Here is a 247286-nt window from a genome sequence, read left to right as displayed (position 1 = left end):
GAAGCTGTGCTGATGAGCTGAAGATTTATTTCCAGAGCCGTGAAGGACTGTGCATAGAATTAATTTTAGAAACATTCCTAGTTAAACTGGAATGCAGGAGGGAAACAGAGGGCAGAACAAACCCACGAAGCCATCAACAAAAGGAGAATATTTGCTGTTCCTCAGCCCTAGCTGCTGGAATAACAGCATTTTCTAAGCAACTGGATGTAGCAGTTGGAGTGCAGGGAAAATGAGCTACTCCCACAGCATAAGTGCTACCTTGAAGGAAGGAAGACATCCCATGCAACCAATGACTAATGCCATTTGCCTAGCCCTTTTTCTGTTATAAGCCAATCATCTGGAAAGATCTTTATTGCCAACTCCATCAATGTTGGGGTGGGGGTGAGTGGATTTTAATGCGCTATTAAAACTTTAGTTGACTAATTGCATCAGTTCATTAATTTAAACCTTGCAGCCTCAGGAATAATATGGTGTTTTGGATTTTTTTTCCCAAGTGGTTCAGAGAATACTTTTGGAAGTTAAAGTTTCTGAAGTTGCTTAAACAGTGTGTTTTAGGAGAGCTTGAATTAGAGATAAGAGAGCTCTTCCCAGCTCATCTTGGCTTGGCTTGGCAATGAGCTGAGCTATTGCCCCCAAAAGCAAGAAAATAGCCCAGTTCATTTCTGAGCCAACCCCCAAATGGTGAGTCCCCTATGTGCTGCCTAACCTCCCCCACCCCCAGCCACCCCCTTCACTTCATACACTCACTGGACCAGGGAAGCAATGGTGGCACTCCAGCTGCAAGAAGAGAAGAGGGATGGAATAGGATACGTCCTCTTTCCCATCTCTGGCAATCTGGTAGCATGACAGGATGAAAAGGTCCTGCCTCCCTTGGGAACTGTAGTTTACCTGAGAGTTACTGCCACTGGGAGCTGAATGGACAGCTGATTTGGAGGTTTTCAAAATCTGAACTAAAGAAGTATTTGGAGGCTTGCGATGATTCTTGAAGGTGAGCATTACGAGCCACGAGCCCAGCGTGCTTCTCCGGCATAACTGCCAGAACAGCTTCATGGTGCCACCAATCTGCCTGCCTTCGAATTTTTCTTCAGAACTAACATTTTCCATGAACCCTTTGACACAACCCCCTAGTCCCTGTGCTCTACTGTAGCCTAGGCCAGAGCTAAGCCTAAACATGTGGGACTGAAGCCGTATTCAGGTGTTTGGTCCTTATGTGATTCCAATCATGGCCCCCATTGCACTCAGCTCTGCTGCCATCCACATTTTGTAGGGGAAGGCCTGAAGCAGGGAGCCTGCCCTTCGTTTGTAGGTTTCTGTCATCGTCTCTGGCCTTGATTCCTCCTCTGGCTCAGAGGAGGACTACTGAGGTGGAAGAGGTATAATCCAGTCTTCTCTCCCTTCCAGGCCAAAGGATGTTGGGCTCTTCAGACTCAGAGGGCATCTCCCAATACAGTTCCTGGCACCCCCATTCTGGAGAAGCCAGCAGCTGCAGAATAAGGGAATGGTCCTTTAAGACAGGGACAGCTCCTCAGCGGGGGTGGAATTAACAGCAGGCTCAGAGCAGCCAGCCTTCATAAAGCCTCAAAAGGCCTCTGCCTGTTGCTGAGATAATAGCTCTTTCTCAGCAAGCTCCAGCCAGCCATAGATCTGTCCAGGGTCCTGAAAAACCCTGCCTGGCTATCCTGTTTCATCAGACTTGACTCTGTCTCACCCTTCTAGTGAGTGCAACTGCTTCAGCTTGGCTCCCCTGGGAACCTTGAGCTGAGCTAGACAGGACACACACAATTCTAATCTCATGAGTAAGAGTGCCTGAACAGGTCCTGAAACAATTGCATTCTGCCCTGTGTATCTCCACCTCCCTTCCTCTGTGTCAGATTGTAAGCTCCTTCTGTTTATTGTGTGTTGCACGCTCCCAGCTTCTTCAAGTAGCAAGCAGTTCCAGGGACAACACTAAATTCTGCATTTCAGAGGCATAAAGTACATGTGGGGTCATATGGCTGACCTTAAGAAGTCCAGGGCATTGCCAGGCTGGCCCAGTGTTCCATGCTACAGGTCTGAGTTGCAGCCCACTCTTCACTTGGGGTGCCAAGAAGGGGACAGGATTTGGCCCATCCCCTCTTGCTCAGAGGTGCCCCATAGGAAATTGCTCTATCACACAATTTGCTCCCTATAGGTGGTCGGCAGCCATGTGGTGGCTTGGGTGGTGGTGGTGGTGAAGCCATGGAGAAGCTCGGCACTGATCAGGGGGGAGGGGGGCTGTGCCTGTGTTCTTCCTTGCCATCTGGAAGGTGTCTGTCTGTCCTCTGCCCCACCTCTGCTAAGGCATTTGGAGAACAGGAAAAAGGACGAAAGGATGGAAGGGAATGGGACCTGAGGAAGCAAGCCAACCTTCTGTAAACCACCCAGAGAGCTTTGGTTATGGGGCAGTACAGAAATGCAATAATAAATAATAAATACCAGGTTTTGTTTCCTCTAGATGAGAAAGCACTGGAGACGATCTTGAAAACTTGCTTTATTTACAGTTCAATAAGCAGAGCATAACTGGAAGTGAAGTCCGTGTAAGGTGTCAGCAGATCTGTTATCCTCTGCACCAGAAAACCAGAAAGACAGCTCATGCACCCCTAAGGTGCTTTATTGTCAGCCAACCCTCACCGTTCCCTCTGCCTCTGAATCCAAAGCTGCCAACTGCTGCTTCTTGCACATGGTCTGCCAAGCACACACTCAGACCTGAGCGCTGCAGGCCAATTGTCCATTCAGGAGGCATCTACAGTCATTAAAGAAACATTAAGGCTCCCTGAAACAGTTCAGGCCAAACCACAGTGATGGACCCATTCGTAGCAATCAGGAAGCAAACCGACAGCAGGGCAATGGCAGAAGTCTCTTGCTCAAGCTGGAGGCATGCGTGCTGGATTGGTTTGGCTGAACGCACAGCATTCTGAAGGACAGGTACACTTGTTTCCTTTCCCACACAGTGCGTTTGCAGTGCTGTTTCCAGGAAGAAATCTGCAATGGTTTCAAATGGGTTCCAGTTTCTGCACATTCCGCAGCAGACTGGCTTTTTCCAGTTGCGTGGATTCTGTAAAACTTGCGGGTGGGATTTGTGCTAATGTGCCCTTGTGCAAGGACACACTTGTGCTAATGTGCAGTAGCACAAGTGCATATTAATGCTTATGTTCACTTGCACGAGTGTGTACTTATGCAAGTGTGCATTAGCACAGATGTGCACTTTCAAACAGGAAAGACATTCTCAGACATCCCTAAAAAAATCTAATTCCGCCAATGAGCAGACGAGAGAATGAAAGATGCCTGATGATTGATAAAATACAGATGAACAGATTTAATAAAGTCCATACATGTCTAGTTCCAGGTTTAGCAGCTAGCGATGGTGTGGGCATCCGACTGGGTCCAGGAGTATGCCAGACTCCCCCCGCCCATCCCCTGAATCCAGCTTGGCGAGTGTCAGGATTCTCTTAGCCCCCACTTTACTTCAACACCCAAACATACACAGATGAGAGGCTTCAGTCTGTAGCTTTTAATCCATTACTTCACAGGGTCATACTGATGCAAATTCTCAGAGACTCTCGTCTACAAAGGAATGCCTTCAGGGGATCCAGATGGAATTTATGAGAGTTGCCTGCCGTTTGAAGAGGGAGGAGGTCTGGCTAGCCTAACTTAAGCGGGGAGGTCCCTCTCTTCTCCTGAGGCCTCTAAGCGCAGCTTTTCATGCAAGGCCAATTGGGTAGACCGGCTAAGTTCCGCCCCGGCCTTCTCTCTCTTTCCTCTATGCCTGCATCTGGCATCTATTAGGTCATCCTCCGCAAACCCTGCCTCCTCTTGTTCGCTGCCTCTCACGGGTGTGTGTGTGTGTGTGTGTGTGTGTGTGAGGAGGGACCCTCAAGCTCAGCCATCTGTACGTTTGTAACCTGAGAAGCAGGCCTACTAATATCTGGACTAGCCTGGGAAAACACCTCCCCGATGTCTGGCGGGTCTCCCACTCCCTGCGCTCAGAAACACCCCTGACAGTGAGTTGCTACCCCTGCTTGGTGAGCCATGTGAGCATCTGGGACTTACTGGACTCATCCGCTCATGCCTGGCAGCCAGCTTTCTTCCTTTGAAGCTGCCATCTTCCATGCATGACAGGGCTCTATATTTCTGTACATTTACTGTTGCACACAACAGCAGCCGTAAAGGGCCATTCCCACCACATTAGAGGCCTCTAATGTGGTGGAAATGGCCCTTTACAGCCACCATTGTGTGCAACAGTAAATATATGAAAATACAGAGCTTCATCTTGCATAAAAGATGGCAGCTCACATGGAGGAGTGGGCAGCTGCGGTGCACCCCAGACAGCTCTCCGAGCCCTCCAGGGACTCTCTCAGCCTGGCCCGCACGAGAGAGCGGCGGCTGCTGAAGCACCACCTAGCATGGACTCCAGTGAGTCCGTCCATCCCTATTTGCAGCTCCCTTGGGCAAGATGCTGTCCCCTCTCCTAGAGTGGACCCATCTCCTCCTTGCCATTACTACCGCCCTGCTTCTCTCTCAGGGCCAGCACCAGACGTCTGGTGTTGTAGTGGATCCAGGTCCTGCAGGGACCCAGCACCAGCACATTCTGGTTAGCAGGGATGCTAACATCATCTGCCACTGCCTGTTCCCTCTGAGTTTAGTAGGAAACGTCACAGTAGCTGGGGGGAAATGCTGGGGGGAAATGGATGAAGGCTCCCATTATGACAGTCCACATAGGTGCCCCCCCCCCAAGGTGAGTCCAAAATCGCACGCAGCTTTGTTGATCCATATCAACAAACTAGTTCTAGCAGTTCTCATCTCCACTAGGAGCAGGTCTTTCGTAAAGCGAATGGGTCTTAACTGCCCATTCAAGGCCAAGCCACCCCCAAAATATTTTGCATTATAACAAGGAGCAATATATTGTTGCGGGGAAAATGCATTTCCTTCCAGCAACTCTGAGGGTTGCAGCTAAGCTCGGAGGGAACATGGAAGTCGGGGGGGGGGGGAGAGATGACATCAGCATCATCTGCCAATAGAACAGTTTTGTTGCTGCATCCCTGCGAGCCCTGACTTCACTGTGCCACTGTTGAGCCCAACCTGCTCTCTCACACATACAGAGGGCAAGTGGTATGGAGGTCACTGTTCCTTCTCCTTCCTCCTTGCTCACCTGCAGAGGGCAGGGGAATAGGTACAACAGCAAGCAGGAGTAGCAACAGGGCCTGAATACTCCAAAGATTATCAGGGGACCTCTACTGAATCAAGGGCCTCAGCGGGTGCCTGACCATGCCAACCCCTGGTGCCAGCTCTGTGCATTTGCCTTCACCTTAAGTCAAGAGCGTTCAAAGAAGCTACAATGATTTAAAAATACAAGAACAGAAGAAGAGCTGTGCTGGATCAGACCCAGGGTCCATCTAGTCCAGCATTCTGTTCACACAATGGCCAGCCAGCTGCCCACGGGAAACCCACATGCAGGACACGAGTGCAACAGCACCCTCCTGCCCATTTGACCTTTCACAGGCCAGAGCAAGAGCTGGGACAGCATCAATAAGCAACAGGCTGCAGGGTGTTTAAAAACTGATCTGTCTTTACATTTTAAATGGGTACAAATGAGCAGCCATATATTAGTGCTGTAAATGATTAATACTGTTGTCACGCACGATCAGGACAACTGCTACATCTCTTTCTCTTTCTCTTTCTCTTTCTCTCTCTCTCTCTTTCTCTCTCCCCCACCCCCACTTTACTATTACAGCACTATTTTAAACCCTGGGATTACATCTGGTGGAATTATTATAGAGCAATATTTTAAAACTAATTTGTTCGTGGAGAGGTGGCAGCTGAGATGAGAACACAGGAGAATATGCTGCCTGGTAATCAGATATATGCAAGCTCTGGGCTGCCTAAGATTGCACAGAGAGAGTACCAAGCCGAGGGAAAGTTAAGGTTCAAGGTTATACTGGACTCAAGGGCAAAGACAAAAAACAAAGCATCAGCATAGCCCCCACGCCCCGCTTGCCTTGCCAAGAGGGATATAAGGACAGAGAGGAAAGAAGGAAGGAGTCCTTCAAGGACTTCTAGGGACAGGTTGCAGAAAATCAGGACTGTCTCTGGTAAATAGGGACAGGCAGAACGTAAGCACCCCTCTGATTCCCCAGGCAAGGAACTTACACCTGAAGGATGAGGTTTTTAATTAAGCAGCAATATTATTGCCCTTCTACTTTATGAGGCTGTAATGCAATTGTGGAGTGGATAAACTTACATGGCTGAAGGCGGAGTACTTTATCACAATGAGGGAATTGGATTATTGCTGAAGAAGAGAGTGGCAAACGATATTATTGCTATTAGGACACCAGACTGCTTGTGTCCTCTCTCTCTCTCTTTCTCCCCCCCCCCCGTCTCACTTACACACTTGGTGCCAGTTGTCAGGCAATGGTCAGGCAAATTGATCCTTTATCCGTCAAGGAGCAATTCAGAGCGGACACCTGGGCTTCATTTGATCCTGGCCTTATTCAAGCTCAGATCCAGGAATTGTTGGCCAGAGCTGAGCCTCAGAACATATCGAATAATAGAGGGGGCAACCCCATCTTCTCGGGAATAACATCTTGAGGCGACCCTGGCCCATCTGTCAGTCAGAGAAGGAGCAAGCAAGTTGCAAGAAGTTTGCTTCCCTATCACCTGCCAGAAAGACCACTCAGCTCCCAGGTCTCCAGCCCTGGGACTGCAGAAGCAAGGGAGAAGGGATGCTCTGGCCCCATCCATTTGCCAAATAGCCACTGATGGCTGCTCAAACAAAAGCACCAGCCAGGGAAGATCAACCTGGCCCGAAGTGCAGCTAAATGCCCGCTTATCGTTCACCACCTTATTCTGGCCTTGAAAAAACTGGTCTGTTCGGAGAAATGTGCATAGAAATGCTTCCGAATTTCACACAAACTTTAATGAAAAAAAAAATTCTCCAAGTTCAGGATGAACTGAATTGATGCCTGGAGAAATTCTCAGCATTTGAGACGATCTGAACTTAAAATTGGCAAAATGGGAAACTGGGAGACACTGAAATGCACAGAGTCATCCATTGCTAGGAGAAGCAATTGGGCATGATCCACAAGTGAAAAGCAATGAGTGGGTAAAGAATTAAGCGCCTCCTTCTGCTTAAAATCACCCCTCTCCCAGAGTTGGTTTTCCTTTATAAGTGCAGGTGCACAGGTGTGTGTGCACTAGGGATGCTGGAGAAATTAGAGATGGATTAAAATGAGCTCGGATTTCTAAGAATCCGACCTGCAGAATCCGCTGCAGAGCGACCCCCTCAGGCCCTGCGGAGTCCGTGGACTTTCGGATGATTTTTTTACTTTCCTGAAATTTACGCATATAAATCCATAGAAAAATACATAGGTTTCTGCTGAGGAAACGTAGAATGGAATAGGGGACAATACACTAAATGTTACGTACCGGGGTAAATTATGTAAATACTTGTGTAAATACGTACGTAATTATTTCTGTATTTTTCTGTTGAGTTGAGGTGACGAAAAAAATTCGCATCTGTCTGTGGGCGGATGATGGAACGAAAGGCGCCTGACAATCTGCAAAACACAGACAGAGCAGATTTTACACAGTCCATAGATCCCTAGGTGCGTGCACATGCACAGGCCTATAGCTGTCAGGTTGTTTGCAGGGTCTTGACCAACCGTTACTCTCCCCTTTCCTCCATTGTTTTCATTATGGGTGCTTCCAGAAGGAGAACTCCTAGTGCTACCAATCAGAAAGCAGTACATGTCCAGGCCCGATTCAAAGTGCTGGTATTAACATTTAAAGCCCTAAATGGCTTAGGGCCAGGTTATCTGAAGGATCATCTCCTCCCATATGTACCTGCCCAGACCCTAAGATCTTCTTCAGTGGTTCCTCTTCAGGAGCCCCTGCCAAAGGAAGTGAGGCGGGTGTAGGGGTGGCGGAGAATTCCGCCACGGACTCCAATGAGGCCGGATTCTTTGGAATCCAGCCCCCCAGAGTCTGTGGAGGAATGGACCATTCCCCACCACCACCCCGCGAACTTCATCCCGGACGGACCCTACCTGGCGCCGGCCGGATCCGGGTCCGCCCGCTGAGTCCTTGCGTCTGCTGCTGGTGTGCGGATGCAAATGGCATGCGGCGTAGCAGATGCCATTTGCATCCCTGGTCTTTTCGTGATAGGCTACGTAAATCTTTACGTAGCCTATCACGGCAAAGAGCAGGGATGCAAATAGCGTCTGCTACACCATTTGCGTCCCTGCTCTTTTTGTGATAGGCTACGTAAAGATTTACATAGCCTATCATGAAAAGACCAGGGACACAAATGGCGTCCACTACGCCATTTGCATCCCTGCTCTTTGCCTTGATAGGCTACGTAAAGATTTACGTAGCCTATCATGAAAGGACCAGGGATGCAAATGGTGTCCGCTACGCTGGATGCTATTTGTGTCTGCACACCAGCAGGGCAGCGGATGGAAGTCTGGCTGTGGATGGGCCCGGCCGGCAGCTCCGTGGACTCGCTGCAGAGTGGAGCCGGCTGGGGAGGATTCTGGGGGGAGGAACGGATCGCCTCCCCCCCGCAGACCCCCCAGGCAGATCGGTGAGTGGGGTTCGTACACCCCTAGGCAGATGGCCACCAGGAAGAGGGCCTTTTCTGCTGTGGCACCCCAGCTGTGGAATGAGCTCCCTAGAGACTGCCTGGCATGTACATTGTACTCCTTCTGGCACCAGGTGAAGACCTTTTTATTCTCCCAGTATTTTAGCATTTTAGCATTCTAGTCTTTTAGCTTTGCTATTTTGAATTTGTTACTGGATTTTAAATTTCTGCACTGCCACTAGGTTTTATGCTGGTTGTACCTTTAAACTGTAGTTTTAAGCATTTTTGTTTTATATTGTTTTTATGCTGCACTTGTGGTTTTAATTTTTGTGAACCACCCAGAGACCTTCTGCCATGGGGTGGCATAGAAATGTATCATCATCATCATTTCTATACCATCCCATGGCCAAAGCTCTCTGGGTGGTTTACAAAGACAAACATATAACTAATAAACAAACAAACAAAGCACTGTGCAGCAATTCTACCTTTGTTTCCCTAACCAATTTTCTGCAGTAAGGAAAAAAAAAAGATGGAAGAAGCAGTGGGAAAATAAAGGAGGATTACCAGTGGAAGATGTCATCCTGTGCACACACACACCCAGCTTCTGTGAATGAGGCAGAATAAAAGCTCAGCTGGAAGCACACTAAGATAGGGGCGGACAGAAGGAAGGTCTCCAGATGTTTTGGACTCCCGGAAGCCTCTGTCGGCATGGCGAATGGTCAGGCATGATGGGAGTGAAAGTCAAAAACTTCTGGAGATCCTCTGTCTGCCCACCCCTGCCCTAAGAGAGATGAGCCACATCTGGCTGGTGGCTGGGTGTTTAAAAAATAAATGACTAAACATAGATGAACTGAGATCTTAGAAAGCACAATTCTAATTGAATTGATGTGCAAGAGCCTCCTCTATTACCATGATAAATCTGAAATAAAACTTCCCACCAAGCTGTATTCCTAGAACAGGGATGGGAGTCCTCAGGCTTGTGGGATCTATTGTGTTTTGTTTTTATGAGAACCCGGCAGTCCTCAACCAGAGACAACTGCAAAATAGTGGCTGATGGGGTCAACCACAGATGCAGGATAAGGATTACCTACTGCACCCCCACCCCTCCACCAATGAACCTGCATATACAGGTACAAATCTCCATCTGCATTACTTCAAATCAGAACACAAAGTTCCCCAAACTGGACAACAGAACTGCACAAAGACCCAAACAAAGGCTATCAGGTAAGGAGAGACAGTGTGGTGTAGTGGTTAGAGTGTTGGACTGGGACTGGAGAAACCTGGATACAAGTCCCCACTTGGCCATTAAACTCACTGGGCAGCTTTGGGCCAGTCGCTAATTTTCAGCTGAACCTACCTTGCAAGGTTGTTGTAAGGATAAGATGAAGAGGAGGGCTTGGAGAAAAGGTGGGGCATAGATGTAAGCAATACAATAAATAAACACTGAGGCTGATAAAGAAGGGATTAGTGCAATAACAGTCATAGCGGATAAGCTTAAAAAAATAAAACCTTTCCATTTTACTTCCAACTTTTAAAGTATTGGGAGTAAGAAACCCTTGGAGATCCACTGCAAATCACTCAGAGATCTATCAGTAGATCCTGACCTACCTTCCGCCTGCCTCTCTTTTAGAACACCTCCCTTCCCTTTTTTAAATGTTTTGAACATATGGATTGGGAGAGAGTCCTGTGTGGTCTGGAAGCTTGCATACCATGCTCTGAGCTTTGATTGTCCCCTTGAAGGTTTTATTTAACTGCCCGTGTGAATTTTGTTCTAAAAGGAGGAGAGAAAGATGGAGACACACACAGAGAAATGTGAGTGAATTCGCTGCTTCACTCTTCCCCAGAAGAGGCTGCAATTTGTTGTAGCACCATGGAGTAATGTAGAGTGAAAATCAAAATGATTAAATGTGGATTGCAGGTGTTCCATGCATTAAAGAATATTCATTGCCCCCAATGTTTTTGTAGCCCTGGCTACAATAGCAAAAATTGAATCCATCTATTTGCTTGATGCTGGCAGTTTTCTGAAATGTTTTGGGGAAAATGGGGTGGGGACCACAGTCTGGGGAACTAAAACAGAAAATAAAATAAATGTTTCATCAGCTGTCAGCTTTTCAAAGGCACAAGACGAGTAACCTAATTCAATCAAATGCGGGCTTTGTTATTTTATCAATATGATTTTTTTAAAAGGCTTGAAGTGAAGGAAAGGAACATCTGTTTAAAAAGAAGTCACTTGGTTCGTTTTTATGTCTCATCCTGATCACAGTATGTAGTTCTGCATAGCAGTCACATTTGGGTGGTATTTTGTCACACACAGAGAAATAAGAGAAGTGGAATCCAACATGACAATAGAACTGTGCATAAGGATGGACAAATCTGTCAATTTCGGTTTCTCTTGGTTTCTGATATTTCTAATTCTAAACTTGTTTTTTTATTTTTAATTATTTTTTCAAATATAAAGACAAACAAAACAAACAGTGCATTCAGTTTAAGTCTAGTTATTGACAGAGGGTAGTACATATAACATTTTCCCCACCTTTACATTACAGACAAAAAAGAAAAGAAAAGGTAAAGTCCATTGGCTGCTTGGAGGGTTTCTTCTTGGTTCTTCATAATAATAAATAATATTTAGAGAGCAGTTGTAGAGTCTGCACGATCACAGAGAGGGAAATAAACCACAGGGGTTTATTTCCCCTGCCATGGGTGCTGGCTGGATTTTTGTGATTACCCAAGTTGGCATGGCTTGCCATGTCATCCAAACCCAGGTGGTGTGGCTTGTTTGGGGTGAGGGGCAGAAAACCTCAAATAACCCAAGGCTTGTTTCCCCCTCAAACAAGCCATGCCACCCAGGTCCAGATGACATGGCAAGCTATGGCACTGAGGGTAATGAGGGAAATCTGTCCGGCATGCAACCAACATGCACATTGGGGTTAACAAGTCACCATGGCTTCTTAACCATGTCACAGTCATGTAAAGTGGGTCAGTTGGGCGGTTCACATAACACACCAACCCACACTCTGTGGTTAAGTGTGGGTTGTTGTTGAACCATGAGTTGTTTGTTGAACCACAGGTTAGTGTGTTGTCGGAACCCAGGCCATTTTCCACAGGGTGGCTTGTTAACCACCCTGAACAACCCAACAACAAACCATGGGTTCTCAAGGTGGCTTGTTGGAGAAAAATAAGCTACCCTGCAGAAAATGTCCTGGGTTCAGACAACACGCTAACCCACGGTTCAACAAATAATCCACAGTTCAGTGGCAACCCACACTCAACTGCTGAGTGTGGGTTAGCATGTTGTGTGAATCTAGTCATTGTCTCAGGGGATCATAGGATATTGGTGATTTCCCCCTCCAAGGCTGTAGCCAGAGCTATTACCTTGGGGGGCAGGGGGAAATCTCCAGTCAGATTAGTGAATTGCGCCCCTCACACATATTTTGCATCTAATGTCCCTTTGGTTCCAAGTTTCTAGTCCTTAAGAATGCAAATATGGCTTTAAAGGTTGCAATCCTATACCCACTTACCGATGAGTAAGCCCCACTGAGCTCAATGGGGCTTATCATCCAGTAGGTATCCATAGGATGACACTGGAAATACACTGCCAATACTCAGTGAAATCTAACAGAAGAGCCCTGTTGGATCAGACCAAAGGTCCACCTAGGCAAGCATCCTGTTTCCCACAGCGTCCAACCAGATGCCTCTGGGAAGCCTATAATGATGGCACGAAGCATTCAGTGACATACGAATTCCTCTGAACATGGTGGGTTTCATTTAGTCATCATGGCTAATACCCATTGACAGATTTCTTCTCTTCCATGAAGTTATCTAATCCCCCTTTAAAGCCAACTAATCCAGTGGCTGTCATCCCTGGCAGCAAATGCCATAAGTTAATTATGCACTGTTTGAACAATCTTTCATCTGTCCGCAATCAGCTGCCCAAATTTCCTGCAGTAGATTCCCGACAGACAAAACAAAGTCCACATGTTCTGAGTGGGAGGGAGAAAAAGCATTCCTTCTATTTTCGACATTTAGACTGTGAGTGCTGTTGCAAAATGGTACCACTTGCACGCAAAGGGAGGTATCAGCAGGCTTGGGGGAACCTCAAGGTTGGTAGAAGTGGAAACAATCGGGGGGGGCCCTACGTGAGGGAACCCCCAAAAACTGACCAGTGAGGACTGCCTTTGTTCATTGGCCATGGAAGGTTGGCTGACTGTTCAGGGGGTGAAAACTGGAGGGGGGGGCAGTGTCAACTCCAGGTCTTTGGGGGGCCTTTGGGCAAGACACCCTAAATGGGCCCCCTCCCTTAGTGGGTCTACCTTTTCACCGCCATTGTCACCAGCTGCTGCTTCTCCTCCTTTTCATCGTCATGACCCATAGCTTTGGCCTGGCCAGCTTTCAAGCACCAGAGATGTGTATTTGTGTGAGTGTGCTCATGCATGCAGGCCCACTGCCTACAGCTGGCTGACGTTGCATTCCAGCCTACTAGCAGGTCAGTTTGTCAGAGCCAAACATGGATTATCTGAGGAATTAACTGGGCTGGATGAATGATGTGAGCCCGTCACCTGCCTCTGTGTGTGCTTGTGTGCGCAACTCACTTCGAGCATGAGCTGTCAGAAGCACATTGTTATTTGCCCCCAAATTAAAGCAAGAGAAATCCAAAGAGCAGACAGTAATTGATGGATAGTGTGGCGATCAACTGAAATTTCCATGCAAAGTGAGAGTTCTGCTTTGGCTGCTGTTGGGAGACCTCCCTGCTATAGAGTGCTGAAAAACAGAAATGTCTTACCTTACCTTAGGACTCTTCTGATTTAATAATCCCACGCACATATTCTTGGGACAAGGGGAAATGAGTTTTCCTCCTGAAACCAGGAGGTGACGATTGGCACCCACATCGCAGCCTCCAGCCCCACCCTGCCATATACAAAGCCTTGCCGAGGATGAGACCAGATTAGGGGCAAATGCTCTGGAGAATGCTCAGTCAAGAACGACCATCTATGCCCTAGGGGTCTCTCTGCAGCATGCAAGGGTGATCCTTGGACTACCACATTGAGAATCTCATGGCCATCTCCCCCAGATTATGTTAGCTGGCTAAAAAGAGTGTTTCCTGTCTTAATAGCAGCAGAGAGGAAGGAAACTGCAGTAGCCCAGGGCCAGTGGTGTAGTGGAGCTGGGACTCACAGGGACACAGCCCTGGCACTTTTTTATAAGCAGGGCCACTGATATCATCTGCCACCCCTCTCAGAGTTCCCTGTTCCCTCTGAGTGTAGCTGCAGTCCTGACCATACCTGGGGGAAAATCAATTTTCCCAGCAGAAGTATATTGCTTCCTGTTGTGATGCAAAGTATTTGGGGGCAGCTTGGTCTTGAATGGGCAACTAAGACCCCTGAGCTCTGTGGAAGACTTGCTCCTGGTGGAGATGAAAATGCATAGAACTGGTTTGTTGATATGGATCAATGCAGCTGCCTGCAATTTTGGACTCTTTTGGGGGGGTGGCTATGGGGACTGTCATGAAGAGTGCCTGAACTTCCAAATAGACCGCTACATCACTGCCCATGTGACACAAACTCACCCCAAAACCCTTTGCAGGATCATCAGATTGAGAAAACTTTGGCAAGACGATAGAAGGTAGGACAATGGAACCAATTCCCTAGGGAGGTGGTGGGCTCTCCCACACTGGAGGCATTCAAGACGAGGCTGGACAGCCCTTTGTCAGGGATGCTCTGACCTGGATTCCTGCATTGAGCAGGGGGTCGGACTCGATGGCCTTGTAGGCGCCTTCCAACCCCGCTATTCTATGATTCTATGATTCTACATTGACTGCATGGCAGATATAGCAGCTGTGTCAAACATCACAACAGAAGACGAATGCTGTTCTTAGGGCCAGCATCAGCGGTTGGCAGCACTGGCCACCTGCCAAGGCCTACACCTCCCTGTGTAGGGTGGTGTAGGGTGCCCGGTGATGAACCTCAGAGTCCACTGGCCCTGCTCCTCTTCCTTGTAGCCATTACCTGCTGACCTGAGCTCTCCAAACATGAGAGCAGTGAGAAGAGCAAGAAGGAGCATCAACCTCTGCTGCCTTATCCTTTCCTGGGCAGTGGTGTGGATTGGACTCAGATGGAGAGGGCAAGCACAGGGGCAGTGATGACAATGGAAAGGAGGGGGGCACTGAGGGCACCTGGCCTGAGGGACCTCCCAAAAGCTGGAAGCAATTCTGTTCTTTTCTCACTGCAGGTTACACAAGATGCATAGGGTGGGGTGGGGGCTACGTTCCTCTTGCACCTAGAAGGTGAACATTTCAGATGGGTAAACCAAGGCTGATGTCCTTGGCATGCTGTTGCTTTCTGGCAGCTTTGTTTCCCAACCAGTCGGGAAAGTTGGCTTTTGAAAAGAACTTCAGAATATGAGAAGAGACCTGCTGGATCAGACCAAAGGCTTCTCTAGTCCAGCATTCTGTTACCTCAGTGGCCAGCCTGGTGCCCCAATGGGAAGCCCACAAGCAGGAGATAAATGCAGTATCACCCTCCTGCTCATGTTTCCCAACAATTGGCATAATGAGGTATATTGCCTCCGATACGGGGCGTAATATATCGCCATCAGGACTTATAGCCAAGGGAAGCCATTTTGAATGATGGCAGCTAATGGTAAAGGCAGCCAAAGTGTAGGGAAGGGGAAAGGAATTCCTTCACATTGTTAGGCGAACTTAACAAAATTTGCTCTACCTGAAGCCATGCAGAAACTGGAACACAATTAAATATCCATATCTGCTCTTTTCCAAAGTTTGTGATCAAAGTTTGCACATTGAAAATATAGTAAAGTCTTGCGTATAATAAAGAGTAGCATGCACAAGAATGGTTTTATCTGAGGGAAAATGTATACAAATGGATGCATTTTGAGAAATATGCATAAAAACACTTACCAAAGAAAGAGAGAGATAGGGAGAAGAAAAAAGAAATAGTTTCCTCGCTGGTGCAGAAACAGGATAGAATGAACATAACTATGGGAAAAATGAGAAAATGAGAGAACTCAAACTTGATGTATTTGTCCAGCCCTACCAAAGTGATCTCAGTTTCTTGCTGATATTGCACTGGAAGAATCAAACAGACCATCTCTCAATTTTCCATTTTTTATGTGTTTTGCTTGCCCAGCAGATGTACAGCCTTTCTCTTATTTAATTTACTCATGTCAAAAAAACCCCACACGACCTATCTAAATATTTTTTTTTAGCCACCTTTCTTTGAAACGTATCCAAGGAGATGTTACGTAAAGCATAATGGGTTGGATACCGATCAAGTTAGCTGCACTTAGTTCTCTTTTGAAATCAGTGGCAATTAAATTCCACCATGACCAATGTGTTGATTTCAGCAAGACCCAAGTTTGATGATCTTAGCCTGGATCCAGTCTAATAAAATCAAACAATTATCACCATAAGACTATGAGGGCTAGTCACTGCTGAGAGCCAGTGTGATGGAGTGATTAAACAGGATCAGTCGTAGACCAGAGAGGTTTGGGCTACGCACCCCCTCCCCATTCAGTGATGATTTTAGACATTGGACTTAATGGTCTGTCAGTCCTGTCCCCCCTGCCCCTTTAGATGGTCATATACAAGGCTGGCTCCAGGCTGTCTAGGCTTTCGGCAGTACCGGCTCCAGGTTTTTGAGGACTCTTGGGCAAGACCCCTTCATTGGGCCCCCTCCCTTGGTGAGTCTCCATTTTCACGGCCATCGTCACCAGCTGTTCTTGCTCCTCTTCCTCTTTCTCATCACTGCTATCACTTGCTTGCTTGACAGGCAGAGAGAGCCAGTGAGCATCCAGGCCGTGGGATCTGCTCCTCCTCCTTCTCGCCACCATTGTCTGGGCTAGAGTGGGGTGCAGATAAACAAGCAGGTTGCAATGGTGAAGAGGACGAGCAAGTCCAGGGGGCTCCTGTCAGTGGGCGCCTGCAGGGGTGTGGGCCCTTGGCTGGTGCCCACCCATGCCTACCCTTTGTGCTGCCCTTGGCCTTTGTGCGATAAGGCATCATTGGCACCACCCCTTTCAGTACCACCCACACTATTTTTCTTAAGCCTTGGGGCTGCTTCCTTCACCCCAGGGGACATTCGCCCTGCTAAGCAGAATCTGGGACCTCTGCCACAAAGTTCTGCCATGCGGCCAACTACTGCTTCCATTTTCCATTTCTCCCCCATAAGTGCCATTCACTCCTCTATTACCTTGGCAAATACAGGACTGGGAACATGAGTTTTGGGAGAGGGATGCACTTGAGTGTGGATAGTATATATAACTCATACTTTTTCACCGTGCACACGCTCCACTAAAAATATTTTACTTTACAGCCTGGGGAGCATGCATCAAGCACAAGCAACAGGGCAGCGTATAGGTAATGAGCTGGAGAAGGGAGGCATTTTCCAGTGCAATTAATTCTCAAGTGCTCTGCAGCAGGGCGAGGATCTAATATTTGCTTTTTTGCTCTGTACAATGAGCTGAAGTGGATACAAACAATTACCCTGGAAAGATCCATCGACGGAAAGTCCTATGGATTAGGGCGGCCAGCTAATTAATGATCTGCAGTTGCTTAATCATCTGCCTTTAATGCTGATTAATTAACTTTAAATACATTTGCATATGACTGAAATGCAGTTGCTATTCTGAGACAGAGAAGGAAGTGTTAGATAGCAGAATATCACCATCATCATCATACAGGCTGCTGCACTGTGAGAAGGAAATGTCATGTTTGGATACACACTTCAACTAAAAGTAACCTCATACCAACAGCACAATCCAAAAGATGTCAGCTGAGAAGTAAGTTCCACTAACTTCAATGGGTTTACTCCCAGATGAATTGGGTTGCAGCCTTGTATGCCTTGTACAAGGTACAAGGCCTTGTACGATGGCCTTGTAGGCCCCTTCCAACCCTACTGTTCTATGATTCTAATTCTCATATCAAGGACATTAGCCATTTCACAAACACACACACACAACATACACACAATTTTGTATTGCAAAAGACTCTTCGCTGCCTTCTGCATAATCTGTTCAAAACCCTCTTTGCGTGTTCTGCAGCCCCCGACACTGCCTCCACATCATCCTACTATAGTAAACAAAGGACATGTGAAAACAGCCAATTGGAGAAGGGTTCATCATGACACATGACATCATGATGCTTGGGTTTGGAAAACAGTGGCGAACTATGCAGGCCACATCCTTACGATATCCTTTGGCCGTATGCATTTGCAGAAATGTGGAGACAGCTTCAAATACTTGAAAAAAGGAAGAATTATCTTCCGGATTCGTAATGTTGCATTTGTAGCAAGGTCAGGGAATTACATTTTTGGAGGGGGTGCATTGGGCCATCACTAATGATAAGTTAGCAATCGTTCAGAATAAATTCCAGCAGTTGCAATATATGAATTAGATGGCTGTGTACTGCATGATGCGTATGCGTTGACACTAGAGGTGATTCACTCGAACCGTGAAGAATGACAATGCTAGCAACTCACAGTGAAAAGAAAAGAAACATTTAACCAAGACATCTGTCACTGATAAGTAGGGGACATTTTGAGCCTATGCTCCTATCTGACAGCTTTTAGTTCAAGAAGAAGGCATTAAAGGAGGAACCAAGGTCAGAGGAAGTCCACAAAAAACAATAACATGTGGTCACCATCAGGCACCCCTCCTAGGGAGGACATTTTGGGGTGCCACAACTGGGAAGGCCTTCTCTGTTGTAGCTTACCCATCTAACTTCATTCAGCAGTACCTGAAGGAGCGCCTCTGTAAATGATTTAAGAGTCCAGGCAAGTACATATGGGAGGAGGAGTTCCTTTAGATCAGGGCTGGGTCACTTGTGGCCCTCCAGATGTTTTGGCTTACAACTCCCATCAGCCCTAGCCTGAATAGCCAGTGATGAGGCATCATGGGAGCTGTAGGCCAAAACATTTGGAGGGCCACGACTGGCCCACCTCTGTTACTCTGCCCCAAGCCATTTTGCCTTTATCTTCTGACCTTGCAAACCACCCTTTGCAATTGGTTTGAAGGCTAGGGTGGAAAACAGCATAATGAATTCAAAATAATAGTGATAATGATAATGATAATACTCTGTCTACCTGGGGAAAGCGATGAGACCATGTACAATGAACAAGCCTTTCCTGTGCTGTAGTCCTGAGGCCATCCATCTCATTGGGATGGGAGAAGTGGTTCAAGAAAGAGGATCTGCATTCCACATTCTATCTCCTGAATCTGGGGAACACTGCAGGCTGTGCTGCTGTAAAGGTTGTGCACCCACCCTTTTTGTTGCCTCTGATGAATGGCCTCCACTCTAGCCTACCCCGCTTCCCATCCTACAAAGACAGGCCTGGTATTTACACCATGGCCTTTCGACCAGACACAGCTACTGAACACCTTCACAAAAGGACCAACCCGCTCCCCCAATGGACAGCTGCCCCGCCCCGTCATGTCCTCTCTCTGCAGCTGATCCAACCTTTACAAATATGCTCCAGGTGGTTTCTCCCAATGCAGGTTTCTGCTGACCTTTAAAGAATGTACGCTAATCCCACAGGCCCTTTTCGATTGCTTTAGCAAACCGTTTCACTACCGCCCTTCAGAATACATTTAGCATTCCCTGCTTTAGACCCAGTCTATGCGTAGGACTTCCTTGGAGTGTCGACTTGCCCACGGTTGCTCTTTGCATAAAAACACGCACACACACACGTGCATGTTATATGTAAGCTGCTTAGGGGCTTTATTAGATTAAGCAGTATAGAAGGATGAAAAACGACAGACAAATTGCATTTGTACAATTAACATCATGCCTAGTTTGGCCCTTGAGACACCATTTTCATTAAGAAGACTCAGCCCTTCAGGATGTAAATGAGTGATACAAATGCCTCTGGGTTGTATCCAATCAGTTATATCCAACGTTAGTCTTACATAAGTCTCATTCATTTCAATGGGTCTATTCTAAGGACGACTAACATTGGCTTCATCCCTCTGAGCCTATGCTGGGTGCTTTTCTCTTATCACAGAATACCAAGAGCTGGCTAGCTAGCCATCCACCACTCCTTCAGTATGTATGTATGTATGTATTTATGCATTCATTCCATTTCATTTCTTTACCACCCAACAGCTGAAGCTCTCTGGGCAGTTCATAAAAATTAAAAGTTATTCAATTTTCAACTTTAAAAACCCAGCCTTTCTACTTCAAGGGCTTCAAGGAAGCTTGTGATCCAACATGTAACAATGAACGGTACAATCCATATGAATTTCAGCTGCCAGTCTAAGAAACACACAAGGCAGGAGCACCATTCAGGTGTTGCTCTGAATGCACATAGCAGGGGAAGCAAGATTCGACTGTCACAAATAGATCACCCTCCCCTTTTGCAATCAACAGCACAGAGAATCAAAGCATTAGGCTATTTTGACTTTATTTTGCTAAAGACCAGCCTTTCTACAAATGCAGATTCAAGGAAGCTCTCAAACTGCCCCAGGCTCTGAATGACTAATCTACAATCTCCAAGTAAAGAAGATGAACTGGAGCGTAGAGAAGTTGCTGACAGTTTGCCCATGAACCTCACAACCAAACTTGCCTTGCAGTGAAGCCCTTAGCTTAGGGTGGGTCCCTCCTACAATGGCTTCCAAGAATGGCTATCCTGGCAAAGTGTCTGAAAGGAAAGGAAGGTTCCTCCTGTGCAAGCACTGGGTCGTTACTGACCCCTAGAGGGATGCTGCTTACGCTGGCATTTTCATGGCAGACTATAGCGGGGTGGTCCCTAACTTTTTCTACTTTGCTTTGCGACGCTCCCTAGCATCTCTCAAGTCACGCCCCTCCTCCTCCTCCTTCTCAACTTGAGTTCTTACAGTGGAGGAAGGAGGCAGCAACTTGGCCTGGGCCATCTGTTTGTCGAGGCCTTGGGACTCTGGGGAAAGTTCCTCCGCTGGGTTCTGATTCAGCTGTTCCAACTCTGATTCAGAATCGGAGCTGTCAGACATCTCAAGGGGTTTGGACTCATCCCTGTCATTCAGTTGGCATCAATACAAGGAAAAGGGGAATCTTCTCCACTGGCACAGGAAGCAAGATGCTTTGGGCTGGCCCTGCATGGGAATACCAGTGGCCTATCTCACAGGTAGGGATGGCAGGCAGTCGGAGGAGGGGGTGGAGTCTGACAGACTTCCCCCCATCTGGCCTCCCAGACCCCACTTGCTAGGTTGCTGGGGGCTCGTTTCCCCACTTGGCAACCAGTGTGAAGCACAGCGGGGCCGGCTGTCCCCTTACCGAGCCACAATTGTGCACACAATCACAGCTTGGTTACTTCCGCATATGTAAAGTTGAGTCTATGGCTGCCCTAAAAGGGTGATGACTCAAGATTACAGCATAAAGGGCCATTTATGCCTGTAATCTTGAGTCATTGCCCCTTTAAGGCAGCCATAGACTCAACTTTACATATGCGGAAATAATGTGAACTGCAATTTCTGTGCACAATCGTGGCTCAGGAAGGGGATGGATGGTTGCACAGCGCTTTTCAGGAAATCGCCAAGCTGTCCTGCAGCTCCCGCTGTGCAGCTCATGCAGGAGGGCAGCGAGGACAGCTCATTGACCACCCAAAGGGAGCAGACAGAGGTGCGTCCATCCATCCCTACTCACATGGTTGTTGCAAAGCAATGCCAATGAAAACGTTGAAGAACGTGCTGTATAAATCGTTGTCGTCGTCATCCTCATCCATAGATAGCAGGGTTTAAATTTCAATCTCTGTGTGTGTCTTTCCTTCCATCATCTACTCATTGATGGAATCAGATTGTTTTTTACCAGAATGTTGTTCTTCTTACACTAATGCACATTAAATAATGCAGATTAGCATATTTGTGCAAGTGCACAAGTGCACATTCGCTATGATGTGCACATGTGCTAATGTGCATTCGTGTTAACGTGCATTAGTGCAAATCTCCCCCTAAAGTGAAAAACCAGTCCACAAGTCCATGGAATTGGTGCGACTTGGAAAAAAGCTGGTCTGCTGTGGAATCCACAGGTCAGATTTATAGAAATCCGAACTCATTTGAATCCGTTGCATATTTCTCCAACATCCCTATACGTGTGTGCCATTTTTACAGTTCATCCCCATTTCCCATCTTCTCCCAAGATGACACGCCTGTCTAACTGCACATCTCATCTGGCTAGCTTCCCCTTAATGCTAATGGAGCTTAGATGTAGGCATTGAAGTAAGTCTAAGCCCTGCAGACTCAAACGCATTATCCCTCATAACTATGGCCATTCCTCATATTTGTTCATTCTTACAGTTAATGATGCTCAAACACAAGGCAAGATTCCAGAGGACAAGATAGGGCAAATAATACCCCAATTCATTGGGCATCAATCTTTCATCCTCTTGTGATTCCCCAGCCCCTCAACAATTCTGTATTTTCTCCAAGGATCCTATTTGTATATTCAAAACACAGAATGATGGGTGGGCCCACCTAAATAATCTCTACTCTGCAGATTATCTGGAGAAAAGTGATAACTGGATGGGGGAGAACGTAATTTGGTTTGCATTTCAGTGGGAATTTACCTAATTTCGGACTTAGGAACATATTACAATATTTATATACTGCTCCACATCAAAGATTTCAGAGCAGTGAACAACAAGATAAGAGAATAAAAGCCCATAATTAAAACAATTGAAACATTCTAAAAGAACAAATTCCAAACTTAAGAAACCATAGCTGGTCACTCAGGGAAGGTCTCTCGAAATAGCAATGTTTTCAGGAGGTACCAAAAACAACACAATGTCGGTGCCTGCCTGACCTCCAAAGGCAGGGAATTCCACAGGAAGGGGGCCACCACGCTGAAGGCTCTTTTCCTGGTGGACTCCAGCCAGGCCATAGGTCTATGTGGAACTACGAGGAACTTGCCCTCCGGTGACCCCAGTGACCGGGCAGGTTGGTAAGGGAGAAGGCGCTCTCTCAGGTACCTTGGTCCCAAGTTGCTTAGGGCTTTGTACACTAGTACTAATACCTTAAACCTGGCCCAGTAGCGAAAGCGAATAGGCAGCCACTGCAGTTCCCTCAGCAAAGAAGTTGCATGCTGAAAAGGGGCAGCTCCCGACAACAGCCAAGCTGCTGCGTTCTGCACTAGCTCCAGCTTCTGGACCAGCCTTAAGGGCAGCCCCACATTGCAATAATCCAGTCTTGAGGTTACTAATGCCTGTAACACTGTGGCCAAGCTATCCCTATGTAGGAGAGGTGTAGCTGGCAAACCAGCCAAAGCTGGTAAAAGGCACTCTGAGCCGCAGCGGCCACTTGGGCTTCCAGCGACAGTGATGGATCCAGGAGTACCCCCAGACTATGAACCTGATCTTCAGAGGGAGTGCAACCCCATCCAGAACAGGCAACGAGCCTCTCTCCTGAACTCGGGAACCACTCACCCACAGGGCTTCTGTCTTGCCAGGATTCAGGTTCAGTTTATTGGCCCTCATCCAGCCCATTACTGAGTTCAGGGCTTCAGGCACTGGTCCAGGACTTGCACAGCCTCTCCTGATTCAGATGTGACAGGGAGATAGAGCTGTGTGTCATCAGCATACTGATGGCACTTGGCTCCGAATCTCCTAATGACCGCTCCCAGAGGTTTCATATGGATGTTAAACAACACTGGGGACAAAATGGTACCCTGAGGCTCCCCATAGCTCAATTGCCAAGGGGCTGAGGAATGTTACTCTCTGGACCCAATGTTACTCTCTGAAATCTGCCCGGTAGGTAGGATAGGAATCACTGTAACACAGTGCCTCCGATACCCATCCCATGGAGATGATCCAGGAGGATCCATGGTCGATGGTATCAAAAGCCGATGAGAGATCGAGCAGAATTAATAGGGTTGTACTCCCCCTATCCCTCTCTCAAGACATAGGAGCTGCCTTATAGGAAGCTGCCTTATAGGAACATAGGAAGCTGCCTTATACTGAGTCAGATCATTGGTTCATCTAGCCCAGTATTGTCCACACTGACTGGCAGCAACTCTCCAGGATTCTTTCCTAGCACTACCTGGAGATGCTGGGGATTGAACCAGGGACCTTCTAAGAACATACGAACATAAGAAGAGCCATGCTGGATCAGACCAAGGGTCCATCTAGTCCAGCATTCTGTTCACACAGTGGCCAACCAGCTGTCAACCAGGAACCCACAAGCAGGGCATGAGCGCAACAGCACCCTCCCACCCATGTTCCCCAGCAACTGGTGTACACAGGATCACTGCCTCTGGTACTGGAAGTAGCACATAGCCATCAAGACTAGTAGTCATTGATAACCTTTTCCTCCATGCATTTGTCCAAGCCCCTTTTAGAGCCATCCAAATTGGTGGCCATCACTACATCTTGTGGTAGCAAGTTCCATAGTTTAACTATGTGCTGTTAACTTTTGGACTACTGTGGCTTCCAGTGGTGGGAGGTGCTGAAGGCAAAGGGGCGGCGCCAAATGCCAATACCATACAGGGTCAAGAAGTGCAAATTTGGTAAATTTGCATTTCAGTGCAGACTAAAAAAAATGCTCACCCCTCCCTGGCTGACAGCCCTGAGATATAGTTTGCTGTTTTGAGGCACAGAAAATGAACCCCCAAACCAGTCTCCAGGTCAAAGCTGGGGGCCCCATGAGCCTATCCACATAGGAAAGCAGTGCAGAACCTCAGACCTGGGGGCCAAATCTGGCCCTCTGGAGGTTCACCCTGGCCCTACCTTCTTTCCCAACCACTAATTGTTTGGTGGTTTCCCAGACTTTGCACAGTTTTCTCCCTATTCTAAAAGACTGAAATGCCTCTCTTAAGGCTTAGTTTCTGGAAGGAAGAGCTTTAAGCTAAAAGATGTTGGCATTTTTGCCTTCGGCCCCGCCCACCCCTGGAATGTGGCCCCTGAGAGTGTCTCTGAAATGGAATTTGGTTCTTGGGCTAAAAGAAGTTCAGTACCCCTGATATAGGATTTTGTGTGAAATAGATAACAACCCCTTTGTCTGACTCCAGCTTCTGATTTATCTCTAAGTTTGGGAGATGAGTCATAGGCTGAAGAACCATAACCCCTTGAGTGTTGGATATTAGGAAGAATTCCGCATGCTTCCAGGCACTAGGGGATGAGAGAGAATGTGTTGCATCAACAGCTGCTTGTCCTGTTCATCCCCCTTGCTGTCTGATCCATTCTTTTTCCTGATCCCTCCCCTTCCCCTTTCTTCTTCTCTCCCTTGCCTCTGCAACACGTGTCTCTCTCCCTGAAGGAAGCAAGTAACCATATTTCATGCCTTTGTTTACTTAAACTCCCACCCCCAGCTTTAGGGGGTGCTTGAGGTTAAACAGTGTTAGATAGTCTTCTCTGACGATGTGTATAAAAGCACTAGCAAAGTAAATTGATTCTTCTAAACTGGTTCTAGCCTGGGTTTATTGCCTCTGATACTAAATGCTGTGTTGCCACGCTTTGTCTATATAAAGCAACTCTACTGTAAGTCACACCAGATTTTCCAACACTGAGAAGCAGAGGCACTGTTGTCTATTTACTTAGCTCTTATGTGCAGACATGGATGGAATTCCCATGAGATACCCTGTGACCTGAGAATAACCATGCCACCCTCTACATATTCGCTCCTAAGCCCTACAGTACTCCACTGTACTTCTTCGCAAGGATTTTAGCCTGAGAGTGTAAAAGTGCGAGGTGAGGAAGGAGAGATTGGTTGTAAATTCTTTGGCAGATCGTTACCTGCCTGGGCCTTTAGCAGATAAGCACAGTGGTGTCCTGTTGCTGTCACTGTCTTATTTGCCTCAGTTCAGGCCTGCGACTTTTTAGGATCTTATCACAGCTGTTTTTTTTTCTTTTTTCTTTTCCTGCCTTGTGAGTCTCAAGGACCACTGAGGTCAGAAGGTGAGATATAAAATTTGATAGGTTTGGATAGCTCCTTTAGAGTTTTGGCTGGTTCTGACAGAAACCCAGAGTGCATTCATAGTAGGCTGACCATATTTCCTTGAGACAAAAATGGGATATTGGGATGACAAAACTGGGACGGGGTTATGTAATATTCCGTATTCATGAAAAAGTAAGATGATAACAAAAGTTTTATTACATGAACATATTGAGCTAACAATTATTAGTAAAAAAAATCTGTATGGCATACCACACTGAACACTCTAATGCAGGACTGCAGTGGCCATACACCAACAAGAAAAAAAAAAAAGGAATGAACACCCCGACTGCTATCACAAGCCGGTATATGCTAATGTCCCACCGGAGAGTTCCGCTGTAATAAAAAAATAGCTAACAGCTCGTTGAACCAAAATATGAGTCTGAAGAGTCCGAATCAAACTGAATATAGGGCAGAAAGAATCTCTATGGGTGGAATGATGGTAGAAATAACAGCAAGACTCACCCTCCTGGCTCCCACACGCTGAATGGGGCTTAGCGACCGCCTCTTGAATTCCCCCCCACTGCGGACAAGCAAAGGGGCGGCGTCTGATCGTCGCTAGTTCAAGAAGCCTGGCCCTGACCCGATAAGGTAAATGGAACTTCCTCTTTCGTCACCCTAGTAATTTTACTGCACGCATTGATTAGCATAGAGCCTTATGATAAAGGCGTTCAGTTTTTTTACAAAAAATTAAGAACGGGACAAAATTGACGTTTATATTAAAGCGATGGGACGGTCAGGAAATATGAAAAAAATGGTACTGTCCCATTTAAAACGCTATGTATGGACAGCCTAATTCATAGCCCCATTGAAAACAGAGCCACCAGCCTCCGCTGGTCCTTTGCCTCAGGCAGCAAAATGTCTTGGGCCAGGCCTGTGAACGTGGGACCTTTTGCATGCAAAGTGTGCACTCTACCATGAAGCAATGGGCCTTCCTCAAAAAGGAATGTGCACCCATCAACAGGGAAAGGGCACCTGCTTTGCATGCAGGAGATGCAAATCCATGCATCCTTCCATCCTCAGCATCTCCAGACAGGGCTGGGGAAATTTTGTGTCTGAAACGCTGGTGAGCTCCTGCCAATCCGTGTAGACAATACTGGGCTAGATGGACCAATGATCTTATGCAGTACAAAGCAGCTTCCTACGTTCCTAATGGGCCTCAAATCCATAGCCTTGGGGTTAATTGGAAGGTTCCCTTACCCACTGAGCCACCAACAATCACTTCTGGCCTTTATGGTGTAAAATAACCAGAGCTGTTATGCCCACCCCCCCCTCTGAATTTATAGTCCTTGTACAGCAAGACAGTGCAGGTCACTGCTGAAGCATTTCACACATGGCGTTGAGAGGACCATGAATTGAAAAGTGAGTTTTGCTGGCCTTTGCTACAGCATCTCTGCTCCATGTTTTGTTCTGTCTTCCCTCTTGCAAAAATATCCTTGAGTAAACATGCAAAAACCTGACACCGGAGTTAGCTAAAAATACCAGCCCACAAATCCTCTCCATTTCTTGCACTAGTCGAGCTGCCTGGGAATGTAGGTCAGGATGAATCACCCTGAAGTTCCCACAGCCTCACCCAATGTCACCCTCTGTGGCTCTGCTTGAAAGCCGCTTTCTAATAAAATATCGTCCCACCACTTTCTCTTTATCTTAGTCAATGGCAGCATCAGAACTTGAGAACTCACCCCCATCTGGGTTCTCTGGATGCCCGCCCAGCCCCTGCACTAATCACCGGTCCCCGGATTGCGCTTGAGTCCCTCCCATGCTTGGAGAGCAGCCCGCGCTCACCCCAGCAGCCTTGTCAAGCTCTACAGTTGCCATTTTTTTGAAAAATAAAATGGCGATAGCAAAAATGTTCACGTTTTTGTATGTGCGAAAATGTGCATTTTTGTGAAGGTGCATATTCTCATGTGCGAAATGCACTTTTTTTTTGAGGGTGCAAAAATGCACATTTTTAAAAAAATCTGCATTTTTGTGCAAAAGCAAATATGCACATTTGCAAAAATGTGCATTTTCATGTGTGCACAAATATGCGCATTTTTGCGATCGCCATTTTATTTCTCAAAAAATGGCGACCGCAAAGCTCAACAAGGCCACCAGGTATTTATTAGGGATGGACGAAAGTCACTTACCTGATCCCGAAGCTTGCTTCGCGGTGGGGGGGAGGCGCTCCATTTCTCCCCCCAAAATTCTGGCTGGGGGGGGAGGCGCCCTGTCCCTCCCCGCCGAAATTCTGGCCGGGGGGGAGGCGCCCCATCCCTCCCTGCCGAAATTCTGGCCGGGGGGGAGTGCCCCGTCTCCCCGGCCGCGAATCTCGTCTCCTGCCAGGACGCAAATGGCAGCAGCCGTAGCTGCCGCCGTTTGCGTCCCTGCAGTCAGCCGTGATAGGCTACGTACATCCTTACATAGCCTATTACGGCTTACTTTGGGGGGGGGGAAAGCGCGTATGCAAATGGCGACGCCCATGGGCGCCGCCATTTACGTTCCTTATTTGGGCATGGGTAGTCCACATAAATATTTACATAGACGGTGGCGAAAATAAGGGCAATGCTATTTGCGTACGTGCTTCCCCCCCCAAATTCAGCCATGATAGGCTATGTAAGGATTTACGTAGCCTATCACAGTGTTTTTTTAAAATCTAGCCGTGATAGGCTACGTAAATCTTTACGTAGCCTATCACGTTTGTTGTTGTTGTTGTTGTTTTTACACTTGGAAATGGCAGCGTCAGCAGCTGGTCGGAAGACCGGCCGCTGCCGCCGCCGCACCGCCGCCGCACTGCTGCCGCGAGGGACATTCGCCAAAGGTAAGTCCCATCCCGGGGGCGGGAGGGCGGACCGTTTCTCCACCAATTTTGGGGGGCTGAATGCATTGGCATTCGGCCTCCCGGAGGTTCGTGGAGAAATTCTCTGACATCCCTAGTTATACAGGCCATTCACCGAGTGTGGGCAGAGGGCGAGTAGGGGCAGGGGCTAGGTGAGCGGGACTAGGGCGTATGGGCAGGGGCAGTTCCACCAGATTCCTGGACTGAATTGGACATCCGCACCATCCCTAATCGGAACTACCCCCAGGGAGTGGATCCTTCAACCACAGGAGCCTGTTGGGAATATTGCAACTTCATCTGCAAGTTACTGGAAGGGGGCAGTGTTGTAGGCAGCTAGTTCATGGAAATTTTGACCACAGCTAGCCCTAGGATCTCTATAGCCTATGATGTGGTTTCCTGTGATTTCTTCCTTTTGCTCCTCCCCTTCCGCCCCCACCCCTCTCTGATTTCCACTATTGCTGGGAGCCCATTTGTTCTCTCTCTTGCTCCTGCCTGTGTAACGGAACACAAAATCAACTGAACAATCTTCTTTTGGAAACTCTACGCTGTACCTGCATTGTATATGCAAGAATATTTATGGGTAAACTATTCATCATTCTTTCACTGAAGAAGAGTGTCGTCTCCTTTGGTTATACTAAGATAGCCTGTGTGCATGTGGGACTGGTAAATTCTGTTTTGCCTTTTGTTTTTACCCTGCTAATTTCCTTTCTAACAGGAGGCATCATTGCTAAATAATCCCATCAGAGCCAACAGGATTTGAGACGCTCCCTGCCTAGGGCTGATAGGTGTCAGAGAAGGAGTATCCCAAGTTGCAAGTGGAGATATAAACTTCTCTTAGGGCACAATCCTATGCTTGTTTAGACATTAAGGGGGCAATCCTATGGCCGCTAGTGAGCAGCTAGATGGCCATAAGATAGGTTGATTCCTGGGAACCACCCTGGACTCCACACTCTGAGGGGTCCTCACACCTCCACCCCCTCCCACGCTGCCTCCTAGGCAGCGTGGATCAGCCCTGCGCTCCGTGCTTGTAAGAGGAGCACGGAAGCAAAAATGGGGCATTCCTGGGGGCGGGCCAGGGTGGGAAGGGTGGATGTGCCTTTCTGATGCTTCCTATGCATCGTCCGGTGTCTGTCCCCCCGGCTCCGACTTCCCATGGTTAGACAGCCGAAATCAGCTGTCTAGCCGCAAATGCAGGGCAACTGAAGCTGGGAGGGGACCATCCCTTTGCACTGCTCCTGCCCTGCATTGGATAGGCGGGTTGCCTCCAAGTTCTGAGGCAGCTGCCTATCCCAATAGGATTGCACCCTAAAAAGTCCTACAACTCCCAGCATCCTTCCAGCAACCCATGCTGGCTGGGGCATGCTAGGAATTGTGGGACTTCATTCTGTTTAATCATGCCTAGGATTGTGCCATTCATCCCTCAGTGATTGTATGAGATTAAACTAGGCCAAGGAGCAAAGAATCAGTGATTTCTCCGCCCCCAAATTGACAGCTGTCCTCTTCCAACTAGTACAATCAAAGTCTAATGCATGAGGAGGAATTGGGAGTGTTGGCATTGGGGGTGTGGCTGGCAGGCATAATCCACTCCCTGGTCATGTGTTCACTGAATGTATAGGGGAAATTGTTTTCTTACACCTATAGTTGTAACCTAGTAGATATCAAAGGAACTTGAGAGAGAGAGGTGGAGAATGTTTAAGGAATCAATTTGTGTTAGGGAATGGTTCTGAGGAGGTCACCTCCTGGTGTGTGGTTAGTTGGTTGAGTTACTCGCCAACATACTCACCAACATTTAAAACAGGTGTGAGGAACTTCTGGCCTTTGGGCAGTATGTGGCCCTCAGCCTAATTTCATGTGCAAGTGATCAGTTCATACCTCTGGCAAGAGCGATCTGTCCCTCCCCTGACAGCCTGCTGGGTGGGTAGAAAGATGGAAAGAGGTGGCAGAAAGAGAGGGAGAAGGGGTGGCAGAAAGAGAGAGAGAAGGGGGTGGCAGAAAAAGAGAGAGAAGGGGGTGGCAGAAAGAGAGGGAGAAGAGGGTGGAAGGAAGAGCGGGAGAAAAATGAGGTTGCAGGACCAGTTTTTGCTCTGGTCCTGCATACAGTTTGCTTCAGCTCTACTCACTGCCCAGGTGGCCACACCCCCTTTCCCCAACCACTAATGATTTGGTGGTTTCCTGGCTTTTGTGCAGTTTCTTCTCCATTCTAAAAGGTCAAAATTCCTCTTCTAAGGCTTAGTTACTGGCAATGACAGCTTTAAACTACAATATGCTGGTAATTTTGGCCTTGCCCCCTTTTTTCTTTGGCCCTGCTCACCACTCGGATGCTGTCCCGAAGAGCTTCTCCAAAATGGAATTCAGCCCTTGGGCTGAAAGAGGCTCAACAGCCCTGCTCTAGAACTTTAGAAGGCCTCAGCCACTTCACAGATATCATATTATTGGAATGCGTACAACATCCCAGTAAGGTAGGACAGTGTTGATCTACCCATATTGCAGAAGGGACGGAGAGAACATTCATGGGAGAGGCGAGATCTGAACTTTGGATGTCCTGGTTTGTAGTGCACTTCAGTCTCTTAACCCCTATGCTATGCCCACAAAATAGGGCTAGAGAGTAGGCAGTGTTTCCAGGGCTATGTGCTCCTCCTCTTGAATCACTGTGTCTCATCTCCAGTTTCATCTTTCTCCTTGACTTGTACCTCCTCTCCCCAGTCTCCACTAAAGCTCCATTTGTGCTGTTACCAGGGATGAACAAATCAGTCTGTCTCCAGTCCATGTCACTTTTCCATGTATTCAGTCTTAAATCCGTTCAATCCAGTTTCCAGATCAGTTTGTGAATTACAACAACACACACAAGTGCGAAAATTCACTTTGATTTTCATATGCAATTTCCCCTTAACATATGGCTTTTGTATGCACCTTAACTAATTTTTTATGCAATGAAATCATACACATTGTATGCAATTTATATGCAATCTTCCCTAATATATGTATTTTAAAATGCATAAAATTCCCTAACATATGCATTTTTAAAATGCATCTTCCTTTAATATACACCTTTGTATGCAAATTTCTGGAATATATGCATTTTTGAGCTGAGAACTGCATTGCCAAATTCAGAGAAGTGTGTAGTCTGAAGGATAGCTATGTTCCAATCCACACATTCATCTGGGAAGCATGAAATAGGTTGGCTTGCTGAAAAATGCAGACCAAATTAAATTCTTTCCCCCATTCCTAGCTCTTACCAGTTGTAGTGATGACGCTGGATTTTCCCTCTCCCTCAAGACTCCTACTCTCAAGACATTTTCCCCTTTGCCCCGTGGGTCGTCCATTACTGGAGTAATTTTACTTTCTCCTACAGCATTCAAAAGCCTCACAAACTCCTTTTCCTTCATTTCACCCTGAGAATCACCATCCCAAGGCATGCAGAACAGAACAGTCTCCCCCCTCTCTCTCTCTCCCCCTCTGCCCCCCCCCCAGACGGATAAAATGCCTCCAGAATCCCAGGGTTTTATTTGCCCCATTTTACCTTTGCTCTTGAAATGTAAAAACAGAAGGACAACAGAACCCTTACACCACTTTTCTGCTTTGCATTGGCAATACAGTAAGACGAGATGTCTGTGTATTTTTTCTTCTGTGCTTTGGCCTTTTTAGCTATTGATCCACACAAAGCTTGAGATTTTTTAATCATCAGAAATGCCTGGGGGAGGAGAAATGCAACAGGAATATGAACAGACTTAGAATGGAGACCATGCACTTGCAGAAGGAGGGGTGAGTGTGTGTGTGTGTGTGTGTGTGTGTGTGGAGAGAGAGAACTTTTGGTGGAATGGAGGAGATGATGGATCTGACTGACAGAAGAGGGTGCAAGAGGGAAAGAGCATAGATGCTAGTGACAAGGGATGGAGAGAAATGCATTTCTTTGGCTAGTGTGCAAATTGGGGAGGGGGGAAGAGCATTGTCAGCCATTAAGCGTGATATGCTTAGGTTTTAGATCCGGGGTTCTTAAACCTTCTACCCTCAGGTCCCCCTTGAGAGAGCTGAAAATGACTGAGGTCCACCAGTCGCAAAATAGTAGTGCAGGGGCAGAGCCAGTCACAAACGGCAGCAGATGGAGGTGGAGTTTGTGTCAGGAGCACCCTAGCTGCCTCTTGCAGTCCCCACCAATAGCCAACTCAGGACAAAGACAACGAGGAATTCTTTCCAAGTCTTTATTCCTTTATTACTTTATGACTCTTTCAGAATACTAGTCGCTAGCGCCAAAGCAAGGAACAGCACTGGGGAAAGATAGCTGAGTAGCCTAAGATCCAGGTAAGGCATTTGGTCCCCGTTTGAAGGAGAATCACGGGAAGACCCTGAACTTATGGCCTAGGGAGAGATCCTCCCTCTTTCCCTTGGGTCCTCGGGATGCGACTGTTGCTTGCATGCCAAACGGGTGCTACGCCTCCTTTTGGCGCCCTCCATCTGTCGTCGCTCCCTGTGTCTGTGCCAAGCGTCCAGCAAGCCCCCCTCCAGCACTCTCTCACTGCCAGGGTCACTATCTATCCCAGGAATGCTGGCAGAAGGAATCTCTGCCAGCTGCTGTGCCTGTGAGGGATGAGCTGGCTCCTCTCCCATGGATTGCTGTTCCTCCTCAGTCAGAATCAGAACTGCTCTGGGCTCTGTTGGCTCAGTTTCCACCCTGACAGTTTGGTATTATAAGCTAGTAATTAGTGATGCCATTTTATATTGATATCTAATCCCTCTTTGGAACTAGTTAAATGATCCTTTGCCACAGTGATTTCCTTGTAGCAGGGAGTTCCATAGTTCAGGTTTCTTCAAATTTTAAATACAGACATTGGCTCTGGAGGTATCGTGACTCCCCTTCCCATTTCAGGAAGAAATGGCTGTTTCAGGGGCTCTGACTGGAAAACGTTTTATTTAATATAGTTTTCTCCTCCCTCCAGAAAATGCAGTTTAAAAATCAGTGCATTATGCCAGGGCAGATGTTGATGGTAGGCGTAGTTGGGCACTTGCTGAGGGCCCATGCCCCAAGAGGAGCCCCACTGACAGCAGCCTCCTGGAGTTGCTTCTCCTCTTCATCATTGCAACTGCTTGTTTACCTGCTTCTCATTCTGGTCCAGCCAATGTTGGTGGGGAGGAAGAGAAGCAGTAGATGCCACTGCCTGCTTGCTCACTGGGTCTCCACCTGGCAAGTAAGCACTCAGGTGGTAGCAGTGATGAGAAAGAGAATGAGGAGCAGTTGCAGCTGGTGACAATGGCAGTGAGAAGGAGACTCACTGAGGAAGGAGGACCACTGCGGGGTGTCTGGCCCAAGGGCTTTCAAAAACCTAGAGCTGGCATCACACTGTGCTACTGCACACCATTTTACAATTAGGGAACTAACTCAATATTAGCATACTGTCCTCAGCTTATATTTGTCTTCCCCTGTTCCTGCCCTCTGAAAGACAAAGATTTATAGTCACTTCCTCCAGTGGTTAATCTGTGCAAAGATAAGAGCTAGGATTAACATCTACTTAGAATCACAGATCTGGAAGGGTGAGAAAGATAATCCTGTCCAGGCTCCTGCAGTGAAGTAGGTGACCATTCCTGAGTCCAGGTGCAATCCAGGGAATAGCTGGAAGTCAGCTGGATTGAAGACACAGTCTGCACCGGGGATGGGGAACCTGCAGGCTGGGGACCACATCTGGCCCACAGAGTATTCCCATCTGGCCTGCTGGAGTTCTTTCCCAGGCCCTTCCCCTCCCAGCAGTAGAGAAAGGCAGCAATCACTGATGGGAGGCGAGAGCTGGTGTCACCCATTCTGTGCCTCTCTGTGCATGAAGAGACTCCATTTTCTGTGCAGAGAGAGAGAGAAAGAGAAGCATGGAGCCCCTCTGCCTGGAGGAAGTGGCAGCCTGTGCAGGGAGGTGCAGAGAGCTTGCTCCATACCTCCCTGCATGGAGAAAGGTATCCCGATGATGTCAGGGGGCAGGACTTTGGGGAAACAGGCCCACCCTCTGATATCTTCCAGCCTCCAGGGGGTGGCCAGAAACCAAAACCAGCCCCTGGGCTAGAACAGTTGCTCTATTCAATGCTATACATATGGGGCTGTTCACACAACATGCTAACCCACACTCAGTGGTTGAATGTGGGTTGTTTTGAACTGTTGTTTGTTTGTTGAATCGTGGGTTAGCATGTTGTCTGAATGTAGCCAGGTTAGCTTGTTAAGCATGCAATGTGGCTTATTTTCTCAAGCAAGCCACCTTGAGAACCCATGGTTTGTTGCTCAGTTGTTCAGGGTGGTTCACAGGGCACACTGCATGGTTAATAAGCTACCCTGGCTGTGTTCAGACAACATGATAACCCACCCTGCAGAAAATGTGCTGCATTCAAACACGCTAACCCACGATTCAACAAACAACCCACACTCAATCACTGAGTGTGGGTTAGCATGTTGTGTGAACAGCTCCTATATCCATGACCTGGTTGGCATGATCACCGCAGCCCACCATGGCTTATTTAAACCATGGTGGGCTGCAGAGGCCGTAGGCACCAGGTTGCCAATCAAAGCTTCCCTCCGTGGCTTCTTGTGTTATCCAAACCGCACAAGGGTGGCTTGTTGGGGTGGTTAACAAACCACCCCACAACTGTAAAACAGGCCATGGATTCTAGGTGGCTTGTTAGCCACACAGCAAGCCACCCTCGCTGGGTTTGGATGACACAAGAAGCCATGCCCAGTGAGGGTAATTATGTAAATCGGGTCATCATGCAACCTGCACACATAGGATGGTTAACAAGCCATGGTGCCTTATGAAATACCCTTGTGCCATGTGCATCGTTCATCCCACTAAACTGATAAAGGTCAGAAACAATGCTAACTCAGTACAACATCAATTATTTGTATTTCAGTTCAACTGAGAACTTCTTATCATCCAAGAGATTGAAGAGAAAATATCCGTCATATAATTATTTTTCTGATTCATTAAAACACACACACATACACAACTCCATTTCAAACCTGGTGGATTGATGCCTGCAGCAAAATGTCGGGTGTTCCTTTTCTCGCTGCTAAGTTTCCAATTGTGCAAATTAATATTTAAATTGATTTAAGGCTCCTTCCTCCCTTAATCTATTTTTTGTTTGCTTTCTAATTTCTCTGCTTTCATTTCAGTTTGCATTCTGTGTACATTTTTTTTAAAAAAATATTTTTCTATGATTGTTGTTCATAATAAGAGCATCACATTCTGGCAGTCTTTTGCCTGCTCAAATTGATTAATTTTAAGTTTCTTGCGGGGAGTGGGGTATGAGTCCTAGGTTGTTCTTTTTAATGATAAACCAAATAAATTAAGCCTCAAAGGAAAACCTCTGTATAGTTCAGGGCAGGGGAACCTGGTCATTGAGGTCATCAGAGGGCATGCTTCTGGTGGTTCCAGGTGGACTTACGGCCCGATTGGAGTCCACCTGGAGAGGAGCCTTCAGTGTGGTGGCCCACTTTCTATGGAACTCCCTGCCTCTGGAGGTCAGGCAGGTGCCAACATTGTCTTGAATGACTTGCCTTGCCTTTCAGATGTTCTGTTACTTTTCCTGAGAATTCTACCATAAATGTCAAATCGATATGATCAACCAATCTTCATTATGGTCATATGATGCATTCAGATGCCTTTTTGGGGAAGGCCCATTGCTTCATGGTAGAGTGCACACTTTGCATGCAAAAGGTCCCACGTTCACAGGCCTGGCCCATCTTTCTGTTCCCAAAGTGGCCAACCAGTTGCCCATGGGAAACCCACAAGCAAGACATGTCCAATAGCACCCTCTTGTTCATGTTCCCCAGCACCTGATATAGAGAGGCATACTGCCTCTGACACTGGAAGTAATATATAGCCATCATGACTAGTGGTTGTCCATGACATCTTCTTGTGTCTCCAAAAGATGGCTCAAACGCCACTTCCTAATAGTTTAGACAATGTTTATATCCAACATAGCTCTTAAAACATACCACAATAAGAAATAACTTAATAATTTGACTACACCCAATCAGAAGATAGAGGCAGGACAATTACACAAACATAATCACATTCAGTTAGGTTTAGGGGTGACCACTGAGGTTATCTCTACAGCCAATGGTGGGTGCTCTGGTAGGATCACTGTGACTCCTACACTGATGATGAAAGGGTTTTACATTTTACTGATATTAATTGGGGTCATGAGGATACTGCAGCTGGTAACTCATAAAAGAAGGGTACATACCTCTTACATTATTCTGCATATGTGTTCTTCTAGATATTTCTTCTTCTGCATATATGTTCTTCTAGATATTTCTTCTGCATATGTGTTCTTCTAGATATTTCTTCTTCTGCATATTTGTTCTTCTAGATACATTTACTATATACATTTACCCAGGAGTAAGTCCTATTCTGCAAATATGCAGAAGAAGAAATATCTAGAAGAACACATATGCAGAATAATGTTCTTCTAGAACAAATCACATGTTTGGTCTGCAGTTCTCTTTTGGGTCAAAATGTCCCTTGAAGAGAAGTTCCGTAGCAAAGAATAGACTTACAGTACAATTCTATGTTTGTCTACTCAGATGTAAGCAACTACTGAGCTGAATAGGACTTACTCCTGGGTAAATGTCTATAGGATTGCAGCTTTAGAGAAAGAAAGTGGAAGATGAAGGAAACAGGAAATAGCCCCCCCCCAGTGAATTGGTGGTGCCACCAGAGGCAGACCACAGGGCCCCATGGTCTGACAGAGCCCCCAGACAATGCCCTGACAGGAAGTGGCAGAGGAAGTGGGTCCTCCTCCTGTCACTGTGCCGCCAAAGGAAAATGCAGCAGTGGGGGCAGCCAGCCGGTTCAGGCTGTAGCCTGGCCCCCGTGGTGTGCCATTTTAAATTAAAGTTTTTAAAATTAACGTTATTAACATTTTATTAATATTTTCCATGCTTTCAATGTTTAATATTGCATTATTTTGATACTTTTATTGATTCATGGTTATTTTATTGTTTGTTTTTATAATGGTAAACATAAGGCCATTTGCTAGTTGGGCGGTATAAAAATCTTATTAACAATAACAAGACATTTCCTAATTTTGAGTAACAGTGATCTGACCCAATTAGATGCTGCCTTTGGGGGTGGCGTAGCCAATGAGGGCACTGGACCAGCAAGAAGACCGTCCATTTGCCATTCTGGTGCCCTCATTGGCTCTGCACCCCCCCCCCCAAGGCAGCATCTGATTGGTTCAGATCGCTGCTACTCAAATTAGTAAATAAAAAAATAGCAAATTCATCTCTTTGAAAAATGGCACGCCACAGGAGTGCAGCCTAGACTAATTTGAACCATGTCCCCTTGAATCTGGTGGTGCCTCTGACCCTTCCCACATACAACTGAAGTGAAATGATCAAAAGTTCGCTGGTTTGCCGAGGCTTGGATTGCTTAAATTGAAGAGACAGAACATCCTGTATGATGAACACACACACACCACCATGCAGCCAAGGCAGGCCCCCAGTTATTTATTCCATGCATCCAAGTAATTCAGCCATAGTACCCAGAGCGGCTCATAAACAAGACAACTGCAATTACCACCACACATCTTTTTGGACAAGATGTCCAAAGCCCCAACTGCCTGTCAACATTAAAGATACCACTTCATCCAACTGTAGCATCATTAGCTTGCCTGTCCCAATCTAATTCTTGTCTTAATTGTATTTCCCCCAATTCTTTATATTTGGGATTTGCAGATAAGCAAGGTGCTTTTGACCAAAAAGATACAGGGCTCCTTCACATGGAGCTTTCATCCTGCTATTGAGATTGCCCACTCATGGAAGTTTGCAGGTCCATTTTATGACAATGTTAACCTCCAGGGCATATCCAGAGGTATTTCCTGGTTATTCCATTTCAAAAAGATCTGGAACGAATGAACTATCTTTTAAAAGCTGGAATGTTACGCGATTATAACAGCTACTACATGGCACTGTTTCACTGAGTTCTATCGAACCTTGAAAATTAAAAGCTTCCCCTCTCAGCAATCATGTGGTCGCTGTCTGGGAGCCCATGGTAAATGCAGAAAGGATCCGCAGTGGGAGGACTGTGTGGGTTTTCTTTAGTGTAAAGGCAGCCATAGTCACTGTTTCAGTCTAGGTCAGGAATGGCGAAGTAGTGGCTGCCAAAACTGTGATATTTGCTCTCTTCCTCAACGTTGAGCACCGTGGTGCTGAACAACTTTCAACCCAAGGGCCACATTTGATTTCAGAGAAGTTCTCGGGGGCCGCATTTCAGTGGTGGGTGGGGCCAAACACAAAAGGGGCAGGGCCAAAATGTCACAGATACCAGCATCTTTTAGCTTAAAGCTCTTACTACCGGTAAGTAAGCCTTAGGAGAGGAATTGCAGGCTTTTAGAAGGGGAACTGTGCCAAAGCTGAGAAACCACCAAATGAAGGTGGATTGGTGGAATGGGACCTCAGCAGGGCCAAATATGGCTGAGTTTCTGCACCCCTGGTTTGTCAAAACTATAGTAAGATGTAGTAATGGGGGGTAAATTCTAGTGCTGGGCTGAAGGGACATAGCGGTGTTCTACTAGACCTCCTGTGAAAAAATGGCCCCCGACTGACAGCTGCCATTTTTGTGTGTGGTGGCTGCCATTTTATTTTTGCTAGGATGCTCAGGGATAATGTCATGTCTAGGACATTCTGGGGAAAAATAGCAGCTGTGGAGAGATGACTGGCAAGAGGAGCTCCACTGCTGTCACCTGTGGACGTAGGTAACCAGCAACCCTTAAATAAAGAAAAAAACCCGAGCCACATCCAACAGGAAGCCCTGCCATGGATCTTTCAAATTGGCTTAGCTCCCTCTGGAAAGCCACCAAAATCCCACCCTCCCATTTTCACTGCCTGCAAATGGCATTGGCAATTTAGGGGACATTTTGTCTCTGCCGTACTTACAAACTGAAATTCGGCCCAGGGGAGACCAGAAGGAAAAGGGAGTAAATAGAAGATGATGGTCCCTACTTCATTTATTCATAGTAGGCTTAATAGGGTGAACTTTCAACAAAATGTTGTACTGTGAAGTGCTCCTGTTTAGGTTTCCATTCAGCCAGCCATGCCCTTTCCCACAGTACTCCATTCCAGTCACCCTCTCTCTTAGTTTTCTATATTTTATTTTTATCCCTCCAACATTCCATGCCAGCATTCCATGCCTACTGAGCTTAGTCCTCATTGGGCTGTATTTGGAGAGTTTCCCCTCCCTTAGCCCCCTCCCCATTTTTTCTTTTTTTGTACTGCTGCAATCCTTGGGTTTCCCCCAAGCTTGCTGATACCTCCCTCTTGTGTTTGGATGGTGCCATCTTACATAATGATCCACACTCAGAATTAGCTCAATAGGATTACATTAGGGTAAGGAAAGTAAGGGGTTGTATAAAAAGCTTTGAAGAAAAGTGGGTTGGGAAGAGATCTGAAGGAAATAAGAGAGGTGATACCACACAGCTCTTCTGGAGGAGGGGGAGGGGAAAGTTTGAAGCATAAGGGACAGGAAGAAAGAAAAGGTGGAGTTGTTGGATGGAGTAGGAGACCTTTGAATTGCTGCAGGTGGCTGCAGGTGTGGAGGGAGGTAACCCCATTGTCCTTCCTCTCTGACACCCTTTTCTCTCTCTCTTTCTGATACCCTTTTCTCTCAATTCCTCTCTCTCTCTCCTTCTCTCTATCTGCCACCCCTTCTCTCCTTTTCTGACAGTCTCTCCCTCTCTCTCGGACACATTTTCTCACTCTTTCTCACATCACCTCTCTTTCTGACACCCCCTTTCTCTCCTCACACACTCCTCTCTCTCACACCCTCTCTGAAATCCAGTCCCAGAGAGATGCAGGTTCAAATTCCCAGTCACAAAGCTCAATGGCTGATCTTGGACCATCCTCTCAGCCTAACCTTTGAGTGCTCAGGTTATGAGGGGAAGAGTTAAGGGAGTCATTCCTTATATATTGTGACAGTTCCCTTAGTTGCTGTGATTAGAATGCTACGGGGGTGGTGGTTTGGCTAATTTTGGGGGTGAGGAACCAGTGAGGGGCTTGTAGAATTAATTAATCTACCTTTCCTTCCATAATTCAAGCAGTGTGACCTACCTCACAGGGCTGTTGTGAGAATAACATGCAGTGTGTGGGGTGGGGGAAGAGAACCTTGCATACTGCCTTGAAGTTCATGGAAGAAGGGTGGGTTTAAACAAATAAATACAAAAGCCAGATAAAAATCACACCTGTTGCCCCAGCCTTTAAGCAGATATTTAAGTTGGCAATATTAAGGAACACTTTGCTTCTTGAAGCCCCAGTGGCTCTTTCTCTGGCTGTTTTTTGCCCCTGGCTGAAGACATCTTTTACTTGGGCAGGCTTTTGTCTGTAAAGTATGTGCTGTTTTCTGTAAAGGTTATGTTTTATCTGCTTATGTTGCCATATTTTTATTGAATTCAATTGTATTTTAATGTATTTTTATTGTATTTTATGACACTGTAATTTGAAAGTGTTGTAAGCTGCCCTGAGCAGTGCTGGGGCACTAGAAGGGCAGAGCAGAAATCTGTACATATATAAAATAAGAAAAATAAAACATATTGTTTGAGTGGTTTAGTTTAGTTTATTTTTTTGTATGACCAGAAGAAGTCAAAAAACTGTGCTCTCTCTCTCTCTCAAATGAAAGCCGAGTCCATAAGCTTTGCAACATGCAACAGAGAGAATCATAGAAGAGTAGGGTTGGAAGGGGCCTATAAAACCATCGAGTCCAACCCCCTGCTCAATGCAGGAATCCAAGTCAGAGCATCCCTGACAGGTGGCTGTCCAGCCACGTCTCGAATGACTCCATTGTGGGAGAGCCCACCACCTCCCTAAGTAATTGGTTCCATTGTCGTATTGCTCTAACAGTCAGGACGTTTTTCCTGATGTTCAGCCGGAATCTGGCTTCCTGTCACTTGGGCCCATGATTCCGTGTCCTGCTCTCTGGGATGATCGAGAAGAGATCCTGGCCTTTCTCTCTGGGACAACCTTGCAAGTACTTGAAGAGCGCTATCCTATCTCCCCTCAGTCTCCTTTTCTCAAGGCTAAACATGCCCAGTTCCTTCAGCCTCTCTTCATAGGGCTTTGTTTCCAGTTAGGGGTGTACGAACTCCACTCACCTGTCCAGTCCAGGGCAGCCGCTGGGGGAGGGAGGCAATCCGTCCCTCCCCCGAGAATCCTTCCCAGCCAGCTCCGCTCTGCGGCGAGTCCGCGGAGCTGCCTGCTGGGCCCATCCGCAGCCAGACATCCAGCCACTGCCACGCAAATGGCATCCGGCGTAGTGGACGCCATTTGCGTCCCTGCCCTTGGGCGTGATAGGCTACGTAAATATTTATGTAGCCAATCACGAAAAGAGCAGGGACGCAAATGGTGTCTGCTACACAATTTGCATCCCTGCTCTTTGCTGTGATAGGCTATGTAAATATTTACGTAGTCTATCACAGCCAAGGGCAGGGCGCAAATGGCGTCCGTTACGCCGGACGCATTTGCATCCACAGCCCGGCAGTGGATGGCTGAGGATGGCAGCGGATGGACCCGGACTGGCCTGCACCAGGTAGGGTCAGCCCCTACTGGACTTTGTGGGGTGGTGGGGAAGCAGTCCATTCCACCACGGACTCCAGGGGGCCAGATTCTTAGGTTCTCACTGGAGTCCATGGTGGATTTCTCCGCCAACCCTATTTCCAGTCCCCTGATCATCTTTGCTGCCCTCCTCTGAACCATCTCCAGTGGCACAAGCAAGATTCAATTATTCGCAGTGGGATCATCACACAGCCATGTAGATTTCAAGCCTAACTTCACAGAAAGCATGTTCCTTGCATCACTCGGAGATCAGTAAGGTGACGAGAAGGCTGCGCAACAGTGGTGTGGCTGGGACTCTGTTGCACTGCTGAACAAATGGTAATCAAGTCAGAAAAGGGCAACACGGGGACGTAGCAGGTCTCAGTTTCCCCCCAGCCCGCCAGGAGAACTGGAGGGAGTCCTTCGGCTGATGGTCTTGTCGGGTTCTCCACTCAGTACGGAATGAGGCTGGAGGTCGAGGTTGAGTTAAACACCTCTTTATTCATGCATGAAGGTTGGTCACCAGCAGATGGGAGCAACAACCTTCTTCTAGCAAGCACATATTTTTATACCTGAGATACGAGACAGCCCAAGGGCCAATCACAGTACAGCCTAATGGCCAATCACAATACAGCTTCTGTCATACATTACCCAAGATTAGAATCATAGAATCATAGCATAGTAGGGTTGGAAGGGGCCTACAAGGCCACTGAGTCCAACCCCCTGCTCAATGCAGGAATCCAAGTCAGAGCATCCCTGACAGGTAGCTGTCCAGCCTCGTCTTGAAGGCCTCCAGCATGGGGGAGCCCACTACCTCCCTAGGGAACTGGTTCCATGGTTGTATTGCTCTAACAGTCAGGAAGTTTTTCCTGATGTGCAGCCAGAATCTGGCTTCCTGTCACTTGGGCCCATTATTTTGTGTCCTGCACTCTGGGATGACTGAGAAGAGATGATGGCCTTCCTCTCTGTGACAATCTTAGTTTCAAGTACTTGAAGAGTGCTATCCTATCTCCCCTCAGTCTTCTCTTCTCCAGGCTAAACATGCCCAGTTCTTTCAGTCTCTCTTCATAGGGCTTTGTTTCCCATCCCCTGATCATCTTTGTTGCCCTCCTCTGAACCCTCTCCAGTTTGTCTGCATCCTTCTTAAAGTGCGGTGCCCAGAACTGGACACAGTACTCCAAATGAGGCCTAACCAGTGCTGAGTAGAGGGGAACTAGTACTTCCCGGGATTTGGAAGCTATGCTTCTATTAATGCAGCCCAAAATAGCATTGGCCTTTTTTGCAGCCACATCACATTGTTGGCTCATATTCAGCTTGTGATCGACAACAATTCCAAGATCCTTCTCGCTTGTAGTGTTGTTGAGCCACGTATCCCCCATCTTGTAACTGTGCATTTGGTTTCTTTTTCCTAGGTGCAGAGCTTGGTATTTATCCCTATTAAATGTCATTCTGTTGTTTTCTGCCCAGGGCTCCAGTCTATCAAGATCACTTTGAATTTTGTTTCTGTCTTCCAAAGTATTAGCTATCCCGCCCATAAGGAATAATAAGGATTAATAAGGATTGTTCCTTATCATATGATGATTCATAAATTAGTACAGATTTAGCAAAGCTCATAGAAACAGCTTCTTAGGAAACAGCAGGAAACATCTGGCACATTACTCAAACTTTCTGAGCCCCCTTACCAAGTTCCTCTTTCCATTCTGGGCACCCTTACCAGGCTCCTCTTTCCATGGAAGCCTTGGGCCCTGGAAGCCTTGACCCTTGATTCAGGACAAGGTTAACCAAGCCAATTGATCATTTTAGGATAATCAAATCCTCCCAATAAATGATTATACCCCTTAAATCCTCTCAAGCTTCAGGGGGGTCTTTGTGTATTCCATCCTTCAGCCCCTGAATGATTTTGCCAGTACTGTGAGTTTTATAGGAATGTTTTATAGTCCATTCCAAAGGTCTCTTCAGTGGATCTGTTTAAGGCCAGCCTGCAGCAACCCCTGCAGTAGAAGACAGAGTGTTGGTGCCTCTAAGGGACAACAGCTGTTGCATCCAGCTATTACAATGCTCATCTCCTGCTGGCCATGTCCCTCGCCACGCAGATAGACAGCGGTAGTGGTTAGAGTGTTGATCTAGAACTGAAGCGATCTAGGTTCAAACCCTACTAAGCCATGAAGCTGGCCATGGTCAGTTGCTATTTCGTAGCCTAATCTACCTCTCAGGAGAATTGTGAGGGTAAACTGGGGGTTAGGAGAGCCATGTTTAAGAACTGGTGCCCAAGTTTGTGTTTTTCCTCTTCCCTCCCCATTCCTTTTTCCTTCTGTGCTGTGACTTTTAGATTGTAAACCTCAGGGCAGGGACTGCTTTTTTAAAATATTGAACTGTAAACTATAAACTACCCAGGAAGCCTTTTAAGCTGAAGAGCAAAATAAAAAAATGAGCGCTGTGCTGAAGATTTCTCCCACATGGTTTTTGACCATTCTCATTCCATTTGATAGAAAAGAGATTGCTTTCGAAAAGTAATTCCAAGGAGGAGAAATTTCGGAGAAATTCTCATGGGTTGGGTGTGGGGTTCTTGTGCTTACCTTACGTGTGAGGTGGCTGAGGAGTGTGCAAGTGTCCTGTTTGTCATTGTACAGTCATCTCTGTGGCAACCTGTAGCCTCCTTGGCTTCCCACACTTCAGTTAAAGTCCTCATGAGGAAGACATGGGGCTTTTTCAGTTCAGAAAGTGCAGGTGGCCTGGGAGGCTGCAGAACAATGGAAGGATGTGTAATAGAGAGAGAAAACGCACATGGCACCTTCGGCCACCTCACAGTGATTTGCTAAGCTCAAAAACCAAAAGAAATGCAAAATTCTGCCTCAGGAAGGTAGAAGCCTCAACATAGTTGATGGTATTGCCACCTACAGAAGCAGTGCAGTAAACCAAAAACCCTGAGGAAAAAAGCAAAAAAGCTGTGCTACAGCCTCTGCCAGTGATGAGCCCTCTCTGTGAGAAACTGTGGGAGAATTTCTCCTCCCCTGGGAGAAATTCGGTGTAATCCCCCCCCCTTTCTCTGCCCACAAATAGTCTGGAGAATTTTGAGAGGCCATTTGGGCACAACTCTAATAAAAATGCTCTGAATGAATGAAGGCTGGGTTAGCCAAAGGCCACATGGAAAAGGCGGGTTTTGAGATGGGCTTCTTAGCAACGTGGACATGTGTGATGTGACTTGGGCACATGATGCTCTACAACAGCTCTCCCCAACCTGGTGCTCTTCAGATGCTTTGGACTTCAACTTGCATCAGCCCCAGTGAGCATGTCCAATGCTCACAAATGCAGGGAGTTGTCATTTAAAACATCTGGAGGGCACAGGTTGGGAAAGGATGCTTTGCCCACAGCTGAGTCAACCTCTCCCTTCTATAACTGGTCTCTTCTTCTGGCTCACCTTGGGGCAGGGAAGGAACAGAGAACAAACAGTTGTTGGAAAGGAAGTCTCCAAGGCTTGATTTATGTCTGACTCCTGCCTAGCAGGCAGGGATGAACGAGTGCGCAAGGATAATAGTTCCTCTGGCATCCTTCCCCCCACGTTTCTATTAAGAAGAAATTTACAACTGTGTGAGTCTTGTTTCATGCTCTCCAATAAATCCTGGCAAAAGAGGCAGCAAGAACAGTATGAACCCTTCTGCTCAGTGCCAGGGAAGCTGGGTAAATAATCCAAGGAAGGGACAACAGCTCTTCTCACATGCCTGGATAAAAGCTTCCACATGCACACCGTGAGCTGTTAAAGATAGGGAGCCAGTCAGGAAAAAAAAGAGGGGGCAACCTCATTTAGCATCACAAACATGGCTGAATACACAGGGATCCCAGCTCAGAGTTTTAAGAGCTGAGCGCTCAAAGCACTCTGCAAGGTGGATGGATCTTCTAGCTTCATTTTCTCCCACAATATTTCCCCCCCCCCTTTAAATCTCAAGGTCATGCCATCCCGTTGATGAAGAAATTTGAACATTTTGTTCTTAAAACAAACAACTCAGACAAGTTGGGTTGTCATCCATTGCTAGCCTGCAATGCCCCCACCCTTCCAAAGTGTGGGAGCACCAGACATGGGTAACCCAAGATGTTAGTGTTACAAAGCGGCAAGCTTCACTAACTGGTCCTGTATATCAGCTGTGCATCAGGGACCAGGTGCCAGGTGGTGCAGTCAGGGCTGCACCTTAGGGCTAATGTCCGGGGGCCCAAATGACCACCCAGAGAGTGGCAGGTGATGAGGACATTCAGATGATTAAAAAGAGCTTAAAACACACAAGTGTACATGTTCAGAGTATTCCTTTTATCAGGGTTGGCAAACATTCACACATGTAAGGAATGTAGAAGCAGTTGTAAAGCATGGGATGGCAGCTAGTTGGTGGATGGGGTGGGGAAGAAGAGAAATATTATTTAAGTGCTTCACAACTGAAGGCCATCTAAAGAGGGACTCCATAAGACCATTAAATCCAGGCTCTAATCTTACCTAGCTGGACCACTGCAGGCACTTCATTTATCCCAGCCCAGCTGAATTGGTGCATGGGATGTATGGATTTTGTTAAATCTGTTCCATGTGCATTTCACAGATTGTCAGGCATCTTTCATTCTGTCATCTGCTCATTGACAGAACTGGATTCTTTTTTTTAGGGATGTACAGGAATTTTGTCCCGCTTGTGCAAGTGTGCATTAGCACGGATGTGCATTTGCACTAATGCACATTAGTGCAAGTCCCCCCCAAGTTTTTTAAAAAGGTCCACAAGTCCACACAATCCATGTGACTGGGAAGAAAACTGGTCTGCTGCAGTTTTCTGCAGGTTGGATTCATAGAAATTGGAAACTATTTGGATCTATTGCAGATTTCATTGACATCCCTAATTGGTGTTATTACAAATGTATGACCAGGGTATGCACACATAGCTGCAGCTATTATGTGTACATCCAATTATAAAAACTCCCTGTTTTTAATTAATTAATTAATTACATTCATATCTCACCTTTTTTCCTCTTGCAAGGAACACAGGGTGACTTACTTCATGCCCCCCCCATTCCTGTTTCAGTGGTGCTCTGCTCTAAATTGGCCACTGTTGACACTACTTTTCCATAGAAGTAGGGCTGGGGGAGAAATTCTCATTTTTATGAGAATTTACCTAATTTCACACTTTCCAAACAATATGCAAACTGAAACTCAGTTATCCTTCTTAATTCACACTTTTCCGAATTTTGCAATAGAGTTCCCCAATCAAAACAAATGTACAAACGTGTGGTTGTTAAGGTAAAGTGCAGACACATGTGTATATTAGTGAAAATAGCATCAAAACTGGACTATATTCAGAAAATGGCCTGCAAATGTGTATTTTAGGCAAAATTGCAAACAAAAATGCAGGTGTTACAAGAAATGTGCTTGAAAATGCATACAAATTTCACGCAAAGTTTAAAAGGACTACCAGAGTTTGAGATAAATCGAGTTTAAGATCAGAAAGTTCAGGAGGATGCATCAAAATTAAGATTGGAAAAAAAAAAGAGAAATGGAGAGAAACCGAAATAGATAGATTCATCCAAACCTATGTAGCAGAAGCAACCACTGGGATTTCCATATCTGCATTTGCATGTAACGTATAGTTTGGTCCTAAGAATGTTGGCAATGTGACTTGGCCACATTTGAATGGCAGCAACTGACTGTGAATATATGCAACGTACACAAGGGTGCAGTCTTAAGTTGAAGGATGGGAGAGAAAACCCAGCATTCCTTTGCTTTTTAGTTCATGTGAAATCATTGTCATGTTCTCCTAATTTTCTGCCATGGAGCGTTCTGTCCACACATTGTCCTGGAATTGTAGTGTGCTTTCATGTCCTACTTGCTGAAAGAAAAACAGATGCAAATAGAAAGTAAATTATGTTTGCTTTGGGTATCATTTTAGTGGGGAACATTTGGACATCATGGGTCCCCTTGACTCATAATGCACTCTAGCCAAGACTGGCTATGCCTCAGGGTGAATTTAGCAGTGCGCTGGGAAGTAACTGGGTTTGGGGTGGCTGAGAAATGATGCCATTGTGATTGTGGGACTTGTCTCCAAGAAATAGCACTGTAGCAGGAGCTGTGGAGATCTCAATGTGTAGCCTTTTTCATTGGAATACATCTTCTGGGATGCTGATATTGTAGAGCTGGAAAAGGTGCAGAAAAGGCCAATTAAAATGATCAAGGGGCTGGAGCATCCCCCCTATATGAGACGGTTACAACAGCTGGAATTGTTTAGCTTGGAAAAAAGGAGGGTAATATGATAGAGGTTTACAAAATGATAGAGGTTTACAAAAACCTGATATGATATGATAGAGGTCTACAACATTATGCACGGTGTGGAGGATGTGGACATTTTTCTTCCTCTCTCAAAATAGTAGAACCCAGGGTCATCCTATGGAGCTGATTGGTGGGAGATTCGGGACAGATAAAAGAAAGCACTTCTTCACACAGCGCATAGTTAAACTATGTAATTCGCTACCACAGTGTGTAGTGATGGCCACCAATTTGGGTGGCTTTAAAAGGGGGTTGGACAAATGCATGGAGGAGAAGGCTATCAATGGCTATTAGGCCTGATGGCTATGTGCTACCTTGAGTACAGAGGCAGTGAGCCTACATACATGGATATGCTGGGGAACATGGGTGGGAGGGTGCTGTAGTGCTCATGCCCTGCTTGTGGGTTCCTGGTTGACAGCTGGTTGGCCACTGTGGGAACAGAATGCTGGACTAGATGGACCCTTGGTCTGATCCAGCAGGGCTCTCCTTATGTTCTTATGTTGCGGGGTGCTTGTCTCTAGGAAAAAGGGTTTTGTATTGGAACTGGACCCCCTTATTTCAAAGCATCACACCTCACAGAATATGATTGCTGCTGTTCCTTTTTTGAAGATTACAGAGGAGAGGCACTACTATTCTAGACCATCCCTATTACATTGTTCAGTTTCGGTGGCACAGTGCCATGCCTTCAGTTAGGTTACTATTTTTCAACTGTCCGCATTGGTTGCTACGTCAAATGGTAAGAGATGCAAGGGTCTTGTAGGCTATCTCGTGCTATTACAGGAAATCCCAGAGTTACAGCATGTGTCAGCTCCAGGTTTTTGAGGGTCCTTGGGCAGGCTATCCTCAACAGGCAGCACCTTTCTAAATACCATTGTCATGAGCCGCTATTGCTCCTTGCCCTCTTTTTCACCGTTGCTACTGTTTGCTTGGCTTGACAGGCAGAGAGCCAGTGAGCAAGCAGGCCATGGCATCTACCGCTCCTCCTCACTCCCATCGCTGTCTGGGCCAGAGCAAGAGGACGGTGAACAAGCAGGTTGCAATGGCAGAGCAAGTCCAGGGGGTCAGTGAGCCCCTGCTGGAGAGTGGGCTCTTGGCAGGTGCCTGACCATGCCTACCCCTGATGCTGGCCCGGGCTAGAACATCCACAACAGATGGCTGTCCAGACCCTTTTTTGAAGACCTCCAGGTATGGAGATCCCATCACCCCTCTAGGCAACCGGTTCTGCTCAGAAGTTTCTCTTAGTTTTCAACCAAAATCTACCATCCTCTTACTTCAGCTCATTAGATCTTGCCCTGCCTTCTGGGGCAGCCTTTGCCCTCTTACATGAGACAGCCCTTCAGGGATTTGAAGAGAGCTATTTAGAGATGGACAAAACTGACGATTTCAGTTCATCTCAGTTCCTCATTTTTCCAGTGTTACGTATGGTTTGCTGCATGAAACTCCGCATGTGTTTTGTGTGCATTCCTCCTAATAGGTCTATCGGTCTGTCTGTCATCTGTCTACCTACCTGTCTATATTGCTAGGCCCTTCTCCATGTATCCCTCCCCTCAAGGTGGATAATGAGCTGGGAAATGGCCCTCTCGATGGTGGGATTTATGGGATGCTCCCTGCCAAATAGCAAAGGTCTATCATCATTTAGGCATGGGGCTAAAAATATTCTAATTCAGCAAGGCTTTTAATGATTGAGTTATGATTTTCTGTTTTATTTAGTTCTGCTGTCCTTTGTTGTTCAGTCGTTCAGTCGTGTCCGACTCTTCGTGACCCCATGGACCACAGCACGCCAGGCCTTCCTGTCCTGCGCTCTCTCCCGGAGCGTGCTCAAGTTCATATTCATTGCATCGGTGATGCTATCTAGCCATCTCATCCTCTGCCGTCCCCTTCTCCTTTTGCCTTCAGTCTTTCCCAGCATCAGGGTCTTTTCCAGAGAGTTTTCTCTTCATATTAGGTGGCCAAAATATGCTTATTTTCATTTCTGGCTTTTAGCTGCTTTATTGATTCAGTGGTGATTGTTTCAGACATTCTATTAGTTTTGTTTGCCACTCCTGCTTTTGTACAAAAAAAAAAATGCACTCATCATTTGGGGTGGGGGAGTTAACATTGCTATCTACTTTTGGAGCTGTTACATTGAAAAGCAGCCTATAAGCACTTAAATCACTCCACTGGCTGGGCTGGGACCAACTTCCACTTGGTTCCTCCTTTCCTCCAACTGGCTCCACCCGCAGCCATTCCAACTGCCTGCCCTTGAGGGAGAGGTGAGGCAACAAAGCCCCCTTCATTTGGCTCAGTTGGGACTCCTCTCCATTTGGTTCCTCCTCTCCCCAAACTGTCTCCATCAGCAGCCATTCCAACTGCCTACCCTTGAGGGAGGGGTGAGGCAACGAGGCCCCTTCCATTTGGCTCAGTTGAGACTCCTCTCCATTTGGTTCTTCCTCTCCCCAAACTGTCTCCATCAGCATCCATTCCACCTGGCTGCAGCTGAGGGAGAAGTGAGACAGTGAGACTGTTGAGAGAGGCTCAGCTGGTGCCTGTTGTCATTTGACTTCCACCCTCCCTGAATTGGCTTCTGCAATGGCCATTGTACCTGAATTTGGTTCTTTTCCTCTGCCCTCCCCATCCCTTTTCCTTTCAGTCTCATGTCTATCAGGTCATTTGCCAGTATTTTCCACTGCAAACCACCCTGAGGGCACTGGCACTAGAGATGGGCAAACCCTCTAATGTCCCGTCCATGGGGTGTGTGTGTGTGTGTCTGCCATGAGAAAATCTCAGCCGCTTAGGGCCCCACAAATTTCCCCAGAGCCCTGGTGCATCCACCAGAGTTCACAGGGTGGCTCTCCAGCTGTCTTAAAGGAGTGATAGCCTAATGGCAGCCACTAGTAGGCTATTGCGGGAAAATTGCAGCCATAAATTGCTTCCTTTATGGCATTTGCGGCATCAGTTTACATAGAAGGAAGTGCTTTACAGCTGCAGATGTCAAACTAACTCAATTTATAGCCACATTTTTCCCACAATAGGCTAATGGCTGCTGCCATTAGCCTATCACAACTTTTAGAAAGCTGGAGAGCGGCTTGCGAGCTATGGCGGATGCGACAGATATGGGGGTGCCAGCTGGCTGCAGAATATGGAGGTTGGATTCTTGGGAATTCAGCCTCATTTGGGTCAGCAGCGGATTTCTCCAGCATCTCCAATTGGCAGAAGGGGCAATATATAAATGCCAGGGCTGGCGTCATGTTCTGGCACACTTGGGAAGCTGCCGGGGTACCAGCATCCTGGCAGGGCCTACGGTGCGCCCTGCATTAAACCTTTTCTGGTGCTCTGATCAACACCAGGCAGTTGGGTCTTGCTGCCATTGTCATTTCCCATAATTCCCCAAAGTGCATCTACATAACATTAGGGGCACTGTGGGAACTTAAAGTGGTGGCTAGAGCTAGACGTTTGGCAGCACCTGGACCACTGCTGTACCCTAGACCCCACCAATGGAGGAAGGGCTCCACCAGAGGGTACTTTGCCTAGGGCAGCCAACTCAAGTGTGGAGCTGGTCCAGATAAACTGTAGGCACAAACTAAGTAACGACATAGGCCTATTGTTTGCGGAAGGGTGTGGTGGTGAATGTCCTGCATTGGTTGCAGCAGACTGTGAGTGAAGGAGCCAACCAAGAAGCAAAGTAATGAAGCAGGCAAAGGTTCTAGCACAGAGGTTTCAGTCTAATTAGGGATGTATGAAAGTCACTTACCGTTTTGCGGATCTGCTTCGCAGTGGGGGGGGGAGGTGCTCCATCCCTCCCCCCAGAATCCTCGACGGGGGGAAGGCGCTCCATCCCTCCCCCCAGAGTCCTGCCCTGCCGGCTCCACTCCATGGGAATTCCACGGAGCCGCTGGCTGGCTCCGCCAGCAGCCGGACATCCGGCCACTGGGTAGCAGGGATGCAAATGGCAGCTGCCGTAGCTGCCGCTGTTTGTGTCCCTGTATTCAACCGTGATAGGCTACATAAATATTTACTTAGCCTATCACATCTGGGTTAAAAAAAAAGCATACGCAAATGGCGGCGGCTACGGCGGCCACCATTTGCGTTCCTTATTTTTCGCCATCTTAGTCTATGTAAATATTTATGTAGACTATTACGGTGAAAATAAAGGGGAACGCAAATAGAGTAGTGGGTGCTATTTGCATTCCTTTTTGATTTGCCGTTTTAGCCTATGTAAATATTTACAAAGGCTAAAACAGCGAATTAAAAAGGAATGCAAATAGCGCCCACTACGCTATTTGCGTTCCCCTTTATTGTCGCTGTAATAGTCTACGTAAATATTTAAATAGACTAAGATGGCGAAAAAAAAGGAACGCAAATAGCGGCCGCCGTAGCCGCCGTTTGCATACATGTTTTTTTTTTTTTTACCCAGACGTGATAGGCTACGTAAGTCTTTATGTAGCCTATCACATCTATGTAAAAAACAAACAAACAAACAAAAGATCAGAATGTAAATGGCAGCGGCAGCCGGTTGGAAGACCAGCCGCCGCCGCCACCATCCGGAACATCTGCCCCAGGTAAGTCTCATCCCAGGGGGGATCTGCGGGGTGGCGGTGGGGGTGGCAGGCCATTCCGCCCCGGATTTTGGGGGGGCGAATGCCAGTGCATTCGGCCTCACTGAAATCCGTGGCAGAATTCTCCGCCATCCCTAAGTCTGATGCAGTCAAGCTAAGGCAGGAGGGCAAGCAATGGTCAAAACACAGTTAAGCAGTCAGATAAGCTTCGCAGTCCAGAAGCAGAGACAAGAAGGAGTCCAAGGGTCAGTAGCATAGAGGACTAGTCACAAGGTAAAGACTGGGAAACAAGGTACAAGGCCCTGGAACTGACAGAATGATGCGATTCCAGCATTGGCAGTGGCTAGGCAGCCAGTGAAGGCTTTTAACACCAGAGCCTGCTGAGCCCCACCCAGGGTCCAGCTGCAGCACATTAGAGCTTTCTGGTCAGAGCCCTATGCACAAGAAGTCACTTTCTCCTGAGGAGTCCTTCTTTGCAATCAAACGCTTCTTCTCACGGGAGCCCTACTGGCCTGTCGCTTGAGGTAACGAAGCTCCTGAGGGCCAGGGGGTTGCTCAGCCTTTGCCTCAGAGGTGGAGTCCCCTCCCCCTATGGGGATGGACCTGCAGCCCTCTCCCCTAAGGGCCGTGACTGATTTGGGGCACCCTCAGTTTCTGGGAGCTCCAGCTCTTTCTCTGTGGAGGATTCCTCCAACTGGGGCATGACAGTGAACAGGCAACCCTAGCCTATGGTCCTCCAGCCTCCCCCGCCCTCTCTTTCTCTCTCAGTTTTGTACCATATTTTATCATCACTTTTTTGCAGCTTGTTCAGCTGAGGCAGATACATTCTTCTGATGTACTTTTTGATAAGGTATCCGGAAGGGAAAGGAGAAGCAAAAACTTATCCTCCAGCATATGCACAGGAGTCATGAATTTCTTGTCCTTGTCACTTCTGTCATTCTAGACTCTGCTGGGGGAATTAAGCAACAAGCATACATACTTAAAGAGAGAAAAGAACCGGCTAAAATGAGACCAGCCTTCATCCCAAGCACTGGGTGTGAGAAAGCATGACAGAGATAGATTGCAAATTCTGGGACCTCGTGACTGTGACTGTGTTTGTTTTTTAGTTTATTCCATGAATTTATGTCCCCCGCCACACACACCACATTAAACCTTTTTCTGGTGTTCTGATCAACACCAGGCAGTTGTGTCGTGCTGCCACTGTCATTTCCCATAATTCCCCAAAGCACCTCTACATAACATTAAGGGCGTTGTGGGAACTTGAAGTGGTGGCAATGCCTGGACCACTGTCCCCTAGACCAATGGAGGAAGGGCTCCACCAGAGGGTACTTTGCCTAGGGCCAACTTAAGTGTGGAGCTGCTCCAGATAAACTATAGGAACAAACTAAGTAAAGACATAGGCTTCTGGCCCCAGGTTTCTTAAAACTTTTTTTTAAAAAAGGGGTGGAATTTGGGCAAGGTGCTCTCAGTGGACCTCCCCCTAGGGTCACCCACCTCCTCAACTTTGTCATCACTGCCCAATCACTTGCCCTCCCATTGTGGGCCTCATCCACACCACTGCTTAGGAAAGAGGACACGCGATGTAGGAGATTCTCTTCCTTCTCTTTTCTTTTGTCACTGCTCATGCACTTGCAGGTGGCAGGTCAACAGGCAGGAAGAGAGAGGAGGAGAAGCAGGGCCAAGGGTCTCCAGGGATCTTTGGTGGACCCCCTGTTGGGATGTGGGCCTTGGCAGGGCCCCCACAATGCCAATCCTGGTTCCAGTGGTGCCATCACTGTGCAGGATGAGCAGGAGGGCCCCCAAGTTTAACAGAGCTGGCTTACCACACTTAATTAATGTTGCTATCTATAGGAAGAGAGGCACGAAACCATGAAGTCCAGAGTATACGATTACCCCAACTACACCACTGTCTGTTGCTGACCCTAATTCATAGAATCATAGAACACTGTAGGGTTGAAAGGGGCCTACAAGACCATCGAGACCACCCCGCTGCTTAATGCAGGAATCCAAGTCAGAGCATCCCTGACAGGTGGCTGTTCAGCCTCCTCTTGAACGCCTCCAGTGTCGGGGAGCCCACCACCTCCCTAGGGAATTGGTTCCACTGTCGTATTGCTCTAAATTTAGGGATGTCAGAGAATTTCTCCATGAATCTCCGGGAGGCCGAATGTCGCTTCCCCCCGGCCAGAATTTTAGCGGGGAGGGATTGGGCGCCTCCCCCCTGGCCAGAATTTCAGGGGGAGGGACGGAGCGCCTCCCCCCCACCGCGAAGCAAGCTTCGGGATCAGGTAAGTGACTTTCTTCCATCCCTAGCTCTAATAGTCAGGAAGTTTTTCCTGTTGTTCAGCCAGAATCTGGCTTTCTGTAACTTGAGCCCATTCTTCCATGTCCTGCACTATGGGATGATGGAGAAGACATCCTGGTCTTCCTCTCTGGGACAACCTTTCAAGTAGGGCTGTGCAGAGACCCCCCAGTCTGACTCAGAAGCCACTTCGCAGCTTCAGAGGTGGGCCCAATTCAGCTCGGGCTGATGGGGATGGCTGACTTGACTCGGCCCCAACCCCGAAGCGGGATTTGGCCATCCAAATCCCACTTTGCCCCCATGCAAACCCCCAGCTCCTTACCCAGGCCATTGCCTTCTCCACCCATGCTGCCGCCGCCACTGTCACCACCACCATCCCCTGAGCCCTGGAGGCATGCTGGCTCTCGTTGCAAGGAGTTCCCATTTTAAAAATGGTGACTCCCACCAAAATGAGCTGACATGCATCCAAGGCTCAGGAGCTGGCAGGGTGGGTGGTGATGGCGGTGGCAGCGGCAACCCCTGTAAGTCACCTCAGGTAAGGAGCTGGAGGTGTCGGCCTGACTGGCCCTGGGTGCTGAAGTTCCGAAGCACACTGAGCACTTTGGAGAGTCCCAACCCACTTCAGGATGCTTCGTGTCCCCTCCGCTTTGCCTCAGAAGGGGCCTGAAATGGCCCAAAGTGGCTTGCTTCGACTTGGGGTTTGGGCCTAGGGCTGAAGCAGTGCACAATCCTACTTTGAAGTACTTGAAGAGCACTGTTCTAACTCCCCTCGGTCTTCTCTCTTCGAGGCTGAGCATGCCCAGTCTCTCCTCACAGGCCTTTGTTTCCAGTCCCCTGATCATCTTCGTTGCCCTCCTCTGAACCCTCTCCAGTTTGTCTGCATCCTTCTGAAAGTGTGGTGCCCATTCTAAGTGGCTTAAAGTAAACTAAAATGATCCAGTTAATCAGTTGGCATAAAAATTAATAAGCTAAAAATAATGCAATTACATCTGAAGAGCGATCCCCAAAATATATTGAACTGTGCACCCAAATGAGGTTTTGCAGTACCTTCTGTCAGCCAATGGAAATTAGCTGAGGTGAATCTGAAGAAGGTGGTTCCACATGGTGAGGGATGCAAAGGAAAAGAGATCAAGCTAGAGATGTCACTGAAGCCCATAATCATCTGCCTCAGGATATTAATTTTCTCAGCATGTCATGCTCATGCTATGAATTGAGCATCATCATACACACCCCATCCCCAAATTCTTGTCTTGCTTGGATTTTAAATGGAGATTCTGAACATGCATGGTTAATGTTCATGGGGAGATGACTGGAAGGAGAAGCTTCCTTACCTGGGCTGCCTTCACCCTTCAGCTGTGTGTCTGCCCTGCCCCTTTGTAGACAATATGTCAGGCCAGAGGTCACCAGAGGTGTGAACCTTGATGCTAGCCAAAAGGGAAGAGCAAAAGGTCTCTGGTCCTGTGGCTCTCAGCTGGAGGACCAAGTCTGGTGGCAGAAGATGAAGGGTCTATTGGAATAGGTTTATATTGCTGTGATGAGTAGCTGGACTCAGTTTATTGATTAATGTTCCTCAGACCAGGCACCCAAAGCCAGCTTCTTTGTAGATAGGTAAAACCAAACTACAGCTCTGTGTGTGTGTCTGTGCATGCATGAGGAAGAGAGAGAGATGATAGAGCGTCCCATTCTCCGCTGCCCACAGTTGACACTGGGGTCTGGTGAGTAAGTAGCTGAAGGTACAACAGAGTAGGAATGGGCAAATTCACTATTGCTCACCCTGCGCACTTCTTGTCGGACCCCTGCCAGCCCTCCACAGCAAGCCCCCAGGTAGGCCACATGCACCCTGCAAATGACCACCTGCTCCTTTGCAGAGCCAGCATTTTGCATGAAGAAGGCAGCTTGGCCTTTTCCCGTAAATAACCATTTATGCAAATGGCAGCTGTAAAGCAGCCATTTACACACCATTACAGGTGTAAGCAGTCCATTTACACCTGTAACATTGCATAAATGGACACTTTATGGACACTGTCTGCATAAATGGTTATTTACAAAAAAGGCCAAGCCTTACAAAATGGCAGCTTGGCAAGGGAGCAGGCAGCCACACACTTGCCCAACTCAGCACACCCCAAGTCACACAGACAAGGGGATCTGCAGACTGGCATCCAGGGGTGGGGTGGGGAAGCCTGTGAGAAATTGCCAAGCTTCAAGCCCCAACCAGACTCCAGCACCATCCCTACAACAGGGGGGAAGCTGAGCCAGAGTCCACCAACAGTCCTGGTCAGGTCCAAAGTAGCAAAGAGACAAGTCAGGCAGAACAGACAAAAGGGGTTATACAGAGAGAGTAGTCAAGTCCAGGCCAAGATCACTTATAGAGCAGGGTCCACACATAGTTAGCTGAACCCAGGGTCAAACACAGAAATTGCTTCTAGCAGCTTCTGTAAGCATCTACTGGGCTTTTTATCCTGGAGCTGCCAGAGCCCCACCCAAGCCCCAGCTGCAGTTGTTCACTTTGACTGCAGAGAGCCCTCCTCATGAAGAGGGCCCTCTACTCATGAGGAGCCCCTTTCTTCCCAAGTAGACCTCTGCTGCAGCCTGACACTTCATGCAGGGTCTCTGAGTTGGGCCTGCCTTTTTGGGTGCCATCATTCCCTGGGACTTGGGGGGCACCCAGTCTTATCCTCTTGTTGCACAAAATGCTAGTTTCGCCCCCTGGAGGCTAGTCCAATTTGCCCCAAAGAGGAGAGTCAACTGCAGGCTGGGTTCAACTCGATTTTATTGTTTGCAAACAGTTCGACAAAGGAGCTCACGCTCAAAGCAGAGTCGACCCTGGGCAACCTCCGCGCTACAGTTTTATCACTTAGCTTGCATTCCTCAGCCAGCGTGTTACTTTTGATTGGTTGCCAGCGGTTTGCTTAGCAACCTTATCTTAGGGTTACTGTCTGCTCATTCCAGGCATGTGCAGCTCTTACAGTACTATGTGCTGCTTAAGCCACATACAATGGCTTTTAGGTTACATTTTTACTACAATTCCCCCCTCAAAAGGCTTTTCTCAAATTTATACTCTCTTTGGTCCCGCGGTGGACTATGCACTTAAAGGCGCAAACTATTATTGCTGTGGCATTGATGGTTTTCTCTAAACAGCAAGTGAGGCCTAGGACGCCTTTGTTCTAGCTACTAGAATGTTGACAACAAAAACACTTTTTTTTTGAACTTTTGGAACTCAGTTTTGTTCCGTTCATCAGGAACCCTTGAAACGAGAGCACCCTCTTTCTGTAGAGCTACTTGAGTCCTTTCAGGGGTTCATTATTCCAACGGTGACCTTCAGGTGGGTCAGCTTCCGGTGTGACCCTCTCTGGTGTAGGTGATGCCTTTATTCAGTGTGATGAATCTACTTCTTTTTTTTGGCAACTTTCATAGCAATGGGAGTGGTAAGTAGGATCTGAAACAGACCCTTCTGCTTCTTGGTAGGTGGTTCATCTTTCTAGGACTGGATTAGCACCCAATCGCTGGGATTGAGATTATGCACTGGAGCATCTAAAGGCCAGGATTGGTGCGGTGTCGCAAACCTGTGAAAACAAAACAGACTGCAAAGCAGTAACATAACCTTGAATCTTAAAACTTTTACTTTTAAATTTACATTTAAGCTATCAGCCATAGGTAATATCCGAGGTGGGCACTTATGGAACATTTAAAAGGTGTCAATTTAATACTTCTCTTGGGGGCGCACCATACTCGAGTCAAGGTGATTGGCAAGGCCTGTGGCCTTTCAACTTAATTTTTAAACAAATTTTAATGAGCATTGTCTTTAAGGTGCGGTTCATCTTCTCAACTTGACTTGTAGATTGAGGTTTCCAAGGGGGGTGTAGCTTCTAGTTAGTTTGTTATGCCTGGGCCACTACTTGCGTCACTTGTCCAACAAAATGGGGCCCCTGATTTGATTCACCCTCTTTAGGTAACAAGAGCTTAGGGATTACTTTTTAACAGGATCTTGGCTACTGTCTGAGCGGTGCAGTCAATTGCTTTTATCATTACTAGCAGGTACCGATAGCCATGAGTCTGGGGCAACTCTGAAAAGTCAATTTGAAATCTCTGAAAAGGATAGTAAGCGCATGGGCGACTTCTCATTTGAGCTGGGGCCTCAAACATCTTTGAATCATTTTTGAGGCACAAAGGGCAGTCAGCCACTGTTCTCAGGTCTTGGTCTAACCTGAAGGAGGTGCTATCTGCCTCGGGCGCACTCAAAATCGGGGTGTTAAAGGGGGATGATCCCTTTATTAGCTAACCATAATTTTTGAACTTCTCAATGAGCAGCTTCAAGCCTGCACAGGTGGCTTTTTTCAGAGGATACTGCCTCACGCACACAGGGCTCTCCCTTTTTAAAGAAGATTTTAATTTGTGTTATGCATTTGGTCGGGCAGGGGTTCTGTCTGCCCACACACATGGATTAACATTCTCTAAAATCTCAGTCCCTTTGGCCTCTGACACAATCTTGATTGCTTGAAGGGCCATTCGATAATTTGAGCCCTGCATTGCTGGCAGCTGTACTACAATCTGATTATCACTGAAGAAGATTTTAGCTTGCAGTTTTGTTAACAAGTCCCGCCCCAAGAGGGCAACCAGGTATGCAGATGAAACTACAAAGGCATGTTCCAGTATGTTATTTCCAGTCTTCGTGAGGAGGGGCTTACACATGGGCAATTTAGTTTGTTTTTTTTCCCTTTAATTTCTTTTATAGTTACATGCTTTCCACTTTCTCTTGCCGGGGGGCTTTACAGGGATCATAGAAAATGTGGCTCCAGTATCTACTAGGGCTTTACAGTCCTCGCCACCAACCCTTACTTTTACCTTGGGATTCTCCCGAGCGTTTGTTCGTAGGGTGGTGGCCCTTCAGCTAGACTCCCCCCCACTGGAGGACTCTGCCAGCATTTGGCAGCCTTCAGGGTGAGTCTCTTTTCTCTTTTCTTTCATCTCTGGACAATCTTTCTTCCAATGTCTCTTCTCTCGGCAATACGCACATTTATTGAGCCCCGGTTGGCCCTTTTCTCCCCCCCCCCCCGGTCACTTCTGTGCTCTCAAGCTGCTGTTTATATCTCCGCCCATGGTGGCTGCCAGCATTGCCTTTTTCTTTTTCCAGGAATGGCACTTTTTTATGTGCTCTCATGTGCACCATAGCTCTAAAAACTTCATGATCTGGGGTCTGATAAGGCTAAAGCAGGCGGTGATATTAAGGCTTGCTTCAATTTAAGAAAAGCCTTTTTTATTTTAATTGTCCACTTCTAGTGGGTAATATTTTTGTTAAAGCTTTATACGGGGGCTTCACCCCTTTTTATGGCTACTATAGCCTCCCTCTTGTAACAGGCACACTTATCTTTTGGCTTGCCTGTTCTGCAAATCATGTTTCAAATTCTCTGTGCCATGCACCAGTTTTAACTCTTTGTTTTCTCTGCAAGTTAGGCTGTTTGCCATTGCTTCGACAGAGACTCGCTTGCTTAGATCTTCTTACTAATTTCAACGACACACATTTGGGATAAGCTTTCTTTCCTTTTTTAAGCCTTTTTGTCTGCTACTTTCTTCTGCCTTCTTTTATACCTTTTTCATATCATTAAAATCTAACACCATGACTGGAAAACATTTGTTTTGTATAGTAGGGCATGGTGGAACAGATCTAACCATTATACTGCTCCTCTGACTGCATGGTCAGGGCCCATCAAAATCAAGGGAAGGGCGTTCTCATATGTGGAAAGAGTTCCAAGCCACCATTTTTGCATCGGCAACTCCACACTGCATGAGTTTTGGCAGAGTGTCAGGTTTGCCTCTGAGCAAATGGAACGTCAGAACAGTTCAGATTTTGAGAAAGAGCTGGAACACATGGGGCAGGAACTTTCTTAGGCTTCAGAAACACAGCTGGGCTTAGAAGTATCACGGGAGAGTGGGGGACTCTTTCTCTCTCACCTCTTAAGTTAAGAGAATTTGCTGCCCCCCTTTTTAAAGGGAAACTAACTTTCGTAGTTTCTCTTTGAACTTTTTGAAGGCTGTTTCCTTTGTAGTCTATGAATCTCTAGCAATTTGTATCTGTATGCTTCATTAGGGTAAATGAAATCAAAGCTTTGGAAATCATAGAATAGTAGGGTTGGAAGGGGCTTACAAGGCCATCGAGTCCAACCCCCTGCTCACTGCAGGAATCCAAATCAGAGCATCCCCGACAGATGGCTGTCCAGCCTCGTCTCCAGTGTGGGAGAGCCCACCACCTCTCTAGGTAATGGGTTCCATTGTCAAATTGCTCTAACAGTTAGGACGTTTCTCTTGATGTTCAGCTGGAATCCAGCTTCCTGTCACTTGAGCCTATTATTCCGTGTCCTGCACTCTGGGATGCTCGAGAAGAGATCCTGGCCTTCCTCTCTGGGACAACCTTTTAAGTACTTGAAGAGTGCTATCAGATCTCCTCTCAGTCTTCTCTTCTCAAGGCTAAATATACCCAGTTCTTTCAGTCAAATGCAGCTTTTTATCTGAGTGTTGAAATCTCAAATCAAACTGTACACTGAGCTGATCACAAACAAACACACAATCTACAACAACGGGAGTTTAAGGCTATGACAAGCCTCACGGTACTTTTTATGGCAAGTCTTTAACTGTCTAAAGTTCCAGTCCATGTGCAGAGTGCCTCTAACAAAGAAGGCTTTGGGCCATAAAGAAGGGATGTTTTTAACAAAAGCTCTGTGTCTCTTCATCAGTTCGAATGGGGAAGGTGTAACCTTACACCTCTTCTAGATTTCTCCACAGATAAGAACAGAGCAGTGCTGCTCAGCTTTCCAGCTGTGATGCTTTTCTTGTTTTTTTTTGTAAATCTTACTCTTTTGTCAGGTCCTCACAGACACCTTCTAGCCTCTCTGCTTGCTAAGGCTAAACCAGCCACGGTGAAGGGGGGTTAGGCAAGTCCCCCTTGGCTCTGCTCTGAGTAGGCTGACAGAGATAAGCTTACACAGACCCTGATATTTTAAGAACTTGCTCTGTCTTTGTTTCTTGATCTTGCCACAGTCTTTAAGTCGTCAAACAAATCTCTTTCTTCAGAAGTTGCAACTTTTTAACTGCTTTTGCTTCTTCTAACAAACTTGGATACGGTGGCAGACAAACTGTCTCTGGAGGGCCCCCTCCCTCCCCCAATAACCTCTCCTCCCAACCTAACAGACCGAATCAGACCGGGGGGAGCTCAGGGCACCTTGGGCAGGGTCTCCCAGTCTTCAAGCTCCTTCCGTGGGGCTTGAATCAGGGAGAAGAGGGGCTTTGGGCTTCACCTCGGAGCATACCATCATGACTTTACAATATTGAACTTTATATTCAACCTTTTCTCGCCTTCAGTGGATTTTGGTTGGCACTCATCCAAATGCTGATAACCTCACCTTCCCTGAGGCAAATTTATCTCTTACTGCTTGATTCAGACACCACCCGGGGTCTCTTGCCCCTGTGGTCCTTTGCCAGTAACACATTTACACATTTACACTTCTGTAACTAAGGGGGATTCTTTCCGCACCAATTCAACCAACCATCAATATAGGCGAATTGATCCCATTGCCCATTATTCACCACATTTTTATATACAGCATTTACAAGATTTACACCAAAGGATCCTATGTCTGGCCAACTAATTCCAAATGCTGGCCATTCCAATTGACAGAGTGTAACCAGCTTGCCTTTCGACATCTTAGTACATGGAGTCTGACAAACCTCAGACACTTGACTTTGCTAAAGTTCTTTAGCATGCATCCCAAGGGAGTGGCAGAGCTTTCTAAACGGGAGCTACCCGCCCCCATTGTGCCTACCTCTGTTTGAAACCATACACGGAGCCTGACAAACCTCCGACGCTGACACGGAGCCTGACAAACCTCAGACGTTTACACAGAGTCTGACAAACCTCAGACGCTCCGAAGGCAACTCAAACAGAAAGACAGAAGGGAAATCAAGTACTTACTCTGCCCAACACCCTAGTGCCGTCTCTTCAGACCCATTCAGCCTGGTTGACTCAATCAATGGAGTCCACGCCTTTAACCTCCTGGGTGTCCTGACCCCTGTTCTCTGGTGCCGTGGCAGACCTCAAAGGCGGTCCGGCGCGCCCCACAGGCACCTTTGCCGGTTCTGTCGTTTGACCCCAGGGTGGTCCAAGGGACTCCTGGCTGCTCGCCAGTTTGTTGCACAAAATGCTAGTTTCGCCCCCTGGAGGCTGGTCCAATTTGCCCCAAAGAGGAGAGTCAACTGCAGGCTGGGTCCAACTCGATTTTATTGTTTGCAAACAGTTCGACAAAGGAGCTCACGCTCAAAGCAGAGTCGACCCTGGGCAACCTCCGCGCTACAGTTTTATCACTCAGCTTGCATTCCTCAGCCAGCGTGCTACTTTTGATTGGTTGCCAGCGGTTTGCTTAGCAACCTTATCTTAGGGTTACTGTCTGCTCATTCCAGGCATGCGCAGCTCTTACAGTACTACGTGCTGCTTAAGACACATACAATGGCTTTTAGGTTACATTTTTACTACACTCTGAGGCAGACTCCCCCTCTTCCCAAGGGGCCAGGACCTCAGCAGGCTCCTCTATGGGCTCTGACCCCCATCACAGAACAGGTCCTGGCAGGGTCTGGACTTTGTCTTACACTGGGGCCTCTAACTCTTCCTCCTTGGGGGCGTCTGATGGGGACATGCCATCGGGCATGTGCACAGTGCCATAACGCACATGCACCAATATTATGTGCTCTTGGAAAACTAACCATTCTCTGGAAGAGGTCTCATATATATTGAGCCAATTCCGAAGAGGCCAGGGGAATGTGCTCATCACTGCTCCAATCCGATCACCCAATAGCTGCATATCGCAGATCAAAGGGACTGTTGTCGTGCCCTTTGACTCAAATAGGGAAAGGCGTTCTCTAGGCCATGTAGAGCTTTCTTGGCAATAGCCACAAGCTTCAGTGGGACTTGGAAGCTAATAGCCAACCCTTGTGGTTGCTTCAAAAGGGCTGAAAATGAGATCATCTTCCCAGTCCCGTCAAGAAGTGGGTAGATGCAGCTGCAGCTTCTGAATTTGCATTGGGCAGCCCTGCAGCGAGTGCACACAATGCAAATCAAAGCTATTGAAGAGTGGTAATCAAAGCCATTTGGAGAGAGATGATTTATATGCTGGATGGAGCCATACAGGAGAAGGAAGAGCAGAGCTCAAGGTGTAAAGGGGTTAGACATAGAAATCACCTTCCCATACGCTAGGGATTAAAAATAATAATAAAAAAATGGCATGCTTATGGATGGGCCAGGACCTGCTTGTACAACTCTTGAGATAATAGTGGCAGGTGTCATTTTGTCCCAATGTCATTTATGAAAATGCTCTTGTATTATTAACATTTTAAAAAGGAAAGATTTGGTTCCCATCCAGTTGTAGGTGCAAGCAACTAAGCATATGTGACAAGGGGTGGCACAGCATGTAAATGCATAACCTTGTCAAAGGTCGGATCCAGAGAGTTCATTAGAGCTCAGCTTAGGGATGTATGAGGATTTCATTTCAGTTTGCAAATGATTAGAACTTGCCCTGTTCACAATCCCTGAACGCAAACAGGAGCACATCTTTCAGAAAAAAGCTTGCCCATTCCTGAACTAATGCTTGCACATTCCTGAACTTGCTTGCCCATTCCTGAACTTGCTTGTTCATTCCTGAACTTGCTTGCCCATTCCTGAACTTGCACATTCCGGAACTTGCTTGCACATTCCGGAACTTGCTTGCACATTCCGGAACTTTCACATTCCTGAACTTGCTTGCACATTCCGGAACTTGCACATTCCTGAACTTGCACATTCCTGAACTTGCTTGTCCGTTCCTGAACTTGCTTGTCCATTCCTGAAATTGCTTGCACATTCCTGACCTTGCTTGCACATTCCTGAACTTGTACATTCCTGAACTTGATTGTTCATTCCTGAACTTGTTTGTCCATTCCTGAAGTTGCACATTCCTGAACTTGCTTGCACATTCCTGAACTTGCACATTCCTGAACTTGCACATTCCTGAACTTGCTTGCACATTCCTGAACTTCTCCATTCCTGAGCTTGCGTGCACATTTCTGATCTTGCCCATTCCTGAAATTGCTTGCCCATTCCTGACACTTGCCCATTCCTGAAATTGCTTGCCCATTCCTGACACTTGCCCATTTCTTAACTTGTGATAAAAATGTGTTGTTGCTTTTTAAAAAAATGCTCACTTAAAAATGCACAGTTTCCAAAGAATATGAATTTTCGTGCTTTGAAGGTGTCTTTTCTATGGGTCCCCGAAACTGTGGAGTAAGCACTGGCCAGTCCAGTCAGCATACGAACATGGAATGGGTGGGGAACCATCTTGTCTCACCAGGCAACAAAGCCATTCCTGTTGAGATGAGCATCTTGAGCCATTCCTGTTGAGCTGGGCAGCAAAGTCTTCCTGGCGTCAATGAACTTCTGTGTAACTTTTGGGCTTAACTCCTTGGCTCTCGGCTGCTGGCACAGCCTGACAGACTCACCCCTCACTCAGCCCTGGGTGGCTCTGATGTCAGGGACATCACACTCTGAGGTCAGGAATGGGGGGAGGAACTTACAGGGGCATGGGAGAGCCCTTATTTTGGATGATGGCTCTATTGAAATGTCCAATACTATTTTGTTGTTTTGAAAAACCTTCTGTGCACTAGTTTGTTGATATGTATATTAACAGCCAGAAGGAAAGAAGCCTAACAAGACACAACGGATAAAGAAGTAAGTCGTAACAGACAGCAGCCACGTGATACCCCTCTGACATTAAGGCCACAATCCTAAATACACATAGCTGTGAATGAGCTTGATTAGGATCAGAGATTTGACCTTATTTGAGAACACATGCATAGGATTTGGTTCTAAGGAAGTCAATAATATTAGTTTTGTTGAAATCTCCTTGAGAGTCCTCCAGGTGCGTAAATCAATCTGGATGGGAAGGCGATGGATCCGCTGATCCAGGTACTGACCTGGATGATGTTAATCTTACTCATTGCTTCCTGCCTGGAGCTGCTGTTTGCTCCAGGAGGGTATAAATAGCAGCTTCCCTTCCAGGTTAAAACAAAACAAAACACCTTGTTGGTGGGGAAAGTCTTGCCTGGAAAAAGGTACGTACGAACATAGGAACATATGAAGAGCCCTGCTGGATCAGACCAAGGGTCCATCTAGTCCAGCATTCTGTTCACACAGTGGCCAACCAGCTGTCGACCAGGAACCCACAAGCAGGACACAAGTGCAACACACGCTCCTGCCCATGTTCCCCAGGAACTGGTGTACATGGGCATACTGCCTCTAATACTGGAGGTAGCATATAGCCATCAGGACTAGTAGCTCTTGATAGCCTTCTCCTCCAGGAACTTGTCTAACCCCCTTTTAAAGCCATCCAAATTGGTGGCTGGTACTACATCTTGTGGTAGCGAATTCCATAGTTCAACTATGCGCTGTGTGAAGAAGTCCTTCCCTTTATCTGTCCTGAATCTCCCACTAATCATCTTCATTACATGACCCCACATTCTACTATTATGAGAAAGAGAGAAAAATGTCTCAGGGTAGGGGCTCAAGTCCCCTCTTCCTGCACTGTGGAACAGATCTGGACTGGACCCCTCCTACTCCCCACCCATGGGTGCTATTTTCAAATGTGATCATGCATGTAATGTCTCAATCAGTGGTGTACTTGAGCCAGGGCACACAGGTTTAAAGTGTCAGGACTTCTTCATTTGTAGGGATGAAAGGATGTATGGGTATTGTGAAATCTGTCTGTCTTGCAGATTTTCAGGCATCTTTTGTTCCATCGTCTCCTCACTGACGGAATCAGGTTTTTGTTTTGTTTTTTAGGGATGTACAGGAATTTCATTCCTGTTTGCAAATGTGCTCTTGTGCTAATGCACACCTGTGCTAACGTGCATTAGTAAAAGTGTGCACTTGTGCATGTGTGCATTTGTGCAAACTCCCTCCAAACGTTTTTTAAAAAATGGTCCACAAGTCAGTAGAATCCACGCGAGTCAGAAAAAGCTGGTCTGCTGCCAAATCCGCTGGTTAAATTCATGGAAATCTGGAGCTGAACTCAACTGAATCCACTGCAGATTTCTCTGACATGCCCAAGGGACAACAGCATGCCAGCCCCTCACATTTTTCTGTTCCCTTTGAGCTTAGCTGCGATCCTCACAGTAGCTGCAGGGGGGTGGGGGATGGATCTTCCTAGCAACAATATACTGCTGTGAGCTATCGCTGTTGTAATGCAGAGACGGTCAGGGTGGCTTGGTCTCAGGTGGGCAATTAAGGCTTTACAGAAGACCTGCTCCTGGTGCAGATAAAAACTGCTAGCACTGGTTTGTTGACTTAAAGGTAAACTGTTCCTTGATGGTGCTTGGAAAAGAAATTCCAGGAAAATATTGAGCTGCTGCTGCTGTGCGTCTGAGTGTGTGTGCGCACATGTATGCGTGTGTGCACGTGCATGAGTGCATATGTATATATACACACAGACACACACACATAATACATATACACACATATGTACATACATACATATACACACATATGTACATACATACACACACATTATACACATACACACATATGTACATACATATACACACATACATATACACACAAAATACATATACACACAGACACACACATAATACATATACACACATATGTACATACATACATATACACACATACGTACATACATACATACATACACACATACATATACATACATAATACATATACACATATGTACATACATACATACACACAGACACACACATGATACATATACACACATGTACATACATACATACATACACACACATATACACACATAATACATATACACACACACATACATACGTACATACATACATACACACACACATAAAACACACACACACACATCTATCATCTATCATCATCTATCTCACACACATGCACATATGGATCAACACAGCTACCTGTATTTTTGGACTCGCTTTGGGAGCATGGCTATGGGGACTCTCATATGAATGCCTGCACTTCCAAATTTACAGCTACGCCACTGGTTTTTCATTATTTGGCTCTTATTCAGACCTGCCTCTAGCATGAATCAGGGCACATGGTTCTCTTGTGGGGTAGAGACTGGAAGTAAAGCAGATCATAGGAAATCTCTGTATTAGCGATGCTGGATCTTAGGCAGAGCAGTAGGTAAAGAGGAGATAAGAGCCTAACTGGGTGGTATTTCCACAGGTTAATTTTGGTTCTTTGCTAATGCAGTGCCAGGGCTGCCTGCAGGGGTTTCTTTCCCCATGGTATCAGTTTGACTCATTAACTGACACAGACATGAAGCTTTGCCCATTTCAACCCTTTCTCAATACTAAGCATACGAAGCCTGCCAAAAATCTGCAGATGCCTCTGTTGTTGTCCTGGCTGATAGGAGCATCTGTCTAAGAGGAGATAAAATGTTTGATTTAATTTTATCATTGGTCATAATTTCCTCTGGAGCTGCAGCCAGACATTTCCTTCTTTTCTTTCTGCACAGGCGAATGTTTTATTTCCCCTTTCAGGATGGAATCCATTCTCGCCCCAGTGCTGTAGCAGTAGCCCTCATTCACTGTCACGCAGAACAGTTAGGGGAGACGACTCTTCTTTCCGATTTGGACCAGTAAGGTAAAATGCTTGACCAAAGAGCTTCGGGGGCAGAGGTCATGACAGCCAGGAAGATGTGAGCACTAGCCTTCCTCGTTTTAGCCATTTGCAAACACAGCGTCCAACCTCAGTGACGGGGCCCTGAAACGGAAACGGGTCCTTGGATTTCAGCACAGAACATGCCCGTTCCAAAAATGTTACTGCAGAAACAATGAACCCCTCTAGAAGGGACCTTATACATCTGGACGGTATTAGCCTCATACACATTCAACAATCCCATGATAAAATGCTCTGTTACGCAACGTTTATGTTGTTTTGCAACCATTGCCAGATCACTTTAAATTGAACGGGAACAAATTTCACTCAAAATCTTATGTGGCTTGGATGGAAAGGGACACTTCTTCCTCATTAGTGCTGCTTTCCATAAGTCTGGCCTGTAGCACCCCTCCCCTTTGTCCCTTCTGCTCCAGGCAGACACAAAGCGGCTTCCAGGGTGTTTTCTTGTTTTCACTGACACTTTTGATCTGTCAAATGCTGCTGTCAAAGGCCCCTTTGCTAAGGGCTGGGGAGGGAAGAATCACCACCAATTTGTGTGTTTGTCAAGTCAGCCTGCCTAGAGATGGCTATTTGACATGCTGTTTGTTGCGAGTCTGGGTAAAAAACAAGCAAACAGCAACTACAGCTGCAACCTCTCCCTGTCAGCTTTGCTTGTCAACATGGCTTTGCTTCACTTGATTCCTTCCAGACCTCTCAAAGTGCAGAGAGAAGCGGTAGCCACATTGCTTCCAAAGGATTGCTTCCAAAGGAATGCTTCCAAAGCATTGCTTCCACATTGCTTGGGTCTGCTTTCTTTATTCTGAGATGCATTTCTTCATTGTCAGTGCATAATGCTACTGATAATTAAGAAAAACATTGGTGAGAGCAAGCTATTAAATCCACGGATCCTCATGAAGGCTCAGCTCCAACAGAAGTTGGAGTAAGGTGAAGTAAGCTTTGCAAGCGGTCAGCTCCAATAGAAGTTGGATGGAGTAAGGTGAAGTAAGCTTTGCAAGAGGTTAGCTGCAGGTCAAGTAGAAGTGACACGCCAAACAGCACGCATGTAAATGGAAGATGCATGCAAATGGCATTTTTTGCTTAAAAAAAAGACAACTAAATTATTAATGAACTTAAGCACTCATGCCCATGTGAAACTCTACAGCATCTGTTTAGAAATATGATCTAAAGAAGTGAAAACAGAAAAATACCTGAACTGGTGTTGTTAACATTGATTTCATAATGAATATGGGTTAGGCTAGGGAGCTTGGGGAGAATGGGGGACTACTCTGGGTGAAGACATGTAAAATGAAAGGCAAAGGCCTAAATCTACCTTCTTTCAATCTTCAGATAACGTTGAGGGAGCAGTCAAAGCCCACATTTTATTTTCTGAGAAGTTGTCCCATCAACAACCACCCCAAACTAACCACAATCTGAAATTGTATGGTGAGTTTGGTGTGTTTCACTGTATTAGAAAAGTTGCAATTGATGAAATCCTGGGTACGTCAGGATTTTTAAAGAAACCATGCAAGGTTGTTCGGTGGGAAAATCATAAACACAAAACCAAAAAGGGTTCTTTAATAGGGTATATACGTGTGTATGTGTGTGTGTGTGTGTGTATATATATATATACACACACACACATAATGATTGTCGTGCTAAATTAGGGATGCTGGAGAAATTCAAGACAAACTAAAATGAGCTCAGATTTCTAAGAATCTGTCCTGCAGAATCTGCTGTGGAGTGAACCCCCCAGGCCTTGCAGAGTCTGTGGACTTTTGGATTTTTTTTTTACCTTCTCCAGATTTACACATATTTCTTGATAGGAAAATAGGCAAGTTTCTGCTGAGAAAAAGTTGAATGGAAGGGGGGGCACTATGCTAAATGTTATGTACGAAGGTAAATTATGAAAAATTGTTACGAAACCTCTTATGTAATTATTTGCGTATTTTCCTGCATGATGAAGAAGAATTGCATCTGTCTGTGAGCGGATGATGGAACAAAAGGTGCCTGACAATCCGTGAAACACAGACGGAGCGGATTTTACACGGTCCGTATGTTCCTATGCTAAATTGTTGTGAACCACCCAGAGAGTTTCAGCTGATGGGCAGTATAGAAATGTAATACATAAATAACTATTTATAAATCTTCAGTTTAGCTTTCTGCATCAATATACCCCAGCTTGACTTGTAAGGCAGATGGTGATGGGGCAGTCAATGAGCTGTTCAGTTGTTAAGTCCGTAATTGCCAATTGTTATTTATTGTTTACAAGCTGAATCTGCAACAAAATGTTAGGGCATGGAGTGCTCCCTTTCAGGATTCTTATCAGCCATGCCCTTTCTCAGATAATTGTCATTCCTCCTGCCCATCAGTTTTCCATTCCCCCAGACAGACAGACAACATTCCGTACCCACTGAGTACACCCAATGAGCTGTTTTGTGGCTCTCCCACTGGGGGGGGGGCACTTTGGCAAACTTTGGGATCTCCAGCAAGCCTGTGGATATCTAGGGATGGGAGCACCAGGGATGCTTGAGCTCACAGGGAGTCTCCAAACTCCACTTCAAAGCTCAGTTCACCACACTCTCATTTTCATTTGTGGCCTGTTTTTCTTTTTGTTAGAATGGGAAAAGTGAATGCTTTCAACATTTGAACAGGTGGTATATACAGCCACTTGCGAATGGACACTTAAATGGATATTTGGTCTGCTTATGTTGTAGTTTACTTATAATTCTTACAAAGCTGTATTTTCATACACACCCACACCCACACCCACCCACCCACACACACACACACACACTTCATATCCATGCATTGAAAGTGATATGTTCACATTTATGTAGCTACAATTTTTTTCTTTTCCTCTTTTTTGTTTTGTTGAAATTTCACAATAAAACATTAATTTTAAAAAAATCAGAATAGGAAAAGTGTTTTTGATACACACCTTTCTCCCAATGACTAAAGCATGAAAATATATATATATATTTAAAAATGTGCATTTTAAATCACACATTAAAAATACATGTCTTTGAACAAGATTGCAAATTCAAGAATGTGTGATTGCCTTCTCTCTCTCTCTCTCTCTCTCTCTCTCTCTCTCTCTCTCTCCCCCTCCATCCCCCGTGCTCCCATTCATATTTACATTCAGGGATGCAAATGGGACAAGTTTGATGATTTGCAAACTGAAACAAAATTCTGCACTGATACCTTCCTCTTGTGTATGGATGAGCTGTTTTGGCTACATAAAGATTGGCACTCAGAGAATGAGTTTGCTGTTATAATGAACATCGCAAAGCGACTTGCATTGAGCAGATGTCAATGGGGATTTTATAGGTCTGCCTCGGGATACCCCATTACACACCCTGCATGGTTGAAGATAGATTGCGAACGCCATTTTGGCACCCATCATAATGAGACATTAAGGAAGGCAGCTCTACCAATTAATCATCCATTTAAGCAGGCTGTCCTGTGACACAGGCTTGCAGGAGCAGCCAGGTGGTCTGCCAGAGAGGCTGGAGTGACTTACAAGAGAGTCATAACATTCAGGGAGGCTGAAGTGACTCAAGAAAGAGACCAAACACACATTTCTGAAAGTCATTCGTTTGGGGAATCTGAAAGGTCATTTGCCCTCGAATGGAAATGCTCTGTGAAATGCTTATGGCAGGGGATCCAAACTTTCTGGACCCATGGGTACATCCGGGAAGTTGGGAAACTGCTGTGGGCACCATAACAAAATGGCTCCCATGGTGGATGTGGCTAGTCACATATGGGGGCCTGGCTAGTCAAGAGGTGTGTGGGATGGGGTGGGGTGGAGAGAAATAGTCAGGCTAGAGGCTGGAAGGGAGAGGGGATGGAAAGAGTTGTTTCCTGGCCAACCCAATCTTCTTCCATCCACCTAGACCTTTCCCCTTCTCTCTCTCTCTCTCTCTCTCTCTCTCTTCCCCCCCACTCCCAGACTCTACCTGACTATTTCTCTCCTCCAAACCCTTTCTTCATTATTTTTCTCCCTTCCCTATTGACAGCCTTCTTCTTCTTCTCCCTTCCTAGCCCCAGCCTTGCTCTTTCTCTCCCACTCATCCCTTTATCTTGCTGTTTTTCCCTACTCCCAGCCTCCAGCTTCACTATTTTTCTCCTCCAACCCCTATCTTCATTATTTCTTTCCCTTCCGTGTCCTTAGCCTTCTTCTTTCTTTCCCTTCCTAGCCCCTAGCCTTGCTCTTTCTCTCCCACTCATTCCTTTATCTTGCTGTTTTTCTCCACTCCCAGCATCTAGCCTCGCTATTTCTCTCCTCCACCTCTTTACTTCACTATCTCTCCCTCCTCCTAACCTATAGCCTCACTCTTTCTCTCCCCTATACCTCTTTCCTTGATTTATCTTCCTGCCCGCAGAACAGCTGATCAGTGGCAGGTTCTGGAACAGGAAGGATAACCTGTGTCAGGGTGGAAACTGAGCCGATAGAACCCCAAAGCAGTTCTGATTCTGAGGAGGAACAGCAATCCATGGGAGAGGAGCGCATTCATGTCTCACAGGCACAGCAGCTGGCAGAGATTCCTCCTGCCAGCATTCCTGAGATAGATAGTGACCCTGGCAGCAAGAGAGTGCTGGAGGGGGGCTTGCTGGATGCTCAACAGCGATGCTGGGAGCAACGACAGTTAGAGGGCGCGGAAAGGAGGCGTAGCGCTCGTTTGGCATTCAAGCAACGGTCGCATCCCGAGGACCCAAAAGAAAGAGGGAGGATCTCTTCCTAGCCCATAAATTCAGGGTCTTCCTGTGATTCTCCTTCAAACGGGGACCAACTGCCTAACCTGGAGCATAGGCTACTCTGCTATCTTTTCCCCAGTGCTGTTCCTTGCTTAGTTGCTGGTGATTAGCATCTGATCTGAAAGAGTAATTAAGTTGTAAAAGGATTAAAGCCTTGAAAAGAATCCTTTTTTCTGTGTCTTGAATTAGCTATTGGAGTAGACTGAAAGAGGCAACTAGGGCAATGTTGACAACCTGGAACCCCAATGTTTGTCCATTTTTTAATTGGTTTTGAAAGGGGGCAGGGAGTGAAGATCTGTGTGGGTGCCATTGGAAGTGTCTGCGGGTGCCACACATTGGGACCCCCTGGCTTATGGCCTAGAGATGGGAGAATCTGTCAGTTTTGCTTTCTCTAGTGTTTGAATTTTTAAAATCTCAAATCTTTTCTCTACCAAATAGGAAGAGATTTGCAAATTTTGGTAAATTCTTTTAAAAAATGAACTGAAACAAAATCCTCACCATCTGCTCCAGCTGAATTCAAGAGATATCGTTATTCCCAGCATGGAGAGGGCCATGATGTACCTGCTTTCATATAGCTGTTAAAGATGAGGAGCCTGTCAGAAAAAAAGAGGTGGCAACCCTAATTCAGCACTACCTTGTTTGAATACATGGGGATTCAAACCCAGATTTATTAAGAGGAAAGCACTCAAAGCCCTGGGCCTGGATGGGCACATCTGTTAATTTCAGGTTTTCCAACATTCAGTGTCAAGTTCTTTTTATTCTGAATATGGAGAATGTTGTGAATGCTTTCTGAATTTTGGGACTGCAGTTCTCAGCTCAAACTGCATACACAAATGTGCATATTATGACAAGCTATGCAGAAAAAAATGTGCACATTAGAGAAAGTTGCGTAGTGCTAGGGATGTCAGAGAATTCCGCCACAGATCTCGGTGAGGCTGAATGCCAGTGCATTCGCCCCCCCCCCCCAAATCCATGGTGGAACGAAGCCCCCCCACCCCTCACCCCACGAAATGGGCCTGGAACAGAACACCTACCTGCTGCCGTCCGTGCTGACTTGCGAATGGCATCTGTGTCTGCAGCTGCCATTCGTTTCTTCCATATAGCCATGATAGGCTACGTAAATACTTACGTAGCCTATCACGGCTAACGAAGGAATGCCATTTGCGTCCCTGCGGAAGCCGTGATAGGCTACGTAAGTATTTATGTAGCCTATCATGGCTTAACTAAGGGACTGCAAATGGCGGCGGCTATGGCGGCCGCCATTTGCGTTCCCCCCCCCTTTTTTTTTGCCCTTTTAGCCTATGTAAATATTTACGTAGGCTATTACGGCAAAAAAAAAGGGAACACAAATGGCGGCTGCCGTAGCCGCCAGCATTTGCATTCGCTGTTTTGTTTTTTGTTTTTTTGCCTTGATAGGCTATGTAAATATTTACATAGCCTATCACGGCAAAATGCAGGGACGCAAATGGTGGCGGCTACGGCAGCCACCATTTGCATCCCTGCAGGCTGCCCAGTGGCCGGATGTCCAGCTGCGGGCGGCCCCGGCTGGCAGCTCCACAGAATTTCCACGGAGTGGAGCCGGCCAGAGAGAATTTCAGGGGGAGGGATGGAGTGCCTTCCCCCCACCGCGAATGTCACCCTTCAAAAAGGTAAGTGACTTTCGTACATCCCTACGTAGTGCTGTGCCAAAAATTTCTCCCACATTTTTTTCAACAATTCTTATTCAATTTGATAGAAGAGAAATTGCTTTTGAAAAGAAATTCAGTGCTGAAGAAATTTTGGAGAACTTCTCATGGGTTGGGTTTGGGTTTCTGGGGCTTGCCTTACTTAGGAAATGGCCAGGGAATGAACACAAGTGTCCTGTCTTTCACTGTACAATCATCTCTCTGGCAGCTTGTAGCCTCCTCAGCTCCCTACACTTCAACTGAAGCCGCATGGATTGCATCATGAGCTAATTCCTCCCTAGGGCTTTTGCAGATCAGGATGTGCGGGCCGCCTGGGAGGCTGGCTGTGGTAAGCTCAAAAACACACCACAAGAAATTCAACATAAATTACAGTCTGTCCTGAGAATGAGGCAGAACAGTGGAAGCCCCTTTCATGGGAGAAGAAAACTTTCTGGAAATAGAAAGACAAAATTTTGGCCAAGCACTAACTCCACCTTACTCCTGGACCTTGACACAACACTGCCTCCTCCCTCACACCTGCATTGTGGTGGATACAAATTGGGGGCCAGCCTGCCAACACAGGTGATGCTGTTGCAGCACGAAAACTCCCAAACCCTTACCCCAAACAAAAGAAGCTGTGCTACAAGCCCTGCCAATGGGGAACCCTACCTGGGAGAAACTGTTGAGAATTTCTCCTCCCACTGGAGAAATTTGGTGAAATTGTCTCCCAAATGTGGTGGAAAATTTTGAGAGGCCATCTGTGCACAGCTCTAAAGTTGCATACACAATGCATATGTTAAGGGAAATTGCATACAAAAACTTATGTGAATATTGGTGATATATCTATATCTATATCTATATCTATATCTATATCTATATCTCTGTCTGTCTATCTATCTATCTATCTATCTATCTATCTATCTATCTATCACCATCAACAACATCACAGATTGATGTGGAAATTGGATGGAATGGAGTTCTGACTGAATACAAGAGAAACTGACATGGAATGGATATAAATGGATTCATCCGTTGTTAACAGCCATTCTTCTTCTCTACAAATTTTCCTAATCATTTCCTCTATTTTCAAATCAAGTCTTTGTATGCTTGTGCAAGTGTAGCCAAAGCAGCACCATGCAGGCACAAGAGGGAGATATAATCAGACTTGGGGTAACCCTGTGATTTGGAGGGTACATAAATGTCTAGAAAAAAACCCCTAAGTGGGAGACTCTGAAGTCAACCCAATGAGGACCCAATGTCCACAGAATGCTGGCTGATTGAGGGAGAACCCTCCCCCCCCCCCCGACAAGCAGTCGGTAAAAGCAGTGGGTAAAAGGAGGATGAAGGAAGAGACACATAGATATAAAAAAGTTTAGAGAGAACTGTCTCATTGTCTGGATAAAACATTTCTTGGTTCACACTGAGAGGCTATTTTAAAAATATCTCCAGGGATGAAGATGAGAGTTGCTCATAGACATCAATACAGAAATCCAAGCTTGTAATGTACTCACCCTCATCAAAATACCTCCAAAATGAGGGATGAAAAACCAAATGTAGACCTCCCCCAAATAGCCCAAAGAAGACTGAGAATTCTCAGGGGAAAGGAAAATGGTGGGAGTCATTGGACAGAAGAGAAGCACCTCACACTGCAGTATTTTGTTGCAGGGCCCCATTTGTCCTCTTCTAAAGCCATCCAAGAATATGGGCAGAATCCAATGTTCTCACAGCACTAGTGAGCTACTGCAACAAAGCTACTGCAAAGCTACTGCAAACATCATTAGAGTTTGCTAGGAAAAAGTGGCAATTTGCAACCAACGTTCAGTGGCAAACTGCAATGCAAATCACCATTTTTTACCTTTTCCTAGCAAGCACTAATGGCTGTGTGCTCTCGTGCTGATTTATGTTAGTGCAACATCATTAACACTAGTGCTGAGATGGCATTGGATACTACATATTGATCTTCATCACCAACTCATGGCAGTGAATTCCAAAAATTAATGATGTGTTGTCCAAAGAAGTACTTTCTTTTGTCCTGAATCTACCACCAGTCCATTCCACTGGGTGGCCCTATGTTATGAGACAGGAAGATTGGGCCCTACAGAGCTTTTCTACATGAGGCATGTTTTGTGGAATCATCGTTTCCTACTCATGGTTGTTTACAAGTTCTTGAGACGATGACATGACCCTCACTTCAGTTTTTAAACAGCACTTTTGGCAAGTTTTTTTTTTTTTTTTTTTAGAGCAAGGGGAATGCGGTGTTATTTGTAAAAGCAAAAGAGAACACTTTTTCCACTGGTGTAATTGTGCTATGCTGTTATACCACAGTGCCACCTGGAGGTTATGTAGCAGAAAATCAGGAAAGAAAATACTCTTCATATAGTGCTTGGATCTCAGTTCTGTGATGAAACTGAAGGTAGATACAGCAGATTAACAGCCTCATGTAGAAAAGCTCACAGTTTCCATACAATGTAGAACTTTAGATAACTCTATTCTGCTCCCCTTATTAATGGGAGTTCATCCCATTTCATTATGTAAGTATTTACATTTCTCCTTGTCGTTGGAGTCAGTGGGGCGGTCAAGGTGCTGGACCAGTGCCTGGAGGCTGTAATGGGCTGGATGAGGGCCAATCAACTGAAGCTGAATCCTGACAAAACAGAAGCTCTGTGGATTGGTGGTTCCTGAGTCTGGGAATCTGGTAAGTGACTTGTCCTGGATGGGGCTGCACTCCCCCTGAAGGAGCAGGTGTGTAGCTTGGGAGTACTCCTAGATCCATCCCTGTCACTGGAGCTCCAGGTAGACTCTGTAGCCTGGAATACTTGGGGCCAACTTTGTCTGATCCGCCAGCTACGGTCTTTCCTGGGCAGGGATAACTTAGTCACAGTACTCCATGAGCTGGTAACTTCCCAATTAGACTACTGTAATGCACTTTATGTGGGGCTGCCCTTGAAGACGACTCAGAAGTTGCAGCTAGCGCAAAATGCAGCAGCTAGACTGGTATTCCCCGTAGTAACCTATGGCTGTGAGAGCTGGACCATAAGGAAGGCTGAGCGAAGGAAGATAGATGCTTTTGAACTGTGGTGCTGGAGGAAAATTCTGCGAGTGCCTTGGACTGCAAGAAGATCAAACCAGTCCATACTCCAGGAAAGAAAGCCAGACTGCTCACTTGAGGGAAGGATATTAAAGGCAAAACTGAAGTACTTTGGCCACATCATGAGAAGACAGGATACCCTGGAGAAGATGCTGATGCCAGGGAAAGAGGAAGGCAAAAGGAAGAGGGGCCGACCAAGGGCAAGGTGGATGGATGATATTCTGAAGGTGGCGGGCTCGACCTTGGGGGAGCTGGGGGTGGCGACGGCTGACAGGAAGCTCTGGCGTGGGCTGGTCCATGAAGTCACGAAGAGTCGGAAGTGACTGACCAAATAAACAACAACAACAAGACTGTTGGCTGGAACCGCTCATAAAAATCACATAACACCAGCCTTAAAGGCTGCGAAGACAGCCCCGGTCCGAATTCAGGGTGCTTGTGATGACATTTAAAGCTGTAAGTGGCTTGGGACCTCGATATTTGAGGGAGCACCTCTCCCTGTATATGCCTGCCAGTGCGAGCCACACACTATGGTGAGATGTGGGAGAGGGCTTTCTCTGCTGTGGCACCTCGGTTGTGGCATGCCCTCCCCTTGGAGGCTCAATTGGCACAGACACTGGTTTCATTTCGGTGCCAAGTTAAAACATGGCTTTTTACCAAAGCCTCTGAGGGCTAAATACATTCCTTAAAGTAGCACACTGTTTTAACCATGTTATTGTTTTAGATTTTAAATTGGTATTAGCTTGCTTAATAGTTTAATATGTTTTCAGGTGTTTAAATTATTTATTGTTTTATACTGTCTAAATTGATTTTATCTGTATGCTGCCCTGAGATCCTAATAATATAGGGCGGGAGTTAAATGTTTTAAATAAATAAGTAAGTAAGTAAACTAGTCTAGGAGGTCACAGACCTGGGGGACTTCAGTTCAAGTCTCCCCCTGCCTCCCCCCCCCTTACTGTATCACCTACCATATAGCTATCTTTCAGCCTCTGTTTCCCATCTGCAAAACTGACATAAAATCAATTTTCCTTTACAAGTTTTGTGAGAATGAAAAAAAAAAGAAAGGTGGGTAGAGCACTATATAAAATGAAAAAAAGTGTTCCCTTAATTATTAGCTGCAGTCCTCTGCCCCCATGTTTTCCTTGAGGGTTTCTACCTGGCTAATTTTAAATCAGCCTCCTGTGACTATTCTCCTTCACCACCACCTGGAAAGGTTTTATTTTGGGTCATCTACAAATAAATATACCAGATGTCCCTTATTTATGTATCTATTTACTTTAAAGAGAGAGAGAAAAATACTTTGTTTTAAAGGGCTGTCCCTTCTTTTAGATCATTGCATCTCTCCATATGGCAAAGGTCTCCCTGGCTCATTTGTTGATTGTGACATCTGGAAGAGAGAGAGAGAGAGACAGAGACAGAGACAGAGACAGACAGAGAGAGAAACCCTGCCCTTTCTCTCTGCCCCAAATGGCCATAGTATATTGACCTGGAGGATGTCACCCAGTACAAAGTGAGCCTGAACCATCTCCAGAGTGATCACAAACAGGAATACGTCACGTGGCAAACCTCATTTGTACACCTTGGGCTCCTCTGTCTTTTCCCTTCCCCTCTTGTGGCTTTCCAGAAGCATCTGGCAGGGAACAGGATGTTGGGAGTCAATGGATATTTGATCTATCAGCGAGGGCCCTTTTTGTTTTTGAGATGGCCCTCCCCCATCTATGCCCATGGTGGCGAAAGACTGGTCCTGAACAAGGAAAGGTCTACTCTGGCTGTATCTCAGGGGTGGACAACTTCAGGAGGTCCTGGGCCCATTTTTGACCATGGACAACCCACCCCCTGGGCTGCACCCCTACCCCCAAATGAAATAAATAAAAGCATAAAAAACAAACACAAAATGGCATCCATAGCTGCTACGGAGAGCCAACCCGGCCAGAATTAGCTTGTTTGCATACTAATTTTGACCCTTTGGGTTCTCCATAGCAACTCCGGATGCCACTTTGAGGGCTGTGCACTGCTTCAGCCTGAGGCCCAAACCCCGAGTCGAAGCAGGCTGCTTCGGGTCACTTTGAGCCCCTTCTGAGGCGAAGCGGAGGGGGCACAAAGTGACCCGGAGTGGATCGGGGGCTCTCCGGAGCTCTCTGTGTGCTTCGGAGCTTCAGCAGCCTCAGACCAGCCTCCAGGTCCTCATCTGAGCCGCCCGCCTCCTCTGCCCGCCTCCTCCTCCTCCGTCATCGCTGCCTCCACCACTACATCTGTTGCCGCTGCCTCCACTGCTGTCATCGCCACCGCTGCCTCCACTGCCATGACCTTCTCCTCTGCCACTGCCTCTTCCTCCTCTGCCACCGCCACCAGCTCCTGAGGCCTGTAAGTTCCTGGAAGTCACCCTTTTAAACATGGCGACTCCCTGCAAGAAGAGCCAGTGCACGTCCGGGCCTCAGGAGCTGGCAGTGGCGATGACGGAGGAGGCAGAGAAAGAGGAGGAGAAGGAGGCAGTGGCAGCAAGGAGAAGGCAGCAGCGGAGGCGGTGGCGGTGGCAAGGTGAGGAGCTGGGGTTTTGCATGGGGGCATCGGGGGGACCTGAAGTGGGGTTCGGCCATCCGAACTCAGGGACTGAGTCGGGTCGGGTCATGAAGCGGCTTCCGAGTTGGATCGGAGGCTCCTTGCACAGCCCTACCATTTTGTTTGAATTTTGTAATAAATAAATAATTGAATAAATAAATGGGGTGGTGGTGGGTCCACTGGCGGGGGGGAAGGTTGCGGGGGCGACATGTGGCCAGGGGACTGCATGTCACCCACTCATGCTGTGTCTCCTCCACTCTTCCCCAGAGCAAACAGACTAGGGGGAGACTCATAGAATCATAGGTTTACAGACTTGGATGGGATCTCAAAGGTCATCTAGTCCATCCCCCTGCTCAGTGCAGGACCTAGAATGCATGGTGGCTGTCCATGCTGGCTGGGAATGATGGGGGTTGCAGTCCAACACATCTGGAAGGCATCAGGATAGGAAGGATGGACTAGGATGACTGGGGAGGCCCAGGTTTCAATCTCCATTCAGTGGTGAAACTCACTGGGTGACCTTGGGCCACTTACTATCTCTCGCCTAACCTACCTCACAAGGTTGTTGTGAAGATAAAGTGGGAAAGGGAGCAGGAAAAGAGAGAACCATATATGCCACCTTGTAGCTCCATGGAGAGAAGGTAGGATTAACATCTAATAAGTATAAAAATACCAAAAATAATCATGAACATTTAAGCTCCTGGGAGTGGCGCCAATGAGAAGCATTCCAAGCACCGCTAATCATGTTCCTGGCTTTCCAAGAGGCTAGTGGGTTGATATAGCCAAGCTGTCTTGTCAACCTGTCAGGCTATGGGAGAGGCCTATGCAGTGTATTGGGGGGGGGATTGGGGTGCTTCCAAGCCAATAAAGTAGCACACCTTAATCTGGCCTCATCAATCGGCCAGAGAGCTAAAGGCCACAGGGAAGCTGCACCCCCTGCCTTCCAAAAAGAACATTTATTTATTTATTGCATTTATATCCATTCTTTTTTCCTTCAAGGAACTCAAGGCAATGTACATAATCTTCCTCCTCCTCTCCATTTTATCCTCACAACAACCACCCTGGGAGGTGGGTTGGGCTGAGAGCATGTGACTGGCCCAAAGTCACCCAGTGAGCTTCCATAGCTGAGTGGGGACTAGAACCCGGATCTCCCAGCTCCCAGTACAGCACTCTAGCCACTACACCACACTGGCTTTCATGACAAAGGGGAGACCAACCTAGCCACATATGTCCTCCAGAGAAGGAACAGCTGCAGATGCTTGTTTCACCCTTCCTGCCGGAAAGAACACCTATCAGAAGCTGGACTTTGAAACGAAGAGCTGGTGCTTGAATTTTATTTTTTTCCTGCTCCCTCTCAGTCCTCTTTCCTTTTGTGTCATGTCTTTTAGATTGTAAGCCTGAAGGCAAGGTCCGCCTTGTTTTACAGAATTATTGTAAGCTGCTCCAGGAGCCATTTTTTGGGTTGAGGAGCAGCATAAAAATACAGTAACTAAATAAACAAATGAATAAATACATAAATAAAATTAGCCTGACTGCCCCAGATCACTCCCCACAGTACCAAACCAATTCCTGCATATCAAGGTCTACCAACATAAATTACATTGTGGTTGTGGTTGTTGTTGTTGTTGTTGATGATGATCTTCTTCTTCTCCTCCTCCTCCTCCTCCTCCTCCTCCTTAATCTTTGTAAGCCTCCCTGCAAGCTTTTTTTTGGACAAAGAGCAGGGTAAAAATACTGTAAATAAATTAATACATAAATCTCCACAGATGTTGGAGGATTCACAAGATAGGTCAAAGCAACAAGGAGAAAGAAGTTAACTCTCATTAGATTCACATCGTAACAACTGTGTAAAAAAAAACAATGAGTCTATGAGGGCGCAATCCTATGCATGTTTAGGCAAAAAAAAAAATCCTACAACTCCCAGCATTTCCCAGCCAGCCAAGCTGGCTGAGGAACGCTGGGAGTTGTGGGATGTTTTTTCTGTCTAAACATGCATAGGTTTGTGCCCTAAATTGATCCAGTCTCACTTCCCATTATCACCTTTTTCTGGCTTCTGAGGTAAATCCCATTTCCCAAGATCCTTTGAGAAACGATGCTTTGCTTTGTCAGCCACTCCATTTGCAGATGCCTGGGGGATTGTGTGAAGGATATTCATCGGCCTCCTTAAAAGCACACACCCACACTCCCTGCTTTTTGCTCAGAGAGGGTATATGTTTCATCATATTTGTGTATACACATAGCATTTATTGAGCTGGTGTGAGTGTGGGGGGGAGGGGACCATTCAATAAATAAAGCAGTTTAAATTCCCTGAGTGTTGACATGATGGTTAGGTAGTTCATGATGATATCCTGTCACCATTTTTATCATATTGTAATTATTTATTGACTTAAATATATATAGAGATTTATATATATATATTTGCAACTTTCCCCATTTACCCCACACCCCAGCCCCTGCCCTGCTAGTCCTCAGTTCTTGCTTTTGATTTTCTGTTTGCCCGAGATATAGGGCAGCACCGTCTGCGTGCTTTTGTCCGACACTGTCTGTGTGCTGCTGTTCCGCGTCAGTTTCCGTTGCCGAGTGCTGCTGAGGTGAGGCGACCGCCGTGGCGTTGCCTTGGAGATGGGAGCCACTTTGTGGGCCGCCTCACCAGGCTCCTCAGGCGGTTCCTCGGGAGGTGGGCCCCCTTCGGCGTCCTCGGCGTCCTCGTCGTCGCAGCACAAAGCGTGATAGAGGACTTTGTCACTGAACCGCACCCGCTCCCTGGTGCCAGGCGTCCTCTGGTGCTGGGTTTTGTGACTCGGGGCAGAGCTGAAGGCCTCCTCGCTAGAAGAGTCTGGTGTTTCCACCCGGGGTCCGTTGGGGATCAGGACCCCGCCGTTCATCAGCCGGTAGTCGGGCTGACGTCCCTGCTGCTGCTGCTCAGACCCATCGCCAGAATCAGATGGGGTGGAGGCCTCTAGGAAAGAGCAGAACTCCCAGCTATCGGAGAGGATGTCCGAGGTCATGAAATCGAGGTGCCCAAGGTCAAACATGCCACCTCCTTTGTCGCTGCTGGATGTGCTGCTCACTGTTGCCGTCGTCCAATCATCCGGCTCCAGTTCGAACTCAAAGTCTGAAGTCAGTTTGTCAATTTGGCTTACCACCTGGGGAGAAAGGTGAAAGAGCAGTTACAAAAAGAGATCGGCAGCAGCTTTGGCCATCTACCAACCAACATCTTCACAAGGGATGGGAGAACCAGAAAGGCTTGAGCTCGTCAAAGTTGTCTGAGTTCCACCTTGTTCGATCCACCTCATTCCTGATTGCAAGTTCCTCCCCCCCCTATTGTTCAAATGGGAAAAGTGCACAATTAGGTCTGCATTTTTTAAAGCACACACACAGATGCATACTTTCCCCCATGGACTAAAGCATGGCGAGCCCCCCCCCCCCCCGCACATTTTCAAGTGTGTGTTCTTTTAAGGTACATATTTTGCGAACACAATTAAAAGCTCAGGAATATGCAAGCTTTGCCCACAAAACGCATTTGTGTTTAGATCAGGGGGTACAAACATGGCAGGTTCTGGTGTTAAACAAATGGAAACAAAATGCTCATACCTCCCTAACCTTCATCTTTTTCAGGCCATTTCATCACTGCCTCCATGATCAGCAACCTGAGAGAGAGTTTCTAGAGCAGCCTTCTCCAGCCTGCTTCCCTCTAGGTGGGTTGTTCTATAACTTCCATCCTTCCCAGCTAGTATGGCCATTGATGGCTGGGGAGGGTGGAGGTTAGGAACAGGAAGCTCCTTTATGCTGAGTAAGGGCCCTTGTCCATCTGGCCCTATGCTGAGTCAGAACATAGGTCCATCTGGCTTATGCCGAGTCAGACCGTGTATCCATCTAGCCTTAGGCTGAGTCAGATCCTTGTCCATCTAGCCTTATGCTGAGTTAGATCCTTGTCCATCTAGGCTTATGCTGAGTCAGACCATGGGTCCATCTGGCTTATGCCAAGTCAGACCATGTATCCATCTAGCCTTATGCTGAGTCAGACCATGGGTCCATCTAACCCAGGAATTGTCAACCCAGATGGGCAAAGGCTCTCCAGGGTTTCAGACAGGATTCTTCCCAGCCCTACCTGGAGACACCAGAGATTGAACCTGGGGCCTTTTGCATGCAAAACAGGTGCTCTACCACTGAGCCTCAGCCCTTTCTCTCCCCCACTCCCAATTCCCTGGAGCAGCTTTTCAGGTTAAAAACAAACAACTTGTGTTTTTCTTTAAAGACCAGGTATGGTGTAATTTAAAGAAATGTGTAATCATAGAAACAGCCCTTTAAGCGAACCTGAACAGGCAGACAACTCACCGGAGACATGGGAGAGAGCCTAATCTGGGGTGGGGGGTGGGGACAGGCATGCGCTGCAGTGATAGGTGCGCATGTTTATGGAAGAGTGGAGGTTGTGGGTGGGGAAGTCATAGTAGCAAATCTTACGCTAGCTACAGCTTCAAGGCACAACTGCATGCACCCTGAGAAGGACAAGGAAGCATATCACATATCAGTGCTGTGTGGGAACCCCACCTGCCCTTTGCAGCCCCTTCATTTCCCTGTGAAAGAGGCAGTCATTTTTCTTCCTCTTTCACAGGGATGTTGAGAATTTTGGAGAAATTTCTCAGGGCGCAGGGCTTCAGTGCTTCAGTGGTTACCTTACTGTAAGGAGGTGGCTGAGGAGTTCATGCCAACTCTTTATTTTACCATTTTTATCCTGTTCTGTCCTTGCAGCCTCCCTGGCTGCTTGAACTTTCTGAAAATCCCCCAAGAGGACTTAAGCAGGATTTCGTCCCTTGGTGCTTTCCAGTGTTGCTGCCTGCTGAGTGCCTGAAAGCTGAGTGAGAAATTTTTGGTTTTGTTTTGTTTGATGTTAAAAGGCCTTAGAAGGAGGAGGAGGAGGGGGAGAGGAAGGAGGAGGAGGAGGAGAAGGAGGGAGGAAGAGAAGGAGGAAGAGGAGAGGAAGGAGGAGAAGAAGGAGGAGGAGAGGACAGAGGAGGAGGAGGAGGAGGAGGAAGACAAGGAGGAGGAGGAGGAGAGGAAGGAGGAGGAGGAGGAGAAGGAGGAGGAGGAGAGGAAGGAGGAGGAGGAGGAGGAGAGGACGGAGGAGGAGAGAAAGGAGGAGGAGGAGGAGAAGGAGGGAGGAAGAGAAGGAGGAGGAGGAGAGGAAGGAGGAGGAGAGGACGGAGGAGGAGAGAAAGGAGGAGAGAAAGGAGGAGGAGGAGGAGAAGGAGGAGGAGGAAGAGGAGGAGGAGGAGAGGAAGGAGGAGGAGGAGGAGAAGGAGGAGGAGGAAGACAAGGAGGAGGAGAGGAAGGAGGAGGAGGAGGAGAAGGAGGAGGAGGAGAGGAAGGAGGAGGAGAGAAAGGAGGAGGAGGAGGAGAGAAAGGAGGAGGAGGAGGAGAAGGAGGGAGGAGGAGAGAAAGGAGGAGGAGGAGGAGAAGGAGGAGGAGGAAGAGAAGGAGGAGGAGAGGAAGGAGGAGGAGGAGGAGAAGGAGGAGGAGGAAGACAAGGAGGAGGAGGAGGAGGAGAAGGAGGAGGAGGAGAGGAAGGAGGAGAAGAAGGAGGAGGAGAGGACGGAGGAGGAGAGAAAGGAGGAGGAGAAGGAGGGAGGAAGGGAAGGAGGAGGAGGAGAGGAAGGAGGAGAAGAAGGAGGAGGAGAGGACGGAGGAGGAGAGAAAGGAGGAGGAGGAGGAGAAGGAGGAGGAGGAAGAGAAGGAGGAGGAGGAGAGGAAGGAGGAGAAGAAGGAGGAGGAGAGGACAGAGGAGAAGAAGGAGGAGGAGAGGATGGAGGAGGAGAGAAAGGAGGAGAAGAAGGAGGAGGAGAAGGAGGAGGAGGAAGAGAAGGAGGAGGAGGAGAGGAAGGAGGAGGAGAGGAAGGAGGAGGAGGAGAAGGAGGAGAAGGAGTAGTAGTAGGAGAAGGAGGAGGAGGAGGAGGAGAGGAAGGAGGAGGAGAAGGAGGAGGAGGAAGAGAAGGAGGAGGAGGAGAGGAAGGAGGAGAAGAAGGAGGAGGAGGAAGAGGAGGAAGAGAAGGAGGAGGAGGAAGACAAGGAGGAGGAGGAGGGGAAGGAGGAGGAGGAGGAAGGAGGAGAAGGAGGAGGAGAGGATGGAGGAGGAGGAGGAGAGGAAGGAGGAGGAGAAGGAGGAGGAGAAGGTGGTGGAGGCAGAGGAGGAGAGGAAGGAGGAGGAGGAAGAGGAGGAAGAGAAGGAGAGGAAGGAGGAGGAGGAGGCCACCACCACCTCATTCAGCTTTCAGGTACTCAGTAGGCAACAGTATTGCAAATTAACCTCCTGCGCCTAGTGATCTAGTGTGTAGTGATCATTAGGGATGTGCAAATCAGCAAAACTCAAGCTCACCAAAGTTCTCTGAATTCTACCTCGAAGCTCATTCCAACTAAAGTCCATATCAGATTGCGAGCTTTCTTTCTTTTTTTTTTTTCACATGAAAATCCATACATATTTTCATGTGTATTTTTCCAAATGTATGCATGAATTGTGCAGATCTTTGAAATGTATGCATTCTTATCCCACTGATTAAAGCATATTTCTGCATTTTTTTCAAAATCACACATTTTTAATGTGCATTATTCAAACGTACGCATGCTGTCAAACTATTTTTTGGGGGTCCACAAATCACACAGCAAGCTTGGGAATGTACAGACTTCAACCGTAGGTTGTGTCTGAGTCCATGTTTGGTATGGAAGGTACAAACTGCATAAACAGATAAAAAAAACAAACTGAAACAAATTTCTCATACATCCCTAGTGATTGCCCCTAGTGATAACTCCCTCTGTCTTCTCAAAGACGAGGGTGAGTTGGGGGTTGGGTCAGGACAGAACTGACCGCTAAGGTTGGGATGTTTCACTCATTTCATTTCATTTTTTTTTTTTTTTTAGCTTTCCTGTTGAATGCTTGGAGAGATAAATCCCTCAAGGTTTCCTCTTTTTTTTGGAACCTTTTCCAGGAAAGCTTGAGCAAATTAAATGCTTTTTGGGGTGAGCCAAAGTAGGTTCACTTATGACATCACTAACTATAATAAGGTTGTATTTATTGCATTCATATCCCACCTTTTTTCCTCCTGCAAGGAACCCAAGGTGGCTTACATTATCCTCCTCCTCTCCATTTTATCCTCACAACAAGAACCCTGTAAGTGCTGAGAGTGTTGGAATTAGGGATGGCCGTGAATTTCTCCATGAATCTTGGGGAGGCCGAGTGCCAATGCATTCGGCCCCCCGAAATTGTTGGTGAAATTCTCCGCCACCCCCCTGCCACCCCCCCGGGATGGGACTTACCTCATGCGAATGTCCCTCTTGGCGGCGGGTCCTGGCGGTGTTTCGGTGGCGTTTCGTCAGGGGTAGGGGCGGCGGCCGGTCTTCCGACCGGCTGCTGCTGCCGCCATTACAAAATAAAGTAAAAAAAACCAAAACACCCATGATAGGCTACGTAATGATTAACGTAGCCAATCATGGCTAGATTTCCAAAGTCAGCCGTGATAGGCTACGTTAATTGTTACGTAGCCTATCACGGGTGACTTTGGCAAAAAAAAAAAGCGCGTATGCAAATGGCGGCACCCATGGCCGCCGCCATTTGCATTCCTTATTTGGTCCCAGGTAGTCTACGTAAAGATTTACGTAGACTACGGTGAAAATAAGGGCAACGCAAATAGCGTTGCCCTTATTTTCGCTGTAGTCTACGTAAATCTTTACGTAGACTACCCGGGACCAAATAAGGAACGCAAATGGCGGCGCCCATGGGCGCTGCCATTTGCGTACGCGCTTTTTTTTTCTTTCAAAGTCACCCGTGATAGGCTACGTAACGATTAATGTAGCCTATCAAGGCTGACTTTGGCAATCTAGCCGTGATAGGCTGTTAATCATTACATAGCCTGTTACGGGTGTTTTCCCCCCCCCCATTCACTTTTTATTTCACGGCCGGGGAGACGGGGCGCTTCTCCCTGGCCTGAATTTCGGCTGGGCGAGGCGGGGCACCTCCCCCCCCAGCCTGAACTTCGGGGGGAGAACCAAAGCGCCTCCCCCCCACCGCGAAGCAAGCTGCGGGACCAGGTAAGTGACTTTCGTACATCACTAGTTGGAATGGGAGCCAGATCTGAGTTGTGATGTAGGCTGGGTTGAGAGTCTGTGATGGGCCCAAAGTCACCCAGGGAGCTTCCACGGCCAACTGGGGACTAGAACCTGGATCTCCTGGCTCCCAGTCCAGCACTCTCACCACTGCACCACACTGGCCCAAATTACACATGATCAAGAATGCATGGCTGATACAACCCCACCTCTTCTCCTTGTTTCTTTGCAGTGATGTTTAGCTAAAGGAAACATGTGGCATGACTTAGGGGGCAACCCTATCAGATCTGCCCTGGGTACTCATAAGCCTCTGAACTCAGAGGCTTACAAGTATCCGGTGCAGAGCAGGAGTTGGCTTGTTCCTCTTGCTCTGCATTTTAGCTAGACAGTTGTTTTTGCCTGTCTAGCAGAGGCTTCGGGGAGGGAAGGAGGTGGGGATGTCTGGCGATACCTTATAGCCCCACATTCCCAGACTCCTCCCCTCCCCGTCCCTGGGAACGCCTCCTTTCCCCCATCTCCACACTCTTTTTTGTGAGCTCAGAGGGGTAGCTGGCATGGTTCTGTCCACATTGGCTATGGGGGGGCAGGGGAGGGACAGGGGGTGCAGCCTCCTGGCTCTGGGCTCAGGTCCCTGTCTCTGAGCTCGGAGCCAGGAAACCAAACAATCCTGTGTCCCCCAGACGCTGTCTAAGGGACATGGGGTTGCTCCCTTAGCCACACTCAGTCCCTCTGCATCTTGTTCTATGTCACTGACTGCTGCTTAGGGTGGTGGGGAGGGACATCATCACACTGACTGCACTGATGTCCTGTCTTCTTTAGACATTATCCAGGAGATGTGGGGCCACCTGCCATGTCTCCACTTGTGAAAGTTCCCTTGAAGTTAGAAGTTCGGGTCAGTACTTGTTCCTGTAAGGCACAACTCTCCCAGGGCATCATCTGAAGGCACATGAAGCAGCCACCTGGCTGAAGCTAAGCAGGTCTGGGTCTGGTCAGTGCTTGGAGGGGAGACCCCCTGGGAAGCCCATGTAGCCACCTTGAGTTCCATGATAGAAGGAAGGTGGGATATAAATGAGGAGAGGATGTACTGCAAAACACATGCCTACAGAACAAATAGCTCCCCGTCATTCCAACAAACAACCCAGATCTGCCACTGAGACTATAGTCTCCCTCTCTCATCTCTTGGTTGTATTTCTTGTGGTAGAATTAGAGTGTTGGACCTGGGCTGGGGAGACCTGGGTTCAAATTCCCCACTAAGCCAAGAAGCCCTCCATGTGACCTTGAGCTAGTCACTATTTCTTCAGCCAAGCCTATCTCGCAGAGTTGTGAGGATAATAAGTGAGGGGGGGATGATGTACACCACCTTGAGCTCTTTAGACCTCACAATAAAAATGTAATATTAATACATTTATTAATAAAATGAATGCATAATAAAATGTAATACAATTATTATTATTATTATTATTACTATTATCTACAACGTTTGTATACTGCTCCACATCCAAAGCAGATTCTGGAGTGGTGAACACAAAAGGTAAAATAATAAAAAGAATAAAATATTAAAACACTATATTAAAATTATTTGTTTAAAAACTTGATGCAAATAAAAACTGTAGCTGGTCAGCTAAGGAATGCTTCCTGGAAAAGCACTGTTTTCAGGAGGTGCTGGAAGCAACACAATGTTGGTGCCTGCCTGACCTCCAGGGACAGGAAGTTCCGAAGAAAGGGGGCCACCACACTGAAGGCTCTTCTCTGGGTGGACTCCAGTCGGACCATAGGTCCATGTAGAACCACAAGGAGCATGCCCTCTGATGACCTCAATGCCTGGGCAGGTTGGTAAGGAAGGAGGTGCTTTCTCAGGTATCCTGGTCCCAAGTTGTTTAGGGCATTGTACACTAGCACTAGAACCTTAAACCTGGCAGGTATTGAATAGGCAGCCAGTGCAGTTCCCTCAGCAAAGACGTTGCATACTGGAAAGGCGCAGCTCCCGACAACAGCTGAACTGCTGCGTTCTGCACTAGCTCCAGCTTCCGTAGCAGCCTTAAGGGCAGCCCCACATAGAGCTCATTGCAGTAATTCAATCGTGGGGTTACTAGTCCCTGTACCACTGTGGTCAAGATATTATTATTACTTATCACATAATGAGAATAGAACTAGGCATTAATTCTAAACAGGTGAGGAACCTGTGACCTAATATAATGTGCCCAAATTTCAGAAGGCCTCTTCAAATGATTTCAGATGTCTGGCAAGAAGGATGTCCTTTCCCTGTCAGCCTACCTGGTGGTGGGAAATAAGAGAGAGAGAGAGAGAGAGAGAGAGAGAAAGGGGGGGGGCTGTCAAGAAGAAAGAGAAAGAAAAGGGGTGGCAGAAAGAGAGAGAGAGAGAAAGGGGGGCTGTCAAGAAGAAAGAGACAGGAAAGGGGTGCAGAGAGAGACAGAGAGACAAAGAGAGAGAGAGGCAGTTGTCAGGAAGGGACAGACAGAAAAGGGGGTGGCAGAGAGAGAGAGGGAGGGAGGGAGGGAGGGAGGGAGGGAGGGAGAAAAAAATGGGAGCCTGGCTCCACCCCACCCACTTTTGTTTCTCACCCTGCCAACATTGGTTTCAGCCCCATCCACAACTGCCACATGGCCCCTGACAGATTACCCCCAATGATGTGGCCCTTGACAGAAAAAAAGTGCCCCATCCCTGGTTTAAAGAAACAAGTCACTGCCCAAAAGCTTACATTCTAATCAAGGCCACAATGAAAATGCTACATTGGCCCAAACTTTGAGAACATCATCTGTCAGACTAAGTACGAACAGAGCCTGGGAGCATGAACAAAGCAATGACCCCTTCACCGCCCTCACCTCCCCCTTCCATCTCAATCCCCTAACCTGCCCTAAGCGTTACACTTGTAAAGAGTCAAAGAAAACAGCGACAGATAATGGCAACCCAAGTCTATCAAGCATCAGGGCGGCTTTCTAGTTGCATCCCTCCAAATGCCCAGTAGATGGAGATGTGATATGACAAGTCAAGCGGCGCCAAATTGCTTCTTGGAGAGGAATAAGGCGTTTAACAATTGCTTCAAGTATACCCCGAGCAAATTCATTTTGACTGTGAATAATTCCTTTTGAACATCTCGCATCCTTTAAAAAGGGAGACCAGCGGGCATGCACACAGTCTGAGCATCCTGTTCAGTGCTCTTCTTAATGCGGCGAGAGACTGAAGGGCAGCACCCCAACAGGGATCAAAAGAAACGGCAAAGGCGCAGGGGCAGGGCCGACGCAATGAAGAAAATGAAATCGTCGACATAACTTACGCCAGCTGTAGCTAACCTAGTGCCCTTTAGATGTGTTGGACTACAACTCCCACCATCCCTTGCCAGTATGGCCATTGGGGATGTTGGGAATTGTTTTCAAATGCATCTGGAAGGGATCAGTTTGGGGAAAGCTGTTTTAGGATGCAACCCTATGAACGTTTAGACAAAAAAAAAATGTCCTACAACTCTTAGCATTCCCCAGCCAGCCAGCATGGCTGGCTGGGGAATGCTGGAAGTTGTAGGACTTTCTTTTCTGTCTAAATGTGCATAGTGTTGCATCATCACGCACTTCATTATTCTTAACAACAGCTCAAAGACAGGGATGAGCGAATCTGTCAGTTTTGCTTTCTCTTACACTCAGATTCTAAATCTCAAGTTCTTTCTCTCCCAAATATGAAGAACTTGAGAATGTTGGTAAATTCTTATAAAAAAATGAACTGAAACAAAATGCTCCCCCATCTTGACCACCACAATTCAATAGGTCCAGCTATTTCCAGCCTGGAGAGGACCCTACAATAACTGCTGCCACATAGTCGATGAGGAGCTGGCCAGGAAAAAGAGGTGGCGACCCCAGTGAAGCACCAACAAGATTGAATACACAGGGATTCTAACACAGACTTTTAAGAATTAAGTATTCAAAGCCCTGGGTCATAGATGCACAAATCTGTCTGTTTCTCCCATGTTCAGGTTTCTTTTGCGTCTCATTTTGTTCCGAACATGGAGAACTTTGTGAGTTTGGGTGAATTCTGATCAAAACTGAACTGAAACAAAATCCTCGCCCATCCCTGCTCCAATGTTCTGATGTGTTTTGAGGCAAAGCCCCTTCATCAGGAGCAACTAAAGCAAAACTAAATGAAATATGCACCAGCACATTACTAGCTTTCAACAGAGGGTGACTAGCTCCCAATAGTTTATTCCTTCCTTCCTTCTGACAAGAAATGTTTGCATTGCTACAAGATGAATGTGAGATGAGCACAGGAGATATAATTTTTGAGCTCTTGCTCTTGAATGGAGTGCATGGTTATGCAATTAATTGAACAGGCAATCAGAAGGACTTGAAGTCAAGCAATGCTAGCCAGAGCACTTTATGGGCCTTACATGAAGAGTCTGAGTGCACAGCTCTAACAAGGTGGAGGCTGAAAACTTCTACACAGAGAGCTGGTCTACTTGTCATTGCTAGGGATGGTGGAGAAATCTGCTGCAGACTCAAATTAGCCCAGATTCCCAAGAACCCGACCTGTGAGGTGTGCAGCGGACTGGCTCCCTGTATCTCCATGCCAGCCAGAGCCAGACTCTACGTGGGATGGCTTCCAGGTTTTAAAAAAGACAAGATCCATGAATGGCAGCTGCCATTCGTGGACCTTGGGAAAATCATGGCCATAAATTGTGTATTTTATGTCAGTTGCGGCTGTAAAGCACTTACATCCATGTAAATTGTAGCCGTAAAAGCATTATTAAAATATTAAAGTATTTATTTAGGGTGCAATCTTATCGGGATGGCCAAACTTGGAGGCTGATGGCTATCCCACCAGAGTGGGAGGCGAGGTGGAGGCGAACTTTGCCTCCGTGCTCCTCCTGCTTTGTATTTTGGCTGGACAAGCTTTTTTGTCCATCTAGCTGGGACTCTGCGGAGTGGGAAGGAAGGTGGCTGGGGAGGCCTGGGCATACTACATAAGCCGGCCTCCCCAGTCCCCTCCCCTACCTGCCCACTGACACACACCCTTTCTTCCTCTCCAAGGTCACCTTTGCAACCTTGGAGAGGCAGCCAGTGCAGTTCTCTCCATGCCAGCTGTGAGGGGGAGGGGGAGAAGACCGGGGAGGGGGAGCTCGGAGTCCTGGCTCCAAGGTCAGAACTCTGTCTCTGATCTCAGATCCAGGAATCCAAACTCTCCTATGGCCCCCCAGACTCTGTCTAGGGCCCACAGGATCGCTCTCTTTTTTATTTAACTGGATTTATGGATTGCATGCATTAAAAGGAATTCCTAAGTGATGTGCAAAACAATACAGTATAAGATGATAATGCAATACTGCATATTATTGCTCTGTACTGAAGACAAGATTACCTTTGTGGGAATCGTTCTTGGAACAACCACATTTTCAGTAGCTGCCAAAAACCCAGAATGGCTGGTGCCAGTCTCAATTTGTACTGACAGAGAGCTCCAGAGAGTGGTGCTATGATACTAAAGGCCCTGTTTTGAGCCTTCATGGACCAGACCTCTGAAATCCTAGGGTGTCTCCTGTTGAGCACGGTGGCCAAACAGGCAGGTAGGTGGATCAGGTGATCTCTTAAGTATTCTGGTCCTGAGTTGTTTATGGTTTCCCTACAAATAGAGGCTTTTCCCATGACAGCTTTTCAAATAGAGTATTGTCCTTGGTCAAGTGCAACACCACCCTCCTGCCATCGCTGTTCATGTGTCCCTCCCTGCCCTCTGGGCCAGAGGTGAGCAAACAAATAGGCGGCAACAGCGATGTGGAGAAACAGCTCAATGACGAGTGAGTGTGCTCTGCTCAGTGGAGTGGCCATGGAATGCTAACAAACTGTTCGAGGAGGGGCCAGAAAACCAGGTGTGTGTGTGTGTGTGTGTGTGTGTGTGTAGAGGATGGAATAGAAGTGGCTGGAATCCTGAATGACAGCACTCCATACTGCAACATTTTGTTGCAATTCTCATTTTATCACAGTCTCCATGCTGACCCTGCATCTAATGAGGGCCAGTTGCTGTATATCAGCGTAGATACAGTGTTTCTCTCCTTGCGTTAGCCAGTCGAGACGCTCAAGGAGAAAGCGAATGAGAAACTGCAGGGCAATTAGCCACTGCCCCACCCCATCCCCAGCAATCACTTCCAGGTTGTGTCTCTTGGAGATTTAGGGACATCTTTGGCATGAGGCTGCACCTTCTGAACACCCTGGCACGGTAGTAAGCATCCAAGGGTGATTGCTTGTCCTCCACGAATGTGACTAATACTCTTTGAAAAGTCAATTATCCTACTGGCCTTCATAACATGCTACTGATCACTGCAGGCGTGTGTGTGTGTGTGTGTGTGTGTGTGTGTACACAGTATGAAAATGCGGTGACTGTAACTTAGAGGTGTCGTCTTGTTAACTCAGCTGCCCATACATTTCACTGGGTTCTTTCGAGTTCTATTTTTATGGGAGAAAGGAAATACCACATCCCTGAAAACTGTACCAGCAGTATCACTAACAATCTTCTTACACATCCATCAGTGTCTTTCTTTTACTTGTAACCTTTTAAAGAAAAAAAACAAAACAGAACTCTCTTTGCTCTTTTTTATTTCTAACTAATGAATGGACCTGGCTTTGCATGGGTTGGAATAGCCCTTGGTTTGATCCAGTGAAGCCTTCAAGCAACCTTATACAGTTGTCAGAGCTGGGCCCATTCTGCCCACCCCATACGACTGATGCCATGCCCTCTGGCGCCCTAGGCATGGCCCCAGCCATGGTGTATCCCTATAGTTCCCTGAGGGAGGGGTCTGTCCATTCCATTCCCCAGAGGAGGGGGGTGCCCCACAGCGAGAGGGTAGGTGTATAACTCTGTTCCTCAGCCTAACTCTGCCTCCCAGGAAGAACATCATCGCAGGTGGGAGACTAACCTGGTCCAATACATCAGCCAGAGAGGGAGGAGCTGCAGGGAGCTCACTCCTCCCCTCACTGCTAGAAGGAACATGCAGCTCCAACTGACTGTCCCCTGGGAGTGCAGACTCTGGCCTCATCCATCAGCTGGAGGACCGAGGGCCAGTGGGGGGCTGCACCTCCTGCCTCCCAGGATGAACATCATCGCAGGGGGGAGACCAACCTGGTCCTATACAGCGGTCATTGGTGTATTTGCTTTCCTTCCCCTCCTCCCTCCCAATACCTTTTCCTTTTGTGTCATGTCTTTTAGATTGGAAGCCCATGGGCAGGGACTGTCTTAATATTCATCTTTTTAAGCCACTGTGGGAGCCTTTTTCAGCTGAAGAGTGGGGTAAAAAATGCTATAAATAAATAAATTAATGAATACTAATCTTCTGTGGTTTCAAACTATAAGGACTGCAAAGCTTTGTACTGATTAGGGAAGTCTGTCCCTAGTTGCTGAAGATGTTGCTGCAGGCTTCAACCACGCAGATGCATTTAAATTAATTAAAATTAATTAATGGTTAAAAAAAAGAATCCTGAGGCATACACCCCTAAGGTCCCCTTAGTATGTATACCAATTTTCAGGTGTCTGGGTTTCACAGTCTTCATGCTGTGGGGCTGACAGACAGACACATATCCTCTCGTATTATTATAGATTTTCTCCTGTAGGCAACCCACTGCAGTTTCCTGATCACTTTCATTTTGCTCATCTTCATACCATTCCTCTTTCACTATATTCTTTGTTGAGAAGTGCTCGAGCTGAGGGTAGGGAACCGGTGGCTTTCCAGATATCAAAGGACTACAACTCCCAGCATCCCTGACTACTGACCATGCTGAGTGAGGTGGAACCCAATAACATTTGGAAGCACACAGGTTCCCCACCCCTGATGTAAGGCAATAGGCACACGTGGTTATGGTTGAATTACTACTGTGAGTATTAAATTGCAGGATTTTGTTTCCATTCCAGGGTTTGTTCAGACTGTATCCATCAATATTTGTGATGACAGCAAAATGGAACTTCCTCCACATTCAGAAGGAGTGGATCACTGACTATCAGATATTTCAGGGGCAAGCAGAAGAAGGGTGTCACCGTCATTCCCTCCTTGGAAGCTTCCTCATTGGTTCTGGCTGTCCCCTGTTGGAAACAGGAAGCTAGAATAGGTGGACCCTTTATTCAGACTGGCAGGACTCTTATATTCTGATGTCCAGACACTAGGGATTGATGTTCCCAAATAAATCCATGCCCTCTCCTCCTATATTTAAGCCCTCAACACACCTCTGCTTAAAAGGTTGATAACAATACATTTCATGCACTTGGCAGAGTCAGACACACAAGAGATGAGTGATGGGTAGGGATGGCGGAGAATTCCACCACGGACTCCAATGAGGCCGGATTCTAAAGAATTTAGGTTAATCTACCAGCTTTACGGCTGCAAATGGAGTCCGCTATGCCATTTGCGTCCCTGTTTTTTGGCGTGATAGGCTGCACAAATATTTGCGTAGCCTATCGCATGAACAGCGATTCAAATGGCATAGTGGACACCATTAACGGCCGTAAAGCTGGTAGATTAACCTAAATGCAGCCGTAAATGGCTGCATTTAAGCTAACCCACCAGCTTTACAGCCACAAATGGTGCCCACTATGCCATTTGCATCCAGAGACTGACTTACAGTGATACAGCACAGCAATGGCTGCTGGCCGTATTGACATTTGCCAGCGATGTGGAGCTGGTGGCTGGCTCTACAGGACTGACGCGGAGTGGAGCTGGCCTGGACGGATTCTGGGGGGAGGGATGGATCGCCTCCCCCCACGGGTGGATTCCCCCACAGAATGACAGGTAGGGAATCCATCCATCCCTAGTGATGGGTGGTGAAGTGGGATATACAAGAGAGCAGCTACCAGTCATCCATGATGACTTCTGATTAGGAGCTCTTCCAGCATGGGTTATTACTTCGGCACACATCCCCTAGAGCAGGTCAACCCTTTCAGAGCACTCTGCCACCTCTTACTGATTCAGCCGCCCTCTTGCCGAGATGTAAGGGCTCTAATAAGGCCTAAGTGTGCTTGACTTCTATTCTGGCAGTACTTACTGGGAAGCTGGATCTTTCTCTCAACCTTGCAACTACGGGCTGAGGAACTGTCCATGGTGCTGATACATAAAACTCACGGCTTCTCATTATGGATCAGACCAAAGGTCTTTATAGTCCAGCATTCTGTTCCCCATCCTGTCCAATAAGATGCTTCTAAGGAGCCCACAACCAGGACATGAAGACCACAGTGCTCCTCTGTTGTTTCCTCCTCAGAATCTGACATTTGGAGGTATACAGCCTCTATATCTGGAGGATCTATATAGCTATCATGACAAATGGTCATCCTTCATGCACTCACTTCATCCTCTTTAAAGACATCTAAGCTAATGGTCATCGTGTGGCAGTAAATCCCACTATCATCTATCTATCTATCTATCTATCTATCTATCTATCTATCTATCTATCTTTCTATCTATAGAATATTTTTAGATCACCCCTCCAATCGAGGCAATGTGCGATAAAAAAATACAAAGATTGAAATACATTAAAAAATACAACCCCCCAAACAATTGAGTATGTCATATGCAAAGAAATGCTTCCTTTTGTCTCTCTGGAATCTACTGCTTTCTTTCTTTCTTTCTTTCTTTCTTTCTTTCTTTCTTAAACTGAGTTCACGTTATTCTTTCATTAAATCATCCCACATAAATTTATCAATTAATTTGTGTATTACATCCATTCATAAATCATTATATTTTTTACAAAGAGGGCCTATAAACATAATCAAACTCATACTAGTCAAATAGCCACAATAGTAATTAAGATATTAATTAATAGTAATTAAAATATTAAATCCTGAACGGTCTCATTCCAATATAATTTCTTAAAAAAAACCTTCATTGTTTCTATAAAAGGGCTATTTACTAACTATCCTTTTCTGCTCTAATAAGAAGCAATATCACAAACCCTCATACAACAATAATCAATTGTTGGAACGTTAATTCTCTTTCACCTGTAGCTTATTGCCATATGGGAAGCCGTCAGTAAATGAATAGTCATTTCCACATCATTGCTTGAGACTGTATCCTTAAGACATTCAAATAAAAAATGCCAGTGGGTCTAAAGAGAGCTCAGCATGTACAGTGTTCATAATTTCATCCTTTACCATCATCAGATGTGGGTCAGTTTTCATTGTGTGGCACCAAATTCTAGTGTTATTAGGAAGAAGGAGAAAAAATCTATGGGTAACATCCAATGTTAGTCCTACTTAGAGTAGACCCACTGAAATGAATTGGTCATGAATAATTTAAGTCCAATTCATTGCAGTGGGTCCACTCTAAGTAGGATTCATGGTGAATTTAAGCCCTGGTCTCCACAGTTTCTCCACACAACACATACATTTGTCAGCCTCTACCATGCCCCCCCAAATCCAATGCACGTCCCTAACACAGTGAGAGAGGGGGGGCAGGGGGAGAGAAATGTAAGCAGTGTGCTCAGTGCTGCTAACTCAGGCTAAAGCTTTCTGCATCTGTTGTTGTGGACTGCAGTCCACAAAAGCTTTTGGCATAATAAATATGCAGACTTTTAAGGTGCCTCAAGATGTTGCCATTTTTGAAGTAATAAAACAGCAGGTGGCAGATAAAATTAACAAGTCTGAGACAAGTCATCCCACCTTAAGGTCTATGGGAGAAAAGTGGGACATCAGTGAAACAGACATACCATGTAGCCACATCAATACCTGTACATGTTACGATATTGAAGCGCTTTACAACAACCTCGCATTTCTATAGCACTTTTCAGTACCCAACCCCCTCTACATACTTAGAATCATAGGGTTGGAGGGTGGGCCTTGTTTATTTATTATTATTATTATTTTTTAGGCCATCTTTAATGGTAAAACCAACTCAAGCTGGTGTCTCAAGGGTAAAACCTTCTCAAGGCACCTTGTAAGCTAACAAGCCAAGCCCTAGATTTTAATGTGGGAAATCCAGAGCAAGAACATAGCAGACAGGTGTCTCTGTCTTCAGCCTCTGCTTGAAGACCTCCAGTTGGGGAGAGCCCACCAGCCCTCTAGGTAATAGCTTCCATTGTTTCTCCCAATTTTCAGTGGCAATCTCCCATCCTGTAACTTAACCACTAGATTTAATCCTGCCTTCTGGGGCAGCAGAGAACAAGTCATTGGCCTCTTCTACTTGACATCTTCCCCAGGCTAAAACTGCCTAGTTCCTTCAACCTTTCCTGTTAGGATGCATTTTACACATCCTTGCCCATCTCTGTTGTCTTCCTCTGAACCCATTCCGATGTGCTCTGAAATATTCTCGATACATTCTCGTGTGATCCTTGCAACAACCCTGTAAGGTTGATCAGTATTATTACCCCCTATTAGTTGAGCTGGGTTGGATGAATCACAGGTTGGAATTAAGATTGCTGGGAGAATTATCAACAACCTCCGATATGCAGACGATACCACCCTAATGGCAGAAAGTGAAGAGGATCTAAAGAGCCTCTTGTTGAGGGTGAAAGAGGAGAGTGCAAAAGCTGGTTTGAAACTCAACATTAAAAAAACGAAGATCATGGCATCTGGCCCCATCACTTCCTGGCATATAGAAGGGGAAGAAATGGAAGCAGTGACAGATTTTACTTTCTTGGGCTCCAAGATCACCTCAGATGGTGACTGTAGCCATGAAATTAAAAGACGCTTGCTCCTTGGGAGGAAAGCTATGGCAAACCTAGACAGCATAGTAAGAAGCAGAGACATCACCTTGCCGACAAAGGTCCGTCTAATCAAAGCTATGGTTTTCCCAGTAGTAATGTATGGATGTGAGAGCTGGACTATAAGGAAGGCTGAGCACCAAAGAATTGATGCTTTCGAACTGTGGTGCTGGAGAAGACTCTGATGAGTTCCCTGGACTGCAAGGAGGTCAAATCAGTCAATCCTAAAGGAGATCAACCCTGAGTGCTCATTGGAAGGACAGATACTGAAGCTGAAGCTCAAATATTTTGGCCACCTAATGTGAAGAGAAAACTCTCTGGAAAAGACCCTGATGCTGGGAAAGACTGAAGGCAAAAGGAGAAGGGGACGGCAGAGGATGAGATGGCTAGATAGTATCGCCGATGCAATGAATATGAACTTCAGAACGCTCCGGGAGAGAGCGGAGGACAGGAAGGCCTGGCGTGCTATGGTCCATGGGGTCACGAAGAGTCGGACACGACTGAACGACTGAACAACAAAAATTAGTTGAGCTGCTTTTCTCAGCGCTTTTGCATAATCTCTTGTTTTCTTTTGGGTTTTTAGAATGTTGTATTTAATAGAATATTGATAATTCTATGCATGTAATTTCTTGTCCTTCCCCCCGTTTCCCCCTTCCTTTTACAATTCATTTTGTTTTGTTAACATCACAATAAAATGATTGGGTGGGGGAGTTTGGGAAAAACATCTCAAAATTCAGGATGAACTGAACTTCAGATTGGGAAAATGAGAAATGGAGAGAACTGGAAATGGGCAGACTCTCTTGCTCCTGAAAGTCTGCATTGCTGGCTGGCCATGGTCCTGACTGGCATGATACAGCCTTAGCTCCTTAATAGGAACCTGGATAGCATGTGCTGGACTCTCATTGCAGCGTAACATCTGCTAGGCTTTACCTGGCACCTTGTGGGCTCACAGCTCTGCCAGAACAGGATAAAACTGATCTTTCTGATCTGTCTCTAGGAGACTGTTCTTGTTCCTTCTAATCACTTTGCATATTAAAGAACAGGAAATTAAAACCCTGCCAGCCTTTTACACATTGTGATTTGTCTTGCGGCTCTCTACAGGCAGGTCAAACCAGGCTCTCCTGTATGGAATACAGTATAAATCAGGATTTTTTAAAAAACACCTTTGCTTCTTCCAGAGATGTAGCAACCTAAATAGGCAGCACTTGTTGCAGGCAAGGCGAGAGGAAAAACAGCAATAGAGAGTCAGAGGATGTGTCCTACCTCACATCTGTACCTGGGTCCTTTGCAAAAATAACACAATGGTCCTGATAGGATTGTCAGGTGCCTTTCATTCCACAGTCCATCCATCAACGGCATCAGATGTTTTTAGTTCCCAGATTTGCACAAATGCACATTTGCACAAATTTGCATTTGCGGAAATGTGCACGTTCCCCCCCAGATGCACAAAATCCCCGCCTCCCCATGGTGTAGTCTATCTTTAAGATCAACTGTTCCCAGCACAGCTGCATTGTTTTTAACTAACCAAGTATTTTCAGTTAGGCTGTTCCTAGCATAGAGGTCATGCTGGTGCTGGGCTTGTACTTAAAGAATAAACCTTTGGCTGCTATATGGGAGCTCTCACTTATGTGTGAGCCTATTCCATGGGATCCTTGAAGGACAAATCATCACACCCCTTGTGTGATGACTTGTATGCATTTTGAGATCAGAGATCAGCAATATTTGGAGAAGTATGCATTTCTAAGGATATCTGAGCTTTGGTTCGCATATTGGTTTGGAAATTATGCAAAATTACATACGTTCACATTAAAATGCAAGCCAAATGAATTTCTCCCCCTTCCCTAGGCACAGCTGTATTGGAAACTCCATGTTTGGAGGCCATGTGCCATGGAATACAAATTGTTCACGAGCAACAGCAGGAGAGGGTTAGGGATGTTGGAGAAATCCACAATGGATTAAAATGAGATCAGATTTCTGTGCAACTGATCTACAGATTCCACAGCAGAGTGGCTTTTTCTGAGTTGGGCAGATTCTGTGGACATGCAGACCTTTACTTTTTTTTACTTTCCAAAACTGTATGCAAATTTAATTGTACAAAAATCCATTTTTTAAAAAAAGAGCAACTGAAAATGCACCCCCCCATAGGTTAAAGTGTGAAAATACACTGTGAAAAAATACACTGTATTTTTCAGTGTGAAAATACACTGTGAAAATATACTTTTAACAGGATTTAACAGACCGCATAGATTCCTGGCTATCACTGTCCTGCCCTGCTTCTTGTGGGCTTCCTGGAGGCATCTGTTTGGCTACTGTAGGAAACAGGATGCTGGACGAGATGGACCTTTGATCCCATCTAGCTGACCCCTACTTATGTTCTAGGCTGGCCTTAGGTGCTCTGAAGACTTTGAAAACTCAAAAAGACATCACACCTCTGCTCATCTTTAAAATAACACACAGAGGGCGGCCAGTGACAGAAAAATGATGCTCCCTCTGGAATAACAGCTGCTGGAAGCAGACACTTCATCTCACTTCAAGGTAAGGCAATGCCAATTCCGTTTGCAGGCTGTCTCAGGCCATTCGGAGGTGATTGTCTGAGCGTGCCTCTAAAGAACTTCTAATTCCACCCCCACCTCTGCCTAGCCAAGAGAACAACTGCACTCTGTATTATTAGTATTGTTGTTTTTAGCTCTTTTCAACCTCAGATTCACCTCGTGCATTCATTAAATTATAATCCACACATGCACCAGTAAAGTATTCAATTTGGAGGGTGATGGAAGCGCAGATGGCCCAGGAAAAAAACTGATCCTATCAATTGGCTCAGAGCATTGCAGCTGGAATGCTGGTGAGACATTAGAGGTGTACAAAATTATGTATGGTGTGGAACAAGTGGATAGGGGGACATTTTTCCCCCTCTCTTATTATACTAGGATCCAAAGGGGTCATCCCATGAAGCTGAATGGTGGGAGATTCAGGGCAGATAAAAAGGAGAACTTTACACAGCACGTAGTTAAACTATGGAATTGGCTACCACGAGATGTAGTGATGGCCACCAATTTTGATGGCTTTAAAAGGGCATTAAACAAATCCATGGACGATGAGGATCTCACTGGCTATTAGTCCTGATGGCTATGTGCCACCTCTGGTATCAGAGGCAGTAAGCCTATGTACCCCAGTTGTATTGGCCCCAGGAGTGTAGCCAAGTCATTTGTAGTGTTAGAGGGGCCAAGAGATCCATAATGCTTTGTTTAGGCTCATTGTAAGCCGCTGAGCATGTGAAATGAGACAAAAGCCGATAACAGCTCGCTTCACATTCCATACTGCTGAGTAAAGTATCTTGTGCCTGGGAAGCGAAGTATGTTTGTGTAAGCTGCAGGTAGCTATGCTGGGAATGGATGGTAGGGGCTCTTGCTGCTGTTACGCTGCTTCGTTGCCAACATGTAGAGTGTAAGACCCATTGTGCCCAATGGCCCGTGGTTCAGAGAAGCTGTCTGATCCAACCATTGGGTATGCCTGTGTGCTGTAAGTTACCCAATAAAGTACTCCTTGTAAGTAAACTTATGGATCTGATGTATCACTATCTTGGCACCTCTAACCTAGGAGTTCAATGCCCACGGCTGGGGCGATACACCAGTTGCTGGGGAACATGGGAGGGAGGGTGCTGTTGCACTCATGTCCTGCTTGTGAGTTTTCCGTGGGCAACTGGTTGGCCACGGTGTGAACGGAATGCTGGACTCGATGGACCTTGTGTTTGATCCAGCAGGGCACTTCTGACATTCCTGTGTAAAACTACCAAAGGGTTAGTAGTCAACACTTTGTCTAGAAAGTATCTCTCTGTCCATCCTAAACTTCCACTCTTGTTTCCAAGATCAGAATGGCAAAGAACAGTGAGAAAGGGCATTTACCCCCTACCCCCTAAAAACAAGTCCAGTCATGGGACTTTAAATCCTCCCTGCTGCTCTCTGGCAGCTGATAAGATATTTATCTTCTTTTTCTCCCATCCCCAAGCTCTCACTGACCAGCCAGAATGCATTAAGTGCTCATCGTATTTTACTTTCCAATTTAATGAGCTTTGCAGCCTCAGCTATCCATCCTGCAACCCACACCTAATTCAAACCGCCCACAGTGCTGTTCACATCATAGATTCAAAATCCAAAATATTACATTTTTTGGCTACACTTGGCTTTTATTGAAGCTGAAACACAATCATGTTTAGCCAAATAGCCACAAAACTGAGTTTTGGGTTTTCTAGAGAGTTGTAGCCAGTTTTTTTCCCCAATTAAGCTTCTTTAAAGAAGAACGAGGTGCCCGGGCTTAAAAAGTGTGAGTGTGGAGAGGTATGTTAATCCCCCCCCCACACACAAGTGTTTAAAGGAACTCCTGTTTGAGTGATACGTGTGTGTGGAGTAGGGATGTCCAAGAATTCCACCACAGACCCCAATGAGGCTGGATTCCAAGAATCCTGCGGAATGGAGCACTCACCTCTGGCTCCCCTTGGAATCTGTCCAGGTCGGCTCCCTCCCTGCAGTGATCCTGCGGAGCTGGCTGCCAGATCCACAATGCTGGCGATACGGCTGGCTGGTGGATTAGCCTAAATGCAGCCATAAATATTTGCATAGCCTATCGCGTGAAGAAAAAGCAGGGACACAAATGGCGTATTGGGCCCCATTTGCGGCCGTAAAGCTGGTGGATTAGCCTAAATGCAGCCATAAATGGCTGCATTTAAGCTAATCCACCAGCTTTACGGCCGCAAATGGGGCCCAATACGCCATTTGCGTCCAGATACTTAACATAGCGATATGGCATGGCAATGGAGCCGGCCGTATTGCCAGCATTGCGGAGCTGGCAGCCAGCTCCGCTCTGCGACGATCCTGCAGACGGACTCTGGGTGGAAGGACGGATTGCCTAGGGATGTCAAAGAATTCCGCCACGGATCTCGGGGAGGCTGAATGCCAGCGCATTCGGCCCCCCAAAATCGGTGGTGGAACGGTCTGCCCCCCGCCCCCCCGGATGAGACTTACCTGGGGTGGATCTTCCTGGCAGTGGCAGCTCTGGTGGTGACTCCGGCGGCGGCCGGTCTTCCAACCGGCTGCCGCCACCGCCATTTCCAGTTAAAAACAACAACAACAACAACAAAACAAAAAAAATGTGATGGGCTACGTAAAGATTTACGTAGCCTATTGTCAGGGTGGACACTGAGCCCATAGATTCCCAGAGTAGTTCTGCTGCTGAGGAAGAGCAGTCGCTCCTTCGGGAGAGGAGCGCGCTCCTTTTTCCCAGGACCAACAGCTGACGGAGATTCCTCCCACCCACATTCCTAGTTTTGAAAGCAGTCCAGGGAGTGTCTCAGCACAGATAGCAGACTGGGTGGATGCGCGGCGCAGTCGCAGAGAGCAGCGCCAAAGGGTTCACGCTCAAAGAACGGTTGCGCCCAGAGGATCCAAGGGAAAAGGGGAGGGATTCTCCCTAGTCCTTATATTCAGGGGTCTGCCAGTAATTGCTTTTCAAACGGGGACCAACTGTTCCAACTTAGGGCATAGGGATGCTGCTGCTCAGATCTAGTTGCTACCTGTAGAGTTGCTAAGTTGTAAAAGAAGAATAAAGCTTTGAAAAGAATCCCTTTGTCTGCGTCTGGACTTGGCTACTGGATTAGACTGAGAGAGCCCTCCAAGGAGCCCTTGACAGCTATCACGGCTAAGTTTAAACAAAAAACCGTGATAGGCTACACAAATGTTTACATAGCCTATCACAGCTGACTTAAAAAAACACACAACAACAATGCATGTACGCAAATGGCGGTGGCCACGGCTGCCGCCATTTGCGTTCCTTATTTTGGCACGTCTTAGTCTATGTAAACATTTACGTAGACTAAGATGGCGAAAATAAGGGGAACGCAAATAGCATAGTGTCCGCTACGCTATTTGCGTTGCCCTTATTTTCACCGTCTTAGTCTACATAAATCTTGACGTAGACTAAGACGTGCCAAAATAAGGAAGGCAAATGGGGGCAGCCGTGGCCGCCGCCATTTGCATACGCATGTTGTTGTGTTTTTTTTTAAGTCAGCCATGATAGGCTACGTAAACATTTACGTAGCCTATCATGACTGACTGCAGGGATGCAAACGGCGGCGGCTACGGCCACCGCCATTTGTGTCCCTGCTAGCCAGCGGCCGGATGTCCGGCTGCTGGCGGAGCCGGCTGGCGGCTCCGCAGAATCCCTGCGGAGCACAGCCGGCCGGCCAGGATTCTGGGGGGGGGGGGAGGAACGGAGCACCTCCTCCCCCATCCAGGATTCCGGGGGGAGGGACGGAGCACCTCCCCCCCCACCATCAACATAATCCGCGAAAGGTAAGTGCCTTTCGTACATCCCTAGGATTGCCTCTCCCCCCGCACGGATGCCCTCCCAGACCCGGAGGTAAAGCGTCCGCCCACCCCTAGTGTGTGTGTAGGGGGGATTGCTGCAAAAGGGATGAAAATCTTTACCTGTTCAGGAACAATAGTCCTGTCTTGGCTGCCTCCTGAATGACCAGGATCACCCATGTATTCAGTCATAGAATCATAGAATAGTAGGTTTGGAAGGGGCCTACTAAGCCAATGCAGGAATCCAAGTCAGAGCATCCCTGACAGATGGCTGTCCAGCCTCATCTTGAATGCCTCCAGTGTGGGAGAGCCCACCACCTCCCCAGGTAATTGGTTCCATTGTCATATTGCTCTTACAGTCAGGACGTTTTTCCTGATGTTCAGCCAGAATCTGCCTTCCTGTCACTTGAGCCCATTATTCTGTGTCCTGCACACGGGAAGATCGAGAAGAGATCCTGGCCTTCCTCTCTGGGACAACCTTTCAAGTACTTGCAGAGCACTATCCTATCTCCCCTCAGTTTTCTCTTCTCAAAGCTAAACATGCCCAGTTCTTTCAGTTTCTCTTCATAAGGCTTTGTTTCCAGTCCCCTGATCATCTTCGTTGCCCTCCTCTGAACTCTCTTCAGTTTGTCTGCATCCTTCTTAAAGTGTGGTGCCCAGAACTGGACACGGTACTCCAGACGAGGCCTGACCAGTGCTGAGTGGAGGGGAACTAGGACTTCCCGGGATTTGGAAGCTATGCTTCTATTGTTGTTGTTCAGTCATTAAGTCATGTCTGACTCTTCGTGACTCCATGGTAGGGATAGACGAAAGTCACTTACCTGATCCCAAAGCTTGCTTCGCGGTGGGGGGGAGGCGCTCCGTCCCCCCCTGCCGAAATTCTGGCCGAGGTGAGGCGCCCCGTCCCTCCCCACCGAAATTCTGGCCAGGGGGGAGGCACCCCATCCCTCCCCGTCGAAATTCTGGCCTGGGGGAGAGCCCCATCTCTCTGGCCGCGAAACCTCTTCTCCTGCCGGGATGCAAATGGCGGCGGCCGTAGCCGCCGCCATTTGCATCCCTGGCCTGTAGTCAGCTGTGATAGGCTATGTAAATGTTTATGTGGCCTATCACAGCTGACTTTGAAAAAAAAAAAAGCGCGTACGCAAATGGCGGCGCTCATGGGCGCCGCCATTTGTCTTCCTTATTTTGGCACGGGTAGTCTACGTAAATATTTACGTAGACTATGGCGAAAATAAGGGCAATGCTATTTGCGTTGCCCTTATTTTTGCCGTAGTCTACGTAAATATTTACGTAGACTACCCGTGCCAAAATAAGGAACGCAAATGGCGGCGCCCTTGGGTGCCGCCATTTGCGTATGTGCTTTTTTTTTTTTTTTCAAAGTCAGCCGTGATAGGCTACGTAAACATTTACGTAGCCTATCATGGTGTTTTTTGAAAATCTAGCCATGATAGGCTATGTAAATCTTTACATAGCCTATCACGTTTGTTGTTGGTTTTTTTTTACTTGGAAATGGTGGCGGTGGCAGCCGGTCGGAAGACTGGCTGCTGCACCCGCCACACCGTTGCCGCCCCACCGCCGGGAGCCGCTGCCGCCAGGGACATTCGCTCAAGGTAAGTCCCATCCTGGGGGGGTTGGCGGGGGGGTGGCGGACCGTTTCTCCACCAATTTTGGGGGGCCAAATGCGTTGGCATTCGGCCTCCTGGAGATTTGTGGAGAAATTATCTGACATCCCTACTCCATGGACCATAGCACGCCAGGCCTTCCTGTTCTCTGCTCTCTCCCGGAGCGTGCTCAAGTTCATATTCATTGCATCGGTGATGCTATCTAGCCATCTCATCCTCTGCCGTCCCCTTCTCCTTTTTCCTTCGATCTTTCCCAGCATCAGGGTCTATTCCAGTGAGTTTTCTCTTCACATTAGGTGGCCAAAATATTTGAGCTTCAGCATAGCGTAGCCCAAAATAGCATTTGCCTTTTTTGCAGCCACATCATATTGTTGGTTCAAAGTCAGCTTGTGATTGCCAACAATTCCAAGATCCTTCTCGCTTGTAGTGTTGTTGAACCACGTATCCCCTATCTTGTAACCGTGCATTTGGTTTCTTTTTCCTAGGTGCAGAACTTGGCATTTATCCCTATTAAATTTCATTCTGTTGTTTTCTGCCCAGTGCTCCAGTCTATCAAGATCACTTTGAATTGAAGGACTGTTTGAATGACCCCACCTTACATGTCCACCGAATGCATGATGGAGGCAGTGGGATCATTCTGCTGGCCACTCCCCCGAATTCTGATGTGCTTACTTGGTCACCCCTCCCCCACCCTGCAAATGGTTGTGTGGTTCCCATTACTGTGAAGGGCCCACATGTAGGCATGCATGTACTTATATGCATGTAGGACCCCTTTTCACAAACACTGGAGATGCGGGCTCCAGGGGGTGTGGCCAGTGGGCACATCAATGCTGGGTGCATGGCTAGTAGGCATGACCCCCCCCCAATGACATCAGAGCCACCAGCCTCCACTGATTTTATGATGACTGCTGTGACACATGCGGTGTCACAAATCCCTTGTACCCCTCTATGCTTAAGCACTCACACACACACACAAGAAGAGAGGCTTCAGTCTCACACCTTTAATTCATTATTCACAGGTTCATTACAGATGCAAATCCTCGAAGACTCTCTGGCTACAAAAGAATGCCTCCAGGGGATTCAAATGGGATCACCAAAAGTTGCCTGCAGTTTGAAAGGGAGGCTATCTGGCTAGGCTAACTTAGGGAGGGAGGTCCTGCCCCTCGTGGGATGCTTCCCTGCGTAGCCTCTCACGCATCGCTAACCAGGTCAACCATCTGTGCTCCACCCCTGTCATTTCCCTCTTAGCTCTGTGCCACCATCTCGTGTCTCTTAGGTCACAGTCCGCAACCCCCTCCTCCTCCTGCTCACTGCTTCTCACAGAGAGGGGAAAGGAGGAAGCTTCATGCCCAGCCATCTGGGAGTTGGTAACTGGAGAAGCATGCCTACCCTATCTGAACTGGCTTGTGAAAATGCCTCCCCCAGTTCTGGCAGCTCCTCTTCTGAATCTGAGCTGCTAACTATCTCCCTGCACTCAGAATCAATCCTGACGTGCATGGTGCATCCAGTGAATGCTTTGGGGGATTGTGTGTGAACAGCCTATTGTGTTGTTAGTCCTCAATTACATCAGCATACAGCTAAATCTGGCTGGCTATGTAGCATCATGGCATCGTCCTGTCATGACTGAGATCCCTGTTTGACTGGGGTCGCTCTTTGAAAGAGAAAGAAGGCCCAACGTGAAGCAGAAACAGTCAGAACCATTGCAGCACGGACAGTCAACGGGTGTGAAAAAGGCGAATATTCTCACTCAGTGGTAGAAGTAGTGTTGTCAGGAAATATTTTTGGGCCTCCTGAAAGGAAATTGATCCAAAATGGTCCAGTTTTACTGTTCTAAGTACTGGGCACAGCAGCACTTTGGTTGCAAAAGCTACTGAGAAGCCTACAGAGTACCACTGTTGGCAGCTCACCAGTCAGGCCTCTGAGCAGAAACACATTTAGCCACCCTTGCTGTATTGAATAATGGATGGCTACTTATGTCCTTACACATCTTGTTTGGTTAATACATATTCATGCTTTCTCTGCACAGTGCTACCTGCATCGGGAGACATGGCTGTTGAACATGAGCACAGCTGCGGAAGGTACAGGTGGCCATAGAGCTCAGCAAAACAGGAGCTGACCAACAGGGACAAAGACCAATGGGAAGCAGCCCTCCCATTTAGGCAGAAGGTGCCTTGGTGAAATAAACCTGATAGCCTGTCGGATCAAGATGGTAGAACCAAGGCATGGAGATCAAGACGAGGCTGGACAGCCATTTGTCAGGGATGCTCTGACTTGGATTCCTGCACTGAGCAGGGGGTTGGACTCGATGGCCTTGTAGGCCCCTTCCAATCTTACTATTCTATGATTCTATGATTCTATGCCATCATTATGCTGATAGTGAAAGGGTGCCTCCTTTTTCATCAGTGGTGAAAGGAGACTGGGGATCAATGCCCCGACCCCCATGACTGTTACATGTGGTTGAGCATTCGACTTCCTGCATTAATTTATGCCACAATTGCCTGACTTCCACCAATTCAAAAGTGGTGTGTGTGTGTGTGTGTGTGTGTCTTTGTTCTCTTGGTTAAAGATAGACTAAAAAAAAGGGGGGGGAGATAATTGTCCTACAATAGATGATCAACAGCTCAAAATACACCTTGGCAGCTGTAGTGTGCGAAACGGCAGGCTGTGCACAGTGTGGATTGACACCAGAGACGATGCAACTGCTCCTCGCTCGGAGATGTTAACACGTAGAGACCCTGGGGAAGGAGCTGACTCCTGAAGAATGACCACACTAACAAGACACGCACATTTTGTTTTCTTTTGTTTAAGGAGGTATCCTCCAATGGCGCCCCAATGGGAGGAAGAGATAAAATAGAGTACAATAGGGACTAGTGCCAGAAAAGGGGGACACCTAGGACATAATCCCCTGTAACAGCAAATTCAGGTGGTTGAGCGCCACCAGGATTGAAGTCCAAATGTGGCCCCTGAGAAAGAGAAGGGAGGGATCAGCATGCCAAGATGTGCAGAAGTACAAGAGATATGTTAGGAACACAAAGAGGGCAGCCAAAAAATAGCCCAATGAGGACCAGTGGTGTTGTGGTAGGTGCTCAACATGACATAGGAAACTGCTGCATAGTGAGTCAGACCCTGGGTCCATCTAGTCTGACACTGACTGGCAGCAAAGGCTCTCGAGGGCTTCAGGCAGGAATTTTTCCAGCCCTACCTGGAGATGCCAGGGATTGAACCAAGGATCTTCTTCATGCAAAGCAGATGCTCTATTATTATTATTATTATTGTTGTTGTTGTTGTTGTTGTTGTTGTTGTTGTTACTATTGTTATTATTATTATTTTCTTGGCCACCTTTCAGGACAGAAGCCGCTGAGCCACAACAGCTCTGGCAGTCCTCAGGGCCATGTGCCCAAGGAGAGTCCAAAAATGAAGGCAGATGTCTCCATCCGTATCAACAATCCAGTTTTAGCAGTTTTCATCACTACCAGGAGCAGGTCTTTTGTAAAACTAATGGGTTTTCATTGCCCATTCAAGACCAAGCCACTCCGGAATGCTTTGCATTACAACAGGGAACAACCTATTGTCGCTGGGAAAATTCATTCCCACACAGCTGCTGTGAGAATTGCAGCTAAGCTCAGAGGGAACAGGCACAGGGAAGTCTGAGAGGGGTGGGAGATCTGGAAGCTGCAGCTGCAAGGCTGTTGATCTCGTCTGATCTCGGAAGCTAAGCAGGGTCAGCCCTGGTTATTACTTGGGTGGGAGACTGCCTGGGAATCAGGCTTCCTGCATTGAGCAGGGGTTGGGCTCGATGGTCTTGTAGGCCCCTTCCAGCCCTATGATTCGATGACTCTATGACATCAGCATCCATGCTAATAAAAAGGTGCAGGGACTGCGTCCCTGTGAACCCCGGCTCCACTACACCACTGATGAGGACTGAGCATACTCGGTGACCTCCAGAGGCTGTGGAATGCTGCGTGTAGTTGAAAAAGGGGGGGGGGAATGCAGTGGAGGCTGGTGGCTCTGATGTCAGTGGGGCGGGGGATCTGCTCCGGGCTTCAGCCAGAGCTCTCAAGGAGCTGTCCAAGGTGCTGAACCCAGGGTGTCCATGCCTACTTGCTCACAGGCTCTCTGCCTGTCTAGCAAGCAAATGTTGAGAAAGAGGAGGAGGAGCAACAGCATTTCTTGGCAGTGGCACTGGGAAGGTAGAGGGGCCCCATTGAGGGTGTCTTGCCCAAGAGCATTAGGAACTTAGGAAGCTGCCTTCTACTGAGTCAGACCCAGTGGAGGCTGGTGGCTCTGATTTTGGAGGCGTTATGAATCTATTCTGGGTTTCTGTCAGAACCAGACAGAACTTTAAAGGAGCTATCCAAGGTGCACAGCACCTTTAGAGTTCTGGCTGGCTTCGACTGAAACTCAGAGTGGATTCACCACCCCACAGACATCACAGGCCCCAGCCTCCACTGGAGGGGGGAAGGAAAACTGTTGGGGGGGGGCAGGGGGAGAGGCTGTATTGGCCGGCTCGGTATGGTTGACTAGCTGACACCCTGAGCCAGGCAATGCATGTTAGCATGCTACTAACATACAAATGTGCCAAACATCTCTTCCACATTTTTTCGGACATTCTCATTCAATTTGCTAGAAAAGAAATTGCATTCAAAAATAAATTCAAGGGAAAAGAAAATCTTGGAGCCCTGCCTACCGCCGGAATGCAGCCCCTGAAAGTGTCTCCAAAGTGGAATTTAGCTTTCAGGCTGAAAGAGTTTCCCCAACCCTGCATAAATTTATGGATAGTACCAGACAACTCCCTTTGGCTCAGCTCCAAGTTAACATACAATTATTATTATTATTATTATTATTATTATTATTATTATTATTATCCCTAATAATAGAAGAGTGACAAATCTCTGAGTAATGTACTGAGCAGGTTAGTATGTCATACTGGCTTGCATATGGGGGCAGTAGGCAGGGAAATTGCATTTGCCCATATAAAGGAACAATTGAATGGGGTGGGAAGGACTGAGAGAAAGTTGTTAATGGCTCAGAGTCAGAACTGCCTTTTGATCCTTGCTGGGTGCTTGGAGAGAGAGAGAGAGAGAGAGAGAGAGAGAGAGAGAGAGCTATTAATGGTGCTGAAATCTCCTTCACGTTAAAGGAAGAGTTCCAGTATAAACATTTGAAATAGGCTGCAGGAAAGAAGCTTTAGCCTGGATGGAAAATCTTTGAGCACAGATGCGCGCCAGAATAAATGGAGGAGAGAATGAGCAAACATGAAAGTTGGTTATGTATGAACTGTTTTTATTCAGAGAGAGAAGGAGGACGTTACTGCTGCATACTGGTCGAATGCACGCAGAGACTCTGCACTGACCCCATTTTAGGAACCTGACTTAGAATTTGGGGCTAGCTTAAAACCAAAAGAAAAATGTACCCCTTCCTGTATTCATTGCTGAGGATAAGCAACACAAATTTGCTTCAGGCAATAAGGCTTCTTTGGACTAAGTTCTGGTGGCACAAGGATGAGCAAGCTTTTGTGTTATACAGAACACTTCAACAGGCAGATGCGAAAAGGTACTGAATCTCAGGGAGAGTGCAAAGCCTGTTTTGTGTCATCCATCCCAGTACCATATCCAGACACTTGGGTTCTCTTAGAAGGGGCACTCAGAGAAAGGCCTCTGAAGCTGAAGTCAGGGACCAGGTACGTACATACAGGGACAGGAGGTCCTTGAGGTATTGGCATTTCAATGATAAAATATGACAGCTGTTTCCAACCTGGTGATGTTTTGGATGATAACTCCCAGCATTCCTAACCATCAACCATGAAGGCTGGGCCCGATGGGGACTGAAGTCCAAAACATCTGGAGGGCACCAGCTGAAGTCAAAAACATCTGGAGTGCTGGTTCACCTCCACAAGCTCCTTGGAGAAAAGGCAGAATATAAATGTAATAAATAAAATATAACTCTTCAAGGTTCACAGCAAAGTTAAATTTCATAGCCTTCACCTTGAGAGGGCTCATGCAGTTCTGTTAATTTCCTTCTGAAAAAAAAAAAAAAATCTGAACGGAAGCTTTGTTATGCCTGACAAAAATGAATGGTCACAAACACATGAATTTCACCCAAGAAAGGAACATTTTTAAATGGCCTCATCTCAGCCATGCATATGGCCTCCAACCACACACATGAGGCAGAAAGAGATGAACTTTTCTAGGGATGTGTGAACCCACCCCCGTCTGGGTTCTCTGGGTGCCCGCCCAGCCTTTGCCCTTGCCCCTGCTCACTGGCCCCCAGACTGCATTCAAGCCCCTCCAGTGTTTGGTGAGCTGCCTGCACTCACCCCAGTGGCCTTGTCAAGCTCTGTGGTTGCCATTTTTCTGAAAAATGAAATGGCAATAGCAAAAATGCGCATATTTGCATGCGTGCAAAAATGCGCATATTTGCCTAGGTGCACATTTTTGCAATCACTATTTTATTTTTCATATGGCAAGCAGGGATGTTGATGAGGCCATGTGTGGTTTGTGCAGGCCTCTTGCTGAGCATGGGCAAGGGGCAGGGTCTTGGTGGGTAGGGCTCAGGGGTGTGGGCAGGGGAGGGGGTTCTGCTGGATTCCTGGATGGAATCAGGCACCTGTGCCATCCCTAAGTTTTTCTCTGTGTATTCTCAGTGAAAGCTCATAAATGCTGAGCTAATTCGGACCTGAGCCAAAGGGAGTTGTCCATTACTATCTGTGCATTTATGCAGGGGTGGGGAAACTATTTCAGCCTGAATGCTAAATTCCACTTTGGAGACACTTTCAGAGGCTGCCGCTGCGTTCCACTGGTGAGCAGGGCTGAAAGTCAGAGGGATGGGGCCAAATGTAAAAAGGGTGGGGCCCCAAATACAAAAACATACCAGCAACTTTTAACATACAGCTCTTCCTGCCAGCAACTAAGCCTGGGGGGGGGGGGCATTTCAACCTTTTAGAATGGGGGAAAATGCACAAAAGCTGGGAAACCACCAAACTTCTGATGTTTGGGGGAAACGGGTTGGGGCAGGGCAAGTGGAGAACACTAGATAGCCAGATCGGAATGCCAGGAGGGCCAGATTTGGTCCATGGGCCTGAGGTTCCCCACTCCTGCATTTATGGATATTCAACACCCGCCCCCAAGACACAAACAAACACACACACACCCCAGATACACACACAGCCCAGAGACACATACAGACACACAGACACACCACACACACACCCCTCTTCCGGGTTCATTCCCTTTTCACGAACATTACAATTTGAATCTGCACAATGACCAGCAGTTACTCTTAATGAATTTGCTTAGCTTAATAGTGAAGCTGTCTTTGCTGCAACAGACAGACACAAACACCCCTCTGGAAACCATTCGGACGGTGAGAGCCACCATTGCCTAAATATTGACATTGCACCGAGCTACATATCACAAAGTTACACAGGAAAACACACACACATGCACACCGTTTTGTCGCTCATTTACAAATCTTTGTGCTCTTCACAGGTCCGCCCTCCCTGCCGAAATGGTTCCCATTCGAATTCACAGCATGCAAAAAATCCGCAAGAAATTCATCCCGTTCGAATGTTGCTTTGAATATTCATTTCAGCTCAAAGAAGCGCTGAGAATCATTAAGGGTTTGAAAATGAGAAGGAAGTGCTCAGAACCGGTGCGATTGTTTCCTAGGGGAAATCGAGCACATACTTCTGCCTGGGGCTGTTAAAAGTTACAGTCGGGTGGTCTGTAATATAAAACCATCAGCGGGGCAATTACACACGTTCCACTCACTTTAGCCATCGCTGAAGAACGGGGGATATGGAGCTGCATCTGAAACTCACCATGGTCAGAGAATTAGGGCACAGCAGAGTTGTGGCGCTGAATGGTTGGGTGGCTGTTTCAGATCCCTTTAATTCTAAGTGGGGCTACAATGGGGAGAGGCTGTAGCTCAGCGGTAGAGCTCCCACTTTGCATGCAGGAGGTCCCAGGTTCGATCCCCGGCATCTCCTAGGCCTAGGAAAGTCCCCTGTCCGAAACTCTGCAGAGCTGCTGCCAGTCAGTGTAGATGAGCCTTCCCCAACCTGGTGGCCTTTTTAAGGGTGTTGGAGAAATTCATCCAGGGGATGGAGCTCAAGGAGCTTCCATTGATTCAGCCCCCTTGGACTTCAGCCTGTTTCTGCTGCAGTGGGTTGGGCAAGTCCACATATTTCCACATTTTTTATTTGTGCAAATGGGAAAAAATGTGCAACGCTAACAGCTGTCCAACGCAAAAGTTTTGGGGAAAACCCCCCCACATTTGTGCGAATTTCCAAAGTTGCGCAAATTTCCCCCATAGATGAAAGTGTCAGTGATTTAAAAATGTATGCATTTTCAAAATTTGCACGAAGTCAAACAAGGAAATTTGCACAGGTCAAGCATAGGGCCACGTTTGAGAATTTGCTAACAGTTTTGGTGGATGCATCCTTCTGCTTGTGCTCATGTTCGGGGCTGAGAACTGGGCATGCTCACCTGCTGTGCAAGCAGAAACAAAATTCTTGTACATCCCCACATGCACATCCTACATAATGTGTGATAGGGCAAGATGTAAATAAAAAAAACAAATAGATTGGGAGATGACGACAGTCGCAGCATTGCTTGGTACCACCTCTGCACGTCTTCCAGCCTTCCAGCTTGCCTATAGTTCTTATACACCACATTTATGGGCGTCTGCCAGAGATCCGTTGTTATGATTATTATCACTTCCCAGTCGACATCCCTGGGACTAGATTTCTTGGCTGGTTAGTTATCTTCTCTATCTTCCATAAAGAGAGACAAACGCTTAACAGCTTTTTCCCTTTGGTGAGGGCCTGTGATTTGATTTCATGAAATCATTCCCCCCCCCTTCTCTTTATTGATTCAGGGAAGATTGTGCACAGAGAGCATGCCTAACTTTTCCTCCTATGAAGGTGATCGAACAGCATCTTTTGGAACAGTCATGGTTATTAGACTGGGTTTACTGGAACAGAGATTAGAAGTACCAATGTGCAAACCTCCACTGGCTAGCCTTGAAAACCTTTTGGGCTTTCTGAGTATTCTTGAACACACACTCTCTCTCTGTCTCTGTCTGTCTCTCTCTCCCTCTCCACACACACACACACACACACACACACACACACACTGAAGGGTTTTTTAAGCATCCAAGGAGAATATTTAAAGACTGTGGTGCACCCAGAGCTGGACCTTGGGGGTGAAGGGTCCTTCAGCCTGCGTGTGGGAAACATAGGAACATAGAAAGTTGCCTTATACTGAATCAAATCTTTGGTCCATTTAACCCAGTATTGTTGACACTGACTGGCAGCAGTGGCTCTCAAGGGCTTCAGGTAGGAGTTTTTCCAGCCCTACATGGAGATCCCAAGCATAGAACCTGGAACCTTCTGGGCAGAAAGCGGGTGCTCTGCTACTGAGCTATGGCCTTTTCCCCAACCTAGAGAGTGGTAGATGGTGGAGGCAGTACCAAAGAGGCCTAGCATCAGCACATGGGCTGCCATTCTTGCTTCTTTCAACTTTATCTATATCTGAGAGCCAGTGTTATATAGTGGTTAGAGTACTTGACTAGGACTTGCGAGTTCTATTATTTCCATATTTTTCTGCATGATGGGAAAAAAAATCGCATCCATCTGTGACTGAGCAGACTACAGAACAAAAGGTGCCTGACAATCTGTGAAACACAGTCGGAGCAGATTTTACACAGTTTGTACCTCCCTAGCGCTAATTTGTATTAGCGCTAATTTGCACTTGCGCATTTGTGCTAACGCGTATTAGCGCTAATGCAAATTAGCAGAAATCCCCCCCCCCGGTGAATCAAATGTTCTGCAATTCCACAGAATCCATGTGAATTGGGGGGGGGGAACTAGTCTGCTGTGTTTACTCCCAGGCTGGATTCATAGAAATTTGAACTTTTTTGAATCAGTTGTGGATTTTTCTGACATCCCTACACAGAACCCAGGGGAGGGAACACAATTCAGTAGCACCATAAAGGCGTAAACACAAAGGGTTCCAGATTCAATTGCTACCATCTCCAGCTAAAAATGCATTAGGTGGCAGGTGATGTGAAAGACCCTCTTTGCCTGAGACTCTAAAGCAGGCTTCCATAGGGATGTCAGAAAAATCTGCAACTGAATGAAACGTGTTCAGATTTTAATGAATCCAACCCATGGATTCTGCAGTGGACTGTTTTTGTCTGAGTTGCAGAGGTTCTGTGGACTTGCAGATGTTTTTTGTTTTACTTTGCAGAATTTTCTGCAAATTTAGTCGTAGAAAAATGCATAAAATAATAATAAAAAACCCTGGCCATAAATGTGTATTTCCCCCATAGGCTAAAGCATGAAAATGCACCAGGGTGGTGGTGGTTGCACAGGTTTTTTGGGGGATTTGTACATTTTTGCAAGTGTGAATTAATGCAAATGTGAACTCATGCAAATTCAGGAAATTGGAAAAAATCCAAGTCTGTCAATGAGGGGACGACAGAATGTAAATCACTTGACAATCTGCGAAATGCAGACAGAATGGATGTTACAAAATCTGTCCTTCCCTAGCCTTCCCCAGCCTGGTGCCCTTCCAACATGTTAGACTAGAAATCTCAGGCTGGCTGGGGAATGCCAGGAGTTGTAGTCCAGTATGTCTGGAGGGCACCAGGATGGGGAAGGCTGCCCTCGTGTTCCCCTGCCAGTCAGAACAGACAATCCTGGCCCAGATGGACAAAGAGTTGGACATGGTCTGAAGAAGCTTTCCTATATTTCTCAAACCCTGTACAACCCATCCTGGTAGCATCTGGCATTGTAACCCTGATCAGCTACAGAATTTAATTTCCACCCATCCTGGCAGGGCCAACATCACGCAGCTCTGCCAGGCTTGGTGCCCAGACTTTACGAGCTCCCTAGGCATTGAGCAAGGACATTTTATCAGAATTCCTCCTTCCTGCTGAAGCCCATAATCCTTCTGGAAATGTGAATGGGTATTAAGCAACCTCCAACCATTTTATTTTCTCACTAACAAATCCAGACCAGCACAGGACTTCTTTTTAAAATGTGTGTGGGGTCTCTGTGTATTTGCATGACTTGTCTTCTTGTACGTGTACCAGAAGGAGACTTTGTGGCTCCTTGATATGACTGGGACACTAAGCAGTTATCTGCAGTGCCCTAAAGCAGGGGTAGGGAATCTGTGTCCCTCCAGATGCTGTGGGAATCCAACCTACAATGGGAGCTATGATTGATCCAATTGGATCATAGTGGGACTTCAAGTGGGACCATAGCTCCGTAGTAGAGCACTTGCTTTGCGTGTACTAGGTCCCGGGTTCAATCCTTGGCATCTGCAGGAAGGGTGAGGAAAGAATCCTTCCTGAAACCCAGGAGAGCTGCTACCAGTCAGTGTTGACCATGCTGGGCTAAATGGACCAAGGGTCTGGCTCAGTCTAAGGCAGCTTCCTATGTTCTGTGTTCCAATATCTGGAGGACTACAGGTATGTCACCTCTGGCCAATGCTACTGCTTAGGTATTACAACACATGAACAGCCCCTGTGGATCTGACCAAAGGTCTACCTTCAATTCCATCAGCCCCAGCCAGCATGGCCAATGGTCAGGAATGCTGGGAGTTGTAGTTGAAAACATCTGGAGGGTGCTAGGTTGGGGGAGGCTGTTGTAGATGATACTGAGATACATGGAGCAATGGTTTGGTGTGCATCAGGCAGTCTCATTGACAATGGTGACCAGAGTGGTATCTCAAAGAAATGGTACCTATCAACATAGGGGTTGGCAGGTGCAAGTGTCAATTGGGTTGGTGCTACATAGGCTGTGCCAACCATCCTAACCTTGCTAGTCTGTTTGCGTTGGCACAATCAGCATGGAAACTGGTACAGTCCCTATGGGGACTGTAGGTGTCAGACACATGGATTCAACGGGAGATGTAGTCCAGAATATCTGGAGGGCACCAAGCTGGGGAAGGTGTATCTAGTCGAGCATCCTGCTTCATACAGTGAACGATCAGATGCCTGCAGGAAGGAGAATGCCCCTCTTGTTGCTGCTCCCCAGCATTGGGTATTCAGTAGCACAGTGCCTCTGAACTTGGAGGATGCATAGAGTCCAGAGGTAGGTGAGGATTTTGTTTCAGTTTGGTTTTCATAAGGATTTAACAAAATTGGAAATGATCCCCATATCTGGGACAAAAAGAACTTGAGATTTAAAAGAAAACAACCACAACCACAACCACAACAACACCAACACCCAAAACACCAAGGTACTGATTTTAACAAATAAAGCCTTACAAGACTCAGGACCACAATACCTGACAGAGCGCCTCTCCTGGCATGAACCTATCTGTACACTGTGTTCATCATCTAAGGCCCTCCTCCAGATGCCTCCTTTAAGGGAGGCGCAGAAGGCAGCAACAAGGGAGAGGGCCTTCTTGGTGGTGGCTCCCAAATTGTGGAATGATCTCCCTGACGAGGCCTGCCTGGCATCAATGTTATCTTTTCAGTGCCAGGATAAGACCTTCCTCTTCTCTCAGGCATTTGGCAGCATATGGCGAGGTCTTGATCAGGTACTGGATTTTTCTTATTTTGGATTGTTTAAAATTGTTTAGGGGTATGTGTGTGTGTGTGTGTGATGTCTGTTTATATGTTCATATGTAAATGGTTTTTATACCATGTATAATGTATTTGTATATGTAAACCACCGTTGGCTATTAAGTGGTATAGAAAGGTAATACATGAAATGAAAAAAAAAAAAGAGGAACATTGGAGAATCTCAAACTAATAGATTTGTCTAGGGATGCAAGAGAAATTCCAGACGGACTAAAATGAGCATGGATTTGATTTCTAAGAATCCGACTTGTGGAATTCACTGCAGAGTGACCTCCTCAGGCAGCATGGAGTACATAGACTTTCAGATTTATTTATTTTTTTACACTTCCAAAACGTATGCATATTTATTTGTAGGAAAATATGCAAGTTTATGCTGAGGAAAAGTTGAATGGAATGGGGGACAATATGCTAAATGTTACATACTAAGGTAAATTATATAAATTGGTATGCAACCTCTTATGTAATTATTTGCGTATTTTTCTGCTTGACAAAAAATATTTTTTCCACATCCGTCTGTGAGAGGACGATGGAACAAAAGGCTCCTGACAATCCATGAAACACAGATGGAGCAGATTTTACACAGTCTTGTCATCCCTAGATTTGTCCAACTGGGCCCAGGGCTTTGAGTGCTTTGCTCTTAAAGGTCTGGGTTCGAATCCCTGTGTATTCAACCATGCTAGTGCTGAATTAGGGTTGTCACCTCTCTTTTTTTCCTGAGAGGCTTCCAATCTTTAACAGCTATATGGAATGCAGGTACATCAGTGTCCTCTCCATGCTGGGAATAACTGTTCCTATTGAACTTGGCTTGTGGAGATGAGTGAGAATTTCTTTTCACTTCAATTTAAAGAAGAATTTACCAAAATTTGCAACGTTTGGGAGAAAAAGAACTTGAAATATTTACAAATTGGAATGCAGGAGAAGGAGAAACTGACAAATTGGGCACCCCTAATGTAGCCATCGTGACTAACAGCCATCAACCGGTTAATATGTCTGAGTCGATTCAGATCTGCCCACCAATTTACAGGCTCCATTGGACACTCTTACTAACTAAAGCTGGGCGTCAATAAAAAGGCATCTTTCTGTGTTTCTGTCTCTCCCACTTCCTGTCCCCTTCCTCTTTGCAAATGTTCCTCTTCCTTGCTTTGATCTCTGCAAGCTCACCCTCCATGCTGAACCAGAGCCCAAAACCCAGTAAATGTCACAAGCTTCTGCTGTCTCAGTGCTCTACATCCTACACCCCCACCTGTTTGTATAATGTATGATCAGCACTTTTAACTCACTGAAGTCCTTTTTGTGTAGGTTGGTGAGATACAGGAGAAGGACAGATTGTAACATCAGCTCCTGTGGAAGGGCGGTTGACTTCCCTCTTCCACTGGATGCCCTGTGCTTCAAACAATGGCAGTGGGGCATTTATCTGAATATCTTTGATCACGCACAGCATCAGTGCTTTGCACACCTTCTGCAGAATGTGCTTCCAGAATCCAAGGCCAATATATTTTTTCCCTTTCCCCTTCCCATTGACTTCAATGGGAAGGAAACAGCTATGTCAGCCCCATGGTGGCAACTATGTAGCATCAAGAATTTCCCCCACCCCTGGGTATGTCAGAGGAATGAGGGGGCTTCGGAACTGGCACAATAATAGCCACTACCCCCAAATTCCCCAAACCATCAGGATTTCCTCTACTAGGGATTTACGGTTTTGGTCAAATCTGTCCCATCTGTGTTTTGACGATTGTCAGGCGCCTTTCGTTCCATTGTCCGCTCATTGACAGAATTTTGTTCTGCTTGCACTAATTTGCATTAGTGCTCATGCACACTTGTGCAAATGTGCTAATTTGCATTAACTAATGTGCATTAGTGCCTTTGCACACTTGCACTGAATTCACATTAACTAATGTGCATTCATGCATTAGCACAATTGCACATCAGTGCTAAAGTGCATTAGTTAATGCACATTAGCACAAATCCTCCCCATCCCAAGTGAAAAATGAGTCCACAAGTCTGTGGAACCTGCATGACTTGGAAAGAGCCCATCCACTGCAGAATCTGTGGATCTGATTCATAGAAATCCAAATGCATTTGAATCTGTTGCAGATTTCTCCAACACCCCCATACCCCACAATGCCAGTGGGACATTACCGTTGGAACAATGTTGCTGACAGAGCATGCCATAGGCCTACTAGTAGCATGGGGCATCATCTGCTTTTGAAGCCTCATTTGCCACCTTCCCCAACAGGTCAGAATTCCTCCCTAGAGAAATCCTAGTCAAGTAATTGAATGGGTCAAATCTCCATTGGTTTGCATATATCCCACAGAAAAAAGCAGTGTGTGTGTTGCACACAAGTGTTGCCACACCCAACATTTTGGAAGAATCCTCCCCCTCCTCTCATGCACAGATATACCTCTTGTAAGAAGATGCTTGCCACCTCTTGACAGATTTATTGGGGGCACCCTCATTAGTCAATCAAAATGTATTTTAGGATTCTGTCCTATGGATTAGATAAGTGAATGATGGAAACTTCTGAGATCAGAGACTTCTGAGTGTTCAATGCCCCACTCCAGAACTTTTGGACTATTACTGACTAGGGATGCTGGAGAAATCTGCTGCAGACTCAAATGAGGCCGGATTTCAAGGAATCTGTCCTCCGGAGTCTGTGGTGGACAAGCTGCACTTACCTCCAGCTCCGGAGGAGTTCCTGTGGGGCAGCTCTCCCTCTTCCTAAAAAATGTGATAGGTAGACAGCTGCAATTTAGGAAAAAGTACATGCTTTATGGCTGCAGATGGTGAAAGATACACCATTTATGGTGTAATTTCCCTGCGATAGGCTAATGGCAGCTGCCATTAGCATACTGCATATTTTAGGAAGCTGGAGAGCCACTCCGCCAACTCTGGCAGATGTGGCAGCCGTGGGGCCTCAAGTGGCCCGAATTGCCCTACAGTGGACCCCCCCCCAGACCAGACAGTGTGTGCATGTGGGGGGTTAATCCCTGTCCCTGACCATTGGCCATGCTGACTAAAACTTATGGGAATTGTGATCCAAAACATTTTGGATCTGTTACGGGGCAGACTGTTACGAGGAAAGCCAATGCAGTATAGCAGTTATTAGGATCCTTAATTCTGGGGATAGCTAGGTTCAACCCCCCCACCCCAGCCATAAAGTTAATTGGGCGGGGTTGGGCCAGGCAGTATTTCTCAGTGGTAGCTCAGCAGTACAAGGCATGGGTTGCATGCAAACATTCCTGGATTTACTCTCTGGCATCTCCACATAGGGTTAGATAATGACCCTGAATGAACCCGAGGAGAGCTGCTTCCAGTCAGTGTGGACCAGGGGTGGGGATACTGCATCCAGATGCAGACCTCAGCCTAGTTTCATGTGGAGCTTGGACTACTTTGCAAACATGGTCCACTTTTCCACCCCCATTGGGTCTGGATCGACCCCCTTTTGGCTCTGGCCATTTCAATGAATGAAATACTTTTAAATATTTCTAGGCTACCTTTCCAGGCAGACACCCTCCCAAGCTGGCTTACAATATAACAACAACAACAACAACGTAATAATACATTTATATACTGCCCAACAGCCAAGGTTCTCTGGGCAGTTCACAACAATTAAAACCATAAAATACAACACTTTACAAACACATAAAATGAGCATCTGAAAGATCCAAAGGTAAAACCACAGCTAAAGTAACTTAGCAAGTTTCTACTTTTCTTTTTAATTAGCTATATGTACTTTGGCACTTTTGTGTAAGTTATAGAACAAAACAATCTTTACAACACATTTACCATTAGTTTTGAAACAAAACAGTCACTTCCTTAAATTTATTTAAACCAGCCAAGAAAGAAAAATAATAATAATCCATTTTGTTGGGTAGAAAGGTTTTTTTAAAAAATAATATATTAATGATGATGGTGGTGGTGGTGGTGGTGGTGATACAATGATAAGGCAGCAAACATTAATAAAATAACAGACATGCACACTACTGGAACATGGACCCCCAACAGGTTTCAAACATGCTAATAAGCATCTCGACAGGAAAATGTCCCCCACTCATAGTGTAGACCAGGCCCACAGGCTGCATGTGGCCTGCAAGCTGCATGTGGGCCCCACCACCATGGCACCCAAATTTGTAGTGTTGGCAGCAAAAGTGGTCTGTCAAGGTTCCCCTTATGACCTGGACCCCCTGAGCAACCCCTTGAGGATCCCTTGCCTCCTTAAGATTCCCACCTTCCTTCTTTTAAACTTCCCCTTCCCAGTAATGTGGGGTTTAGGCTGTAGACGTGGGGTGACTGACAGTCTAGACACCTGGGGTTTAACATCAACAGTTTACTAGTAAATTAAAACAAGCAAATCACAACTAGAGGTATTTACACAATAGAGCCAAGTCTTACAGAAGGCACTAAAAGAAAATAGAATTTGCAAAATGCAAGTTCCTTTACCCTAGCTGTCCCTAGACTTTTCTAGGCTACGTCTTCCTTCTCACTCTTCAGACTCTGTTCTTACTTCAGACTCTGGCTATCTCCCTGCTCTTCATGACTCTTCCTTATTCTTACTCTGGCTGCGGCCTGGTCTTTCCGACTGTTATTGACTCTCTCCTTCTCTTTATATACCCCCCTCCCTCAAGACCAAAAGTACTGCTTCAACCCTGAAGAAATGAAACTCAAGTGGAGAAATGAAACTGACACCCAACTGGAGAAATGAAACTACTCCTCTCAGGGTTCCCCCCCCCCAACAGAAAACTCCAGGCTTGAGAGCCTGACCATTTTTCCCTTTGACTTTATAGACCTCAAACCTTCACATGGCTGAAAACAAGCTAAATTTGTCAGATTGTTTTGCCACCACTGCCAAATCTTTCCATCGCAAAATCACTTGCACAACCACTTGTGCAAGTGTTTGTACAACTGCTTGTACAACTGCTTGCATAATTGCTTGCACAACCACTTGTGCAAATGCCACTTTAGTTGGATTCTCCTCTTGTGCGTAGTACAGAATACAGTTTCTACTAGTGCAACATCATTTGCGCTAATGGAATGACACTTGAATACTGCCCACTATATACATAATAATAATACAGTTCTCCATTAAAAGTTTTTCTTTTAAGTCTCTATGTGCTGCAAAGCTGTGGTTTTTTTTTTAAAGGATGAAAAATAGCAAATTGGTTTGTTCTGCTTACGATGGTCATGGGCTGTCTTATGTATGCAAAGGAAGCAGTTGCAGAACTGCAGGTGTAGGTCTTTCGGCTTTGATATATTACAATTATCTGGGCATCTGAGGTCACAATGGATCTTTCAGTGTGCTGTACACCACATCGTTGAATTGCAAAGTTCAGTACTTCTTTGTGAAGGGTGCTGGAATGTGTTTCATGCTGCTGACTTTGGGGTGAGTCAAAACGCCTTGGTTTACTACCACTTTAACTGCACCAATAAGACTATTACTTCAGTAAAATTCACACACACACACACACACACACAGATAGAGAAAGAGAGAGAGAGAACTATTTAAATGGGGGCTAAATTATGGCTGTGGGGGAAATAGAGACCATCCGATTTCCTTTGCATTGATTTTGGAGGCTATTACCTTTGAAAATGAAACCCTACCCAACTTTTTATGCCTTGGAGGAATTAAATAGATGGACTTTACTCCAAAAATGTCACTTTCAAAGGTCCCTAGGGAAACTGTGGATGATTCAGCAGTAAATTAATAGCAATATATAGCTTGTCAATTACAAAGCCAGCAAAAGTGTTCAGCACTATGGATACTGGAGAAATTCAAGAGGGACTAAAATGAGCTTGGAATTCTAAGAATCTGACCTGTGGAATCCACTGCGGAGCGTCCCCCTCAGGCCACATGGAGTATGTGGACTTTCGGATGTGTGTGTGTGTGTTACTTTCCCAAAATTTTTCACATATTTATTCATAGGAAAATACACACATTTCTGCTGAGGAAAAGTTGAATGGAATGGGGGACAACATGCTAAATGTTACGTACTAAGGTAAATGATGTAAATTGTTATGAAACCTCTTACGTAATTTGTGTATTTTTCCACATGATGAAAAAACACACAATTCGCATCCGTCTGTGAGCAGACAATGGAACATGCCTGGCAATCCATGAAACACAGAGTGGATTTTACACAGTACATAATCCCCATTTAGCAGTCGTTTCAGAAGTAAAGCACCCTTGTTTCCTTCCACATCTAGGATGGATGGACAAGTCTGTTTTCAATTTGGGTGTCAGTTTTGCACATGTTCATTCATACATCTATTTCCGCCTGTTTCCACATTCACCTGTGTGTGTTTTTAAAAAAGCACAAAAATGTGCATTTAAATAAGGGATGGATAAACCTGTCAGTTTCACTTTCTCCCACATTTGAATTTTAAAAATCTGAAGTTCTTTCCATGCTATTTAGGAAGAAATTTGTAAAGTTGGAGAAGTTCTTATCAAACTATAAACTGAATGAATGTTTCGTTCTGCATCAGCTTAATTTGATAAGTACAGCTATTCCCAGCATGGAAAGGACCATATTGTACCTTCATGCAGTGTAGCTGTTAATGCTGGGGAGCTTTTCAGAACAAACAAACACACACACACACACAAGGTAGCAGCCCTAATTTGGCACCACAAACATGACTGAAATCACCAGTGTTCAAACTTGATTTTAGCTTTAGGAGGAAAGCATTCTGCCTTGATGAATGAATCTGCCAATTTTGCTTTCTCCCACATTCATTTTTTTAAAAATAATAAATCTCAAGTTCTGTTTATGGAGCAACTTGTGAATTTTGGAGTGTTCATAGAATCATAGAATAGTATAGTAGGGTTGGAAGGGGCCTATAATGAAAATAAATGAATAAACCAAATGAAATTCTCACCCATCCTTAATTTATATATGCATTTTTAAAATATCCCCACCACCACAAAATATACATTTTTTAAAAATTATATCCTAAAATTGGTGCTTCATATGTGTTTCTTTGCTCTTGCATGTCTGTGCCCTCAGCATTAATTCCTGCAAACGCAAAGGAAGTCGGGGGCCCAATAAATCAAATACATCCTGGCAGGACTATAAGTATATTCCATATAGTGTCTTAAGAACATAAAACGCTTATGGGATCAAACCAAAGGTCAATTTAGTTCATCATCCTGTTTCTTACAGTAGCTAACTGGATTCCTCTGTCAAGCTCAAAAGCAGGTCACGAAGACAATAGCCTTTCTTATGTAAATCAGTGAAGCCATAAGCTATGCTGTGCAGGGTCACCCAAGACGGACAGGTCATGGCAGAGAGTTCTGACAAAATGTGGTCCACTGGAGAAGGAAATGGCAACCCACTCCAGTATTCTTGCCAACAAAACCCCATGGAAGGTATCACAAGGCTAAAAGGTATGACGCCGGAAGATGAGCCCCTCAGGTTGGAAGGTGTCCAATATACTACTGGGGAAGAGCAGAGGGAATTTCCAAGTAGTGCCAGAAAGAGTGAAGCGGCTGGGCCAAAGACGAAAGGACACTCAGCTGTGGATGTATCTGGTGGTGAAAAGAAAATCCAATGCTGTAAAGAACAATATTGTTTAGGAACCTGGAATGTCAGATCAATGAATCAAGGTAAGCTGGAGGTGGTCAAACATGAGATGGCAAGATTGAACATTGACATCTTGGGAATCAGCGAACTAAAATGGACAGGCATGGGCAAATTTAATTCAGGTGACCATTATATCTACTACTGTGGGCAAGAATCCCTTAGAAGAAATGGAGTAGCACTCATAGTCAACAAAAGGGTGGGAAAAGCAGTACTGGGGTACAATCTTAAAAATGATAGAATGATCTCAGTACGAATCCAAGGCAAACCATTCAACATCACAGTAATTCAAGTCTATGCCCCAACCACTGATGCCGAAGAAGCTGAGGTTGATCGGTTCTATGAAGACCTACAACACCTTCTAGAACTAACACCAAAACAAGATGTCCTCTTCATCATAGGGGATTGGAATGCTAAAGAAATCACCGGGATAACAGGCAAGCATGGCCTTGGTGTACAAAATGAAGCAGGACAAAGGCTCATAGAATTTTGCCAAGAGAACATGCTGATCATAGCAAACACTCTTTTTCAACAGCACAAGAGGCGACTTTACACATGGATATCACCAGATGGTCAATATCGAAATCAGAGAGATTATGTTCTTTGCAGCCAAAGATGGAGAAGCTCTATACAGTCAGTAAAAACAAGACCTGGAGCTGACTGTGGCTCAGATCATGAGCTGCTTCTTGCAAAATTTCAGCTTAAATTGAAGAACGTAGGGAAAACCACTAAACCATTCAGGTATGACCTAAATCATATCCCTTATGAATATACAGAGGAGGTGACAAATAGTTTTAAGGGATTAGACCTGATAGACAGAGTGCCTGAGGAACTATGGACGGAGGTCCGTAACATTGTTCAGGAGGCAGCAACTCAATCCATGCCAAAGAAAAAGAAATGCAAGAAAGCAAAGTGGCTGTCTGATGAGGCTTTACAAGTAGCTGAGGAAAGAAGGGAAGCGAAAAGCAAGGGAGGAAGGGGAAGATATATCCAACTGAATGCAGAGTTCCAGAGAATAGCAAGGAGAGACAAGAAGGCCTTCTTAAATGAACAATGCAAAGAAATCGAGGAAAACAACAGAATGGGAAAGACTAGAGATCAAGAAAATCGGAGATCTCAAGGGAACGTTTTGTGCAAAGACGGGCATGATAAAGGACAAAGAAGGCAGGGACCTCACAAAAGCAGATGAGATTAAGAAGAGGTGGAAAGAATACACAGTAGAACTATACAGGAAAGATCTGAATGTCCCTGATAGCCATGATAGTGCGGTCACTGAACTTGAGCCGGACATCCTCGAGAGTGAAGTCAAGTGGGCCTTAGGAAGCATTAGTAACAACAAAGCTAGCGGAGATGACAGTATTCCAGCTGAGCTATTTAAAATCCTAAAAGATGATGCTGTTGAAGTGCTGCACTCAATATGCCAACAAATTTGGAACACTCAACTGTGGCCACAAGACTGGAAAAGGTCAGTTTACATTCCAATTCCAAAGAAGAACACAAAGAGTGTTCAAACTACCGTACAATTGCGCTCATTTCACATGCCAGCAAGGTTATGCTCAAAATCCTACAAGCTAGGCTTCAGCAGTATGCGAACCGAGAACTACCAGAAGTACAAGCTGGGTTTCGAAGAGGCAGAGGAACTAGAGATCAAATCGCCAACATTCGCTAGATCATGGAGAAAGCAAGAGAATTCCAGAAAAATGTCTATTTCTGCTTCATTGACTACGCTAAAGCCTTTGATTGTGTGGATCACAACAAACTCTGGCAAATTTTTAAAGAGATGGGGGTACCAGACCACCTTACCTGTCTCCTGGGAAACTTGTACGAGGGTCAAGAAGCAACAGTAAGAACCAGACATGGAACAACCGAGTGGTTCAAAATTGGGAAAGGAGTATGACAAGGCTGCATATTGTCGCCCTGCTTATTTAACTTATATGCAGAGTACATCATGAGAAACGCCGAGTTGGATGAACCACAGGTCGGAATTAAGATTGCCGGGAGAATTATCAACAACCTCAGATATGCAGATGATACCACCCTAATGGCAGAAAGTGAAGAGGATCTCAAGAGCCTCTTGTTGAGGGTGAAAGAGGAGAGTGCAAAAGCTGGTTTGAAACTCAACATTAAAAAAACAAAGATCATGGCATCTGGCCCCATCACTTCCTGGCATATGGAAGGGGAAGAAATGGAAGCAGTGACAGATTTTATTTTCTTGGGCTCCAAGATCACCACAGATGGTGACTGTAGCCATGAAATTAAAAGACGCTTGCTCCTTGGAAGGAAAGCTATGGCAAACCTAGACAGCATAGTAAGAAGCAGAGACATCACCTTGCCGACAAAGGTCTGTCTAATCAAAGCTATTGTTTTCCCAGTAGTAACATATGGCTGTGAGAGCTGGACTATAAGGAAGACTGAGCGCCGAAGAATTGATGCTTTCGAACTGTGGTGCTGGAGAAGACTCTTACGAGTCCCCTGGACTGCAAGGAGGTCCAGTCAATCCTAAAGGAAATCAACCCTGAGTGCTCATTGGAAGGACAGATACTGAAGCTGAAGCTCAAATATTTTGGCCACCTAATGCGAAGAGAAAACTCTCTGGAAAAGACCCTGATGCTGGGAAAGACTGAAGGCAAAAGGAGAAGGGGATTGCAGAGGATGAGATGGCTAGATAGCATCACTGATGCAATGAATATGGACTTGAGCATGCTCCGGGAGAGAGCGCAGGACAGGAAGGCCTGGCGTGCTATGGTCCATGGGGTCACGAAGAGTCGGACACGATTGAACGACTGAACAACAACAACAATGGGTAGTCAGAGGTAGGTCACCCTTACACATGAAGGCTCCATTCTAAGCTATCATGCTGAAGAGATGCAGATAAACTGATTGATTTATGTGATCATTTCCTAGAAGAGTAGAGAAATACCTTGGGTGGTCAGACCAAGAATGGGTAAACAAGAGAATTTTGCAATTGGAGAGTGCAAAGGCTTGAGGCCTACAGAGTCAAGGAAAAAAAGGTCTGACCTAGAGGCCTGCATTTTTTTTTGTTCAGAGGGGGTATCCAGAAAGAAGTAGTTTCATTTCCTCAGTTAAGTTTCAGTTTCATTTCCCCAGTTAAGTTTCATTTCTTCATGTCTGAAGCAGTACTTTTGGTTTTGGAGGAGGAGGGTGTAGAAAAGAGAGAGTCAGAAAAACCAGAGCACTAAGACCAGAGTTGGGGAGACCAGAGCCTGAAGAGGGAGCAGGAAGAAGCAGCCTGAAGAAGTCTAAGTGCAGCTAGGGTAAAAGAACTTGCATTTTGCAAATTCTGTTTTTCTTTTAATGCCTTCTGTATGACTCAGCTCTATTGTGTAAATACCTTTAGTTGTGATTTACTTGTTTAAATTAAAACTATGAACTGTTGATGGAAAACCCCAGGTGTCTAGAGTGTCAGTCACCCCATACCTACAGCCTAACCCCCACATTATTGGAAAGGGGAAGGTAAAAGAAGGAAGGTGGGACTGTTAAAGAGGTAAGAGATCCTTAAAGAGATGCTCAGGGGGTCCAGGTCATAAGGGAATCTTGTCTTGACAGCAAGATTCACCAAACACCTCCTTGAAGCTCGCCTCACCTCATTTCCTGTGTTCGATTGAGCTCTTTTAAAAGAAAGAGCTCAATCATTTTAAAACTGTTCCCCCATAGAATAAAGCATGGAAATGCACATTTTTGCAAAAATGGGCACTTTTTAAAGTGCCCATTTTTCAAATGCAAATACAAGTTCAGGAATTTGCAAACATTTTAGGAGAACGTGCACTCTTGCTTACATTCATGTTTGGGGCTGTGAACAGGACATGTTCTCATGATTTGTGAACATAAATGAAAGTCTCGTGGATCCCTAAGTAAGGCCAAACATCCATCAAGTCCAAATTTTCTTTCCCCATGGTAGCTAGCCAGATGCCACTGGGAAACCCATTAGAAAAGCCTGAAGACACAAATCCCACCACTCCTCCAGCAAATGATATTCAGAGATAGGTTGTTCTTGCACAGGGAGCTCCATTCTTAACTATCATTGTTAAGATTGATGGATAGGCCTACCCCCCATGAGTTTGTCCAATCCCCCTTTCAAGCCATCAAGACAAGAGTTCTTCCCTGAGGACTTGTATGAGCAGGTGCAATATTCAGTGCCTCATTCTCCAAGCTTGACCTTCCTTTTTCCATCCCCTTCCCATTGCTATTAGCAAGCTAGGCCCATGCTCAAGAATCCACAACATTTAAGAACATAAGAAGAGCCATGCTGCATCAGACTAAGGGTCTATCTAGTCCAGGATTCTGTTCACACAGTGGTCAACCAGCTGCCCACAGGAAACCCACAAGCAGAACATGAGTGCATCAGCACCCTCCCACCCATGTTCCCCAGTAACTAGCATACAGAGACATACTGTCCCTTATACTGGAGGTAGCGCATAGCAACTGAGAGGACTAGTAGCCATTGAGAGCCTTCTCCTCCATGAATTTGCCCAAATCCTCTTTTAAAGCCATCCAAAGCCATTTCTAAAAAAAGAAATAAAACAAAACCTGGATTCAAAAGGAGAATAAATGGTGCAAAGAAAATCACCAGATGCGGTTTTGCTTAATCTGTGTCATGCATCCTGTGTGCAGATTTTAGCTTACCTTGCCATTTGTATTTCGTTCTTTCTTTCTTTCTTTCCTTCTTTTTTGAGCAAGGTACACAGATGCTGCCCTGATTTCCAGCAACATCAAAATTCCCTCATTCTGTCTCTGAGCTGCTGTTTCTCCCCTGGACACAATTATGCAAACAGCTCCTCAGCCACTGGCCACAGTCGCGAAGAAAACATATTCTATGTTGCAGCTTCCTTGACCTCGTTTGGAACATGTGATGAGAGGAAGCAGGAACAGAGAGCACCACATTGTTCCAAGATGGTGGGACTGAACGAGACAGAAGAGTTGACTGGACCAGCCCCCTCGGTGTAGAGCTGTTTCTTGATTCCTTAGTATTTCCAACTGGATTTGCCCACATATTCAGATAATAACATGCCCTGCATTCATCCGAATTGCAGTATATCATAGCTAAGTGGATTAGGAAGGACTAAGGTTTACTCACAGCCAGCTTCCCATTGTAATGCCATATAGGAGAGGCAGAAATATTTTGGGTGATGTCTTAGGCCTTAGAATCCTAGAATTATAGGGTTGGAAGGAGCCTCAGAGATCTTCTAGTCCTACCTCCTGCTCAATGCAGGATCTACAAGGCATCTCCATACAGCATCTCTGACAAATGGTTATCTAGCAAATGATTAAATACATCCAGAAAGGGGAGCCCTCCATCTCCCACAGCTGTCTAGAAATGGCCTGAGGTTCATATTCTAGTCCAATGGTTCTGTTATCAAAAATGGCCAACCAGAAGACTTTCAGAGATTCTCTTTGCTTCTCTGTCATGTTCTGCTGGCAAGCTCATATCAGATACTTTTGCCAACAATATGATCTTCTGTTTTGTGAGGATTGTGTTTCATCTGGGATTGGCCATAAACCATCCATTTCATCCTGTCCATTAATTTCCTGGTCCTGGTCTTCATCTCAGTTACTGGCATCCTATTTAACATAATGGGCACATTTCCTCAGCCTGTTTCTATTTGCATGGCTTAGATTGGTAAAAAACAAAATCAAAAGTGGCATCAAATGGAAACTGAGACTGAACCCCGAAGATCACAGCTGGTGATTTCTCTCTCCTTCCCTACTGATGTTCCCCTCCTATTTTTTGTAGCGTTGCAGAAGGGATGCTATTAGGAAGCTGACAAAGAACCTGTCTCACCATCTGGGTCAGCTGATGGACTGGTATGCACCATCTGCTGTTCTTTGCCAAAGGCATGGCAAAAGCAGGGAGAGGAGAGGTGAAAGGACAGGTAGGAAGGACAATTCCCCATAGGTCTAGGCACTTTTTAAAAATATGATCCATATGGTCTCTCCATCTCCAGCGCATGTAGGCACGTGCAACTCTAGGCCAAAATAGCTTTGTCCTCTTGACACATAACACTGTACAGCTGTATTTGCTCTACACCTGTTTCACTTTCTATACCATTCAGATGGTATTACACACATGGTATTACATTCCATGCTGTTTCTGAATCACTGTGATTTTTTTTTTTTAAGTCGGCATGAAAATGTGTATGCTGTTCCATGCCCATGAAGATTCATTTGCATTTTTTGTATCCAAATTCTGCCCAGACATACACATTTTTGAAAGCACGTTTCCCTAATATATGCTCTGTGGATGGACAAATTCATGGAGCGTAACAGTATCAGTGCCTACTAGTCCTGATGGTTATATGCTGGCTCCAGTATCAGAGGCAGGAGGCCTATGTACACCAGCTGCTGGGGATCATGGGTGGGAGGGTGCTGTTGCACTCATGTCTTGCTTGTGGGTTCCCTGTGGGCAACTGGTTGGCCACTGTGTGAACAGAATGATGGACTAGATAGATCCTTGGTCTGATCCATCCAGCATGGCTCTTCTTATGTTGTAAACCTGTTTATATAATGGTTTCTCTAATGTATGAATTTTTCTATGCAATTTTCCTCAATGTACTCATTTTTGCATCTTTTGATCAGAGAACTGCATTGGAAAAAAACTGGAGGACTGTGAAAACCAGTGGATAATTGCATTCTGGTTTGTGTATCCATTTGGGAAATGCAAATTAGGTCAGTTCATATTAAAATGGGAACACCAAATGAATTTTTCCCCATCCCTAGCTCTAATGCAGTGATGTTCTCATGTCCATATTAAGGGATCTGCATGATCCCGTGGCATTAGCTGTGCATTAGATTTCTAGCAGCTCTCCATATAGGATGTCCAAAGCTGTAATGAAGAAAAGGTGAGCCAGGAGGGCATGCTTTTACCCCCAGCCCCTAACCCCCCAAAAGAGAGCCAAGGGAGAATTTTGGGCTCCGTTTTAGGTTTTTTTGCTGGCTTATTACTTTTTAATGGCTGTTTCAGGATTGTTGTATTTGTTTTGCCACTAGCCACTCCAGTGGTCTTTTGGATCCCCCAAAGTTGGTTAAAAATATTTAAAATGGATAAAAATAACAGTCATGATAACTCCCTAACTACTGCCCCTCACACACACATTTTAAGCTCTAATTAGCTCTTGTGGTAGTAGGAGTAGCTAAGTGTGCATGAGAAACACCTAAACAGTAGAAACTCCATGAAGTCAATAATGCAGCCTTAAATTACTGGCCGGTTTAAAAAAAGAAAAAGAGGGGAAAGAAACACACCCTGCAGGGCAAGTAAGACACTAAGGACTGGTGAGTTCAGAAGGGATTAGAAAGGATTAGAAGAATCCCAGAAGGGTGGAAGCAGAGGCTTATCAGCATTAACGCAAGGCAGCAAATGGTCTCAATGCAGCATGGGACAGAACCTTTAGAACAAAGCACTGTCCCCATCACCTGCAGAGATCAGGTGCCAACTTAGCAGAAACAAAGAGTTTAGCTTAAAACATGTTTAATGAAGACTATATCCAGGATAAAAAGGACAGATCCCCAGTGCAGCATTTTGATCAGCAGCTAAGTGGTCCATCCATGCTGTGTTCAGAATTTAACATGACCTTAACATGGTTCAAAGTCAATAGGGGAACATAGCTTAGTTGGTGGTATTCATTATGTAACCTGTGGGCTGGAAAAAAATGATGTAGAGGATGCTTCTCGCCACAACCAAATGAAAACTGCAATCCTATGCAAGCTCCATTGGACCCATTAGGACTCGTTGTGAGTAAACATACATAGGATTGCTCTGTCACAAGCATCAGAAGCGAACGTACCTGCTAAGATTAACTATGCTTTCCCATTAGATACCACCCTTCTGCTCTAGACTAAAATGGGTTGAGTATTCAGGAGGACACGTGTGCAGAAGATGGAGCTGGCTTGCTCTCTGTTGCTTCAGAAGGCAGGACTAGAACCAATGGGTGGAAACTGCAGGGAAGCAGATGACATCTAAACATTAGGAGGAATGTCCTACTGGTAAGAGCTGTTCGAAAGTGGGGCAGGCTGTGGAGGTGTTGGGCTCTCCTTCACCGGAGCAGAGCCACTATCAGTGATCAGCGTCGTGGTGGTAAATTTAGAAGTGCAGAAGCCCATCATGACAGTCCCCAGAGCTACAGCCCCAAGGAGAGTCCAAAATTGCAGGCAGCTGCATTGATCCATATCAACAAAGCAGTTCTAAGAATTTGCATCTGCCAGGAGCAGGACTTTTGCAAAGCTACTAGGTCTTCATGGCCCATTCATAACGAAGCCACCCCAAAATACCTTACATACTTTCCATTACTACAGGGAACAAGATATTGTTGCTGGGAAAATTCCCCCTAGCTACTGTGAAGATTGCAGCTATGCTCAGAGGAAACCGGGGGATTTGATGGGGGTGGCAGATGATGTCAGCATCCCTGGTTGGTTTCTTTTTAAGTGCTGTTGCTGTGTCCCTGCAAGGCCTAGCTTCACTACATCTCTTTTGTTGCTTTTGCAGCTACAGTTTAACATAGCCTGTGACACTCACGAAACTTAGAATACTGTTCCAGGTACAGTTCTGGTCCCAGAACCTAAAAAAAGAGGATATTGCAGAGTCTGAAAAAATGCAGAAAAGGACAACTAAAATAATCCAAAGGCTGGAGCAACCCCCCTATGAGGGAAGGTTATAACAGCTGGGATTGTTTAGCTAGGAGAAAAGGCGAGTCAGGGGAGAGGTGATAGAGGTGTACAACATTATGCATAGTGTGGATAGGAGATAGGAGACATTTTTCTCCCTCTGTCAAAATACCATAACCCAGTGGGGTCATCCCATGAAGCTGATTAGTGGGAGATTCAGGACAGATCAAATAAAGGACTTCTTCACACAGTACATAGTCAAACTGTGGAATTCACTACTACAAGACATAGTTATGGCAACCTATTTAGATGGTTTTGAAAGGGGGTTAGACAAATTCCTGGAGGAGAAGGCTATCAATGGCTACTTGTCCTGATGGCTACATGCTACCTCCAGTATCAGAGGCAGTAAGTCTATGTGCACCAGTTGCTGGAGAACATGGGTGGGAGGGTGCTGTTGCACTCAAGTCATGGTTGTGGGTTTCCTGTGGGCAGCTGGTTGGCCAATCTGTGAACAGAATGCTGAAGTAGATGGACCCTTGGTCTGTTCCAGCAGGGCTCTTCTTATGTTCTTATGTTAGAACACAACAACACTCTACATGGTCATTGCAACAGCAGTGAATCCACGAGCAGTATCCCTGCTAATAATTTAAAAAGTACCAGCGCTACATCCTTGTGAGTCTTGGCCCCTCTACACCACTGCCAGAGACACTGTAGTTGCATCCTGCATTGCAGTTCCTGCTACAAGCAGGGTGGTGGTGGTCTAGATGACCTCCAAGAGACCCTACGAAGCTAAAGCATTATGTTTCTACCTAGGCACTTCTTTTGCTTCTTCATGTGGTGCACAGACAAAATATGGAATTCATTGTCAGGAGATGTGGTGATGGTTGCTGGCTTAGGTGGTTTTAAAAAGGGATTAGATGAACTCATGGAGGATAAAAGGATTAGACAAATTCATGGATGATAGACTTATCCTATCAATTAAAGCTATGTGGAGCCTTCAGTTTCAGAGGGAGTGTGGTTCTGAATACCAGCTGCTGGGCAGCAACAATATCAGAGGCCTATGGGCTTCCCAGAGGCAGCTGGTTGGCCATTTTGAGACACAGGATTGACCCTTCGGGGTAGTCCCACAGGGCTCTTCTTATGCTCCATACTTTTTGTGTGCTGCTTTTCTTTGTGGAACATTATGAACCTGCCTTATACCAGCCTCCCCCAACCGGGTGTCCTCCAGAAGTCTTGGACTGCAACTCCCATCAGTCTCAGCCAACTTGACCAATGATCAGGTGAGATGGGCTCAATGCAGTAAGGTCAGGGGCTGAGACGTAGGGATGTATAGACTGTGTAACATCTGCTCTGTCTGTGTTTCATGGATTGTCAGGTGCCTTTTGCTCTGTCGTCCACTCACAGATGGATGCGGATTTTTTTTTCGTCATGCGGAAAAGTACACAAATAATTCCGTAAGAGGTTTCATAACAATTTACATAATTTATTTCAGTGACAGTGTGTAATGTTTAGCATCTTGTCCCCCATTCCATTCAGCTTTTCCTCAGCAGAAACATGTGTATTTTCCTATGGATAATATGCAAAAATTTTGGAAAGTAAAAAAAACAAAACAAAACAAAAAACATCTGAAAGTCGAAGGACTCTGCATGGCCTGAGGGGTTCACTCCACAGTGAATTCCTCAGGTTGGATTCTTAGAAATCCGAGCTCATTTTAGTCCATCTCAAATTTCTGCAGCATCCCTACAGAGAGGATACAGCTTGGGATGTTGGGGGGCAAGGCTTGTGTCTGTGCCCATATATGCTCCTCACTTTTAGCCCTCACATGAGCAGTGTGAACACCCACATAGGACTCTTGTTGTGTTTTCTGTTTGTGTCTTGCCACTCTACAAAATCCTTTTTTCCCTGCCTTTATTAGATTCTCATAATTAACATACCAGAATCCACAGTGTTGTTGCTTCTACCCTCTTGGATTACATTCATTCATTGGATTACATTGGATTACATTCCTTGAAGGCAAACTAGTGAGATGAAAAGAAAAGTAACTTGCCCAAGAACCTAATAACAAGGCAGAGTTGGGGTCTGAGCTCCAAAACAGAAAACCACTGTTAGAGCCCCTCCCCCACACACGCACACACATACAGGAAGGGAGCATGGTAGACACCAAGAGGGATGTCTATCTGCATATTGGTGCCCCATGAGAACCACTTTGGAGACCCTAACTACATTGTGTTCAGGCATAATGTCTGAACCGGAGCTAAGACTTTCAGTGCGTTAGGAACGGGAAGCTTGCCAGAAATGTCAAAGCATTCATGCCGTCAAGACGTAAGGAGAGTACTCAAGCATGACAGAAGTTTGGCAGCAAACAAAGGGGGCTTCCGAAAGGCAGCCACCCCAGGGCCATGGCTCAGCGCATGTTTTGCATGCAAAGGGCCCCGGATTCAATCCCTGGCATTGGTCAGAACAGCCTCCCCCAACCTGGTGCCCTCCAGATGTTTTGGACTTCAATTCCCATCAGCCCCAGCCAGCATGGCCAATGGTCAGGAATGCTGGGAGTTGTAGTTGAAAACATCTGGAGGGCACTAGGTTGGGGGAGGCTGTTGTAGGCAATACTGAGCTAAATGGGGCAGTGGTTTGGTGTGCATAAGGCAGTCTCATTGACAATGGTGACCAGAGTGGTATCTCAAAGAAATGGTGTCTATCAACACAGGGATTGACAGGCACAAGCGTCAACTGGGTTGGTGCCACATAGGCTGCGCCAACCATCCTGACCTTGCTAGTTTGGGTTGGCACAATCAGCATGGAAACTGGTACAGTCCCTACAGGGACTGTAGGTGTCAGATGCATGGATTCGATGAACCTGTCACTCGTGAATGAATTAATTTGTAGGCAGTTCTCCAGGGAAACGAAACAATTCAAGTCAATAGAGCACTGGAAGTTTGTAAAACAAGGCCATCCAATTTTGTTATTGCAGAGCATTTTTAAAGATACTATTGGAATTCCACTCCAATGACATTAACAAGGATGTTAATAAGACAGGGAAGTGTCATTGTAGAAATGCTTTTTTGCAAGAAATGGTGCAAATGCAAGGTGGTAAATTTATTTTGGAAGGGTTTTTTGGTCATCTTAAAAAGAGAGGCCTCTTGTTAAATGATTTGCAGGGCTATGTTTGAAATCTCTCTCTCTCTGTCTGTCTGTCTGTCTGTCTGTCTTTCTCTCTGTGTGTCTCTGTGTATGGGTGGACAGACAGACAGACAGACAGATAGATATCCACCACCAACATGGTGCCCTCCAAAATAATTGGATAGCTCCCATCACTCCCAGCCATTAGCCCTTATTCATACTAGATGGGGTTGATGGGAATTGTAGTGCGACACATCTGGAGGGCACCAAGTTGGGGAGTACTGATATCACACACACACACACACACACACACACAATTTCACAGCTGCAATAATTATTGTAGCAAAAACAAGACACCACACAGAGAAATCTTCCAAAGATTAATGACTTCAACAGCTAGGAGAAAATTTGAACGGGATTAGGGTTTCTATAAGAAACAGACTCTACATTCACTACAGCCTTGCTCTTGCTGCTGGCAGGTGTTCAGGCTCTTCTAACAGCAGCAGCAGCAGCAGCAGCAACGTAATAATAATAATAATAATAATAATAATAATAATCCCAGCCCCAACAGCAGAGGGAGCAGCAGCAGGATATTAGCACCAACCCGGCAATTGCAAGCTGGCAATTTATTCCTTTAACTTATAAAACAGCCTTATAGCTAATTGCACTGGGTAATCGCGCCATAGTCAGCCAGGCAAAATAATGCGAACAAGAGAAGCCCCACTGACAGAATCACAGGGTCTAAGGGGAGCTGATGGTGGAAGGAAACAATTCCCATATTTTCGGGAGCACAGTTACGTGATATCACCAGTCTTAAATACCAGGCGTCAGACCCCCTGCCCTCAGAATGACAAAAGTCTAGACCCATTTTACAATGACGAGGATTTGTTTTTCTTTCTGGTGTTGGGTTCTGGCTATGCATTTTCTAACCCCAAACAGATTTGCTATAAACCGCATGGCTCCAAAGAGTTTAAAGCAATAATCAAGTATTGCACATCTATTGATCAAACAAATGGAGCTGGCAGCCCAACAGAGACCAAGCCGATTTTGTCAGATAGGATTTGTCATGGGACGAGAAGCTGATCCTTCAGATATGTATGTAGATATGCAAAGTATAATATTTTTTAATCCGCTCTTTCCACTAAAGAATGCTCCAGGCAGCTTACAAGATTATCTTTTTAAAGCCCAATTAAAAACAACAACAACCCCCTCCCTCAAACAAATGCACAATATAAATGCAACAACAAGGTACAAGCACAAGAAGCCCAGCTTATTTTCTGCTGGCTTACATAAATTGGAAACATCTCCAACAGCCTGGTGATAACCTGGCATTTTGCAGAGTAAAATTGCTTCCTTCCTGTGTATTTGGCAGATGTGCCCATACAGGGAGGGGCACAGCTGTTGTAGTATTGACATCCTTAGGTGCGGGCTCAAATATGCCCAGCTGGCATTTACAGGAGCCCAGGTGCAAATACCAATCAAGCACTGAGTGCTTTTCCTTCTCCCTGAAATCAACTCTCAGCTCATTGTAATACAGACCTCATCATGTTCTTGTTTGGGGAACATTTGTTCTATAGCAAGTATTAAAGTTTCAGCCGTTGATGACCTTCCTTTTCAAGCAGCTTCCATCCTTGCATTTTGAGAACAAAGCTGACTGTAAAGCAATTTAGGCATATCACATCCCTACACTAAGCAAATAGCCTGGGGTGGGGACAAGAGAAGAGGAACACCAAATAAGACCTTACAATAATATTCTGTTATGGAATATGCATCCATTCTAATGGCACCTGGAGTAAGGCATGATACTATTAGATCAGATATAATAAAAATCACCCAGGTCCAGAGAAGCGGGAGTGAAGGAAATCAGCAGCCATGAAACCACCAAGGCTTTCCCCTGACCCTGTCAGTTTCACTGGACAGCGGAAACCAAAGAAGGGGACAATCAAAGAAATGGTGGTGAGGCAGACAGGCATGCAATACAGAAATGTTGCACGCTTTCAAACTGTCACCAGCTCGGTCAATATTGAATTGCATCCAGATCTAGTTGCGAGTAGGGATGGATTAAGCTGCTAATTGTTCAGTTCATTCCAAACTTTGAGAAGGTTTGTAAAAGTTTGCATGGAAATTCGTACACGCTTTTGTGTGCATTTCCCCCAGTACATGCATTTCTAATGTAATTTTGTCTAGTATACACATTTTTGCAAGTAATGTTCTGAATACAGTGCATGTTTACATAATCTTCCCTGATATGCACATTTTTCTACACATTTTTGGATGGGAGGACTAGGGATGGATGGACTCCCCTGCGCCCTGGTGCTCACCGAGCGTCTACTGCCCGCCCCTGTTTGTGGCACCACGTGAGCTTCTGGACAGCCTGGCAAATGCCTGATGAAGCCACTGGGCCATCCACCCTCATAGCAAACCATCATTTTGCATAACAATGGCAGCTTGGGCTCTTCCAGGAAGGTGATGTGTAATTAGCAGCCATAAAGGAGCCATTTACGCAACATTACAGGCACGAATGCTCCATTCATGCCTGTAATGTTGTGTAAATGGCCCCTATACAGCCACTAATTATGCAACATTACCTTCCTGGAAGAACCTGAGCCATCACTGTTGCGCAAAATGACGGCCTGCTATGAGGGCGGATGCCTGCTGGGCGCTCGCCAAGTCACGGGTGGACTTGACAAGCGGGTCTGCAAAGACTCCACCACTACCTTGCGGACTCTCATGACATCCTTAGGGAGGGCTCCATTGCAAAATTTGGAGGAGTGTGAATGTAGAAGAATAACTGCGTTTTGGTTCATGTATTGGTTCAAAAGTACAAAATTAGGTCAGTTCACATTAAAACGTACATAAAGTTCTCCCCCAGTGCTAGTTTCAAGGCAGTATGGGGCAATATCTGGAACAGGCAAGTGGAAAGAGAGCCTTCTCTTGTACTGGCTGGAAGGGTGTGTGGTGACATTTAGAATGGGAGAAGCTATAATGGTGAGACAATGCAGAGTAACTGAAATGAGGGAAGTTTCCCAAGTGATCAATAAAACACTAGGGAAAGAGTATGCATGTGATTTTGGCAATAGAGTATTCCAGTCTTTATTCATCTTTTTCAGCTTTTAAAACAATATCATTTGCTGGTCTTCTCATTAAGGCAGCTTTTTATGTTCCTATAATGACTGTTTAAAAATAATTAGATAAGCAACTGGTGTATGGGGATGCCTCATAACCATGTTATTTAATAGCCACTGTTATTTCTTCCTTTTATGAAATTCTCTAGCCTTTTCTTTGAAAATGGGGTGTGATTTTGGCCACTACCTTACACTGCAGCAGGCTTTTCTATAGATCAACAATGCCCCAATCAAGAGAAAAAGAATTCTTTAACTAAGAAAAGGAGAATATTTCTTGCTTTGATTCCCTTCCCACACTTTCTGTCTTCATAGCCACTAGGGCTAGAAGCATTTCCCCTCCTCACCCCACCTTTGCTTCTCAGCAATCTGAATTCTTCACACCATACTAAATCCCATGTGTGTGCATTGCATTTAACAAAGCCGAGAGTACAGCACCCACAATCCTGACTCAAGTTTTCATGCACCTCAGCTATGAGGATCGGATAGTTGTACATCCACTTCTCGTCCAAGCTATTCTGCCATGTGAAGGTGTGAGGCCTACAGAGGCAAAGGGGAAAACAAAAGTTCAGGCTCAGGGACCTGGGTGTTTTGTTGTTGTTTGTTGTTGTTGTTGTTGTTGTTAGGGGGTAACCCTGAGAGGAGTAGTTTCATTTTCCCAGTTAAATATCAGTTTCATTTCCCCAGTTAAGTTTCATTTCTTCAGGTTTGAAACAGTACTTTTGATTTTGAGGGCGGAGGGTATATAAAGAGAGAGAGAGAGAGCCAGTAAGGGCAGAGTCAGGGAGACCAGAACCTGAAGAGGGAGCAGGAAGAGGCTGCCTGGAGAAGTCTAAGCTAGGATAAAGGAACTTGCATTTTGCAACTTTTATTTTCTCTTAATGCAATTTGTATCACTCAGCTCTATTGTGTAAATAGCTTTACTTGTGATTTGCTTGGTTTAAATTTACCAGTAAACCATTGTGTTAAACACCAGGTGTCTGGTGTGTCAATCACCCCACGCTTACAGCCTAAACCCCACATTATTGGAAAGGGGAAGGTAAAATAAGGCAGGTGGGACTCTTAAGGAGGCAAGAGATCCTTAAGGAGTTGCTCAGGGGGTTCAGGTCATAAGGGGAACTCTGACATGCCAGTACATCTTTAGGTTATGATTCTTAATGAAGCTTCATTCAAGTCAATGGGATGCTAAGCCTATTCACGCAGGCCCTCTGGCATGGAGGATCTATACCAGGGGTGGGGAATCTCTTTCAGCCTGAGGGCTGAATTCAATTTCAGAGAAGCTCTTGTGCTGCATTCCAATGGTAGGTGGGGCCAAAACCAAAAGGGGTGGAGCCAAAAATGCACCAGCATGTTATAACTTAAAGCACTTACTTCCATTAACTAATCCTTAGAATAGGCAGTTCAACCTTTTTAGAATGGGAGGGGAACTGCACAAGAGCCAGGAAGCCACCAAACAATTGGTGACTGGGGATAATGGGGTAAGGTGGTGCAGCCATTTGGGGTTCTCAAGAGGCCTGGTTTGGGACCCCAGGATTTGGCCTCTGGGCCTGAGTTTCCCCACCCCTGTTCTACATGCAATGAGGCACAGGAGTGAGTACAAGGCCCCTGGGTGCCCCTGTATGTAATATTATAACCCCTGTATGTATGCCTCATTCATATAATCCACCCATTATTTTTTTAGGGGGGAGATACATTTGTTGAGTGAATTCATGTCCCCAGGGCCCAAATCCACATCTTTGGGATATGAGGCCATGGGTTTGGAGGAGGTATCAGCATAGAAGAGGAAATGTCCCTCAGAGTTGGCCCCTGACATTTTCCCTGCCTCAAAGCTCCAGTGCAGGAGAACTCAGGTTTGCCAGCACCTCTCCACCCCAAAGCGATCATGTTGCTATCCTAGGGCTCCAGCCCCAAAGTTCCAGTGGAACTAGGGTTTTGCTCACACGGAGTCAACAGCTGTTGAAGCAGGCTAGACTCCTTTAACCGAACAGGGTTCTCTCATAGGTTGTGGCGCTGGCCACCTGGAAAGCCCACTTTTCATAGGGATGGGAGAACCAGCATTTTTTGAGCTCTCCTAAATTCCTCCCAAGTCACTTCAAAGCTCCTTTCAGCTCATTCCCGTTTTCATTTTTGACCTGATTTTCAGCTTGTTAGAATGGGGAAAGTGTGCATTTCATATGGGAAAAATGCAAATTTCTGTGCATGTTTTGAAAAATGTGCAGTTTCTCCCCTTTGACTAAAGCATGGAATTGTGTATTTTTTTAAAAAAAATACACATTTCAAAGTGCACATTTTTTAAATGCACATTTTAAAAAAATGTGATTGTAAATTTGGAAATTTGCAGGCATTTCCCTGAAAAAAAGTGCTCCTGCTCACGGTCGCTTTTGGGGTTATGAATGGGACATGTTTGCAGGATTTGCAAACAGAAATATAATTCCCATACATCCCTCACTTTTCAGCCATGATTGATTACCATAGCAGCTTATGGTTTAAAAAAAAAATCCAGCCAAAGCTGCAATCTATTAAAGCTAAATATTGGGATGCGAATTTTGATTCAAGATACCAGTTTCCGTGAAAGTAAGAACATAATTTCTGATGAATTTGTTGAGATGGTGAGGCACAGCATTGCTGAAACTGGAGCAATTTGCAAAAAGGATGGAGAAAGCGCAGAGAGTCCTTCTCTCTGCCAACTTGGCTCTGATCCAGGCAAAGTTAAGCACTTTGGAGTTCCATTGAAAAAAAGATTTAAGCATGCCTGGATTATGCCCCATCCTTTCATCCTTTCTAATACACTGGCATTTGAACATTGTCCTCATATAGGCTACATCCTGTTCTCAAACGGTCCTTTGGATGGAGATGAAACAGAGTGTCCTTTGCTAGCTGGCAGTTGGCATGCATCCTGGCCAATATTTTTATGCTCACATTCGACCATTGCGCTCACATCCCTCCTTCTTGTCACAAAGAGGGCTTAAGTGACATAATGCGTACACAGAGTTTCATGTTTCCTAGCAGTGGGTCATTGCAATATAAAACAAGCTTGTACAACTGCCGTTTTTAAGCTGGTTTTTTTTTGGGGGGGGGCAGAATAAATGAACAAGAGCTCTGCAAAATGTGTGTGTGTGTGTGTGTGTGTGACACATTTAGACTGAAGAGTCAACATGTTGTGGTGATCAGTGATGTAGCAGAGCCAGGATTCACAGGGATGCAGCACCTGCACCTTTTTATTAGCAGGGATGCTGATGTCATCTGCAACCCCACTCTGACTTCCCTGGCCCCTCTTCCCTTCCAGTAGCTGGGGCGGGGGTGGGAGATATATGGATTTTCCCAGCAAAAATGCATTATCTCCTGTTCTAATGCAAAGTCTTTTGGGGTGGCTTGGTCTTGAAGGGGCAATTAAGACCCATTGGCTTGACAAAAGACCTGGGGCCGATCTACATTGCGCCTGCCATCACAATGAATTCGGTGTCCCATCGGGTTAAACACTCTCGCATTGAAATGTGATTATTCACACTCATCCATTTTCCCCATTGCAGTGCTTTGTCGAATGTGCAAGCTCGGTTCACACTTGAGTGCTGTGCTGTTTTCCTGCGTGCACTTGTCTGATCTCGGATGCTAAGCGGGGTCGGCCCCGGTCAGTAGTTGGATGGGCGACAGCCTGGGAATCAGGCTTCCTGCACTGAGCAGGGGGTTGTTCTATCCCTTCAAATGAGACTAAGTTTTACCCCCTCCTATCCCCTGCTCCGGATGTTTTTTTTTTTTTTTTTAAATTAAGGCATTATCTTTGCAGAATCAGGGCTTCACTGCAATGTTTTTTTTTCCTAATTGAGGCAAGATCTTCGAAGCTTCAAAGCTGTGAAGCTTCGGTAGCGAAGGCGGAATATGGTAGTGGAATACGGTAGCGAAGGCGGAAAATCAGAGCACATTAAGGGGAAATACCGGGATATTAGGGTATTGAAAGCGGGAGCACTGAAGTGGGAAATTCCGGTTCCAATTCAAGGCGGCTTCTGCATAGTGTGAAAGGCAGGAGGTGAAACCTCATTGGAAGTGAAAAAAAGGCAGTAAGTGTAGATCCAGCCTTGGTCCTGGTGGAGATGAACACTACTAGAACTGGTTTGTTGCTATGGATCAACACAGCTGCCTGTATTTGTGGACCTTCACAACTAGCATGGATTAGTGTCAGAATAAGACTGGGGAGATTCATGTTCTAATTCTCATGGTCGCATGAAGCTCACTGGGTGACATGGGGCCAACCACTCTCTCCCTCAGACTATCCTACCTCACTGCACATTTAGGAATGTAGGAACCTGCCTGTTTCTTAGTTAAACCATCTAAACCAGGATTGACTACATGGAAGGACAACCTGTGTCCCTAGAACTATGTGTGGTCCTTGACCTAATTTCAAAAGTCCTGTGTTCAGACCTCTGGTGAGAGAGGGGTGGGTGGGAGAGAGGGGGGGGGAGGGGGGAGGAGAGGGAAGGGATGGGAGAGAGCATGAAAGTGAGCTAGAGAACAGGTGGTGAAGAGAGAGAGAGAGAGAGAGAGAGAGAGAAGGTGTGGGAGAGGGAGGGAGGGAGGGAGGGAGGGAGAGAGAGAAGGGTTGGCTTTGTGCAATTTTGGCTTTTGCCCTGCTCACTGCTGGTATCATCCCTGTGCACTGCCAACATACAGACCCCAGCAGATTACCACCAAGAGAACATAATGTCATGGACCAACATCCTGAACCATCATCCTTAAAGGATTCTGACCCCTAATCCTCAGAAGAGGCTCTGGAATCAGTGGCAGTTGTGGAACAATTGTGAGTGTTCTAACTCCCCAGAACCCAGTTTTCCAGACCTACCAAAAGTGAGTCTTCTATCTCCCCTTCATTACTATTTTCAGACTCTGAGGACTCAGGTAATTAAGACACTAGCATGCCACAACCACTCCCATGCCATGGCAGCCTAAGCTTGCTAAAAGAGACTAAGACCCTTCAAGGGTCAACACTTTAGTCAATGCAGAGGCAGAGCTAACCAGCCTACAGTCTGGTAACTTCCTATTTAAGCCTCGGTCTTGTTCTGGTTCTTGTTGGAGCAACATACAGAAGCAATGGGTTAAGAGAGGAGGATGGGAAGGAGCAGGTCCAAGCTCATTGATTCTTTCCTCCATAATAAAATAATATTAAAAATATTAACACTGGATCTAGAGTTGAGCCCCAAATTCTCCAGTGTATTCATGGGTGGTGAAATTGTATGTCTACGTGTGTGGAGTTTGCTGAATATTGGGGTGGGGGGTTGAAATTCCTTAACGGTTCATGGAGATCCTGAAAAAGGGATACTACCCCCCCCAAATATCAGCAAAAACAATGGTTTCTCTCGCCTAGTCTCATTCATTTATCTTCCATGCCCTTTACATGCACACACCCTTCTTGTTCAAAGTGCACTGGGAAATGTGCAGTATGCTTCTAAGCCTGTTTACTCAGAAATCCCTCTTAGGTCAATGGAACTGACCCCCTAGTACAGGGGTGCCTGCAAGCCCAGTCTGCCCCTACAGTTCCCTAGATGGCCACCCCCTTCCCCTGGCTCTACCTCCTTTTCCCCAACCACTGATCATTCATTCATTCCATTTCTATCCATTTCTATTCTATTTTTTCCTCCTTAAGGAACCCAAGGTGGAGTACATGATCCTCCTCCTCTCCATGTTATCCTCACAACAACAGCCCTGTGAGGAAGGCTGGGCCGAGCATCTCTAACTGGCCCAAAGTCACCCAGTGAGCTTCCATGGCTGAGTAGGGACTAGAACCTGGATCTCCTGATTCCTGGTACAACATTCTCACCACTCCACCACACTGGCTCTCTTTGCTGGCTTCCTGGCTTTTCTGCAGTTTTTCCCCCATTCTAAAAGGTTGAAATATCTTTACTAAGGCTTAGTCATTGACAGCAGGAGTTTTATGTTACAGTATGCTGGTATTTCTTCCTGTTTTCGCCACACTCCCCTTGCCCTTGGTCCCACCCACCAGTGGAATGCAGCCCCTGAGATCTTCTGCAAAATTGAATCTGGCCCTCAGGCTGACAGAGGTTCCTCACCCCTGCCCTAGTCGATGTGCATAATGTTGCAGCCTTAGCCCTGTCCTTGGAATGGAACCAAAGTGACTCAAATCACCTTCCCTACCGCTGATGGGTCTAGCTGAAAAATTTGCCATGTCAACCCAGTGGGGCCCTTCAGAAGTGCCATTCGTCCCTAACTCCAACTGGGCTCCCTTGATGTCAGTTTGCCATGGCTCTGTTCCTCTCATTTCAAGTCACTTCCCTTTTTCCTGTCATGCAGATCAAAAGACTAAGCTCCCCGGCATTAAGAAGTCCAGCGGTCTCCCTTATTGTTCTCAGCTTCCTGTAGCTACAGCAAATATTCCCAGAAGTTCTATTCAAGCAAAGTGCTGACATGATAACACTGGCAAGTTCACATTTTCTCCCCTCAACCCCGAATGAGGATTTTTTTACTTTTATTTTTGCCCTAAATTCATTTTTCCAGAACCTTCTGGGACTGGACCTTTTCATCAACCCCTGAATTAGCAATGGGAAGCTCTATCAATCTCAGTCTTGACAAGATTTACAGGTTATTGTTGCTGTTTTTTTAGATCAAGCTCATTCTCTCTTATTTCTGCACAAGCTTGCATTTGTTCTTTGTTCTTGTTTTTTGGTTTTTTAAAATCCTTATGGAAATCCATACTTTTTTTCCCTAATGTTAGGGATGTTGGAGAAATCCGCCACGGACTCCAGTGAGGCCAGATTCTTTGGAATCCAGCCCCCTGGAGTCCATGGTGGAATGGCCATCCCCCTGCTGCCCCCTAAAATCCCCCCCCCAGGACAGACCTACCTGGCGGCGGATGTGGTGGTGGCGGCAGATGTGGCGGCGGCGGCTGCGGCGGCTGCAGCGAATTCAGCGGTGGCTCCGGCTTGTCTTCCGGCTGGTGCCAAGCTGCTGCAGCCGCATTTGCGTGCCTGCATTAAGCTGTGATAGGCTACGAAAATACTTACGTAAATGTTGCCTATTACAGCAAAGAACAGGAATGCAAATGGTGCCCGCTACGCCATTTGCATCCCTGGTCTTTGCTGTAATAGGCTATGTAAATCTTTATGTAGCCTATTACTGCAAAAAACAAGGACGCAAATGGCGTCTGCTACGTGGACGCCATTTGCGTCCCAGTGGCTGGGGCTGGCTGGCAGCTCCGCGGACTCACCACGGAGCGGAGCCGGCCAGGGCCAGCAAGGATTCTGGGGGGGATTAACAGATCGCCTCCCCCCCCATGGACTCCCGTGGACCAAAGGTAAGGGGGTTTCGTACACCCCTATCTAATGCAGACATTAATGTATACATTTTTTGTGCACATTTTGAAGTGTCTGCATTTTCTCAGGTACTTTACATTGCTGTAGATTTGTGCACATTTATTCTCATATATATGCATTTTGTGTGCAGTTTTTCACAATATGCTCATTTTTGATGCAAATCCTTCCTGAGATAATATGCATTGGAAAGGACACAGAAATGATATCAGAATTTCTCAGCCATCCCAAACCTTATTTCATTACTTCCAGTGAGGAAGAGTACCTCATTTATCATATCAGGTGGTCTTCCATCAACCAGATGGATATGTTTGGATGATAAGCTTCAGTGATGGGTAGAAAAGCACCAATTCATTACCCATGAGCTATGCCTTTCATGGGGAAATAGATAGAGTTGAAGGATGTGCTTACATGATGCACTGTAGTAAATGCACTATGTTAGATAAGATATTGTATTTATTTATTATTACATTTAAATCCTGCTTTTTTTCTTCTTGCAAAGAACACAAGAATGCTTACATAGTTTCCCTCCTGCTCTGCATTTTATCCTCACCACAACCCTATGAGGTAGGTTAGGCTGAGAATCTGTGAGTGGCCCAAAGTAATCCTGTGAGCTTCATGGCCAAGTGGGGACTAGAACCCAGGTCTCCTGAGTCCCAGTCCAACACTCTAACCACTACACCACACTGGCTCTGATTTTATATTTGTTTGTGTGGGCCTGAGTTGTTTTTGCTACTAGGGATGGGAGAATCTGTCACCTTTAGTTTCTCAGTTTCTCATTTTTCCAACTTTAAGTTTTGTTCATCCTGCACTTTGAGAATATATTTGTTAAAGTTTGCATGAAAATTGGTGCTCATTTTTTGTGCACATTTCTCTTAATACATGCATTTATTGCCTAATATACACTCTTTTGGCAAGCAATTTTCCTTATATAGTGCATTTCTCAACATTATTTTCACTAACATGCCCATTGCTGAACACAGTTTTTGACTGGAGAGAACTCCATTGCCAAATTGGGAGAAGCATACATTTTTGAAGGTGAGCAGAGTTTTGATTCGCGCATTGGTTTGAAAGTGCAAAATTAGGAAACTTCGCATTAAAAGGTGAACCAAACAAATTTCTCCTTGTATCTGTTCTAGGTATTGGTGATATTTCAGATAGGTTTTTAATTTGATTGTAAGCTGCTTCAGGAAAACTTTACGTTTGTAAGGGCAGAAGAAAAAATTCTAAAATAAATAAAATAAACTCTTCCAGTAACAGTTCAACCATGTATAGAGAGTGTTATCAGAAACCATGCCAGCTAGCTACCAGCTTTTATTAAAGAATGGAGCTCTGCCCAAATCAGCTCCTGAACTACTGGGCGAGATGCCTTATCTCCTCCTCCCCTCCTTCCCCCCTCCTCTCAATTAAGCTTCATTAGAGTGATCCCATCAACACGTTGCTGAAATGCTCGGGGTGTGTGATTGATGAGGAGGAAGCAGGAAAGACCATACTGGCTGAAAAGTCATGCTGGATTTGGGAGGCACAACATGGCAAAATGTAGGCCAGGGTCATTCAGTTGCCACTCTGCCCCATGTGAACACCCTCCATCAGATCAAAGGCCCATTGAGATCAGCATCTTGGTTCCCCAGAGTGGCCAACCAGATGTCCACAAGCAGGGCCCAGGGACAGCAGCCCTCTCATGTTATCGTTTTCCCAGAGCCCGTCTTCAGAGGCCTGCCACCTCTGATCCTGGAGGCATCTAGCCATATCATGACCAGTAGCCATGGATAGTCTTATCCTCCATGAATTTGCCTAAACTAGGGGTGTACGAAATAGTCACCCCATTCCGATCCGGGGCGTTTGCTCTTAAGGGAGTTGCTCCTGCCCCTTGATCATTAAGGTCACCCTTTTCTGTATCATTACCAGCTCTACAATATCTTTTTTGAAGCATCACTTCTGTGTTTTAAATCCTCCTCACCTGATAGCTCTGGAAGGCAACAGTTCTCTGAGCAGCACAGGTAAAGGTTTAACCTTTCCCTCCATCCCACGATGGAGATCACTACCCCTGCATTTCTGTTAAGCTTTTCCCCAGCGATGCCACAGGCTGCATAAAGCTAAACAGTGGGCTGCATGCAGCCTGCAGAACATGGCTCCCCATCTCTGAACCAGAGATAGAACCCAAGGGAGAGTAAGCACATTAACTGGAGAATGTGCGTATTTCCCAGAGAATGTACAAAATGCTGTCAAGGCCTGTAAATGTGAACAATGCCTCCTTTGTGAACAGATTTTGTGCACATGCACCATGAGGAATAGTGAATGTGCACAACTAATGGGTTTTATGGATATTAGACATTCAACACTGATAAAGTAGACTCTAGTCCATAAAAAGCATAAATTAGTTTTTAACCTCATTCAACACTCCTAAAAATATATGCAGACATGTTTGTTGGACATTTTACTACCCCAAGCCATTTTCCAATGTATCCTTGGGTGGTAAAATGTCCCATGTGTTGGTAGTGTCAGAAGAAGTGTGTTCCACAAATACCAGAACCAGAAAAACAACACTTTCACAAGAGGTGAATTTTTCACCTACTACGTATAGAACAACCAACACAATATATGTTCCTTTAAGGGGAGGCACCATAGCTCAGTGGTAGAGCCCTTGCTTTGCATGCAGAAAGTCCCAGGTTTGATCCCCAGCATCTCCAGGTAGGACAGAAAAAACACTCCTGCCTGAAACCCTGGAGAGCCATTGCTATCCGTCAGTGTCGACTAGGGGTGTATGAAATATTCACCCCGTTCCAATCTGGGGCATCCACGGGGGGGGGGGGAGGCGATCCGTCCCTCCCACCAGAATCCTCCCTGGCCAGCTCCGCTCCACAGCGAGTCTGCGGAGCCACTGGCCGGGCCCGTCCGCAGCTGGACTTCCGTCCGCTGCAGGGCTGCGGATGCAAATGGTGTCCGGCGTAGCTGATGCCACTAGCGTCCCTGCGCTTTTCAGTGATAGGCTACGTAAATATTTATGTAGCCTATCACGGCAAAGGGCAGGGACACAAATGGAGTCGGCTACACCATTTGCATCCCTGCTGTTTTTGTGATAGGCTAAGTCTTTTCATGATAGGCTACATAAATATTTACGTAAATATTTACATAGCCTATCACGAAAAGCGCAGGGATGCAAATGGCGTCGGCTGTGCTGGACGCCATTTGCATCCGCAGACCGGGGCAACAGATGGACGGCAGTGGACGGACCCAGCTGGACTGTCTGGAAGCAGTTAGGGTCCATCCAGGGAGGATTTCAGAGGGGGGGGAGTAGTCCATTCCGCCATGACTCTGGGGGGCCGGATTCTAAAGAATCCAGCCTTATTGGAGTCTGTGGCGGATTTCTTCCCCATCCCTAGTGTCGACAATATTGGACTAGATGTCCCAAGGGCCTGACTCAGGGTAAGGCAGCTTCCTATGTTCATAAGCTATTGTATTTATTTTCAGTTTGAAACAAAAGTATGTTTTAAACTCAAAATGTTGGAAAAAGAGAGCTTCGGCTATTGGGTGGTATAGAAATGAAATAAATGAAATAATAAATAAAAATAAATAATAAAATAATATTTTAACAAACCTTTATTATTGCCAAGAACTAGGGATGTACAGATGGTATTAAATCTACTCTGTCTGTATTTGTAGATTGTCAGGTGCCTTTTGTTCCATTGACCGCTCATGGGCGGATGCAAAAAAAAAAAAAAAGTCATGTGGAAAAATACACAAATAATTATGCAAAAGGTTTCGTAACAAATCTTTCCAAAACTTGTTACATAATTATTTGTGTACTTTTCTGCATGACAGAAAATAATAATTTGCATCCGTCTGTGAGTGGATGATGGAACAAAAGGTACCTCACAATCCGTGAAACACAGATGGAGAGGATTTTACACAGTCCTTACAACCCTAGTCCCTGCTAATAATCATTTTTAAAAGTGCTGGTGCTGCATTCCTGCGAGCCCTGGATTCACTACATCCCCGCACAAGGTTCTTTTGTTGCTTTTGTGGCTACAGGCTGGACACTGAAGCCAGCAGGTGTCTGTGACACTCACAAAACACAACAACACTCTATATGGTAATTGCAGTAGCAATGAATGTGTCATCCATGAGCAGCATCACATTTTCCCAGAAATAAAGTGTATACATACTTCTCAAGACAGCTTGGAAAATGTAATATCTTTGCAATGAGAACAGCTAATACTTGTAGGAAAGATGGGGAAGGCATGCAACCAACAGAAAGTAAATGTGCTTTTGATATTCAATAAACTGATGTGAAGAGGGCTACAGCTCAATGGTAGGGTACACGCTTTGCATACAAAAGCAGGTAGCGCTTAGGGGGTGCGGGGAGGGAAAGACTCCTGTCCAAAACTCCAGAGAGTTGCTGCTAATCCATGTACACCAGGAGTGGGCAACGTGTTTTTTTTGGGGGGGGTCATTTCCCCCCCCTGGAACCGACTGGGGGCTGCGCCCTATGCTGCTGAAATTGCCACTGTCAGATTTTCCTCAGCAGTGGTAGTGGTGGCAACACCCCCAGCAATTTTGCATGAACACATGGCACGCATATGTTGTCTTGAAGGAAAATCGTGCTCCCAGGAGGCTTCTGGGAGCATGGTTCAGCTTCAAAACAGGGTGAGTGCTCCCCATGAACCTTGATTTGTTGAAATATTGCTGGGGGTGGGATTGTTCCACAGGTTCCACAGGACGTTCCTCAGCAATGGGGGCAGGGTCAGCAGTGGCTGCAAAATTGGCAAGGGTGTAGGACAGGGGTCCAGACCCTCAGGCTTGGGGTCCAAAACTGGCACTCCTGGGGTACCCTCTTGGCCATGCCCTCTTCTTCCAGCCACACTTCCTTTCTCCCAACCTGTTTTCACCCCGTTTTGAAAAGGTTGAAATGCTTCTCCTAAATCTTACTTACTGGCAGTAAGAATTTTAAGCTAAATTTGCTGGTATTTTTGGCCCTGCCCCTTTTGCTTTTGGCTCACCCACCACTGGAATGCAGCCCCCAAGAGCTCCTCTGAAATGGAATTCAGCTCTCAGGCTGAAAGACATTCTGCATCCCTGGTGCAGACACTACTGAGATGAATAGAATAGTAGGTCTAAAAGACCATCGAGTCCAGATAGATTTGGTCTGGCTCAATATTAGGCAGCTTCCTATGTTACTGTGCCCTAAGTCAGGGGTGGGGAGCCTGTGGCCTGCCAGAGGCTGGACTACAGCTCCCATCTTCCCTGACCATTTGCCATGATGGCTGGGGCTGATGGGAGTTGGAGAACAACAAGATCAGGAAGGCCCCAGGTTACCCTGCCTCTGCTCTAAGTCAAAGGAAATGGAGGTCCATGCAGCCAGCCAATAAGTCCCTTGTGTTCATGATGTTCCAGTCACTGCCAAGGGAAAGGAAGGTCCCTGACCTGGTGGGAGACGGCTGGCTCATTCATTGTGGAGAGGCCATAGCTCAGCGTGACAGAACAGATGCTTTGCATGCAGAGGGTCCCAGGTTCGATCCCCAGCTTCTCCAGGTAGGGCAAGCAAAGAATCCTGCCTGAAAGCCTTGAGAGCCACTGCCAGTCAGTGTTGACAATACTGGGCTAGATGGGCCAACGGTCTGATCCATGTTTGAATCCTGTTGGCTCATTCCCAGCTCCCAGCCACAGGGAGGATCTCAGAGCCTTGCTTTCGAGCAGGGCTCCTGGTATTCGCAGCAAAACAAATCAAGCCCGATGCAGGCAGAGTGAGTGATTGAAGGGCCAGCAGCCTTGGAAGGCACTCAGCAGGCCACCAGATTGCCAATCTGTTCCCGTTGACCCTTGTTAGTTTCAAGGTCTCTTGCTGGTGGTGGGCGGGTGGGGGGGGGACCACCAGCAGACTGCATTGCTCAACAAGCCACAGCTGCTATTGTTCAGATCAGAAAGAGGAGCAAATCAGTCCCGTACCCAGTCATTGCATGTAACAAAACCACAATGGCCCCTTCTTCTGAGGAACCAGTGGCAGAGCCTTTCCTCCTCCCCAGCCCACATGCTCTGTAGGCCCAGTTACCAGCGAAGCAAGTGGGGAAGCTTATTTCAAAAAATGTGCCGCTTATGGCAGGGGTGCACAACCTTGCCCCACACACCACTGGAATGTGGCCCCTGAGATCTTCTTTGAAATGGAATTTGGCCCCTGGGCTGAAAGAGGTTCAATACCCATGATGTAGAGCTTTGGCACATCGACAGCCAACTCGATGCCAGGATTAAAGTGACAGACTGCGAAGGGCCAGGTTCAAGTCTCCACTCATCCACAAAGACCACCGGATGACGTAGGCCAGTCACTATGTCTCAGCCTGGCTTTCCTCACAGGGTAGGACAAAAGGGGGAAGAAACATGCACACCACTCTGAGTTTTTTGGAGGATGGGTGGAATAAAAATGTATTTAATAATAGACATTAGGGGAAACTTCCAAACAGTAAGAACTGCTCAGCAATGGAGTGGATTAACTTGGGAGATGGAAGGGTTCTCCTTTGCTGGAGGGGTTTAAGATCCGCAGATGGACAGAAGTAGGGATGGAAGAAAGTCCCTTCCTGATCCCGACGCTTGCTTTGCGGTGGGGGGGAGGTGCCCCGTCCCTCCCCACCGAAATTCTGGCCGGGGGGGAGGCGCCCCATACCTCCGGCCGCGAAACCTCTTCTCCTGCCGTAGGCGCCGCTGTTTGCGTCCCTGCAGTCAGCCGTGATAGGCTACGTAAATGTTTACATAGCCTATCACGGCTGACTTAAAAAAAAAAAAAAGTGCGTACGCAAATGGTGGCACCCATGGGTGCCGCCATTTGCGTTCCTTATTTTGGCACGTGTAGTCTACGTAAATGTTTACGTAGACTACATGTGCCAAAATAAGGAACGCAAATGGCAGCGCCTATGGGCGCCGCCATTTGCGAACGCACTTCCCCCCCCCCCAAAGTCAGCCGTGATAGGCTACGTAAACATTTATGTAGCCTATCATGGTGTTTTTTTAAAATCTAGCTGTGATAGGCTACGTAAAACTTTACATAGCTGTGATAGGCTACGTAAATCTTTACATAGCCTATCACGTTTGTTGGTTTGGTTTTTTTACTTGGAAATGGCAGCGGCGGCAGCCGGTCGGAAGACCGGCTGCTGAACCGCCGCCGAACCGCCGCCGGAACCGCCGCCGCCAAGGACATTCGAGCAAGGTAAGTCCCGTCCCGGGGGGGCGGGGGGGCAGACCATTTCTCCACCAATTTCGGGGGGCCGAATGCGCTGGCATTTGGCCTCCCCGAGATTCGTGGAGAAATTCTCTGACATCCCTAGACAGAAGTCAGGGATGCTGTGGCTCAGGGGTAGGCAACTTTTTTGGGTCCTGGGCACATTCGGCAATTTTATAAACTGTCTTGGGCACCACCATAAAATGGCTGCCATAAGAGATGTGGCAAAGGACAAGTAACCTGCCCCAAAGACTGAGTAAAAGGCAGAGGTGGAGGTCTGAGTTCCAAAACACTAAGCAACTTCTTTGAATCCACAGTTTCAGCACCAATAGAAAACTATTTCTCAGCAATCCCAGCTGTAGGTAAGAAAATGAGTTAATTAAAAAATAAATAAATAAGTGGGAGTGGGAGGGTATCTTAATAGGCGCCAATAAAGGAGTCTAGTGCAGGAATGTATGAAAAATAAGTCTCAGCTTGTTTTTGATCAGGCCAGTTTGCAACTTCTGGACAGAACATGGACTCAGATGCAATCTGTGGTCAAAGTCCGTATCTTTCCGAGCTTGAAATGTGATTTGCAGACCCCCCAAAAAATGCATTTGACAGCATGCGTACATTTCAAAAATGCACATGAAAAAAATGGTATTTTGGGGAAATGAACACAAACACATTTTAATCAATGGGAGGAGAATGCATACATTTCAAAGATGTGTGCAATTAATCCAGACATTTGGAAAAATATACACAAACATATGCATGGATTTTCATGCAAAAAGAAAAACAAAACACAGCTTGCAATCTGATACCGACTGGATTCAGAACGAGCTTCGAGATGCAATTCAGAGAACTGCAGTGAGCTCTGGTTTTGCTGATTCACTTTTCTGCAGTCCAGGGGCACATTGAAAGGCATCATGTTGCCTTTCGCTGCTGTAGCAGCATCCTGCATTGCAAGTTCTTCACTGAGCAGGGGGTGGACTAGATGATCTCCAAGGTACTTGCCAACTTTAGCCTTCTGGAAAGTGAGAAGTGAGGTGTCATGGTAAATCTACCTGGGGAATAAATTCCATAACCATGAGGCCATCAACAAAATGTCCCTGTCCCTGTTATCTCCCAACCAGCTCTTACCTAACAAAGGGCTCCAGAGCAAAGCCTCTGCTGCTGATCTCAACTCCCAGGTGGTTTCATGTGGAAGCTGCAGGTAGGTGGGTGGGGTAGCATTAATTCCAGGCTGCCTATTTTGCAATATAAAAATATGTGATAGGGTGCTACTAGCTCAGGTATGCTTGCTGTTTAATCATTTAGGACACAATCCTGTACTCAGACTAAAGCTGGCTTAGGGGCTATAGAAGTTAGCAAATGTTAGACTAATGTTCTAATGACATATGTACCCCACCCCAGAATAAATGGGAGTATATGATTGCTTGGCTCTCTTCTGTAGTTTCTACTTTGCATTACAATGCTATTCCACTGCCATCTATCTTTCAGTAAAGCATAGCCTGAGTTGTTTGGGAAATTACATTCGAAGTGCATTAGAGTTCATTGAACAAAATTGGAGTGCATCCAAATGCACTCAGTGATTATTCTTTTCCCCCTACTGTTGACAGGTGAAATATCTAGGGATGTTAGAGAATTCCACCACAGATCCTAGGGAGGCCGAATTCCAGTGAATTCGGCCCCCCGGAATCCATGGCGGAACGGAGCAACCCGCCCCACCACCCCGTGAAACCCCGCGAAATGGAGCCTACCTGGCTGCGGCGGCAGCTCTGGCAGTGGCGGATGAAGCAGCGGTGGCACTGACGGCAGTGGCTCCGGCCGTTGCCAGGCTGCTGCGGCCGCAAAAGGCATCCTGCATAGGGGACGCCATTTGCATCCCTGCTTTAGCTGTGATAGGCTACGTAAATATTTACGTAGCCTATCACGGGCCGGCGTAGGGACGCAAATGGTGTCCCCTACTCAGGACGCCATTTGCTTTCGCACCAGCCCGGCAGCAGCCGGAGCCACCGCCACCGCCACCGCCACCGCCACCGCCGGAGCCAAAGCCGCAGCCAGAGCGGCTTCTACCTCATCCTTCAGTCAAATTATCAGGGCAGCTTACAGTGTTACAAGGTGGGGCGTTTTCATACAAATTGCCCCCCCAAACCACAGGATGGGGGCAAAGCAAAAAGGAGAAGAAAAAGGGACAGCCTATAGCATAGATGCACATTTAGGAATAATTACAAGGATTTAAATAGACATGCAATACGTCTCACCAGAGTGGGGAAGAATGTGGCCAACTTGCACGTGTGCTTCTTTGTTCGGTGCACTGCTGGTGGACAACTTCAGGCCCCCTTCTGTCTGGGCCTCCGACAGTTCTTCATCTCTCCACCATGGCCACCCTAGAAGGGCCTCTGATGATGAGCTCAAGGAACAAGAAGACCCTTGAGGGACCCTGGTCTGAAGCCACCAAGATCTTTAAAGGTCAAGATCAGTACTTTGCGTCCCTGTTCCTTCGTGCGATAGGCTACGTAAAGTTTTATGTAGCCTATCATGTCAAAGAGCAGGGACGCAAATGGCGTCTGCTACGCCGGACGCCATTTGCGTCTGCAGTACATCAGTCCAGCCAGCAATACGGCAATGGCAGCTGTATCGCCGGGGCTTTGGGGCCAGCTGGCAGCTCTGCAGAATCACCACAGAGCGGAGCCAGCTGGCAAGGATTCTGGGGGGAGGGATGGATTGCCTCCCCCCCGTGGACCCCCCGCCAGAGCGGCAGGTAAGTAATTTGTACATCCCTACTCCAAGGGAGGCTTGGAAGGTGGCAACAAGGGAGAGGGCCTTCTTGGAGGTGGCCCCCTGATTCTGCAATGAACTCCCCAGTGAAGCCTGCCTGGCACCAACATTATTTCATTTTCATGTCAGGTTAAGACCTTCCTCTACTCTCAGGCATTTGGCAGCATGTGACAAGATTTTTAATCAGATCATGGGATTTCTAATTGTCAGTTGTTAACATTGTATGTACATATGTGTCCGTGTTGTCTGTTTATATGTTTGTATGTAAACTGTTTTTATATTATGTACAGTATTGCATTGTTAAGGTTTTTAATCTCTGAACCACCCAGAGAGCTTTGGCTATTGGGCAGTATAGAAATGTAATAAATGAAATGATGTGAAATGAATTGAAATAAGCACACACAAACGCACATAGCAATGTTCACAGTCTTTTTCTTGGGAACGAAGCCCAAGCCCATTCCCAAAAGCCTCCTGGCAGAAAGCAACATGTGTAAATAATTGATAAGGCCCAACATGATGAACTGGAGCATGTTCCTGAGTAAATGGCTGGCTGATGGCACTAACTGCCTCGCCACGGAGGCAAGTATAAAAAACGATGCCACGCCATTGTCTATGCTGGCACATGCTTTAGATCATTTGCAGCACAATCATCTGTTAAACCATTTCAAATCATTTACACAGATCTCAGTAAACCACCATTAGAATAATAACCCTTCTTCTCTCTAACTCTTCACCTGCCAGAGCATTTTCTCCTCCTCATCAGTTGATTACACGGATATTTCTTTGTCACAACTCTTGATGCTCTAACCCTTGAAATCAGGTCAGGAACAGGAAGTGGTAGAGCCGGTTGACACATAAGGGGCTTAGCTAATGGGGGGTAGCTAGATATTGAATAAGGTGGATATATATATCCCACTCTTGGATCTGCGTTTCCTATGGGGTCTTACTCAAATGATTTCAACCTGGATCCTATGCATCAGTTTCAGCGCAATCCTATAGAGATAGGTGGGCGCTTCCAACCTCCACTGAAGTCGGAGGTGTCCGCCTATCCAATGCAGGGTGGAAGCAGCATGGAGGAGAAGATTCCCTCCATGCCCCAGCTGCCCTGCACTTTGCCTTAGACACACGTTTTCGCATGTCTAAGTGCGGCTTCGGGGAGGGGGCGGGAACAGGGCTGGAGACCACATACGAAGCTGTCTAAAACAGCTTCCGTGCTCTCCTCCCATCCCCGCCCCCAGGAATGCCCCATTCTCACCCCTCCATGCTCTGTGTTATGAGCATGGTGGTGGTGTCGGTGCCATTGTCAGGGGTGCCTCTGAGCATAGGCAGTGGTAGAGTAGCTCAGGGTCCAAAGAGGAACCGCAAAACATGGGGGAGAAATTTTCCCAGACTCTTCCAGACAGGGAGGGACAGACTCCTCAGGTTTCAATAGTCCAGCTGGATGGAGAGAGCCTCTCTTCACACACCCCTGTGACAGATAGTGAACAGGGAGAGGTGGGGCCCAGACAGCCTGAATTCTTAGATGCCAGGCGCAGACGAAGGGCCACAAGAGAGATGGCAGGGGCGGAGCTGAGGCGATCTGCCCGATTGGCCCGGCAGAAACAGCTACGTGTAGATACCTCACGAGACAGAGGGAGATCCCCCCCCCCATTTAAGTTAGGGAAGTGTGCCTGCCTTTTCTCAAACGGTGGGCAACTTTCAATTTTCCTGGTTTTCTCTTTGAACTCCCTGAAGGCATTACCTTTGTAGACTGTAAGTTACTGACAATTAGCATCTGTATGACCCATTGAAGTAAAAGGATTAAAGTGTCGTGGATAGAAGCCTCTTGCCTGTGTTTTGATTTTGGCTACTGAAATTCAGCAAGGACAAAAGAGATACCTGACAGCCATTCTCTTCATGTGAGCTACGAGGGGGAGGGGGCAGGGAGCAACGTTTCCCGGCTATGAGCTCGCAGCACTGTTTACAAGCTTGGAGCTGGGAAACCAAAAAATCCTATGTCCCCCAGACACTGTCTAGGGGACATAGGTTTGCTCTCTCTGCTTATCTATAGTGCAATCCTATGGATGTTTACTCAGAAGTAATTCTCCCATGGAGCTTACACTCTGTGTGTGTTCAGTATTCCACCCATATCTATATATCTATGACAGTATCCAACTCTGCTGTTCCGCTTATGCCATTGATGTTGCACTAGCATAAGCGGCTTCTAGCTAGGGAGGTATGAGACATTTATTTCCATTCATTTTTTTTCAGTATTTGTACTAAGAGTACTCAGTTTGCACCTTCTAGATCGAACACAGACTTGGACACAATCTGCAGTCAAAGTCCGTATATTTCTGAGCTTGCAATGTCATCTGCACCCCACAAACCCCATGCCTTCGACAGCATACATACATTTGAAAAATGTGCACGAAAAAATGTGTACTTCTGAACAACACACACAAATATGCTTTAATCAATGGAAGACAAACGCAACATTTCAAAGATGTGCACAACTGATGTGTACATTTGGAAAAATACACATGGCAATATGCACATGTTTTCAAGTGAAAAGAGAAAAACAAAGCTCACCATCTGATACAGACTCAAGTTGGAAGGAGTTTCGAGATGGAATCTGGAGAACTTCAGTGACCTAGAGCTTTGCTGACTGACACAGCCCTACCTCTAGGACAATATCAATAGCATATGCTGCTGTGACAGGTTTCCCTAGAAAACCTGTTGCACCAGCATATGCTATTGGCATTGTGCTTGCTTACCCTAGCTGGCTGGTGCAATGTTAACTGCTGGCTGGTGCAACATCAACTGTTGCTTACCTAGTTGGCTGGTGCAACATCAGCTGTGTGAGTGGAGCAACAGCATTAGATACTGCCCTATCTATCTTTTATCTATATTGTATAAGGAATGTCTTTAATTCCTTTAGGGCACAATTCTATTGATGTTTAGACAGAAAAATGTCCTACAATTCCCCGCATTCTCCTGCCAGCCATACTGAGGAATGAAAGAGACATGAAAATGAGGGGGTAGCAAACCGATATATGAAAAATAAAATAACATTTAAGGATCCTACATTTTCCACCACTTGTCTGAAAGCTGCTTATAAATACAATTAAAATAATCTAAAGTGAATTTTAAATTATACATGAGAGATTTATTTATCGTCACTTTTTTGTTCAGTCTTTCCTCCAGGTGTACATGGTTCTCTGTCCTTCCCCTACTAAATCCCATTTTCTCCTCACAACAGCCCTTTGAGGTAGGTCACACTAAAAGATGGTGACTGATCCAGGGTCACCCAGTGAGCCTCATGGTTCAATAGGGATTTGAACTTAGGTCTCCCTGGTCTTAGTCTGATGCTCTAACCACTATACCATGCTGGATTACTTAACAGATCAAATCAAATAGCCAAAGAACAAGGAAACAACCTGAAAGACACCAAGAGCAGGTAAATCAATGTTAAAAGCCAAGCTGAATGTAGGGAAAGCAGGGTTCCTGATCCTGTGAAGAGAGGCCGACAGATGCACGTCTGGACATGTACAAGCTTTTGCAAGACCTCACCGTAAACCATGTAGGTCAGGCACATGTGATTCCCACCCCCACCCCCCGCAGTCATATAAAATCTGAAAAGGGATTTAACTGGATGTCTAAAGCAAGGGTGGGCAACCTGTTGAACTGTTGAAACCCTCATCCTAATTTCAAAAGCTCTCAGGCAAGAGGCGCTTGGCCTAATTTCAAAAGCCTTCAGTGTAATTTCAAAAGCTCTCTGGAAGCGATCATTTCAGACCGCTGGTGAGAGTAATCTGTCTTTCCCCTCAAAGCCTGCTGGGCAGGGAGGAGGAGGGAGAATGGGGCAGAGCAAAGCAGAGCAGAGCAGAGAGAAAGTGTGGTACCTGACAGAGCACCTCTCCTGACATGAACCTACCTGTACACCATGTTCATCATCTAAGGCCCTCCTCCAGCTACCTCCTCTGAGGGAGGTTTGGAAGGCAGCAACAAGGGGGAGGGTCTTCTCGGTGGTGGCCCCCCAATTATGGAACCATCTCCCCAAGATTGTTTGTTTGGTTTTAAATTGCTTTTTAATTGTTTTAAGTTGTGTTTATACTAGCATTGTTATCTTGTAAGCTGCTTTGTGAAGGGTTTTTTTGCCTTGAAAAGTGGGGTATAAATACTAAAAAAGAAAAGAAAAAAAAGGCCTGCCTGGCACCAACATTGTTTGCTTGTTTCTTTATTTATTCTTACATTTATATCCCTTCTTTCTTCCTCTTGCAAGGAACCCAAGGCAGCTTACATGGTCCTCCTCCTCTCCATTTTATCCTGACAACAACCCTGAGAGGTAGGTTAGGCTGAGAGTGTGTGACTGGCCCAAAGTCACCCAGTGAGCTTCATGGCCAAGTGGGGACTAGAACCCAGATCTCCTGAGTCTCAGTCCAGCACTGTAACCACTACACCACACTGGCACATTGTTGTCTTTTTGGTGCCAGGTTAAGACTGTCCTCTTTTCTCAGGCATTTGGCAGCATATGATGAGGTTTTAATCAAGTCCCCAATTTTTCTTATTGTTGATAGTTTAAAATTGTTTAGATATATGTGTGTCTATGTTCTGTCTGCTTATATGTTTGTATGTAAATGGTTTTTCATACTATGTAGAATGCATCTTAATGGTTTTTATTCTCTGTAAACTGCCCAGAAACCTTCAGCTACTGGGCAGTATAGAAATGTAATACATAAAATTAAATGAAATGAAATGAACTGGTAAAAAGAGAGAGAGAAAAATGAGGTGGCCCTGCCCACGTTTGGCTTTAGCCCCACCCACTGTCAGCTTCTACTCCCAGCAGATTATCCCAAGGGAATGTGACTCTTAACAGGAAAAGACTACCTACCCTCTGGACTAAAAAAAATGACAGCACCAGATGGAAATAGCTGTGGACGGAGGTCCATTAACAGGGTAACTTGACAGTCACACAACAGTATCTGAATGAGTGAATGAACCTTTATTGTTCAAAGCCATAGGCCATTACAATTTAAACACACACACGCGCACACACACACACACGATAAAATACAATAAAAAACAATTTAAGAACAGTACACAAACCATAGTTAAAATGACACATTTGCATCTCACTTAGCTGCGGATTCCTTCCCCCTAGGTTTATAAGACGGTACAGTATGATGCCTGGCTCTTAATTTTCTGGCAGCCAGGGCAAATTTTACCACCTGGGTGGTAACATATACATTGTTGCCTGCAAGCAATATACAAATCTGATCCAGGGGTTGGGGATGGGGAGTCTCTTTGTCTTTGACAGGAAACAATGGATATGGTGGAGATATTTATATCATACAAATGGCAGCGAAGTAAATAGCATTCAATATCCTCAACTTTGCCAGACTCACAGATGCAGAGTCGTAAGTGAGGTGGGGTATTGTCAAACTTCCCCTCCAGATAACCAGAGGGCACAATAGTATCTGTAAACAATACGGCTGGCTGTGCACGGACCCCGCACTTTGCTTCAGATGCCGCTTTGGACCCTCTTAATCAGCCCTGCTTCAACTTGGACTGATTTGACCCCCTCTACCTCAACTCAGTTCCGGATCCAAAGCGAGATTCGGATATCCAAATCACTCGGTTTGGGCATTTTCCCATTGACTTGCATGGGAAAACAAAAAATGGCCATAACATTTTCAGTTGTCATGACAAATAAGTGAAATTTGGGCTCCTCTCTGCCCCCATGGAGGGGATCCCACCTGCCAAATTCCAGATAGTTTGGCCCAGTACTTTTTGTTCTAGGTGCAGCTAAATGTTGATTTTTTCCACAAAAACTCTCAAAGCACAGAGCTATACCTCTCAGCCTCACACCCTTCCCTCTCCTTCCTGCTCAGCTGTCAAGGACCACTAGCTGTCTTCTGCTCATGAGGAGGAGACAGCTAGCTAGTGGCGGGGGTATGTGCCATGCTGCTGGTCAGCTGCCCTTGACAGCCGACCAGGGAGGAAGAGGTGCTGCACCTCCCCCACTAGCCATCTCCTGCTCACAAGGAGGAGATGGCTAAGCATGCACTGTGCCTCCTCCTCCTGCCTGGGTGATTCACAGTGCTTTTTGCGCTTAAGTCTATGTGCACACAGACTTCCAATTGCCTTGTTGTTTAAGAACATGACCATCGCGGTGGAGGCAGAGGAACTGGCGAGTGGAGAAGGGGCTGGGTGGGTGAGCATTTGGAGAACCCAGATGGGGATGGGTTCTCACATCCCTAAGTAACACCACCAGAATGATCTCTGTCTCTGAAACACAGCCATTTTTCTCCAGTTATTCAGTCCCCCCTGCCTCACTATCACTGATTGGAGACTGCTGGGTTACATTCAGCCCTGATCTGACAACTAGAGTTTCCATTTGCCAAAGTTCCCTCCCTCCCTCCTTCCTCCTCTTCCCTCCTCCTACCTTCCCCCCTCCCTCCTCCTCAACCCCCCGCTGAACTTTCTGAAGTTGATACTTTTGGTGCCAGGCTGTCTGGGCTGCTCAGATGAATCATTCAGTCTGACAAGGCCCTTTGTATACAAGCTGCTTCGCTTCCGGGTGCCTCGTTGCTTTTCTGTGCTGCCTCATATCATGCAGAGCCATCTCCGAAGAAGCCTGCTTTGACTCATTATTCAGGCTTCGTTCCGAAGCGGTGCACAGCCCGAGTAAACAATATAGGTAAATGTGGGGTAACTATCCACCTAGGGAACTTTACTTTGTAGTATCTGCTGCCATTGTAAGCTCTTTTTCAGCCATCCTGGCAATGGAAGCTGAATGAGTTATCAGTACATGAGAGCAGAGATGGCTGCATCATGGATACATAGTAGTGCACAGAAAAAATATATACCTTTTATTGGATCAACCCAAAGTTTGGAAATGGCTTGAGTACAGCAGTATACTTCCTGAATCATTGGTTTCAAATCTAGGGATCTATGCTAAAGTATTTAATTTCAGTTTGATTTTGAATTTTCATGCCAAAAGAAGAAGAAGAATAAGAAGAAGAAGAAGAAGAAGAGAGGAGAAGAAAAGTTTGCAATCTCATATGGATATGAGTCGGAACATCTTTCGAGGTGGAATTCAGAGAAGCTGGATGAGCACACATTTTGCTGATTCACATATCCTCATTCATATATATATGTATATGTGTGTGTGTGTGTGTGTGTGTGCACGTGTGTGTCTCTGTGTGTGTGGACTATGTCACATCACTGGATTGGTCTTAACTACAGATGTCAGAGAAATCCACAATAGAACCGAATGAGTTTGGATTTTCATGACTCTGACCCATGGATTCCACAGTGGACCGGCTTTTCCCCTGTTAAGCAGATTCTGTGGACCTGCAGACCGATTTTCTAAATTTTCTGAATTTTGCACAATTTTCATGATAGAAAAATATGCAGAAAAAAACCTAGCCAAAATGTGCATTTCCCAAAATGCACATTTTGGGGGGAATTTGTGCATTTTCACACATGCAACATTCTGGAAACCAAATAAACCCTGATTCCATCAATTGGGGTGGGGGCAATGGAATGAAAGGCACCTGACAATCTGCGAAACACAGACAGAATGGATTTTACACAATCCATACATCCCTAATCCTATCTTGGTGATCTTGAATGCCCATTAAAAGAAATGGGTTGAATAACAGCGTAATCCTAGGTCTTTTCTAAACACTGGGATGTTCATGCATCCTTAATAGGGACAGTGCTCTGTCCCTATTAACAAGGGCAGAATCCAGTTACAGTGCACAGTGTAACTTAATAGGGACAGTGCTCTACCAGAAAATGGGGACTGTGCCTGGTTAGTACTGGGAGAGCATCCTATAACTGCTCCTACTTTTATTGTCACTGACAACCCTACTAGCCTACAGGAGGCAAGGAATGGTAAAAACAGAGGCCTCTGCATATATGGATTAGGGCACATATACTTGATACATTTAAACAGGTTGGACAATGAGTTAATTTTCTGGTATGTTCTCTTTCCCACCCACACCCCAAACCTGGGTGATTGTAGTTTAGGGAAGATGCTGGGAATTTATTGTTAGAGATCAGTAGGCCCTATATACAGCTCTAAAATTCTTTCAGTACAGCTCACTCTGGGAGTTCTCTGGAGCATAATTATATACACAAAAGCAAAATCAGGAGAGAAGAGAAATGGTTACAGTCAAATCAGGAATAACAAGGGAAATTCTACTGAGAAGAAAATACAAGTTGCTGTGACAAAAAGGGGAAGTTTTTCTGGTCAGATAAGCAAAGTCCCGTCTTCATTGTGCCAAACATGTCTGATCAAGGAGGAAACTAAAAACCTTCAAGGTCAATGAAAACAGAATAAAAAGTGTGAGTTGCTTTTGCAAAATTATTACAATATAGGCAGTGGAGGCTGGCTGCTGCTATGCCAGTGGGGCAGTGCATCTGCTCTGGGTTTCAGTCAGAACCAGTCCGAAGTCTAGAGGAGCTACTCATAGTGCTGAATATAGCTCCTTCTGACTGGTTCTGACTGAAACCCAGAGCGGGTTCACCACCCTCCCTCCAGCCTCCACTAAATATAAGGTTTTCCAGGGCTCTGTAGACCAAGATGGTGAGATTCAGGAGGGCAGAGCTGAGAGCTAAAGGGAGTTGCCTGGCGCTTCAGAGGGAGGAGTCTTCTGGGATAGGGGTGTAGCCAATTGGGAGCAGAGGAGGACATCTGGGTTATGTAGAGAACAGCCTGCTTTGGCCTGGTGCCTTAAGAGAGGGGCCTGATAGGGTGGGGAGTGTAGTGGATATTATTCTCATCAGGCCAAACAGAAAAACACTTTTTTCACACCTCTCCTTTCACGCTCTTTGTCCCATGATTACAGTCCTTCCCCTGGAGCAGGGGTGCATAACTTCAGGCCTGGGGGTAAAATCTGGCCCTCTGGAGATCTCAGTCCAGCCCCCTGGATTTCCCAGATGGCCACACACTTTTCCCCTGCCCCCATGACCTTTCACCCAACCACCAGTCATTGAGTGGTTTCCTGGCTTTGGTGTAGTTTCGACTTCAACAAGCTTTCAACAAAATGCCCCATGATATCCTGATGAGCAAACTAGCTCAAAATGGGCTAGATGAAACAACTATCAGGTGGATCCACAGTTGGCTACAGAATCGCACTCAAAGAGTGCTTATCAATGGGATCTTCTCAAACTGGGGAGAGGTAACAAGCGGGGTACCGCAGGGCTCAGTCCTGGGCCCAGTGCTCTTCAACGTTTGTATTAATGACTTGGATGAGAAGGTGCAGGGAATGCTGATCAGATTTGCAGATGATGCAAAATTGGGCAGGATAGCTAATACCTTGGAAGACACAAACAAAATTAAAAGTGATCTTGATAGACTGGAGCGCTGGGCAGAAAATAACAGAATGAAATTTAATAGGGATAAATGCCAAGTTCTCTGCACCTAGGAAAAAGAAACCAAATGCACAGGATACTTGGCTCAACAACACTACAAGTGCGAAGGATCTTGGTAGGGATGGCGGAGAATTCCACCACAGACTCCAATGAGTCCCCCAGAGTCCACGGCGGAATGAAAGACTCACCTCCACCACCCGGGGGAATCAGCGCGGGGCTGGATCCTACCTTCTGCCATCCGTCCGTTGCTGCCTGTCCCATCTGCTCCTGCCTGTCTTCGGACGCAAATGGCATCCGGCGTAGCGGATGCCATTTGTGTCCCTGCCATTTGCCATGATAGGCTACATAAATCTTTACATAGCCTATCATGGCAAAGAGGATGGACATGGCTGGCGGACAGACTCGGCCGGCGGCTCTGCGGACTTGCCACAGAGCGGAGCCAGCTGGGGAGGATTCCAGGGGGAAGGAACGGATCGCCTCCCCCCCTGCGGACCCCCCCTGGTGGACTCGAAGGTTAGTTTCGTACACCCCTAGATCTTGGAATTGTTGTCCATCACAAGCTGAATATGAGCCAGCAATGTGATGTGGCTGCAAAAAAGGCCAATGCTATTTTGGGCTGCATTAATAGAAGCATAGCTTCCAAATCCCGGGAAGTCCTAGTTCCCCTCTACTCAGCACTGGTTAGGCCTCATCTGGAGTACTGTGTTCAGTTCTGGGCACCGCACTTTAAGAAGGATGCAGACAAGCTGGAGAGGGTTCAGAGGAGGGCAACGAAGATGATCAGGGGACTGGAAACAAAGCCCTATGAGGAGAGACTGAAAGAACTGGGCATGTTTAGGCTTGAGAAGAGGGGAGATAGAATAGCACTCTTCAAGTACTTGAAAGGTTGTCACCAAGAGGAAGGCCAGGATCTCTTCTCGATCATCCCAGAGTGCAGAACACGGAATCATGGGCTCAAGTGGCAGGAAGCCAGATTCCGGCAGAACATGAGGAAAAACTTCCTGACTGACTGTTAGAGCAATATGACAATGGAACCAATGACCCAGGGAGATAGTGGGCTCTCCCACACTGGAGGCATTCAAGAAGAGGATGGACAGCCATCTGTCAGGGATGCTCTGACCTGGATTCCTGCATTGAGCAGGGGGTTGGACTCGATGGTCTTATATTCCCTTCCAACCCTACTATTCTATGTTTCTATTATTCTAGTTCCCCCCCCCACACACACACACACATTCTAAAACATTGAAATGCCTCTCCTAAGGCTTACTTACTGACTGTAAGAGGTTTAAGCTAAAAGTTGCTGGCATTTCCCTCCCACCACTCTTTGCCTTCAGCCCCACCCACCACTGGAGTATGGCCCCTGAGAAACTTCTCCAAAATGGAATTTGGCCTTTGGGCTGAAATAGGTTCTTCACCTTGCCCTGGGACTATGAGATGGAGGTTAAACCTTCCAAACTTAGTGACAATCCAGGAAGCCTGACAAGTCTACTGCAATATGCTTCCTGTCCTTGGGGTTACTCTGTAGGGCTTGGAGGCATTTCCTCAAGGGCTTGGAAAAGGCAATGGCTTGTTCTCTGCTGCCCGAGAAGGCCGGACTAGGTCCAATCATGGGCTTATGTTACAGAAAGGTAGATTGTGCCTGAACATCAGGAGAAACATCTTGATGGTAAGAGCAGTTGGCCAATGGAACAAGTAGCCTAGAGGGGTGGTGGGCTCTCCCTCGCTGGAAGTCTTCAAGCAGAAGCTAGGCAGCCATTTCTTGGGGATGCTCTAGCTCTAGATTTCTTGCATTGAGCAGGGGCTTGGAGTAGATGGTATATGGCCCCTCCCAGTCTAGGATCGTATGGCTTGAACAGTAGGAAGGCATAAGGGCAATGGAGAAGGATGTAAGGATGTTGTAAAACCTGTTCCCACTGCATTTTGCAGATTGTTGGGTACCTTTTGTTCTGTCATCCACTCACTGGGGGAATTGGATTTTTTCCAATTTCTTGAATTTGTGCAAATTCACACTTGTGAAAATGCACCCTCCCCAAAATGCACACCCACCCACCCCATGTGCATTTTCATTCTTTAGCCTGTGGGGGGAAATCACATTTTCAGGTGGTGGGGTTTTTCCCCCCATGTTTTTCTACAACTACATTTGCATAAAATTCCAGAAAGTTAAAAAAGAAAACCCCCAAACAGCCCATAACTCCGCAGAATCTGTGTGACCCAAGAAAAACCAATCCACTGCAGAATCCATGGGTCGGATTCATAGAAATCTGAACTCATTTGATTCTGTTGCAGATTTCTCCAGCATCCCTAGTAATGGAAGCTAAGAGAAGAATGAGAGGGACTTCAGGAGAAAGGCACATGGAAGGCAGAGGGAAGGAAACAGAAAATACCAGGGGCTGCATTCAACAAAGAGGTCAAATTATATACATGTTCCTATTCCTGGGCGGTGGGGGGAGAGAATCAGTGGGTACATCCTCCTCCTGAGCACATAACATGTAATATAGCCTACCTACCCTCCTGTGTTTCACAAACGAAAACAGGACCAGCTTAGAACCAAGAACCTGTACCATAGTTCAGTGGGAGAGCATAGGGATGGGCGAATGAGTGAAGTTCAAGATTGCTAGAATTCTCCAAACATCAGTTGGCTCATCTTGCACCTTATTCCTGTTTGCATTTGCTGCTCGCTTTCTGCGAATGGGAGATTTGCACAAATCAAGCAGCAATCAAGCGGGAGAGCTGTGCAAGTCTCCCGAAATTTGTGTGTATCTCCCCAAATTTGCACAAATTTCCTCCATAGAAGAAAGCAGGGCTGATTCAGTTTATGGAGGACATTTGGGCAAATTAGGAAATATGCACAAATCAAACTGGGAATTGGGAACGAGACGAATGCGAGCACGTGTCTGCAATTTGTGAACATTTTCAGCAGACGCATGCTTGTGCTTGCATTCAAGGCTTCAAACGGGGCATGCTTTGCAAGCAAAAACAAATTTCTCATACATCTCTAGAGAGCACATACTTTGCATGCAGAAGTTCCCAGGATCTCAATCACTGGGATTCCCCAGTGAAGAGGATTAGGTAGCTGGTAATGGGAAAGACCCTCAGATGGAGACCCCAGAGAGATGCTGCTAGTCAGACAATACTAGGCTAGGTGGAGAAATAGTCTGTGGTGCTATAAAGTCAGCTTCCAATGTTCTCTTGCACATTGCACATCAGCTCTACTACATCTGCCAAATGCAGAATTAATTTACTCTGCAACAGCCTATACAGCAATGATTTAAAAAGCCTTTGGTTAAAAATATACCTGAAAAATGTATAATTCTCCTACAGTGTGTCATCAGTTCCTCAGAAGCTGCAGTGTGTGTGAGAAATGGCAGACTGTGCACTCCATGGTGCCTTAATGTTCAGGTGCATATATGTGTGCTAGAGACAAGAGGCATCCTCCCTCTCTGCCACACGTTCATGCACTCTTAGATAATTAATTTGTAGAGGGGACGGAGCTTAACTCAGGGCTGACCAAAGACACTTTTCTGCCTAAGGCAGAACAGCAAATGATCCCCCCTCCCCCCATGACATGATGCATAGAACCCATGACTGGTCAAGTTATTTTTGCATCTGAGGAAGAAAACATCACAAGTGCCTTTCCACCTCCCTGGCAGTAAAAATACAATCGTAATAAATTAATAGAGCAACCCTATGCTTTCTGAAGGAGTGCTCCGGATATCCTATCTGTGTGGGCAGATGCCCAGCACAGCAGAAGGAGCGATGGAGGCGATTTTCACCTCTCCATCCTCCTTGATGTTGCTTTTTTCTCTAGATGGGCTCCTGAGCCCATCTAGAGATGCCACACTACTAGGGGTGGGACCAGGGCTGGAGACACCACAGAATACTGTGCATTCCAGCCTCTCCTCTCCCCTTCCCATGCACCGGAACACCCCCTTTTCCCTCCCTCTGAAGCCACATTTGCAGCCTCAGGAAGCAGCCATGCAGTTCGTTCTGAAGTGGCTGCACAGAGGAGGGGGAAAGTTAAGATAAGAATGCAGAGTCCCCCTCTCAAGGTCAGCTGGTTGGCCATGGTGTGAACAGAATGCTAAACTAGATGGCCCCTTAGTCTGATCCAGCATGGCTCTCCTTATGTTCTTAAGGTCATAGCAGTGCCTACAGCCTAAGGAGGGGGACAAATTGTGCGATCTCTTCCCATTTGGGGGGTGGGAGGAGGTGGGAAAAGTTACACAAATTGGTCTTCTGCACCATGTGGCCCACTCATGTCACATGCTGAGTTATGTGGAGGATCTTTGGCCCAGGGCCACCCACATCTCTGGTAGGCCTCTTTGGCATATAATAACACTGCCGAAGAAAGGGGAAGATTTAAAGGAGAAATACAATTATTTATGATAGCTTGTCAGACATCTGAAGATAAACCAAGACTCTTCTTTAACCCCTGCTCCCCCCCCAACCTCAACCCCCCAAAAGATTGCTGGTTCGGAGGTTTTGTGTATTTTTTAAATTAATTTGACCTGACTTCTGAGGAAAGAGTCAATTAAGATGCTGTATTTAACACATTTGAGGAATACTGGGAAAATAAATCATACAGTTCAAAAGATTCGATGTTTGCTTTAGGCTGCATGCCATGGTCACTCTAATCACCATGGCAACAGCTGGAAGAGAAGCCAGGGCTTCCCCTTTTAAAGAAATAGGCCTCGCCAGTCTTGTCACCGAAGCAAAAGGAGAAATTGAATCTACGCGGGTACAGTAAGGGATATGGGGTATGTGTGTGTGTGTGGGGGGGCAGCTGAGCAGTTCTGACAGCCATCAGCAGAGGGCGGGAAGCCAGATGGCTCCGATTTCTTGATATCTGTCAATAAAAGACCAAAATATGTGCCCGTGGGAGTGCAGGACAAAGACTGGAAAAGAAGAAGAAAAATGCAAAATGCTCACTGGCATTTTTTTTTTAAAGTCAATTCACTTAGCTGCCCTAGCTGCTTTTATGTAGCTGCCGTTTGCTGGGAACCTTCAGGCCCTGGTCTATGTAATTTCATTTTAATGACGGTTTACTTTTAATCTAAGCACACACACCCGCCCCCGGATGGCACAAGCAGCTTGGCAAAGGGATTCAGAGCTGCCTCCATGGACGCGGCGACTGATGTGTGCCATTTGGAACAGATCCCAGCTCACTGCGCCGTTAGACCATCCCCAGGTCTCATGGGCAATAGATTCAGGAAGAGAAATATCAGCAGAAGGCAGTCCTTCATTGTACCTGGGGGAACTAATGCATCAAACCCAGAGACAGGAAGGAAGGGAGAGGAAGTGGCCGCTCTTGCCCAATTCCATTTAACCTCTCATCTTCCATAATTCTGTGGCATCCCGCAGAAATCCTAGAGTAATGTGATCAGGGACCGGTGGAAGCATTTGGATCCTACAGAGATGGATACAGAACCCGTGGGCCTACCTTCCATAGCCTTTTCAATGGCGACTGGTCTATATAGCCCACAGTATTGGAGGCAGCATTTCTGGGGAAAGCCAGCAGGAGAAGAGAGACACCACAGAGCTTCAGTTATTGGGTGGTATAGACATGTAATAAATAATTAAATAATGTGTGTGAGTTTCCCACTGTGGGGACAGAATGTTGGACTAAATAGGCCTGGTCTGATCCAGCAGGGTTCTTCTCATGTTCTTATAGTCTGCAATGTCCCTAATTTCTGTTAGTGGTCCCTGATAAAAGATGTCCCTGTTTTGTCCCTATTTTCCCTTTAGGGGAAGATACCAGGGGATACCCTTTGAGAAAATAATTGTTCATATACACACACAGGGACTAGAGTTTTCCGCCACCACCACCCACCTGATTCCCAAGACTTTAGAAGAGAGGTACACAGCATGGTGTCCTCCAGATGTTCTCAGTTACAACTCGTATAAGCCCCAGCCAGCATGACTAATGCTCATGGATTATGGATGGTATAGTCCAAAACATCTGGAGGGTAACAGGCTGCCTATCCCTGTGCTAGAAGTTGCATCTTGACTCTAGTACAGGGGTCCCCAACACAGTGCCCACCCCTTCAACAGAACCCACAATGCTCTCCACTCCCTGGTCCCTTCAAAAATGTATTTTTAATTTTAAAAATGGCAAAAAAGCAACGTTAGGGCACCATGTTCTCCTTCCTGTTCTTGAACCTGCTGCCTTATTTCCTCTTTCTGATCTTTCCATGTCCTAGGGGTGCATGGACTTTGTTAAATCCATTCTGCCTATGTTTTCTGGGTTGTCGGGCATCTTTCATTCCATCGACTGCTTGTCGACAGAATATGATTTTTTAAACGAGAATTTTGTTCTCCTTTCGCTAATTCACTTTAGCGCTAATGAGCAATTGCATTCATTAACGTGAATTAGTGCGAACTCACATTAACTCATGTGCATATGCACAAGGGTGCACTAGCACTAATGCACATTTGTTAATGCGAGTTAGCATAAATCCCCTCAAAAGTGAAAAACTGGTCCGCAAGTTTGCAGAATCCTCACGATTCGGAAAAAAAGTGGTCCACTGTGGAATCCACAGGTCAGATTCATAGAAATCCAAACTTACTTGAATCCATTGCAGATTTTTCTGACTTCCCTACCATGCCTGGCTATTTTCTCTGCCTCAGTGCTTCCCCCCTCACATTCTTGGGATAATGGGAGCACCTTGAAACACACACACACACACACACACACACACACACACACACACATATCATGGCTACCTTCAACATAATGCTTTTGTTTTTCTTTCTTCAAATCACAGTGATCTTAGCTGGGTGGGTGGGTGGGTAGGTGAGAATGATTCTCCTCATCATGAAAAATAACTGACAAATAACTTTGGAAAGTGAGAACTAAAAGATTGTTCCTCTTTTTCCACTGTGAATTCTGTTGTGATCCACACATCACAACTGCTATTAGAGACTGCCATAAGTATTTCAATGCCACAGAGGAATATATTTGTCAAAAGATGGGTATTCCTTAGCTGTAGCAAATGAAAAAAAAAATAGAGCTTGCACAAATGGGTTCTCAAAATTCCCCACCCAAAATTCCCCAAAATTCCCCACTCTTTTCCAGTCTTTATGTGGGCAGAGAAAGCGGGGGAACAATTTCACTGGTTTTCTCCATGGGGAGCAGAAATGTTCCAACACCAGTTTCTTGCAGGTAGGGCTCACTATTGAAAGGGGTTGTAGCACAACTTCTTTCTTTTTTCTGAAGGGATTTTGTTTTTCGTAGATGAACAGGGCCCCCCCATCTGGGTTCTACGGGGGCCCGCTGAGACCCTGCCCCCTATTCACGCACCCTTGGACCTGTGCTCAAGCTTTCCCTTGCCAAGCCACCCACACTTACCTGGAACCTGTTTGTGAGCCCACAATTCCCATGTTGCAAAAAAGATTGCTCGCGGATGGGCCATTTATGCCTGTAATCTTGCGTATATGGGCCATCCACAGTGGCGTTTTGCATAAGACTAGAAGTGCACATATTTGCGACTGCCATTTTCCCCCCAAAATGGTGCTTATGGTGCTCACAGAAAGGTGCTGGGTGAGTGCGGGTGGCTCGGCGAGTGTGGGGGAGAGTCCGCCAGACTCCTAGACCCAATTGGTTGCTCACGCCATCCCTAACTGCAAATGCCAACAGCAGCAACTGTGTTGGCAGCCTGGCCCCCATTTGGCATCCTCCACAATGCAGGTGTCCTTCATTGTACAATTAAATCTCATGCAGCCTACAGCATCCTTGGCTACCCACACTTCAGTTAAAGCCCAGGGGAAAGACGTCATCGGGTAATTCCTCCCATAGGGCTTTTTCAAATCAGGAAGCACAGACAGCCTGAGGGCCTGCAGAGGAATAGAGAGATGTGTAGTAGAAAGGGAAACACACACACACACACAGCACCCTCAGCTGCCTCACAGTTATTAGATAACACACCGCCTAATAAATTATAAAGCGCCCCAAGAAAGAAACAGAAAAACAGAAGCCTCTTTCATGGGGAAGAAAACTTTATGGAATTGGATGACAGAATTTTGCACAGCACTAGCATCACCTCTTCCTTGGCGCCAGGCACAACTCCCCCCCCCCCAATGCACATACACACCTTCATTGTGGTAGATGCAAAACAGGGGCAGCCTGCCAGTGCAGCTAGTGCCACTCACAGCATGAAAAACCTTATGCAAAAAGAAAGAAGCAGTGCTACAAAGGAAGTGAGCTTCCCCGTGAGGCTCACCTGGCTCCTTCCAGTGCCAGGTGAAGACCTGTTTATTTTCCCAGGCATTTCTGTCTTTTAGTATCTGTCGTTTTAAATCTGTTACTGCATTTTAAATCTGTGCATTCATTGTTGCTGGGTTTCATTTTGGTTTTTACTGCTATTTTATATGCAGTGGAGGCTGGTGGTGCCAATTTTGGTGGGGCAGTGCATCTATTCTGAGTTTGGAACTCTAAAGGAGCTATCCAAGGTGCTGAAACTATTTCAGGGACAGAGTTCAGCATCTTGGATCACTCCTTTAGAGTTCTGGCTGGTTCTGACTGGAACCCAGAATGGATTCACAGCGCCACTGAAATCAAAGCCACCACTCTCCAGTCATATGGTTTTAATTGTTGTGAACCACCCAGAGAGCTTTGGCTAGTGGGCAGTACAGAAATGTAATGAATTAATTAATGAAGAAATAATTTACAATTCTCACCAATGATGAGAAACTGTTGGAGTTTCTCTACTTCTGAGAAACTGTTGGAGAATTTCTCCTCTCCCTGGAGAAATTTGGTGAAATTGCCCCCCCCATACACACACACATACAATTTCTCTGCCCACAAATAAGGTGGAGAATTTTGAGAGGCCATGTGGGCACAGCTCCACTATTAACCATGTTCAACAGCAATATGTTTTTATATTGTAGTTTTTAGCTTTTACATTTTATATCGCATTTTATGATTAGGGATGTCGTGAGCTTCGGTTTGGGGGCTCAAGCTCGGCGGGTTTCCGCCAGTTTGACCCCTGGATGCCAGTCTGTGTCCCCCTGCTCTTGCCCGACTCAGCACATGCTGAGTGGGGAAGCACTGCGCCCTCCGCTCCTTGCCTGAATTTTGCTCTCAGCAGCGTCGGTGGCAGGATGGGAGCTGTGATCCCTCTTGGTTCCCATCCTGCCATCGTCACTGCTGCCGCTGCGAGCAACTGTGCCCCTCTCTGCCAGTGCTCAGCAGAGAGGGATGCAGTTGCTCTTGGCGGCGGCAGTGACAGCGCTTTCTGGGCTCCTGCAAACCGCCAGTCGACTCATGTCCCAGTGTGAGCTGGGTCCAGCAGTGGGTGGGGAACCAGTGAGCGGGTGGCGGGCCAGACTCGAGTGAGTTTGTCCAACACTATTTATGATGCATGTTGTGGTTTTAATTGCTGTGAACTGCCCAGAGAGTTTCAGCTATTGGGCAGTGTAAAATCGTCATAAACAAACAAATGTCACTGAATATTGACTGTTGGGGAGCTACAGTGGGGGATGGCTTTTGCATTCATGCCCTACTTGTGGACTTCTGAAGAACATCTAGTTGACCACTAGGAGAAACAATGTTTACATGGACCTTTGGCCTGATCCACCAGGGCTCTTCTTATGTTCTTAATACATGATACTAAATGTTACAGGAAAAAGGGGAGAAGGACCCTGAGCATGCCTCTTGTGTTTTAATGGAAGTCCTGTGTTTCTTTCTGGTGACATGTAGTCCCACCCTTAAGAGTGTAATAGATCAGGCTACAGGTTATATCCAGCTCTAGAGGACAGTCAGGTGTGCCTCTGTGCCAATATGTTTCAACTTCCACCTGTGCTGTTGTGCAGGGTTTTTATGCAATGCTATATAAATGATCGCAATTGCCATAAAGTTATATGGGCATGTTATAAAAGTTGTTTATAAGTTGTTAAAGCTTTAGAGACAGACCTCTGTCCTTGTAACAGACCTCCTTGTAAAAAAGAATCTGATGAGAAGGAGGCTCTGTCCATGTTAGGGATGGGGTGGAGGGAGAGAAATTTGTTTGGTTTGAACATACCTAGATTTGCACTTTCAAACCAACACACAAACTGAAACTTAGGGTGCAATCCTCTGCAGGTTCAGAGAGAAGAAAAAGTCCTAAAAGTCCTGTAGGACTTTTTTCCTGTCTGAACATGCATAGGATTGCACCTTTACTGTTTTTTTTTTCTAAATCTGCATTTCTTGGAATTTTGCAGCAGAGTCCTATAATCCAAAAAACCTGCAATTCATATATTAATTAATTAATTAATTAATTAAATAAATTTATTAATCGCCCATCTGGCTGGTCACCCAGCCACTCTGGGCGATGTACAACATATAATAAAACAGTTTAAAACAATAAAATTCTACAATAAAAACATTTTCTAAAATACCCTAACCCACCCCAAATGCCTGCCTGAACAACCACATTTTTAATGTATGGCGGAAGCTCATTAAAGAGGGGGCATGATGGAGTTCCTTAGGGAGGGAGTTCCACAGAGTGGGGGCCACAACAGAAAAGGCCCTCTCCCTTGTCCCCACCAGTCTAGCTGTCCTGGCTGATGGGACAGAGAGAAGGCCATCCGAGGCTGATCTTGTTAAGTGGCCTGTCTGGTGTTGCTGGAGGCACTCCTTAAGATAGGCTGGGCTGGAACCATATAGGGTTTTAAAGGTCAAAACCAACACCTTGAATTTGGCCTGGAAAACAACTGGTAACCAGTGCAACTCCTTCAGCACTGGAGTGATGTGATCTTGCCGGTGGCTGCCTTTAATCAGGCAAGCCGCCATGTCCTGTACCAGCTGCAGCTTCCAAACCGTCTTCAAGGGTAACCCCACGTACAGTGCATTACAGTAGTCTAAATGAGAGGAGACCAGGGCATGTACTACTGATGGGAGCAGATGGTCGGGAAGGAAGGGGCGCAACCGCCGTATCAGATGGAGTTGATACAGTGCTCTCCGGCTCACAGCTGATACCTGAGCCTCCATGGACAGCTGGGAGTCCAACATGACCCCCAGGCTGTGGACCTGGTCTTTCAAGGGTAGCCGTACCCCATTCAACACCAGGTCAACATCCCCCAGCCTCTTCTTGTCTCCCACCAAAAGTACCTCGGTCTTGTCAGGGTTCAGCTTCAGCTTATTCCTCCCCATCCAGCCACTCACCGTCTCCAGACATTTGGACAGGGATTCTATGGCCAACCTTGGTGAAGATTTGAATGAGAGATAGAGCTGCATATCATCCGCATACTGATGACACTGCACCCCAAACCTCCTGATGATAGCCCCCAGTGGCTTCACATAGATGTTAAATAGCATCGGGGAGAGGATGGAACCCTGTGGCACCCCACAAGTGAGTGGTCACGGGTCCGAAACCTCCTCTCCCAGTGCTACCCTCTGCCAGACCAGAACCTGCTGGAGAGGAAGGACCAGAACCACCGCAATACGGTGTCTCCAATGCCCAACCCCTCCAGGTGGTCCAGGAGGATACCGTGGTCAACGGTATCAAAAGCCGCTGAGAGGTCAAGGAGAACAAGGAAGGAGCATTCACCCCTATCCAGAGCCCTCCTCATATCATCCACCAAGGCGACCAAGGCCGTTTCTGTCCTATGCCCAAGCCTGAAGCCCAACTGAAATGGGTCTAGATAATCGGTTTCTTCCAAGTGTGCCTTCAATGCATCGCCAACACCTGCTCAATCACCTTGCCCAAAAATGGCAGATTTGAGACTGGGCAAAAGTTGTTCAGAACTTGGGGATCCAAGGAGGGCTTCTTTAAGAGCGGTCTTATCACTGCCTCCTTGAGGGCTGATGGCATCACTCCCTCCTCAAGGAAGGCGTTCACCACCGCCCTGATCCCCTCACCCAGTCTCTCTCTGCAGCCCATAATGAGCCAAGATGGGCAAGGATCAAGTAAGCAGGTGGTCGGCCTTACAGATGAAAGCACTTTGTCCACTTCATCAGAAGGAAGAAGCTGGAACCAATCCCACAAAACCGGTTTGCCACAGGCCACCTCTTGCTCACTAACTGTATCCACAGCGTGCGGAATAACACTCCTTATCCGATCAATTTTATCTGCAAAGTGCCTTGCCAAGGCCTCACAGGAGGCCTTAGAATGCTCCAGTGGTTCCGGAGCCACAGGACTGACCAGGCTCCAGACCACTTGGAATAGCCTCCTGGGACAGCACTCTGCAGACGTGATAGAAGTAGCATAATATTCTTTTTTTGCTGCCTTCACCGCCACGTGATAGGCTGAAGATACAGCTCTAGCCTGTGTCTGATTGTCTTTGGAGCGAGACTTCCGCCACCAGCTCTAGCTGTCTCACCTCCTGTTTCAGAGCTCGTAACTGTGGATTGAACCATGGTGCAGTCCGAGCCCTGTCCAGGGGGAGAGGGCGTTTCAGAGCCACCCGATCTAATGCCCCAGTGATTGTGGCATTCCAGCCACCCACCAGGGTCTCGACCGAGTGGCCATTGGTGTGCTCCAGAGAATCCCCAAGTGCGTTCAGGAATCCATTCGGATCCAGGGGGTGATGGATATACCCTCGACTTCCAGATCACTCCCTGCTTCTCCAGAAACAAACACAAGGTCTAGTGCATGACCTGCTACATGGGTGGGCCCAGTTAGACTATGGTGCAGCTCCCAGGAAGCCATGGTCTTCAAGAAGTCCTGAGGTGCTCCTGTGAGGATGGCCTCCGAATGTACATTGAAGTCCCAAAACACCAATAAGTTAGGGGACTGTACACGCACATAGGAGTACGACAAGGCTGCATATTGTCGCCCTGCTTATTTAACTTATATGCAGAGTACATCATGAGAAATGCCGGGTTGGATGAATCACAGGTCGGAATTAAGATTGCCGGGAGAATTATCAACACAACCTCAGATATGCAGATGATACCACCCTAATGGCAGAAAGCAAAGAGGATCTAAAGAGCCTCTTGTTGAGGGTGAAAGAGGAGAATGCAAAAGCTGGTTTGAAACTCAACATTAAAAAAATGAAGATCATGGCATCTGGCCCCATCACTTCCTGGCATATGGAAGGGGAAGAAATGGAAGCAGTGACAGATTTTATTTTCTTGGGCTCCAAGATCACCGCAGATGGATTGGTGACTATAGCCATGAAATTAAAAGACGCTTGGTCCTTGGGAGGAAAGCTATGACAAACCTAGACAGCATAGTAAGAAGCAGAGACATCACCTTGCCGACAAAGGTCCGTCTAATCAAAGCTATGGTTTTCCCAGTAGTAATGTATGGCTGTGAGAGCTGGACTATAAGGAAGGCTGAGCGCCGAAGAATTGATGCTTTCGAACTGTGTTGCTGGAGAAGACTCTTACAAGTCCCCTGGACTGCAAGGAGGACAAATCAGTCATCCTAAAGGAAATCAACCCTAAGTGCTCATTGGAAGGACAGATACTGATGCTGAAGCTGAAATATTTTGGCCACCTAATGCGAAGAGAAAACTCTCTGGAAAAGACCCTGATGCTGGGAAAGACTGAAGGCAAAAGGAGAAGGGGATGGCAGAGGATGAGATGGCTAGATAGCATCACTGATGCAATGAATATGGACTTGAGCACGCTCCGGGAGAGAGCGCAGGACAGGAAGGCCTGGCATGCTATGGTCCATGGGGTCACGAAGAGTCAGACACGACTGAACAACAACAACACCACACACATCAGAGACCACCTCAAGCACCTCGGCCAGGGAGTCAGTTGTGCAGCGGGGTGGACGGTACATGAGCAGAATCCCCAGTCTGCCCTTCGGGCCCAACCTCCAGTACATGCACTCAGCAACCTTGGTGTCCTGGAGAAGGGGTCTGGTGAAGACCAAGGACTCTCAGTAGATAACAGCCACTCCCCCTCCCCGATCCCCAGCCCTTGGCTGCTGTGCATACAAAAATCCAGCTGGGCACATGGCCGCAAGAGTTGGAGCAATGGCCTCAGCCAGCCAGGTCTCTGTGATACATGCCAGGTCTGCACCCTCGTCCAGGATCACGTCATGGATGAGGGAGGTTTTCTGGGTAACAGACCTGGCATTGCAGAGCAGCAAATGAAGGCCAGAAGATGGATTCACATATTAGGGGAAAGTTCACACATGACTTGTATGTCTGTGAAAATTACGTCCAAATGCCTCAGATCAAGGGAAATTGCTTGCCCAATCATGTATATCTGGCAAAATTGCATACAAAAATCCATGTATTTAGGGGAAGTGCACACAAAAATGCAGACAAATTGTCATGTTAACTTTAAACAAACAATTATCAAAGTTCAGGATGAACCAAAATTAAGACTGGAGAAATGAGAAAGTGAGATAAAGCAGAATGTACAGTTTTGTCCATCTCTCCATGACCTTTAAGAATATATGGCAGCTGGCCACATAACATACATAGGTTCCTTCTAGATCAGGCCAAAGGTTCATATAGTTCAACATTCTGCTTCCCAGAGTGGACAACCAGATGCTTCTAGGAAGCCCACAGCAGTGCATCAAGGCAAGAGCCTTATCCTGCTGTTGCCCTCCAGAAACTGTTATTTCAGTGTATGCTGCCTCTGTACTTGGAGGCTCCATTTAGCTCTTATGGGCAGTAGCTGCTGATAGACCCATTGTCCTGAAATCTGTGTAATCCCCTGTTAATGGCACCTAAGCTAAGTGAATGCCACTATAAAATCATGTGGCAGTGAATTCCATAAGTTAATTATGTATTTATCATTTTCATGATGTGGCTCTCTGAATTGCTATTGAGAGACAGTGTGCTGTAGTGATTAGAGTGTTGCAGTGGGACTGGAGAGGACCAGGTTCTGGTCACCATTCAGCCATTAAGCTCTTTGGGTGACTTTCCTGAGGCAGCTTACCATCAAATTAAAGATCTATTTTAAAATATTATATTACCAATATCTAAAATAGATACAAGCTCAATAGGGATGGGGGAGAAATTTTTGGGTTCACCTTTTAATGCGAACATCCCTAACTTTGCACTTTTGAACCAATACGCAAATGGAAGCTCAGTTAGTCTTCAAAAATCCGTTCTCCAAATTTTGCAATAGAGTTCTCCCCCCCCCAAATGGTGTACAAAAATGTACATGTTTATGAAAATAATGTTCAGAAATGCATTCTATAAGGAAAATTGCTCCCCCTGCAAAACTATATGTTAAGCAAAATTGCTTACAAAAACACATGTGTTAGGACAAATGTGCACAAACATGTGTACTAATTTCCATGCAAACTTAAAAAAAAAAATCCTCAAAGTGCAGGATGAACCAAATGTAAGATAGAAAAAATGTTAAATGAAACTGACAGATTTGCCCATCTCTAGTAGCAAAAGCATCAGAGCCTCAAATAAATGTAACATCAGTGGCTAGTGGTTAGAGTGTTGGACTGGGACTCAGGAGACCTGGGTTCTAGTCCCCACTCAGCCATTAAGCTCACTGGGTGGCTTTGGGCCAGTCACTGACTCTCAGCCTAACCTACCTCACAGGGTTGTTGTGAAGCTAAAATGGAGAGGGGGAGAATTATGCACACCGCCTTGAGATCCTTGGAGGAAAATACAGGATATAAATGAGACAAATAAATCAATATACATATTTCCATGTGGACAGAAGTGTGTGTGTGTGACACCTCTAGTATCTGTTTCATGGCTTACTGGATCCAGAGCCAAGAATATGCAAAGGAATGGCAGCAAATCAGGTTCTGCTCTTCAAGAGGAAGCTGGTGCTGTTCTGCGCTTCAATTAATGCATACCAAGTCCACCATCTGCCCTAGCCAGAAAATCTCTCTCCCAGGCTTTGATTCGCACTTGGGAGACCAACAACCAAACCATCCGCAGGCCCTGGAGGCAATTTATGGCACTGGTCAACTCTCACAGGAACGGAGGGCAGAGGGAGGCTTTGCTGGTAATCAATGCTGCTGCTGATTTCCAAGCCTCTGACTACATGTTTCACTCATAGACTTCAGCCTTCTCCCAAGGATATTTGAAGGCAGCATAAACAGGCTGCAAGCATTTCTCTGTTGCTGACATACACCCCTCACTCCCTGGTGAACAAGCAGCAGGGGAACTGTTTAACAAGTCAAAGCAACAATGGGAAAGAAATAAGGACATGAAATGGAGGAGGAAGAGGAAGAGGAAGAGGAGGAGGAAAAACCCTTTTTTCCTGTTCAGGGCAGCATTGCCTCAGGGGTAATCCTTTGGGGTGCATGTCAGCAGTGGAAAGGCCTGTGATGGGCAGCGTCAGAGACAAATTGGGCATAGTCACTCCTCTATTTCTCTCTGTTTTACTTCAGCCGCCCTCTCTCTCTCTCTCTCTCTCTCTTTCTTCCACCCTTTTCTTCTCTGTTTCTGCTACCCCCCCATCCCTCTGCCACCCCCTCTCTCTTCCCTTCTCTCTTTCCCTCCACAGCCAGTGGGTTGTGTGTGTATGTGTGTGTGTGTGTGGGGGGGGGGATTGGGGAAACATACTGCTCTTGCCAGAAGACTAAACTGTTCACTTCCAGAGGGCTTTTCAAATTAGTCCAAGAGCCACATGCAATTAGAGTGAGGCCCACAGGTTGCCCACTCCTGGATTAATAACACAGGGGGAAATTGTAAACATTGATTAGTCATCCTGGAATTTGTCCAGGGCATTGCATTGCATTCCATAAGGAACACAGAGGAATTGCTCTTTCCATGCTAGGAACAGCTGGGTGTTTTCACAAGTCATGCTCAGAGATCCCCACTTCAATCTGTGAATATTTGTGAAGGTCCTGCAGACATATATTTTCAGATTTCAATGTACTTCCTAGACACTGTTACCTCTTCATTCCCTGTACATTGCAAAGCATACTTTAAATGTCACTCATGACAATGGCCTCCCTCTTTGGTCCAACCAAATAGTAGATCCATAGATCAGACACCACAGAAACCCTTGTTGCACAGGAGAGATATTAAGTTCACGGACTGTTCATGGGTTTTATTATCTTGGCTCTCATGAATTTTCATTTTGTTCAATATATTAGATGCAAAGTTTCTTGAATATGATGAATCATCCTGATATATTAACAACCTCTCAACATGCTTCAGTCTCCAAGATATGGCCAAGAGGCTAATGAGATGCTAAAACCAAGGAAGGTTGTGATAGACACAACTCCCTTTTTAAAAGGATGCACCCACTGGTCAGCTTCTCAGAAACGTGTGTGTGTGTTTTCATCTGAATTCTGGTAAGACTTTATTTTTGAGGTGGTGTGTGTGTGTGTGTGTGTGTGTGCGCGCGCGCATGTGTCAGGGTGGAAACTGAGCCGATAGAACCCCAGAGCAGTTCTGATTCTGAGAAAGAACAGCAATCCATGGGAGAGGAGCTCGCTCATCTCTCACAGGCACAGCAGCTGGCAGAGATTCCTCCTGCCAGCATTCCTGGGATAGATAGTGACCCTGGCAGTGAGAGAGTGCTGGAGAGGGGCTTGCTGGATGCTTGACGCTGATGCAGGGCGCAACGACAGCTGGAGGGCGCGGAAAGGAGGCGTAGCGCTCGTTTTGCGTGCAAGCAACAGTCGCATCCCGAGGACCCAAGGGAAAGAGAGAGGATCTCTCCCTAGCCCATAAGTTCAGGGTCTTCCCGTGATTCTCCTTCAAACAGGGACCAACTGCCTAACCTGGAGCATAGGCTACTCTCCTGTTCCTTGCTTAGTCGCTGGTAGGGATGTCAGAAAATTTCTCCACGAATCTCGGGGAGGCCGAATGCCAGCGCATTTGGCCCCCCGAAATTGGTGGAGAAATGGTCTGCCCCCCACCGCCCCCCCAGGATGGGACTTACCTTGCTCGAATGTCCCTGGCGGTGGCGGCTCCGGCGGTGGTTTGGCGGCAGTTCGGTGGCGGTTCAGCAGCGGTTCGGCGGCGGCCGGTCTTCTGACCAGCTGCCGCCACCGCCATTTCCAAGTAAAAAAAAACAACAAATGTGATAGGCTACGTAAAGATTTATGTAGCCTATCATGGCTAGATGTAAAAAAAAACACCGTGATAGGCTATGTAAATGTTTATGTAGCCTATCACGGCTGACTTTGGGGGGGGGGGAAAGCATGTATGCAAATGGCAGCTCCCATGGGCGCCGCCATTTGCGTTCCTTATTTTGGCACGTGTAGTCTACGTAAACATTTAATAGCGTTGCCCTTATTTTCGCCATAGTCTACGTAAATGTTTACGTAGACTACACGTGCCAAGATAAGGAATGCAAATGGCAGCTCCCATGGGCGCTGCCATTTGCGTATGGGCATTTTTTTAAAAAAAAGTCAGCCGTGATAGGCTACATAAACATTTCCGTAGCCTATCATGGCTGACTGCAGGGACGCAAACGGCGGCGGCTATGGCTGCCGCCGTTTGCGTCCCTGCAGGAGATGAGGTTTTGTGGCTGGAGGGACAGGGCGCCTCCCCCCCAGCCAGAATTTCAGTGGGGAGGGACGGGACGCCTCCCCCCCGGCCAGAATTTCAGCGGGGAGGGACGAAGCACCTCCCCCCCACCGCGAAGCAAGCGTCGGGATCAGGTAAAGGACTTTCGTCCATCCCTAGCCGCTGGTGATTAGCATCTGAAAGAGTCATTAAGTTGTAAAAGGATTAAAGCCTTGAAAAGAATCCTTTTGTCTGTGTCTTGAGTTGACTATTGGAGTAGACTGTAAGAGGCAGCTGGGGCGCATCCTGACAGGATGTGTGTGTGCACATGTGTGCATGAGAGAGGGAGAGAGAGAGAGAGAGAGAACAATCTCCTTAGCCTACACAATGATTGGCCCTACAAATCTCCCTGAACATAGAATCATAGAATGGTAGGGTTGGGAGGGGCCTATAAGACCATCAAGTCCAACCCCCTGTTCAATTCAGGAATCCAAGTCAAAGCATCCCTGACAGGTGGCTGTCCAGCCACATCTTGAATGCCTCCAGTATGGGAGAGCCCACCACCTCCCTAGGTCATTGGTTCCATCGTTGTATTGCTCTAACAGTCAAGAAGTTTTTCCTGATGTTCAGCTGGAATCTGGCTTCCTGTCCCTTGAGCCCATTGTTCCGTGTCCTGCACTCTGGGATGACCGAGAAGAGATCCTAGCCTTCCTCTCTGGGACAGCCTGTCAAGTACTTGAAGAGCGCTATCCTATCTCCCCTCAGTCTTCTCTTCTCAAGGCTAAACATGCCCAGTTCTTCTTTCAGTCTCTCCTCATAGGGCTTTGTTTCCTGTCCCCTGGTCATCTTCGCTGCCCTCCTCTGAACCCTCTCCAGTTTGTCTTCATCCTTCTTAAACTTCCCACTTCCTTTTGATGCCTAGGAAGAAAGTGAGCTTTTTTGGCCCACACCAACTTTCTCCTTGGCTCCTCCTTTCTCCAGGTTTCCACCACCCATTGTTACCGGAAGTCCCTTCTTTTTAGTCCACTGCCTACCATGCCCCATACCTCTCTCTTGTCCTTGCTTCCCTTCCCACAGCACACAGTCCTATATAATTGACCTTAAGGGGGGTGGTGGTAGTGCTGTAGAGGAGCCAGGGTCATGGGGATGCAGCACCGGCACTTTTTGATTCGCAGGGACACTGACATTCTCTGTCGCTCCCTCTCAGAATTCCTCATCCTCTCAGTATCCCTTGAGCTTAGCTGCAATCTTCACAGTCGCTGGGAGGAAATGAATTTCCCCAGCACCATTACATCACTCCCTGTTGCAATGCCAAGTATTTTGGGGTGGCTCGGTATCGAGTGGGCAATTAAGATCCATTTGTTTTACACAAGAGCTGCTCTCGGTGGAGATGAGCACTGCTAGAAGAGGCTTGTTGATACAGATCAACACACTGAATTTATTTATTTATTTATTTATTTATTTATTTATTTATTTTCTATACCGCCCAATAGCTGAAGCTCTCTGGGCGGTTCACAAAAATCAAAACCAAAGAGCACACAATAAAACAATCTAAAATATATAGAACATTAAAACCACAGTATAACAATACAACCAGAATACAACCACAATAAAACCTAGCAGCAGTGCAGTGATTTAAAATACAGATTTAAAACAGCAAAGCTAAAAGTCTAGAAAGCTGAAATGCTAAAATGCCTGGGAAAATGAAAAGGTCTTTCCCTGGCGCCAGAAAGAAAACAGTGTAGGTGCCAGGCGAACCTCTCTAGGAAGCTCATTCCACAGCTGGGGTGCCACAGCAGAAAAGGCCCTCCTCCTGGTAGCCTCCTGCCTCACTTCCTTTGGCAGGGGCTCACAGAGAAGGGCCACTGAGGATGATCTTAAGGTCTGGGCAGGCACATATGGGAGGCACATTTTTGGACTCTCCTTGGGTGCCCGGCGATGAGGACAGTCAGGATGAGTTCCTGCACATCAACCTTTGCCACCAAACCACTGGAGGTAGCCTCTAATCTCCCCCTCAGGGGCGGCCCTATGACGAGGCTGGGTGAAGTGACTTCCTTAGGTAGCAGATGTGTGTGTGTGTGTGTGTGGGGGGGAGAGGATGGCATCAGCCCCCACAGCCATTCTCTCGGAACTCCACCGGTTGTTTCCATCCTTCTGAGCCAGCGCTAGGGATGGACGAAAGTCCCTTACCTGTTCTCGAAGCTTGCTTCGCAGAGGGGGGGAGGCGCTTCGGTTCTCCCCCTGAAGTTCAGGCGAGGGGGGGGAGGCGCCCCGCCTCACCCGGCCGAAATTCAGGCCGGGGGGGAGGCGCCCCATCCCTTGCCGGCGAAATTCAGGCTGGGTAGGAGCGCCCCGTCTACCCGGCCACGAAAAAAAAAGTAAAAAACAAAAACAAAAACACACACACCCGTGATAGGCTACGTAACGATTTACGTAGCCTATCACAGCTAGATTTCCAAAGTCAGCCGTGATAGGCTATGTAAATCGTCACGTAGCCTATCACAGGTGACTTTGGAAAAAAAAAAAGCGCGTACGCAAATGGCGGCTCCCATGGATTGGCATTCGGCCTCCCGAAGATTCGTGGAGAAATTCTCTGCCATCCCTAGCCAGCGCTCCAGGGCTGTTGGTCATGCTTGCTTGTTGCTGGGCTGGCGGGCTGGCCGGCCGGCCTAGGTGGCTTCTCTGAATGCATTTCATGCCGGAGTGAATGAGAGGGCAGAAAGGCACCAGCTCCGGCCATGCAGGTTAGCAGGCATCACGCATGCACAGGCATCTGCTTATATGATGCATGCTGCCGCCACTGCTGCATTACAGCATTTGTTTGGGCAAGCAGGGAGCAGGTGCCTCATAGAGCAGGTGCCAACTCCAAGGTTCTGGGGGCCAGTGGGCAAGATGTCCTCCATAGGCCCCCTGCCTCAGTGAGTCTACCTCCTCATTGCCATTGTCACCAGCTGCTCTTGCTCTCCCCCTTCTCTTTCTCTTCCTTGCAAATGCTTGCTTGCTTGGCACACAGAGAGCCAGTCAGCAAGCAGGCAGGGGCATTTGCTGCTGCTGCTTCTCACCACCTCCATTGCCTGGGGCAGAGCAAGAGGGAGGCAGACAAGAAAGTTGCAATGGGAAAAAAGGAGGGGCAAGTCCAGGGGGCTCTTGTCCATGGGGCCTCAGCAGGTGCCTGACCATGCCTACGCATGAGGCCAGCCCCAGGCAGAGTGCTGACTGAACAGCGGAAAGATGTTGGAAGACAGAGCTGTTTGTGCCATGCAACCTTCCTGGCACCCCTCAGGGCATCTGCTGCCCTCAGGTGTGGTGGAGGATGCTATTCCATCCCAATAAGAGTCAACTGCCAGTTTGGTCAGCTTTTGTACATGGAATGGGGGAGGTCTCAGGCATCCAAATACCTTGGGATGGCCCTGCCACCTCTCATGTGTCTCATTGTTGTTTTGCTCATAATTTTTTATTGTTCACTCTACCCTTTCTTTAAGTTCCTGTTTCTCAGCTTTTCTTGTTCCTTGGCTGGCTGTCCCTTAGTGTCTCTACATTCGGTGCCCTCTTTCCTGTCCTGAAGGCGCACCACAAAGTTGCTCCCATCTTTAAGACATGTGTAAGGTTTTAATCCACCCAAACTGACTACTTTCCCTTCCTTAATGGAAGCTGAACTGCAAACATCCCCCTCCCCCCCGACTGATTGAAGCTCACAAATGGCATTCCAGGACATCATACTAACTTAGCCAATCAGCCTTCACCACTGCAAGTGCAATGCAATATAGATCTGGTGTTACAAGGGTGAAGAAAACAAAGGACCATGACCCCACCCACCCCAAAAAGAGGAAGAGGAAGAAAGCATAACCCTGAGATGTTTTGCTCTGGTACTCAAAAGTGGCAGATTAAGGCTAATGCCCAGAGGATATACACAGATGTTCACTGTTTGAGTCACTGAGGCTGTAATCATAAACACACTTACTATGGATTAAGCCCTGTTGAATACAGTGAGACTTACATCTGAGTGCACATAAGATTCTGCAGTGAACCCCTGTAGAACTGTGATTGTATACAGATATCTAATTCCCTGACCATAATCAAGCTCAGGGAAAATGGATTCTGCTAGTTTGCAACAGGGGGACTAAGACCAGCTTTGCACAGTGCTGATTGTCTGGTTCTTGTGACATCACAAACCACCTCCCCTCCATTGCACCTTTTAAAACCTGCGTATTCTTAAAAAATAAAATAAAGTGATAAGGCTTTATATTAATAAGCATCCATGCTGTGTGTGTGTGTATTTTAAAGGCAGACTGACGATTGGAGGAAGACAAATGAGTGAGCTCAGCATTCATATTACCAGCACTGTTGATTGAATGCATTATGAAGGCAGGGAGAAGCTGGACCTGTGCCACAGGAGGAAAAAAAAATGTAGTGAATCTTATTTAAATGCACAACTATACACACCCTGAATTAGCAACTCCTGAAACAACTTTGGATGACTCTGATCTGGTCAACAAGTAGGCCATGAGAGCCTGGACCCTTAAATGACCTCTGGCTGATCCTATCAGTCTTTAGAGATAATCCAGCTATTAGCCTGTGAGACAAATGCTGATAAAGGACAAATCCTGATTCTTTAAAGTATATTGTTAGTCCCAACCAGCATCAGATAAATGTCGAACTTGCCAGCATTTTAGCATCCATTTCAGGGCTGTTGGCTGACTATGAAATCAAATATTCATATAAATGTTAATAGAGTAATTAAATGGAAATACATTTGCTCATTAATAAAATAAACAATATTTCTTTGGTTGTAGAAGGCATGACCAGGCACCATCTCAGAAGAGGCATTCCTTCCCAAGTGAGAGAAGAGGCAGGCTGTCTCTTAGAAGAGGGTATCTGCTAGTGCCCGCTGAGCCCATGGCTTTGTATTGATTGATTGATTGATTGATTGATTCATTCCACCATTTTTTCCTCTTGCAAGGAACCCAAGGCAACTTACATGATCCTCTTCCTCTCCGTTTTATCCTCACAACAACAACAATCCTGCGAGGTAGGTTGGGCTGAGAGTCTGTGACTGGCCCAAAGTCCCCCCATGAGCTTCCATGGCCAAGTGGGGACTAGAACCCGGATCTCTTGACTCTCGGTCCAACACTCTCACCACTACACCACACGGGCTCTCGTATGTAATATGAGCCAACGGTCTTTGTATGTAATCACATTAGTTCCTAATGATGCTGACGACAATGATGATAATAATAACCTTGTCTAATTGATTAATCAACCAAATACTGTATCCCTAATTTGGAGGTGCAGAACCTCTTTCAGCCTGAGGGCCAGATTCTGTTTTGGAGCAGTTCTCAGGGGCCACATTCCAGTGGTGGGCAGGGCCAAAGGGAAAAGGGGGTGGGGCCAAAATATCAGCATATTGTAGCTTAAAGATCTTCCTTCCAGTAATTAAAGGAGAGGCGCTTCGACCTTTTAGAATGGGGAAAAACCTGCACGGAAGCCGAGAAACCACCAAATGATTGGTGGTTGGGTGAAGGGTGGTGGGGAACTCTGGAAAAGCCTGGAGGGCTAGATTGAGACCCCAGGATGGCCAGATTTGGTCCCCATGCTCTAATGCATTTTCAAAGGGTTGTGCATTTAAAGTGATCTGTTCCTTCAGGGGGAAGGAGGTATGAGAGGGAAAGTCAATCTTACGTAAAGGAAGTGTGTTTCATTTTTGTTCCATTTTGTTTTATGTGGGAGTGCTCAGTTATGTTCTTATAGTGAGGGCCACCAATTTCAATGGCTTGAAAAGGGGGTTGGACAAATTCCTGGAGGAGAAGGCTATCAGTGGCTACTAGTCTTGATGGCTACCTGCTACCTCCAGTACCAGAGGCAGTGAGCTGGTGGACACCAGTTGCTGGGGCACATGGGCAGGAAAGTGCTGCTGCACTCATGTCCTGCTTGTGGGTTCCTGGCCGACAGCTGGTTGGCCACTGTGTGAACAGAATGCTGGACTAGATGGACCCTTGGTCTGAGCCAGGCATGGCTCTTCTAATGTTCTTAAACATGTGAGCTCAGACTGAATCAATTCAAGACACAGGCTTGTCATTTTGTAACAAGTAGCTCTAACCCTAAACAGGACCCAGACCGCAACACAATCCCTTTATCCATCACAGAAAGGGCTGATGCACACTTTGCCTGGAAGGTAGATCGTGCCACATGTATGATGTGATGTCAGAAAAAGAGACCTGTGGTTCCAAGCCTGCAGTGAAAACACGCCAGGAGACACTGGCCAGAGATAGCTAAGGATGGATGGATGCCTCCCAGTTTGGGTCCACCAGACAGCTGCCGAGTCACTGATGCAGCTCATGTGCCCCTGGACCCATCCTTGAGATCCCCTCCTCCTGCTTGCTGAGCTGCCCACGCTCACCCTGAACCCGTCCACAAGTGCTGAAAGCACCCCTCTGAGAAAGAAAAGGGTGATCGCGAATATGCACACATCTAATTTTACACAAAGTGCTGCTGTGCATGGCTGATATGCACAAGATTACAGGTGCAAGTGGCCCATTTATGCCTGTAACCTTGAGTACATTGGCCATTCCTGGCACCATTTTGTGTAAGATTAGATGTGCGCATATTCACGATCGCCGTTTTCTTTTCCAAAACGGCGCTTGCAGCGCTCACGGACAGATTTAGGGTGAGTGTGGGGGGCTGGGCAAGTGCAGGGGGGACCTGAATGGGCACAGGGGTTTGGTGGGTGTGGCTTGGGGGCACGGACGAGGGGGGGGAGTCTGCTGGACTCTCAGTCCCGATCAGGCACCTGTGCCATCCCTAGGGATAGATCCATAGACCACATCTCTTTTGTTTATGGACACTTTGTCACCTACCTTCTGGACCTGGAACAGGGCACCATACCTTTCTCCCCTCCCTCTGTAGCAGAGCTGAGAGTAGGGCAGAAGCAGGCACTGGCAGCAGCAGTGGCATCAAAGGTAGGCATGGCTGGGTACCTGCCAAGGGCCCACAGCCAAGGAGGGGCTCGCGGATGAGAGCCCCCTGGACTTGTGCCTCCTCTTCACTGTTGCAACCTGCTTGTTCACTTGCCTCTCACTCTGGCCCAGACGGTGGTGGTAGTGAGGAGGAGCAGGAGACCCCACGGCCCACTTGCTCCCCGGATCTCTGCCTGTCAAGCAACCAGTGGTAGGAATGATGAGGAAGAGGTTGAGGAACAACAGCAGCTCGTGACAATAGCAGCAACTCGCTGCCCATTGAAGGGGGTGCATTGAAGGGGGCCTTTTGAATGTGATTTGCTCAAGGGCCCTCAAAACCTGGAACTGAGACTGACCAGCAGGCACAGTGGTGGACACTTGGCCAACACCAGAGGCCTGCTACACATCTGAAGCCTCAGCTGGAAGGAGTGAAAGGGATAGAGTAGAAACTTAGCCTGGAAGCACAGAAGGAGTGACTCAGATCTGCTGCGAGAGAACTGGGTGGAAGAAGAGACTGGAAAGGTAAGGAGGGGAGCAGAAGACAGGAGTGGTGGAAAGTAGTACTAAGACAAAATTTCGCAGGAGACTTTTTTCCCACTGAGAATATTTCTAAGATTTTTCTTCTTCTTCCCCCCACTTGCAGATTCCTCCCCCCCAATATTCTCCACTTTTCTTTTGGGGTGATATCCACCATTCCTCCCCCGCCACACACACACACACACACACACACACACACACAGCCTTGCAATGATGCTAGATCCAGATCATTGTGCAGGAGCCAATGGTGGCCAGGCAAAGAACACAGTTGCCACTTTCAGCAGCAAAAAAAAAGGTTAAAAAACAAACCGTTAGGAAAAAGGGAAGAAGCTATGCTTGTGTGAATCAGAAAAGCTCAAGTTCACCACTGTTTTCCCAATTCCATCTCAAAGCTCATTCTGACTTGAGTCCATAACAGATTGCAAGCTTCGTTTTTTCTTTTCTTTTCGCATGAAAATCCATTCATATTTTCATGTGTATTTTTCCAAATGTCATCAATTGTGCACATCTTTGAAATGTACACATTCTTCTCCCATACATTAAAGCATATTTGTGCACACTTTTCAAAAGTACAGATTTTTCAGTACACGTTTCCCAAGTATATGCATGTGTTGCCGAAATAATTTTTTTTGGGGGGTGTCTGCGAATTACACTGCAAGCTCAGAAATGTACAAACTTTGACTGAAGATGGCATCTTAGTCTGTGTTAGATCCAGAAGGTGTGAACTGGATAAATCCAGATTAAAAATGAAACTGAAGCAAATTCTTCATACATCCCTAGCTTTGCTTCTGCCACCACTAACAGCAAGCCCATCCCATGAGAAACTGCAGGGGAATTTCTCCCCTGCCCCTGGAGACATTCGGTACCCACACTCACACACAACTTTTCTGCCCACACACACAATGGAGAACTTTGAGAGGTTGCATTCACACAGCTTTCAAACTTCTAGAACCCAGCCCATGACCAAAGGGAGATGGAATAGATCAAATGGTGAAGAACGGAGATAAGGTGGTGAAAAGAGGCTGGCACAGAAGGGAAGCTTACAGGCCAAGGTGAGAAAAAGGGAAGGAGGAGAGGGTTGCTGGCTTTATAAAGACGTGCATAGCCAAAGACAGCCCTAACCTTAAAGCAGGGATGGGTCACATCACATGTAGACTGCATCTCCCATCTTACCTCACTATTGGGTATGCTGGCAAGGGTTGATGGGAGTTGTAGTCCAACAATATCTGGAGAGCCACACACAGTGAGGCAGTGGAGCTAGGGATGCAGCACCGGCACCTTTTGATTAGGAGGGATACTGAAGACCTCTGCCCCTTCCTAAATTCTTTGTCCCCTGTGAGCTTAGCTGCAATCCTCACTAGATGTGTGTGGGGATGAATTTTCCTAGCAACAATACATTGTCCCTTGTTCTAATGCGAAGTATTTTTGGAGTGTCTTAGTGGGCAAGTAAGACCCATTTGCATTACCAAAGACCTGCTCCTGGTGGAGATGAGCACTGCTGGAACTGGTTTGTTGTTATGGATCAACACAACTGCCTGAATTTTTGGACTCTCCTTGGGGGTGTGACTACAGGCCCTGTCATGATGAGCGCCTGCACTTCAAATTTCACTACTACACCAGGGGTCACACATTCTCCCCACTTGCCTTAAAGGAACACATACTTTTTCCCTTTTCTTTATTTAATGTCAAGGACTGTGAAAGTCTGTGGGGACTCTGAATATATCCTGCAAGTTAAGCTACTGTTGCCAGCTACCTTGAAGGTTGGGTATGAACATCGCCATGCCCCACTGGAAGACTTCTCCTCACAGGAGGACCAGGAACCACCCACGAGCAATGTCCAGGTTCTGCCAGGAGCTACCAAGACCTCAGGGGTGACTACCATGGGGATATCACCTCTGGAGTACAAGGGCTCAGACTCAGAGGTGGAGGCAGAGAAACCCCAAACCCTCATGAGAGACACCAACTGGAAAGACAGGAATTCAGAAGGTGTGCTATACTGAGCTAGAGGCCTCCTTGTGAGAAAAGGTGTACTTGCACCTAGGGGGCTTGCTCACAAGGAGGACCTTTTCAGCTGCAGTCACCAACAGCTCACAGCTGATGCTGAGGTGTGGTTCTGACAAAAAGAGCAGTGTAAGGCTGAGTTGCTGGAAACAACACTGACCAGATCTTCCTGAACCAGTTTCCCTTGTCTTGACTCTGGGCTACTCCCTTGATTGATGCCTGGTGTGAGTACTTCTGGACTGAACTTTGACTTTGCTTCTGTCTGCTGTGTTGCCTTGGGGCCTTGTTGCCTGTTACCTGGACTGGCCTCTGACCCTCTGTCTGCCCCTAGTCCGCTGTGGCACCTTGAAACCTTGTTGCCTGTTACCTGGACTGTTGAGACCTTGCCTTTTGCCTAACCCCTGTTTGTGCTGACCATCTCACAACTCTTGGGCACTTTAACCTGCAACTGCTAGGCTGAAGCTATGGAAATGTGGATGGATTGGATGTGCCCATGCCAATGGAGGGTGTCACACACACTGACACTGCAGCTATCCTGACTTTCTGGCAGCTTTTGCTGGTAAAGCAGGGGTGCTATTTTACCCCTAGTTTGTCTTTGGGGGAAATGTGCTGGGTGTCCTGTGGAAAAGATAAATCTCTCAGTGGGGGAAACACAAGCTTGAATCTAGAACACAGGCATGTATAAACAGGCAAACATGGACACAGGCTGCTGGTAGACTGATTCCCTTCCATTGCCTTTTCCTTAACTGTCTGCGCAGACAGTAAATGTTGCTGAATACATTTGGAGTTGCAGCTCCTCTATAATTGGATGCATTGGGAGGTCATTCATTCTATCAAAATACTCTTGTGTTTCTGAAAACACTTTTTGGTGGACAGTTTAGTGTATAGCAAGCAGAAAAAAAAGATTTTAGCAGCGGGGGGGTCAGATAGATGCATTGTTGGGTTGCTGGGGGTTGCACATGGGTGTGTGGGAACACACAGGCTCATACATATAACTCACATGCAATATACAACTCCCTCACTCAAACACACAGGTCTGTCTGTCTGTCTCTCTCATCCAACTCCTGCACAGAACATTTCAGAGCACTAGCACCTGCTTTGATTTGATAAAACCAACACTCCTTGCAGAAATCTCAGGTCTCCAACTACCCAGCCATCCAAGAATCCTGTCTCTTAGCCCTTCTCCCTCCTCTAATTCACTATCTTGCTGAAAGATCCTGACATCCACACTCTGTTACCTGGCGCTTTTTCAGAAAAACAAAACAACCCCCCCCCACAAAAAAAAACCTAGGAGGAAAGAAAGGAGGGAGATACTCTAGGAACAAGCTCTATGGTTCCTGCTATAGCAGCCACATTCCTAGAATGTTCTAAGAAGCAGGCAGGAACATTTGAACAATGGTTGCTAGGATGTTCCAGAGATGCTCTAGGACATCTTGACATTCCACACTCTGTTACCTGGAACTTTTTCAGGAGAAAGAAGTGGGGAAACACTCTAGGAACAAGCTCTATGGTTCCTGCCGTGGAGAAGCCCCATTCCTAGAGCATCGTAAAAAACAGGCAAGAGGATTTAGAATTGCTTCCTAGGATGCTTTGGGTCTCCTCTAGGAATGAGGCTTCAATGGCAGGAAACATAGCTCATTCCTAAAATGGTTTTCTTTTTGCCGGGTTTTTTGGCGGGGGCGGGGGGGGCAGACAGGACTTGGGGGGGCAGACAGGACTTGGGGAGGTACCTGTGGCCCCAAAGCTGAACTTTTTGTATCCCTGCCCTAGACAATTGTATTCTCCTCCTTACTCTGTCTGGTGTTCCCTATTGTTGCAGAAAGTCTACTAGTTTATTACACTTGAAACAACTTGGCAGATCTGACCCCATCATCTGGATAAATTCACATTACTGAACCCAACATATTTCACAGCAGGCATTCCTGCTGCCACAAAAGTGTGCTGCAAGATCAACAGGGGTAAATGTGCGCACTTCATCTTGCTAACAGTGGTACGAGTAAATAGAGGATTGCATTTCTTCTCTAGTTTTTACAAACACATGGACAGTGTATTACTTGTGGTGACAGAGAAGCTCCCTTTGGTATGATTTAGAAATGGCTCGCCAATTACAAGTATTTCTGGAGTTTGCATGGCTGGATGGAATCTCACCACTATCATCTGGACAAACCTGTCAGTTTCAATTCCTTCTGCATTCAATATTTTTAAAATCTCAAGTTCCTTCCATCCCATTTCTAAATAAATCTAAGTTTTGATAAATTTGTATCAGAAAACAAAAAGAACAAAATTCTCACCCATCTGCAATGGCAAAATTCAAGAGGTACAGCTGTTCCTGGCATAACGACCATGTTGTATGTGCCTGCTATGAGCTGTAAAGATGAGGAGCTTGTCAGAGAAAAAAAGAGATATCGCAATCCTCATTCAGCACAGCACTACTAACATGGGTTGAATAGACAGGGATTCAAACCCAGAATTTTAAGGAGTTAAGCATTTAATGCCTTCTGCCTGGATGGAATTCAGTGGAGGTGGGTGGCTCTGATTTCCTTGGGGCTGTAAATCAATTCTGGGTTTCAGTCACAACTCTAAAGGAGCTATCCAAGGTGCTGAACCCTATCCCCGAAATAGGTTCAGCACCTTAGATTGCTCCTTTAGAGCTCTGGCTAGTTCTGACTGAAACCCAGAATAGATGGATGGTCCCACTGGAATTGGAGCTAATAGCATCCACTGGGAAAGAATAATCTGTCAGTTTTGGCTTCTCCCCACATTCTAGTTTTTTTTATTTAAACTATTTCCATCCCATTTATCGAGAAATTTGAGAATTTTGGTAAGTTCTTATCTATAGAACAATAATGAACACAATACTTACCCATCCCAGAAGATGCACTGATTATTGTATTTAAAACATTTATATACCCCCTTTTAGCAAAGATTTAAAGGTGGCTTACAAAATATTAAAGCAAGTAAAAACAACAAACAAAACCACATAGTGTAAAAGGGTCCCCCAAAACCTGGAACCCACATTATTGGCTAATTTGATCTTGATGACCACCCCCCCCTGCCCCAACAACCATCTTCTGTCTGAAGTGGACCTTAAAGGTGTGTTCATTCACAGTCACAGATTACACCACTTGTAATTTGGACTGAAGCTGTATTTTTTTTTTTTTTAATCAAGTCCTGGTGAGGTACTATTACATTATGAATGGCATGGAGAATATGGATAGGGAGACAGGTTTCTCCCTCTTCCATAATACCAGAGCCCCATGGGTTCATCTCATGAAGCTGATTGGTAGGAGATTCTGGACAGATAAAAGGAAGAGCTTCTTCACACAGCGCATGGTTAAACTATGTCTTGCGGTAGCAAATTCCATAGTGATGGCCACCAATTTGGGTGGCTTTAAAAGGGGGTTAGACAAAGTCCTGGAGGAGAAGGCCATCAATGGCTACTAGCCCTGATGGCTATATGCTACCTCCAGTATCAGAGGCAGTAGGCCTATGCACACCAGTTGCTGGGGAACATGGGTGGGAGGGTGCTGTTGCACTTGTGGGTTTCCCATGGGAAGCTGGTTGGCCACCATGTGAAAAGAATGCTGGACTAGATGGACCCATCTAGACCCATAGTCTAGATGGACTAGATTGTTGGTCTGCTCCAACAAGGATCTTCTTATGTTCTCACATTAGGCAACAACAGCATATATAATGTGCAAGGGTTCATTGGGGAGCTGAAAACCAGTTTCCAAGAACAGAGGAAAAAAGGCGGGATAGAAATGCAATAAATAAATAAATAAATAATCATATTGTTCTGTTTCTTATTGCTCTGCTTCTAGAAAAAAAAAAAGACAGGAGAAAAAAAGAAAAGAAAATGACAAATATGGAGAATATATGCCAAGTATTGTGGTTATATTACTTTTGGATTCCAAACTAAAAAAAACCTGACAGCCCAACCTGCCATACTGCAAAACTACCACACATACAACCTGGAGCAGCACGTTTCCCCTCTTACGCCATTGAGTACTACTTATTCTCATGATTTCTGCCCGCTGACAAAGCAGTTGCATTCTTGCAGTTCTTTTAGTGTTTTGAGCTAAACCATTTCCTGTAATCTCACAATATCAAGTTCACCCTAGCAGTGGTGGCTGGTGCCCTTTGAGGCTGGTGTGGCTGAGGACAGTGCAGCTAATAGTAGACAGAGCCAAGGGGGTTGCTCTACGCAGCACCCCATTGCACAAAAACAAGAAAGTAACAAAACAAAGCCATATGAGGCACATCAACTGCAACCTTCCTGCCAAGCAGAAGGTGGGCAGAGGGAGATCACATAGCAACACACAAAGATAACCTTTGAATCCACAGCAGCAGTGCATTGCACAGAAAATGGAAACTGAGGCAAGTCAACTTTAAGATAAAACAGACAACAATGGGGGTGTGGGATGGAAAAAAGTAGGGAAATACTGCAAAGGGTTGGATGTTCCTGGAGCAGCTCACTCCCCCCCCTCCCCAATCACACTCACACACCCCAGAAGCCTGGTTTTAAATAAGGAAAAAATAGAGAAAACATGAAAAACAAGCTTTTTTAAAAGGAGAAGTATAGCAAGGGTTTTTGGAGCTTCAGGGGGAATGTCCCCTCCACCGGACTATGATCTCTTACATGTTCCTAGGTCTCCAGTAAATATATATGGGAAAAGGGCCCCCATGATCCCCCACTCACACATGAGAGTTCCTACACACACAAACTTTCAGAGGAAACAACCCAATATCTGGCAGCTACTGCTCCTTTTCCTTCAATCTCTCTCAATGGTCCAGCAAGACGAAGAAAAAAGAACGTGTAAAAACCAAGTACACTTATTGGCTGTGGGATTCCTGATGAACTGTCCACAAACAAGTACCTGGGTCCTGATAGGCTCTGGAGGAACCAATCAGGACCATATTTGGAAATCCAACAGCATGTCCAAGAAGGCTGATCTGCCTGCTGCAACCCTAGAGAATTAATTAGCAGCTGCTTTAGCTAGAAGAAGGAAGGGGGAAACAGAGAGTGGGCAGGCATGCTCAGATGAGGTACGCCCCTAGCCCCAACCTCTCCTAGCAGCAATAATGGAATTCAGGAAGAGACAGCACAGTAAGTGAATAACTTGGTCTCTCGAGGGGAAGGCAGAGCTTGGTAGCAAGGCACTGCACACCCCCTCCCCGCTAAAGAGAAATAGTCCCTCCAACTTAGAGAGAAGTTCATTTGTCCAAGTTTAGCAAAGAAATCTTTGTACAGCTTTAAGACTACAAAGCCCATGATGCAGCATAACTGAGTAAAATTGCACATCCACAGAACATCGATGCAACCTTCAAATTACCACACCCATGATGCATTTCACTCATTAGCATAAAGATGACAGGTAAACAACTGGGACCTTTAAAGAAGGCAAGCCGATATTTGAAAAAAATAAAAGAAGAGATGCCGAAGAAATGGAGCTGGTCTTTGAACACAGAACTAGTGATGAAAGTATTCTGTAGGCTCTCTTATCATTACTCATATGCATGTCATCCCCCCTCCCTTGCAAATTCTCATACATTTCCTTTCTAGCCCTGAATCCACTTTATTCATAGCCAGTTTACAGATGCTCGGCCAGGCCCTTGCTCCAAATTTCATTGTTTGACAATCCCCAAATCTAGATAGATTTGACATCTTCCCACTTGCATCATGAACTGCACTTACTTCACGGAGTTCCTTGGCTACCTCCTTGAGTTCCTGCAGGATGCCTTCGAGCTGTCCAATCACCATCTTCATGCGCCCCCTGATGCGCTCCCTCTCACTGCTGTTACCGTCGTTGGTAGCGTTGTCAGTGGGCTGCCTATCCTGCAAGCCCCGGGTGTTCATCCTTCACAGGGTGCCCGGGAGCTGGGGCAGAGTGCTGCTGTGCATTCTGCTTTTGCCCAGCCAGACTGTGCCTCCACGGAGCCCCTCTTGGCTGGGGAGATCTCCACATCTTAACGCCCCCCCTGCCCCAGAAAGTCCCAGCTACACACTCACCTGCCACCCTTAGATCTTCCCACCCTAGCTGGATTGGTGCAACAAAGCTGGGGTGATTGGGATAGGATCAAATACAGAATGGTTCCAACAAATGCATGTGTTCCAACTGGAGATCAAAAAAGCCACATGGGAATACAAGATTTGGGATCACCATGTGACTGAGAGGCTGGTTGTGAGAAATTGCCATGAACTGCCAGTCTACGGAGTTCAGGCTTTCTGTTTGTGCTTGGCTCTGCCAGCTGTGAAATGCCAGGGTCTAGATAAAGTGCAGAAAGAAGCCGATAGATGGTCCCAGTCTATGCCATGTTGGTGGTCCCATCAAAGAGGGCATCACCACCAGTTAGTTCATCAGGGTCCTTTGGGGCAATTCCCAGGAGATGCTAGAGGCAGCGTCTTGTTCGTGTTCCTCAGGGTTTTCTCCACACTTCTTCCGCAGAGGGGTCTCCCACAGGATGGAATAGCTTTGCCGCCATCTGTATTGCAAGGAGTGCTTAATGGGGCTTTTCCTGCATGAGCAAGGTCTGGAGGTTTCTTGTCGGGATCCCAGGAAGCTCCTTCCAGTGACAAATGTGGTCTTCAGCATAAGAAGGGGGCATCCACAAGATGCTGGAAGCACAGGGAATCCCACATCATGTTCTGCAGACAGAGAAAGAGAGTGGAGGGGGAACAAGTATCAGAATCATCAGGAGCATTCCTGTGGAGAATGCCCAAGCACTGAACTCCAAAGCACTGATCTTCCAAAGCACTGAACTCCAGCTTGTCCAGGGGTTCCTGTGGGGGCTTCCAGTCCCCTGGGTTCCTTGAGATCATCCTCGTTTCACCAACAAAAGCTACCAAACAGGGCTGTGTTCTCATTGAAAAGGGCCCTCTGACTCCTGAGGATGGATTGCCTGTGCTCTAGGAGACCACCCCTTGTCTTGCCCCACAAACTCCATCACTTCCCTAAGTGGTCTGATTTCCTCCTGAAGGATCAGTCATTTGGGTGAGAGTTGCCTCAGATAGTGAAACGTTGGCACCAATGTACGCCATCTCTCTCTCTCTCACACACACACACACACACACACACACAACATAGAAATGAATCAATATGCTTTGCATACTGACTTTTTGCACACCGCCATATATAAACTTTAGCATTCCCCCCCCCCATGTCCCCAAAGCCATCTCCTTCAGGGTCCTTGAACAGCAGTGCCCTGTGTGGACTTGACAGGTTGAATAAATACATAGACCTCTGCCAAAGAAAAGAACTGCTTATTTTTAATCCACCAGCAGTGCAATCCTATACATCAAAGTCTCACTGTTTCCAGTGGAACTTACTCCCTGGTAAGTGTGTATAGCAGCCTTCTTCCACCCTGGTGGGACAACTCCCAGCATGCTGGACCATTGGCCATGCTGGCTGGAGCTGCTGGGAGTTGACATCTGACACATCTGGAGAGCACCAGGTTGGGGAAGGCTCCTATGTAGGGTTGCGCTCTGACAACTTAAAAGGCCAACTTACTAGCAAGGCAGCTCCCTTGGAACCCCACAGAATCATTTTGCTCCAGCTGGACTCTTGCCGTCCCTTCCTCCTTTGAACATTACAAGCAGATTCTTGGATCCTCTTCCTTTTCTCCAAGGCTGGGTGAATCTGGGCATAGGTGGTGAGCCATCCAATATATCCAGGTCTTAAATAATAATTGTAATTTTAAAAAAGAAATCCGAGGTATGGTCCCATCGCTCAGATTACGCCTTCAATTGCAGGGGAAGCACCACGACAGTCGCCCTTCTGGTTTCCTTCAAGTATGGAGGAGAGAAGTGAGCAAAATAGGAAACTGTGCCCACTCCCTGCATGAACAGAGAGAGCCCCCCCCCCCGCCTGCGACCAGCTAGCCAACCAGCTGGGGAGAGTCATCAATTCAGCTCAGAAGCTCTGCCTGTGCAGCCTTCCCATCTCCATAGCAGAAGCGAGCACCTCCACTGGCCCGTGGGCCCGGTCTCCAGTCCACAGGTGACATGGCTTGAGCTGAAGATGTTTGGACGGAGGAGGAGGGAGAGGAAGTCAGTGTCCTCCCCTCCTCATCTGCCTAACGCATAGGATGTGGCTAGGTCAGCTTCTCATCACCAGCAGCCACCCTGGAGCTCCTCGGCTGGGCAAAGCAGCGGAGGAGGGCGAGGAGGAGACGACAGGCAGCCCCTGCGCCCGGCTGGCCGCCTCTGCCAGATCCACGAGCAGCAGCTGGTCTCGGACGCAGCTCGCAGCCTGACGAAGGAGCCCTTTAAGCAACGCTGGCAAGATGGAGCGGCGGGGGGTGGCGGCGCGGCGAGCGCACACGTCTTCTTCGCAGCTTCAGGGATCTCCGGGGGTGCCTTGACTGACAGCAGCGCAGGGCGGGCGCCTGCTTTCTGATGCCCGACGCTCCATCGGAAAGGAGAGCCAGGCAGGCAGAGGGATACCGATCGCTGCTTCTCCTATTCCTCTCGCCAGCCAGGTCTCGTGGTGTGTGCCGCCTTGAGCTTCTCGTGCTGGCTGCTTAGAAGAGAGGGGTGGGTGTGTGTGTGTGGGGGGGGGGGTGGAGCGCACGCTGCAGCTGACTGACCCAAGTTTTCTCCTGCTAGTGAGCGGTGGGGAACTGCACCGGTCCCTCCAGCAGCCTCCTCGTCTGCCAGCGTGAAGGCGATCGTTCAGCTTAAAGATGTTTGGCTTGTGCTGTGTCAGAAAATGGGGTGGGGCTTCCCCAGAACAGAAGGAATTAAAGGGACAATGCCTCAGGCAGCCAGCTGTGAGTGGTGTGTGATAATAATAATAATAATAATAATAATAATAATAATAAAAATTCTGGGGCCATTTTCATAGATGACTGATTTTTATTTTATTTTTAAAAACCCTCATTCTGAAATTTAACTTTACAAGCTGGACCTAGGTTAAAAACGAATGTTCTGCTTCAGATTGGCTCTCCGGTAGGAATTCCTTAGTTTCACTTTCTTCCAATTTTGGTGATGATTTTTTTTTTTTAAATTAATCTCAAGTTCTTTCTGCCCCGTTGATGAAGAATGTTGCAAATGCTGGTGATTTTTTACATCAAAATCGAACTGAAACAAAATTCTCACCCATACGGAATGGCCAAATTCAACGGGTGTAGCTAATCCCAGCATGGACAGGATCATGTTGTATTTGCCTGCCATAGGGCTGTTAAAAATGAGGAGCCAGTCAGAAAAAAAGAGATGGTAACCCTAATTCAGTTCTAACTTCGTTAAATACACAGGGATTCAAACCCAGACTTTTATGAGGTAGGCACTCAACACACTGGGCCTGGATGGACAAATCTGTCTGTTTCAGATTCTCCCATATTTATTTATTTTAATAATTTCAAGGTCCCAGGGCATATTCTGAAGGCACAGGAGGCAGCCAGCCACCTAGCTGAAGCTAAGCAGGTCTGGGTCTGGTCAGTGTTTGGAGGGGAGACCCCCTGGGAACCACAGGCCTTGAGTTCCACAATGGAAGAAAGGTGGGATAGAAATGTCATAAATAACTAAGTTTTTTTTCCATCTCCAATATGGAAAAATCTGATAATTTTGGTAAACACTTATACAAAATGAACTGAACTGAAATTCTCACCAATCTCTAATCTCAAGCCAGTATTTCAAATGTTTAAAAATAATGTGTTCCAGCTTAAAATGCATTCTTTTCTGGCTAACACTGTGAATGATATTTCCTAGAAGATATGCCAGGTCACAAACTACCCAACCATGACAGGGGAGAAACCCTGGCATGTCTAATTGTTCTAGCATTTCCACTCCACTGCTCAGCTATGCCCATCCAGGCTACCAGACATTTTCTACCAGTCACCTTAGCCTATCATCCACAGAGCATTCTCTTGCAACCTTTGAAAATTCAAAGACTCACTAAGTTGGGATATTTGGGGTGCAATCTTCTGCATGTTTAGACAGATAAAAAGTCCTACAACTCCCAGCAGCTCCCCAGTGATGCTGGCCGGGGAAAGCTGGGAGTTGTAGAACATTTTCCTATCAAAATATGCATAGGTTTGTGCCCTTAATGTTTAATATCCTCTAGACACAATGGGTAGTATCCAATGTTAGTCCTACTTCAAGTAGACCCATTGAAATCAATGGGACTTCAGTTAGTCAAGACTAGGGATGGGTGGAACCCATACCTTTTGTTCCAGGGGTTTTCTGTGTGTGGGGGGAGGCGATCTGTCCCTTCCCCCACAATCCTCTTCGGCTGGCGCCGCTCCGCAGCAATTCTGTGGAGCCGGCCATCAGTTCCATATCGCCAGTGATATGGGTGGCCGCCATTGCTGTGCCGTATCGGGCTGACTCTGGATACAAATGGCATCCACTACACCATTTGCAGCCATAAAGCCCTTAGTTTAAGCTAAATGCAGCCATTTACGGCACAGAGTCAGCCTCAGCCAGCAATACAGCATGGCAATGGTGGCCCTATCGCTGGTGCTCCGGAGTCACCAGCAGGGAGGATCTGGCTGGGAAGGATTCCACGGGGAGGCAGAGATGGTGGACTCTGGAGGCCAGATTCTTTTGAATCCAGCCTCATTGGGGTCCGTGGCGGAATTCTCCAACATCCCTAGTCAAGACTAACTGAAGTCCCATTCATTTCAATGGGTCTACTCTAAGTAGAACTAACATTGGATATTACCCAATGTGACCTTCACAGTGCTACATCCCCCCCCCCCCACACACACACATCACTGTCTTCTCAACGCATACTTATGAATGAAGTGGGCAGGGGAAGGTTATCCATTATTGTTGTTGTTGTTCAGTCGTTCAGTCGTGTCCGACTCTTCATGACTCCATGGACCATAGCACGCCAGGCCTTCCTGTCCTGTGCTCTCTCCCGGAGCATGCTCAAGTCCATATTCATTGCATCAGTGATGCTATCTAGCCATCTCATCCTCTGCCATCCCCTTCTCCTTTTGCCCTCAGTCTTTCCCAGCATCAGGGTCTTTTCCAGGGAGTTTTCTCTTTGCATTAGGTGGCCAAAATATTTCAGCTTCAGCTCCAGTATCTGTCCTTCCAATGAGCAGTCAGGGTTGATTTCCTTTAGGATTGACTGATCTGACCTCCTTGCAGTCCAGGGGACTCGTAAGAGTCTTCTCCAGCACCACAGTTTGAAAGCATCAATTCTTCGGCACTCAGCCTTCCTTATAGTCCAGCTCTCACAGCCATACGTTGCTACTGGGAAAACCATAGCTTTGATTAGATGGACCTTTGTCGGCAAGGTGATGTCTCTGCTTCTTACTACGCTGTCTAGGTTTGCCATAGCTTTCCTCCCAAGGAGCAAGCGTCTTTTAATTTCATGGCTACAGTCACCGTCTGCTGTGATCTTGGCGCCCAAGAAAATAAAATCTGTCACTGCTTCCATTTCTTCCCCTTCCATATGCCAGGAAGTGATGGGGCCAGATGCCATGATCTTCGTTTTTTTAATGTTGAGTTTCAAACCAGCTTTTGCACTCTCCTCTTTCACCTTCAACAAGAGGCTCTTTAGTTCCTCTTCGCTTTCTGCCATTAGGGTGGTCTCATCTGCATATCAGAGGTTGTTGATAATTCTCCCGGCAATCTTAATTCTGATCTGTGATTCATCCAACCTGGCGTTTCTCATGATGTACTCTGCATATAAGTTAAATAAGCAGGGCGACAATATGCAGCCTTGTCGTACTCCTTTCCCAATTTTGAACCAATCGGTTGTTCCATATCTGGTTCTTACTGTTGCTTCTTGACCCTCGTACAGGTTTCTCAGGAGACAGTAGGGATGTCGGAGAATATCTCCACGAATCTCCAGGAGGCTGGGCATTCGGCCCCCAGAAATTGGGGGAGAAATTCTCCGACACCCCCCGCCCAGGATGGGATTTACCTCGTGCGAATGTCCCTCGCGGCGGCGGGTCCCGGCAGCGGGTCCCGGCGGCGGTTCGGTGGCGGTTCGGTAGCGGCGGCCGGTCTTCTGACCGGCAGCCGCTGCCGCCATTTCCAAGTAAAAAAAAAAAAAAGTGATAGGCTACGTAAAGATTTATGTAGCCTATCACGGCTAGATTTTCCAAAAACACCATGATAGGCTACGTAAATCTTTATGTAGCCTATCATGGCTGACTTTGGGGGAAAAAAAAAGAGTGTGTGCAAATGGTGGTGCCCATGGGCGCTGCCATTTGCGTTCCTTATTTTAGCACGGGTAGTCTACGTAAAGATTTACGTACGGCGAAAATAAGGGCAACGCAAATAGCGTTGCCCTTATTTTCACCATAGTCTACTTAAATCTTTACGTAGACTACCCGTGCCAAAATAAGGAACGCAAATGGCGACGCCCATGGGCGCCGCCATTTGTTTACACGCTTTTCCCCCCCCCGAAGTCAGCCGTGATAGGCTACATAAAGATTTACGTAGCCTATCACGGTGTTTTTGGAAAATCTAGCCGTGATAGGCTACGTAAATCTTTACGTAGCCTATCACGTTTTTTTTTTTAACTTTACTTTTTTCTTTCATGGCCGGAGAGGCGGGGCGCTCCCCCACAACCAGAATTTCGGTGGGGAGGGACAGGGCGCCTCCCCACCCGCCAAGAATTTTGGGGGGAGAAACGGAGCGCCTCCCCCCCCGAAAAAAGCTGCGGGACCAGGTAAGGGACTTTCGTCCATCCCTAGTAGGGATGTCAGAGAATTCTGCCACGAATCTCACTGACGCCGTATGCCAGAGCATTTGCCCCCCCGAAATCTGTGGTGGAACGGCCTGCCGTTTAAAAAAAAGGGTTAAAAAAAAAAGATGTGATAGGCTACGTAAAGACTTACGTAGCCTATCATGGCTGGGTGGGTTTAAAAAACAAACAAACCCACGTACGCCAATGGCGGCGGCTATGGCCGCCGCCATTTGCATTCCTTCTTTTTGGCCGTCTTAATCTACGTAAATATTTATGTATACTTAGGGGTGAACGAAAGTCACTTACCTTTTCTCGCAGCTTTTTCGCGGTGGGGGGGAGCGCTTCGCTGCTCCCCCCGCGAAGTTCAGGCCGGGGGGGGAGGCTTCCCGCCTCGCCCGGCCGAAATTCAGGCCGGGGAGGAGGCTTCCCGCCTCGCCCGGCCGTGAACACGAAAGTAAAAAAAAAAAAAAAAAAGTCCCCTGATAGGCTACGTGACGATTCACGTAGCCTATCACGGCTAGATCTGGAAAGTCAGCCATGATAGGCTACGTGAATCGTCACGTAGCCTATCACGGGTGACTTTAAAAAAAAAAAGCGCGTACGCGAATGGCGGCCCCCATAGGGAGCTGCCATTCGCGTTCCTTATTTAGTTGCTGTAGTCTACGTCAATGTTTACGTAGACTACGGCGAAAATAAGGACAACGCAAATAGCGTTGCCCTTATTTTCGCCGTAGTCTATGTAAACATTGACGTAGACTACAGCGACCAAATAAGGAACGGGAATGGCGGCTCCCTATGGGGGCCGCCATTATCCGTACACACTTTTTTTTTTTTTTTAAAGTCACCCGTGATAGGCTACGTGACGATTCACGTAGCCTATCACGGCTGACTTTGCAAATCTTGCCGTGATAGGCTACGTGAATCGTCACGTAGCCTATCAGGGGACGTTTTTTTTTTTTTCTTTCATTGCAATGGCGGGGGCGGCAGCCGGTCGAAAGACCGGCTGCCGCTCCCGCCCCGCTCGAACACCGGACGAACCGCCAGCCGGACCCGCCGCCGGGAGGGACATTCAGGGAAGGTAAGTCCCGTCCCGGGGGGGGGGGGCGGAGGATTTCTCCCCGAAACTTGTTCGGGGGGCCGAACACGTTGGCGCTCAGCCCCCCGAAGTTTCGGGGAGAAATTCTCTGCCATCCCTATGTATACTATGACGGCGAAAATAAAGGGGAACGCAAATAGGGTAGTGGGTGCTATTTGCGTCCTTTTTTGATTCACCATTTTAGCCTACGTAAATCTTTACGTAGGCTAAAACGGCAAATCAAAAGGGGACGCAAATAGCGCCCGCTACCCTATTTGCGTTCCCCTTTATTTTCGCCGTCATAGTATACGTAAATATTTATGTAGATTAAGATGGCCAAAAAGAAGGAACGCAAATGGCGGCGGCCGTAGCCGCCGCCATTTGCGTACGTGGTGCTTTTTTGTTTTTGTTTTTACCCAGAGCCCTCCGTGGCCAGAAATCCGGCTGCAGACAGCTCTGGCCTGGCTGGGCCTGGCCGGCTGCTCTGCGGAGCTGCCACGAAGCACAGCTGGCTGTTTGAGGATTCCGGGGGGAGGGATGGAACGCCTCCCCCCATAAACATCATCCGCAAACAGGTAAGTCACTGTCGTGCATCCCTAGTTATCCATAGGGATGGAGAAATCAGTCTGCTGCTGGTTCATGTCAGTTTCACATGTATGTATTTCATCATACCTCTGACCTGTCCAATTTTTGTATCAGTCTGCGAACTAAGAAAGAAAACACACACATACACACAAGGAGAGAGAGAAAATGGGCTTTTCGCATGCCTTTCCCCCTAACGTATGCATTTTATACGCAGCATTCCTTAATATATGCATTTTTTTTTTGCTTGCACCTTTCCCTAATACATGCATTTTTGTAGGCAATCTTTGAGGTGAGAATTACATTGCAACATTTTGAGAAGTGTGCAATCCAAATCCATAGTCTGGGAAATGCATATTAGGTCAGTTTGCTTAAAAATGCAGACCAAAGGAAATTCTCCCCTTTTGCTATTTATCTATAGTAGCGACTCTGTGATGCCAGGAGCATGGTAGTTAGTTTGAATAAACTAATGCAAAGTACAAGAGTCTGTGAGCTTATGTATGGATGTGACCCAAAGAGGGATTGAGCTGCAATCGTTTACCCCAGGGGTGCAGAACCTCAGGCCTGGGGGACAAATATGGTCCTGCAGTGGTCCCAATCTGACTCTCCAGAGTTCCTCAGAAGCTACGACTCCTTTCCTGTGGCATGTCCCCTTTCCTTGGGCCCATTCTCTTTCCCCTGACCACTGGTGGTTTTCCAGTTTGGGGATAATATTTTAACTCTAAAAGTTCAAATGCCTCTCCTAAGGCTTCGTTACTGGCAGTAAAAAAACCCTTTAAGCTAACAGATGCCAGTATTTTTCCACACCCTTTTTCCTTTGGCCCTGCCCACTTTGCTCTCAGTCTCACCCAGCACAGGAATTGGGCCCCCAAGAGCTTCTCTGAAATGAAAATCGGCCCTTGCGTTAACAGTGGTTGTGCACCCCTGCTGAGCACAAGTTAGGTTGCTTCAATCCTGCTGACTGCAATGGGATTTAAGTAGTCTAGGGCTGGGAGAACCAGGGATGCTCGAGCTTGCTGAAATTCTCTGAATTTTACTTCAGAGTAGGGATGGCTTGGGCGCCCAATTCAGCCAGGGAATCTGGCGGACCCACTCTTGCCTGCACCCCCGAGCCCCACTCGTCAAACCCCTGCCCCTGCCTGCCCCCTGCCTGCCCCTGCCCGTGCTCAGCAAATGGTGGCCTTGTTGAGCTTTGCAGTTGCCACTTTTTGAGAAATAAAACGACACTCACAAAAATGTGCATATTTGTGCACCCACGAAAATGCACATTTTGTGCATATTTGTGTATGCGCGAAATGTACATTTTCCCAAAATGTACATTTTGTGCACACACTAATGCGTGCCTTTGCAAAAATGCCCATTTTGCAGATGAGAATCTGTGCATTTGCAAAATGTACATTTTTGTGCATGCACATTTTGCGATCACCATTTTATTTTTCTTTAGAAATGGTGACTGCAGAGCTTGATGAGGCTGCTTGGGTGAGTGCAGGCTGCTTGCTGACTGTGGGAGGGGCTTGAATGCAGTCTGGGGCTCGTCGAGCAGGGACAGGGGCTGGGCGGGTGAATCCGGACTGGGGTGAGTTCGCACATCCCTACTTCAAAGGTCGGTTTGGCTGACTCCTATTTTTGCTTGCAACTGTTTTTTGGTTCATTCAAATGGGAAAAGTTGTGCATTTTTCAAAAGCCGTGTGCACTTTGAGAAACTTGTGCACTTTGAGAAAGGTGTGTAAAAGGTGTGTAGTTTTCTAAAAGTTGTGCATTTTGAGAACGGTGTGTAGTTTTGAAAAGTTGCAGATTTTTCAAGTACAGATCTGATTTTGTGAATGAACACAAGGCCAGGAATTTTTCAGAGAACATTTGCTTCCGTTCACGTTCAGGGTTCCAAACGGGGCATTTTTGAGTGGTTTGCAAACTGAAATAATATTCTCATACATCCCCAAAGTATTCTGACAGTGGGAAAGATTGCACCCTTGAGACCCCCCCCCCCTTGACCTTGAACTGTTCATTGACTGTTTCCATTATCTCAAGCATGCTGAAAATAAAGTGAAGGTGTAACTGAGACTGGGGATCATGGGCTAATCCTTGCTGAGCGTTGTTTCCAGTGCACCAGTGTCCTCAGAAACAGAAAGTATCCTGAAATTGCTCAGGCTCTTCTGGAATAATTGGCTAGGCTTTGGGGATGTAGATCTATCATAAATGCTATATGGAGCCTGTGTTGTCAGCAGTCACACAATTGGCTCAGACTGTTGTTCTGGGAACCACACTGTTTCAAAAGGATATAGAGAAATTAGTCTGTAGGCAATGGTCTTTCAAGTGGTCTCATAACAGCAGCAGTATGGCATGCAAATACAGTAGATGGTAAAAACAATTAGGGAGTGGGTCCTCAAATGCATGCTTAGGCTAAAGGTGGGTTGTAGGTCATAAGAACATAAGAGCCATGATGAATCAGATCAAAGGTGTATTTGGCTGCCTGTATGTTTTGAAGCCCAATTCAAGATGCTGGTTTTGACTTATAAAGCCTTCTATGGGACCTACATACCTAAGGGAGCTACCCAAACACTACATTCTTCATCTGAGTCCTTCCTCCAAGTGCCTCCTCTGAGGGAGGTTCAGAGCATGGCAGCAAGGGAGAGGGCCTTCTTGGTGGTGCCCCCCCAATTTTGGAACATTCTTCTCAGTGCAGTCTGCCTAGCATCACCATTGTCATCTTTCAGGCGCCAGGTTAAGATGTCCTTCTGCTCCCTGGTGTTTGACAGTATATGAAAGATGGTTAACGAGTCCTGGGATTTTGTATCGCTGATTGTGCACAATTGTTTTATATTTCTCTATGCAAATGCTTTTATATTATGTTATTACATTATATTTTTAAAGGATTTTAATCTTTGTAACTCAACCAGAGAGCTTTGGCTACTGAGCAGTAAAGATGGGTGAACCCCCTGATGTTCAGTCTGGGGGGTGGTCTGCCACAGGGAAATCTGGGCTGCTTAGGACCCCATGGATTTCCCTAGAGCCCTGGTGCATCCGCCATAGTTCACAGGGCAGCTCTCCGGCTGTCTAAAAGGTGCAGTGGGTGAATGGTGGCTGCCATTAGCCTATTGTGGGAAAATTGTGGCTGTAAACTGCATACTTTATGGCATTTGCTGCCATGAAGCACTTCCTTCTAGATAAATTGCGGCCTTTTGTGCAGCAATTTACCTAGAAGGAAGTGCTTTACGGCCGCAAGTGCCATAAACTATGCAATTTACAGCTGTAATTTTCCCGTGATAGGCTAATGGTAGCCGCCATTAGCCTATCATGCCTTTTAGACAGCCACAGAGCTGCTCTGGGAGCTACAGCAGACGTGAGAGGTCAGATTCCCTGGAATTCGGCCTCATTTGGGTCTGCCAATTGGGCAGTATAGAAATGTAATGAATAAATGAATGAATGAATCTAGTTCATCATTATTTTCACACAGTGGCCAACCACCTGCATCTGAGAAGCCAACAAGTTGGACATGAGTACAATAGCACACTCCTGTTTATGTTCCCCAGCATACTGCCTCTGATACTAGAGGTAAAATATAGCCATTGTGGCTGGTAGCCACTGATCGCCTTCTCCTCTGTGAATTTGTCTTGTCGTTCTGAAAAGTTTGAAGACTGGGTCTAGCACACATCTCTCTAAATTCAGGCACATGAACACTAAGACACTACCAAGACACCACACAGTGCCAAGTCTGCCACAGTGTGCACTTCTCTCATGCACTGCCCGCTAGTGAGGCTTCATTTCGAACTGTCGATCACAGATTATAGGGTGATAATATTTTTTTTCCCTGCAGATCTTTAACCTACAGAACAAATACCTCCTTGGCCAGAAAAGGACAGGCTATTGCTGAGTAAATCAATACAGCAAACAGAACACAGCCTTCAGCAATGTGTACACTTGGGATGGATCTTGGGCCATAAACAGAGAGGAAGGCAAGGATCTTTTCTCATCATCCCAGAATGCAGGACACGGAAGAATGGGCTCAAGTGACAGGAAGCCAGATTCCGGCTGAACATCAGGAAAAACGTCCTGACTGTTAGAGCAATACAACAATGAAACCAATGACCTAGGGAGGTGGTGGGCTCTCCCACACTGGAGGAATTCAAGAGGAAGCTGGACAGCCATCTGTTAGGGATGCTTTCACTTAGATTCCTGCACTGAGCAGGGGGTTGGACTTGATGGTCTTATAGGCCCCTTCCAACCCTACTATTCTATGATCCTATGAACCTTGGTATGAGAAAATAGGTGTTAAATAGGCCCCTTCAATTTTCATCTGTAGCAGAGGGTATGAAAAATCAGGCCAGGTACAGTTTCCAAGAGGTCTGTGAAAATGGGGGCAATTAATTTGATATTTATGTCCTTTCTGTTCATATTCCTAAAAGAAAAGGGGAAAAAATCACAGAGGTGCTTAATGCTGAAGAGTATATTTAGGGCTTTATTATTCTGTAGTGTAGGCTGTATCCTCAGAACTGGTGACTAGGATCCTCTGATTGATTAATCATCCTGAATTGTTATGAGAAGTGCATTTTATGGCCTCTCATCACATGCTTTCTCTCTCTCCCCCTCGCTCTCTTCCTTCCATGTTTATTTATGATTTTTGTTAGAATATGATTCATTGGATATTTTGCTCTTGCAGGAACAAAGAGTTTCCAATGATATGTTCTTCCTGCTCCTTTCTATTTGGTGCTTTCAGGCCTTACTGCTGCAAACTCCCAGCTCTTTCTTTCTCTGCCTCTTTCAAACTGCCAAATGGCTATTTCTTTCTCACACACATCTACCCCATCCTATTAGCTGGAGGGGTCCAAGTTCTGATCTGTATCTCATTTGAAACCACAGAGAGGGCTTCAGCCAGCAGTATACCAAGGGCTCCTATTGATGAAAGGAAACACTGACTGACCATTCTGGGCTATTAAGCAGGACTCTGCACAACAAAAGATTGTTGGCCAGCAGCCATTACAATATGTTACTCCCAGTTCCCTTTTTATTTGGAGGCAATGTTTATTGCCAGGTGATCAGATGGTGGTAATACAGTTAATCTAGCCAATCAGCAGGCTAGCAGCCTGCATCTGAAAACAAAGATACAAATCTCAGCAGCTCATAATGCTCATCTCAGAAAGAAACGAGGTGAACATTATGGTGTGGAAAATTCTTTTCTGTGTTAAATTAAACTCTGAGCTGGAAGGGATCTTCAGTGCTGCCTCCCTGACACCCACATTTCTGCATCCAAAACCATGTTCTCTCTCTCTTCCAGTTACTGGTGCTACTGCTCCGGAAGCAGCAGAATGGTAGAAAGAAGGGAGGTCTCTCTCCTTCTCCTCACCTTTTTGACACCTGGCACACTGCTATAGCTGTGTGGTAGGCACCAGAAACTCCCCAAAATGTAGCTTTCCCAGTGGTAACAACACATGTCAGTACCCATAGGAAAATAACATTTCCCAGGGCTCCTCTCCTGGCACCTGTTGTACCGCCATACCAACAAACCTGGCATCAAGAGGGATGAGCTTCCTTCTTCCTCCCTTACCTGCTTCTGCCAGAGCACATGAAAAGTAAGTTGGTGGACATGGGAGGGACTATGGATGTACAGCAATTTTGTTCCAGTTCACGAATTACTCAGAAATGTCCTGTTCCCAACCCCAAATGCAAATGGGAGCACATGATCTACAATAATAATAATAATACACATTTACATCACCCTCTATACCAGAGCCCATTTCAATTAACCCTCACAACACAATGATAAAAACAAAGTCAATCATTACACATTAAATGAACTACTAATCAAAATGTTTAACTACTTACAACCAGTCAATTAAAACAACCAACCAATTTGAAACCCAATTACAAGCCAATCATTCCTCGCTCCATACAACACCATGCAAGCATACAGTCTGTACAAAAATGTTCACAAATTCCTGAACTTGCATTTGTGTTCAAAAACTGTGCACTTTAAATAACGCACAGTTTTTAAAATGCACACTATAAATAAATAAATAAATACACTTAAAAATCCACATTTTCACACTGTAGTCAATGGAGAAAAAGTGTGCGCTTTTGAAAAATGCTCACAGAAATGCACGCTTTCTCGGTTTGAAATGTGCACTTTCCCTGTTTGAATGAACCAAAAAAAGAAAATAGGCCACAAATGAGAACAGGAGCTGAACCGAGCGAGCTTCAAAGTGAGGTCTGGATAATTTTTGAGAGCTCAAGCATCCCCGGTTCTCCCATCCCTCAGAGGGATGGGGAAGGAATTTGGCAGGTATCTAGATGGGTTGATTGGATGGGGTTTGAAGGCTCAAGAGGGAGGTTAGAAAATGATTGGTGTGACAGGGTCCATTTTCTGAGTTTTGGGGAAAATACTTCCACCCCCACCCCCAAGGCTGACTAGGGGCCTTCCGTCCATTGTTAGTTTTACGTGTTTTTATAACAACTGTTATGGCCTCTTGTTTCAGAAGCCAGGTTAGAGAGAGGCTGTTGAAATGAATACAGGGTATAGCTGCCGAAAGGTTTTGCCATCCTTCTTGCCTGAAGATGTAAGAAGACTGGGATGTTTCAAGTATTCAAGAGTCTCCCCGTTTTCATCTTTGACATTTTGGAAGTTCTGTTGCCTTGTTGCCTGCTGGTGATTACCTCTTCACTGGCATCTGTATCCATTGCTGCTAACTTCCTTCTTCACAGTCAATTGTATATTATTTTAGCTCTGTCTTCTTGACCCAGTTATATGAACACCTTTTTGAACCTCCCGCCCCCACCTTTTTTTCTCTCTCCACTAGTAATGGAAGCTGTTAAACTCAGCTAATGAAAATATATAGACACAGATTGTGTTAGTACCTGAGAAGCCTTTGATATTCTAATGACTTGAGATGGAGAGAATATGGGCTGCTTTTGCTATACTATTGACTCTTATTGGGCTAGATGGACCATTGATTTGGCATGGAATAAAATAGCTGCATATGCCTGTCATGTATGCTGTCTATCTTCAGGGTAGGAAGGGAAAGGAAAGGGACTGTATTTCAGGGGTAGAAGCATACAGAAGGTTCCAGGTTCAATGCCCAGCATCCCCAGCTAGGGTCATGGAATAATCCTCCCTGAAACCCTGGACACCCATTGACCATCAGTATTGACAATACTGGGCTAAATGGACCACTGGTCTCACTCAGTATATGGCAGCTTCCTATGTTCCATATGAAAGGAATGATAGAATGGAATACACCCTCAATCAGTGGGTGAGCCCTCAACTGGGTCCCAATTAGGGATGGCAGAGAAACCCAAAACAGATTCAAATGACTTCAGATTTCTATGAATTTGACCCATGGATTCCACAGTGGACAAGCATCTTCCGAGTTTGCAGATCTCACAATCTTGCAGGTAGGGATGGGTAGATTCCCTGCCTGCCGGTCCATGGGGAATCTGCCCATGGGTGGGAGGCGATCCGTTCCTCGCCCCGGAATCCTCTTTGGCTGGCTCCACTCCACAGCAATTCCACAGAGCTTCTGGCTGGCTCCGAAGCACCAGCAATACAGCCGCCATGCTGTATCGCTGGCTGAAGGGGACTTACTGCGGATGCAAATGGCATCCAGGATGCCATTTGCAACCATAAAGGTCTTAGTTTGAGGTAAATGCAGCCGTAAATGGCTGGCATTTAGCTTAAACTAATACCTTTATGGTCGCAAATGGCGTCCTGGATGCCATTTGCATCCGCAGTCAGTCCCCTTCAGCCAGCGATACAGCATGGCGGCCATATCGCTGGCAATCTGGAGCTGGAGGATCCAGCCGAAGAGAATTCTGCGGGGAGGCGGAGGAAAGTGTTCTGTTCCGCCATGGACTCCAGGGGGCCAGATTCTTTAGAATCCAGCCTCATTGGAGTCCGTGGCAGAATTCTCCACCATCCCTACTTGCAGGCTGGTCTGTCTGTCTGTCTGTCTGTCTGATCATCTACTTTCCTGAATTGCGTGCAAATTTAGTTGTTCAAAAATATGAAAGCTATTTATTTTATATATTTATTGCATTTATTTATGTATTTATTACATTTAGCTGAAGCTCTCTGGGCAGTTCACAAAAATTGACACCACAAAGTACAGCATAACAATAATATACAATATAAAAACTTAAAACAATATAAAAGTACAACCAGAATAAAACCTAGCAGCAATTAGGGATGAACAGACTCACCCATGCCTGGCTTTGTCAGGAGCTTGCCGAGACGCTGCCGCTGACCGGTGACCACCCCTGCTCACGGTGTGGCACGAGCTTCTTCACGGCTCGGCGAGTGCCTGATGAAGCCATGGGGCCTTTTGTCCTCAGTGCTCCTGGGTAGGTAATGCTGCACAATTGGTGGCCACAAATGCTCCATTCACACCTGTCACGTTGCGTAAATGGGCCCTCTACAGCTGCCAATTCCGCAACATAACCCACGCAGACGCTTCTGCGCCACCGTTGTTGTGCACAACAACGTTTTGGACTACGACTCCCATCAGCCCCAGCCAGCAAGGGATGATGGGAGTTGTCCTGGAGGGCACCTGATTGGGGAAGGCTGGTGTAGGCAATTTTGAGCTAGATGGAACAGTAGCCTGACCCAGTGTACGGCAGCTTCTTATCTCCTATGGCACATAGCCACCTTACCACGAGGTAAAAATACGGATGTGTGTACAAGTAAAACACAAGCACTTTGAAGTTCTTCAAATTCCACCTCAAAGCTCTTTCTGTCTTGGGTCCAGATCAGCTTTGTTTTTGCTTGTTTGTTTTTTCTTGTCACACACATATTTCAGTGTGTGCTTTTTCCAAATGTACCAACCAATTGTGTGCATCTTTGAAATGTACGCATTCTTCTCTCACTGATTTGAATGTGCTCGCGCAGTTTTCGAAAGTACACACTTTTACGTTTTCCCAGTGCACACATGCCGTCAAACGCTTTATGCTTGTGTGTTCGCTAATCACATTGCGAGCTCAGAAATGTATGGACTTTGCAGATTGTGCTCAAGTCCGTGTTGCGAACTGGGTAAACCCTGATCCAAAATGAACTGAAATGAATTTCTCATACAATCCTAGGTGGAAGAAAGATCAAATAGCTGCATGCAGGAGTTGTTTGGAGAACAGATGTGATCAGAGGTGAGTGTATTCGGTTGCATTTTATAGTTGCTGTCACCACTCTGGGGTTCTTTTAAAAACAACAACAACAAGAAGGGGCCATCCCAAATGGACTCTACTAAGCAGTCAGAAGCTTTGGCTTTCCCGTCCCTGTGGAGCTGCCCTGGATGACAATCAATGACTCCAGCGCTGTATAATGATGTGCTTCTTAAAAGCATTATGAAATCAATAAATGCTCTTCCAGATTGCAGTGATGGTGTACCAGACTCAGAGTAGTCAAAGAACAGCCAGAAATTTGTATTCTATTTTCCCACAGCCCTCCCCTCAAGTGGTGGTGGTGGTGGTGGTTGTCAAGCCAAGATGGCAAGCTTAAATTCTTCCCACTCTCCTGCATCCTATTTACTTGGCATTCCCTATGGCATTGGAGATTCATCTTATGATGCTATTTGGTGAAGCAGGAGGCTTGAAGGACACTCTTTGAAGGCCAAAGCCCAAAGCTGTGGCTTGCTGGATGCACCACCAGAAGAAGTGGCTCTCAACCCATTGGTAATCCCCTAGCTCCACCTTTGAGGTAGCATTGTTGTTCATGGCCCTGCCTGTTCATAAATATGTCAAGAGACAGGCCAAACACACCCAGAATCCATCAGAATAACAGTCATGCATTTATAACAGTGATAGGGCTATTCAGGTCCAGTGTCAAGGGTCAGCGTGATCCGGTTGGGCTCCTGCTGAGGGCCCACACCCCAGCAGGAGCCCACTGACAAGAGCTTCCTGGGCTTGCTCCTCTCCCTTCACCTTTGCAACCTGCTTCTTCACCTGCCTCTGGCTCTGGCCCAGGAATGGTGGTGATGATGAGGAGGAGAGGCCTGTTTGCTCGCTCTGTGCCTGTCATGCAAGGTCCTGGCAGGAATGATGAGAAAGAGGTTGAGGACCAAGAGCAGCTGGTGACAATTGTGGTAAGAAGGTAGGCTCAGTGAGCTAGGGGTCCCACTGAGGGTGTCTTGCACAAGGGCCCTCAGAAACCAGGAGCCAGCCCTGGGGCTACTAACCAAGATGGTGATAAAGCCTCCATGTTCACAGGTTGTTGTTGTTCAGTCGTTCAGTCATGTCCGACTCTTCGTGACCCCATGGACCATAGCATGCCAGGCCTTCCTGTTCTCTGCTCTCTCCTGGAGTGTGCTCAAGTCCATATTCATTGCATCAGTGATGCTACCTAGCCATCTCATCCTCTGCCGTCCCCTTCTCCTTTTGCCTTCAATCTTTCCCAGCATCAGGGTCTTTTCCAGGGAGTTTTCTCTTCGCATTAGGTGGCCAAAACTGCTGGAGAGCAAATGTTGGTTGGCTGGTTATTGTCCTTGTGCCCTGCTTGATGATAGCATCCCAGGACTGTAAGACTAGCCACTGTGGGAAACAAGAAGGTGGACTAGATGGACCTTTGGTCTTATCTAGCAGGGCTCTTCTTCTGCACATATGGCCACTGCTTCCTCCATGGCTGTGTGCTCTTACTCTGAAGCCTCTGGGTGAATGTGGTAATTACGTTTTGTCTAGTCATATTCCCAGTTGGAATTCACACAGTTTAAGTCAGGGTGGGAACCTTTTGGCCCCTGAGGGCCACATGTGGTGATGGGCAGTGAGTCGGGGGAATGCACCTGCATGCTCACACACATTCAAACACACTCCTTCAAGCACACACTCAAGCTCTCTCTCTCTCTCTCTCTCACACACACACACACACACCAGTTAAAATGGTGATTTCTATGGCTACTCGTCAAATTTGGTACAAATAGTCTCTAAGGAGCTTCAATTTGTGTGATACAGAGGGAGAAAAAGGAGAGAGCTAACCGTATATAATTCTTGGGTCTGTCCTGTTATTAAAGCAGCCGACAAAACTTTGCCAGTTGGAGGTCATGCCATCTTTATTCATATTTATAATATATAACAATATTTATAATATAGTTATAAAATTAAAAAATTAAAAAATAAATACGATGTTTCAAATTTACTCAGCTAAGAACAACAGGTTTCACCCATTTAATTAATAAACATGCTAAAGCAAGACAGGGACAGAGAGAGAGTGTGTGAGAGAGAGAGAGAGAGAGACCAACAACAGAGTATTCAAAAATATATTTAAGCTTAACAATTCATCAACAGCTGTGGTGTTATAACCTTTCTTGATTTGAAGTGTGCCTTTGATTCAATTCACATGGAAAAACTTCGGCCCAAACTCTCTGATGCTAATTTAGACCATGGCATGTTGCTGCTGTTCAAAACTCTGGGGTTTGTCTGGGGGTAAGGTGTGGATGGTAGCATTGCAAGCAAGTTGAATGAAATGGACCTTGGCTGTAGCTCCAGACATGCTGTGCTAGATATGCTTAGCTGGACCTACACTGTTGCAACGTTGTGTTTCATCAGTTAAAAAACCCCAACAGCATAACTGAGCAACTGGCATTTCTCAAAGGCTCTGTTACTGTCCTTCATCTGTTGCTATTTATGGATGCCTGATGACTTTGGATGACTTAGAGCTTGGCTACTGTTTGCAAAATGAGTTCATAGAATCATAGAATAATAGAATAGTAGGGTTGGAAGGGAATAAAAGACCACTGAGTCCAACCCCCTGCTCAATGCAGGAATCCAAGTCAGAGCATCCCTTACAGGTGGCTGTCCAGCCATGTCTCGAATGCCTCCAGTGTGGGAGAGCCCACCACCTCCCCAGGCAATTGGTTCCATTGTCGTATTGCTCTAACAGTCAGGACGATTTTCCTGATGTTCAGCTGGAATCTGGCTTCCTGTTACTTGGGCCCATGATTCCGTGTCCTGCACTCTGGGATGATCGAGAAGAGATCCTTCCTCTCTGGGACAACCTTTCAAGTACTTGAAGAGCGCTATCACATCTCCCCTCAGTCATCTCTTCTCAAGGCTAAACATGCCCAGTTCTTTCATAGGGCTTTGTTTCCAGTCCCCTGAACATCTTTGTTGCCCTCTTCTGAACCCTCTCCAGCTTGTCTGCATACTTCTTAAATTGTGGTGCCCAGAACTGGCCCCATACACCAGGTATGGCCTAACCAGTGCTGAGTAGAGGGGAACTAGTACTTCCTGGGATTTGGAAGCTCTGCTTCTATGAATGCAGCCCCAAAGAGCATTGGCCTTTTTTGCAGCCACATCGCATTGTTGGCTCATATTCAGCTTGTGATCGACAACAATTCCAAGGTCCTTCTCACTTGTAGTGTTGTTGAGCCAGGTATCCCCCATCTTGCAAATGTGCATTTGGTTTCTTTTTCTTAGGTGCAGAACTTGGCATTTATCCCTATTAAATGTCATTCTGTTGTTTTCTGCCCAGCTCTCCAGTCTATCAAGATCACTTTGAATTTTGTTTGTGTCTTCCAAGGTATTAGCTATCCTGCCCAATTTGGTGTCACCTGCAAATTTTATCAGCATTCCCTGCACCTCCTCCTCCAAGTTCTTAATAAAAATGTTGAAGAGCACTGGGCCCAGGACTGAGCCCTGCGGTACCCCACTTGTTACCTCTCCCCAGTTTGATAAGTCGAGGTATGTTATGTCCACAGCATTCCCACAGTCCACAAGGGAGGTTACTTGATCAAAAACTGAGATCAGATTCATCTGGCAGGATTGGTTCTTGGCAAATCCATGTTGGCTTCAAGTAATCACTGCATTGTTATCAAGGTGCTTACAGACTGATTGCTTTGTCATCTGCTCTAGAATTTTCCCAGGGATTGATGTCAGACTGACTGGTCTGTTCCTCCTTTTTACCCGTTTTGAAGACAGGGACAACATTAGCCCTCCTCCGGTCATCTAGCACTTCACCCGTCCTCCATGATTTCTCAAAGAGAATAGACAGTGGTTCTGAGAGTTCTTCTGCCAGTTCCTTTATTACTCTAGGATACAGTTCATCTGGCCCTGGAGATTTGAACTCATTCAAAGTAATTAGGTGTTCCTTGACCATATGCCTATCGATCTCAAGCTGCAATCCTGCCCCTTCAGCCTGTTCTTTGCCTTTGCCAGAGGGGTCATAGATCCTCTTTTGAGAGAAGACTGAGCCAAAGTAGGAATTGAGCACCTCTGCCTTTTCTTTGTCATCTGTTATCATTTTGCCATCCTTATTTAATAGCAGAACCACCATTTCTTTCCTCTGTCCTTTAGTATGCACTTATCTGAAGAAAGCCTTTTTGTTGCTTTTAGCATCCCTTGCTAATCTCAGCTCATTCTCAGCTTTAGCCTTCCTGATGCCATCCCTGAAATTCTGTGCTACCTGTAAGGATGTCAGAGAATTGCGCCACGGACTCCAGTGGCCCCCCCGGAATCTGTGGCGGAATGGCCTCCCACCCCTCGCCACCCCACAGAATCCCCCCGGGACGGAGCTTACCTGGGGTGGATGCAGCGGTGGCTCCGGCTGGTCTTCCGGCCGCTGCTGGGCTGCTGCAGCCGCAAATGGTGGCCATCGTAGCGGCCATCATTTGTGTGCTTGCAGGCAGCTGTGACGAGGCGATTCGCGGTTTTCAACGAGCAATTTTCGATGAGGAGATTCACGCTGGGGGGGAGACGCGGAGCGCCTCCCCCTGAAATCCTTCTCCAGCCGGCTCCACTCCGCGGAGATTCCGTGAAGCTGCCGGCTGGCCGGGGCTGCCCGCAGCCGGAATCCGGCTGCTGGGCAACTTCCTTCAAGAAGGAAAAAAACAACAACACAGGGTACTCAAATGGCGGCTATGGCGGCCACCATTTGCGTTCCCTATTTTTCGCCGATTTATATTACGTAAGTATTTACATAAGATAAAATGGCGAAAAAAGGGGAACGCAAATAAAGTAGTGGGTGCTATTTGTGTTCCTCCCCCCCCCCGCTGTTTTATCCTACGTAAGTATTTACGTAGGCTTTTAGGGTGAAAAACAAAGAGAACTCAAATAGCGCCCACTACGCTATTTGCGGTTCCCTTTTTTTTGCCGTAATTGCCTACGTAAATATTTATGTAGGATAAACCAGCGAAAAATAGGGAACGCAAATGGCGGCCGTCGTAGCTGACGCCGTTTGCATACGCCTTTTTTGTTTTGTTTTTTGCTTTGTTTGCCATGATAGGCTATGTAAATACTTATGTAGCCTATCACGGCAAAGACCCGGATGAAAATGGCAGCCGCAGCAGCTGGTCGAAAGACCAGCCGCCACCGAACCTGCTGCCAGAGCTGCCGCCATCCGGAACATCCGCCCCAGGTAAGCCTCGTCCCGGGGGGGGGGGATCTGCGGGACGGGTGGGGGGGCAGGCCGTTTCGCCATGGGATTTCGGAGGGCCGAATGCCAATGCATTCGGCCTCAATGAAATCTGTGGCGCAATTCTCCGCCATCCCTACTTGAGAATAGCCATGTATGCTATGTAGTTGTTTTACTTTCTGCATGCAACTAGGGATGTACGAAAGTCACTTACCTGTTCGCAGATTATGTTGATGGTGGGGGGGAGGCGTTCCGTCCCTCCCCCCGGAATCCTGGCCAGCCGGCTCCACTCTGCAGGGATTTTGCGGAGCCACAGGCCGGCTCCGCCAGCAGCTGGACATCCGGCCACTGGCTAGCAGGGACGCAAATGGCGGCGGCCGTAGCCACCGCCGTTTGCGTCCCTGCAGTCAGCTGTGATAGGCTACGTAAATGTTTATGTAGCCTATCACGTCTGACTTAAAAAACAACAACAACAACGGGCGTACGCAAATGGCGGCAGCCATGGCCGCTGCCATTTGCATTCCTTATTTTGGCATGTCAGATGTGCCAAAATAAGGAATGCAAATGGTGGCGGCAGTAGCCGCTGCCATTTGCATATGCGCGGTTTGTTTGTTTTTTTAAAAAAGTCAGACGTGATAGGCTATGTAAACATTTACGTAGCCTATCACGTTTTTTTTTTTAAACCTAGCCATGATAGGCTACGTAAAGATTTACGTAGCCTATCACACTTTTTTTTTTTTTTACTGGAAATGACGGCGGCGGCAGCCGGTCGGAAGACCGGCCGCCGCCGCACTGCCGCCACACTGCTGCCGGAGCCGCCGCCAGAGCCACCGCCGCCCGGAAGATCCACCCCAGGTAAGTCTCATCCTGGGGTGGGGGGTGGGGGGGCATGCCATTCTGCCAGCGATTTTGGGGGGCCGAATGCACTGGCATTCGGCCTCCCCAAGATCCGTAGCGGAATTATCTGACATCCCTACATGCAACTTGGTGATGAGTATATACTTAGCCGAATCCTATAGAAAGTTTGTCACAACTAAGCCCACCGAAGCTAATAGGCTTAAGATAGTGCTTAACCATTCAAAGGATCCAGCTGACAGCATCATTATAGTGCAGTTTAAAGGCACACCTGCAATGTCTTCCATCAATCAAAGTTACAGTCCAGTGTTATGTACCCTTAATTGGGCATCAGTTTCATTGAAATCAGTGGGATTTCCTTCCATGTAAACTCCATAGGATTGAACTGTTAACATCTGTCAAGTTTGAGTCTCCTCAGTTTCTCTCTTTCCTGCATTAAGTTTGTTCTATCCCATTTCTGCATCAGTTTGCTATGCATATATATCCGCATGAAAATTTGTATGTATTTTTCTTAGGGATGGCAGAGAATTCTGCCACGGATCGCGGTGAGGCCGAATGCCACTGCATTCGGCCCCCCGAACTCCATGGAGGAATGGCCTGCCCCCCCGCCCCCCCGCGGATCCCCCCCAGGACAAGACTCACCTGGGGTGGATCTTCTGGGCGGCGGCGGCTTCGGCGGTGGCTACGGCGGCGGCGGCCGGTCTTCCAACTGGCTGCCACCACCACCATTTCCACTCTGGTAAAAAAAAGAAAGAAAGAAAGAAAAAGAAAGAAAGACATGATAGGCTACATAAAGATTTACGTAGCCTATCATGACTAGGTTTTTTTTAAAAAAACACGACATAATAGGCTACATAAATCTTTACGTAGCCTATCATGGCTGGGTGGGTTAAAAAAAAAACGCGTACGCAAATGACGGCGGCTATGGCCGCCGCCATTTGCGTTCCTTATTTTTGCCCTCTTAATATACGTAAATATTTACGTAGCCTATGACGGCGAAAATCAAGAGGAACGCAAATAGCGTAGCGGGCGCTATTTGCGTCCCTTTTTGATTCCCCGTTTTAGCCTACGTAAATATTTATGTAGGCAAAAACACTGAATCAAAAAGGGACGCAAATAGCTCCCGCTACGCTATTTGCGTCCCCCTTGACTTTCGCCGTCATAGTCTACGTAAATATTTATGTATATTAAGAGGGCAAAAATAAGGAACGCAAATGGCGGCGGCCATAGCCGCCGCCATTTGCGTAAGCGTGTTTTTTTTTTTTACCCAGAGCCCTCCGTGGCCAGAAATCTGGCTGTGGACGGCTCTGGCCTGGCCAGGCCTGGCCGGCTGCTCCGTGGAGCTGCCGCGGAGCACAACTGGCTGTGGAGGATTCCGGGGGGAGGGACGGAACGCCTCCCCCCCACCATCAACATAATCCATGAACAGGTAAGTGACTTTTGTACATCCCTAATTTTTCTTCACATTGATCTAAATGTGTACATTTTTTTATGCACACATGCGCGCGTGCGCATATATATATATATATATATATATATATATATATTCAAGTAGGGATGGATGGATCTACCTCTATCCGTGCTCGCTGGGCACTTCCTGAGCCACCACCTGTCACCGTGAGCCCCACCACAAGAGCCCTGGATGGCCCGACAAGTGCCCAGCAAGCACCGTGGGGTCGCCTGCCCCTTAGCAAGCTGCCTAACAGAGGTGGCAACAGCAATGAGAGTCAGCGGGGCAAGGCCAGTGCCTGTCATTGTGCACAAGTCTCCCCACTTGCTGCTGGGGCACCACGGGAGGTGTGCCACAGCAAGTGCTGGACTTGCCCACTGCTCTCCTTGTGAGCAAGTCTTCCTTCTCCCCCCTGGGGGCCCAGCAAGGAAGAAAGGAGACTTGTGTGCAGTCACAGGTGCTGCACTTGCCCTCCGCCTCTCGTTGAGGGCACGTCTCTCTGCTCCCTCCAAAAGGGCGGCTTGCTAAGGAGTCAGGCGCTCCAGACTGCACAACACCCAGCGAGCAGGGGCGAGCGTCGGCAGCAGGGTGGCGAGCGGGGTCCAGGCATCGGACTCCAGCCCTCTCTCAGACTCCTGTGACATCCCTATTTGCAAGCAATTTCCCCTAACTCTGTGGTTTGGGGAGCACCTTCCCCTAATAGACACTTTTGGGGGTGTATTTGGGCAGGTGTGAATATTGCCACCTTCCAGTTCATGCATAAGTTCAAGAAGCATGAAATTAGTGTGTTGACTTGAAAATGCAAACCCAACAAATTTCTCACCACCACTACTGTTCCCTCCCCCCCCCGGCTTGTTTCCCAAACCATTCGGGCATTTTGAGCATTCCTATTGGATGAAACCACCTTCCCTGAAAGTCCACCCCTTTCCTTCAGGAATGGAAGGGGATAGCAGGAGCGGGGAGGCAGTACTACACAGGAGAGCCCTTGTGGGGCCTATCGCTAGTTGGAAATTATGCTCAGACCATCGTTTTCTGCAAGGGCTCATGGGGATTGCCATTTTCAAATCCACAACCTCATTTGCAGCTCTTCTTCTGTGTAATAGTGAACCCACACCACTGCCAGTTACTGACCCCCCCCTCCCCCAACATAAAGTTGTTTATGTTGGAGTAGTATCCAAGTGTGTCATTCAGTGAACGCAAAGAATGTTGTGCTGGCGGAAACTAGGATCTGAAGTATGCATACAAGCAGAATCCAGCTAAAGTTATGTTTATGCAAGTGCAGTTGCACAAGAGGTTGTGCATTATGCTTGTGCAACCCATTGTGCATTCCACTTGTGCAACCCATCACACAACCCAATGCACATTCTATTTGTGCAACCTGTTGTGTAACCTGCTGTGCCACGGTGCTGTAAATCCTTGTACAACTGGTTGCACAACTCCTTTTTTATGACTGGTTGCACAGGTAGGGATGGTGGAGAATTCCACCACGGACTCCAATGAAGCTGAATCCACCCCCCCCCCCCAGAGTCCATGGCGGAACGGAGCCCTCCCCTCCTCCACCCCACAAAATTCTCCCCGGACGGACCCTACCTGCTGCCAGCTGGTCCAGTCCGTCCGCTGCCATCTGCTGCCCCGGTCTGTGACCACAAATGGTGTCAGGTATAGTGGATGCCATTTGCGCTCCTGCTTTAGCCATGATAGGCTATGTAAATCTTTACGTAGCCTATCATGGCAAAGAGCAGGGACACAAATGGCGTCCGCTACACCATTTGCGTTGCTACTCTTTTCGTGATAGGCTACGTAAATATTTATGTAGCCTATCACGGCTAAAGCAGGGATGCAAATGGTGTCTGCTATGCTGGACACCATTTGCGGCCACAGACCGGCAGTGGACGGAAGTCCGGCTGCAGACGGGCCTGGCCGGCAGCTCTGCGGACTTGCTACAGAGTGGAGCCGGCCGGGGAGGATTCCGGGGGGAGGGAGGGATCACCTCCCCCCCCCCGTGGATGCCCCAGACCAGAACGGTAAGTGATTTCGTACACCCCTATGCACAGGTGAAACAGGCAACTGGTTGCACATGGAAAGATTCAGCAATGCTCTGCTAGTGCTATTTGAGTTTGGAGAATGACACCATTGGATACTGCCCTTTGCTTGCCTTTTTTTGACTTGGGGAAGGCAGATGAAGAGATCTGCAAGAAAGACTGGGTAGCAGCATGGGTATTGTGCAAACTCCATTTCAAGATTAGTGTCAGAAATGGATCATCCTTTCCCTTCGCGAGCAACACCACAAGGAGACAAAGCTTCAGGCTAATACAACTTTATTTTGCTAGGAACTAGCCTCTTTACAAATGCAGATTCAAGTAAACTCTCAGACTGCCCCAGGCCCCTAAACAACTAATCTGTGATCCCTAATTAGGGGAGACGAACCAGAGGGTAGTGAAGTTGCTGACAGTTGGGACGTGAACCTCATGGCTAGACTTGCTTCGGAGTGAGGCCCCTCCCTTAGAGTGGCTCCCTCCTATGCTGGCTTCCAAGAGTGGCTATCCTGGCTGAGCTTCTGAGCCCTGCCCCTAACTTTTCCCTCTTTGCTTTGTGATGTGCTCGCATGTCTCTCAAGTAGGGGTGGTGCGGGTGCCTGATTCCATCTAGGAATCTGGCAGAACCCCCCTTGCCCACCGGCTGAGTCCTGCTCACTGAGCCCCTGCCCCTATTCACCCCCTGCCTGTGCTCGCCAAACGGCCCGCATTCACCCTGGCAGCCTTGCTAAGCTTCACGGTCCCCATTTTTTTTTTAAAAAAAATGGCAATCATAAATGTGCAAATTTGTTGTTGTGTTGTTGTTCAGTCATTCAGTCGTGTCCGACTCTTTGTGACCCCATGGACCATAGCACACCAGGCCTTCCTGTCCTGCGCTCTCTCCCGGAGCGTGCTCAAGTCCATATTCATTGCATCGGTGATGCTATCTAGCCATCTCATCCTCTGCCGTCCCCTTCTCCTTTTGCCTTCAGTCTTTCCCAGCATCAGGGTCTTTTCCAGAGAGTTTTCTCTTCGCATTATGTGGCCAAAATATTTGAGCTTCAGCTTCAGGATCTGTCCTTCCAATGAGCACTCAGGGTTGATTTCCTTTAGGATTGACTGATTGGACCTCCTTGCAGTCCAGGGGACTCCTAAGAGTCTTCTCCAACACCACAGTTCGAAAGCATCAATTCTTCGGCGCTCAGCCTTCCTTATAGTCCAGCTCTCACAGCCATACATTACTACTGGGGAAACCATAGCTTTGATTAGAAGGACCTTTGTCGGCAAGGTGATGTCTCTGCTTCTTACTATGCTGTCTAGGTTTGCCATAGCTTTCCTCCCAAGGAGCAAGCGTCTTTTAATTTCATGGCTACAGTCACTGTCTGCAGTGATCTTGGAGCCCAAGAAAATAAAATCTGTCTCTGCTTCCATTTCTTCCCCTTCTATATGCCAGGAAGTGATGGGGCCAGATGCCATGATCTTCATTTTTTTAATGTTGAGTTTCAAGCCAGCTTTTGCACTCTCCTCATTCACCCTCAACAAGAGGCTCTTTAGATCCTCTTTGCTTTCTGCCATTAGGGTGGTATCGTCTGCGTATCTGAGGTTGTTGATAATTCTCCCGGCAATCTTAATTCCGACCTGTGATTCATCCAACTCGGCGTTTCTCATGATGTACTCTGCATATAAGTTAAATAAGCAGGGCGACAATATGCAGTCTTGTCGTACTCCTTTCCCAATTTGGAATCAATCGGTTGTTCCATGTCTGGTTCTTACTGTTGCTTCTTGAGCCTCATACAGGTTTCTCAGGAGACAGGTCTGGTACTCCCATCTCTTTAAGAATTTGCCAGAGTTTATTGTGATCCACACAATCAAAGGCTTTAGCATAGTCAATGAAGCAGAAATAGACGTTTTTCTGGAATTCTCTTGCTTTCTCCATGATCCAGCGAATGTTGGCGATTTGATCTCTATTTCCTCTGCCTCTTTGGAACCCAGTTTGTACTTCCGGTAGTTCTTGGTTCGCATACTGCTGAAGCCTAGCTTGTAGGATTTTGAGCATCACCTTGCTGGCATGTGAAATGAGCGCAATTGTGCGGTAGTTTGAACACTCTTTGGCGTTGCCCTTCTTTGAAGTTGGAATGTAAACTGACCTTTTCCAGTCTTGTGGCCATTGTTGAGTGTTTACATTTACATATTTACATATGCACAAAAATGTGTATTTTGTGAATGTATATGCATATTCGCAAAAATGTGCATTTTGGGGCATATGCAAATATGCACATTTTTGCGATCGCCATTGTATTTTTCAAAAAAATGGCAACTGCAGAGCTCGACAAGGTTGTTGGGTTGAGTGTGGGCTGCTTGCTGAGTGCTGGAGGGACTTGAGCATGGTCCAGGGATACACAAGTGGGGGCAGAGGCTGGCTGGGTGCCCAGAGAACCCAGACGGGGGTGGGTTCACAAATCCCTACTCTCAAGTCACACCCCTCTTCCTCTTCCTTGGAAACCTGAGTTCTAACGGTGGAGACAGGGGGCAGGGACTCAGTCTGGGCCATTGTCAAGCCCTTCAGAAGAATCTCTCCCAGCATCTTGGCTCACTAGGGAGGGTCCTTCCCCTGGCCACTGATCAAGCTGCTCAAGTTCTGATTCAGAATCGGAGCTGTCAGACACCTCAAGGCACTTGGACTCATCCCTGACAGTTGGATGACATCTGGAACTGACTCAAAATGGAGCAATGATGTAGTGGAGGGAAACACAGGGAGGTTTAGATCTGGGACTTTGTCAGAGTAGGTGTGGTGATGCCATCTGCCAAAGCACCAGAGTAATTGATGGATCCTTCTTCCTCCGGCATGTGAATGAGGTGATAATGAGGCTTTCAAGGTCTACTATTTCTTGTGGCAGATTCACAAAGAGCAAGTCAGAGAATGAAGACATGTCTTTCCTTATCTTTGGTGGTAGTCCTGCTTCTCTCACAGAAGTTCAAATGAGAACACTCCTTTGCAAGATTGTTTGCACCTCTTATTAAAAGCAAAAGGTTGCATTTCAATTGGTGGAAGATTTTTGTTAAAGCCCCTCTTTTACTCTTTTTTACAAATTGGACTTACACAGTCAGAAGGAAGTGCCACTGAGTTCAATGAAGCTTAGGGATGTACGAAATCCCTACCTGGCTCCGTGCCGGTCAATCCGTGGGGGGGGAGGTGCTCCGTCCCTCCCCCCAGAATCCTCCCCGGCCAGCTCCGCTCCATGGCCGCTCCACGGAACCGCCGGCCGTTGCCAGCCACAGCCGGAGTTCCGGCCACTGCCGGGCTGCTGCGGCCGCAAATGGCAGCCGTCATAGAGGCCGCCATTCGCATCATTGCAGTAAGTCGTGATAGGCTACATAAGTATGTGCCGTTTGCGTGGCTGCCTTTTGCCGTGATAGGCTATGTAAATACTTATGTAGCCTATCATGGCTTACTGCAAGGACGCAAATGGCGTAGTGGCCGCCATTTGCGCCCCTGCTCTTTGCCGTGATAGGCTACGTAAGTATTTATGTAGCCTATCATGGCTTACTGCAAGGATGCAAGTGGCAGCCGCTATGACGGCTGCCATTTGCGGCTGCAGCAGCTGAGCAGCGGCCGGGAGACCAGCCGGAGCTGCCTCCGCTGCCGCATCTGCCGCCCCTGGAGCCACCGGAGCCGCAGGATCTGACGCCAGGTACATTCCATCCCAGGGGGATTCCGCGGGGTGGCGGGGTGAGGGAGGCCGTTCCACCACAGATTCCAGGGGACTGGATTCTAAAGAATCTGGCCTCACTGGAGTCCATGGTGGAATTCTCTGACATCCCTAATGAAGCTTACCCTCAGGTAGGGATGTCACAGAAATCAGCAACAGATTCAAATGAGTTTGGAGTTCTATGAACAGACCGGCTTTTTCAGAGTTGTGTGAATTCTGCAGACTTGCAGACTATTTTTTTTTTTTTAAACCCTTTGGGTGGGTTTTGGCAAATGTGCATTAAATGTGCATTTGCAAACAGGAACAAAATTCATGTACATCCCCACAAAGAATTCAGATTCTATCAATGAGCAGGTGAAGGAACAAAAGATTCCTGACAATCCATGAAACACCAGCAGAACAGATTTAACAAAATCAGTACATCCCTACCTGGGAGTAAGTCACATTGAAGTCAAAAGGTCTTACTTCTGAGTAGACACATAGAGAGTCGAAGTGAACCATTTCATGAGCCAAAGTGAACTAGAATCATCATGAGCCATTAGGGAGAAAGGGGTGGATGGGTTGGTGGCATACTGTATGGTTTTGAGTAAAAAATTCAAAAGAACAATTTCAAAAACATGCATTTTCCTACAGGACAGCAGGGAGGGGAGCAGATTTTTCACATTTAGATCTTACATATTTTGTACATTTATCTATTGGTCAGACATCTCACTCCCACAACACTCATGTTTGTTGAATTTCAAAATTCAGAACATGCTAGCAAACTGTGATATTTAGTTCCCAAGCAAGGCAGACAGCATTTTGCCAGCCAAATTAGCAGAGTTGACAGGAAAAGCTGCAGTGTTAGGTACAAAGCAGTGAAGAGATGCTAGGGATGGCGGAGAATTTCTCCCCGAATCTCCATTCAGACCCCCGAAATTGTTGGTGAAATTCTCCGCCCCCCCCCGCCCCGCCCCGCCCCGGTATAGGACTTACCTCCTGCGAATATCCCTCCTGGTGGTGGGTCCCGGCGGCGGTTCGGTGGTGGTTCGGCGGGGGCGGGGGCAGCGGCCGGTCTTCTGACCGGCTGCCGCCACCGCCATTACAAAATAATGTAACCCCCCCCCCAAACACCCATGATAGGCTACGTAACGATTAACGTAGCCTATCACGGCTAGATTTCCAAAGTCAGCCATGATAGGCTACGTTAATCATTACGTAGCCTATCACGGGTGTCTTTGGAAAAAAAAAAGGCGCATACGCAAATGGCAGCGCCCATGGGCGCCGCCATTTGCGTTCCTTATTTGGTCCCGGTAGTCTACGTAAAGATTTACGTAGACTATGGCGAAAATAAGGGCAACGCAAATAGCGTAGCGGGCGCTATTTGCGTCCCTTTTTGATTCACCATTTTAGCCTACGTAAATATTTACATAGGCTAAAATGGTGAATCAAAACGTTCAGGTTTCTCAGGAGACAGGTAAGGTGGTCTGGTACTCCCATCTCTTTCAGAATTTGCCACAGTTTGTTGTGATCCACACAATCAAAGGCTTTAGCATAGTCAATGAAGCAGAAATAGACGTTTTTCTGGAATTCTCTTGCTTTCTCCATGATCCAGCGAATGTTGGCGATTTGATCTCTATTTCCCTTCCTCTTCGAAACCCCGCTTGTACTTCCGGTAGTTCTCGGTTCGCATACTGCTGAAGCCTAGCTTGTAGGATTTTGAGCATAACCTTGCTGGCATGTGAAATGAGTGCAATTGTGCGGTAGTTTGAACACTCTTTGGCACTGCCCTTCTTTGGAATTGGAATGTAAACTGACCTTTTCCAGTCTTGCAGCCATTGTTGGGTGTTCCAAATTTGTTGGCATATTGAATGCAGCACTTTAACAGCATCATCTTTTAGGATTTTAAATAGCTCGGCTGGAATACTGTCATCTCCGCTAGCTTTGTTGTTACTAATGCTTCCTAAGGCCCACTTGACTTCACTCTCGAGGATGTCCGGCTCAAGTTCAATGACCGCACTATCATGGCTATCAGGGACATTAAGATCTTTCCTGTATAGTTCTTCTGTGTATTCTTTCCACCTCTTCTTAATCTCATCTGCTTCTGTTAGGTCCCTGCCTTCTTTGTCCTTTATCATGCCCATCTTTGCACAAAATGTTCCCTTGAGATCTCCGATTTTCTTGAAGAGATCTCTAGTCTTTCCCATTCTGTTGTTTTCCTCGATTTCTTTGCATTGTTCATTTAAGAAGGCCTTCTTGTCTCTCCTTGCTATTCTCTGGAACTCTGCATTCAATTGGATATATCTTCCCCTTTCTCCCTTGCTTTTCGCTTCCCTTCTTTCCTCAGCTACTTGTAAAGCCTCATCAGATAGCCACTTGGCTTTCTTGCATTTCTTTTTCTTTGGGATGGATTTCGTTGCTGCCTCCTGAACAATGTTACGGACCTCTGTCCATAGTTCCTCAGGCACTCTGTCTATCAGGTCTAATCCCTTAAATCTATTTGTCACCTCCACTGTATACTCATAAGAGATATGATTTAGGTCATACCTGAATGGTTTAGTGGTGTTCCCTACGTTCTTCAATTTAAATTCTTCAAATTGCCAAAATTTTGCAACAAGAAGCTCATGATCTGAGCCACAGTCAGCTCCAGGTCTTGTTTTTTACTGACTGTATAGAGCTTCTCCATCTTTGGCTGCAAAGGACATAATCAATCTGATTTCGATATCGACCATGTGGTGATGTCCATGTGTAGAGTCGTCTCTTGTGCTGTTGGAAAAGAGTGTTTGCTATGATCAGCGTGTTCTCTTGGCAAAACTCTATTAGCTTTTGTCCTGCTTCATTTTGTACACCAAGGCCATGCCTGCCTGTTATCCTGGTGATTTCTTGACTTCCTACTTTAGCATTCCAGTCCCCTATGATGAAGAGGACATCTTTTTTGGGTGTTAGTTCTAGAAGGTGTTGTAGGTCTTCATAGAACCGATCAACCTCAGGTTCTTCAGCATCAGTGGTTGGGGCATAAACTTGAATTACCGTGATGTTGAATGGTTTGCCTTGGATTCGTACTGAGATCATTCTGTCATTTTTAAGATTGTACCCCAGTACTGCTTTTCCCACCCTTTTGTTGACTATGAGTGCTACTCCATTTCTTCTAAGGGATTCTTGCCCACAGTAGTAGATATGATGGTCACCTGAATTAAATTCGCCCATGCCTGTCCATTTTAGTTCGCTGATTCCCAAGATGTCGATGTTCAATCTTGCCATCTCATGTTTGACCACCTCCAGCTTACCTTGATTCATTGATTTTACATTCCACGTTCCTAAACAATATTGTTCTTTACAGCATCGGATTTTCTTTTCACCACCAGACACATCCACAGCTGAGTGTCCTTTCGGCTTTGGCCCAGCCGCTTCACTCTTTCTGGCGCTACTTGGAAATTCCTTCTGCTCTTCCCCAGTAGTATATTGGACACCTTCCGACCTGAGGAGCTCATCTTCCAGCGTCATCTCTTTTAGCCTTGTGATACATTCCATGGGGTTTTGTTGGCAAGAATACTGGAGTGGGTTTCCATTTCCTTCTCCAATGGACCACATTTTGTCAGAACTCTCTGCCATGACCTGTCCGTCTTGGGTGGCCCTGCACGGCATAGCTTATGGCTTCACTGAGTTACGCAAGCCCCTTCGCCACAACAAGGCAGTGATCCATGAAGGGGAACGAGAGCATAATCAGCAGTAAGTCTGCAGTCATTCATCTGGTTCTGTACTCCTGCATTCTCCTCCATGGCTAACAGCTTCTGGCTCTTTACTGGCTCTTTGTTTCCACTGCCTGACAGAAGTACAGAAGGGCAGTTCAAGTGTGTTAAGGTCTAACCATCCCCATTCTATCAGTCCATCATCATTCTTTTCAGAACCAGGGCCAGTGGTTAAGCAGGTTGCTAGTAGGAACTGCCAGCTGTTGCTGTAGGGTGATCAATGGGGAATGGGAATCACCAACCTTACTTGGCAACCCTTGGGAGGTGGCATTGGGGCCTCAGCTGCCATGACTGTGCAAGTGCGTGGTTGCTGATTGGCTAGCCATGGATACGGGCCACTGATGTCAGGGAGGCAGCTAATCAGCACTTACACAATGCTGGATGTGGCATCCTTTGCCTCCACTGCCACCTTGCAATAGTTACTAGAAAAGGTGCATTGGAGCTGAGCCATGGACACAGCCATCAAGTGGAAACCAGGAGTCAAAAAAGAGGATCAGAAGAAGCTGAGAGCCAGGCAAGGCCACTGTTGCTGAAGGAAAAGTCCCATCCTGGATGGCAAGAGTTATTCCAGGCCCTGGGAACTCTTCACTGTCCTGGGAGATGCTCCAGCCTTCCCCACTCTCTTTCTCCTTGTCTCTCTTTGTTGTTTTTCAGTTTCTCTTTCTTAAAAACTAAAGAATGCAAACCATGGAAAATGTCAGTGATGCCACTCATGCAATGCCGTTTAGGTTGGGGCATAACCCAATTATGGGTCTAACCCATCAGATGAAGAGCAGAGCAGCAGATTTGAGTATGCTCTGCTCTCCGGGACCTTCAGTCACTAGGGGGGAGTGTATGAAAGCACACAGAAGCCCTCCTCCTGGTTCCCACAAGCACAAAGCAACAATCTGCACAGGAATGAACTCAGCAACATTTGCAACATAGACACTGGTGTGATCTTTGCTTCACAGCTGTAATTTCTTCTTTCCTGGTGTTTGATGCATCACTGTGTAATCTTCCAGGTATCCTCTTGCCACCTGTCACTGGAGAAGGCATGCTTTCTAATTAAACACGACTATTTGCAGAGCAATTTTTCTTCTTTTTTGTGTTTTGACTTCAAAGTCAGTCACTTTTGCAGGAGTTTGTCAAGTTTCCTTTCCTCCAAGATTATCTATTTAAGATGTGTAGATACAGAAATACAATACTTGTTATTAGTTCCTACTTCAGGCATGCACTGAATTCTAGCAGCCATGTGAGACGTGCTGAACACATATTAAGTATATTAAAATAAGTCAATTCAATCTTGGTTAATCTTGACATGACTTGATCTACCCCACCTGGGATCATGTGCAGGTTAGACTATACAGTGCTACCATGTGTGTGGCTACTCAGATGCCGTTTCCCATCGAGTTCAGGAGGACTTACTTCTAGGTAATTGCAGGTTTTCAGCCAGGGTCACACTGCCTGAATGCAGTTCTGATGCAGTTCTCAGCTCAAAAAAAAATTAAAAGCATCAAAATGCACGTAGAAGTGCATCTTCTGAGATAAAATATGTTTAGAGACGTATGTTCTCTCAAAGTACAGATTTTATTATTTTTTTAAAATGTATTTTAATGCCGATTGTCAAATACATACATCCATCCATCACAGATGAATGCAGAAACAGGACAGGACGGATTTATGAATGAACACATGTGAAAGCGAGACAAGCCAGATATAGACGGGTTTACCGCTCCGTGCTTAACAACAATGTATGCAGAGCAGAGCTAACATCAATGATAGGCATGGATGGGCACTTTCTGAGAGCCCACATCCCAGCAAAGGACCACTGACAAGAACTCCCTGGAGTTGCTCCTCCTCTTCACCATGTCAACCTGCTTGTTCACCTGCCTCTTGCTCTGGCCCAGTCAACGGTGGTGGTGAGAAGGAGGAGCAGGAGATGCTGTGGCCCACTCGCTCCCTGGCTGTCTGCCTATCAAGGAAGAAGTGGTAGCAATGGTGAAAAAGGGAGTGAGGAGCAGTAGCAGCTGGTGACAATGGGGGTGAGAAGGTAGACTCACTAATATAGGCGATCCATTGAGGGCGTCTTGCCCAAGGACCCTCCAAAACCTGGAGCCAGCACTGCCGCTCCCCTGGCTCCTTGCATCTCCCCAGCTGCTTCACTTTGCCTACTGGTCCAGTAGGTTCCTCAGAGTGTCTCTACTAGGGATGCATAGACTTTCTGGGTTTGCTCTTGAGGGTGCCACAAATGTGCCCACTTCACTACCAATGTTTCCCTGCCTAAAGTTTCCTCAATAATGTCTGTTTGGGGAGCAGGAAGATACAGATTTTATTGTAGTCACTTTCCCTTTCTAGTCTCCAGCTTGAAAAAACGCTCTGCTCAAAACTGGAACAGCCGAAGCCACCTCTCTGCCTTCTTCCTGGCCCGAAGAAGAGTTTCTGGGGAGCCTAGGGACAGGAGAAGGAGAAAACAATAAGAGACACTCTCAGGATCAAGGATAGGCTGCAAATGCAGTTTTATGCAAATGCAAATGCAGGCATTCAAGCAGGGGCACTCACCTCATGTTGGAGTGCCTTTGATTGAATCCTAGAGACATCCCTAGTCTCACTTAGAGGCATCATGAACCTGTGGCCCACAGGAAACACACCCAGATGGGAGCGAAGTCAGGACTTCCATTTGTAATTCAAGGGGTTTGACAAAAGTAGGGCACTAACCATTCAGGAAGGGCATACAAACACGCCCATCATTGGTGGCTCATAAGTAATGGAACGAATGGCTGACAAGCAGCTGCATGGCCAGATGTGGCCTGTTTACTGGGCACCCCATGACCAATCAAGCAGATAAAAGGCCTGGAGGTGGTTCTGAGTGTTACATTTGGTAGCTGTTCACTGGAAGGAACTCCCAACAGAGGTCCAAAGAGGTGGTGAGTGAAGGAGGCCATCATTAGGCTGAGGAAACAAAATAAATCCATCAGAGAGATAGCAAAAACAGTGGGAGTGGCCAACACAACAGTTTGGAACATCCTGAAAAAGAAGGAATTAACTGGCAAGCTCAGCAATAGCAAAAGGCCTGGAAGACCATGGAAGACCACTAAAGTGGATGACCGCAGACTTCTGCTCATGGTGAAGAGGAACCCTTTCACAACATCTAGCCAGGTCAAGAATGCTCTTGTGGAGGTAGGCATGTCATTGTCAACATCTACAGTCAAGAGACAGCTTTATGAATGTAAATGCAGAGGCCTCACAACACGGCACAAACCACTGGTAACGCTGAAGAACAGACAGGCCAGATTAGCCTTTGCCAGCAAACACCTAAAAAATCCTGCTCAGTTCTGGAATAAGATTCTTTGGACTGATGAAACCAAGATTAACTTGTGCCAGAATGATGGGAAGAGAAACGTATGGAGAAGGAAAGGAACAGCTCATGATCCAAAGCATACCACATCATCTGTCAAACACGGTGGAGGCAGTGTTATGGCATGGGCATGCATGGCTGCCAATGGAACCGGGTCAGTGCTGTTTATTGATGACCTGACTGCTGATAAAAGCAGCAGGATGAATTCTGAAGTGTAGAGGGCTATACTTTCTGTTCAGTTTCAGCCGAATGCTGCCAAACTGATAGGACGCCGCTTCATATTGCAGATGGATAATGTCCCAAAACATACAGCAAAAGCTACCCAACAGTTTCTGAAGGCAAAGAAGTGGGATGTTCTTCAATGGCCAAGTCAGTCACCTGATCTCAATCCGATAGAGCATGCTTTTCACTTACTGAAGACAAGACTGAAGGCAGAAAGACCCACAAACAAGCAGCAGCTGAAGGCAGCTGCAGTAAAGGCCTGGCAAAGCATCTCGAGGGAGGAAACTCAGCATTTGGTCTTGTCAATGGGTTCTAGACTTCAGGCAGTCATTGACTGCAAAGGATTTTCATCCAGGTATTAAAAGCGATCCTTCAGTTTGAAATGATGTTGGTTTGTTCCATTACTTATGAGCCCCCAACGATGGGTGTGTGTGTATGCCACTGGCTGTCCTTCCTGAATGGTTAGTGCCCCACTTTTGTCACACCCCTTGAATTACAGCTGAAAGTCCTGACTTCGCTCCCATCTGGGTGTGTTTCCTTTCAACTTCAATGTGGTGGTGTACAGAGGCCAGCTGCCAAAACAGTTTTGTTCCAATATTTCTAGCCCTGACTGTAAATGCCCCATTTGCAATGCTCATGCCAATGGAGTGATGTCACTTAAGCCTTCAGTTACTGTTTTCCAAGCCAATCTGTGTAAAAGTTTGGATTTGTTATCCTTCAACCAACCAATCACATTTGAAGAAGCTGAGTTAGTATCTACCCCTTGTTCAAGGTTTCTCTTTCATTTGTAGTGTAGTATCCTTTCAGTATCCCACTAGTCATCCAAGGACATTTCTCCCTACTATCAGAGATATTTTTTTATTCTCATTTGCTAAGTGGAAGTCCTGGCTGCTGGCAGATGGCAATATGAAAGGAACTGAAAGGGGAATCTAGGAAAGAGGAGGTCAGGAGGGACCCTGGTGCAGCCCAGGGTACCTGGTGTGTGACCAGGAGATCTGGACTTCTGTAGATGGAAGTACCTCCTCCACAGATCCTACTTGCACCACTTGCACTGTATTCACTTGCACCTCAGCTGCTCCCAGTGGCTCCATACCAAGTGTAGGCCAAATGGTAGAGCACATGAAAACAGTCAATCAGAGGGGAGAACATAACACAATGCTGCATGACATAAAAACATAAGAAGAGCCCTGCTGGATCAGACCAAGGGTCCATCTAGTATAGCATTCTGTTCACACATAGGGATGTACGAAAGTCACTTACCTTTTAGCGAAATTGATTCGAGGTGGGGGGGGAGGCGCTCTGTCCCTCCCCTCCGAAATTCTGGCCGGCTGGCTCCGCTCTGCAGGGATTCTGCGGAGCCGCTGGCCGGCTCCACCAGCGGCCGGACATCCGGCCGCTGGCTAGCAGGGACGCAAATGGCGGCGGCCATAGCCGCCGCCGTTTGCATCCCTGCAGTCAGCCGTGATAGGCTACGTAAATGTTTACATAGCCTATCACGGCTGATTTAAAAGAAAACACACACACATGCATACGCAAATGGTGGCGCCCATGGGCGCCGCCATTTGCATTCCTTATTTTGGCACGTCTTAGTCTACGTAAACATTTACGTAGACTAAGACGGCGAAAATAAGGGGAACGCAAATAGCGTAGTGTCTACGCTATTTGCGTTCCCCTTATTTTCGCTGTCTTAGTCTACATAAATGTTTATGTAGACTAAGACATGCCAAAATAAGGAACGCAAATGGCGGCGCCCATGGGTGCCGCTATTTGCGTATGCGCAGTTTTTTTCCTTTTAAATCAGCCGTGATAGGCTACGTAAACATTTACATAGCCTATCATGGTGTTTTTTAAAAATCTAGCCATGATAGGCTACGTAAATCCTTACGTAGCCTATCAAGTTTTTTTTTTTTTAACTGGAAATGGTGGCGGTGGCAGCCGGTCAGAAGACCGGCCGCCGCTGCCGCCACCGGAGCCGCTGCCACCAGGAAGATCCGCCCAAGGTAAGTCCCATCCCAGAGGGGGTGGGGGGGCAGACCATTCCGCCACCGATTTCGGGGGGCCGAATGCGCTGGCATTTGGCCTCCCCGAGATTCGTGGCGAAATTCTCTGACATCCCTAGTGGTCAACTAGCTGTCGACCAGGAACCCACAAGCAAGACATGAGTGCAACAGCACCCTCCCACCCATGTTCCCCAGCAACTGGTGCACACCGGCTCACTGCCTCTGGTACTGGAGGTAGCACATACAGTAGCCATCAGGACTAGTAGCCACTGATAGCCTTCTCCTTCAGGGATTTGTCCAACTGCCTTTTAAAGCCATCCAAGTTGATGGCTATCACTACATTTTGTGGTAGCAAATTCCACAGTTTAACTATGTGCTGTGTAAAGAAGTCCTTCCCTGTATCTGTCCTGAATCTCCCACTATACTACAGTTCCCAGGATGCACTGGGCAGATGCAACAATTTGTATCTACCCAATGAGGACTCAGAATAATGGAGAACTTTCATTTGAGATTGGACAGAGGAATGTGTAACCTGATGAGCAAATTCCTGTATCTGTTGGGGTAGGGTTGTCCATCACTAGAATAGACCTACTACTCATGCTTCCTTCTGAGGAGACATACAGGATCTTGGCATTTGGGGTCCTATTTGTTAAGCACTGGTGAGTGATTCAGTCCTGCTTACTTATGAGTAGACATGCAGAGGCTTGTCCTGCTTATTTCTAGAAGAGATGCCTTTGGGCATGTACAAAGTGCCCCCTTACAGCCATTGCTGAGAAACCCTCCGCAGCTCTCAAATACCTGAGTTTAGGATAAAGGGATTTCCATGAAGCAGTCTTGGTGACTAAAACTAAGCAGTCAACGTGCCACCCCCTGTTCTGAAAAGGGCACTGGAGAGGGTATGCCAGGATCCCACTTGGCTAACATATGTGCATTTCTCTCTTGCTAATTGCCAGCTGGGGCCTGGTGGAAATGAGCTCTCTTTAAGTCAGCCTGCCCCCAAGTTCCATGTGCATCCACTGTTTGCACAGCTAAAACTCAGGTCAACATGATCCCTGCCTAGATTCTACTCCTCACACACGGGGGTGATTAATAGAGCTTCTCCGGTAAAACAAAAGGCCATTAAGACCTTTTAATATTTGCTTTCCTTACTCCCTGCCTACTTCATTTCATAGTTCAATGCAAGTTCTGTGTGTTTTTCTCTCAGTGAGGAATTAACAAGCAAGGAAAGCTATATTGATTTTGGACTCTGTGGCTGGTTTTGCCCAGAGTTTGGAAGAGAGGCACTGAGTCGCAGGAGGGGGCAGCCCTCCTGCCCCCCTTCCACTCATCCTTTTCACACGAGGGTGCATTTTCATGCAGCCTGCCCACGCCTTTGCCATCGGGATCATATCAGCCCTTTGCAGAGGGCACTTTAATGCATGGGAAAAGGCTCCTCTCTGGCTTCCAGTGGGTAAAGAGAGGAAGTGGTGGTTATAGCTTCTCAGTCCTGCTCCCAGCTGGGAATGGGTCACCCCATGGCCAACTGAGCTACGAAGACTGGTTCCTTGGGCTCTGCTTACTTCCCTTTCCCTGCAGGATTTGTTCAGTTATAATATTACTACATCACCCAATGACTGAAGCTCTCTGGATGGTTCACAAAATTAAACACACGCACGCACGCACTGTAATATAAAAAGTAATAAAACATACTGTAACAACCTAAACATTTTGAAAAGAATAAAACCAAAGTAAAGCAAAACAAAGAAACAACAACAAGATCTAAGCCAATTTAAAAATTAATGACTAAAAATCCCAGGAGAATAATAAGGTCTCTTGAGCTGGTGCCCAAAACACCACCCCATACAGGGGTGGGGAACCTCAGGTCTATTGGTCGACTACAATAATCCTGGGTCCCAAACCCCCTCTCCACAGGTAACCACCCAGACCTTTCCTGACCACATCCCCTTCCCTCTGACCACTGATCCTTTGGTTTTATATATTTATTATATTATATTAATTATATTCGTAGTCTACCTGATAACCAACGCTCTCTGGGTGGATTACAAACAGTTCAAAGACTAAAATGTCATCAAAAAAGTTAAAATATAAAATACAATACAAATATTTAAATGAATACAATACAGCTTTTGTAGTCTCCCCACCCCCACCCCACCCCCATTCTAAATGGTTGAACTACCGTAGTTACTGGCAGGAACAGATTTAAGCTAACTATTTATATATATATATATATATATATATATATATATATATATGGCATTTTTGGTGGTTTGGGCCCTAACCCCCTGTGCCTCTGAGTCTGCCTCTTTTGCCTTCAGCCCACCCCTTTTGCCTTTGACTCTGCCCGTCTTGCCTTTGGCTCCACCCACCACTGGAATGCAGCTTTCCCCTGCCCCAAGCTTCTCTCCAAACTGGAATTTGGCCCTTGGGCTGACATAGGTTCCTGACACTTGCCTTAGTATGACAACTGGACATTTGAAGCTGAAGCTGACCATTGTCCCATCTAGCCCAGTGATGTGTGCTTTGACTAGCAGCAGCTCTTCAGGGTCTGGGGCAGATCCTCTTTCCCATCGCCTGGTATCCAACCATTTAACTGGAGATGTTAGGGATCAAACATGGGACCTTCTGCATGTGAACTCTGGCCTCTGCCACTGAGCTGTGACTATGCCACATTTACAGCTTCACTAGGAAACAGATGAAGAAGCCCCCTACCCCTGTGGCTACAGCCCTGATCTCTACAGTTCTGTTTCTACTCTTTTCAAGGTAACTGATGCTGGGTTCTACATCAGCTCCATGTTTTTTGAAGGCTCTTGAGCAAGACAGCCTCCATGGCTCCTTCTCACCAGCACTATTATCTGGGACAGAGCGAGAGGCAGGTTGACAAGCAGGTTGCAATGGTGAAGAGGAGGAGCAACTAAAGGGGGCTCTTGTCCATGGGCCCCTGCTGGGGTGTGGGCCTTTGGCAGGTGCCCAGCCATGCTGACCGTTGATGCCAGCCCCAGTTGGAGGACAGAGCTGGGTGTGCCCTGCTGACCCATGAAGGATGCCGCCCTGTAACCAATGATGAAGCAAGAGTCCACTGCCAGTCCAGCGGTCAGGTTTTGCATATGGAATGGGAGGGGTGCTGTCTTGTCGGAGACTTCACAGAGCAAAATGCCTTTGCCAAGCCCTGGCCCTCAGGTTCAGGAAGCAGAGCTTCCCACCCATCTCTCCCTCCTGGATGTCATGAAGCTGGCCAGCCCTGCCTGTTGCCAGCTGAACCATGTGTTGATGTGGGGAAGGGAAACAGCAGAGGAAGATTGAAGTGCCTTTGCTGGGGGCTGCTTTGACCTCATCCTTGCTGTGACCTCTGCAGAGAGAGAATATCAATCAGATTGAGACACTCGGCCTGCTGACCCT

General features: G+C 46.7%; 1 protein-coding gene across 1 annotated transcript; it reads right to left on the bottom strand.

Annotated features, from left to right (window-relative positions):
• Positions 1 to 83197: 83197 nt before the first annotated feature.
• Positions 83198 to 203809, bottom strand: INSYN1 (inhibitory synaptic factor 1). Its single transcript, XM_084816416.1, has 2 exons — positions 203648 to 203809; positions 83198 to 83875 (listed from the first exon to the last, which is right to left on the bottom strand). Exons 1-2 carry the CDS (start codon positions 203807 to 203809, stop codon positions 83198 to 83200), a joined length of 840 nt encoding a protein of 279 aa, XP_084672542.1.
• Between the last annotated feature and the right edge of the window lie 43477 nt (positions 203810 to 247286).

The sequence above is a fragment of the Heloderma suspectum genome, chromosome 11 (genome assembly GCF_057233095.1).
Source record: "Heloderma suspectum isolate Gila_16-S chromosome 11, 16-S_ref, whole genome shotgun sequence".
NCBI lineage: Eukaryota > Metazoa > Chordata > Lepidosauria > Squamata > Helodermatidae > Heloderma > Heloderma suspectum.
The sequence above is the reverse complement of the archived record's forward strand: the minus strand, read 5'-3'. Positions and strand labels throughout refer to the sequence as shown.

What these genes read in the sequence shown, in the direction of transcription:
- INSYN1 (XM_084816416.1), bottom strand. Translation starts at nt 203,809, where the DNA reads ATGAACACCCGGGGCTTGCAGGATAGGCAGCCCACTGACAACGCTACC. An exon ending in TAGCCAAGGAACTCCGTGAA is followed by an intron (nt 83,876 to 203,647) that starts GTAAGTGCAGTT and finishes CTTTCTCCCCAG; the next exon opens with GTGGTAAGCCAAATTGACAA.